At 48.2% G+C, this 284,556-nt stretch overlaps 5 protein-coding genes, 1 non-coding gene and 1 pseudogene across 18 annotated transcripts; 2 read left to right on the top strand and 5 right to left on the bottom strand.

Moving 5' to 3' along the window:
* Positions 1–38,565: 38,565 nt before the first annotated feature.
* Positions 38,566–40,300, bottom strand: C4H11orf86 (chromosome 4 C11orf86 homolog). Of its 2 annotated transcripts, none has more exons than XM_030810148.1 (2): positions 39,945–40,300; positions 38,566–39,389 (listed from the first exon to the last, which is right to left on the bottom strand). In XM_030810148.1, exons 1-2 carry the CDS (start codon positions 40,218–40,220, stop codon positions 39,318–39,320), a joined length of 348 nt encoding a protein of 115 aa, XP_030666008.1. In that variant the 5' UTR covers positions 40,221–40,300; the 3' UTR covers positions 38,566–39,317. The 2 variants fall into 2 exon arrangements, with proteins under 2 accessions (XP_030666008.1, XP_030666007.1); XM_030810147.1 differs by having other exon boundaries at positions 38,566–39,392; positions 39,945–40,273.
* A 17,305-nt stretch (positions 40,301–57,605) lies between these two features.
* Positions 57,606–169,068, top strand: PC (pyruvate carboxylase). 3 transcript variants are annotated; one of them, XM_030811294.1, is made up of 23 exons: positions 57,606–57,692; positions 61,572–61,758; positions 63,523–63,561; positions 145,523–145,658; positions 145,812–145,996; positions 146,203–146,368; positions 146,485–146,630; positions 146,764–146,881; positions 147,204–147,355; positions 148,674–148,792; positions 151,267–151,429; positions 153,664–153,846; positions 164,197–164,341; positions 164,754–164,843; positions 164,930–165,151; positions 165,646–165,802; positions 166,311–166,551; positions 166,668–166,917; positions 167,127–167,371; positions 167,474–167,653; positions 167,731–167,979; positions 168,220–168,360; positions 168,443–169,068. In XM_030811294.1, exons 4-23 carry the CDS (start codon positions 145,523–145,525, stop codon positions 168,689–168,691), a joined length of 3,537 nt encoding a protein of 1,178 aa, XP_030667154.1. In that variant the 5' UTR covers positions 57,606–57,692; positions 61,572–61,758; positions 63,523–63,561; the 3' UTR covers positions 168,692–169,068. The 3 variants fall into 3 exon arrangements, with proteins under 3 accessions (XP_030667154.1, XP_030667153.1, XP_030667155.1); XM_030811293.1 differs by lacking the exon at positions 61,572–61,758 and having other exon boundaries at positions 57,613–57,692; XM_030811295.1 differs by lacking the exons at positions 61,572–61,758; positions 63,523–63,561 and having other exon boundaries at positions 57,623–57,692.
* LOC115834922 lies at positions 95,360–95,421 on the bottom strand. Its single transcript, XR_004029910.1, has one exon. It is a non-coding gene; the product is annotated as a U7 small nuclear RNA (small nuclear RNA).
* Positions 157,104–160,994, bottom strand: LRFN4 (leucine rich repeat and fibronectin type III domain containing 4). Of its 2 annotated transcripts, XM_030811296.1 has the most exons (3): positions 160,277–160,509; positions 158,480–159,838; positions 157,104–157,940 (listed from the first exon to the last, which is right to left on the bottom strand). In XM_030811296.1, exons 2-3 carry the CDS (start codon positions 159,826–159,828, stop codon positions 157,382–157,384), a joined length of 1,908 nt encoding a protein of 635 aa, XP_030667156.1. In that variant the 5' UTR covers positions 159,829–159,838; positions 160,277–160,509; the 3' UTR covers positions 157,104–157,381. The 2 variants fall into 2 exon arrangements, with proteins under 2 accessions (XP_030667156.1, XP_003273962.1); XM_003273914.3 differs by having other exon boundaries at positions 158,480–160,994.
* Positions 169,069–171,025: 1,957 nt separating the features above from the next.
* RCE1 (Ras converting CAAX endopeptidase 1) lies at positions 171,026–174,141 on the bottom strand. The gene is made up of 8 exons (XM_030811292.1): positions 173,919–174,141; positions 173,698–173,800; positions 173,520–173,603; positions 173,188–173,266; positions 172,517–172,684; positions 172,316–172,387; positions 171,992–172,054; positions 171,026–171,696 (listed from the first exon to the last, which is right to left on the bottom strand). The coding sequence occupies exons 1-8, from the start codon at positions 174,101–174,103 to the stop codon at positions 171,461–171,463; spliced, it is 990 nt and encodes a 329-aa protein (XP_030667152.1). The 5' UTR covers positions 174,104–174,141; the 3' UTR covers positions 171,026–171,460.
* An 88-nt stretch (positions 174,142–174,229) lies between these two features.
* On the bottom strand, positions 174,230–278,891 carry C4H11orf80 (chromosome 4 C11orf80 homolog). Of its 8 annotated transcripts, none has more exons than XM_030811284.1 (16): positions 278,673–278,853; positions 274,787–274,925; positions 263,874–263,927; positions 234,855–234,964; positions 226,763–226,846; positions 222,452–222,507; positions 222,049–222,120; positions 218,976–219,171; positions 208,794–208,944; positions 206,296–206,442; positions 200,399–200,520; positions 199,488–199,598; positions 194,279–194,377; positions 179,217–179,295; positions 174,485–174,705; positions 174,230–174,385 (listed from the first exon to the last, which is right to left on the bottom strand). In XM_030811284.1, exons 1-16 carry the CDS (start codon positions 278,835–278,837, stop codon positions 174,320–174,322), a joined length of 1,872 nt encoding a protein of 623 aa, XP_030667144.1. In that variant the 5' UTR covers positions 278,838–278,853; the 3' UTR covers positions 174,230–174,319. The 8 variants fall into 8 exon arrangements, with proteins under 8 accessions (XP_030667144.1, XP_030667145.1, XP_030667148.1 ...); XM_030811285.1 differs by having other exon boundaries at positions 179,217–179,292; XM_030811288.1 differs by lacking the exon at positions 274,787–274,925 and adding an exon at positions 271,051–271,085 and having other exon boundaries at positions 278,673–278,742.
* Positions 260,272–261,273, top strand: LOC100599746 (annotated as a pseudogene). Its single transcript, XR_178173.3, has one exon. The product of XR_178173.3 is annotated as a complement component 1 Q subcomponent-binding protein, mitochondrial pseudogene (transcript).
* Positions 278,892–284,556: the final 5,665 nt, after the last annotated feature.

Here is a 284,556-nt window from a genome sequence, read left to right as displayed (position 1 = left end):
CAGAGACTCTAAAAAAAAAAATGTGGGTGAATCTCACAAATGTACTGCTGAGCAAAAGAAGCTGGACACACAGAACACTGCTGATGGGTCCCTTTATAGGAGGTTCAAAGACAAGCAAAACTACTCTGTGCATGGGACGCTGATCCCCATGGGGGTGGTGACTAGAAGGGCCTACGGGAGGATGCTGGGGTGCTGGTCACATTCTGGTTTTGATCTCAGTGCCCATCTCCTGGGTGTGTTCACTTTGTGAAAATTCATGGCATTGTACACTGATGATTTGTACACTTTTGTGCATGTGTGATATGCTTCTGTACAATTTACAAAAACAAAAACATCTCACGTGGCTGCATGCTGCACTGGAAATAGAAGCCAAACTCCTTTCTGGGGCCTACAGACCCTGCTGGCTTCTCTGAACTTTCATGCCACCATCCCTGTCACCTGCTGAGCTCCTGCCTCCTGGGCCTTCTGGCCTTCCTGACGCCTGCCAAGCCATTTTCCGCCTCAGACACTCTCCCTTGCTGGTCCCTGTGCTTGGAGTGTTTTCCCTGCTCTCACCAACGGCTTCCTCCATCTTCTGTGCATCACACCCTACAGAGGTCACCTCCTCCGAGCAAAGCCCCTACTCATTCTTCCTTGGCCTCTGGGACCCTTGGGACAAGTTCCTGAAGAGCAGGGCACCTTAGGGGAGGCCCCACCCTGAGGTCTGGCCTGAAGGATGCTCCGTCTGAGCACCACAGAGATGCTGTGCGTGGAGTCAGTGACACTTAAAGGTGAAGAGACTAGAAAGAAAAGGCGCCCAAGGCCACACAGCTGGGCCCCAAGACCAGTACTCCAGCAAGCGGCTCGCCACTTTTTTTTTTGAGACAGGGTCTCACTCTGTCACCCAGGCTGGAGTACAGTGGCACAAAGGCGGCTTACTGCAGCCTTGACCACCCAGGCTCAGGTGATCCTCCCACCTCAGCCTCCTGAGTAGCTGGCTTACAGGCTCACACCACCACGCATGGCTAATTTTTTGTATTTTTGTAGAGACGGGGTTTCGCCACGTTGCCCAGGTTGGTCATGAACTCCTGGGCTCAAGTGATCCCCCCTCCTCGGCCTCCCAAAATGTTGGTGATATGGTTTGGCTGTGTCCTCACCCAAATCTCATCTTGGATTGTAGTTCCCATAATTCCCACGTGTTGTAGGAGGGACCCAGTGGGAGATAACTGAATTGTGGGGGGTGGTTTCCCCCATACTGTTCTCGTGGTAGTAAGACTCATGAGATCTGATTTTTTTTTTTTTTTTAGATGGAGTTTCGTTCTTGTTGCCCAGGCTGGAGTGCAATGGCACGATCTTGGCTCACTGCAACCTCCACCTCCCAGGTTCAAGCGATTCTCCTGCCTGAATCTCCCAAGTAGCTGGGATTACAGGTATGCACCACCACACCCGGCTAATTCTGTATTTTTAGCAGAGGCGGGGTTTCTCCATGTTGATCAGGCTGGTCTCAAGCTTCGGACCTCAGGTGATCCACCCACCTCAGCCTCCCAAAGTGCTGGGATTACAGGCATGAGTCACCACGCCCGGCGATCTGATGATTTTATAAGGGGAAACCCCTTTCGCTTGGCTCTCATTTTCTCTCGTCTGCCACCATGTAAGACGTGCTTTTTGCCTTCTGCCATGATTGTGAAGCCTCCCCAGCCATGTGGAACTGTGAGTCCTTTAAACCTCTCTTTCTTTATAAATTGCCCAGTCTTGGGTATGTCTTTATCAGCAGCATGAAAATGGATGAATACAGTTGGAACGGTAGGCGTTGAGCCACTGCACTCGGCCTCAGTTCTCCACTTTCCAGGCCCTGGCTCAGCTCATGAGGCACCAGCCACTGGTCTGCCCTGTGCATCCCACAGGCCCAACTCTTTCACTTTTGTTTTCTTTTTCAAGAAATAGAGTCTTGCTCCGTCACCCAGGCTGGAATGTAGTGGTAAGATCATGGCTCATTGCAGACTGGAATTACAGGGCTCAAGCCATCCTTCCACCTCAGCCTCCTAAATAGCTGGGACTACAGGCACATGTCACCATGCCCAGGTGGTGGTTTCGCTCTTGTCCCCCAGGCTGGAGTGCAGTGGCATGATCTCGGCTCACTGCAACCTCTGCCTCCCAAATTCAAGAGATTCTCCTGCCTCAGTCTCCCGAGTAGTTGGGATTACAGGCACGTGCCACCATGCCTGGCTAATTTTTGTATTTTTTAGTAGAGACAGGGTTTCACCATGTTGGCCAGGCTGGTCTCGAACTCCTGACCTTAAGTGATCCACCCGCCTCAGCCTCCCAAAGCACCAGGATTACATGTGTGAGCCACCGCGCCCAGTCTTTTAAATTTTTTTTTTTTTTTGAAATGTAGCCTCACTCTTGTACCCCAGGCTGGAGTGCAATGGTGTGATCTCTGCTCACTGCAACCTCCACCTCCTGGGTTCAAGTGATTCTCCTGCCTCAGCCTCCCGAGTAGCTGGGATTACAGGCGCCTGCCACCACACCCAGCTAATTTTTATATTTTTAGTAGAGACGGGGTTTCACCATGTTGGCAGGCTGGTCTCGAACTCCTGACCTCAGGTGATCCACCCGCCTCGGCCTCCCAAAGTGCTAGGATTACAGGCGTCAGCCACTGCGCCTGGCCTTTAAAATTTTTTGTTGTGGCTGGGCAAGGTGGCTCACCCCTGTAATCCCAGCACTCTGGGAGGCTGAGGCAGGTGGATCACAAGGTCAGGAGTTCGAGACCAGCCTGGCCAACATGGGGAAACCCCATCTCTACTGAAAATATGAAAAATTAGCCGGGCGTGGTAGCAGGCATCTGTAATCCCAGCTACTCAGGAGGCTGAGACAGAAGAATCACTTGAACCCAGGAGGCGGAGGTTGCAGTGAGCCTAGTTCACGCCACTGCACTCCAGCCTGGGCGACAGAGCAAGACTCCATCTCAAAAAAAAAAAAAAAAATGTAGAAATGGGGTCTCCCTATGTTACCCGGGCTGGTCTTGAACTCCTGGGCTCAAATGATCTTTCTGCCTCTGCCTCCCAAAGTATATGGATTACAGGTGTGAGCCACCATACCTGGCCCCAACTCTTTCACTTTTAGAGAGGCTCAGCCTAATGCTATGGGGTCAGGAAGACATGAACTTGAATTACCATTCTGGACCAATGGCTTTCCTTCCCTGAGCTAAATGCCTTTCATCTGTAAAATGGGGATGAAGCTGTTCTCACTCATGAGGTTGGAGGACCATTAAAGGAGCTCACACCTGGTGTATAGCAAGTCGTCAGCAAATGAGAGCTGCAGCTATGACCCTCCTCACATCTTTTCTTTGAAATAACAATAATTACAGAATTTATGTAATATTTGACATTGTGCAAAGTGCTTTCTTATTTACAACCTCATGTAATCCTCACAGCACTGGTGCTGTTGGGGCAGATGATCCCACTTTATGAGACAACTGAGGCTGGGCACAGAGAACTTTCCTGAGCTCCCAGGCAGAGCTGAAGGTTCCTCTGGGGCAGTGCTGGCTTCTAGGGGGAAGTGTGAATAGCTGAGGGCTATTCACACTTGGGAATGGCTGCATGGGCACGAGCATAGCTCCCAGACACCCTCAGCTGAGACCCACAGTTCCAGAGCTGGGTCTTGCAGCACCGTGTCCCATCATGCCAACTCCTAGGCTCACAGAATAGGGCGTACGGTTTCAGAACAAGCCAACCTTGGAAAGTTTTTGGGAAACTCTTTTTTTGGATAATATACACTACTTTCAGGCTCTGTTTTAGCATATTTAAAGAAACACCAGTCTAGCATGTAAACTGGCTGAAAAGTGATTTACATCTTTCTGAAGCCTCTCTAGAAAATGCCAAAGAAGTGCATTCATAACCCCTGGCAAGAATCCTTTCTTCCCATAGTCTCTTACCCATGTCTGCTGCCCCCCAAATTTCTCTCTGCCCCAGCTCCAAGCTCCTTCCCAGGCCCTCAGTTCAGGCCTTCTCAGCAGCCCACTTCCCTCCCCCATCATCTTCTATTTATTTATTTATTTTTTTAATGAGACAGAAATCTCACTCTGTCGCCCAGGCTGGAGTGCAGTGGTGCGAGCTTGGCTCACTGCAACCTCCATCTCCTGGGTTCAAACTATTCTCATGCCTCAGCCTCCCAAGTAGCTGGGATTACAGGTGTGTGCCACCACTCCCGGCTAATTTTTGTATTTTTAGTAAAGATAGGGTTTCACCATGTTGGTCAGGCTGGTCTCGAACTCCTGACCTCAGGTGATCTGCCCGCCTCAGCCTCCCAAAGTGCTGGAATTACAGGCGTGAGCCACCGCACCTGGCCCTGCCATCATCTTTTCGTGTATGATATTTTTCTCTAGCATGAGCCCACTGGCCTTCCCAGTGTGACCTGGCCAGGCCTCTGGCTTCTCTAACCCCCTTCCTCCTGCTCCCAGCCTCCTGAGATCCAGAGTCCTCCTTTCCAGCAAGGGAGGAGGGAGAGGCTGTGGACCCTCCTGCACTCACATGGGTTCTGGCTTTACGAAGATCCCAGCGTTTACCATATGAAGGAATTTTAGCAGTGAAAGCCACAACAGCTGGGAAGTGTCACACATGTCCCAAACCCTCTCCATATTTATTATCTCCTTGATGCCATGAAGGCGATGCTGTTTCTAACTCTTATTGCTAAGGAGGAATCCACATACAGGACAGTGAAAATCCCTGGGCCTGGCCATGTGTAGCCCATCAGTCCTGGCTCCAAGTCCTGAGCGCTTTCTCTCCCGAGGAGAGAAAGCGCTTCCCTTTCCCTTCCCTTTGTTCGCAGCTGGGACTGTCATCACGCCACAACCTGCCTGATGGCCCCCTTGCCTCCATGCCAGGGTAAGGATGTGGCCCCTGGAAGCAGCTGTCCGTAGCACAGATCACTAGAGAGCAGCCCATGGGGTGCAGAGAGGATGCTGAGGAGCTGGGCCTGCATTGGGGGCCAGCACTCCTGGGGCCAGGCTGAGGCCAGCAGGGGTGGCAGGGACTTGCTTTCCCAGCACTGGCCTTGGCCGCCCTGCCCTCCTGTTGCGACCCCCTGCCCAGGGACTACTGGTCTTTACTTCCACAAGACACCTGAGCTGCCTTTCCACCTGTCACCAGGATCCCCTTGGTTGGGGGAAGCTTAAGAAGGAGCCGCAGCTCTGGATGCAAGGCAGGGATCTCCCATTGTTGCGAGAAAGTAAGGGGCAAGAGAGACCGAATGGGGTGTAGGGAGTTTATTTAAGGTGTACACCGGCTCAGTGGACTTGCATCTAGAAAGTTTGGCACTAGACAACGAAAGCAGCTGTCTTTTAAGTAGTTTGTGGCGGGAGCTACGTGACACAGGAATATTTTACAGTGAAAAATAATTTATTTTTTTACTTCATTCTAGCCACCCTGCATACACCCAAGGCAGCCTGACTGCCACCAGCCTCCAGGGAGCGTCGAGAGTGGCAGTGAGGAGGCCACGAGGATCCCCGCTGCCCTGGAGGGCAGGACAGGGAACCTAGCCAGGTTTGCGGGCCACGGACAGCCAGCCAGGGCACCTAGGCCCCTCTGGGTTCTCAGACCCCCATGCCATGCCTCAATGCTGCCTCCATATGAGTCAAAACAGCCTGGAGGCCTGCCTGCTACCCCCACCCCCACCCCTAGTCCCACCCCCACTATGATCCCTCAGCCCCTTATTGTCCAGTCTGGGTCTCACCCACAAGGCCCCAAGCTCCCACGAGCTCCCAGTTGCTGGGTCCCCTGCCTGGCTCACAGGCTGGCCTCAGTGCCTGGCAGAGGGCAGCCCGGCAGGAGCCGCTTCTCCAACCCTCTCCAGAGAAGCTGGTGCTGGGTGCGTCAGGAAAGCCAGCCCTTGGATCTGTGGGCCCAAGGTGGGTCCTCACCTGTTCCCCACCCCCATATTCAGCTCCCCAGGCGTACTGCTTGGGTTACCAGTCAAATCCATTAACAAGATCTTCACTCCTTCCAATGAGCACTTTCCATGGGATGTGGAGGTGAAGGGAACACCCTCCCCGATCCCGGACACATCTATACACATCTAGGCTGATACGATGGTTGCAGCGAGTTGACTTGTGACCCCCCAAAAAGATACATCTGAGTCCTAACACCTAGCACTTGCGAATGTCATCTTTTTTGAAAATAAGGTCTTTGCAGATGTAATTAAGTGAAGGATCTCAAGCTGTAATCACTCTAGATTTACAGTGGGTCCTACATGCGTTGGGTGGTGTCCTTATAAGAAAGAAAACAGGGACATCTCAGTCACGAAGGCACAGAGAGAAGAAGGCCACGTGGAGACGGAGGCAGGGGCTGGAGTTATGAAACTCTCAGCCAAGGAATATCAAGGGCTGGTGGCAGCCCCCAGAAGCTAGGAGAGGCCTGGGATGGATTCTCCCGGACAGCCTCTGGAGGGAACCAGCCCTGCCAACACCTTGATTCTGGGCTCTGGCCTCCAGAACTGTGAGAGAATTAATTTCTGGTTTTGTAAGCTGCCAAGTTTGCAGTAATTTGTCATGGCAGCCCCAGGAAAGGAATGCAGATGGCATTAGCCCCAGCCTGTGCTAAGGGTGCTGAGCAGACTGCAGCTGAGTGGAGGGCAGGGAGGCCCTGCCCCGGGGGCCACATTCGACAGGGACCTGTAACCTCCTGAGAAGACACACAGACGGGAGGATCCATTCAGTAACGAGGTAACTGGCTGTGGACCCGGGCCCAGGGAGGGGGCTTGTGGGCCAGGAGCCTCGAAGGGTGAATGGGATGGGCTCAAGGACTGAGGCCTTGACTGTCAGGGTTGGGGGCTGGGACAAAGAGGAGAGAGGCAGGAGCCCTGGCTGAAGACCAGAAAGGCCCAGACGCTCACTCAGCTCCTGGAAGGGCTGCAGGGAGAAAGGGGAGAAGGTGCAACCCTGCCAGGCCCTGAGCACCAGCGCCCTGAGGACCAGCACCCTGAGGAAGCTGCAGGGAGGAAGGTATCAGCTCAGCAGACACAAGAGCTTACGTGGCCAGGGCCCCCACAGTGAAAATGACCCCGAGTTGGGGCAAGCTCCCCATCAAGGAAGATATGTAAATAAAGGTGCCTGGTAGGGATCCTAGCCCCAACTAAGTTATGTTATGGGTGGTCCCTGAAGACCCCTTTGCAACCTGAGGCACTACATATTGGCTGGCTGGGCTGCTCCTCCCCACTCTGCGTGTCAATTACACTGAATTGATCCGGCTCAAGCCACTTATACCCACTTTCCTTCTGGACTCTGGGGCCTGCACCTGTGAGGACAGGGACTCACCCCCTGGAGACCCGGAACTCAGGAATGACGGGCAGATTCCCAACCTCCTCCCAAAGGAAAGGATGACCTCCCAGGTCTCAAAAGCCTTCTCTCTTCACAGTCCCCTCCGTTTGAAGGAAGAAACACGACAGCCCTCTTTCAGTGTGTGGTTACTTCATGCTAAATCTCTGACACAGCACGTGTGATTAAGAACACTAGTCACTGTGTGGTCTTGGATTCGTTTCTTACCTTCTCTGTGCCTCAGTTTCCTCAACTGCAAAATGTAGTTAATAACCGTGCCAACCTCCTAGATGAGTGAGACCCTGAAATGAGACCCTGAAAAGTGACAGCTCTTAGCATTTTAAGGTTGATAGAGAACCAGCCCCAGTGCTGACTTCAAGGTCCTTTTGCCTTGTTTCCCTGCTGATATTTATAAGCACTTACATTTTCAGAGGGATGCTGGTCTGAGGGCCAATGAATGGGACAGACCCTACCCTCTTGGACTCATAATCTGATGGAAGAGGCCAACTCGTAGCCAAGAAGTTACAAGGCAGTGTGATGTGGCAGCACAAAGGTGGGGTAGCTCAGTCAGTCTGAGGTGGGAGGGCTTCAGAGAGGGTTTCTTGGGGGAGGTGACATTTATTTATTTATTTATTTATTTATTTATTTATTTTAAATTTTTTGAGACGGAGCCTCACTCTGTCACCCAGGCTGGAGTGCAGTGGTGCAATCTCAGCTCACTGCAACCTCCGCCTCCCAGGTTCAAGTGATTCTCCTGCCTCAGCCTCCCCAGTAGCTGGGATTACAGGCACGCACCACCACGCTTGGCTCTAATTTTTGTATTTTTAGTAGAGACAAGGTTTCGCCATGTTGGCCAGGCTGGTCTTGAATTCCTGACCTCAGGTGATCCGCCTGCCTCGGCCTCCCAAAGTGCTGGGATTACAGGCGTGAGACACCATGCCTGGCTGGAGGTGACTTTTAAATCAAGACCTGGCCTGGGCGCAGTGGCTCAAGGCCTGTAATCCCAGCACTTTGGGAGGCCGAGGTGGGCGGATCATGAGGTCAGGAGTTTGAGACCAGCCTGGCCAACATGTTGAAACCCTGTCTCTACTAAAAATACAAAAATTAGCCGGACGTGGTGGTGGGCGCCATTAATCCCACCTACTCGGGAGGCTGAGACAGGAGAATCGCTTGAACCCGGGAGGCAGAGGTTGCAGTGAGCTGAGATTGTGCCACTGCACTCCAGTCTGGGCGAAAGAGCAAGACTCTGTCTCAAAAAAAAAAAAACCCAAAAAACAAACAACAAACAAAAAACAAAACCAAGACCTGAAAGATGATCAGGCATCAGCCAGGCAAGATGGGTGGGAAAAGACAGTTCAAGCAGAGGAAACTGGGCAGATACCAAGAGCCTCTGTGGAAGGGTTTCCATAGCCTGCTGCCTCAGACCCAGTGTGGAAAGAGCTGACAATGCCTGACATCTGGGGAAAATGATTGGCTTCCAAATAAGAAAAGAGAATCAGGCCGGGCGCAGTGGCTCACGCCTGTAATCCCAGCACTTTGGGAGGCCCAGGCGGGCGGATCACCTGAGGTCAGGAGTTCGAGATCAACCTGGCCAACATGGTGAGACCTCATCTCTACTAAAAATACAAAAATTAGCCAGACATGGTGGCACGTGCCTGTAATCCCAGCTGCTCAAGAGGTTGAGGTAGGAGAATTGCTTGAACCCAGGAGGTGGAGATTGCAGTGAGCCAAGATCGTGCCATTGCATTCCAGTCTGGGTGACAAAACCAAAAGTACGTCTCAAAAAAAAAAGAAAAGAAAATCAAAGTTAATATACATACACTTTATTATTTCATTTCATTTTGTTAGAGATGGGGGTCTCATTATGTTGCCCAGGCTGGATTCAAACTCTTGAGCTCAGATGACCCTTCCCTTCAGCCTCCCAAGAAGCTGGGGCTACAGGTAGGTTCTACTGCACCTAGCTAAAGTTAATATTGACTGTGCACAAATATGTTGTCAACTAGAATACTGCACCTGAACATAGTCTGATAAATAATTCTACTTACTGTGAAATACGACATGTGTTTGTGTGTTATGTGACGTTTGTGTGGCATGCTGTGGGATGGGGCCTTTAGGAGAAAGAAGACCCAGGCCCTAGGCAAAGTCTTAAATGGCTCTGACCCCAAAATTCTTTCTCCACTTTCCCAGGTCTGGAATTCCTTTGGTTCAACTTGTTCTAGGAGTCAAGACAAAAAAAGATGTGGGCACCATCACCGACATACGCCTGTTAACACAGGACAACCAGAAGAACCGCAGGAATGCATCTCCTGACCCCTCCCCAGGCTCTGAGCCACAGCTGGAAGCTGTCCTTTCCCAGGCTGCCTAGCGACAGGTCCCAGGGCCTCACTGGCATAAGCAGGATACGGGGCAGCCACAGAAGGCATTTGGAGGTGGTGGCAGGTGTCACCAGCAGGGTACTGGGCAGCCAGTTAACACGGAGCCGGAACAGGCCTGGCAAGATGAAGAGGCATGAGCTCAGGGTTGGGCACAGAGCCCAGGGAGGGGTGGGGGGGACCCGAGGGTTACTGGGGCTTGGCTACATCATGCTGTCCACTGTCTGGACACTACCCGTCTTGGCTGCAATCTCTCCTGTCAGGCCCTTGGGGCCCAGCATGTTAGAGCTGGAGCCTGGACCTGGGCAAGGTGGCTAGCTCCAGAAGTCACACTGTCACCACCCGCCTCACCATGAGGGAGTCTGGGAGAGAAATGGCACAGATGTTGCTGTGGGGCAGAGTGGATGAGTGGAGATGCTGCTTCAGGGTAATCCCTAGGACTCAGTTCTGCCTTCTTCTAGCCTGGGAGGGACAAAACCTTTTCTCTACATGTCTCTGTAAAGCCAGAAATCAAAGGTCAGATGGTTTCAGTGTTTTCTCACCTGTCACTTCAGTTTCTTGTCCTGCTGTCACTGTCCATGGGCCACACACTTTAAGCTTCCGCCACCACCATGCCCTACTCACTGTTTCTCAAACACACCAAGCCCTTTCTTGCCTCCATGCTTTTACTCAGTGCAGTTCCTTTTGCCTGGAATGCCTTCTATTTGCTTCTTTCCAGAGGATGTAAACTCTTCATCCTTTAAAACTCTCTCCCATGGAGCCGAGATTGCGCCACTGCACTCCAGCCTGGGCGACAGAGCAAGACTCCGTCTCAAAAAAAAACTCTCTCCCATGAAGACTTCCACAATGCTCCAGCAAGGCACTCACTCCCCTTTCCCACAACAGCTGGACTCTCCCTCTAACACATTTATAGTGTCTGTCCTGGAATTATTTGTTCCTGTGCCTGTTCCTACTAGATGCTGGGAACTTGAAGCAGAGATGAGGTGTCTTATTCATCTCTCTAGCCTTCGGGCCCAGCATATAGCAGGTGTTTTGTCAGTATTTAAAAATCAAGGGCTGGGGCCAGGCACAATGGCTCACGCCTATAATCCCAGCACTTTGGGAGGCTGAGGTGGGTGGATCGCTTTAGGCCAGGAGTTCGAGACCAGCCTGCCAACATGGTGAAACCCAGTCTCTACTAAAAATACAAAAATTAGCCAGGTGTGGGGGCGCACACCTGTAGTCCCAGCTACTTGGGAGGCTGAGGCATGAGAATTGCTTGAGCCTGGGAGGTAGAGGTTGCAGAGCCAAGATCGAGCCACTGCCCTCCAGCCTTTAAAAAAAAAAAAAATCAATCAAGGTCGGGGCACAGTGGCTCACGCCTGTAACCCCAGCACTTCAGGAGGCCAAAGCAAGGGGATCACTTAAGCGCAGCAGTTCGGGACCAGCCTAGACAACAAAGTGAGACCCCATTTCTACAAAAAATACAGAAATTAGCTAGGCGTGGTAGCACATGCCTATGGTCTCAGCTACTCGGAAGGCTGAGGTGGAGGATCACTTGGGCCTGGGAGGGCGAGGTTGCAGGGAGCCAAGATGTACTGTACTCTAGCCTGGGCGACAGAGCCAGACCTTGTCTCAAAACAACAACAACAACAAAAGCCCCAAGAACCCACATGCATGAAGTCCTTATATACCTGGCACCATTCTCAGTGCATTACACATATTGGCTCATTCAATCCTCCCAGGACTCTTATCACCAAGGTTCCTTTATCAGCCCACAGATTACACATTTGGAACCTGAGGTACAGAGAGGTTAAGAAATGTAGCCAGGCTGGGTGCAGTGGCTCATGCCTGCAATCCCAGCACTTTGAGAGGCTGAGGCAGGCGGATCACCTGAGGTCAGGAGTTCATGACCAACATGGTTGAAACCCTGTCTCTACAAAAATACAAAAATTAGCCGGGCATGATGCCGCATGCCTGTAATTCCAGCTACTCGGGAGGCTGAGGTGGGAGAATCGCTTGAACCCAGGAGGTGGAGGTTGCAGTGAGCCGAGCTCATGCCAGTGCACTCTAGCCTGGGCAACAGGGAGACACTGTCTCCAAAAGAAAAAAAAAGAGAGATGTAGCCACCTCACACCTGTAGTCCTAGATACTCTGGAGGCCAAGGTGGGAGGATCACTTGAGCACGGTAGGTTGAGGCTGCAATGAGCTATGATCACGACACTGCACTTAGCCTGGGCAACAGAGCAAGAACTTGTCTCTAAAAAAAAGAAGAAATGTAGCCAAGAATAAACACCAGCAGGTGGCAGAGGTGGGATTCAAACCAATAGTAACAAGTAATAGTAAAGAGTTGATGAATAAGCAGTGAATAAAATAACTGAAAGGAGGAAAAATCAGATTAAGAAGGGCTTCCTGGCCGGGTGTGATGGCTCAAGCCTGCAATCTCAGCACTTTGGGATGCTGAGGTGGGCGGATCACGTGAGTTCAGGAGCTCAGGACCAGGCTGGCAAACATGGCGAAACCCCGTCTCTACCAAAAATACAAAAATTAGCCGGGCGTGGTGGCACGTGCCTCTAGTCCCAGCTACTTGGGATGCTGAGGCAGGAGAACCGCTTGAACCCGGGAGGCGGAGGTTGCAGTGAGCCGAGGCCACCCTGTTGCACTCCAACGCCGGGCAACAACAGTGAAACTCTGTCTCAAAAAATAAATTAAAAAATTAAAAAAAAAGAAAAGAAATATACGAATTCCTCCTCCCCACCCACTCTCTTTTATTATTGCCTCCCACTCAGGAACTGAGAACTCCGCAGATAAAAATAGCAAACCTGAAGGAGTTTGAAGGAAGTGCTCAGTGGAGCACCCCACACAGCTGTGACCCCTGGGTCCTGCAGAACCTGAGAGGCCCCTGGGTAAGGCTGGGGACAGGCCATGGTGCAGTCCCTGGGAAGGCCCTTCGCCTGTGAGCCTGACGCAGGGCATGAGAGTTCCTCAGTGTCAGGCTCCCCTTAGGGATGAGTGTCTTCTGGGCTTCCCGTCCCAGCCCCTCTGGGTCAGGAGATCTGGAGCCCTACTGTGGTTCCTTTGGCCTACTCACTGGGTAGCCTACCCTGCCTCTCGATCACCCCAGGTCTTGGCCTCAACTTGCCTCCCAGGTGTTCAGGCGCCCTTAACCCCACCAGGAAGTCCACTCCCTCACCATGCGGTCCACTCCCGTATCTTGCTCATCCTTCAGGACCTGACTCATTTTCCCTTCGTCGGTGAAGCCTTCCCAACCCCTAGCAAGTAACAGAAACCCACTCAAGCTGGCTGAAGCAACAGAGATGGCTTTAACAAAAAGATCCAGCATTGCAAGGCGCCTCAAGGCAGCAGCGCTGCCAAATGTCCATAAAGGGCAGGATCAGAGTTGGAGAGACCATTATGAGCCCAAGTGCCCTTCAGCTTCCTTCTTCCTTCTCTGCCAGCCACAGCTCCCCCAATTAACATTTTCTAGAACTTCAACCTGAGCCAGTGTCAGGAGAGAGCTCTGATTGGCTGACTTTGGTCAGGTGATCAGCCCTCCTCCAACCCACAATGCCCGAGAGAGTGGGGGTCACGTGATACATATGAACATGGCTGCCGAAACCTGCCCTTGACAAGGGGAAGAGTGAGAGATATTGACAGCTAAGAATGCATCTCTGATGGCTGCTCATTCTTCACTTTACTTTTCCTGTGGAAGTAATCTCTCTGCCTTTGCAACTCGATTTCCTCTCTGCTTGTGTTCTGCTTGCTGTTTGAACTGGTTGTATGCGTGCCTACCTCTGTGCATGAGCACACATGAAGACTCCAGCTTGCATTAGGCACAGACCTCTGACCTCTGTATCTAGTTAAACGCCTCCATCCAGAACCTCTCTTTAGGGTTGGCTTAACAGGTGTAAAACCTGAGCTTGCACACAGGGCCCAGTACATGGTTAATGCTCTGCTGTTGCTGTCTTAAAATTCTCTCTCTCTCTCTTTTTTTTTTTTTTTTCGAGACAGGGTCTAGCTTTGTTGCTCTAGGCTAGAGCTGAGTGGCGCAATCACCGCCCATGGTGTTACCGGAAATAGGTCCCAGTCCAGACCCCAAGAGAACGCTCTTGGATCTTGCACAAGAAAAAATTTGGGACGAATCTATAAAGTTAAAGCAAGTTTATTAAGAAAGTAAAGAAACAAAAGCATGGCTACTTCATATGCAGAGCAGCCCCAGGGCTGCTGGTGGCCCATTTTTATGGTCCTTTTTTTTTTTTTTTTTTTTTTTTTTTTTTTTTTTTTTTTTGGAGAAGGAGTCTCACTATGTCTTCCAGGCTAGAATGCAGTGTCACGATCTCGGCTCACTGCAACCTCCGCCTCCCGGGTTCAAGCAATTCTCCTGTCTCAGCCTCTTGAGTAGCTGGATTACAGGTGTGCACCACCATACCTGGCCAATTTCTTGTATTTTCAGTAGCAACAGGGTTTCACCATGTTGGCCAGGCTAGTCTTGAACTCCTGATCTCAAGTGATCTGGCTGCCTCGGCCTCCCAAAGTGCTGAGATTACAGGCATGAGATTATTTCTTGATTACATGCTAAACAAGAGGTGGATTACTCATGGCTTCCCTTTTTAGACCATATAGGGTAACTTCCTGGCATTGCCATGGCATTTGTAAACTGTCACGGTGCTGATGGGAGTGTAGCAGTGAGGACGACCAGAGGCCACTCTCATCGCCATCTTGGTTTTGGTGGTTTCCGCTGGCTTCTTTACTGAAACCTGTTTTATCAGCAAGGTCTTTATGACCTGTATCTCCTTCTGACTTCCTGTCTCATTCTGTGACTAAGAATGCCTTAACCTCCTGCAAATGCAGCCCAGTAGGTCTCAGCCTTATTTTACCAAACCCCTACTCAAGATGGAGTTGCTGTGGTTCAAACACCTCTGACAATTGCAGTCTCAACCTCCTGGGTTCAAGGGATCCTCCTGCCTCAGCCTCCTGAGTAGCTGGGACAACAGGTGTGTGTCACCACACCCTGCTAATTAAAAAATTTTTTGTAGAGATGAGATCTCACTATGTTATTCAGGCTGGTCTCAAACTCCTAGGCTCAAGCGATCCTCCTGCCTCAGCTTCCCAAAGTGCTACGATTACAGGCATGAACCACCGTGCCCAGCCTTGAAATTCTCAATAATTTTTGAAAGGGGAGTCCAGCGTTTTCATTTGGCACGAAGCCCTGCAAATTACATACCTGGTCCTGCCTCTCTCCTTGAGCCATCTTGACTCATTATTCCCGTACTTACAATATTAGTCTGCTGGGGCTGCCATAACAAAACAGCATGGACTGGATGACTTACACAGCAAAAATCTATTTTCTTACAGCTCTGGAGACTGGAAATCTAAGATCAAGATGCCATCAGGGTTGGTTTCTGCCCTCTTCCTGGCTTGTAGAAGGCTGCCCTCCCCTATGTCCTCACCTGGCCTTTTTCTCTTTGCCTTGTGGAGCCTCTTCCTCTTTTTTTTCCTTTCTTTCCTTTTCTTTTCTTTTCTTTTTTTTTTTTTTTTAGACAGAGTCTTGCTCTGTCGCCAGACTGGAGTGCAGTGGCGCGATCTCAGCTCACTGCAACCTCCCCCTCCCTGGTTCGAGTGATTCTCCTGCCTCAGCCTCTCAAGTAGCTGGGATTACAGGCACGAGCCACCATGCCCAGCTAATTTTTGTATTTTTGGTAGAAACGGGGTTTCACCATGTTGGCCAGGATGATCTCGATCTCCTGACCTTGTGATCCGCCCACCTTGGCCTCCCAAAGTGCTGGGATTACAGGCGTGAGCCACTGCACCTGGCCATCTCTTCCTTTTGTAAGGACACCAGTCCTGTTGGATTAGAGCCCCACTCTTATGACCTTGTTTAACCTTAATTACCTCTGAAAAGCCTCATTTCCAAAAATAGTCACATTGGGGTAGAGCTTTAACATGTTGATTTTGGGGGACACATGAAATCCTAACACTGACCTTGCACCCTGTGTGTCGCCCGGTGCCCACGCCTTGGATCTCCCAGGTGGCACTGCCCTTTGGGGTTGACCTCTGGTTACCTTGCTTTGGACACTCGCCTGCCCTACCCAGTCTATCATGGACCTTGTTCGACACAGCATTTTAGGGCTAACCTGGAGGAGGATGGGGCCACACACTGTACTCCACTGCACAGGGAGATCTCATGCCCTCCAGGAACTTTATCCTCTGCCTCGATAGTGCTTTCCCCATCTGCCTAACTCATACTCAACTCGGCTGAGACCCCTCTTCATCCCACGTGCCATTTCTACCCACTGTCTGTTGCCCCCATTGCTGGGTTCAGAGTCCTTTATATATGCCTTTATCTTAACCAATTAGAGCTCCTACCATCCCCTATCACAATGGCCAACCTTGTGCCTGTTGGGCCCACTAGGCCCTTTTTGATGTCAGGGACATTCAGTAACATTATTTATTTATTTATTTTGAGACAGAGTCTTGCTCTGTCACTCAGGCTGGAGTGCAGTGGTGTGATCTCAGCTCACTGCAACCTCTGCCTCCTGAATTCAAGCAATTCTGTGCCTTGGCTCCCGGAGTAACTGGGATTACAGGCGCCTGCCACCACGCCTGGCTAATTATTTTTGCATTTTTAGTAGAGACAGGGTTTCGCCATGTTGGTCAGGCTGGTCTCGAACTCCTGACTTCAGGTGATCTGTCCACTTTGGCCTCCCAAAGTGCTGGGATTACAGGCGTGAGCCACCGAACCAGGCCAGTAACATTTTTAAGTTACAGAAGTAATACACTTATATCCTCACTGTGCCAAAAATCAAACAAATGGCTGTAGTTTAAGATCTTATAGATTAAGAATTGGTATGAAAAATGTAACCCTTTCTAACTCTCTAATAATCAAACTCATCTCACCAGCCTGATCTACACAGAGACTTTTTGTAGTCTTTGAGAAAATTTTTCCCATATTTTTGGCCTTGTCTGACAGTGGGAAATCCAGTGCACTTTGAAACCAGCACAACATTTAATCAATAATCATGTAGCAAAAGTTTCATAAAGTAATACTCTGTTATTTTATTTGATTCTATTGTATTTTGTCAACCCACTGAATTTCATGAAACCAGTTTTTCTCCCTGCCCCTTATCCTCTTGTCCCAGGGCAGAGCCAAGCACCACAGGTTTAAGTTGGTCCCAGCATTAGGAAGGGGGCACCTAGTCCCCACACCTTTCTCTGTCCTTCCCCTGAGGGCCTCTTGCCTCTCAGCTCCTGGACACTGGCCTTGGTCCCTGATGGCCAGGGCCTGACGAGGCCTCTGTTAACAGGTAGGCAGGCCACATGAGGGCGGGCAGCAGCCTCCCTTCCTGGTGCCAGGTCCTCTAGTCCTGCAACCCTCTCCCATCCTTATGAGGCTCGAGAAACATTTAGAAGCTCTTCCATCTCCATGGGATACAAGGGTGGTGGCAGGGGTCCCCCTGCAGCTTCCTGAGGCCTGAGGACCCAGACTCAGCCTCCTGACCTTTCTGGTTTTATTTTTTTATTTCTGGTTTTTCGGACATGGCTACGTTACTTTCCCAGGGGCTTGAAGGCACTCAGCACTCCCGGGGGCAGGGCCCGGGGAGGTGGGCATGGAGAGAATGTCGGGTTGGGGCAAGGCCTCAGGCTACCTCAGGAGCAGGAAAATATGCCTACCTGCCCTCAGCTGCTTCTATTCCTATGTGGCTGCTGTACACCTTTGGCTGTGAGCTTGTGGCTCTTTTCTCAACAAACCTCTTCTCCCTCAACAGCCCAGCCATGAAAGGCTCCTACACGGGAGGCTTGTTCTCAAGGCCATTGTTCCTGCTGTGGGCTTTGAAAAAGTCTAATTTGAAACCCATACCTTAGCAACGACTTCTTTGTTCCCCTGCATCCGCCCTCCCAGGAGGTAGTGCTGGGAGAGATGGTCCAGTGGCCAGTGTCTGTGTGCTGCGGGTGGGGCAGCTGCAGGGAAGAGAGGAATGAAAGGAAAAACAAACAAACAAAAAAACCCCACAGAATCAAAATAATAGTCTTTAATGCAGATCCGGTCAAAGTCTTATCCACTCCCCCATCCTCCCACTTTGCCCTGGAAAGGTAAGATGCTTATCAGGTTGCTGGGCTGTGGAGACCTTTCAGGTGTTGTTTATGTATTTGCATATATGTATGCATATGCGCACAGATTTGTGTGGGTACGTGTGTGTGAGTACGTGTGTGTGTGTGTGTGAGCGTGTATATAGCTGGTGGTCGTGGTTTTTATTTTTATTTTTGTGAGACAGGGCCTCGCTCCATCACCCTGGTTGGAGTGCAGTGGCGTGGTGATAGCTCGCTGTGGCTTCAATCTCCTGTGTTCAAAGGATCCTCCCTCCTTAGCCTCCCAAGTAGCTGGGACTACAGGCATGTGCCACCATGCTCGGCTAATTTTTTTTTTTTTTTGTAGAGACAGTGTCTTGCTATGTTGCCCAGGCTGGTCTCAACCTCCCGGGCTCAAGAGATCCTTCTGCCTCAGGCTTCCAAGTAGCTGGGACTACAGGTGTGTACCACCACATCCAGCTAACTAAAAAAAAATTTTTTGGTAGAGATGGGTGTCTCACCATATTGCCCAGGCTAGTTTTGAACTCCTGGACTCAAGGGGTCCTCCCACCTTGGCCTCCCAAAGTGTTGAGATTATAGGCCTCAGCCACTGCTCCCAGCCTGTTGTTGTTTAGAGCAGCTTACTTGGGTTCAGATCCTCACCGTGCTATTTATTAAGTGTGCAATCTTGAAAAAGTTACTTAACCCCTCTCTGCCTCGGTTTTTCTCATCTGTAAAATGGGGATAATAATAGTAATTAACTCGCAGATTTGTGAAAATTACATTTTGAGAGAGGCTGGCACATGAGTGCTGCACAGTGTTAACGGGGATCATTGCTCTATTTGCACTGTAAGCGCCCCTCAGGCTTTTTTGTCATTCGCAGAGTATTTCATTGTGTGTGTGCATCCTAGTCTCCTATTGATGGACTAAGGTTGTTTCTGATTTTTGTTATTACAAATAATGCAGCAAGGAACACACTGGGCATGTGCATTTTTATCTTAAAAGTCATAGGCTGAGTGTGGTGGCTCATGCCTGTAATCCCAGCACTTTGGGAGGCTGAGGCGGGTGGATCACGAGGTCAGGAGAGCGAGACCAGCCTGGTCAACACAGTGAAACCCCGTCTGTATTAAAAATACAAAAATTAGCCAGGCATGGTGCAGATCAGTTCAAACCCAAAGCTGAGCAATGATTTCTTTGTTCCCCTAGTCCCAGCTACTCCAGAGGCTGAAGCATGAGAATTGCTTGAACCAGGGAGGCAGAGGTTGCAGTGAGCCAAGATCGTGCCACTGCACTCCAGCCTGGGCAACAAACACAGCAAGACTCTGTCTCACAAAATAAAATAAAAAAAAAAGAAAAAAAGAAAAAGAAAAGAAAAGAAAACTTATAGCCAAATTGCCTCCTCCAAAGGTGGTACCATTTTATCTGCCTACACCACTCATTTCCCCACGTCCTCTTCAACACGGGACGTCTTCAATTTACTCTTTTACCAATGTCATTGGGAGAAATGATGGTTGATTGTTGTTTTCATTTGCATTCTTTGATGACAGGGTGGTTAGGCATCTCTTCATATGTGTATTGACCTGTTTGTCTCCTCCTCTGTGAACTTGCCATTTCCTTCTTTTGCCCATTTTCCTGCTGGATTGTTTTCTACTGGGTTAAAAATAATAATAATAGGCCAGGCGCGGTGGCTCACGCCTGTAATCTCAGCACTTTGGGAGGCCGAGGTGGGTGGATCACGACTCAAGAGATCATGACCATCCTGGCCAACATGGTGAAGCCCCGTCTCTACCAACAATACAAAATTTAGCTGGGCGTGGTGGCGGGTGTCTGTAATCCCAGCTACTCAGGAGGCTGAGGCAGGAGAATCGCTTGAACCCAGGAGGCAGAGGTTGCAGTGAGCCGAGATCGTGCCACTGGACTCCAGCCTGGCGACAAAGCGAGACTCCATCTGAAAAAAGAAAATTATAGGCATTCTTATGTTTTCTGCCTATAAATGCTTTCCTCACTGCAGCCTCAACCTCCTGAACTCAAGGCATCCTCCCACCTCAGCCTCCTGAGTAGGTGGGACTCTAGGAGGATGCCACCACGCCAGGCTAATTTTGTTTATTTTTTGTATAGACGAAGTGTCCTTGTTTTTTATATGGCAAATATTTTCTCCCAGGCTGTCTCTTGCCTGTTTTCTTTTTTAGTATATTACGTAATTTAGAATAGTTTTAGATTGACAGAAAAATCACAAAGATAGTACAGAGCTCCCATATAGCCCACACCCAACTTCCTCTATTATTATTTTGTTATTATCATACATTTGTCACAGTTAATGAACCAATATTGATACATTACTGCTAAGTCCGTACCGATTTCATTAGTTTTTACCTACTGTCCTGTCGTGCCTGACTCCTATTGGTGCCAATAGTGATGGCACCGTGTCCAAGAGGCTGAAGAAGAGACCTGGACGCAGTGAACGAGACATAGGGTTTATTTATTTATTTATTTATTTATTTATTTTTATTTATTTTTTGAGACAAGGTCTTGCTCTGTTGCCCAACCTGGAGTGCAGTGGCATGATCACTGCTCACGGCAGCCTCATCCTCCTGGACTCAAGTGATCCTCCCACCTCAGCCTCCCGAGTAGCTAGAACTACATGTGTATGCCACTACTCCCGGCTAATTTTTTAAATTTTTTGTAGAGATGGAGTCTCACTGAGTTTCCAAGGCTGGTCTTGAACTCCTGGGCTGAAGCAATCCTCCCACTCAGCCTCCCAAAGTGCTGGGATTATAGGCGCGAGCCACCACCCCTGGCTGAGACACAGGGCTGATTAAAGGGGACTTACATATGAGGACAGTCCAGTGGCAGCAGGCTGGACAAGAGAACTGCTACTGTTTATAAACGGCATGCAGTTTATATAGCATTTTAACTTAGCAACCTCCACCTAACCCAAAGCAGAGGGCCTTGACCCTGTACATGACCTGAGTTCCAAGGGATGGACCAAGGGTTCTTCATAGATAAGGGGTGAATCTCTAGAGCGGCCACTCTCAGATTCCTTAGCTCAGGACCGTCACACGTGTTTCTTACGTCTTTCTCAGGGTATGCTTACATTATTGGCGTCAGATGCATCTACCACACACGTCCTTCTTCTGTCCCAGGGTCTCCCCCAGGACACCACATTACATTTACTCGTCATGTCTCCTTAAGCTCCTCTTTGTTGTGACAGTTTCTTGGTTATCCTCATTTAAAATCTTTGTTTTGTTTTGTTTTGTGTTTTGGGTTTTGTTGTTGTTGTTGTTGTTGTTTTGAGACGGATTCTCGCTCTGTCGCCCAGGCTGGAGGGCAGTGTCACAATCTCAGCTCACTGCAACTTCCACCTCCTGAGTTCAAGTGATTCTCCTGCCTCAGCCTCCCGAGTAGCTGGGATTACAGGTGTGCACCACCACGTCTGGCTAATTTTTGCATTTTTAGTAGAGACGGGGTTTCACCGTGTTGGCCAGGCTGGTCTCGAACTCCTGACCTCAGGTGATCTGCCTGCCTGGGCATCCCAAAGTGCTAGGATTACAGGTGTGAGCAACCACACCCAGCTTTGGGAGTTTTTTTGAGATGGAGTCTTGCTCTGATGCCTGGGCTGGAGTGTAGTGGGGTGATCTCGGCTCACTGCAACTTCTGCCTCCTGGGTTCCAGCAATTCTCCTGCCTTAGCCTCCTGAATAGCTCGGATTACAGGCGCCCACCACCACGCCAGGTTAATTTCTGTATTTTTAGTAGAAACGGGCTTTCACCATGTTGGCCAGGCTGGCCTTGAGCTCCTGGCCTCAAGTGATCGGCCCACCTCAGCCTCCCAAAGTGCTGGGATTACAGGCATGAGCCACTGGGCCAAGTCTAAAACCATTTTTAAATTTTACTTATTTTTTATAGATGAGGTTTTGCTATGTTGCCCAGACTGGTCTCTAACTCCCAGGCTTAAGTGATCTTCCCACCTTGGCCTCCTGAGTAGCTGGGATTACAGGTTTCCTTGTTTGTTTTTTAAATGACCTTGACAGTTTTGAGAAGGACTGCCATCTGTTTTGCAGAATGTCCCTCAATTGGCATTTGTCTTTCTCATGATTAGGGCAGGCTTATGGGTTTTAGGTGAAAAGATCATAGAGGGAAAGTGCCACTTTCATCATAACCCTCATGTTGCTGGTGTTGGCCTTGGTCACCTGGCTGAGCTAGTATTTGTCAGACTTCTCCACTGTATTTTTATTTTTTTCGAGTAGGAGTCTTGCTCTGTCACCCAGGCTGGAGTGCAGTGGCACAATCTCGGCTCACTGCAACCTCCACCTCCTGGGTCAAAGCGATTCTCCTACCTTAGCCTCCCAAGTAGCTGGGATTACAAGCGCCCGCCACCACACCCAGCTAACTTTTGTATTTTTAGTAGAGACCTGGTTTCACCATGTTGGCCAGGCTGGTCTTGAACTCCTGATCTCAAGTGATCTGCCTGCCTCAGCCTCTCAAAGTGCTGAGATTACAGGCGTGAGCCACCGCGCCCAGACTTCTCTACTGTATGTTACCCTTTTATTCCCATGTCTCTTGTCTTTTACTGTGTTTATGGTGCCTTTCATACAGAAATTTGACATATTCAGTCTTGTTAGAACTGGACATCTGTCGTCTAAAAGAGAGCAGCTGTGGCGGTGGCAGCCCCTAGGTTTCAAGTGCTCCTGGCACACCTAGCCCTGTGCTAAGAGCTTCCGAACATCATCTCACTGATCCCTCAGGACAACCCATAAGCTTGGTCCCGACATTGTCATAGATGAGACATTTTCAGAGGTGAGAACACAGGATCTTCCAGCCATGAGCCACACTGGAGCTGGCAAGTGGCGAAGTCAAGATTCATACCCAGGTCTGTGTGACCCTGCACATAACAGCTTAAATGTAGAATCAAAGCCCAGAGATGCTTGTCCAAGCTTTGCCCAGGACCCTCCCTATGGCCAGGCCACCTCTGACACCACTGCGTCTGCGGTTAGTTCTCACCCACCACGCCCTGCCTGACCTCAGTGTCTGCTTCAGGCTGCCCATTCCTGACCCTCCTCCAGCTTGTGTCCTTTGGCTGCCATGGCTTCTAGCAGCCCCAGGGGAAGAGACCCAGACTTCCCAGCAAATAAACACCGCCCACAGATGTCCAAATATACAGAGATAAGTGCTCCCTCTTGCCACAGCTGAGACCGGCTGGAATTCCAAACATCTCATTTAGCTTCTGCTTCTCCTGGTGATGGCTCTGGGTCCTGAGTTCTCATTGGGACAGCACGTGGCCTCTTCTGTATGGTGGAGGTGATACCTGCACCGTGTGGCATAGTCACCATCAACAACGGCAGTAGTAGGAATTAATAGCCACAGTCCTGGTTTGGATGCATTTTATATTTATTTATTTATTTTTAGGGACAGGGTCTTCCTCTGTCACCCAGGCAGGAATGCAGTGGGACCTTGTTTTGTTATTGTTATTATTGTTGTTTAAGGCGGGGTCTTGCTCTGTCGCCCAGGCTGGAGTGCAGTGGCGTGATCTCAGCTTTCTGCAGCCTTGACCTCCCAGGCTCAAGGGATCCTCCCACCTCAGCCTCCCAAGTAGCTGGGACTACAGGCACGCACCACAATGCCGGGCTACACGTTTTGTATTTTTTGATGGGGTTTCACCGTATTGCCTGTGCTGGGAGTGCCACCTTCTTAGCTCACTGCAGCTTTGAACTCCCGGGCTCAAGCAGTGCTCCAGCCTCAGCCCCCATCCATGAGTAGCTAGGTCTTGAATACATTTTATAGAACAATTGTGAGCAAAGTCTTCACAGACATCTTGGAAGCATCTTCACCATCAGACGGAACCCCTTTGTGAGTTTTGGAACAAGGTTGTTGTTCCTCTAATCTTAGCTACTCAGGAGGCTGAGGCAGAAGAATTGCTGGAACCCGGAAAGCGGAGGTTGCAGTGAGCAGAGATCACACCACTGCACTCCAGCCGGGGTGACAGAGTGAGACTCCGTCTCAGAAAACAAAAATAAACAAAAAAACTCTCTCTATTCTGAACATATACAAAATTAGATACTCCCAGCCCCACCCAGCACCCAAGCTGATCTTGCTTCATGTACATTCTTGTCCATTTCCCTCACCTTTGAAGCAAATCCCAGACATTAGATTATTCCATTCATCACAAGAAAAAGAATCTAAAAGATAAGGAGTCTTTTATCAGCTTATCAGCGTAAGGTTGTTTTTTTTTTTCTTTTTTTTTTGAGACGGAGTCTCCTTCTGTCGCCCAGGCTGGAGTGCAGTGGCACGATCTCGGCTCACTGCAACCTCTGCCTCCCAGGTTCAATCGATTCTTCTGCCTAAGCCTCCTGAGTAACTGGGACCACAGGCGCCCACCACCACACCCAGCTAATTTTTGTATTTTTAGTAGAAATGGGGTTTCACCATATTGGCCAGGCTGGTCTTGAACTCCCGGCCTCATGATCCGTTCGCTTTGGCCTCCCAAAGTGCTGGGATTACAGACATCAGCCACCATGCCTGGCCTCAGCATAACTATTGTATCAAGCAAAAAAAATTTTTTTAAGAATAAATAAGGACTGTACTTTCAAGGATCATTTCTATAATTTATTACTAAAGATGTTTCTCTGAACATATAAAGTAAAACATTTTTTAAGAAGAAAAAATAGACCAGATACCGTGGCTCACACTTGTAATCCCAGCACTTTGGTAGGCTGAGGTAGGTGGATCACTTGAGGTCAGGAGTTTGAGAACAGCCTGGCCAACATGGTGAACCCTGTCTCTACTAAAAATACAAAAATTAGGCCGGGCGCGGTGGCTCATGCCTGTAATCTCAGCACTTTGGGAGGCCAAGACGGGTGGATCATGAGGTCAGAAGTTCAAGACCAGCCTGACCAACATGGTGAGACCCTGTCTCTACAAAAAATACAAAAATTAGCTGGGCTTGGTGGCACGTGCCTGTAGTTCCAGCTACTCAGGAGGCTGAGGGAGAATTGCTTGAACCTGGGAGACAGAAGTTGCAGTGAGCCAAGATAGCGCCACTGCACTCCAGCCTGGGCAACAGAGCGAGACTCTGTCTCAAAAAAAAAAAAAAGTTAGCCGGGCATGGTGATGCACACCTGTAATCCCAGCTACTTGGGAGGCTGAAGCACGAGACTTGCTTGAACCCAAGAGATGCAGGTTAGTGAGCCGAGATCATGCTACTGCACTCCAGCCTAGATGATAGAGTGAGTGAGACTCTGTCTCAAAAGAAAAAATAAATTCTTATATCATTTTTGCTCCTAAAAAAAGGAATAGTTCTATAATATCAAATATCTGGTCAATTTCTAGTCAATGTTCAAAGTTCCAAATGTCTCATAAATATTTTCTTTCTTTTTTTTTTTTGCAGTTTGTTTGAATTAATATCCAAATAGAAGCAATGCAATTGGTTAATAGGTCAGGTTTCTTTTCATCTAGAGCTTTCCCATCTCTCTTTTTTTCTTCATAATTTATTTATTGAAATAAAGTGGCCGAGTGTGGTGGCTCACGCCTGTAATTCCAGCACTTTGGGAGGCTGAGACAGGTGGATCACTTGAGGTCAGGAGTTCGAGACCAGCCTGGCCAACACAGTGAAACCCCATCTCTACTAAAAATACAAAAATTAGCCAGGCGTGATGGCGGTCACCTGTAGTCCCAGCTACTCAGGAGGCTGAGGCAGGAGAATCGCTTGAACCCGGGAGGTGGAAGTCGCAGTGAGCCGAGATTGCGCTGCTGCACTCCAACCTGGGTGACAGAGTGAGAGTGAGACTCTATCTCAAAAAAAAATGCTGGGCTGTTTGTCCTGTAGGGATCCCCACACCTGCATTTTGCTGGTTGCAGCCCCATGATGTGATTTGATATGTTTATCCATTGCCAGGGGTTCTTGTAAAGTGGGGTTGGATCTAGAAGCTTGATAAAATGCAGCCTTGACTTATTTGGGCAAGCATGTTTTATAGATAGTACTGTTGCTCCCATCAGGAGGTACATACTGTCTGGCTACCTCTCTTTTTGTGATGTTATCATATTGCTTTATTTTCTTAATTTCTTTTTTTTTTTTTTTTTTTTCTTTGAGACGGAGTCTTGCTCTGTCACCCAGGCTGGAGTGCAGTGGCACGATCTCGGATCACTGCAAGCTCCGCCTCCCGGGTTCACGCCATTCTCCTGCCTCAGCCTCCCGAGTAGCTGGGACTACAGGCGCCCGCCACCACGCCCGGCTAATTTTTTGTATTTTTAGTAGAGACAGGATTTCACCGTGTTAGCCAGGATGGTCTTGATCTCCTGACCTCGTGATCCGCCTGCCTTGGCCTCCCAAAGTGCTGGGATTACAGGCTCAAGCCACCGCGCCCGGCCTATTTTCTTAATTTCTTATTTTGTTTTTTGTTTTTCTGAGACAGGGTCTCCCTCTGTGGCCCAGGCTGGAGTGCAGTGGCGCAATCTCGGCTCACTGCAACTTCTGCCTCCCAGGTTCAAGCGATTCTCCTGCCTTAGCCTCCTGGGTAGCTGGGATTACAGGTGCGTGCCACCATGCCCCGCTAATTTTTATATTTTTAGTAGAGATGGGGTTTCACCATATTGGTCAGGCTGGTCTCGAACTCCCAACCTCAGGTGATCCACCCACCTTGATCTCCCAAAGTGCTGGGATTACAGGCATGAGCCACTGCGGCCGGCCTTATTTTGAAAAAAATTTATACCTACGGAAAGTTGCAAGGGTAGTACAATGTATGCTTATATACCCTTCACCTTGCTCCATCAGTTTTTGCCACATTTGTTTTATCGTTCACATTCTTTTATATGAATATGTAATATGTGTATATGTGTATATATTTCCTTAAATCATTTGAGAATAGGTTGTAAACATTATGTCCCTCACCCCTAAAAACTTCATTCAGCATGCATCTCGGAAGAACTCCCTTACATAACCATCAAATTTGGGAAATGTAATGGTGATACCATTCCATTCTTTAATATCTAGATCATATTGCAATGTTGCCAATTATCCTGTGTTGCCTTTTTTCTTTTAAGACACAGTCCTGCTCAGTTCCCCAGGCTGGAGTTCACTGGCACAACAATCGCTCACTGCAGCTCCATCTCCCAGGCTTAAGCGATCCTCCCGTCTCAGCCTCCCCAGTCGCTGAGACTACAGACATGCATCACCATGCCCAGCTAATTATTTTTTTAGCAGTAGAGATGAGGTCTTGTTATGTTGCCCAGGCTGGTCTCAAACTCCTGAGCATGCCTGTAATCCCAGCATTTTGGGAGGCCGAGGTGGGCGGATCACAAGGTCAGGAGTTAGAGACCAGCTTGGCCAACATGGTGAAACCCCGTCTCTACTAAAAATACAAAAAATTAGCCAAGCCTAGTGGCAGGTACCTGTAATCCCAGCTACTTGGGAGGCTGAGGTAGGAGAATCGCTTGAACCTGGGAGGCAGAGGTTGCAGTGAGCCGAGACTGAGCCACTGCACTCCAGCCTGGGCAACAGAGCGAGACTCCATTTCAAAAAAAAAAAAAACACAGCTCCTGAGCTCAAGTGATCCTCCTGCTTCAGCCTCCCAAAGTGCTGGGATTACAGGTATGAGCCGCCATGCCCAGCCCTGTGTTGCCTTTTGAAATGACCTTTAAAAGACTTATTTCCAAAACATCTAATTGTGGCAGCCACGAATTCATAGCCTCATAAGTAATTTATAAATCTATGTTAAATCTATTATTTGATTTGATTTGATTGATTGATTTTTTTTTTGAGGCAGAGTTTCACTCTTGTTGCCTAGGCTGGAGTACAATGGCGTGATCTTGGCTAACTGCAACCTCCGCCTCCTAGGTTCAAGCAATTCTCTTGCCTCAGCCTCCTGGGTAGCTGGGACTACAGGTGTTAGCCACTATGCCTGGCTAATTTTTGTATTTTTAGTAGAGACGAGGTTTCGCCATGTTGACCAGGCTGGTCTCAAGCTCCCGACCTCAGGTGGTCCACTCGCCTCAGCCTCCCAAAGTGCTGGGATTACAGGTGTGAGCCTCTGAGCCTGGCCTGATTTAAATTTTTATCAAAGCAATCTGTGTGCTTAGTTTACAAAATCAAATAGTTGAATTAAACCTGGGAAAGCTGATTTCCAAAAAAAAATCAAATAGTTGAAGACTTAAGAAAACCAGCAGCACTTGGCCCTATCCCATGCCAGCCCCAGGGCAGCTGCTCTGGGAGGTGTTTCCTCTGAGATTTACCTCTATATTTCTAGATAATATGCTTGCATTGCAACTTCTTGGTTTTTCAAACTTGGACACTATCTATTGACTTCCTACTATGGAACATGAGAGCTTAGCTCTTCTATCTCCCTCCCACTCCCCACATACATACACACCTATCCTTTCTCCTGGCCCTCCCAACAGAGTTCCGTCGTGATTTTTGGTTAAATAAATATTTGTTGATTACATTATTTTTACTATGTAAGTATCATTTACAGCTGAGCCACTTAGTGTTCTAAGTGTTCATTTCCATTCTTGTATTTGTTTTTTTTTTCATAGCTACAGGGCTGGGGCTTGATTGTTCTGGGCTCTCAGAGTCCTACCCAGAGCAGAAGTTGGTACAAATTTGCTGAATGAACGAATGAGGCTTGAGAGCTGAGCATGGTGGCTCATGCCCATAATCTCAGCATTCTGGGAGAAAGAGGCAGGAGGATCACTTGAGCCCAGAAGTTTGAGACCAGCCTGGGCAATATAGCAAGACCTCATCTCTACTTTTTATTGAAAAAAAAAAAAAATTGGGGGCTGGGCGCAATGGCTCATGCCTGTAATCCCAGCACTTTGGGAGGCTGAGGTGGATGGATTACCTGAGGTCAGGAGTTTGAGGCAAGCCTGGCCAACATAGTGAAATGCTGTCTATACTAAAAATACAAAAATTAGCTGGGAATGGTGGTGCATCCCTGTAATCCCAGCTACTTGGGAGGCTGAGGCTGCTCACTTGAACCCAGGAGGCAGAGGTTGCAGTGAGCTGAGATCATGCCATTGCACTCCAGCCTGGGTGACAGAGCAAGACGCTATCTAAAAAAAATAAAAATAAAAATAAATAAAAAGTATTTTTTTAAAAGAGGGTCAGGGCAGACATGTGCCATTAAATTCAAAAGATTAGAGAGGGAACCCCAAATTCACAAGTTCTGCTACCTGACCCAAGTAAGCCTCCTTCCATGAAGTTTCCTAAACTCTTTTGGATGCTGAAACCTCATTCAATAAGTCATTCATTCATTCAATTCAGTTAACAACTTTTTTTTTTTTTGAGGTGGAGTCTCACTCTGTTGCCCAGGCTGGAGTGCAATGGCATGATCTTGGCTCACCGCAACCTCCACTTCCCAGGTTCAAGCGATTCTCTTGCTTCAGCCTCCCAAGTAGCTGAGATTACAGGCATGCACCACCACAACTGGCTAATTTTTATATTTTTAGTAGAGACGGGGTTTCTCCATGTTGGTCAGGCTCTTCTCAAACTCCCGATCTCAGGTGATCTGCCCACCTCGGCCTCTCAAAATGCTGGGATTACAGGTCTGAGCCACCATGCCTGGCCCCAGTTAACAACTATTAAATGAGCACCTATTAAGCACCAGGTATTGGGAATACAGCAGGATACAAAACATATCAAATTCCTGCTTCATGGAGCTGACATTCTGGTGGGGGAGACAATAAGTAAATGTCAGCCAGAATAAACAGGTAAGGAGCAGAGAGAAAGGATGGATTGGGGAGAGCTGGGTTTGTCGTCGTTGTTGTTGTTTGCGACTGAGTCTTGCTCTGTGGCCCAGGCTGGAGTGCAGTGGCACAATCTTGGCTGACTGCAACCCCACCTCCCGGGTTCCAGCAATTCTCCTGCCTCAGCCTCCCGAGTAGCTAGGATTACAGGAGTGTGCCACCTTGCCAGGCTAATTTTTGTATTTTTAGTAGAAATGGGTCTTTGCCATGTTGGCCAGGCTGGTCTGGAACTCCTGGCCTCAAGTGTTCCATCCGCCTCAGACTCCAAGAGTGCTGGGATTACAGGGATCAGCCACCTCGCCCAGCCAAGACCTGTTTTTGGTAGAGGTCAAGGAAGGCCTCTGTGGTGAGGCAATTAATGAGCAGAGAGGCAAGGAAGTGAGACAGGCATTTCGGGGAAAGTATTTCAGGTAGATGGAACAGCAAGTGCAAAGGTCCTAAGGTGGGATGTGTGTTGGGTTCCGGGAACAACAAGGGGCCAGGGTGAGTGGAGCCGAGGGAGAGGCCTCCCGATGAATTTGGAGGCACCCAGAGGGTAGAGTGTCATGGGCCATGGAATTTACTCTGCATGAACAGGGAAGCCATTTCTGAATTTTGATCAAAGAAGTGCCTGGACCTGGCTTTTGTTTTGGACCTTGTGTGGTAAGTAAATGGCAGAGGGTGAAGCTGAACATGGGCCACCAGCTAGGAGGCTGCAGAAATTATCCCAGTGAGAGATGACGGTGGCTCAGCCCAGGGCTGTGTTGCTGAGGGTGAGGGGAGGAGCTCAGAGTATGGATATATTTTATTTTGAAGATGGGGCTGACAGGGTTAGCTGGTGGGTGTGGATGTAGAGTGCCAGGAAAAGCGTTCCCTGCTTGCTTCGCTGCTTCCTCCATTAATGCAACCGAGCAGCCCCATTTTCCCTGCAAGATGTTTATTTGCATCTCTCAGGCTTTGTCCTCGCAGGAAGCTCACGGGAGGCTGGGGAAGGTGTCTGGTCAGGCCGAGTGTCACACTGGTTTAGGAAGTGGGGCCTCCGTTTAATCTCCCTCATCTCACTGCCCCAGTTAGCACTTAACTCTGTTCTGCTTCATGGCAGAGCAACCAGTCTGGAAAGAGTCACCGACCATGGAGGTTTTCATCCTTCCAACTGTCTCTTGTCTGTAGACATTTAATGTCATCACACTAACTAGACATTGTCTGTTGTCTATGTTCAGGAAGTGACAACCATGAGAGTGAGGGTGGAGAGGTGGGACCCGTGGCTCCAGCTTGGGCACGGGGACAGAGCAGGGAAAGGCCCGGGATGCGTCCCACACAGGCGCAGGCAGAAGCAGGGGTGCAGGCATGCCACCAGCCATCACTGACACATCCGCCTCCTACTGTCAGGGCTGATGCCTTGGCCGGGGAGGGGAGGCCGAAGTGCTCCTGGCCTCTGGGAGCAGCTACTGGGGGAGGTGGAACTCAGGCAGGGGGAAACAAGACAGAAGGTAAAGCTATGCCAAGGAGGCCAGATGGGGTGTTGGTATAAGGGCACTCAGCTGTGTATGGCCCAGTTAAGCCCGCCCCTCCCTCTGAGCCTCTGTCTGCACTCCTCCCAGTGGGCCCCACCCATCCTCTGTGCTCACATGACCACAAGGAATCTTTCTAAGCTGCTGCTCTCCCTCTTCTGCTGAACACTCTGCGATGGCTCCCTGGTGCTCCTCAGGCCAAGCTCAAACTCTTGTTCTTGTCTTCCCAGTCCTTTTTTTTTTTTTTTTTTTTTTTTTTGGGACAGGGTCTGTCTCTGTCTCTCAGGCTGGAGTACAATGTCGGCTCACTGCAACCTCTGCCTCCTTGGCTCAAGCGATCCTCCCACCTCAGCCTCCCAAGTAGCTGGGACCACAGGCTTGCACAACCATGCCCAGCTAAATTTTTTTTTTTCTTTTCTGAGAGGGAGTCTCGCTCTGTCCTCCAGGTTGGAGTGCAGTGGCATGATCTCGGCTCACTGTAACCTCTGCCTCCCAGGTTCAAATGATTCTGCCTCAGCCTCCCGAGTAAGTGGGATTACAGGTGCATGCCACCGTGTCCGGCTGATTTTTGTATTTTTAGTAGAGATGGAAGTTTCACCATGTTAGCCAGGCTGGTCTTGAACTCCTGGCCTCAGGTGATCCACCCACCTTGGCCTCCCAAAGTGCTGGGATTACAGGTGTGAGCCACCACACCTGGCCCTTCCTGGTCCTTTGAGCTCTGTCCCTTGCCAACCTCTCTGTCCTTACGTTCCCCGGTTCCACCTTTTCCCCAGGAAACTAAGTTTGCTTTGTTCTCCCAATATTCCAGCTGTTCCACATCTGCATGCCTTTGCACCTGCTGTTCCCGCTGCCTCATGTGCCTTTCCAACTCTTCCATTGGGGTAGCCCACACTCAGCTCTGCCGGCCCCTCCTCAGGAGGCTGTCTCTGGTGCCCGCCCTCCAAGAGCTAACCTCGCCTTTCTCAGGGCATGTTTGTGCTGGGATGTGGGCTCTACCAGGCTGGACTTCAGTGCATAGGCGCGACTCATCTTTGCTGAAGTCCTCGCCCTAGCAGGGCTCTGAGTGAGCCTTGCCAACTATTGACTAACTGACTGCTTTTTTTTTTTGTTGTTGTTATACTTTAGGTTTTAGGGTACATGTGCACAATGTGCAGGTTTGTTACATATGTATCCATGTGCCATGTTGATTTCCTGCACCCATTAACTCGTCATTTAGCATTAGGTATATCTCCTAATGCTGTCCCTCCCCCCTCCCCCAACCCCACAACAGTCCCCGGAGTGTGATGTTCCCCTTCCTGTGTCCATGAGTTCTCACTGTTCAATTCCCACCTATGAGTGAGAACATGCGGTGTTTGTTTTTTTGTCCTTGCAATAGTTTACTGAGAATGATGGTTTCCAGTTTCATCCATGTCCCTACAAAGGACATGAACTCATCATTTTTTATGGCTGCATAGTATTCCATGGTGTATATGTGCCACATTTTCTTAATCCAGTCTATCATTGTTGGACATTTGGGTTGGTTCCAACTCTTTGCTATTGTGAATAGTGCCGCAATAAACATATGTGTGCATGTGTCTTTATAGCAGCATGATTTGTAGTCCTTTGGGTATATACCCAGTAATGGGATGGCTGGGTCAAATGGTATTTCTAGTTCTAGATCCCTGAGAATCGCCACACTGACTTCCACAATGGTTGAACTAGTTTACAGTCCCACCAACAGTGTAAAAGTGTTCCTATTTCTCCACATCCTCTCCAGCACCTGTTGTTTCCTGCTTTTTTAATGATGGCCATTCTAACTGTTGTGAGATGGTATCTCACTGTGGTTTTGATTTGCATTTCTCTGATGGCCAGTGATGACGAGCATTTCTTCATGTGTTTTTTGGCTGCATAAATGTCTTCTTTTGAGAAGTGTCTGTTCATGTCCTTTGCCCACTTTTTGATGGGGTTGTTTGTTTTTTTCTTGTAAATTTGTTTGAGTTCATTGTCGATTCTGGATATTAGCCCTTTGTCAGATGAGTAGGTTGCAAAAATTTTCTCCCATTCTGTAGGTTGCCTGTTCACTGTGATGGTAGTTTCTTTTGCTGTGCAGAAGCTCTTTAGTTTAATTAGATCCCATTTGTCAATTTTGGCTTTTGTTGCCATTGCTTTTGGTGTTTTAGACATGAAGTCCTTGCCCACGCCTATGTCCTGAATGGTATTGCCTAGGTTTTCTTGTAGGATTTTAATGGTTTTAGGTCTAACATTTAAGTCTTTAATCCATCTTGAATTAATTTTTGTATAAGGTGTAAGGAAGGGATCCAGTTTCAGCTTTCTACATATGGCTAGCCAGTTTTCCCAGCACTGACTGCTTGTACCTGAAGCTCAGAGAAGGGGGACATGGCCTGGCTGGGGTGGGACAGGGAGGGCTCTTTGGCAGCCACAGTGGGAGTAGGGGGCGGGGAGAAAGCTCCTTCCTCCCAAACCTACGACCATGCAGGTCACTAAAGGAGAGCCCACCTCCTGGGAGGCCCCAGGGCGGCCATCTGGTCTGGGGCTAGACCCACTTTCCCAGATCCTGATGGCCCTTCCCTGCCGCCCATGGGCCTGCCAAGGCCAAGCCCAGCCAAGGTGAGCTGAGGACACGCTGGGCTCCAAATGCCAGGCTTCCGAGGCACTCATTGAGCCGGCGCTTCTGTGGGCTGGCCCTGGGCTCAGCACAGTGTGTGCCTTGGCCCTGCTCCATCCTCCAGGTCGCCTCCAGCCAGGTGCTATTATTAACATCCCCATTTTTCAGAGGAGGCTGCTGAGGCTCAGAGATGACACCTGCCCTGGGTTGCACGGGGAGAACATCCTGGAACCGGCTCCTAAGAACCAAGGACCAACTGCTCCAAGTGTTTTACATGTATTAACTCAACAACCTTGTAAGGAGGGACAACCAATTCGAGGGACAGAGAGGTTAAGTGACTTGCCTGATGTCACCCAGCTAGCAAGTGGCAGAGCCAGGATTCAAACCCGGGCAGTTTGGCCACAGAGCTTTTACTCTCTAGCATGATGAAGAAGGTGGTGAGGAGCGGGTGATGGTGATGTTGCCTCTCTGAACACAGCATCTGCAGTCTGCAAAGCGTTTATACACTCGGCATCTCATCTGCCCTTCAGCCCAAGGGAGAAACAAAGATCATGATCCCATTTTACGGAGGAGAAAATGAAGACCAGTGGTGTCCCCAGGGTCACTCAGCAAGCTAGTTGCAGGGTGGAGGCTTGGACTCAGACTTCCACCCAAGCCTGAGCCCCTCCTGGCTCTCCTGACTGGCTGGACACCCTGAGTTTGGTGCCTCCTGGGGAAGGGGGCTTTGGATACCCAGTGCAGGCAGAGAACTCTGGGCTGGGAGGTAGGAGCTCTGGAGGGGGACCCTTAGCTTTGCCTCTGGTTTGCTGTGGGAGCCTCAGTTTCCTCATCTGTAAAATAAATGGGCTGCATCTGTTGGACTCCTAGGGCCCTTCCAGCCTGAGTTTGCAGTCTTCACTCTGAGAGGTGGGTGGGGACACAGCGTTCCCTGCTTGCTTCACCGCCTCCCCTATTAGTGCAGCCGAGCAGGCCCATCGCCCCTGCAAGATGGTTTTTTTCTACCTCTCGAAGGCTTTGCCCTCACAGGAAGCTTGCAGGAAGCTGGGGAAGATGTCTGGCCAGGCCCAGAATGTCGCACTGGTTCAGGAATGGGGACCTCTGTGTGATCTTCACCTCGCTGCCCCAGTGAACACTTACTCCATTCTGCCTCGTAGCAGAGCAGCCGGTTATCTGTCTGTCAGTCTGTCTGCCTCTCCAGCCACAGTGAGCTCCTTGAGGGAAGGGGTCATATGGGCAGATCAAAGCCTGGTAAGTAGTGAGCTCCCTCGCCCTGGAAGTGTGAGGAGAGGCTGGGTGAGGATGTTGGGATGTTGAGCAGGAGAGAGTGGAGCTTGGTGAGGTGGGACTGAGGGGGTCACAGGCTCCTCCAGATCCTGTCTGTAGGACCCAATGAGGGGTACCTGAGAGCCCATGGCATGGGAGAGGACTGGGTTGCTCTGCCCACTGGGGGCAGCTGAAATAGAACATAGAAATGGACTCGACCACCAGGCGTGGTGGCTCACGCTTGTAATCCCAGCACTTTGGGAGGCCGAGACGGGCAGATCACGAGGTCAGGAGATTGAGACCATCCTTGCTAACACAGTGAAACCCCGTCTCTACTAAAAATACAAAAAATTAGGTGGGCATGGTGGCGGGCGCCTGTAGTCCCAGCTACTCGGGGGGCTGAGGCAGAAGAATGGCGTGACCCCGGGAGGCGGAGCTTGCAGTGAGCCGAGATCGCGCCACTGCACTCCAGCCTGGGCCCTTCCTCTCACCAGGTTTGAACCCAGCCCTGCTATGGCTCTGGCCCAGCTCAGTGCGGTCCACGCCTCCTCCCATCACCTCACCCTGCCCTAAAAGCTGGCAAGGAAAGTTATCATCTCCCTTTGACGGAGGAGGAAATGGAGGCCCAAGGGCATGAGTGTGTGGGCGGCAGTCACAGACCCTGGCCTGAGGCCCAGTCAGTGTCTTTCCCAGCCACCCACCTGCCCCATGACTGTGAAGTTCTTATGTGCAGACAAAACCAGGATGGGCAAGACCTGAAGAAGTCTTGAGTGGGACAGGGAGCAGGGAGAGGAGATGGGGAATCATTTGCAGCAAATGTGTGCAGAGCCTGGGCCAGGGAGCATCTGCTGCGTCCTAGACCACTGAATGGGTTGGCACTTCCCAGGTGAACTCTGTTCTCTCCAGCCTCTGGACCTTTCCCACGCCGCTCCCCCTTTCCCTTCACATGAAAGATTGATCCCCTCCCTTTATCTGGCCAACTCCTGCTCATTCTCCAGGTCTCAGCCTCAATGCATTCAGCAAATGCTTCTTCCTACAATGTGGCGGCCACTGTGCAGGGTGAGCTGCTCCTGGTGAGTGGGAGACATGGTCCTGCTCTCAAGGAGTTTCCAGTCTCCTGAGGGAGCCATGTGTTACTAACATGGAATGAGTCAGGGTAGGCTCGTGGCTATAAAGAGCAGCCCCCAAATCAGTGGCTTAACATGATGAAGGCCTATTTTGCACCCAAGTCACAGTCCAAATGGGAGGCAGGGGACTGTGTTCCAGGTGAAATCTACAAACACACCTTGTGAGTTTCCTGTGGCTGCTGTAACAAATGACACCAAACCCAGTGGCTGAAAGCAACAGAAATGGGTTCTCTTGCAGTTCTGGGGAACAGCAGCCTGAGGTCAAGGTCAAGGTGCCAGTGGGGCCACACTCCCCCTCGAGGCTCTAGAGGAGGGTGCTCCCTTGCCTTTTGCAGCTTCTGTGGTGTTGGCAATCCTTGGCTTCCAAGGTTTGTGGCCACATCACTCCAATCTCTGTCTCCATCTTTGCGTCGCCTCTCCTCTTGTCTTTCCTTTGTGTGCCTCTCTGACAAGGACACCTGTCATTGGATTTAGCGCCTACCTGGGTAATCCACAATGATCTCTTCCTCCCAAGATCTTAACTTAATCACACCTGCAAAGACCTTTTTTCCAAATAAGGTCACATTCACAGGTTCAGGGATTAGAACATGGACACATCTTTTTGGGGCCACCATTGAACCCTCTCCACACCCGATGTCTAAGTGCCTGGGGCCCTGGGGACGAAGCCAGCATTCTGGGAAGGTGAAGGATAGGAAGACCAGCTCAGTCTGAGGGAGCAGGAGAGGGAGACATCCCTGAGGTTGAGACACTTGAGCCAAAGACGAAGAGAGAATAAACTAGAAAAGGGGAGAGAAGAGTGTTCTAGGCAGAGGGAACAGTATGTGCAAGCAGCCAGCGTGCCCCCCACATCACTTTTTGGATCTCTATTTCTAGCTGGGCATGGTGGCTCATGCCTGTAATCCCCAGTTTGGGAGGCCGAGGCAGGCGGATCATTTGAGGTCAGGAGTTCAAGACCAGCCTGGCCAACATGGTGAAACCCCGTCTCTACTAAAAATACAAAAATTAGCCAGGCGCAGTGGCAGACACCTGTAACCCCAGCTACTTGGGAGGTTGAGGCAGGAGAATTGCTTGAACCCGGGAGGCGGAGGTTGCAGTGAGCAGAGATTGCGCCACTGTACTCCAGCTTGGGTGACAGAGTAAGACTCCGTCTCAAAAAAAAAAGAATGAATCTCCATTTCTTCACCTGTAGAATGAGGAGAATGATGCTGGCCCTGTGTGGCTGCCACGAGGATGATTAAATCATAAGGATACTTCCTCTGTTCTGGGCGGTGTTAAGGACCTTACATTCATGAGAGCCCCTCAGTGACCCTAGGAGCTGAGTGCCATTATTAGCTGCATTTTACAAATGAGGAAACTGAGGCAGAAAAGATAAGTGACTTGCTCAGGGTTATAAACCACCAAGTGGTAGAGTCAGGATTCAAACCCAGGTAGTCTGGCCCCAGCCCCAGCATGGTTAACCACTGAATCCTATTGTCTCCCCAGATGGCCCTGGCTGAGTGCCCAGAAGAAGGCGTGGACCCCGTGAGTGATCCAGAAACGCTATTTTCCTTCTTCCTGTCTTCTTCTGTTTAAAAATTCTTCAGGGACTATTATTGACAGAAGAGCGGCCACCCAATTTAGAAACTCCGTGGCCACGCTTCTGGCCTCCTCCAGCCTGGGGACAAGTTTTCTTTCTTTTTTGCCTTTTTCCCCTGCTTTTCCAAGTTACTGTAAAGAGACAAGTTTTCTTTTCTTTCATTAAATTTTGTGTGTGTGTGTGAGTGTGTGTGTGTGTGTGTGTGTGTGTGTGTGTGTGTGTGTGTATGACAGAGTCTTGCTCTGTTGCCCAGGCTGGAGTGCAGTGGGGAGATCTCTGCTCACTGCAACCTCCATCTCCCGGGTTCAAGCGATTCTCCTGCCTCAGGCTTCCGAGTAGCTGGGATTACAGGTGCCCGCCACCAGGCTTGGCTAATTTTTTTTATCTTTTTAGTAGAGACTGGGTTTCACCATGTTGGCCAGGCTGATCTCGAACTCCTGACCTCAACTGATCTGCCTGCTTTGGCATCCCAAAGTGCTGGGATTACAGGTGTGAGCCACTGCATCTGGCTGAGACAAGTTTTCTAATGGACCTCAGAGCCTGTTGTAAAGGTTTTACCCAGCTGTGGCAACCAGTCTGCAGCACCGCATAACTTTATTCCTTTCAGGAAGGTTATAATCAAACACCTTGCTCCTCTCTTGGCATTGTCCTCAGGCCACTGTGCCCCAGCTGAGAGCTACCCTGCCACCAGGGTCACTGGAAGGAGGTGTGTGTGTTGCCTATTACACATATCAAACTACCCCCCTCTACTAGGTCGAATTTTGTCTCTGCAAAAATTCATGCATACCTGGAACCTGTGAATGTGACCTTATTTGGAAACAGGGTCTTTGCAGATATAATCTGACCTTGAGGTCAGCACAGGTGGGCACAATCCCTCTGGGGAGAAAGGTCCAGAGAAATGGCAGGAAAGGCCCAGCCTGATGGGGGATCTGCCCTGCCCCGGGCCCTGGTGCCCCCTGCCCAACCATTCTGGGATGCTTTGGGCTTAGCCTGCCTCACAGGGGTCAGCAGGGGTCGGGGGGTGGGGGTCTGAGCCAGCGAGTTAGTCACCAGGCAAATCGTTGACTTTTTCTCAGCATCTTTATTACTGTGTTCGACTCCAGTGCTGGACACTGGATGGGGTGGGGTGGGGTCGGAGATTCCAAAAACAAGAAATCTCTTCCCCACTCTGGGCCTCAGTTTCCCCCTCTGTCACACAGGGAGGCAGGCTTCCTCTGCTTCCTTCATCAGGACACCGTGAGGTTCAAAGGTTTTCAGCACAGGGTGCTCAGCCCAGAGGGCCACCCAGCTGTGGTCCTTGCCCAGAGGGCTCACCATCTGGGAGGGAGACCTGTGCCCTGGCCCACCATCAGTAACTGACAAGAAGGGCAGTTGGGTCATGGCCCAGTGACCAGGCAACGTCCGTGAGCCTCTCGGCCATGGGTCTGGCTTCATCAAGCTCCGTCCTGGAAGTTGACAGCTGGTCGTGTGGGACAGGAGGATCCATAGCCCCCATTCCGGGCAGGCTTCTTCTAAACCTTCACAGAATCATAGTCCAAGGCCCCTACCCAAGCCCAGAGGGCAGACAGCTGAGCTCCCTTCTTTTTGACTCTGCTGGGGTCTTCGAAGAGAGCTAGTGCTGGAGTGGAAGGGCCAGAGCTAAGAGGGGCAGCCACATGGCGACTCCAGTGTGCTGGTGGCAGAAGCCTCCTTGGGCCACCCAGCCATAGTCCAGAGAGCCATGAAGAGGTAGGTCAGCAGACACGGTGGGTTGGTCCGGGCACAGCAAGGGGGCCACCATGGCTTCCAGCATCTTTAGCTGATGGTGCCCAGTGTGGGCTACAGGGAGGCCGGCTGACTCAGAGTCACGCTGGGGAAGATGGCGACAAAGCTCTCCCACCTTCTTCTTACCTGCTGGAAGACAGAGGTGGGGGAGGTCCCACGGGCTGAGTGGTGGGCTTAGATGTTGTTCCACCCACAGCCACGAGGTGGGGGTAGACCCCAGGGAGAGAAGCACTGCTCACTGGAGACTCTGTCTCTTAGAGGAAGGAGGTAGGAGTCGGGAGCCTGCAGCTCCCCACAAAGGGGTCCAGATCTCCCCTTTTACTCTGGGGTGAGAGGGTCATACAGTGTACTTCCCGGGAAGTTGCACTGGCTGATCTCCTTGCCTCCTGCTCCATTCCCCCGTCCAACATACTATCAATCAGCTAAAAACAGCGCTCACCATATCACCCTCCTCCTCTGAAACCTTCAGTGGCTCCCCAGTGCCTGTGGGATAAATCCCAAATGCCTTCAGGGCCCTCTGAAACGTGGCTCTGGGGTGTCTCTCTCTGCACTCTCATCTCCAGGCAGCTCGGTTGTCATCTTGGTACACAGCCTGGGATGGCTCTGCCTCTGAACATTTCCTGCCCTGGAATCCCTGCCCACCCACTGTGGTACTCTCCATCCTTCAGCCCACAGCCATACCTGTTGGTACCGCCTCAGCCACCGCCGGCTGCCTCCTCGCTGGGCTTGGATCAGCTGCTCTGTGTCCCCCAGGTTCCCCGGCACCCGTTCCTGGGCAGTGGCATCTGGCCCTTCTGTGCCTCTCTCGAGGCCCTGGGACCTGGACTTCTCTTGCCCCAGTCTGAGGCTTAGTGCCCTGCGGAGTTGGCCCTCCTGGGGCCTCCCCCAGGGCTCCTGCAGCTTTCCATAGGAGGGTCGGGGCCCTCGCAAGGACTGGCTTCGCAGCCCTGTTCCCATGGCTCTGGAGGCTGCAGGCACAGGACTGCTCCGGCCCCTCAGCAAGACACTGGCCCTCTGAGGTGGCCCAGTGCCTCCACCCATCTGACAAGAGATCACCTGGGGGCAAAGGTTGGTGCTGCCAAGGTGGCTTTCATAAATCAAAGGGCAGGCCACAGGGCCGAGCATCCCTGAGTCACCTCACCGCTGCCTCCCCACCTTCTGGGTCAAGGAGTGAAGGCCAAAGGGAGGAAATTGCCACTCCCTCCTCTCCCCCTCCCCCTCTCCCTGCCCCTCCCCTCCCCCACCCTCCCCCTCCCCCACCCCACCCTCCCCCTCCCCCCCCCCTCCCCCTCCCCACCCTCCCCTCCCCTCCCCCCCCCCCCCCCCCTCCCCCTCCCCCCCCCCCACCCTCCCCCTCCCCTCCCCTCCCCCACCCTTCCCCTCCCCTCCCCCACCCTTCCCCTCCCCCCCACCCTTCCCCTCCCCCTCCCCCACCCTCCTCCTCCTTCTCCTCTAGGCAGCCTTCCCTGACTACCTCATCCCTGAAGAGTTTGCTCTCCTCTGAATTTCTATGGCCCTGGCATCCATTGACACTGAGCACCCATGGCTTAACAGCAAAACAGAGCCTTTTAAGAATTGGGCCAGGCCCAGTGGCTCACGCCTATAATTCTAGCACTTTGAGAGGCCGAGGCAGGCAGATTGCCTGAGATCAGGAGTTCCAGACCAGACTTGCCAACATGGTAAAACCCCGTCTCTACTAAAAATACAAAAAATTAGCTGGGCGTGGTGTCGGGCACCTATAATCCCAGCTACTCAGGAGGCTGAGGCAGGAGAATCACTTGAACCTGGAAGGCAGAGGTTGTAGTGAGCCGAGATCGTGCCACTGCACCTAACCTGGGCGACAGAGCAAGATCGTGTCTCAAAAAGAAATATATTTTTAAGAAAAGAATCAGTATGGCTCCAACCTAGAACAATCACATTCACAAAGACAGCAAGGAGGATGGCCATTGCCAGGCACTGGGAGAGGGAGGAATGAAGAGTTTAATGGCTGTAAATTTTCAGGTTTCATAAGATAAAGAGTTCCAGAGATTGGTTGCACAACAATGACTGAAATGGTAAACTTTATGGTACATGTGTTTTACAATACTGGAGATTTTTTTTTTTTTTTTTTTAAGGAACTAAAGGAAACAGGATGGCTCCAGGCTAGGAGTCAGGAGGCCTGGATTTTTTCCAGGCCCAGCGCTGCCCCTAATGTCCCAGCAGCACAGCATTACCCTTGAGCACTCAAGCTCTGAAGACCAACTGCCTCTGGGTAAACTGTAGCTTCATTCCTTGCAGCCTTGTGACCTTGGGCACATTTTTCTTCTTCATCCGTAAGAGGGACAAATAACTGGGTAATTGTCGTGCATATTAAATGTGATCCACAGGGCTTGGCACACAGCAAGCCCTCGAACAAAGTGAGTTGGTGGTTGTATTAGTCCGTTCTCCTGCTGCTATAAAGAAAGATCTGAGGCCGGGAGCAGTGGCTCATGCCTGTAATCCTAGCACTTTGGGAGGCTGAGGCAGGTGGATCGCTTGAGGTCAGAAGTTCAAGACCAGCCTGGCCAATATGGTGAAACCCCATCTCTACTAAAAATACAAAAATTAGGCCAGGTGCAGTGGCTCACAACTGTAATGCCAGCAATTTGGGAGGCCGAGGCAGGTGGATCACAAGGTCAGGAGTTTGAGACCAGCCTGGCCAACATGGTGAAACCCCGTCTCTACTGAAAAAATGCAAAGATTAGGCAGGCATGGTGGCGTGTGCCTGTAATCCCAGCTACTCGGGAGGCTGAGGCAGAATTGCTTGAACCCAGAAGGCAGAGGTTGCAGTGAGCCGAGATCGTGCCACTGCACTCCAGCCTGGGCAACAGAGCAAGACTCTGTCTCAAAAACAAAACAAAACAAAACAAAACAAAACAAAACATTATCCAGGTGTAGTGGTGGGCAACTGTAATCCCAGCTACTGGGGAGGCTGAGGCAGGAGAATTGCTTGAACCCAGGATGCAGAGGTTGTAGTGAGCTAAGATTGAGCCACTGCACCCCAGCCTGGGCAACAGAGCAAGAATCTGTCTCAAAAAATAATAATAATAAAAATAAGAAATACCTGAGACTGGGTAATTTATAAAGACAAAAAGTTTAATTGGCTCATGGTTCTGCAGGCTGTACAGGAAGCATAGCAGCTTCTGCTGCTGGGGAGGCCTCAGGAAGCTTCCAACCACGGTGGAAGGCAAAGCGGGGATGAGGCATCTCACATGATAGGAGCAGGAGAAAGAGAGAGCATGGCGGGAGGTGCTGAACACTTTTTTTTGAGAGAGTCTCACTCTGTCGCCCAGGCTGGAGTGCAGTGGCACGATCTTGGTTCACTGCAACCTCCGCCTTCCAGGTTCAAGTGATTCTTGGGCCACAGCCTCCTGAGTAGCTGGGACTACAGGTGCCCACCACCACGCCCAGTTAATTTTTTGTGTTTTTGGTAGAGACAGGGTCTTGCTATATTTCCCAGGCTGGCCTTGAACTCCTGGCCTCAAGTGATCTGCCCACCTCGGTCTCCCAAAGTGTTTGGAATAAAGGCATGAGCCACCATGCCCAGCCTACACACTTTTAAACAACCAGATCTCACGAGAACTCACTATCATGAAAACAGCACCAAGGGGATAGGGCTAAACCATTCATGAGAATCCACCCCCATGAGCCAACCACCTCCAACACTGGGGACTACAATTCAACATGAAGTTTGGTGGGGACACAAATCCAAACCATATCATTGGTATTCACTGCCGTGGGCAGATCCTTTCAGTCTCATCTGTAAAATGGGTTGTCTCTTTTTAAATTTTTTTTTTGAGATTGAGTCTCGCCCTGGCACCCAGACTGGAGTGCAGTGGCGTGATCTCAGCTCACTGCAACCTCTGCCTCCCTGGTTCAAGTGATTCTCCTGCCTCAGCCTCCCAAGTAGCTGGGATTACAGGCACATGCCACCATGCCTGGCTAATTTTTGTATTTTTAGTAGAGATGGGGTTTCACCACGTTGGCCTGGCTGGTCTTAAACTCCTGACCTTGTGATCTGCCCACCTCAGCCTCCCAAAGTGCCGGGATTACAGGCATGAGCCACCGCACCCAGCCTGTAAAATGGGTTGTTTCAAAAATAAGATGAAATCATGAGTGTGGATGCTTCTAAAGGTGAGACTACTGGCAGCAGCTCTTTTCCCCAAGACAGGAGGAAGAGAAAGAATCCTGGGTCTGGGCCAGCAGATTCCTCAGAATGGTTGTTTTGTTTTTTGAAACAGGGTCTCACTTTGTTGCTCAGGCTGGAGGGCAGTGGCACAATTTCAGCTCACGGCAGCCTTGACCTCCCGGGCTCAAGTGATCCTCACACCTCAGCCTCCTGAGTAGCTGGGACTACAGGTATGTGCCACCACGCCTTGCTAATTTTTGTATTTTTTGTAGAGATGGAGTTTCATCATGTTACTCAGGCTAGTTTCGAACTCCTGAGCTCAAGCAATCTGCCCACCTCAGCCTCCCAAAGTGCTGGGATTACAGGTGTGAGCCACCATGCCCGGCCTCAGAATGGTAGAATTTGAGTGCTGAAGGGACCTCATACATCTATCTGTTCCATGCTCCTTTTCGTTTTATTTTTATTAAGTATTTTTTTGTTTATTTTAGAGATAAGGTTTCTCTATGTTGCCCAGGCTAGTCACAAACTCCTGGTCTCAAGTGATGCTCCTGTCTCAGCCTCCTGAATAGCTGGGATTACAGGCATGAGCCATCACGCCCAGTTCCTTTTTGTTTTAACCACTGTTTTGAGTCAGCCCCTTCACAGATTTCATTTAAACCTCATGATAGTCCTATGATGTGGGGATTGTCATCTCATTTTATAGATCAGAAAACTGAGGATCAGGGAGATTAAGCACCTGGCTGGAGAGCATGCCCACTAAGTGGCAGAGCTGGTCGGCCACCCTGGTCAGCCGGGCTTTAAAAACGCATGCTTCAGTCACTCAGGTCTCCTTCCCCAGACTTGGCAGCAGAGGCAGGACTGGAAGCCAGCTGTCCTGCTTCCTCCATGTTTGGGGTACTGCAGAGGGCACCCCTATCCAGGGCCAGGGAAGTGTTGGCTGCAGCTCTTGGCTCACACTAGCCTTGTCCCCCAGGGCCTGGCCTTGCCCTCATCCCTTCTGCTCAGTTTCTGAATCTTCCCTGGGTGAAGGGTTGCTTAAAATCTGCCAGGCTCAGCTCCCAGAGGAGCTATGACAGGTCCAGTGTGAAGAGAATGTAAAAAAGGAGCCCTGACCTTCTGCCCCAGCCTGTCCCAAACACTGACTCTGATTTGTACCCAGGCCTTTTAATTTCGACCCTGACAACACTCCAAAGGTCAATCTTGACCCTGGTTAAAAAGCAACAAAACCATTACACAATCTTCAACGCCCTCACTTCAACACACGTAGTCAACTCAAATCCCACTCTCACAAAGGTCTGAGCCCGGGAAGAACTAGCTGACTCACAGACTTTTGAGATGTGGTGGGATGAATCACTCACTCTTGCGTCAAGCACATAGCTGCGGAGTACCCTCTTGCCAAGCATGCAGTCTTAAAACAATTTTCCAAATCCATTGAGGAGAGGGAGAAAATCTGTGTTCTCCTCCTTTCCTCCTCACTGCTTCTCTGCCTTCTTCACCTGGTATCTTAGGCTAATTTGTGTTGCTGTAACAGAGACGGGTTAATTTCTAAGCGATTGTTCATTTGATTCATGGTTCTGGAGTCTGGGAAGTCCAAAAGAATGGCATCAGCCTCCAATGAGGGCCTTCGTGCTATGTCATCCCATGGCAGAAGGTGGAAGGGTAAGAGAAAGTAAAAGTGAGCAAGGGCAAGTGGGGGTTGAATTCACTTTTATCAAGAACCCACTTCCTGATAATTGCAGTAATCCAGTCACCTAATCACCTCTTGATACTGTCATAATGGCAATTATAGTTCGACATGAGTTTTGGAGCAGACATTCAAACTATAGCACCTGGCAAGCTCTTACTCACCTTTCAAAATCCTGCTTTGTGAGTGACACCTCCCCAAAAAGCCTGCCCTGACACCTCCAGGCTGTGTTAGATAGGCAGTCCCCTCTCCAGCCCACCCAATAACCCAATACACACAGTAACACAATCACACATGTCTGCCTTACCTCACCAGACTAGGTACCCCCTGAAGGCTAGAAGAACACCTTAATGTCCCCACAACCCAACACAGTAAATAACTGGTGTTAAATATTGGAGACTGTTAGTTGTCTACTGCTATCTAACAAATTACCCCAAAACTTAGAGACTTAAAACAACACACATTTATTATCTTGGTTTCTGTGGGTCAGGAATGGGGACGTGGCTTAGCAGGTCTCTGGCTCGGATCTCTCAGAGGCTACAGTCAACTCTTCTCCAGGTCCTTCTGGGGTGAATCTGCTTCCAAGCTCATTCTTGTGGTTGTTTGCATAATTCAATTCTTTTCGGATTGTGGGACTGAGGGCTTCTGTTTCTTGATGGTTGATTGTTGCTACTTGGGTCTCTCCAAAGACCATCTCACTACGTGGCAGCTGGCTTTAATCAGAGCAAGTGAGTGAGAGCAAGAGATGGCGAGAAAGACAAGCCAGGATCTTTGGGGACCTAACTGCAGAAGTGACATGTGGAGGCCAGAGCAACTCCATCTTGGATGCTAATCCACCACATTGACTTCTTATTAACCCCCATCCTGGGAATGCCTCTAAGATTTCTACTTTATCTACTGTTACCAGAAATCTTACCCATAGGCAGATTCATATCACATTCTTGCTTTTCTCTGAGGTCTCAACTTTAATTGTCTTACACATTCCTGCCCTGTGGTATATAAGCCCTGGGTCTGGATGTTTATAGCGTGGGGATCCACCATCACGTCTGGCAGCAGCCTGAGACACAGACTTGGCTTCTGTTCCTAAATCTATATTAAATGTTTCTTTTTGGCTGGGTGTGGTGGCTCACACCTGTAATCCCAGCACTTCGGGAGGCCAAGGCAGGCAGATCATTTGAGGTCAGGAGTTCGAGACCAGCCTGGCCAACATGGCGAAATCTGGTCTCTACTAAAAATACAAAAATCAGCCGGGCATGGTGGTGGGCACCTGTAACCCCAAGTACTCGGGAGGCTGAGGCAGGAGAATCACTTGAACCCGGGGGGCAGAGGTTGCAGTGAGCCTAGATGGTGCCACTGCACTCCAGTCTGGGCAACGGAGCGAGACTCCGTCTCAAAAAGAAACAACAAAAAAAGAAATGTTTTTTCTAAGAAACTGAATTTGTCAGCCACTGTCTTTGGCCTCAGCTTCCTTGGGTTTTGGGGATACATGTACATAGACTTGCCCACCACAGGACATGACAACCCATCACTTGCTTTATTCTGTTCCTTAGAGGCGAGTCACCAGGTCCAGCCTACCCTCAAGGGGTGGAGATTACACAAGGGTGTGAACAGCAGGAGGCTAGGATCACTGGGGACTGTCTTGGAGACGGCCTACCACAGACACCTAGGATTCCAGGCCTCCTCCATTGCCTGAGTTTAAAGCCTTGCCCTTTCATGTACTGGCTCTGTGTCTTGGGTGAGTGGCTTAACCTCATGTGTCTATAATTTCTCAGCTATAACACGGGGATAATGCTTTATTTCATCAAATCTAAGAGGACATCTATGGAAAGGTGGCAGTATTTTATATACCATTAAGAAAGAATATCTGGGCTGGGCACGGTGGCTCAGGTCTATAATCCCAGCACTTTGGGAGGCCAAGGCAGGAGGACTGCTTGAGCCCAGGAGTTTAAGACCAGCCTGCACAACATGACACCCTGCCTGTACAAAAAAATAGAAAAAAAAAATAGCTGGGCCTGGTGGCATGTGCCTGCAGTCCCAGCCACTTGGGAGGCTGAGGTGGGAGGATCGCTTGAGCCCAGCAGGTTGAGGCTGCAGTGAGCTGTGATTGAAGCCACTGCACTCCAGCCTGGGCAACAGAGTGAGGCCCTGTCTCAGAAAAAAGAAAGAAAGAAAGAAAGAAAGGAAGGAAGGAAGAAAGGAAGGAGTGAAAGAAGGAAGGAAGGAAGAGAGAGTACCCATTACCCACTCATTGGAAGGTGCAGCCCTGTTTTAGAGAGGTTAAAATGTGGAGGAAAAAAAGTGTGCCTTGAAATTAACAAAACACAGTAGTATCTATTTCCTAAAGTGAAGTAGGAAAGAGGTATTTCCTGTATCTATTCATGTAAATGGCTGATGTCATTTAAAGTTCTGGTGAGGCTTAGACATACTGGAAATCTGCAAGCTGGGGCAGGCTACCATGTTCCTTAGGAGTAAGCCAGTGAAAGTGATCTACATCTACCTGCTGTGGGCAAGACCTTGTTTTGGTGAACAGAAGAGAATGAGAGACCACATCTGGCTTGAGGGAGGAAAGGAGCTAGGCAGGCCTCTCGGAGGAGGTGATGTTGGAGCCCAGTCCCAAGAGCCCACTCTCCAGAACCTTGAGAATCAGACATTGGAAGTCTGACTGAGCTTGGAAGGCAGCAGGGGTGGGGCATGTCCTCTACCCTGGAGACTGACCTTTGTGAGTGCACTTCACCCTTGCATCCCTCTGGAGCTTATCCTCATTTCCTCTTCTCTCCGTTGAAATGACAGAAGCATAGTCAGTGATGGGCCTGGAATCCAGCCCAGTTGAGTCAGCCCAGCACATAGAGTCTTCAGCAAATGTGTGTTCTACCCTCCATGGGTGGGGCCTGAGTCTTCATGTACCCTCTAGGAGGATCAGACAAAATTATAAACCTAGCAGTTAGTACTACTAGACTTTCTCCTTGAAAATATGATGCCCAGGCTGGGCGCGGTGGCTCATGTCTGTAATCCCAGCACTTTGGGAGGCTGAGGCGGGCAGAGCACTTGAGGCCAGGAGTTCAAGACCAGCCTGGCCAACATGGCGAAACTCTGTCTCTAAAAAAAATACAAAAATCAGCCATGCGGCTGGACGTGGTGGCTTATGCCTGTAAATCCCAGTACTTTGGGAGTGTGAGGTGGGTGGATCACCTGAGGTCAGGAGTTCAAGACCAGCCTGGCCAACATGGTGAAACCCCATCTCTACTAATAATACAAAAATCAGCGGGTGTGGGGGCACACACCTGTAATCCCAGCTACTCGGGAGGCTGAAGCACAGGAATTGCTTGAACCTGGGAGGTGGAGGTTGCAGTGAGCAGAGATCGTGACACTGTACTCCAGCCTGGGCAACAGACTGAGACTCTGTCTAAAAAAATTTTTTTTAAATAAATAAAAAAAAATGCTCACCAGAAGTAAGTGAGTGACTGTGCAGATATACATTTATTTAATTTAAAATTGTTTGTGGGCCAAGTGCAGTGGCTCACACCTGTGATCCCAGCACTTTGGGAGGCCGAGGCAGGGGAGGATCACTTGAGGGCAGGAGTTTGAGACCAGCCTAGGCAACAAAGGGAGTCCCCATTTCTATGCAAATTTTAAAAATTGGCCAGGCGCAGTGGCTCACGCCTGTAATCCCAGCACTTTGGGAGGTGGGCGGTGTGGGGGGGGGGGGCGAATCATGAGGTCAAGAGTTCGAGACCAGCCTGGCCAAGATAGTGAAACCCCGTCTCTACTAAAAATACAACAATTAGCTGGGCGTGGTGGTGGGTGCCTATAATTCCAGCCACTTGGGAGGCTGGGGCAGAGAAGCACTTGAATCCAGGAGGCAGAGGTTGCAGTGAGCCGAGATCATGCCACTGCACTCTAGCCTGGGCGACAGAGCAAGACTCTGTTTCAAAAAAAAAAATAGTTCTTGGGTTTATCTTCTGTCCCTTATTCCCTCCTCACACCTCTACAAGAGTTGAGTTTAGCACATAGTAAATGTTTAATAGTCAGCGAATCGGAGTGCCCCAGAGACCAAGCAGAGTCCACAGAGTCCAGTGGACGCCACGTTTATGGGGGAGGGAAAAGTTAAAGAGATGATAACCTGGAACAGGTCAGATTGGGGGCATGGACCGAGAGGAGTAAATTCTGAGGAATTTCTGAGGCTCTGACAGTGTCCCTGGGTCGGGAAGGAAGATGAGGTGGTGGGAGGATATTGAGCCATTTCTGCAGCACTATGAGAAATGAGCTACTTTCCCAGACTCGTTTTGGGGGACAGACCTCAAAGCACTCCATTTCAAAGCAGTGTGGTGCTGGGCTAGAAATAATGCCCAGGGTGTTATGGGAGTCCTAGGAGGGCCCCTTACACCATGAGAATGGCCTTGGAGGGCTTCATGAAGGAGACAATGGCTGGGTTAAGTCTTGAGAGAGAGAGATGACAACAAGAGAGTTTATCAGGTGAATCTATTGAGAAAAGGAATCCCATGCAAGGGAAACAGCCCAAGCACAGGCAGGAAGGCACAATGGGGATAGAGGAATGATGATACCTCATACCACTGGGGTGTAGGGAGGACAGCGTACCAGCAAGTTCAGACAGCATGGTGGCCAAGGACAGGGCAGTTAGGAACAAGAAGGCTGGAGACATCCAGATGGATGGGAGCTCCCAGACAAAGCTACAGATCCTGGCTCGGTGCAGTGGCTCATGTCTGTAATCCCGGCACTTTGGGAGGCTGAGGCGGGTGGATCACCTGAGATCAGGTGTTCAAGACCAGCCTGGCCAACATGGTGAAGCCCCGTCGCTACTAAAAATACAAAAATTAGCTGGGCGTGGTGACACACGCCTGTAGTCCCAGCTAGTTGGGAGGCTGAGGCAGGAGAATTGCTTGAACCCGGGAGGCGGAGATTGTGGGGAGCCGAGATTGTGCCACTGCACTCCAGCAGCCTGGCAACAGAGCGAGACTCCGTCTCAAAAAAAAAAAAAAAAAAAAAAAAAAAAATTAGCCGGATGTGGTGGCAGGTGCCTGTAATTCCAGCTACTCAGGAGGCTGAGGCAGGAGAATCACTTAAACCCAGGAGATGGAGGTTGCAGTGAGCCGAGATCACACCATTGCACTGCAGCCTGGGTGACAGAGTGAAACCCTGTCTCAAAAAAAAAACAAAAAAACCAAACAACAAACAAACAAAAAACCAAGAAACAAAGCTACAGATCCCTCAAAACACAGCAGTTACTATGAGACTGGAAACAGCCCACCCCTCTGTGTTTAGAATCCAGAAGCCTGGCTTTACCCTGAGGATCTCATACGGACAACCAAGATGTCCCCGATCCCCACTCCAGAGATGACAAAAGAAAGATTTCTCCCGCCAGCACGGACTGAGCAAGCAAGGCATTGGCCAGGAGTGTTTGTGGTGTAGAAACTGCAAGTGTGTGAGGTGGCCCTGTGCCCTTGCCTGTGGCCACTCAAGTACCATTTCTGGCTTGGAGGGAGCCTAAATTCCAATGTTTCCCCCCACTGTGTTCCCAGCCTCCTTTAACCCCATGGCTTCTCATCCCTAGAAACCGCCCTGTCTTTTCAGCCTCCTCCTACTTTGGCCGTTCAGTCTGGACAATTCCACTGGGCTCATGGAACCCATCAGGGGATCGCCACAACATGGTCAGTCCTTCCACCGGCCGAGGTGGACCCAGCCAGCGTCTCCCCTGTTCTTAGACTGCAGAAGTCTCTGTCAATTATGAGATCTGCCCTCTTCTGTCTCCGAGCCTCTGAACATGTCCCTAAGAAGCAAAGGGATGGGTTAGCTACTCCCAACGTGCCTCCCAGAGTTATTGGGGTAACACCAAAGCCAGCCCTTTTACCTACCCACAGCCCAGCCTCTTAGCTGCAACTTCTTGTTTTTGTTTTGTTTTGTTTTGTCTGAAGACTGGATCTTGCTCTGTTGCCCAGGCTGGAGTGCAGTGCAGTGGCACAATCTCGGTTCATTGAAACTTCCACCTCCCAGGCTCAAGTGATCCTCTCACCTAGCCTCCCCAGTAGTTGGGACTATAGGCACACCCCACCATGCCTGGCTGACTTTTTTTTTTCAAAAATTTTTTTTTTTTTTTTTGTGAGACAGAGTCTCACGCTCTTACCCAGGCTGGAGTGCAGTGGTGTGATCCCGGCTCACTGCAACCTCCGCCTCCCGGGTTCAGTGATTTTCCTGCCTCAGTCTCTCGAGTAGCTGGGATTATAGGCATCTGCCAGCCACCACACCCGGCTAATTTTTTGTATTTTTAGTAGAGATGGGGGTTTCACCATGTCGGCCAGGCTGGTCTCAAACTCTTGACCTCAGGTGATCCATCCATCTCAGCCTCCAAAAGTGCTGGGATTACAGGCATGAGCCACCGTGCCTGGCCTTTCTTTTTCAATTTTTAATAGAGATGAGGCCTCACATTCAGGAGATTGAGACCATCGTGCCTAACACGGTGAAACCCCATCTCTACTAAAAAAAACAAGAAAATTAGCCGGGTGTGGTGGCAGTCACCTGTAGTCTCAGCTACTCGAGAAACTGAGGCAGGAGAATCGCAGGAACCCGGGAGGTGGAGGTTGCAGTGAGCCGAGATCGCGCCACTGCACTCCAGCCTGGGTGACAGAGTGAAACTCCATTTCAAAAAAAAAAGAAATGAGGCCTCACTATATTGCCCAGGCTGGTCTCGAACTCCTGGGCTCAAGTGATCCACCCACCTCAGCCCCCACAAAGTATGGGATTACAGGCATGCACCACTACACCCAGCTCCCACTCCTGTTTCAAAGCCCACTTGCCCAAGTCTCATGCCCCTAAAGCCTGTGGGAGATGCCTCACCATGGCCGCATCCTTTATCATGGTGCCAGGTCCATACCAGGGCTGATGCCCACAGGCTGGGGCAGAGGAAGAGGAAGAGCCTCCTCACCACTTTTAGCCTCCCAAAGCGCTAGGGTTATAGGCGTGAGCCACTGCACCTGGCCCAATAATTTTCTTTTTTTTTTTTTGAGACGGAGTTTCACTCTTGTCATCTAGGCTGGAGTGCAATGGTGCGATCTTGGCTCACTGTAACTTCCGCCTCCCAGGTTGAAGTAATTCTCCTGCCTCAGCCTCCCAAGTAGCTAGGATTACAGGCGTGCGCCACCACGCCCAGCTGATTTTGTATTTTTTTAGTAAAGATGGGGTTACACCATGTTGGCCAGGCTGGTCTCGAACCCCTAACCTCAAGTGATCTACCTGCCTCAGCCCCGCAAAGTGCCGGGATTACAGGTGTGAGACACCGTGCCCGGCCCAGCCCAAGAACGTTTTAGAGTGTTAGCTATTAAGAAATAATAAAGCAGGCCTACACTCCTAGCCTTAGGGCAGCCCCTCAGCTGCTCTGTAAGGGCCCCCTGAACATCATTTCCCTCCCAACAGAGTCCTGCTGCCTGTGTTCTCTGCACCAGAGCTTAACCTTGGCCAGCCTTCCATAGCACGTCTCAGCCCCTCTGTCTGGCTTCAGCTGCTGCTGCATCCTCCTAGGAGCTCAGCTAAGTTTCCCAAGCTCCCCAGATCTCAAGAATCAATTGAGTGCTTGCTAAAAAAAAAAAAAAAAAAGCATTGAAAAGATTACTAGGCCCCACCCCAAATTTACTGAATCATTATCCACAGGGGTGGCTGTGGGTCCAGGAATCTGGTTTTGTTTTTATTTTTATATTTATTTATTTATTTATTTATTTTTTGAGACCGAGTTTCACTCTTGTTGCCCAGGCTGGAGTGCAGTGGCACGATCTCAGCTCACTGCAACCTCTGCCTCCCGGGTTCAAGTGATTCTCCTGCCTCAGCCTCCCGAGTAGCTGGGATTACAGGCATGTGCCACCACATCCGGCTAATTTTTGTATCTTTAATGGAGACGGGGTTTCACCATGTTGGCCAGGCTGGTCTCGAGCTCCTGACCACAGGTGATCCACCTGCCTCGGCCTCTCAAAGTGCTGGGATTACAGGCGTGAGCCACTGTGCCCGGCCTTGGTTTTGTTTTTAAAGGGCCCTGGAAGAGTCTTACCATCCAGGAAGCCTAGATAGTATTTCTCTAGCCTCTCTGTGGGTCTTCACACTGACTCCATTAGAACCACTTGGAGAACTTCTGGCCGGGCGCAGTGGCTCAAGCCTGTAATCCCAGCACTTTGGGAGGCCGAGGCGGGCGGATCACAAGGTCAGGAGATCGAGACCATCCTGGCTAACACGGTGAAACCCCGTCTCTACTAAAAAAAAAATACAAAAAATTAGCCGGGTGTGTTGGCGGGCGCCTGTAGTCCCAGCTACTCGGGAGGCTGAGGCAGGAGAATGGCGTGAACCCGGGAGGCGGAGCTTGCAGTGAGCCAAGATCACGCCACTGCACTCCAGCCTGGGGGACAGAGAAAGACTCCGTCTCAAAAAAAAAAAAAAAAAAAAAAAAGAACCACTTGGAGAACTTCTAAAACTAGCACTGCAGTGCAGGGGGTCTTGTTTCTGAAACACCAGGGCCTCCATCTAGGTCCTGCTGCTTTCTCCACAGAAAGCTAATCACTGAGACAATTATAGCCAAGGAAGAAGGCTTTAACTGGGTGCTACAGCCTAGGAGATAGAAGATCAGTCTCAAATCCATCTCCCTGAGTGACTAAAATTAAGAGTTAACATAGAGGGAAGAAATGTAACAATGTGTAAAAAAACAAGATCTAGGGGCCAGGCATGGTGGCTCACTCTTGTAATCCCAGCACTTTGGGAGGCCGAGGTGGGTGGGTCACGAGGTCAGGAGTTCGAGACCAGCCTAACATGGTATACTAAAAATACAAAAATTAGCCAGGCATAGTGGCGGGCACCTGTAATTCCAGCTACTCTGGAGGCTGAGGCAGGAGAACTGCTTGAACCTGGGAGGTGGAGGTTGCAGTGAGCCAAGATCACGCCATTGCACTCTAGCCTGGGAGACACAGCAAGACTCCATCTCAGGAAAAAAAAAAAAAAAAAAGAAAAAGAGAAAACAGGAACTAGAGAGAAGTAAGGAAGCAAGCAGGGTATTGGCTGGGCGCGGTGGCTCACGCCTGTAATCCCAGCACTTTGGGAGGCCGAGTCGGGCGGCCGGAGATTGAGACCATCCTGGCTAACACGGTGAAACCCTGTCTCCACTAAAGATACAAAAAATTAGCTGGGCGTGGTGGTGGACGCCTGTAGTCCCAGCTACTTGGGAGGCTGAGGCAGGAGAATGGCATGAACCCAGGAGGCAGAGCTTGCAGTGAGCTGAGATCACGCCACTGCACTCCAGCCTGGGCGACAGAGCAAGATTCTGTCTCCAAAAAAAAAAAAAAAAAAAAGGAAGCAAGCAGGGTGAAAGTGGGTTCTGGCATCTTGTTGTCTGGATGCCTTGATCTGGTGAGTTTTAGTTCTCTGATACTTTTTTTTTGAGAGGCCTGAGTGTCCTTTCCTGAGGAAGGAACTCAGATAAAACAAATGTAAGTTTCAAGCTTTAAGACCAAAAGGGTCCATTTCTATGTTTATTAGAAAAAAAAAGTCTATGGGACTATTGGGTCAGTTTCAGTCTCAGTCCCTAGAGATGGATTGAAGAGGCAAAGGTGACTCAGGTATTCTGCTGGTGATTCTAAGACCTCTGAGTTGGTGGTTAATATGCATAAGAGCAATGGGATGGGGCTCAGGAATCTGTGTTTCCCACCTTGTCCCCAGGAGATTCTGTTGCTAGTGGCACAGAAGCCCACGCTGAGAAGTGCTTTTTCTTTTTCTTTCTTTCCTTTTTTTTTTTTTTGAGACAGTTTTTCACTCTTGTTGCCCAGGCTGGAATGCAATGTGCAATCTTGGCTCACTGCAATCTCCGGCTCCTGGGTTCAAGCAATTCTCCTGCCACAGCCTCCCTAGTAGCTGGGATTACAGGCATGCACCACCACGCCTGGCTAATTTTGTATTTTTAATAGAGACAGGGTTTCGCCATGTTGGCCAAGCTGGTCTCGAACGCCTGGCCTCAAGTGATCCACCCACCTCGGCCTCCCATAGTGCTGGGATTATAGGTGTGAGCCACTGCACCTGGCCAATTTTTATTTTTTTGAGATGGAGTTTTGCTCTGTTGCCCAGGCTGGAGTGCAATGGCGCAATCTCAGCTCACTGCAACCAATTTTCCTGTCTCAGCCTCCCGAGTAGCTGGGATTACAGGTGCCCACCACCATACCCAGTTAATTTTTGTATTTTTAGTAGAGACGGGGTTTCACCATGTTTATCAGGCTGGTCCTGATCTCCTGACTTCAGATGATCCACCCGCCTCAGCCTCCCAAAGTGCTGGGATTACAGGCGTGAGCCATCGTGCCCAGCCCTTTTTAATTTTTTTTTTTTTTTTTTTGAGATGGAGTCTCGCTCTGTCACCCAGGCTGGAGTGCAGTGGCATGATCTCGGCTCACTGCAACCTCCGCCTCCCAGGTTCAAGCGATTCTCTTGCCTCAGCCTCCCCAGTAGCTGGGACTACAGGTGACTGCCACCACACCCGGCTAATTTTTGTACTTTTTTAGTAGAGACGAGGTTTTACCATATTGGCCAGGCTGGTCTTGAACTCCTGACCTTGTGATCTGCCTGCCTCGGCCTCCCAAAGTGCTGGTATTACAAGTGTGAGCCACGGAGCCCGGCCCCATTTTTTAATTTTTGAAAGACAGAGATGAGGTCTTAGTGTGTTGCCAACGCTGATCTCAAACTCCTGGGCTCAAGCATTCCTCCCTACTCAGCCTCCCAAAGGTGAACTGGGATCTTAATCCTTGTTCTGTTACTAAAATAGCTGTGTCGGATCCAATCCAAGGTTGGGGTTCTTCAGGATGGGTAGAAGGAATGACAGGGAAGTTGGAGTGAGAAACTACTTATACAAGGAGTCTGAGAGAAGAGTCAGATCTCTCCAGGCTCAATAAACAATTTCTAGTTAGCAAGATGTTCTCATAGTCTTTGATTCTCCTTTTTGGAAGCAGGCTATTTTTTCTCTTTGCCCTTATTACCATCTGATGTACTATATGTTAATCTTTCTGCTCTCCTTTGAAGGCAGGGTTTTGGTTTGTTTGGTCTCTCCCTTATCCCCTGGTTGGCACAGATCCCAGTTTACGAAGCGGTGAATGAAAGTAAAAATCTCGGGACCCCCCCCCCCCATTCATGCGAAAGTGAAGATTAAGCCTTGAAGCTGAGTCACTGCAACACCCTCTTCCAAAAGAATAGCTGTTACTAGCATTAGGCATCAGCCAGATCCACACGGAAAGGTAAAAAGTCTCAGGCATTTGCCCCCACAGATCATTCACAAGTAAATTCTTGCTGGCCTCCCATAAACCAGGACAGGTCAATTGTAGCTTCAGGTCTACAATCTAAGTCTAGCTCCTAAAAATTCCACAATAAGAATGTCATTACAAGCTTATTTTCCCAGGTGCAGAACAAAGTCAAAACTACCTACTCAGAGACATCTGCATAACTGACTCTTCCTTTACTCTTTTTCTCTTCAGACATTCATCTTATCTTACGTAGATTTACCGGGCATTAGCTAAAGTCCCATAGGAATGTAACTATTGTCCTAATCGCCTACTTGCCCTTCTTCCTACATGCCTTCCCCTCATTCCCCCTTTAAGGAAATGCATAAATACTAAACCTCCCGAAAACCTCTTCGGAAAAACAACCACGAATGTGTCTGTGGTTCGTGTTTTTCCCGAGCACGCCCTCAAACTGGATTAATAAGCCTCGATGACAGAGACTTACGCCTCAGTCACTTGTTCCACCAGTCAAAGCTTTCCTCTTTGACAAGTGTCTTGGGTCTTGTCAAGTGTCTTGTGTCTCAAACAAGCCTTCCAAACCCCCTAGGTCCTGAGCAGCTTCGCTCTGCAGATGACAAAACCGAGACTCAGAGGTTAAGTTGCTTGCCCAAGGTCACACAGACGTACTCTAGACCCCCATCATCACCTACGCAGCTGCTAAAGGACACAGTCATGTAACCCGTGTGGCACAAGCGCCTTCTCCTTCCTCCTGCCCTTTGCTAACGTTAGCTTTTCCTGCGACCTCTTCTCCGCTAGCCAGCGCGTATCTGCGTCTAGCCGGGATGCCTGAGCCCCAGTGCGATCTGTTGTGCTTGCAGCTTCGGGAGACACGTGCTACTCGGGTGAATGAATCGAATGTCCCCACCCCCGCCGACAGCCAATAACTGCGAGCCGCAGCCCGGCCACTTCCGCCTATTGCGGGCGTCGGCTAGGGTCCGGCGGCCCACGTGAGGCTCGGGAGACAAGGGAGTAGGCGGTGGTGCGCCAGGGGCGGGCTCTCCCAGCCTCGCCACTAATCCAGGCGCTCGCCGGGGACGGGAGAGGCGGGGCTGACGTGGGGCGCCAAGGCTTAAACGTGACGGACAGGCGGGCGCAGGGAGGAGTCCAGAGCCGAGGGGCGAGGAGTGACGGAGAACACTGCCCAATAACGGGAGGGGTTGGGCTGTCTGGGCCAATAGGAAGTCCGTAAGGCGGGCCCGGGACTGCAGCAAGTTCGGTTGCACGGAGACCGCAGCTGTTCTCTGTCAGTGGAGGCAGCAGCGGTAGAGGCGGCGGCGAGGACTGGCGGCGGCGAGGAGGTGAGTGTCCGCCGCGCTCCGCACGGTCCTCTTCCCGCGGCGGGTCGGAGCGGGTGGACGTGCGCCGGCACCGCCGCGAGGGACGCTTATGTAAGGGTCGCGCGCGCAAAGGCGGCGCGGGCTCCGCGAGTGACGGCTGGAGGAGACGGCGGCGGACGGTGCGCGGTGCGCGACGCGACGCGGCAGGCGGCACCCCTCCCCCTCGCGCGGGGGCTCGGCCGGCTGGACCCGCCCCCGGACCCGCCCCCGGCTCCAGCCCCCGAGCGCCCCTCCGCAGCGTCCGCCCGCGGGCTGCCTCATTCTTGCTCTCGGGCCCATTTTGCAGATGGAGAAACTGACTAAAGCGCCTCGCGCGAGGTCCCTGAGGGTTCGAACCCAAGTCTGTCAGGATCGGGAGCCCAAGTTGTCCCCATCGTACTGGATGTGGCTCAGCTCTGCAGGAAGCCGCGGCGTGTAAGGCGAGGGCTGTCCTTGTTCTCGGCGCTCGCACTCCGCCTCCCATAGGATCCTCCACTTTGTTTCAGACGGGGAAGCTCCAGGCGCCCAGACGCAGTGATTCGCCCAAGGCCGCTCATTCAGGAGGTGGGGCTGGGCTCAGCCCCTTATTTCTCCAGCTTTTAGTAGTTTACAAAGCGCATCAGAGTCGGAAGCCAAGTCCCTAGGTCCCTGGCAACTTTGAGATTCTTTTGTTTTCTTTTCTTTTTTAGACAGGGTCTTGCTGTCACCCACCCAGGCTGGAGTGCAGTGGCGCGATCTCGGCTCACTGCAGCCTCGACCTCCCGGGCTCAAGCGACCCTCCTGCCACAGTGCCCCAGTGCTGGGACTACAGGCGGGCGCCACCACGCCTAGCTAATTTTTGTATTTTTTGGTAGAGACGAGGTTCCGTCATGTTGCCCGAACTCCTACGCTCAAGCGAGCGGCCTGCCCTGGCTTCCCAAAGTGCTGAGATTACAGGCGTGCCTGGCCCTGAAGTTCTTAAAAATCAGGTTGTGTCTTTATTTTGTGAGAAGAGGTAGGCCTGGGCTCTTTACCCCTTCTCCAGCTGAGAAAACAGGCTCAGAGAAGTACCAACACTTGCTGATGACAACCAGAACCTCCAGAGTGCCTGCCATCTGCCTCCCTGTTGCTCCGTACCCACTGCCACAATCAGCCCTGGCTGGCCTCCCCCAAGGCACCCTTTCCCTGTATGTAATGCAAATACTTGTGCTGGGGGTGGATGTGCTCAGCATTTCTCTCACTTGCAGCTACAGCTTCCTGCCTGCAGGCTCTCCTTAACTGTTGAACTCTTAATCACATTCTTTTGCACACCTACAGTGTTCCTATCCCTACACTGGGCCGAGAGACAGCGTGGGCGATGAGGTCAATCCTTGTCCTGCAACTGCTGACAAACCGATTGGGGGAGAGAAAAATAAACAGAACCTAAGCAGCAAGGCAGCCTGCTGCAGATGTTCGTAGGGAGCCTAGTGGGCGAGGTATTGGCCCTAGGAGGACATGGAAGAGGAAGTTCAGTAGAGGCCAGTAAATCACAACAAACCACACACTAAAGCAAGAGAGAGGAGAAATGGCCTGGAAGGGGATGGGCTTGGGAAGGCTTCGTGGAGGAGGTGAGTTGTGGACCTCTTTTTGATGCCACTGGCAGTGGAGAAACAGTGACTGGATTTGAGCAGCTAGAAAGTTTTATTCTGGAGAGGTTTTGTTAAAGAGGTTTTTTTGTTTTTGTTTTTGTTTTTGTTTTTTGAGATGGGAGTTTCGCTTTTGTCGCCCAGGCTGGAGTGCAGTGGCGTGATCTCGGCTCACCACAACCTCCGCCTCCCGAGTTCAAGCGATTCTCCTGCCTCAGCATCCTGAGTAGCTGAGATTACAGGCGCATGCCACCACACCTGGCTAATTTTTGTATTTTTAGTAGAGACGGGGTTTCACTATGTTGGCCAGGCTGGTCTTGAACTCCTGACCTCAGGTGATCTGCCCGCCTCGACCTCCCAAAGTGCTGGGATTATAGGCATGAGCCATCATGCCTGGCCAGTTACAGAGGTTTCAAGCAATTAGAACTGGAAGAGGAAGGCTGAGGAAGGTGGAAGGAGAATGTGGGGGAAACAACTTCACTATTGGGTGTAAGAAACTTGATTGGTCACTGGGAAGAGGCCTCTACAGGAGATGTAACCAGGTGAGGGCACTAGGATTTGCTAAGGTGCAGGTAAGTCAGTGACTGGAAGCCAAACTGAGGAAGCAAGATTAGATGCAAAGGTAGACGGGGCTGGGCGCGGTGCTCATGCCTTTAATCCCAGCACTTTGGGAGGCCGAGGCGGGTGGATCACCTGAGGTCAGGAGTTCGAGACCAGCCTGGCCAACATGGTGAAACCTCTTCTCTACTAAAAATACAAAAACTAGCCAGGCGTGGTGGCGGGCACCTGTAATCCCAGCTACTCAGGGGGCTGAGACAGGAGAATTGCTTGAACGTGGGAGTTGGAGGTTGCAGTGAGCTGAGATCACGCCCCTGCACTCCAGCCTGGGCGACGGAGTGAGACTCCCTGTCAAAAAAAAAAGCCCAAAAGGCAGACAGGGCTCTGAGGGCCCAGCTGCAGGCCTGAGCTGCAGGTTGTGTCCCATGGTGTTCTGGTAAGCTCCCTGAAAACAGCTGTCATTTGTTTACTAATGGTTCCTCCACCCTGCCGTGCCCTGCTCTTAGGGAAGGGGCTTTGTTCACTACAGTTGCTCGGTATCTGCTTTTTGAATTAATTAGGCTGTCATCCAAAGTTTCCTCAGTTTACCCCGATGTACCCTCGTGTGTCATAACGCCTTCTGTCTTTCTACTGAAGCCTGCTGCAGCCTGGCTGACTCGGTTCCCTGTGCCAGTCCTCACCTCTAAGATCTCCCCTAGAAGGTTGTCCCTGGTAGCCCACAGTAGGTCCCCCAGGCCCTTTGCCCTTTTTTGTCCTGCTCCTTGCTTTCACCTGGTCTCACTTCCAGTGCCCCAGGCACTATGATAGGTACCTGTCCTCCCACCACCACTCATGGGGGCTCTGGGACCAGTGGCAGGGCAGGACCTCAGATTCACTACTCTTATCCCAAGCCACAGTTCCCTGTGTCCCTCTTCCCTCTGTCCTCACAGTCCCTAATAGTGCCAGGAACAAGTAGGTGCTTAATGAATGTTTTGGGTGAATTAGTTGAAAAGGGGTCAAACTGGGAACCAGTGAGGAGAGAAGGGTGGAAGATGGGGAATACGGAAAGGAGTTACCTTTGGAGGTGGCAGGGATGGCCAGCACCATGGTCAGTATGGCAGTAAATCTGGCAGTCCACATTTCTCACTGGCACCTTCTGCAGGGGCTGGAGGTCTCATTCATTTTCTGTGTGTGTGTGTGTTTTTTTTTTTTTGGAGACAGAGTCTTGTTCTGTTGCCCAGGCTGGAGTACAGTGGCACCATCTTGGCTCACTGCAGCCTCTGCCTCCCGGATTCAAGCGATTCTCCTGCCTCAGCCTCTTGAGTAGCTGGGATTACAGGCACCACCCCTTTGCCTGGCTAATTTTTGTATCTTTAGTAGAGATGGGGTTTCACCATGTTGGCCAGGCTGGTCTGGAACTCCTGACTTCAGGTGATCACCTGCCTCAGCCTCCCAAAGTGCTGGGATTACAGGCATGAGCCACCACGCCCGGCCTCTGGTCAACGTTTTCGTTGAGGATAAGCATGGCCTTCTTTTTGGCTGCCTCCCAATATCGTCCTGCCCCCATCTGAATGGGCCCCGTTTCTCATATCCTGAAAGTTCCCACTTTGGGGCAGGTTTCTCACCCAGAGGCCTCCTTCACAGCAGCAGGGCATTTTGCCTGCTCACTCTGAAACCTCACCTGGGCCTGACTGACCATGCCTTCCTCTCTTTCTCTTAGCTGCCTTCTAGTCTCACCTGTGGACACTTTGCCAAAGGAGTCGGGCCTGACGGTGGAAGATGGGAAATGGCCAAAAGAATAACCATTTCCTCTTACTTACCGAATGAAAAGCTTGCCTCATCTTGGCGTTCAAGACTCTCTAATATGATTCCACCTGTTGGGCTTTTTCTTCCATTTGCCTCCGCAGGTACCCTCTTCTGTGTCAGCCCCCATAGTGAGATTAGTCACTATTACCCCAAACTCGCTTCTCATGGTCCCCCCTCTGCTCTTGTTCTTGTTGACTTTGTTTTCTGCAGGGCCTTGCCTCTTATCTTGTCCTGTCAAAATTAAATTATTCTTTGAGACACGGGACTTTATTAAGGCTTGCCAACTCTATTCAGTTGGACTGGGCTCTCTTTTCATAACAAAGATGATGATAAGTAATGATTTATTGTTAATAAAAGCCAACTACTGTGTGGTGGTGATGGCCTTGCTAAGCCCTTTACATACACATAATGTGATTATCACAACAGTCCTGTTACGAAGGTACTATTAGATCCATCTCTTTCAAATGACGGACTCTCATAGGTGAGACACAGAGAGGTGAAATAACTCGCCCAGAGTCACACAGCCAGGCAGGCTAGGCGGCTCACTGCTGGAGTCCCTCTCATGTGCCATCCCGTTTTTGCTTCTTTTAACCAGCCCCCAATAACCTGCTTTTTGGCACTTTGTGGGCAGGGCCTGGGTGTACATACAGTTCCTTGTGCAAGGTATGTGCTCAATAAATATTTTATTGACTTGAGTGTCCCAGACATTGAATTTCAGCCTTGACATTATCTGCCAATGCAGCTGGTTTTCTCTGAACAGGGATTTGAGCTTGCTGGCCTGTGTTTCCATTTTGCTGTTCATTGACTAGTGGCTAGGGTAGGTGTGGCTTTTTCGGAAATAAGCAGTCGATAAAACTCCGAAAAGTCATCACACAATACCAACTGTGGGCTCCCATGGGCATAAACACGAGGTGTGCTCTTACGTGTGGCAGGGAGGGGTCTCTGCGGGAAAGGATTTGAGGAAATAGCCGGGAAATAGGGGACACATCTCAGGTCACGTAAGACAGCTCCTTATTAGTGTCAAGTTGTGGAGTGAGAGAAGAACCAGACTCCCAGTGTTCAGAGGGAGCTCCTGAAGGATTAGAGACAGCTCTGTGGAGATGCCGAGAAAGCGGGCCTGAGGCTGGATGGAGTGGGCAGGAAGAGAAAGTACTTCAGATAAAACAAGAACTGTTTCTAGAACTTCTTGTTCATGTGTAGTGGGTGGCAGAAGAGGGTTTTACTTAAACGCTTTCCACCTATCCTGTCGGTTAACGTCCCAGTGTGTCCTCTGTGCCAGGTATGGTGCCACTGCTGTGCGTGTGCTGCCTCATTGGGTATTCCCTAGTACGCTGTGAGATGGGCGTTGTTATTATTCCCATTTTACAGATGAGGAAACAGACTTTGAGTGATTACAGAGTGGCTGTCAGTAACAAGAGGTGCAGTCCAGGCGGTGGGACAGCCGAGCTGGCGCTTCCAGCCGTGTACCCTCCTGGTGCCCTCAATGGAGGCAAACAGTTCTCAGCCAGGTGCGGTGGCTCACACCTGTAATCCCAGCACTTTGGGAGGCCGAGGCGGGCAGATCACCTGAGGTCGGGAGTTCGAGACCAACATGGAAAAACCCTGTCTCTACTAAAAGTACAAAATTAGCTGGGCGTGGTGGCACATGCCTGTAATCCCAACTACCTCAGGAGGCTGAGGCAGGAGAATCGCTTGAACCTGGGAGGCGGAGTTGCAGTGAGCTGAGATCACACCATTGCACTCCAGCCTGGGCAACAAGAGTGAAAAAGCCCTCTGGGTTCTAAAATCTGTGTTCTTGCCACTCCTGTTTGCTCTGGGAAGTTCCTGGAGCAATGAGGGTAATGCTGTTTTTTTCTTTGCTTTAGATAGCGTCTGCCTTCTGGAGAGCTGACCAAACACTAAGGGTAAGTCCTGTGCCTGAATCCAGGCTGGTGGGATGCGTGGGGGTCTTCACCAGGAGCAGCTGTGGATGCCAGCAATTTGGCATGTCAGGTCTTAAGCTCAATCAATAAAAAAAAGGCTGCACTCTGATTTGTGGATAATATCCGTTTAAGCAGTCTTGTCTGTTTCCAGTTGCTCTTGATTTTTACAGGAAAGGGACATCTGGCTCCCTGCTGGCCCCATTTGGCAGCTGGCCAGCCTCAGCAGAACGCCCTCGTTCTGGAAGGGCATGGTCAGCTTGGGAAGCTGGGCAGGAAGAATCCCTGGGGCTGGGCCGCCTCTGAGAAGACCCCTTGAGTCAGCATGGAGAGCAGGCAGCTGTGGTGTGAGGTGGCTCTGCCAGCTGGTCGTAAAGTCACTTGACACCGGTTTCCAGAGGGTGACGCTCAACCTTTGCCAGTCATGGTAACAACGGGGAAAAAGAGACCTGCCCTTCTTCCCCTGCACATTTTACAGGCATGTGCCACCACACCTGGCCATTTTTTTTTCTCTCTTTTTTTTTTGAGACAGAGTCTCGCTCTGTTGCCAGGCTGGAGTGCAGTGGTGCAAGCTCGGCTCACTGCAACCTTCGCCTCCTGGGTTCAAGCGATTCTTCTGTCTCAGCCTCCCGAGTAGCTGGGACTACAGGTGTGTGCCGCCATGCCCAGCTAATTTTTGTATTTTTAGTAGAGACAGGGTTTCACCATGTTGGCCAGGATGGTCTCGATCTCTTGACCTTGTGATCCGCCCACCTCAGCCCTTCAAAGTGCTGGGATTACAAGCGTGAGCCACTGTGCCCGGTCTAATTTTTGTATTTTAAGTAGAGATGGGATTTTACCATGTTGGTCAGGCTGGTCTCGAACTCCTGACCTCAGGCGATCCACCCTCCTCAGCCTCCCCAGGTGCTGGGATTACAGGTGTGAGCCACCGCGTCTGGCCTCTACTGCTTTTATGGTTCCCCCAACATGGATTTCCATGGTGGCAGGTGCCTGGGAGATTCAGTGGCCTCCCCTCAGTCTAAATTCCACAGCCCTCCAGCCAGTCTCCTGCTAGTCTAGTCCCCTCTCCCCCTGCTGGTCTGCAGGAGCAGCCCAGCCAGGGAACCAGGTGCTCTCCCAGCATTTGTGACAACAATAATGCTCTTCCCTTCAGGCCCGCTGTGGCCTTGGGGACTTTGTGGCTCAGGGACAACTTTCTCCAGAGCTCATGTCCAGTGCTGAGTGGGGATTCCTTGGTATAGGAGTTTTTCTCGGTTTTCCATTATGTGGGGTTTTTCCTCTGACGACCCTTCCTGACGCAGGAGCTGGTTTCCTGTGTGAGATTTCCCACAGTCCTCCCTTGGACCTAGGTCTTGGGTCAGCAAGTGCCGTCTGCACGCCACCATTGAGTGAGGGCAGTGGGCTCATGGTGGGAATGGCCATAACGTGGAAGAACTCCACCCTCCACGAGTTTCACCTCCTTGTTCTCTCTCGGCTTGCTCTGTCCTCTTATTCTTGGCTGCTAGAGTTGGATGTTATTTCTCTTACTTGCATCCCTACAATGAGAGATGGGCATGTTGGAGAAGGTTCCCCTCAAACCACTTGTCTTACGGAACTGAAGAAACTGAAGCCTAGAGAAGGCTGGTTAGCGGAATTCCAAGATGCTGATCCCATTTTTTCTTCTTCTTTTAAGATTGCCATCTTTTATTGATGTCTTCCCTTAGATCCATCAATAGAGAGGGAAAATCAGTCACCAAGAAGGGACCTCTTCTTCCAGGTCAAGTAATTTGTCAAAGCTTGTTTGGCTCCTCAGTTCCCAAGGCACTGCTGACTTGAGCTTTGCCTAGGGACTAAGGCTCTGCAGTCTAAGCTTGTCACCCTCCCCTCCTCTTCAGCTTTCTCCTGGGGGGACATGGATGTGGCCCTTTGTTGTGTTGTTAAGTGTTATGCCTGAAGGCATTACCCCAGGTACTCCCAGCACTAACTCGGGTTTCCTGCTCTTGTGTTACCTCCTTGTCCTGATTTGCCTTGAGGCCAGAGAAAGAGGTGGGGCTGGGAGGGCACGGGACAGCTGGGAGTACATTTCCACTGCCTGTGTGTGGAAGGGCCTACTGCTTCTGTGGCAGCTCCTCTCCTGATGACATCCACCATGACATCACAACGAGGCTTTGGGAAAATTCCACGACCTGGCCGTGCTGAGTCATACTTAGTCTTTGGGGATGTGTGTCACCTTTCCCATGTCTGTCACTGGGTGCTGCAGTTACTATGAAGTGACACATGCTGCCCATTTCTTACATTTGTACATCACTTTATGCTTCTTTGAGAGCCTCTTCTCATGTACATGCTGTGTATCAATATGAAATGTATTAATATTAAATCATTAATAATAAGTATATTATTTATTCTGGAAAATATTTGTCTTTTGCAATGGGTGAGGAACCAGAGGTTCAGAGAGACTAGAGACTAAGCGACTTGGTGAGTTTCGGGTGACTGGTGCGTGGCATGTCTGAGGGAGGTTTGGATGCCACACCCACTCCTACCCCTGGATTTTTGTGTAATGCAAAGATTATTCAGAAATTACTTTGGCCGAAAACAATTGATTTTCAATTTGTTAAAATTATGAATTCAGAAACCTAGTTATTTTAAGGGCTAGTTTTTGAAGTTTAGCTGATAAGTGTAGCCTATAAATCTTTCTGATCTATTTACGATTCTAGGACATTTTAACAGTCACTTTCAGGGGGCTTTTTTTTTTTATTTTTTGAGACGGAGTCTCGCTCTGTCGCGATCTCGGCTCACTGCAACCTCCGCCTCCTGGTTCAAGCGATTCTCCTGCCTCAGCCTCCTGAGTAGCTGGGATTACAGGTGCCCGCCACCATGCTGGCTAATTTGTATTTTTAGTAGAGATGGGGTTTCTTCATATGGGTCAGGCTGGTCTCGAACTCCTGAGCTCAAGTGATCTGCCCGCCTCGGCCTCCCAAAGTGCTGGGATTACAGGCGTGAGCTGCCGCCCCTGGCCTTAGGGGGCTTTTTGATTAATGCTTGGTCCCGTTTGCAAATTTAATGAAACTTCTGAAATGTTTCAATTGAACTTATATTCAACTTCCGTTAACTATTTTAATAATTCTTCTGGCCGGGCATGGTGGGTGGCTCACGCCTGTAATCCCAGCACTTTGGGAGGCCAAGGCGGGCAGATCACGAGGTCAAGAGATCGAGACCATCCTGGCCAACATGGTGAAACCCTGTCTCTACTAAAAATACAAAAATTAGCTGGGTGTGGTGGTCATGCGCCTGTAATCCCAGCTACTTGGGAGGCTGAGGCAGGAGAATCGCTTGAACCCCGGAGGCAGAAGTTGCAGTGAACTGAGATTGTGCCACTGCACTCCAGCCTGGCGACACAGCAAGACTCCATCTCAAAAAAATAATAATAATAATAATTATTATTATTCTTCCATTTGTCTGATTAAAATAAAACCTCTAAAACCTAAATGACTCTTGTAAATCTAATAAATGAAGCTGAATGTTACACTTTTCTTAAACTTTCCTATACTGTTTTATGTTTTATTTATTTATTTTTGTTTATTTTGAGACAGGGTCTGATTCTGTCACTCAGGCTGGAGTGCAGTGGCACAGTCTCAGCTCACTGCAACCTCTACCTCCCAGGCTTAGGTGATCTTCCCTCTTCAGACTCCTGAGTAGCTGGGACTACAGGTTCAAGCCACCACACCCGGCTAATTTTTGTACTTTTTGTAGAGACGGGGTTTCACCACATTGTCCAGGCTCATCTCGAACTCCTGAGCTCAAGCAATCAGCCCGCCTTGGCCTCCCAAAGTGCTGGGATTACAGGCGTGATACATTTTAGTTTATACAATAGCTTTATTGGAGTATTACTGAGATATAGTAAGTTGCACATATTTAAAGTATACAGTTTGGTAAGTTTTAACATATGTGTACACTTGTGAAACCATCACTGCAGTCCAGAGAGTGAACGCATTCATCACCTTTGGAATTCCTCCCTCTGCCTCCGCACTCTTCAAGAAACCATGGAACTGCTTTCTGTTACTATAGGTTAGTTTCCATTTTCTGGAATTTCACATAAATTGACTCATACAGTATATATTCTTTTTTCTCTGCCTTCTTTTACTCAGCATAATTATCTTGAGATATGTCCATGTTGTTGCATGTATTGATAGTTCATTTCCTTCCTTTTTTTTTTTTTTAAGACAGAGTCTTGCTCTGTCACCCAAGCTGGAATATAGCGGTGTGATCGTAGCTCACCGCAGCCTTGATCTTCTGGGCTCAAATGATCTCCCATCTCACTGAGTAGCTGGAACTACAGGTGTGTGCCACTACGCCTGGCTAATATATATATATATCTTTAGTAGAGACGAGACCTCGCTATGTTGCTTAGGCTTGTTGTTTTTTTTTTTTGAGACGGAGTCTCACTCTCACCCAGGCTGGAGTGCGGTGGCATGATCTCAGCTCACTGCACCCTCTGCCTCCCAAGTTCAAGCGATTCTTCTGCCTCAGCCTGCCAAGTAGCTGGGACTAGAGGCGCCCACCACCATGCCGAGCTAATTTTTGTATTTTTAGTAGAGACAGGGTTTCACCATGTTGGCCAGGCTGGTCTCAACTCCTGACCTCGAATGATCCACCCCACCTCAGCCTCGCAAAGTGTTGGGATTACCTGTGTGAGCTACTGCACGTGGCCCTTAGGCTTGTCTTGAACTCCTGAACTCAAGTAGCCCTTCCCACTTCCCACCTTGGCCTCCCGAAGTGCTGGGGTTACAGGCATGAGCCACTGTTCCTGGTCAGTTCATTTTTTTTTTTTTTCTTTTTTTTTTGAGATGGAGTCTTGCTCTGTCGCCCAGGCTGGAGTGCAGTGGCATGATCTCAGCTCACTGCAAGCTCCGCCTCAGCCTCCCGAGTAGCTGGGACTACAGGCACCCACCACCACACCCGGCTAATTTTGTTTTTGTATTTTTAGTAGAGACAGGGTTTCACTGTGTTAGCCAGGATGATCTTGATCTCCTGCCCTCGTGATCCGCCTGCCTCGGCCTCCCAAAGTGCTGGGATTACAGGCATGAGCCACCGCACCCAGCCTTTTTTTTTTTTTGCTAATTTCATTATATGGGTATTACAGTTTATCCAGTCACCTTTGTTGGTCATCTCAGGTGCTTCTACTTTTTGGCATTTACAAATAAAGCTGCTGTGAACATTTGTGTATAAGTCTTTGTGTGAACATATATTTCCTTTTCTCTTGGGTAAATGCCTAGGAGTGGAGTGGCTGGATCCTGTGGTAGCTGTATGTATGTTTAACTTGAACTGCCAACTTTTCTGACGTGATTGTGGTATTTTATATTCCTGCCAGCTGTGTATGAGAGTTCCAGTTTCTCTTCATCCTCCCCAACACTGGCTATGGTTAGTCTTTTAAATTTTAGCCATTTAAAAAGGTATATGGTGGTATCTCATGGTTTCAATTTGAATTTTCCTAATGATAATGATGTTGAGCATCTTTTCATGTGTTTGTCATCTGCCAGTACTGATTTTCAACTTAGTAAAATTTCTATGTAAAATCACATGTCTAAACTAACTACTCAGTTACATGTTTTTTGTTTTGAGACAGGGTCTTGCTCTGTCCCCCAGGCTGGCTTGCACTGATGTGATCATGGCTCACTGCAGCCTCGACCTCCCATGCTCAAGCAATCCTCCCATCTCAGCCTCTTGAGTAGCTGGGACCATGGCATGCACATCATGCCTGGCTGATTTAAAAAAAATTTTTTTTTTTGAGATAGAGTTTCACTCTGTTGCCCAGGCTGGAATGTGGTTTCATGATCTTGGCCTACTTGTAACCTCCGCCTCCTGGGTTCAAGCGATTCTTCTGCCTCAGCCTCCCGAGTAGCTGGGACTACAGGCATGGGCCACAATGCCTAGCTAATTTTTGTATTTTTAGTAGAGATGGGGTTTCACCATATTGGCCAGGCTGATCTCGAACTCCTGACCTTGTGATCTGCCCGCCTTGGCCTCCCAAAGTGCCGGGATTACAGGCATGAGCCACTGCACCTGGCCTTTTAAAAAATTTTCTTTGTAGAGGTGGGATTTCACTATGTTGCCAGGGCTGATCTCAAACTGCTATCATGTGATCCACCTGCTTCAGCCTCCCAAAATCATGGGATTGCAGATGTGAGCCACCACGCCTGGCCTCAGCTGCATGTTTTAATTGGAATCTCAAGACTGATTTGTTATTCTAAACAGACCATATTCTCTTAGAGTACGTAAAGTAACAGATAACACGCAGATTTCTTAACACAAAAATATAAATACTATGGTTTTTATTTTCCTAGCCTTGTCTATATTTAATCTAATATCTTCCTGGAATTAGAGAAGCTTGCCTAATAAGGAAATAAATACATGATTTTAAAGTATAGTAAATTATTTTTCTAATCAAATTTTGGCCTGCCTTTCTCTACTGGATGACATTTTCTTTATAATTAAAGAGACCCCTGGCAGGGATGAAACTGGACTTTGAATCTAACTGCTAAGCAGAGCCTGCTCCACTGTCACCATTTTGCCTCCAAATGGGGATGGTCTCACAGCCCATGTGCCTCAAATAGAAGTATCACATTACTAATGTCTTCCTCTTCTCATCTCATGTAACTCTGCAATTCTGACCACCCGCCCCCCCCAAAACCATTTGAGTTCAGTTAATCTATTTAAGGCTTCCTTTTTGTTATGCAGTGTGGCCACAAAAATAGGTGGAACTAAATACAAAATAGATAAGTTTAGATTCTTTAGATTCTCTGTATCTCCCAAAGCTTTCTCTGACCAAGGACTAGTTGTAAAATCATGTCAGTGACCCACCAGGGCTAGAATTTGAGTCCCAGTCTTCTGAGTCCATGTCTGGCATTTCCTTCCATCTCTTAAACCTTTTCAAATAAAGAGAAAGAGAGGGTGGTACTTAAGAGTTCTTGCTTTCTGATCACGCCTGGTTACCAATAAATTACAGCATCTGGAACCAGTGCCACCTTTTTCATGTTCTTCAGTTCACCCCCCTGGAAATGGTGAGAATTTTGGCCTCTCCCTAACCTCCCGGTGGAGAGCTACCAATTTTTGGAGAGGCCATTGCCATCAAATTCTTGTTAGAAATCTGCGTCTTGGATGATAACTAGATGCAGAATTGCATTCCTGTCCTGGTCACTGGGTATGGCCCCAGGAAGCTTGTAGGTGGTGAGTGGACCTGGTTGAGAATTATTAATGCAGTTTGACCTCTCCTTTGATGTCTGATGCACATGTGGCCCCATGTGAGTAAGAGCAGAGGTTTGTAGAGTGACAAGAAAAGGATATTTGGGGGAGGAATTGGTAGGAGGCTGACTTAGGTTTTTGTGCTGCAAGAGTTTTTTGTCCCCCATTTAAAAAAATTGTGGTAAAATACATTGTCTTCATCCCTTTGGGCTGCTATAACAAAATAACCTTATTCTAGGTAATTTATAAAGAATAGAAATTTATTTATTTATTATTTTTATTTTTATTTATTTATTTTTTGAGACAGAGTCTTGCTGTGTCGCCCAGGATGAATGCAGTGGTGCAATCTCGGCTCACGGCAACCCCTGCCTCCCGGGTTCAAGCGATTCTCCTGCCTCAGACTCCTGAGTAGCTGGGATTACAGGTGTGTGCCACCACGCCCAGCTAATTTTTGTACTCAGTAGAGATGGGGTTTCACCATGTTGGGCAGGCTGGTCTCGAACTCCTGACCTCAAGTGATCCGCCTGCCTCAGCCTCCCAAAGTGCTGGGATTACAGGCGTGAGCCACCACACCCGGCCGAGAAGTTTATTTCTTAACAGTTTTGGAAGCTGAGAAGTCCAAGATCAAGGCAGCAGCAGATTCGGTATCTAGTGAGGGCTTGTTCCTCTCAAATTAGGCTGCCTTCGGGCTGTGTCTTCACAGGGTGGAAGGGACAAGACAGCTCCTTTTGACCCTGACCTGTTTTTTTTTTTTTTCCTCCAACTCCTGGGCTCAACATCTTCCCACCTCAGCCTCCTGACTAGCTGGGATTATAGGCGCCAGCCACCATGGCCAGCTCGACCTCTTTTATTAGGACACTAATCCTACTCATAGAACAGGACCCTCATGACAACCTCCTCAAGGCCCCACCTCTTAATACAATTGTATTGGGAGTTAGGTTGAACATGTGAATTTTGAGAGGATGTCCATGTAACACATATATTATGTACATATAATATTAAACTAACTTTTTTTTTTTTTTTGAGATGGAGTTTCGCTCTGGTTGCCCAGGCTGGAGTGCAGTGGCGCCATCTCGGCTCACCGCAACCTCAGCCTCCCGGGTTCAAGCAATTCTCCTGCCTCAGCCTTCCGAGTAGCTGGGACTACAGGCGCTAGCCACCATGCCCAGCTGATTTTTTATTTCTTTTTAGTAGAGATGGGTTTTCTCCGTGTTGGTCAGGATGGTCTCAAACTCCGGACTTAAGGTGATCCGCCCGCCTCGGCCTCCCAAAGTGCTAGGATTACAGGTGTTGTGAGCCATCGCGCCCGACCGAAACTTACTTTCTTAACCATTTTCCAGTGTACAGTTCAGTGGCATTAAGTATATTTATATTGAGCAACCATCACCACTATCTGCAGACCTTTTTTCATCTTGTAAAACTGAAGCTCTGTAACCCTTAAATCCTAACTCCTCATTCTCCACTCACCCAAGCCCCTGGCACCCACCGTTCTACTTTCTGTCTCTGAATTGGACTGCTCTAGGCACCTCATATAAATGGAATCATACAGTATTTGTCTTTTTGGACTGGCTTATTTCACTTAGCATAATGTCCTCAAGGTTAATCCATGTTGTAGCATGTGTCAGAATTTCTTTTCTTTTTTTTTTTTTTTTCCGACGGAGTCTTGCTCTGTCACCCAGGCTGGAGTGCAGTGATGTGATCTCAGCTCACTGCAAGCTCCACCTCCTGGGTTCACACCATTCTCCTGCCTCAGCCTCCCGAGGAGCTGGGACTACAGGCACCTGCCACCACGCCCGGCTAATTTTTTTTGTATATTTAGTAGAGATGGAGTTTCACTGTGTTAGCCAGGATGGTCTCAATCTCCTGACCTCATGATCCGCCTGCCTCGGCCTCCCAAAGTGCTGGGATTACAGGCGTGAGCCACCGCGCCCAGCGTTTTTTTTTTTTTTTTTTTTTTTTTTTTTGAGTTGGAGTTTCACTCTTGTTGCCCAGGCTGCAGTGCAATGGCGCGATCTCGGCTCACTGCAACTTCCACCCCCCGGGTTCAAGTGACTCTCCTGCCTCAGCCTCCTGAGTAGCTGGGATTACAGGCATGTGCCACCACACCCGGCTAATTTTATATTTTTATTAGAGACGGGGTTTCCCCATGTTGGTCAGGCTGATCTCAAACTCCCGAGTTCAGGTGATCTGCCCGCCTCAGCCTCCCAAAGTGTTGAGATTACAAACATGAGCCACTGCACCTGGCCGAGAATTTCTTTTTAAGGCCGAATGATGGGCCGGGCGCGATGGCTCACGCCTGTAATCCCAGCACTTTGGGAGGCCCAGGCAGGCGGATCACGAGGTCAGGAGATCGATACCATCCTGGCCAACACGGTGAAACCCCGTCTCTACTAAAAAATACAAAAAATTAGCTTGGCATGGTGGTGGGCACCTGTAGTCGCAGCTACTTGGGAGACTGAGGCAGCAGAATGGTGTGAACCCGGGAAGGTGGAGCTTGCAGTGAGCCAAGATCATGCCACTGCACTCCAGCCTGGGCAACAGAGCGAGACTCCGCCTCAAAAAAAAAAAAAAAAAAAAGGCTGAATGATATTCCACTGTATGGATTTTACTTATCCATTCATATATCTGTGGACACTTGGCTTGGTTCCATATTTGAGCTATTATGAATAATGCTTCCGTGAACATGGTTGTACAAATATCTTTTTCAGTTCTTTTGGATATATACCTGATTGCTGGGTCAATGGCAATTCTATTTTTAATTTTTTCAAGAGCCTGCTATGCTATTTTCCACATCAGCTACAGCATTTTACATTTCCATTAACAGTGCACGAGGGTTCCAGTTTTTCCACATCCTCACCAACACTTACTTTGTTGTTTTGATAGTAGCCATCCTAATGGGTATGAGGTGATACCTCATTGTAGTTTGGATTTGCATTTCCTTAATGATTAGTGATGTTGAGCACCTTTTTTTTTTTTTTAGATGGAGTCTTGCTTGCTCTGTTGACCAGGCTGGAGTGCAGTGGCACCACCTCAGCTCACTGCAACCTCTGCTTCCTGGATTCAAGCTATCGTCTTGCCTCAGCCTCCCAAGTAGCTTGGATTGTAAACGTGCACCACCATGCCCGGCTAATTTTTGTATTTTTAATAGAGACGTGTTAGCCAGGCCGGTCTCGAACTCCTGACCTCAAGTGATCCACCCGCCTCAGCCTCCCAAAGTACTGGGATTACAGGCATGAACCACTGTGCCCGGCCTTGAGCATCTTGTGATGTGCTTATTGGCCACTTGTATATCTTCGATCTTCTTTGGGGAAATGTCTGTTCAAGTCCTTTGCCTTTTTAAATTTTTATTATTTATTAATTTTGAGACAGGGTCTTGTTCTGTTGCCCAGGCTGGAGTGCAGTGGCACAGTCTCGGCTCACTGCAGGCTTGACCTCCTGGGCTGCAGTGATCCTCCCACCTCAGCCTCCCTCGTAGCTGGAACCACAGGTGCATGTCTCCATACTGGGCTCAGTTTTTGTATTTTTTGTGGAGGCAGCATTTCGCCATGATGCCCAGGCTGGTCTTGAACTCCTGAGCTCAAGTGATCTGCCTGCTTCAGCCTCCCAAAGTGCTGGGATTACAGACATGAGCCACTGCACCTGGCAAACTCCCAAAATTCAACACACGCACACACAAAACACCTGATTCAAAATGGGCAGAGGGGCCAGGTGTGGTCCCAACTACCAGGGAGACTGAGGTGGGAGGATCACTTGAGCATGAGGAGTTGAGGCTGTGGTGCGTCGAGATTGCACCACTGCATTCCAGCCTGGACAACAGAGTGAGACCCTGTCTCAAAAAAAAAAAAAAGTTTTGGGAACTTTCTATGTATTCTCGATATTAATCCCTTATCAGATACATGATTTGTAAATATTTTCTTCCATACTGTAGCTTGCCTTTTTACCCCATGATAATGTCTTTTGATGCACAAAATTTTTACATTTTCTTGAAGTCTAATTTGTCTGTCTTTGCTTTTTGTTGCCTGTGCCTGCCTTTGGTGTTATATCCAAGAAATCATTGTTAAATCTAGTATCATAAAGCTTTTCCCCTATGTTTTTTCTAAGAGTTTTGTCATTTTAGCTCTTACGTTTAGGTCATGGATATGGTGTTAGGTAAGGGTCCAATTTCATTCTTTCTCATGTGTCTCTGCAGGAGTTGTTTTTTTGTTCTTGTTTTTTCCTTTTTGGTTTTTTTTTTTTTTTTTTTTGAGACAGAGTTTTGCTCTTGTTGCCCAGGCTGGAATGCAATGGCGTGATCTCGGCTTACTGCAACCTCCGCCTCCCAGGTTCAAGCGATTCTCCTGCCTTAGCCTCCCGAGTAGCTGAGGTTACAGGCATGCACCACCATGCCTGGCTAATTTTTTATTTTTAGTAGAGACGGGGTTTCTCTGTATTGGTCAGGCTGGTCTCGAACTCCTGACCTCAGGTGATCCACCCACCTCGGCCTCCCAAAGTATTAGGATTACAGGCGTGAGCCACCGTGTCCAGCCTCTGCAGGAGTTTTAAGTACAGTCTGTCCTCACCTGTGGCTGTGTTCCCCTTTCAGGTGGTAAAGGAGCACTGTGAGCTGCAGTATTTCATAGTACAGTTGTTTCTTGGTATCCTCTGGGGACTGGTTCCAAGACCCCCATGGATGCCAAAATCCTCCCAAGATGCTCAAGTGCTTGATAGAAAATGGCATAGTATTTGCATATAACCTATGCATATCGTCTTGTGTACTTTAAATCATCTCTGGATAACTTAAAATACCCAATCCAATGTAAATGCCATGTAAATAGTTCTTATACTGTATTGTTTTTATTTGTATTATTTTTTATTGTTGTATTGTCATTTTTTAGTTTGCTTTTTCGAATATTTTTGATCCCCAGTTGGTTGAATTAGTGGATGTGGAACCCACAGATACAGAGGGCTGACCATATAGTAAATGAAGGCAGTGATGTCACTGAGTGATGACTCTGCTCTCAAAGAGCAAGGAAAATGTGCTTCACCATAGGGCCGGTATTAAATGGCTGAGGGGTGCAGAGAAGATGAAACCTAAAACTTCAAGTCATTTAACACAGCAATTCCAGTTCTAGAAATGTAACCTGTGGCATCATAGGACAAGCATGCAAACATATGAGGCGATAGCAGAAAATGGGAAATCACCAAAATGTACATCAGAAAATGATTGCTACATATGAAGTCTGTTCCGTGTCATATGATGTAGCCTTTAAAAATAGCTCATGTATCCTAATCAAGCTGTCACTCTAAATTTATTACCACAGGACAAGAGCTATGATGCCTTTACACAAAAAATATATATTATAAAACAGAATGTATAATATCTCATTTTTTGTTATTTTGGAATGCTATACCAACAATTTGTTCAGGTTGCTGGAGTTACAAAATTATATGTTTAAAAAATTTTCTATATAGTATTTTTTTTCTTTGTAGTATGTTTTAATTTTAAGTTATCAATTTAAAAAATCTAATTAGAGAAGGGTGCAATTCATAACACTACTTGGGGCTTAAGGTCGAGTACTAGGTACTTAAATATCAGAGTTTGACTCTTTTACCCCTCTTTCCCAAAAAATTGTTTCGGGGGATGAAAACCTCTTTCTAAATGCCATATGAGATATAGATTGCTGGGGAGTGGTGGAGTGAGGACTTCATAAACGCTGTTCCTCCATTAAAAGGAATGAGAAAACTGGCAAAAATGATCAAAACCAACTTTTTCAGAACTCGAGAAATTAACCAAAGGCTTGCAACAATCTAAGACACATTTATTCAGGGAAAATTGCAGAAAAAAGTTATTCTTGTTTTCAACAAAAAGTTTTGAGGCATGCAAAGAAACAAGAAAGTATGGTTCATACACAGGAAAAGACAGTCTTTTCCAGCCCAGATGTTGGACTTCATAGACAATAATATTAAATCAACTATTTTAAATATGTCTAAAGAACTTAAGGAAAATGTGAGAAGAATGCCTCACCAAATAGAGGGAGGCCAAGGCAGGTGGATCACGAGTTCGGGAGATCGAGACCATCCTGGCTAACACAGTGAAACCCTGTCTCTACTAAAAATACAAAAAATTAGCTGAATGTGGTGGCACGCATCTGTAGTCCCAGCTACTCAGGAGGCTGAGGCAGGAGAATCACTTGAACCTGGGAGGTGGAGATTGCAGTGAGCTGAGATCGCGTCACTGTACTCCAGCCTGGGCGACACAGCAAGACTGTCTCCAAAAAAAAAAAAAAAAACCCAGAAATTCTGGAGTTGGACTGTGTAGTTACTGACATGAAAAATTCACTAGAGGCTGAATAGCAGATTTGAGCAGGCAGAAAAAAATCAGCAAGCTTGAAGATGGTACCTTGAGATTTTTCAGGCTGAGAATGAAAAAAGAATGAAGGAAAATTAACAGCCTCAGAGACCCATGGTGCACCGTCATGCAAATCAACATATGCATGATGAGAGTCCTAGAAGGAGAGGAGAGAAAGGGTCAGAAAGAATGGCCACAAGCTGATGAAAACCAATAACCTACCCACTCAGGAAGCTCAGTGAACTCCAACGAGGATGAGTATCAGAGATCCACACCTAGATATTTCATAATTAAAGTGTCAAATGACAAAGAATCTTGAAAGCAACAAGAGATGAGCAACTTATCTTGTACAAAGGATCTTTGATCAAATTAACAGCTCATTTCTCCTCAGAAACTATGGGAGCCAGAAGGCAGTGGGATGAACACTGTTGAAGGCAAAACCTTCAACTGTAATTATTGGACTTTTGAGTCTTAGATGGTCCTGACCTCTTTGTCTTCAGGGACCATTTTTCAGTTTAATCGCTAATAACAATTAGTCAAGCTTCCTTGACCTGTAGGAAGGCCTGTCTTTAGGCCAGGCACAGTGGCTTACGCCTGTAATCCCAGCACTTTGGGAGGCCCAGACGGGTGGATCACTTGACATCAGAAGTTCGAGACCAGCCTGACCAACATGGTGAAACCCCCATCTCTACCAAAAATACAAAAATTAGCCAGGTGTGGTGGTGCATACCTGTAGTCCCAGCTACTTAGGGGGCTGAGGCACGAGAATCGTCGCTTGAACTTGGGAGGCGGAGGTCGCAGTGAGCCAAGATCGCGCCACTGCATTCCAGCCTGGGAGCCTGGGAGCCTGGGTGACAGAGCGAGACTCCATCTTAAAAAAAAAAGAATACCTATCTTTTATAGAGTTCCCTTCCCCAAGTTTTTCTACAAATACCCAGGGATGCTTATGTGTTCCACCAAGTTTGGAACATAGTTAGGGAGTGAAAAACATAGGTTAAATGAATGTCATCTGTCTGGTTTGGTTATTTCCTTGGCCAGCTGTTCTCTTCTGCATGTTGCCTAGTTCTCCCTGCCTCAGGGCTGTTGCTTCACCCATCATACCATATTGCCTTAAATATGCAAACGACCTGTCAGGCATTTCACAACATTTTACTGAATGCTTGGAGATAGCAGAATGGAATTACAATACAGAAAAAGATGTTTTGCCCACAAAGGGGAATTTACCCTTTACCTCAAGAAAAATAGAGCAATTGCCAATAACAATAATGGTGGCCTCTCCCCTGCCCATTAACCATCAAGACATCAGCAAATACTGGGGTCTAATCTCAACTAGTGTTACTCCAGGACACCATATGGAGCTGACTGCTGATGTTCTGTTGTTGATAATATCCCTTATGTGTGTGTAGCACTTTATAGTTTTATTATTTCATTTTTTTCTTTTTTTCTCTCCCCCCCCGCCTTTTTTTGTGACAGGGTCTTGCTCTGTCATGAGGCTGGAGTACAGTGGCACCATCCAAGCTCACTGCAGCCTCCACCTCGTGGGCTCAAGCAATCCTCCCACCTCAGCCTCCCGTGTAGCTGAGACTACAGGCATGTGCCACCACACCACCCCAGCTGATTTTTTTTTTTTTGAGACAGGGTCTCACTCTGTCACTCATGCTGGAGTGCAATGGTGCAATCACAGCTCACTGCAGCCTTGACTTCCAAGGCTCAAATGATCCTCCCACCTGGGCCTCCTGAGTAGCTGGGACTACAGGCATGTGCCACCATGCCTGGCTAGTTTTTGTATTTTTTGTAAAGACTATGTTGCCCAGGCTGTCTCAAACTTCTGAACTCAAGGGATCCTCCTGCCTCGGCCTCCTGAAGTGCTGGGATTACAGGCATGAGCTACAGCACTTGGCTAGTTTTATTTTATCAACCAGTTTTCCCCGGAACTGGTTATGGTTGTGGTTTTGCTGCTTATGGATGACAGACCCAAGGTTCAGAGAGGTTCAGTGTCTCTCTCAGCTTCTGTTTAGCTTCACTAGGAAGAGTTATAGCCAAGCTCTGACAGCAGCAAACCAGATTCTGGCCTGAGGTTCTCAGAATACGCTGCTATTCCACAGGATGTTACAGTATGGTGTGGCAGGGTGTTACAGTACACAGGGCTGAAAAGACCAACCTGAGACCCTCCCCTTTCCTTCTGAAGTTATCACTTCATGGATGTTTGCAGCTTTTATCATAAGAGCCATTTGTTGTCATATGGCTTGTGGCCAACTGGGAGTCTGTCTACATCTAAGGCGGGGCTCTTCTGCCTGCCATGTTGCCCAAGGCTGTTTCAGTAAGACTGTAGGGTTTTCTTCAGCCCTCCTGGCTTTTGACTACCCCATTCCAACTGGTTGCAAAATAGCTATTTGTGTTTTTGCTGACCTGAGCCATCTTTCTGTCCATTTTTACTTCTGATATTCTTATGTGGCAATTTCAGTATCTAGCAGAATGAATGCCCCATTTTCTAATCCTGAGTTTTCTCAGTTGACTGAGTGGCTTAAGGAGGACAAGTTATTACCGTGCAGTATTCCAAGAAATGGTTCTTTCCTTCAGCATTTACTGTGCATCTGTGGTATGCACAGCTCCTTACTGGATGCTCTGAGGCCTCAGGAGGATCTGACGAAGTGGCCTTGCCCTGAGTCGTTTATCCGTGGTTGGGAGAGAAGGAATGCACGTACTGGACAAAATACATGCTTGCATAGTGACTGGCTAGCGTGGAAGAGTAGTAATGACCTCATTGATCCTGCCTCTGTGCAAGGTGAGATGCTAAATGCATAAAAATACACAGGGGGCTGGGCGCGGTGGTTCACACCTGTAATCCCAGCACTTTGGGAGGCCGAGGTGGGTGGATCACCTGAGGTCAAGAGCTCGAGACCAGCCTGACCAACATGGTGAAACCCCATCTCTACTAAAATACAAAAAATTAGCTGGGTGTGGTGGGAAGCTGAGGCAGGAGAATCACTTGAACCCAGGAGGTAGAGGTTGCAGTGAGCCAAGATCGTGCCATTGTACCCCAGCCGGGGCAACAGAGTGAGACTGCATCTCAAAAACAAAAACAAAACACACATAGGGAATTACCAGGGGAGTGGCATAGCAGAGTTGAGAGCATGGACCCTGGAGTCAGGCGGACGGGATGGAGTTCAGGATTAGCCCCGATCAGCAAGTTCCTTAGCTTCTTCAAGCCTTGGTTTCCTCATCTATAAAATGAGGGCAGTAAGACCTTCCTTCCTTGTCTTACTACCCCCATTTTATAGATGAGGAAACCAACCAGTGGGGGCTGTTGGTTAGAGATCAAATGCAATAACTTTTGCACAAATGAAATAACACATGTTCATTCTGTACAAATGAAATAACACAGTCATGTGCCTGACACTTGGACACACGGTAATGGTGGCTCTGTTAATGGGACCAGTGATGAACAGTTAGAAGGGAACCCCTTGAGGGTAGAATATGTGAGCCCAAGGCTCTGCAAGATGAGGGGACTCTCTCAGGTGGGTGGAGGAGCTGGTCCTTGCATGTGTGATATTTGAGTTCGTAGGAGGGGGGTGCCCCCGGACAGTGGCAATGGGAGTGAGGCCATGGTGATGAGACAGAGGGTGATGCCCCAGCCTCGCTGGCATGGAGGAAGGCAGTGGGAAGCTGGCAAGGGTGGAGGTTGTGCCTGCGTTGATCACTGTGGAATCATCAGGGCCTAGCGCTTGGGGAGCATTGTTGGAATGTGCCGGTGGGGCGTAGTGAGCATTAGGGCTGGAAATTCATTCTGTGAACCCCAGCTGCGTGTTGGGATTTGAGACAATAAGAAGCCCCTGAGATGCTTGAGCCAGGAGTACCCAGAGGTGAGTGGGATTTTGGAAAACCTCTGGGCGGAGTGGGTGGCTGCCTGGGAATGGGGAGAGGCAGAGGTTTGGTGGGGACTAGCTCAGCAGGGAATGGAACTCAGACATTCCGGGATGATGCAAGTGGAGATTAGGGAAGCGGTTGCAATGGGAAGGAGGCGGCAAATATAAAGTGGCACAGAAAAAAAGTTGTCATGGGGCCAGGTGGAGGGAGAGATTGGAGAGCTCTAAATTGCAGCTCAGTCTTCATCTTGAAATGCAGGGTGGAAAAAGCCACCCCATTTATTTAGCTAAAGGGAGCTGACTCCAAGACCTGAGGTCGGGGAAAAGTGGAGAGACAAATAGAAAAGAAATAGGGAATTGGGACAGGGCACCATCTTTCGAGATGGTGGGCTTTTAAGCCCAACTCAGCATTTCCTGAGAAAATCGAGATAGCTTGAGACCAGAGCAATGAGCGTTGAGACTTACCTGGAGAAAATGTTACCCAGAGAGGAGAAAGGGCTGGTAGGGCCTGAAGATTCTTGAGCTGATTTTCCCCAGTTCTTGCCTCTTAGTGCCTCCCATTTCTCCTGATCTGACGGTTTCTGGGTGAGACAGTTGCATCCCATCTGTGGTAGGCCGCCTACTGCTTGGTAAGCCTGGGCTGAAGGGCTGAGGCCTCTGGAAGAGCTGTCAGGAGAGAGACACCTTCAGGGCACTTGGAGCTTTCGTCTTGCTTCCGGGGCAGGACAGGTGGAAGCTGAAACTGCCTCCTAGCAAACAGATTTACACTGACCAAAACAAAGTATTCGTAGGTGTTAGATTTAAGAGGTTGAGGTTTTCCGTTGGATTTTTTAGGTGCATGGTGGAAGAGGTATTTTAGACAGAAGGATTCTCCTAGCAGACACAAAATATGAATTAAGAACCCTTGTTTCTGTTTTTCTCCCAACTACTTCTTAATATTCATAGTTCCTGTGCTGGGATTTTGGAATGGGTTTTGGTGTGCAGAAAAGACAGGGCATTTGCTGCCAACAGGGGACATACATTGAGACCAAATTCACAAAATAAGGGATGGTATGATTTACCTTCCAAGAAAAGATCTGTGTCTGGTCCTGTATCTGGCTTCTTTGTTGTTTTTGCAGTTCTGAATCAGTTTTCTTTGCCCGATGGCTGGCTTCTCTAGCTGGAGAGAACACACAGTTTAAAGAGGCTTTTCCCCCAGGGCCAGATTAAGGATACTTCTGGGCTAAAGGGCAAATACAGCCATTCCTAGCAGATTTATGGCCCCAAAAGGACATTTCAGCCACTGCATCTGCGAGATTTTTGTCCCAGATCAGCCAGCCCAGCAGCATAAGCCCCAAGGGTTTAGTCATTGACAGAGTTCAACCAAGGGGTCTCTATGGAACCCTGGGCTTGAATGGGCTGGAGTTCTACCCTCCCACTGAAATCATTTGAGACAGTAGAGTGCCTTCCATGCTGAAAACAGGTCTCATGTAACAGTTACTGATGGAGGCCAAGGAAGCCCAGGTATGACCTAGGTAACTCCTCAGAGATGCTACCATTGAACCTAATAGTTTTCTAGCAGGTTACCAAGCGGTAATCCAAAGAGTTAGTGTTTAACTTAAAAAAAAAAAAAAAAAAAAGGTATTCAGTTTAGCTATGTAATACTTGCACCTTGTACAAACATTGAAATGTGTAAAAGTCTTCTTTTTTCTGTCTCCCCAGTAACCCAGTCCCCTCCCAGGAGGCCACTTCTGGTTAAATTAATTGTCTATCCTTTTGGAGGTGGTCTGCCCTTTGAAATAGAAACATATTTCCTTGTTTCTTTTTCTTTCTTTCTTTTTTTTTTTTTTTTGAGATGGAGTCTCACTCTGTTGCCCAGGCTGGAGTGCAGTGGCGCGATCTTGTCTCACTGCAAGCTCCTCCTCCCGGGTTCACACCATTCTCCTGCCTCAGCCTCCTGAGTAGCTGGGATTACAGGTGCCTGCCACCATGCCCGGCTAATTTTTTTTTTTTTTTTTTTTGTATTTTTAGTAGAGATGGGGTTTCACCGTGTTAGCCAGGATGGTCTCGATCTCCTGACCTTGTGATCCACCTGCCTTGGCCTCCCAAAGTGCTGGGATTACAGGTGTGAGCCACTGCGCCTGGCTACAGAAACATATATCTAGTGTTTGTTTCTCCTGTGCCCTTTCTGCTCCATGCTCTTTTCATTTATCAGTGTATCCTGGAAATCGTCCCATGTCAGCACAGATAAAAAGTCTGCAGTACTCTGTGTGCCATTGCATGGTTTTTTTTTTTTTTTTCATTTTGCCATTTGTTTATTGCAAAATCCCACACTTACAGAAGACATATTTAAAACATATGTGTACGTTAGAACAAAATAGTAAAATGAACATCTATGTTCCCATCCCCAGGTTAAGGTTAGGACCATATAAGCCCCTCTATGTTCCCTCCCTGGTTGAAGTCTCTTCCCTCAGCTATTCCTTTTTTTTTTTTTTTTTTTCTTTTCTTGAGACGGAATCTTGCCACTCTGTCCAGGGTGGAGTGCAGTGGTGCCATCTCGGCTCACTGCAACCTCTGCCTCCTGGGTTCAAGTGATTCTCCTGCCTCAGCCTCCTGAGTAGCTGGGACTACAGGTGTGTGCCACCATGCCCGGCTAATTTTTGTATTTTTAGTAGAGACGAAGTTTCGCCATGTTGGCCAGGCTGGTCTTGAACCCCTGACATCAGGTGATCCGCCTGCCTCAGCCACCCCAAGTGCTGGGATGACAGATGTGAGCCACCACACCTGGCACCCCAGCTATTCTGAATTTTGTGATATTTATTCTCTTGTTCTTGTTAGTTTTCCCACCGATAGCCAACCTCTGAATAACTTATTGTTGAATTTTGCCTGGTTTTGAACACCTGGACTTGGAATCCTACAGTAGATTTCTGTGACTTGCTCAGCATTACATTTGTGATTCATCCATGTGGATGCACATGGCTCTGTTCATTTTCACTGCCGTAGAGCTTTCCATTGAATGAATATCCACAGTGTGTTGATCCTTTCTGTTGCCAAGAAGGCCTTGGTCTGCTTTTTGTTTTTTTTTCTCTCTCAGGAATAACCCTGCTAAGAAGAACTTTTTTTTTTTTTTTTTTTTTTTTTTTTTTTTTTTTAAAGACAGATTCTTGCTCTGTCGCCCAGGCTGAAGTGCAGTGGTGTGATCTCGGCTCACTGCAACCTCTGACTCCTGGGTTCAAATGATTCTCCTGTCTCAACCTCCCAAGTAGCTGGGATTACAGGCGTGTGCCACCATGCTCAGCTAATTTTTGTATCTTTAATAGAGACAGGGTTTTGCCATGTTGGCCAGGCTGATCTTGAACTCCTAAACTCAGGTGATCCGCTTGCCTCAGGCTCCCAAAGTGCTGGGATTACAGGCATGAGCCACTACATCCAGTGGGAACATTCTTACACATGGCTCCTGGAACACATGAGCAAGAATTTCTGTGGGGTATAAACTACGAGTGGAGTTGCTGGCATGTCTAACTCTTCTAGGTTATCCGAAACCAAAGTTTTGAGGTTTTGAAAACTAATTTGCCCTTCTCCTACTGTCAGTATATAGAGCACTGAGTATTTTCTGATCACCCAGGTAGTACAACTTTGGACTGCAAGTCTGTGTGAGGGCTGTTTTGTGATTGCAGCTTCTTGGGGGGAGTTTTTTGTTTTTCTACCTGCTCAGTGCCAAGGATTTAGACAGTTGATTTTTCTTGCAGGTAGTTCTTGGGGACAGGGAAGGGTAGATCAAGTTTCTTGGTGGTTCACTGTTACGTTAAGGGAGTATCCTTTGGAAGTCCCAACTTCACTGGGGGTAAGATCTCTTTAGATTTCCCACCATGGCTGGGCTCTGGGCCATGCTTCTGTGACCTTTTGAGGCTTTGAAAACTGAAGCTCAGGTTTGCCTAGTTCTGCAAGTGCCATCTAGATAAAAGCTTCAGTGTTAACTTGCCTCCCTGTTTCTCCTTCTTAGGGTTTTAGCCTGAATGTTCCTTATTTTCTTGCCAACTTGCCTATGCTTTTAAGACAAAATTTAATCTGGCCAGGCGTGGTGGCTCACGCCTGTATTCCTAGCACTTTGGGAGGACAAGGTGGAAAGATCACTTGAGCCCAGGAGTTTGAGACCAGCCTGGGCAACGTAGTGAGACCTCCGTCTCTATTTCAAAAAAATATGTAAAAAATAAAAAGAAGGCCAGGCACCGTGGCTCACACATGTAATCCCAGCACTTTGGGAGGCCGAGGTGGGTGGATCACTTGAGGTCAGGAGTTCGAGACCACCCTGGTCAACATGATGAAACCTTGTCTCTACTAAAAGTACAAAAATTAGCTGGGCGTGGTGGCATACACCTGTAGTCCCAGCTACTTGGGAGGCTGAGGCAAGAGAATTGCTTGAACCTGGGAGGGAGAGGTTGCAGTGAGCTGAGATTGCACCACTGCACTCTAGCCTGGGGGACAGAGTGAGACTCTGTCTCAAAAAAAACAAAACAAAAATAAAGTAGCACTTTCAACATGAGCCTTTGCATCCCTAGGGTTATGGCTTCCATTTTCAGGGGTTGCTGGCTTTCACATTTGAGAAGTAAGGCTGCCAGCACCACAGTGATGAGACGGAAGTGGTTTCAGCCACTCCCCCAAAATTTTAGTACTATGCTTGGGCCTAGAAATCTGACTCATGTTTCAAACTCACATGACACTGATTTGTCCCAGAAGGCTACTTTTATGGGTTTATAATGGGAGATAGAATCTCTGGGGTCAGCCTCTTCTGGTTTAAAGATCTGTGGTTGACCTATTGGTACCAGGTAAGTCTTAGATGGTGGCTAAGTCCATTCTAGCATTCAATAAATAGTACAGATAGGGTTGCTTACAGAGCAGGAATCATACACAGGCCCTTTTAAAAAATGATATGACCCTATTTTAGACCTTGACCCTCCTTGTCCCTGGTTGCAGATTCCCACTTTCATGTAGTGTTTCTTTCCCAAATATTTTGCTATTTTAGCCTTTTGATTTCTGAAATTGCCCATAATAATTAATGCTCACAGCTGGGCATGGTGGCTCATGCCTGTAATCCCAGCACTTTGGGAGTCTGAGGTGGGTGGATCACTTGAGGTTGGGAGTTCAAGACCAGCCTGACCAACATGGAGAAACCCCGTCTCTACCAAAAATACAAAATTAGCTGGGCAAGGTTGCACATGCTTGTAATCCCAGCTACTCAGGAGGCTGAGACCAGAGAATTGCTTGAACCCAGGAGGCGGAGGTTGCAGTGAGCCGAGATTGCTCCATTGCACTTTAGCCTGGGCAACAAGAACGAGACTCTGTCTCAATAATAATAATAATAATAATAATAATAATTATTATTATTATTAATGCTCACATTTTTTTTGCACTACTAGGTAGACTGAACACCCCATGGTCATTCTGCTGCTCCCAAGTTCATCTTGGTAGGTGCTAATTTCAGGTTGGCCTGATTCTTGTTTTTTTGTTTTGTTTTGTTTTGTTTTTTTTGAGACGGAGTCTCGCTCTGTCGCCCAGGCTGGAGTATAGTGGCACGATCTCGGCTCACTGCAACCCCGCCTCCTGGGCTCAAGCAATTCTTCTGCCTCAGCCTCCCGAGTAGCTGGGACTACAGGTGCCCACCATCACGCCGGGCTAATTTTTGTATTTTTAGTAGAGACGGGGTTTCAGCATATTGGCCAGGCTGGTCTTGAACTCCTGACCTCGTGATCCGCCCGACTCAGCCTCCCAAAGTGCGAGGATTACAGGCGTGAGCCACCACGCCCGGCCCTGATTCGTGTTTTTTAAATAAATTTTTTTCAAGTCATTTTATGTTGTCCTATTGTCTGGATACAGAAAAGGGTACCTGTTTTATTTAATCTATATAGAGATTACCATCTTTTTGTAGTGCCTTATCATTTCCAAGGTACTTTCATGTGTGTGATCTAATTCAGTGCTTGCCTGCCTTCCACATTTTAAAGGACTGGCCCCATGTCACAGCATTCAGCCACTGAGTCTCAGGGAGGTTCATTACTGCCCCTTGGACACCAAGCTGTAGATGAACTTCACTTCCAGGAGTAGCTGACCTTCCATTTCACACATTTCTGCAGAAGAGAAGACAAGGGGACTATCACCTATTGATGTGTTCGTAAATGCACAGCTTTTATTTCCCAGATCAGCATTTTTTTTTTTTTTTGAGACAGAATCTCGCTCGGTCGCCCAGGCTGGAGTGCCGTGGCACGATCTCGGGTTACTGCAAGCTCCGCCTCCTGGGTTCACGCCATTCTCCTGCCTCAGCCTCCCAAGTAGCTGGGACTACAGGCGCCTGCCACCACGCCTGGCTAATTTTTTTGTATTTTTAGTAGAGACGGCGTTTCACCATATTAGCCAGGATGATCTTGATCTCCTGACCTCGTGATCCGTCCGCCTCGGCCTCCCAAAGTGCTGGATTACAGGTGTGAGACACCATACCCAGCCTGCCACAGGTGGGCTTCTGAAGGTGGTAGACCCTGGAGCCAAGCAGTGGCACAACATAGGCATCTGAAATCCACACGTCCCTTTGTGGCTTTATGTCTGTGGCCAAAACCAACGAGCAGATGTATATTGTTATGTTTGCTTGTATTGTTCATCTTAGAACTTATTTCCCTCTCTGTCTTTTCATGTAAATTTCTCCTTTACATTATTTTCTTCTTTCTCTTAGTCCCAATTCTACAAACCTTTCTTGTTTCCCATGATCTAGTCTCCAGGGTTCCTTACTACCCTCTCCCCTTGAGTAGGCTTGACACCATCCAGCCCTTTCAAGTGGGGAAAGCAGAACCCAAAGTTAACATCCCAGATTCTATCTTTTTTTTTTTTTTGAGACGGACTTTCGCTCTTGTTGCCCAGGCTGGAGTGCCGTGGTGCGATCTCAGCTCACTGCAACCACTGCCTCCCGGGTTCAAGTGATTCTCCTACCTTAGCCTCCCTAGTAGCTGAGATTACAGGCACCTGCCACCACGCCCAGCTAATTTTTTGTATTTTTAGTAGAAATGGGGTTTCACTGTGTTGGCCAGGCTGGTCTTGAACTCCTGACCTCAGGCGATCCACCCACCTCAGCCTCCCAAAGTGCTGGGATTACAGGCATGAGCCACTGTGGCCGGCTTGCCTGGCTGATTTTTAACAGTGACTTTTAAATTTCTACTGCCATCCAGCCATTCCTGGGCTACTGTGTGTGTTTCCTATCAGAGAACGAAAACCAGAGGAGTACGGGAGTACACTGGTGTGGTTGGGAGTCAAGCTCTAGAGTCATACTGCTGAGTTCAAGTCCTTGACTAATTAAAGCATGACTAGGGGAGGCCAGCCTGGATAGTTAAAAATTACATATTTAAAGTGTATGTATGAGCATTCACAGCAGCGTTATTCAAATACAAAAAAAATTAGCCAGGCATGGTGGTGCATGCCTGTAATCCCAGCTGCTCAGGAGGCTGAAGGTAGGAGAATCGCTTGAACCCGGGAGACAGAGGTTGCAGTGAGCCGAGATCGCGCCATTGTGCTCCAGCCTGGGTGACGAGAGCAAAACTCCATCTCAAAACACAAAAAAAGAGCCAAAAGGTGGAAACAACCCAGATGTTCATCAACCAATGGATGGCTAAACAAAATGTGGCCTACCCATCCAGTGGAATCTTGTTCAGCCATAAAAAGGAGTGAAGTTCTGACACGTGCTACAACATGGATGAACCATGAAAACATTGTGCTAAGTGAAAGAAGCCAGACACAAAAGGTCACATATTATATGACATTTCTAGGAAATATCCAGAATAGGCCATAGAGATGGAAAGCAGATTACTGGTTGCCAGGGGCCGAGGGCGGGTAGGAATGGGAAATGACAGCTAGTGGTACCAGGTTTCTTTTTGGAGTGATGAAAAGGTTCTGGAATTGTATAGTGGTGATGGTTACCAACATTATAAATATGCTAAAAACCACTGAACTGTATAGTACTGGTAACTAGAATATGTGCATCATTAGGCCTATGTATTAAACAATTCTAGTTGGTCATGTCCCTAGTCCCCGGTTGTGTTGACTTGCCATGATTTGTTTAACCATTTGCCTACTGTTGAATACTTGGCTTATTTCCAGGATTTTGTGATGACTGATAATGTAAGCCTTACTTTCAAAGTCTGATATGCTTTTTAAAAAATTCTACTTCCTACGCAATGCCAGGCACTTAAGAAGTACTCTATAAATATTTATTGAATTATCTTTGCTTGCTATTCCTGTTTCATTAGTGTAGATAATTACCTTCTGTTCCAGATTATTTCAAAAGACAATATTCCTTAAACTATTAGCCTTTCAGTAAGAGCCATACATTTTACATTTGTAAGTGGTGTATTTCAGATAGAAATAGTTTGCTTGCCTTTTCTGATCACAAAGGTATTATCTGCTAATTATAAGAGATTCAGATAATGGCCTTGCCTGGACAGTGGCCTTTATCACGGTCCTCCAAGCAATTCCACATCTCAAAGAAACATGCTTCTTATCTTTTTGCCATATCATCATTTCATTATCTTCTCTGCATCTTGAGTTTGACTCATTTTCTTCCAAAAAACTTCTTAGATACCTTCTGCTAGACAGTAGCCTACGACGTATGATGCCATTGCCTTCTTTTTTTTTTTTTTTTACTCCCCTCCCTGTTGTGGGAAGTCACAAACCCCGAACGGAGGGACTGGCTGAAGCCATGGCAGAAGAACATAAATTGTGAAGATTTCACGGACATTTATTAGTTCCCCAAATTAATACTTTTATAATTTCTTATGCCTGTCTTTACTGCAATCTCTGAACATAAATTGTGAAAATTTCAAGGACACTTATCACTTCCCCAATCAATACCCTTGTGATTTCCTATGCCTGTCTTTAATCTTTTAATCCCATCATCTTCGTAAGCTGAAGAGGATGTATGTCGCCTCAGGACCCTGTGATGATTGCGTTAATTGCACAAATTATTTGTAGAGCATGTGTGTTTGAACAATATGAAATCTGGGCACCTTGAAAAAAGAACAGGATAACAGCGATGTTCAGGGAACAAGAGAGATAACCTTAAACTCTGACTGCTGGTGAGCCAGGCGGAACAGAGCCATATTTCTCTACTTTCAAAAGCAAATGGGAGAAATATCGCTGAATTCTTTTTCTCAACAAGGAACATCCCTGAGAAAGAGAATGCACCCCTGAGGGGAGGCCTCTGAAATGGCCGCTTCGGGGGCGGCCATCTTTTATGGTCGAAACTGTAGGGATGAAATAAGCCCCAGTCTCCCGTAGTGCTCCCAGGCTTACTAGGACGAGGAAATTCCCGCCTAATAAATTTTGGTCAGACCGGTTGTCTGCTCTCAAACCCTGTCTCCTGATAAGATGTTATCAATGACAATGAGTGCCTGAAACTTCATTAGCAATTTTAATTTCGCCCTGGTCCTGTAGTCCTGTGATCTAGCCCTGCCTCCATTTGCCTTGTGATATTCTATTACCTTGTGAAGCACATGATCTCTGTGACCCACACCGTATTCATACACTCCCTCCCCTTTTGAAAATCACTAATAAAAACTTACTGGTTTTACAGCTGGGGGGGCATCACGGAACCTGCCGACATGTGATGTCTCCCCTGGACACCCAGCTTTAAAATTTCTCTCTTTTGTACTCTATCCCTTTATTTCTTAGACTGGCCGACACTTAGGGAAAATAGAAAAGAACCTACGTGAAATATCGGGGGCAGGTTCCCTCAATACCTCCCCTCCTCCATTGTCCTTTTGTCCAAAGATCACGTCTATCTTGTTTGCAAATAAGAAGGAATAATAGGCCAGGCTCAGTGGCTCACAAGGCCTGTAATCCTATCACTTTGGGAGACCAAGACGGGTGGATTGCTTGAGCTGAGGAGTTCAAGACCAGCCTGGGCAACATGGTGAAACCCTGACACATGCTAATTTTTTATCTCAATAAGAAATTAGCCAGGCATTGTGGTGCACACCTGTAGTCTCAGCCACTCAGGAGGCTGAGGTGGGAAGATCACTTGAACCTGGGAAGCGGAGATTATAGTGAGCTGAGATGGTGCCAAAAGAAGGAAGAATAGTGTGCCATTTGTTTTGCTAAGTCAGCATCCTTAATTTCTAACTTTTTTCCTTTCTTTCTTTTTTTTTTTTTTTTTTAATTGAGGTGTGCACTATCATGCCTAGCTAATTTTTTTTTTTTTTTTTTTTTTTTGGTGGAGATGGGGTCTTGCTATGTTACCCAGGCTGGTCTTGATCTCCTGGCCTCAAGCAATCCTGCTATCTTAGCCTCACAAAGCATTGGGATTACAGGTGTGAGCCACCATGCCTGGCTCAACTTTTCCTTTCTTTTCTTTCTTTCTTTTTTTTTTTTTTCTGAGATAGAGTCTTGCTCTGTCGCCCAGGCTAGAGTACAGTGGTGCAATCTCAGCTCACTGCAGCCTCTGCCCCCGGGATTCAAGCGATTCTTGTGTCTCAGCCTCCCAAGTAGCTGGGATTACAGGTGTGTGCTACCACATCTGGCTAATTTTTGTATTTTAGTAGAGACATGGTTTTGCCATGTTGGCCAGGCTTGTCTTGAACTCTTGGCCTCAAGTGATCCACCGGCCCTAGCCTCCCAAAGTGCTGGTATTGCAGGTGTGAGCCACTGTGCTTGGCCACTTTTTTTCTTTTTCTCTTTTTTTTTTTTTTTGCCTTGAGGTCTTCTGACATTCTGAAGCTGTGTGCTTTTCTGTGACCTTTTAAACCCTATGTATTGGCCGGGCGTGATGGCTCACATCTGTAATCCTAGCACTTTGGGAGGCCAAGGTGGGCAGATCACTTGAGGCCAGGAGTTTGAGACCAGCTTGGCCAACGTGATGAAACCCCATTTCTACTAGAAATACAAAAATTAGTTGAGTGTGGTGGTGCACCTGCACACGTGTAATCCCAGCTACTCGGGTGACTGAAGCGGGAGAATCACTTGCATCTGGGAGGCGGAGGTTGCAGTGAGCCGAGATCGTGCCACTACTGCTCTCCAGCCTGGGTGACAGAGCAAAACTCTGTCTCAACAACAAAAACAAACCCAAATCCTATGTATTCCATAGCTGTCTTGTAAGGAAGGAATGAACCGATGGGTCTCTTTTCCCTTTCCCTGTGTCATGCGATGGAGCTGTGCCTAGCCCGACCTCTTGCCCCACATTATTGTCTGTTCACCTTTCCCTGCTGCACCGTCATTGCTCAGCACGCCTCAAGATGGGATGTGGCAGCAATGGTGGGCCGTTGTCTGCTTATGAAGCTAGTGTTATTGACTATGCCTTGCTTTTTTTCTTCAGAGCCATTTTTCTAGGAACAAGGATGATCTCATACCTTTGCCTCCCTGTCTGAGACCCCTGTTTTAGCTAACAGCAAGCTTGGACAAGACGGTTCATCAGAGTCAGGGTTAAAGCCTAAGAAATGAAGTGAAACTAATGAGCCGTCTCAGTGATGCAGAAGCCTCGTCTTCTCCAGCTGTCTATGGCTTTGGGCTTCCTTGTGTTGCTGTGTTGCTGAAATGAAAGAGTGGAGGAAGACCAGGTACTTATCCCTGGAGTTGTGGATGCACCTCTGGAAGTGCTAGCTAGGCTCATTGCTTTTTTTTTTTTTTTTTTAAGACAAAGTCTTGCTCTTTCGATCTCGGCTCACTAGAAGCAACCTCTACCTTCTGGGTTCAAGTGATTCTCCTGCTTCAGCCTTCCAAGTAGCTGGGATTACAGGCGTGCACCACCACGCCCAGCTAATTTTGTATTTTTAGTAGAGATGGGGTTTCGCCATGTTGGCCAAGCTGGTCTCGAACTCCTGACCTCAAGTGATTCGCCCACCCCGGCCTTGCAAAGTGCTGGGATTACAGGTCTGAGCCACTGTGCCCGGCCTAGGCTCGTTGCTTTTTCCAGCCAATGCTGATGGCTGAAACACAGTTTTAATCTTAGAATGGTGCAGTTATTTATTCAATGAAAGTACATCTGTCTGTAGCCGTCTCCTCATCCTTCTTGTCATTATTCCGTTTAGATTTCCAGCCCCACACTCTCCTCTCTGACTTAAGACTCTGAAACCCCTTTACTTCTTCAGTAAATCTATTCTGGGATTGTAGGTGCTGGTTGGGCTTTATGGAGACAAAGGGACCCCATCCTCATTCACAAGCACAGGGGAATTGTCATGAGGAAGATGGGGTGAGGGAGAGAATTCCTCGTAAGTGATGTCAGGGGTGGGCAGCTTTCTCTTTGTAGAGCCTTGTCAGTCAGATTCTCAGGGATAGTTCCAAAGTGTGGGGAAAACGAGATTAGAATTCTTGGGTGGTTTTGGATCTGCTGTTTGGTTTTTCCTCATCTAGAACTAAATTTATATAAAAGAATACAACAGTAGAATTATCATGGCAACTAAGTTTGTTCTGCTGTCCTGGGGCCTCTTCATGTATTATCTCTACTTACTGCAACAGCTCTGGAGGTAAAAGGTGTTATCTTGAAGAAACTGAGGCTCCAAGGGGTGAACTGCTTGTCCAGGGCCACCCAGCTAGGGAGTGGCAGAGCTCAGATCCAGGCTCCTGTCTCCCACCCTGCTGCCCATGCGCCTGCCTTCCCCTGCACCAGAACAAAGCCACCACCCCCAGACGGCCGCGTGTTTGTGCTTTTATTTCCCTGAATGGCTCTGGGTTTTTGCTTTGTCATTTCTGTGCTTGTGTCCTTTGTAGAGTCTTTGGCTTCCTCTTATTTTTCCTACCCCAGTAGCATCTGACGCGACGCCTGGGGTCTGGGAGGAAGCAGGGTTTTTTGCTTAGACATCGTGGTTTTCATCTGTTTTACAAAATTATCCTTGGCCTCTGTTCTCTTTTTCCTTTTGTTTCCTCCCTGAAATACTGCTTCTTTAAGGCTATCAGGAAAAGAAAGATAATCCTGCCCAAGGATTTGAAGAAATGTAAAGGAGAAGTGTTTTTAGCAAGCAGCTGGGTTTTTAGTGGGGTTGTTTCCACGCTCCGCGTTGCCCTAGCGAAAGTGGTTTGTCTTCCTCACGACACCGAGGGAACCGGCGCACAAATGGATGCAGTCAGGTGGCCGTTGAGCCAAGGGCCAAGTAAGGCATTTCGTCCTCAGCCACATTGCCCTTGTCTTACGCCTGTATTTTTGTTCTTTTTTTTTTTTTTTTTTTTTTTTTTTGAGACAGAGTCTCACTCCGCCGCCCAGCCTGGAGATCTCGGTTCACTGCAACCTCCGCCTCCTGGGTTCAAGCAATTCTCCTGTCTCAGCCTCCTGAGTATCTGGGACTACAGGCACCTGCCACCATGCCTGGCTAATTTTCATATTTTTAATAGAGACGGGGTTTCACCTTGTTGGTCAGGCTGGTCTCAAACCTCAGGTGATCCACCTGCCTCGGCTTCCCAAAGTGTTGGGATTACAGGCATGAGCCACCACGCCCGGCCTCATGCCTGTATTTCTATGTCCTGAACATGTTACATTTGCATCCAGGCCCAGCTCTGTTCCCTGAGGAGGTTGGAGTTCTGATACCCCACAGAAGGAAGGAGTCAAGGAGGGGAGGCTGCTTGGAGGAGGGTGTGGCGAAGACAAAGAAATGGCTCTGAGATTCTTGGGGTTGCTGGGAAGCTGTTGCTTATAGGGTTGGCTCTCTGTCCTTTCTGATGCTCCAAACAGGTCCCCAGGGTACAGGCCTTCCCGGGGCTGCCACTTTCTCCAGTGTTAGGTCCATATCCATTTTCCTGTCCCCCTCCGCTTGTCCCAGCTTTATCATCCGAGATCTGGGCCTTCTTTCCAAAGCTGAATTTAAGTTTCAGGCTTTCCTAACAGTTTCAGCTGTTAGGCAGGGGCCTGTGGCAGGAAAAAGAAGACAGAAATTTCTGTTGCCCGTAGGAGGGTGACGGGGTGCTGGGTGAATACCAGTTACAGGGAAGTTCCCTCCAATGAGTAGCCTGGCACCTTTCTGCAGGGTGTCTTCTGAGCCAGCTGGATTCATCATGTTGGCCTGTGAAGTCTGAGAACACCATCTCTCTCGTCTTTCCCCTCCTCCCCTCCTCTGTGCCACAGCAAGAGGTGTGGTATACTCTGGGTCCTCCCTTATCACTTGCACAGCCTTCTCTCTGTGTTTGATTACCAGAATAAGCCAGCCTCATTCTGAGTCCATTCATTCGTTTATTCATTCAACAACCGTTTTGTGCTAGACACCATGGTAACCTGTAAGGCTGTAACTGCTATTATCAAGCCATTTGCAGAAGTTTGGGTCACTGATGTGCCTTTGACCTGATGCCCATTTTCTAAACCCAGGCATTCCTCTTGAGTGATACATCATCTCTGTACCTCTTCTCCAAGAGTTATGGCTTAGGTTTTTGTTTTTGTTTTTAATGGGGCTTTCTGGCAAAGACCTGAAAGCCTGCTAGACAAATTCTAAAAGTGCTGTAACACTAACGCCTAGGTTTCAGTTCTGACTTCATGCAAAGAGGATGCCTGAACCAAGCCCCTCACTACCAGGCCTCATTCTTTTCTCAGTGAATTAGATCCCTCTCCCCTCCCTTGGTATCTGTTTGCTGTTCCTAGCACAGATCCTCAGCAATGGTGTATTCACTGCCTCTGGCTGGAGCCCATTTGACTGTTGTCACTACCTTGTCCCCCTGCCCCTCCTCGCCAGCCAATGGCTTCTCATCTCTTCCCAGCTTGTCAAGCTCCTGGAGATCTCAGAGTCACAGGCCCCACCCAGGGCTCTGCAAAAATGTTCTTTAAGGGTGTGAGCGAAGGGATAATTTTTTTTTTTTTTTGAGACAGGGTCTCATTCTGTTGCCCAGGCTGGAGTACAGTGGCTCAATCTCGGCTCACTGCAACTTCTGCCTCCCAGGTTCAAGTGATTCTCATGCCTCAGCCTCTCGAGTAGCTGGGATTACAGGCATGTGCCACCACGTCTGGCTAATTTTTGTATTTTTAGTAGAGACAGGGTTTCATCCTGTTGGCCAGGCTGGTCTGGAACTCCTGGCCTCAAGTGATCCACCTCCCTTGGCCTCCCGAAGTGCCGGGATTACAAGCATGCGCCACCGCACCTGGCTTGAAGAGAGAATTTGAAAATAGAAAATTTTTTCCATTCATTTCACCTTTTGAGGCTAACCCAGACAGCTTTAGATAATCCACCTGGGCCCACAGTCCCAGGGTTATGTGAGTCTTCAGGGACTCTCCAGAAACCCTCTTGTTGATACGGGTGCTGGAAACTTAACGGGGCTTGGTTTAGTTCCTCTCTGAGCTGCCCTATTAGAGGAACTTCTGGATAGATGAAATCTTCCAGGGAGAAGTTCTGAATGTTCTGAATGTTGCTCTCCCCTCCTCCTGGGCCTTCTTCACTGGGCTGAGGCTCTGCTTTGAGGCCAGAGTGGGAAGACTATTTGGAGGTCACACGTGTTCAGCGTGGCTTAGGGGGTGAGGAAGCCTTTTATTTATTCTTCTGCCTCTTATCTCCCTACTTATCTCTATACCCACACCTGTAAAAAGAGAATGGCAGAGGTAGATTTTGTTGGGCTGGGCATGGTGGCTCACGTCTATAATCCCAGCATTTTGGGAGGCTGAGGTGGGCGGATTACTTGAGGTCAGGAGTTCGAGACCATCCTGGCCAACATGGTGAAACCCTGTCTCTAAAAAAATACAAAAAATTAGCTGGGCTTGGTGGCGCATGCATGTAATCCTATCTGCTCAGGATCTCTTGAACCCAGGAGGCGGAGGCTGCAGTGAGCCGAGATTGCGCCACTACACTCCAGCCTGGGCAATAGAGCGAGACTCTGTTTCAAAAAAAAAAAAAATGTAGATTTTGTATATGTTTTTTGAGATAAGGTCTCACTCTGTTGCCCAGGCTGGTCTTGAACTCCTGGGCTCAAGCAATCCTCCTGCCTCAGCCTCCCAAAGTGCTAGTATTATAGGCATGAGGCACCACGTCCGGCCTAGAAGTAGAATGTTAATTGCAGAGTTGGTTCTAGTGGACTCAAAACATTATAGTTTGTATACCTCCCTTCTACAGGACTTGGGAATGGAAAGAGGAATTTTAATTGCCTTGCATATGAATTTTTCTTTAATGCAAAATTCTTTAAGAGGAGGAAAAAGGGTTCTATTTGCTGTTTCTATCACCACCTAGAGGGCTTACAGGCTGCTGTGGGGGAAAGGACTTGGGCATTTGACTAAAGATTTTGCAATTGATGGTGGGTGCTCTATCAGGTATGTGCTAACTTAGGGGAAAGCTAACCAGCTTCCAGTTTGTCCCCTTCCTGCAGCAGGAGGTCCTCCTGGACCATCCCAGGCTCTAGGCTGCCCATGGAGGTCTTTCCCTGCAGCTCACCCCAGGGTATGAGTGCTGTAATCCTGGAAGGCTGAGGCTGGGCTCAGGTGTCTCTTGCCCCAGGTAACCCAAGTTCAGGCCAAATAAATTTCTCCATTATTATACAGAATGCCAGGAGTTCTCCAGACCCTTTCCGCTTGTCAGTAACTGTCGTGTCCACCAGAGCAGTGGACAGGCATCATGTAGGTGTTAGACATTCTGAAGCTTATGTCTAGCTAAGGCAACACACATACACAAGACAAGCTTGAGGACAGCGTCCAAAGCAACAAACGCAGCCTTCAGAATAGCATCAGTCCTCCCGGCCTGGTTCTAGTTTTCCTTGGAGCTTAGTTCTAGAATTTCAGACTTGACCTCTTAGCTTATCAATTCTCTATGCTCTTGAACTCCATCCTAGGTAGGAAAAGGTGAAGGGTGATCTCTGGAAACCTACGCCAATTTGCATAGACCCTTCTGATAAGTAGAGTGCTTTAATATACATTTCTAAGTGGGGTCCAGGTGCAGTTGCTCACAGTTTGGGCCCCCAGCACTTTGGAAGACCAAGGCAGGGTGGATCACTTGAGGCCAAGAGTTTGAGACCAGCCTCGCCAAAACGATGAAACCCCTTCTCTACTAAAAACACAAAAATTAGCCGGGTGTGATGGTGCACCCCTGTAATCCCAGCTACTCAGGAATCTGAGGCAGGAGAATCCCTTGAGCCTGTGAGGCAGAGGTTGCAGTGAGCCGAGATGGTGCCACTGCACTCCAGCCTGGGCAATAGAGCAAGACTGTCTCAAAGGAACAAAAACAAAAACATTCCTGCGTGGGGTGAGGGCTCTTGGTTTGTAGATGATTTGCTCAGGGTCATGACGAACTAGGGCTGGAATCTAGGTTTTGTGCTCCCAAATCTTTTTTTTTTTTTTTTTTTTTTTGAGACAGTCTCACTCTGTCGCCCAGGCTGGAGTGCAGTGGCACGGTCTTGGCTCACTACAAGCTCTGCCTCCCGGGTTCACACCATTCTCCTGCCTTAGCCTCCTGAGTAGCTGGGACTACAGGCGCCTGCCACCATGCCCGGCTAATTTTTTGTATTTTTAGTAGAGACGGGGTTTCACGTGTTAGCCAGGATGGTCTCAATCTCCTGACCTTGTGATCCGCGTGCCTCGGCCTCCCGAAGTGCTGGGATTACAGGTATGAGCCACCACACATGGCCTTTCTGCTCCCAAATCTTTTGTACTTTCTGTAGTGTCCTGCTTTTCTCCCTTCCAGGTTTATTGGTTCCCTATCTTTACCCAGTGCCTTCTTGGATCTCACTGCTCTGTTAGCCTTTGGGGAGACTAAGGTGACTGGGCTGTGGTCTTAGGACTGGCAGCTCCTAGGAAATCAGGTCCCCCAGAAATTGAGGTGAGTAACTTGCTGCCTATAAGCCAGTGATCTGTTTAGATGGTGAGGTCCTCCTTAACCCTGTTCAGAGCACAGACTGCACATACGAAACTGCTTGGCAGGTTGGGCACGGTGGTTCACGCCTGTAATCCCAGCACTGTAGGAGGCTGAGGTTGGAGGATCACCTGCGCCCAGGAGGTGAAGACCAGCCTAGGCAACACAGTAAGAACTCATCTCTACAAAACAATAGTAGTAGTAAAATAAAACTGCTTGGCAATGAGCAGGACAGGCTTGCTGTCTACAGCTGTGGGCCTGCCTGACCTACACTAAAGGAAAGACCACAGGGGCTAGGCCAAGTGTGGTGAGTGAGAGCTGGGGAAGAGACGTGGCCCCTGCGCAGAGCACATTTGTTCCTGCTGATCCCCTCCAGCAATAGGTGAGTTCCAGCAAAATAAGTGGCTGAAAGAAACACAGTTAGTGTGTTTGTTTTGGAGGGTAAGAAGGAGGAAGGACCAAAGCAGAGGGAGTAGAGGCTGTAAAGAGTGTTGTAGGAAAGACTGAGACTATGGGAGGGGTAGTTAGTACTGAGCTCAAAGTGCCGAAAGAGGCAGTGGCTATTGCCTGTAAAGGATGAAGAAAGAAGGGAGACAGAACCAAATCTGGGGCCTCAGAGGATTGGGACCAGGCTTCCCCCAACAGCGTGTGCTTGTCAGCACCAGGATTTTTTGCCTGACTGCCCTCTGTTATGTTAGTGTGAGACTTTAGGATAAATCGAGGAAGTCTTGGAACCTGGCATGCCACCTCTGAGGCCTGTGGTCCCTCCCCTGGTAGCTCCCCCTGAGGGCAGGGCCCTGGTACAGCCCTCCGTGGTTGCAGCAGAATCACCCCTGGAGCCCTTGCTCCCTGCGGGATCACAGGGCACGGAGTGGTCCGCAGCTGGTCCTCAGCTCCAGGGGCTGTCGTGTGGTTTAGGGAGACTTGTCTTTGCTCTACAACTGTTTACCAAGCAGGACTGTGTTCTAGGCCGCATGCTTCATGCTGGAGACACAGCAGGGAGAAGGCCCCAGCCATCTCCTGTCATCAGGGGGGACTGGCAGAAGGCCATTCCCTGTTCGATTACAGCTGTGATCATTGCTGCACAGGCAGCGAGTAATGAGAGTGCCCTAACCCTGCTGGCCCATCAGGGGAAGCCTCCCCCCCACTGTGGTTATCTGCCTCCTGCAGCAGGCAGTGCCTGGCTGTGGAGCTTGGCAGAACATGGGGAACCTTAGGCAGGTTTCAGAGACTCCACCGTGCTCTCTGTGAAATGGAGTGGAGGGCGGGAGGAGCTTATGGCAGCAGCACCCTCCCTCCCTCCCTGGCTGGAGCCTGGTTGCTGGAGCTGTCTGTTTGCCTTGTGAGCCCTCCCCATTGGCGCACCCTAGGACCCTGCTGACACTAGTTTTTGTTTTTTTTTTAAGACAGAGTCTTGCTCTGTCACCCAGGCTGGAGTGCAGTGGTACCATCATAGCTCACTGCAGCCTTGAACTCCCCCAGGCTCAAGTGACTTTCCCACCTCAGCTTCTGGAGTAGCTGGGATCATAGGCACACACCACCACACCCAGCTAATTTTTTTTTTCTAGACATGGAGTCTTGCTATGTTGCCCAGGCTGGTCTTGAACTCCTGGACTCAAGCCATCCTCCCACTTTGGCCTCCCAGAGTGCTAGGATTACAGGTATGAGCCACCACAACCTGCCTGGCACTACTACTAAACAGTCCCTTGTAGTGTAATTGGAGGTGATGGCAGAAATGCCTCGAGGGGACAGGGCCTGTTTGGAGTTGAATTAAATGCCTCTTTGCCTGGCAGTGAATTATCAGTTTGTAGATTATCTGTGTTTGTTCTTTACTTACATTTTTTGAGCATTTACTATGGGCCAGACTCAGTCCTTCCCTCAAAGGGATCCTGGCAAAGTCTTTCTCTTTCTCTCTTTCTTTCTTTCTTTCTTTCTTTCTTTCTTTCTTTCTTTCTTTCTTTCTTTCTTTCTTTCTTTCTTTCTTTCTTTTTTTTTTTTTTTTTTTTTTTTTTACAGAGTTTCGCCCTTGTTGCCCAGGCTGGAGTGCAGTGGCGCCATCTCGGCTCACTGCAAACTCCGCCTCCCGGGTTCAAGTGATTTCCTGCCTCAGCCTCCCTAGTAGCTGGCATTACAGGTGCCTGCCACCACGCCCAGCTAACTTTTGTATTTTTAGTAGAGACGGGGTTTCACCATATTGGCCAGGCTGGTCTTGAACTCCTGACCTCAGGTGATCTGCCCCCCTCGGCCTCCCAAAGTGCTGGGATTACAGGCGTGAGCCACCGCGCCCGGCTGCAAAGACTTTCTTTTTTCCTAGCTTCTTACCTGTTGACCTTACAGAGAGAGATTGGGCAGGAATATGTTGTAAAAATCAAAACAGACCACCCTGTTTTATCCAGTAGGGAGAAAGAGAAAGACCTGCTGACTTACCGAAGTGTTTGGGTTGCCCAGGTAGCTTGATAACCCCAGAGAGGAGGAAACAAGACATACCTGGGCTGTGAGTTCCTAGATTTCTTTTTTGAGGGCAACGTTCTTAATCCTTCAGACCCATCTTTGTGGCTGTGTGTCCTCAGGGTCAGTACCAGCCTTAGGCCTGGGCACATGTGGCCCCTTTTCAGACTCTACACCTGAAGGGTACCTTCCTCCAGATTTTCCAGGTCCTCCTCCAGTGCCTGGGGCCGGCTGGGGCTCCCAGTACCATTCTGGCCGCGGGTGTTGCAAACCCACCCTGGGATCCTTTGGGGTACTCTCCATCCCTCTACCTTGCACAGGGACAATAGCTGTTCTGTGGAGTTGTCCTAGGGCCCAGTTCCGGGAGATGGCTGCAGTATTTCTTTCTTTCTCTTTTTTTTTTTTTGAGACAAAGTCTCTCTCTTGTCGCCTAGGCTGAAGTGCCATGGCGTGACCTTGACTCACTGCAACCTCTGCCTCCCGGGTTCAAGAGATTCTCCTGCCTCAGCCTCCTGAGTATCTGGAATTACAGGCATGCCCGGCTAATTTTTGTATTTTTTTAGTAGAGATGTTGGTCAGGCTGGTCTCAAACTCTTGACCTCGTGTTCCGCCCACCTCAGCCTCCCAAAGTGCTGGGATTACAAGCGTGAGCCACTGCACCCAGCCTGCAGTATTTCTTTAGTGGGAATCATGTGAGATTGGGCTGCCAGAATGGTGCTGATGCACTAATTTTGAATGACTCAAGTTTTTACATAGATGGGTCCCCAAAATGTATTTGTCTGGGGCCCCATGCATCCTAGAGTCAGCCCTGCCCAGGGGCCACCCATCGGGCCCTCTAGCTCTGCTTAGCAGCTCTGGGCCTGAACCAGAAAAGAGCATAAGGGCCTATTGTGTGTCCCCCGGGCCTGAATGGCACTTTGTTTTCTGCCTTTGGCGCCACAGGCCAAGCGGCTTTACTACTGCTGCTGCGGTTCTAACAGTCTCATCTCCAATGAGAAATTCGTTCCCACCCGGATTTCACGTTGTTTTACTGAATATCCTGTGAGGACTGGGCTTTGAGCCAACTTGGGGTCTCGTGTGGGTTGCTGGGTGGGGGCTTATAACTGCGGTAATGAGAGAAGGAGCCTTCCCTACCCAGTGACCTCAGCTGTGGCAGGAGGAAGCCCTTCGTTAACGTTGAACTAGGGGCTAATTGGCAGGAAGGGAAGGTGGTGGGAATTGTTGGGAGACCCCTCCCCACCCCAGGGTGAACTGAGGCTGGGGGCAGCTGGGCAGAGGCAGGAGCTGATAGTATTTGCCGTCCTCTTCCCTTCCTGCTTCTTGCCCTCCTTCCCCAACCATCCCCATTCCCTCTTGGCCCACTCTAGTGGGGAAGCAGGAAAAGGATCCCGTGAATCAAAGCTGCCTATTTTGTGTTGAGGTCAAAGGAATAGAAAGGGTGGAGAGGAAACCAGTGGAGAACAGGTTGTTAGATTTGGAAGTGCCCACAGGAAGCGGCTGCTCAGCTGAACTCCACCCTTTATGGCTGTCAGTCACACAGCGCTGAGGTCAGCCGTCCCACCTACTCAGTGCAGGAATCACGCCGCTCACCTCCCTGCCTCTTCTTGTGTCCCAAGGTAAAGAAGGTTGTTTGTTTTATTCCAAAATTGGCATTACCTTCTCCCAGGCCAGCAAAGAGTGTCTTCCTAGACTGGTGGTTGTCAAACTAGGGTCCCCAGGCCCCTGCAGCTCCTCAAGACCGTTCCAGGGGGGTCTGTGAGTCAAAAGGATTTCCACAACAATACTAAGAGGTTCTTTGCCTTTTCCAGTGTGTTGACATTTGCACCAATGGTGCAAAGGCAGTGGTGGGCAAAACTGTTGGGACATCTAGGATTGTGATGGGGATTGTAGGTCAGTGTGGGGAGTATTCCCATCTTAGCAACGTGAAGTCTCTGACCCATGAACATGTGGTATCTTTCCTTTCCTTTAGGTTTTTAATTTCTTTTGAGGGTCTTTTATAATTTTCAGTGTATAAGGTTTGCTTTTCTTTTCTTTCTTTTTTCTTGTCTCGCTCTGTTGCCCAGGCTGGAGTGCAATGGCACGATCTCGGCTCACCACAACCTCCGCCTCCCAGGTTCAAGCGATTCTCCTGCCTCAGCCTCCCGAGTAGCTGGGATTACAGGCATGCGCCACCACGCCCGGCTAATTTTTGTATTTTTAGTAGAGACCATATTGGTCAGGCTTGTCTCGAACTCCTGACCTCATGATCTGCCTGCCTCGGCCTCCCAAAGTGCTGGGATTACAGGTGTGAGCCACCATGCCCAGCCTAAGGTTTGCATTTCTTTTGTTAAATTTGTTCCTGAGTTTGTATTCTTTTCAATGCTTGTCTTTCTATTAATGTAACTTTATATTGTTTAATCTCTTCCTCTTTACGCCTTCCTTCTTAACTAAAGACAGGGATGTGTCTTATTTATTATTACTTTTTTAAAGAGACCAGCTCTGGCTGTGTTGCCCAGGCTGTAGTGCAGTGGCTATTCACAAGTGTGATCATAGCTCACTGCAGCCTCAAACTCCTGCCTCAGCATCCAGAGTTGCTGGGACTACAGGCATCTGCCATTGCACCTGGGTTATGGGTTTTTGTTTTTTGTTTTTTGTCCAGGCTGCTCCTGTGAAGAAGGCTGGTAATTATTATCCCTTGTCTAGTGAGGGAAGAAACGGAAGCCCAGGATGGCGGGGTGACTTGCCTCTTGGCATAGCACTGGTAACTGTAGCAGAGATAGGGCCATGACTGTCTGATTCACAGCTCGCAGCTCCTTCCAGTCACCATCCTACAAGGGACTGACATTCTGTTCTTAGCCTCCCTGGGCTTGTGTCTAGGTCTCTACGTCTCTTATTTTGAGGCCCTAGGGCATGATGGAAGAGAGAAGGACTAAGGCTGTTATTACAAGGGCTGACCATTGGGGTCATTTTTTTGGACATCTCTACGTGCTAGACTCTCTTAGGTATTTAAAAAATACGTTACCTCATTGGGTTCTCATAGCAACTCCACAAGATGGCTCAGATCATTCTGCATTTTATAGATCAGGAAACTAAAGTTCAGAAGGTTACGTAAATTCCCAAGTTGAAGAGCGACTGAAATTGTTGGAGTTGCAATTAAACACAGTTCCCAGAGCTCAAACTGCAGTGCTGGGAGAGGAGAACAGTGGGTTTATGTGACTTGTGTGGAGGAGGAAGGACACTGGGGCATTCTGGGACACTGTGAGACTGTCAACACTAGCGTTGGGTTGGATCAATCCAGAGCCTTTGCTCTCTGGCCTGGAGCCGGTATCACAAAGTGGTTGGTTTGTTGCATCTTTCTAGGGGTCATGGACAGTAGAGGCCTAGAAACCTTAGCCCCTGTGACCCCTGCCCTGCAGCCTTATTCTTTGGCAATTAACTCTGGGGGTGGATGCTAATTTGCCACATGCAGATCTTGCTTCCACCGGCCCTATGGTGAGTTCTTAAAGTGTGGGGCCATCACCTTCTGTCTGCTTCCCTATAGCACCTAGCATCTTTTCTGTTACATAGTGGACAGTCCTTACAAGCTTTCCGAATAAATGAAAGAAACTCTACTTGCTTGCCTTGCTCCATAGAAGTCATACGACATCAATGCATGTGTGGCTAGATTTGGGGTGGCAGAGGAGAATGGGGGACGAAGGCCATTAGAAGGGTCCATCCAGCTGCCCCGATGGCACAAGGAGCTTTTCTGCAGGATGGCCCATGAGCCAAGACAAGGACGGGACAGAGGCAAGCACTACCGAGAGCTGAGCACGGATCAACTCGTTCTCCACCTGGAACCTCCAGCTGGAAGCCTGGTTCTGTTTGTCACCCAGGACTAACTGTTGTTGAGCATGTGAGCGACTCGTTCGCCAGGGCAGCAGCGCATAACCTTGCTACTGTTTAAGCTAGACACTTACTCCCCCTGCTTGTGTTTTTCTCAGATGAAGACAACAACTATAAAGTCGTAGTAATTGTTGGTTTCAGGGTATTTTACAATTGCATAGAAGGTTAATTGTTGAATTTTTCGGCACTGGGCTTTCTGTGTAAATTGAAGACAGCATGGATCATGCCGTGTTGCTCTGCTGCAGTGAGTGGTCAGGCCCCTGCGTCCCCTTCTGCTCATACCCGGTGTTCCAGCCGTGCCAAACTGCATGGTTTGTGACCATACAATGGCCTGTGTCCTGGCCACACCACTGTCTTCCGTTTTCCCTTCCCACCAGTCCTCTGTCACTCACCTTGTCTGTGAGTCTCAACTCCCATGGTTTCCTGATACCTGAGTCCCCTCTCCCACCACTAGTTCAGCACTGGCGTTTGCTTCCTTTGGCCCCCACTACACTTGGTTTCTCCTCTTTGTTTACGTGTTTAGTGCCTTCCCTGACGTGAGCTCCTGGAGGGCAGGGACTGTGTCTTCTTGTCAGCTCTGGCTCTCCAGTGCTGACGGAGACTCAGGCAGGCTGCACTGGACCGAATAGGACATGTGGAAGTGATGACATTTTTGGTCCAATCCAGTAGCAGCCTGTGAAATGCTCATTGCAGGCAGAGCTGAGTAAGCTGTGACCTAACTCTCAGGCAGCTTCTCTTTGTGGGGGGGAAGCGGTAGGGACACCTGTTCCGAAGATCATGTCCTGCATGATCTCTGTGTGCTGAGGAATGAAGCATGAGTGGAGATGGCTGGGGTCCATGACGAGTATAACCTTGGGCAAGTCACTGTGAATGGCACTCCTGGATGCGGCTTAGGCTGAGTGCGGGCTCCATGCAGATACTTCTTCCAGCTCTGGCCCCCACCGCTCCAGCAGCTCACCAGCCAGATGGCAAATCTCAAGGCGAGTATGGGAGTTGGTGGCACCTCTCTGCCTCCAGCTGGGGAGGAGGCACCCAGTGCCTGTCTGGGTGCTAGGATAAGGGCAAGAATTGTCACAACTAGCAGCTATAGCACTGGACACAGGGACTTTCCGCCATTTCCCACTTTGGCGTTCCAGCCGATCCTCTACTCTTTATTCCCAGATAGGGCCCCTGGTTTGAGTCTCATTCTGAGCTCACCTTCTGGGTAGCCCCCTTCCTTCATGGGCTGGAAGGGAAGCAGAAAACTGCTTGTTGTCATCTTGGGAAAAGATGGAGAACAGGCAGAAACAGAGGTGCCAGTGCTGGTCAGGATCCTGGACCTGAAGGAATGTGCAGGATCCCTCCACCCTGACTTTTCAGTTAACACGTGTTCTCAGGGACACGGGGTGTTCAGACCTCTGCCTGGCTTGAATCAGGGCGCACTTACGTTCCCGTAGCAGGCTCAGCCCACCCACTGTCTTCAGATGCCAGCTCCTGTCACACAGTGAGCGCACCGAACCATGCAAGACCTCCGACCAATTAGTCTCGGGTTCGGGAGGCCAAGCAAAAGATCTGACAGTGAGCTACTGACTGTGCCTCCTCCAAAGAGCTCATCAGAGCTCAGCCTGGTGTTCTGCTTCCTTGCGATGGTGGGGTGGTGCCCAGTAGGTGGGAACTCTGTTCTGGCTTCTGACTGGAGTGGCCTTTAGGATAACACTGTGTTAAATGAACTGAGCCGGGTGGTTTCGTAGTATGTTCAAGCATGTGAACATCTGCTTGCTGATAAATCGTACTGGGCCACCAGCTCACACTAATCACCAGGTAACATGTGCCCTGGTGAGGGATCCAGTCTTCTGGCCCTGTGGGGAGACAAGCCCATGATGTCACCAGTTCCCAGGTGGACAACCCAAGGCATGGTGAGGTCTCGGCAGGAAGGAGGAAGACATTAGACTGCTCCTTTTTCCTTCTCCCCATTGAATCTTCTGCTCCTTTCCTTAGGCCGGATGCCCTATCTCTCTCCTGGCTGGCTTTCCCAGCCCTGGCCCTGGCCCTCCTTTCTTTGTGAAACTCAAATACCACTGCCCTTTCATCTTTCCACCAGAACTTGTGAGCAGTGGCTTTTGACCGCCGCTCTTCCAGCTCACCCCTGACCTGGCATTTGTTTTTTTATCCTTCCCTCAGTCTACTCAAGGCCCACCCCTAAGCCAGAGATTGGCTCCCAGGCAGCCTCTCTCTCCTGGGAGCGGTAAAGGAGGGGACAGTTCTGGAAAGTCATTGACAGGGGATTAACCTAGAACATCAATTATAAACAGGCAGCAGGCCTCAGGCCTGGACTTGGGTGTTCCAGGAACAGTGTGGCCTCTCTGGAACTCTGCAGACCAACTGCCGTGGTAAGAGGACCGACTTCCGACTTTCAGAGGCCTCTAGGCACTTTGTCCTGGGTAGGGGTGCCCACACATCCTGGCCATTGTTGCTCTTCCCTCTGGAACTTGGCAGCCTTCTAGCACTTAGAAGAGCAGAGGGTAGAAGGATGGGAGCAGTCCTTAGAGAACAGGAATCCAGGGGAGGATTGGACCAGATCATTTCTCAAGGGCTGTGGGGACCGTTCTGGTCAGGCATGGGCAAGCTGAGGGGCAGGAGGTAGGCAAACCCTACTTGACCTGAGAACAGATTTGTTGTATGTTGTTGTTGTTTTGTTTGTTTTTGAGTCTCGCCCTGTCACCCAGGCTGGAGTGCAGTGGTATGATCTTGGCTCACTGCAACCCCTGCTTCCTGGGTTCAAGCGATTCTTCTGCCTCAGCCTCCTGAGTAGCTGGGATTACACATGCGTGCCACCACGCCTGGCTAATTTTATATTTTTAGTAGAGACGGGGTTTCACCATGCTGGCCAGGATGGTCTTGAACTCCTGACCTCAGGTGATTTGCCCGCCTCGGCCTCCCAACGTGCTGGGATTGCAGGTGTGAGCCACTGCTCCTGGCCGAGAACAGATTTTGCCTGAGACCTTGGACAGAAGACCTTGGCCGTGGATCTGAGAGCTCTGGGCCAGAACGCCCTTGTGTGATGGCGACAGTTGAGGGAAAGGCCACGTGGTTCCTTGTGTAAATGGCGTGGCTGCCAGTGGTCATGGGGAGGCCCTGCTCTTAGTTCAGCACCAGCCGGCCCTTCGTGTGCTGTGCTCCAGCTCCCCAGCCAGCTCAGTCCTTCACAAAATGCCCTGGAGTTACAGAACAGAAAGGCCTGGCTTTCCTTTAGGAATCTGGGAAATAGGAGGGCTGAGGTCATGCTCTCTTCAACATGTGAGGCCTCCTAGACAGCAGTGCAGGAAAAACATGTTACTACCCGTATTTTGGGAGACCAGACCTCTGGCGTTTGAGTAGGACTCATTGCTCAGATCTAAGGGGAGAGAACATCTCCCATTTTGAAGAAAACCTTTTCCTTAGTTTAGGAGGAGGAGAAACTGATCAGGTTCCAAATGGCCTCTGGTTCTTCAACTGCAAGCAGGCCAGGCTCCCTGCCAGGTCATGGGATAACAATCCAAGGAGAGGGGAGAGATGCAGTGTGCACGCGTGTGTACATGCACATGCTCGTAGGGGGAAAGACTGGGGGGATGGAGGTGACGTGGACATCTGTGTGTGCTTCAGCTCTATTTCCCTCTCCTTAGTCCCAAACTGCTCGGGATTAGCAATTATTAAGAACGTGCCTTTCTCCCCACCCCGGGAGTTCTAGGCCAGGGGTGGAGGGATTGAGCTCCGTGGCTTTGTTCTCTGTCAGGTGGTGCCTTTCTCTGTGACACCCAGGGAGACCTGCCATCAGGAGGGGGTCTGAGGCCAGGAGACAGTACTTACCGATCAGGATGGATCTGGAATGGTCTTGTTTGTGTGCTTGGTTTCCTGGCTGGAATGAAATGTCAATTTCATGAGGACAGGGACCTGTTCTCTCCTGCACAACTTTCTCTCTGGTGACCGACAGTGCCTGGCATGTTGTAAAGGCTCATTCAGAAGTGACTGAATGAATGAATGCATGCTTTTTAGGCGGGGCTGCATATTGTTCCCTTAAACCTCCTGATTCCTCTTCCATTGCTTCCGTGTCAGCTTCTCAGCGGGTCGTTGACTGCTTTGCTCCTGCCCTTCCCCACGACTTTGAGAGTTCATGTTACTGCAGGCTTCCCACCTGCCCACCTCTGCCTGAAACTTCTCTTTTGGGCTCCTGTGCTGTGACCTACTAGCAGTATTTGTTTGCCCCTCTTAAGACCATCCCTTCAGTTTCATTCCTGCCTCAGTTTCTCCTCCTCACATTTCTGCTGTTCCACCTCTGCTCCTGTGCTCTTCTCAGGAAAGCGGGTGAGTGGTGACGCCCTGGGCTAAGCTTGCCAGGGCCTGGGCAGCCCAGGCACCCATGGTTCGGGTTGGGAGGGAGCATGCTGGTGGCCGGAGCTGGGCTTGTGGGCAGCAGCCCTCCCCACCTTGCTGAGGCCAAGCTCTTTCTCATGGCTTTGGCTGTCACTTCTATGCTGATCATCCCCAAATCATTGTGTCTATATTTCTCTATTGGGGTTTCTGACCTTCCAAAATCTGATTCCACCCTGGCACTCAGACCTTATTCGATGTTAAGGATTATTAATTTGTAGCATGTATTACATCCCTGATATGGACCAGTTCACATGCATTCTCATACTTAATCCTCCCAATGAACATACAAAGTCAAATAATTATTCTTATTTTACAGAGTCTCAGACAAGTTAGTTCCTCTAGGTAACCAGATTAATTAGCATTAGGGGGTTGTGATCAGGATTTGAAGCAGCTCCACTGGCCCCTGACCCTGAACAGAGTCAGCTTGGAGGCCACGCTTGGAGACGAGGACAGTCGGTCCTGTTTCTCCCTCTCACCCCAGCGCACTCACACAGCAAGCATTGGCCCCCTTGCTAAGGGCCAGGCCAAGCGTCTCCTCTGTGAGCCTTCACTTAGCTCTCCTAAGCTGCTCTGCCTGCCTCCTCTCCCTTTTCTCTCACAGCAGTGTCTTTGCACACACTATATGTTCGTTATATGTTGGCTGTGCCAGTCTTGCCTCGTCAGCAGATAGTGATTTTCTTAAAGGCAGAGGCCGTGTTTTATATGATCCTCCATCCCTCAAGTGTGTGTTACAGGCAGTTAGTTGCTCAGTAAACACTTGATATGTCTGACAAGGTGAAATCTAATCACAGTCCTTTGCATGTGTATTGTGGTTTACAGTTTATGAAACCGAAGAGACAATTTGAAGTTTCCCGTTAAACAGATCCCTTAATTGTCAGCCCTCTGCACTGAGAGGGATAAATCTGTTTTGTAGATGGACTAACAGGTCCAGAGAGGTAGAGTGAATTCCCCAAGGTCACATGATGGGTGGTAGCAAAGCCAGAACTTGAACGCAGGGTTTAACTCTCAATGCCGTTCCCTTCCCACAGAATCGCAGCAGCCTGTGGTCCAGACTTGGCCAGGTGGCCCCTGCCAGGCCTTCCCTCCCACTTAGTCATACGGTTCCTTACTTGTGTTTGTCCTTTCTCTTTCATTAGAATTCGTGTCTTGTTGTGTGTGTGTTTTTTGAGACAGGGTCTCGCTCTGTCACCCACGCTGGAGTACCGTGGCACGATCACAGCTCACTGCAGCCTTGACCTCCCAGGCTCAGGTGATTCTCCCACCTCAGCCTCCTGAGCAGCTGGGACTACAGGCACATGCCACCATGCGAGGCTAATTTTTGTATTTTTTGTAGAGGCGGAGTTTCGCCACATTGCCCAGGCTGGTGTCAAGCTCCTGGGCTCAAGTGATCTGCCTGCTTTGGCCTCCCAAAGTGCTGAGATTACAGACATGAGCCACCGCGCCCAGCCTTAGAATGCTTGTCTCTTGAGGGCAGGGACCCTGGCTGCTTTTCCCTTTATCCTTCCAAAGCTCCAGCTCTGGGGCCATGAACCAGAAATCATTCCCTCAAGGATGTTGACACAGTGAGTCACCTGAGAAGGGGCAGGGTGCAGGAGGGGTGGGGCAGGAGATCAGGAACTGGTGTGGGACATTGGGGTGGGAGATAGGCCAGAAAGCCCCATGCTCTGTGTAAAAGCTTCTGTCAAATGAAGATGTGCTTGTCCTGTCTACCAGGCGAGGTTACTCTTAGTAGCAAGTGAGAGTGTCTGCTAAAGCACCTTCTAAACTGCAGAGCACTAGCAATATTGTTATTAAATATAATTATAGTCTGTAGCTGGGCGTGGTGCTGGGTGTCTGTAATCCCAGCTACCCGGGAGGCTAAGGCAGGAGAATTGCTTGGGCCTAGGAGGCGGAGGTTGCAGTGAGCTGAGATTGTGCCATTGCACTCCAGCCTGGGTGACGAAGTGAGACTCTGTCTCTAAATAAATAAATAAATAAATAAATAAATAAATATGTGTGTGTGTGTGTGTGTGTGTGTGTGTGTGTACATACATATATATATATATATATATTTTTTTTTTTTCCTGAGATAGAGTCTCTCACTCTGTTGCCCAGGCTGGAGTGCAAGGCACCATCTCGGCTCACTGCAACCTCTGCCTCCCGAGTTCAAGTGATTCTCCTGCCTCAGCCTCCCCAGTAGCTGGGATTACAGGCACCTGCCATCACGCCCGGCTAATTTTTTTTTTTTTTTGTATTTTTAGTAGAGACAGGTTTCGCCATGTTGGCTAGGCTGATTTTGAACTCCTGACCTCAGGTAATCCACCTGCCTCAGCCTCCCAAAGTGCAAGGATTACAGGCGTGAGCCACCACACCCAGCCAAAAAATATATATTTTTTAATAGTAATAATTATAGTCTGTAGGGACGAGCTCAACAACATGGTTGGATAGAATCGTACTGGCCTTGTGAGTATTGAGGAGACAATCAGGATGGTGCCTCACCCAGGGCCTGGCACTCCAGCTATTATGAATTATTCTTGTTTTCATAATTATTATAAGACATGCCCTCTTTCTTCAGATTAGGGAAAGGGGTTGGCAGTGCTGAGAATGCATCCCTTCTGGATTGGGACTAAGAAGATGGGAAAGGCAATCTGGCCCCAGGGCTTTCGTAGATCCACTCACCACCACAGGTCCCCAGACCCTGTATACATTCTTCCTCCCCGTGGGGGTTTTCAGCAATCTAATTTCTCACCCTTGAGGAGGAACTGTTATATTCGGACGAACACCCCCCTGCTAATGTGGAGCAGAAAAGTAAGGCCTGGCGAGTCAGCAGCTGCTCAGCAGGTGGATGGGCTGCGGTGGTGTAGCGGGTAGGCCCCTGACAGCCCGGCTTGCCGCAGTCGCTGTGCTTCCCTCCGATCCCCGGGGTGTGCATTTTAGGGCAAAGGCAAACTGGAAGCTCTTGCTATTTGCAGAACTCCAAAACAACAAAACAAAATGTCAACTCAGCTGGGGGTTGGCTGGGCAGCATGACTGTGATTACAGTTAGCCTGGGGGAAGGGCTGTGGTCAGAGTTTGGGGGACACACAGGTGTGACTGTGATGTGATACAGCTGGAGGAGGAAGAGGAGGGTGTGATCACAGGCTGGGGAGTGGCCAGGGCAAGAGTGATGGTGGAGGAGAGTGGCTGAGGTTGGCAGGCAGGGAGGAGAGATTGGTGACTACTAATGACTAGCATGATCAATCTTGACAATCTGTCTACAAGGGACTCCTGGGTGGCAGGGCAGGACCTGAGGCACAGCTCGGCATGACGGGCAGACAGGGGTCTACGTGGCTTTGAGATCTGAGACCATAGGCAAGCTGTTCATCTGGGTGTCTGTTTCCATGCTTACAATAATACTCCCCTTACAAGCCCTCTGATGATTGAGATCATAGAAATCACTCAGTACAGTGGCTGGCACTCAGTAGCAGCTCACACAAACGATCAGCAATTCCGACACTTGCTATGTGGCCATCACAGTAAAATCAGCAATAGTGGATGCCCAGAACTCCATCTCCGGGAAGCCTCTGAGCCAGTCAGTGTTTGTGCTCAAACTCCAAAGCATAGGATGAAAGGTCAGATCACAGGGCTATGAAGATATGTTCTCCTAGGAGTCAAGAATAGGGAGAGAAAACAGCAGCAACCACAGTCAAGGCCATGTCCTGCCTGGGTTGCTGTTTACTTTCCTCTTCCAGGAACTGAAGCTGTTTCCCATTGGATTTCTTTACTATCTCCTTGGCTCATGGACTGGGTACTTTGGTAATCAGTTTGCCCAGAGAACCAAGCTTTCACATTGACCTAGGTTCCACAGTGCCTTCCTCCACGGGATGTCGGGGTGTGTCATCTAGCAGAATAGCAGTCAAGACAACACAGGAATGGTTGAGGGTTGCACACTATTTCTAATAAACTGAATTAATCAGCCAAGAAAAGTCAGACACCCAACAAGGGAAGCTGAGGCACCAAGCGACAGTGGAAAGTCATTACTACCGCTAGGCTTGAAGGGGTCAGGAGAAGAAATAGCATTTCCTGGCTGGGCGTGGTGGTTTACGCCTGTAATCCCAGCACTTTGGGAGGCTAAGGCAGGCGGATCACCTGAAGTCAGGAGTTTAAGACCAGCCTGGCCAACATGGCAAAACCCCATCTCTACTAAAAATACAAAAAAATTAGCCGGGTGTGGTGGCAGGTGCCTGTAATCCCAGCTACTCCAGAGGCTGAAGCAGAAGAATTGGTTGAACCCAGGAGGCAGAGGTTGCAGTGAGCCAAGATCGCACCATTGTACTGCAGCCTGGGCGACAGAGTGAGACTCTGTCTCCAAAAAAAAACAATACCGTTTCCTGCAAACACCAGTGAGGGCTGAATAGTGGACACTGGGATGCCAGCAGGGACTGTCATAGCGACAAGACACAGCCTGGGTCAGGATGGTGGCATCAAAGCTGGTAGAAAGTGAGGAAGACACACCCCACGTTCTCTCTCCACCTCCTACCTACCCTTGTCTCCTGCCTATGCCTCTCATCGCTGGACCCACAGGAAACCAACCAGCAAGGGAGCCCAGGTGCCTCCACCCACAGGGCTCAGCCTCCCTGAGTCCAGAGAAGGGCATACAGGGTGGCCCCCAACCAGGTAGCCTTTCCCCAAAAGGTGAAGCCGTGGAGGAGGCATCCATTCGGCAGGTGTGGAAAGCAGGGGGGATGAGAGCTCTGGCATCCTGGGGTCTGAGCAGCTGCTGCTGCTGCTTTTTGGGAAGGGGCTGCCAAATCAAAACTAGTTACTAGTTCAAAATTTGATCATAAAGGGCAATTAGGAAAGATAATGAAATAGCATCCAGTTTGGAAAGGAAGAAGTAAAAGTATTTTTTTTTTCAGTTGGCATGATCTTGTATAGAAAAATCTAGGGAACTCATTAAAAATCTATTTGAATTAAATGAGTTCAGCAAGGTTGCAGGACACAAGATCAGTATGCCAAAATCAGTTGTATTTCAGTAGCAGTGGGCAAATTGAAAATGAAGAAAACAATTCCATTTAAGATAGCATCAAAATAAAATATTTGGGAATAAATTTAATAAAAATGCAAGACTTATGCTCTGAAAACTATAAAACATTGTTGAAAACAATTAAAGAAGACCCAAATAAATGGAAAGATACCCCATGATCATGGATCAGAGACTTAATATTGTTAAGATGGCAATACTCCCTGAATTGATCTGCAATCCGTCACAATCCAAGATGCCTTCATTAGTGGAAATTGACAAGATGATCCTAAAATTCACAGAGAAATGCAAGGGAACCAGAACAACCAAAAGAATCTTAAGAAAGAAGAACAGGCTGGGTGCGGTGGCTCATGCCTGTAATCCCAGCACTTTGGGAGGCCAAGGCGGGCGGATCATGAGGTCAGGAGATCAAGATCATCCTGGCTAACACGGTACAACCCCATCTCTACTAAAAATACAAAAAAAATTAGCTGGGCGTGGTGGTGGGTGCCTGTAGTCCAGCTACTCGGGAGGCTGAGGCAGGAGAATGATGTGAACCCGGGAGTCGGAGCTTGCAGTGAGCCGAGATCGCGCCACTGTACCCCAGCCTGGGCAACAGAGCAAGACTCTGTCTCAAAAAAAAAAAAAAAAAAAAAAAAAAAAAAAAAAAAGAAGAACAACGTTGGAGGACTCTCACACTTCCTAATTTCAGAATTTAACTGCAGTGTGGTACTGGTGTAAGGATAGATATATAGATATATAGATCAATGGAATAGAACTGAGAGCCCAGAATTAAACTCTCACGTTAACAGTTAATTGATTTTCAATAACAGCGCCAAGACAATTTAATGGGAGAAAGAATAGTCTTTTCAACAAGTGGCGCTAAAATAACTGTATATCCGCATGCCCAAGAATGAACTGGACCCCACCTCATACCGCATACAAAAACTAATTCAAAATGGACCAAAGACCTAAATGTAAGGAGAGCTATAAGAAGAAAAATAAGTGTAATTCTTTGTGACCTTAGGTTAGGCAATGATTTTTTAGATATGACGCCAAAGCACAAGCAGTAAAAGAAAATGAACTGTACATCATCAGAATCAACTTTTGTACATCAAAGGACACTCTCAAGAAAGGGAAAAGACAACCCACAAAGTGGGAGAACATTTTGGAAATCATCTATGTAACAAGGAACTTGTATCTAGACTACATCAAGAACTCTTGGCTGGGTACAGTGGTTCACATGGGAGGCCAAGGTGGGAGGATGGCTTGAGGCTGGGAGTTCAAGACCAGCCTGGGCAATGTCATAAGACCCTGTCTCTGCAAAAAGCAAAAAAGGAAAAAAAAAATTAGCTACTTGGGAGGCTGAAGCAGGAGGATGGCTTCAGGAGGCCAGGAGTTCGAGGCTGCAGTGAACTATGGTCGTGCCACTGCACTCCAGCCTGGGCAACAGAGTGAGACGCTGTCTGTTAAGTAAAATCAATAATATTATGGGACCACCATCATATATGCATTTCATCATTGACTGCAACATCATTGTGTGGCGCATACCTGTAGTCATATGATGGGATATTATTTAGCCATACAAAGAAGTGAAGTACTGGCACACGCCACAACACAGATGAGAGCAATATGCTAAGTGAAAGAAGCCAGACCCAAAACCCACATAATTTATGATTCTGTTGATATGAAATGTCCAGAATTGGCTGGGCACAGTGGCTCACGCCTGTAATCCTAGCACTTTGGGAGGCCGAGGCAGGTGGATCACCTGAGGTCGGGAGTTCAAGACCAGCCTGACCAATATGGAGAAACCCCATCTCTACTAAAAATACAAAATTAGCCGGGCATGGTGGCACATGCCTGTAATCCCAGCTACTCAGGAGGCTGAGGCAGGAGAATCGCTTGAACCCAGAGGCGGAGGTTGTGGTGAGCCAAGATCGTGCCATGGCACTCCAGCCTGGGCAACAAGAGCGAAACTCCATCTTAAAAAAGAAAAGAAAAGAAATGTCCAGAATAGGCAAATCCATAGAGACTGAGAGTAGATTAGTGGTTGCCAAGGGCTGAGGGAGCTAAGGGGGTTGGAGCATGACAGCTAAGGAATATGAAATGTTCTAAAAGTGGATTATGGTGGTAGATGCACATATCTGTGAATATATTTAAAAAGCCATTGAATTGCACTTTATTTGTTTCTTGAGATGGAGTCTTGCTCTGTTGCCCAGGCTGGAGTGTAGTGGCGCAATCTCGGCTCACTGCGACCTCCACCTCCTGGGTTCAAGCGATTCTTCTGTCTCAGCCTCCCGAGTATCTGGGATTACAGGTGCCTGCCACCATGCCCAGCTAATTTTTGTATTTTTAGTAGAGATGGGGTTTTGCCATGTTGCCAGGCTGGTCTTAAACTCCTGACCTCAAGTGATCTGCCCACCTCAGCCTTCCAAAGTGATAGGATTGTAGGTGTGAGCCACTACGCCCCGCCATTGAATTGCACTCTACATGTCTCATCTATATGGTATGTGAATTGTATCTCAATAAAGCTGTTAAAAACAAAACCCTGGCCCCGAAGGGCAGCGCAGTTGGCTAAAAGACTGTGGTTTAATGAGGAAACTTTCCCACTGGGCTGTGACCACTGGCCCTGGCTCCCTTTGGCCGGGTGGGGGTGCTGTCTGCCACCGAGGGCCCTCAGCTGCTTTTTCAGGATCTCAGAACATGGGAAGACCCCAGCTCCAGAAGAAAATCTTAATTCCAGTTCAATCTTTTTTTTAAATTTAATTTAATTTTTTTTGCACACAAAACAATAAACATTTTCCAAAAGTACATACAAACAAAAAGATGCATATCAAACATATTAGGAAGGTTGCACATGGGAAAACGGGGAATAGAAATGGGGGGTGGGAATCAAAGAAAATAAATGAGAGAGGGACTTTGCATGGATCAATGATAATAACTCAATCCTCTATTTGACAAAGAAGAAGGAGAAGGAAGAGGAAGAAAAAGAAAGTGGGATAAAGGATCAGAAAGGCAGGAAAACAGAAAAAATTAGAGTATGACTCCAGGGTAGACTTGCCTTGTTGTCGCTTGGTTCGTTGGTTGGTTTGACAGTTGTATTTTTCATATGTTTCGCCATGTTGGCCAGGCTGGTCTCGAGCTCCCAGCCTCAAGTGATCAACCCGCCTCAGCCTCCCAGAGTACTGGGACTACAGGCGTGAGCCACCACATCCAGCCCCCACACTGCCTCCGGCCTCCGTGGTAGACCTCCCAGACGGGGCGGCTGGGCAGAGGCGCTCCCCACATCCCAGACGGGGCGGCCAGGCAGAGGCGCTCCTCACTTCCCAGATGGGGCGGCCGGGCAGAGACGCTCCTCACTTCCTAGACAGGGTGGCGGCCGGGCAGAGGGGCTCCTCACTTCCCGGATGGGGCGGCCGGGCAGAGGCGCTCCTCACATCCCAGACAATGGGTGGCCGGGCAGAGGTGCTCCTCACTTCCCAGACGGGGCGGCCGGGCAGAGGCGCCCCTCACATCCCAGAAGGGGCGGCTGGGCAGAGGTGCTCCTCACATCCCAGAAGGGGCGGCTGGGCAGAGGTGCTCCTCACTTCCCAGACGGGGCGGCCGGGCAGAGGCGCCCCTCACATCCCAGAAGGGGCGGCCGGGCAGAGGCGCTCCTCACTTCCCAGACGGGGCGGCCGGGCAGAGGCGCTCCTCACTTCCCAGACGGGGCGGCCGGGCAGAGGCGCTCCTCACTTCCCAGAAGGGGCGGCCGGGCAGAGGCGCTCCTCACTTCCCAGATGGGGCGGCCGGGCAGAGGCGCTCCTCACATCCCAGAAGGGGCGGCCGGGCAGAGGCGCTCCTCACTTCCCAGACGGGGCGGCCGCCAGTTCAATCTTAATTCCAATTTAATTTGGTTGAGTTAAACATTTCTGGAACTGTACTGTGAGCTAGGCACCAGGCTAGCTGCTCTCATGAAAAAACAGGGGCCCTGGAGCTGGGCAGCCTTGATTATTCTTGAATTTGCTACTTCCTGTGGGTCCTTCCCAGCCTCAATTTTCTTATCAGTAAAATGAGGGTTGATAATACCCCATGGGATTGCGGTGACAATTCGGTGGGCTAGAAGGAAGATGCCTGGAATATCGTAGGCAGAAAATGAGTTTCTTTCCAGTGCTCCTGGAGCAAGTTAATCTCTACCAAGTGGACATAACAAAGATGAGTTAGTTATGTCTGCCTCCATAGAGCTCGAGGCTGGATACATGACCTGCACTCCCTAACCAGGGCCTGGGGAGAAGCAGGCCAGGAAGAGGGTCCCTGTCTTACTCTGGTCCTGGGTTGGGAACCGGGGAAGGCTTCCTCAGGGAGGGGGCAATGAAGTGGGGCTTTGAAGGAGGATAGCTTTTCGCATGTTGTATTTTATTCGCTTTTTGTTTGTTTATTTTTTGGAGACAGGTCTCTCTCTGTCGCCCAGGCTGGAGTGCAGTGGCATAATCTCTGCTTACTGCAACCTCTGCCTCCTGGGTTTAAGCAATTCTCCTGCTTCAGCCTCCCGAGTAACTGGGACTACAGGTGTGTGCCACCACATCCAGATAATTTATTATATTTTTAGTAGAAACGGGGTTTTGTCATGTTGACCAGGCTGGTGGTGAACTCCTGTCCTCAGGTAATCTGCCTGCCTCGACCTCCCAAAGTGCTGGGATTATAGGCGTGAGCCACTGCACCCCGACTTAGTCACTTTTTGAATAGATGATCAAGTACATCGTGCAAATTCAAAAGGGTCAAGGCTGGGTGTGGTGGCTCATGCCTGTAATTCCAGCACTTTGGGATGCCTAGGCAGGTGGATCACCTGAGGTCAGGAGCTCGAGACCAGCCTGGCTAACGTGGTGAAACCCCATCTCTACTAAAAATACAAAAAAATCAGCTGGGCATGGTGGTGTACGCCCGTAATCCCAGCTACTCTGGAGGCTGAGGCATGAGAATCTCTTGAACCCCGGGGGCAGAGGTTGCAGTGAGCCGAGATTGCGCCACTGCACTCCAGCCTGGGCGACAAGAGTGAGACTCCATCTCAAAAAACAAACAAACAAACAAAAAAAGGATCAGCAGTGAAAGAGAAACCTTTCCCAGAGGCAGCCACTGTTACCAGCTCCTGAAGTGTCGTTCTAGAAGTACTCCACGTTTATGAGTGTATGTGCGTATATATAGGCGGATGCCTCTCATCTAGGCAGATTTTCACATTGTGGTCCATGGGGATCAGGGGCCTCCTGCTAAGGTGTGGGTTAGGCTCCAGGTGTTATGTTCTTGCTGCTTTCCTGTCTTGCAGTCAGGTTCGGCATAGGCCCTCTCATCAGTAAGAGTGAGGCTTCCTTTTCCTTTAGTTCTCCTTGAAGGGAGTCAGCGGTGCTGTCCATCCTCCTTGTCCCTCTGCTACCTTGGGGTGCCCTCTCCCAGGGATTCCCTCTGTCTTTCTCCTTTGTTCCCCCCTCCTCTTTCTTGCTTGCTTGCTCCCTTGTTTGGGTGCAGCATACTTACAGCAGCTTCCTGACAAAGACCTTTGCCTTTTCTCTTTATTTTACTTTCATACATGGTTGATAGTTTAGCTGGATAGAGAATTTCAGGTTGGGGCCAGGCGCCATGGCTCATGCCTGTAATCCCAGCACTTTGGGAGGCCGAGGCAGGTGGATCACTTGAGGCCAGGAGTTCAAGACCATCTTGGCCAACATAGTAAAACCCCATCTCTCCTGAAAATACGAAAATTAGCTGGGCATGGTGGCACATGTCCGTAATCCCAGCTACTCAGGAGGCTGAAGCAGAGGATTGCTTGAACCCAAGAGGTGGAGGTTGCAGTGAGCTGAGATTGTGCTACTGCACTCCAGACTGGGTGACAGAGCCAGACTCTGTCTCCAGAAAGAAAGAAAAAAAAAAAAAAGAGAATTTCAGGTTGGAAACAATTTTTCCTTGACAAGTTTGAAGGATTGCTTTGCACTTTTCTAACTTCTGAAACTGCTGAGAAGTCCAAAACCTTTCTGATTTCTGATTCTTTTGTCTTTTTTTTTCTTTTTACCCTCCTTTGGGAAAGCTTACAGGATCTGAAATTTGACACAGTGCGTTGGTGTAGGCCTGTGTTCATTTGTTTCATTAGGCTCTCAGCAAATCCTTCTAGTGTGGAAACTCATGTCCTATCCTGGGAGTTTCTTGAAACATTTCTTTTCTTGCCCTTTGTTTTTTACTGTTCTGTCTTTCTGAAACTCCTATTATTTAGTTTTTGGATCTCTTGGACTGACCCTCTAATTTTTTTCCCTTTTTTGCCTATTTTCCATGTCTTTGTCTCTTTTCTTCAGTTTCTAGAAGATTTCCTTTTATCTTTCAACCCTTCTATTGCTTTATCTTATTGTATTTTTTAATTTCCAAGAGCTTTTTTGCTCCCCAAATAGTTCTTTAAAAATGTGTGTAGCATCCTGTGTTTTCACTGATGTAATCTTTTCTTATTTCTGTGAGGATGTGAATGCCATATTTGTTTCTTTAAGTTTTCTTCTCCCTGCGTAGTTGGTTTCCTTCAAATTGCTTTTCTCTGCTCTTTCCTTTGGTCTCCATCTTCTTTGAATGAATCTGCCCGGGGACTTTTGGTTGCCCACTCATAATTATTAGGAGGGTCTAAAATGCTGCCTGGGAGCTGGGGCAGGTGAGGGTCCAGTTCTGAGTTTACCAGTAGGTGATCTGGGCAGGCCGTTTATTGGGGAACCTCAGTGTCAACATCTGGGAGCTCAGTTGGGGAAGGGGGTAGCATGCAAAGAGTCATGTAACATGCCACCCCCATTTTTGGCACGGTCCCCAGGCCTTCAACTGTGCCTCAAATTTCCCAGTCCAGAGACCCCACACTTTTCCCTCCCTGGAAAGTAAACCTCTGTTCTTCCAGGGCTGGAGAGGGGAGGTCTCTGGCATGAGATGGGGGAGGTAAGGGTCTAACTACTTTTTTTTTTTTTTTTTTTTCCTGAGATGGAGTTTTAACTCTTGTCACCCAGGCTGGAGTGCAATGGCGCGATCTCGGCTTACTTCAACTTCCGCCTCCCGGGTTCAAGTGATTCTCCTGCCTCAGTGTCCTGAGTAGCTGGGATTACAGGTGCATGCCATCACGCCCGACTAATTTTTGTATTTGTAGTAGAGACGGGGTTTCACCATGTTGGCCAGGCTGGTCTCGAACTCCTGACCTCAGGTGATCCACCCGCCTTGGCCTCCGAAAGTGTTGGCATTACAGGCGTGAGCCACTGTGCCCAGCCCTGATTGCTTTTTGAAAGCTTTCAGCCTGCCCTCTTTGTACATGTCAGCCCGTTCAGCACATTGTGGGGGTGGGGGGACCTGGAGCTGCAGTTCTCTGGCCTTTGGAGGATTCCTGGTGGATGGTGGGAACCCAGGTGTTCTCACCCTGCTCCAGACCCAGGCTGTGAGGTCAGCTGACCCAAGCTGCACTCCAGCTTCTGCAGTCATGTTGCTGTTGTGTTGTCTCCTCTCCTATTCTGCCCTTGGGGGTTCATAGCTTTAAAAAAAATTCTATTTGCTAAAGTCTTAGTGGGGTTTCCTAAGGGAGGGGGAAAAATTAGATGCATACCTGAGACAGGAGCAGGACTTGCATGGGCAAAATCTGGGACGGGAAGGGTGGTCTAGTGGTAGAGGGAGTGCTCTGAGGGAGAGGGGCAGGTGCTCTGAGAACAAAGAGGAGGCAGCTGGGCTGCAGCTGGAGGATCCGGGAGGCTGGGGCATGAGGGGATAAGGCTGGACAGGCAGGGTGCACTAATTTTGGGGGAGGTCCCCAAGGAGACTTGAGTTTCCCACCTGCAGACAGTGGGGAGTCAGAGAATGACCCCAGTTTTCAGGAAGAGTGCCATCATGCCTGTATTTGGGGATGCTAGCTATCCCAAGTACCTAGTGTGGGTTGGTAGCTAGAACTGTGGTAATGAGTAGGAGGATTTTTACAATCGTTAAGTAGTAAGAAGAGGACATTTCAGGGTCCTCTTCTTAGAAATGAAAAGAAGGAAGGATATGAGGGATTAAAGAGGTAAAACTGCCCAGACTTCTTGACCAGATGGTAGGTGAGGGAGAGGAAGAGCTAAAGATGACCCTAAGCTTAACCTTTGGTGACCAGGGAGAGGGTGGTGAGGAAGGAAGGAGGAGGTGTCTGGTTGGGTTTGGTGTATGTGTGCAGTTTGGGAGGGGGAGGAAGGGGGTGGGGGTGTGGGGGCTAAGTTCTGCTATAGAATAGGCATTTGCCATGTCCACCAAAAAGCCTGATTTTACACCCCCAAGCTTCAACCTCCAAGGGCCTGTGTTGATGGAGAGAGAGAAAGAAGGTGTTGAGAGCAGGGGTAAGGAAATCAGTCCCTTAGAAGACAAAAGAATAATTTTCCAGTTGTTAAATGAGATTCTTAAAAGAATTTTTATGTTGATATCCTCACAGATTAATTCATGTTGCAGAATGCCATTGGAACTACCTTAAGACATTGATAGAGTGCCTCTCTGCTGTCTTCCTTAGCTCATCCTCACATTTTGATCAAATTAAGTACTTGGACACCAGGCCCGTAAAAAAGAAAAGAGGCTTCTTTATTTGGGTTCTGTAGGCAAAAGGGAGGGTGGAGAAGCGACTCTGTCTACGCTGCTACCCTCACTCTGTCTCTGGGCCCTTCTGGGATTTGCATGCCACCCACTGCTCTGTCAGGAGTGGCTCTTAGGGAAGTGAGGAAAGGGCCTCGATTATAGTGTTTGCCAATTTCTGTGGCATAAATATGCCCACTGTGGCCCGTGTCAGGCTACCAACGTGATGTCACAGCACAGAGCTGGAGTCAGGCAAGCCCGTGGGAGTGTGAGCCGTGCCCTGGGGTCACAGTGGGGGTCCTCACTGACACGGTGCGGCTGGACAGCAGAATCTCATCTTTCAGGTCATCAGACTTGTTCTAAGGGTCTGTCAGGGTTGAATCATGCTTGCCAAGTAGCATCTTAAAAGATGTCTCCACTGCAGCAGCCCCAGCCCTTCAACCTGGGCTTCTGTGGCCTTCTAATTCTTTTCTGTCTCCCCTCCACCCACCCCCACATCATCAGCAGCAGATCCAACATGAATACTAAAAACTCACAGTTAACACTAAAAGCCAACAATTTTTTTTTTTTTTGACATGGAGTCTTGTTCTGTCACCCAGGCTAGAATGCAATGGTGCCATCTTGGCTCACTGCAACCTCCACGTCCCAGGTTCAAGCGATTCTCCTGCCTCAGCCTCCTGAGTAGCTGGGATTATAGGCGCCCACCACCGTGCCTGGCTAATTTTTTTTTGTATTTTTAGTAGAGACGGGGTTTCACCATCTTGGCCAGGCTGGCCTCAAACTCCTGACCTCATGATCCACCCACCTTGGCCTCTCAAAGTGCTGGGACGACAGGCGTGAGCCACTGCTCCTGACCAAAGCCAACATTTATAATAAAGTCTGCTTATGTGTGAGGCACTATTCTAAGAACTTTACATGCATCAACTAATTTGATCTTTGTAATAATCCTATGAGGCAATTATTTTTGTTATCTCCAATTTTATTTTATTTTTGAGACAAGGTCTCGTTCTATTACCCAGGATGGAGTACAGTGGCGTGATCATAGTTCACTGTAGCCTCGACCTCCTGGGCTCAAACGATGCTCCCACCTCAACACCCCGAGTTATAGTAGGTGTTATATAGGCATGCACCACCATGCCTGGATGATTTTTATACTTTTTGTAGAAATGGGGTCTCACTATGTTATCCAGACTGTTCTTGAACTCCTGGCATCAAGCGATCCTCCCGCCTTGGCCTCCCAAAGTGCTGGGATTATAGGCATCAGCCACCATGCCTGGCTGGTTATCTCTGATTTTACACATGAGGAAATTGAAGCCCAAAGGTTAAGCAATTTACCCAGAGTCGGTGGAACCCTGATTTGAACCCAGGAAGTTTGGGCCCTTGGGCGCAACCACCGTTTCCACTGCCCTGTTACAGCAATGTCTGGGATTCTCTTCATGTTTCTTTTCTCCTGAGGCCCAGTCAGGGCCTCAATGCTGCTGGCCCCTTAGGGTCACCAGATGAAATACAGGATGCCCAGTTCAATTGCAATTTCAAATAAGCAACAAATAATTTTGTACTAGAAGTATGCCCCAAATGTTGTATGGGATATACTTAAAATTTTTTGCTATTTATCTGAAATTCAGATTTTAACTGAGTGCTTTGTGTGTTAATTTGCTAAATCTGGCAAGTGTGGGGGCTCACGCTTGCAATCCCAGCACTTTGGGAGGCTGAGGCAGGAGGAAAGCTTGAGCCCAGAGTTCGAGATGAGCCTGGACAACATAGTGAGACCTCATCTCTACAAAAAATCAAAAAATTAGCTGGGCTACTAGAGAGGCTGAGGTGGGAGGATCACTTGAGCCTGGGAGGTTGAGGCTGCAGTGAGCTCTGATCATGCCACTGCAATCTAGCCTGGGCGTCTCCAAAAAAAAAAAAAAATGTAAATTTGTTCATCTCTCAGCACTTGGCCCCATAGCCTTATCTTACTTGGGAAGAGTCAGGGGGATGGGAGGAGGCTGAAGCAACACCCTTGCTGCTCTCATTTCCCTGGCCAGGCCCCCTGAGGGCTCAAAATCTCAGATTCATGGTATATTTCAAATGAAAACATCCTTAATATCTAAACCCCATATGTGCCTACTTTTGATTTTTTCCTCTAAAGAAAGAATGTTAGAAGAGCGTTATGTAGGAACATGCCAAAATACAGATTGAAAACTGCTGTGTGTCTCTTCTCCAAGGTCAGCTAATCACAGCAGAAATTCACGCCATCTCTTATAGACTCAGTCTAACATGTTGCTATTCCAGAAGAATCTCTTGATTCGGAAGACTAAATTCTTGTAAAACTCCCTCAGAGGGACTGCTTTTTCTTATATCCGTATCTTTTGCTGATCAGGCTGGCCAGACATTTTTCTTAAAGTTCAATCTCTGTCATCTCTGATGCAGCTTGCACTCATTATTCCCATCCTTGGAGCAGCTGTGGCAAACGAGTAGCTTGGATGTCAGTAGGAAGTCTTGTCTCTACAGGCTGACCTGCCTGGACTGTTGCTTTGCCCTTTTGGTTGTGCCTTCTGGAATGTCTGTGCTTGTCAGCCTTGATGAGTCACATTGAAAAAGCTCTTAGTCATCCCAGGCCCTGGCTGAGTCAGTGTATTGGGTGACACCTGTGGCCAAGCACTGGCTGTTTTTCAACTGAGACAGTCCCAGAATTCTTAGGCACTCTGGTCTCAGAGGAAGTGTTCTTCATCTAGTTCAAGGCCAGTCTTTCACCCGAGCCTCGCAGCCTTGTTCCCGGACTCGCCCCACCTTTTATTCTCATCCTTGCTTCTTCAACTTGTCATTCCCTCTCAACTCCTTCCCCTTCCTCTTCCTATAACTTGCTAAACATCCTCCCAAGCGTCTGCCACAGGTAGAGAATGGATTCATGCCTAGAATACATAAAGATTTATTATAGCTCAGTAAGAAAAAGACAATCAGCCCAGCAGAAAAGTGGGCAAATGATGTGAACAGGCACTTCACAAAAGGAAAAAACTAAAAATATGTCCACAATCATAAGAAAATAGCCAACTTCAGTAATAATCAGGGGACTGAAAATTAAAATGATACCATTTTATACTTACAAGGTTGACAGAAATCAAAGTCTAACAATATAAGAGTCAGTAAAGATGTGGAGAGATAGACATTCTGTTGTATGTCTGGTGGCTGTGTAAATTATTAGGATAACTACCTTGGAGACTTATTTGGCAATATTGATATTAAAAACTTGCCTATTGGCCGGGTGCAGTGTCTCACGCCTGTAATCCCAGCACTTTGGGAGGCTGAGATGGGCGAATCACTGGAGGTCGGGAGTTCACGACCAGCCTGACCAACGTGGTGAAACCCGTCTCTACTAAAAATACAAAATTAGCCGGCTGTGGTGGTGCATTCCTGTAATCCCAGCTACTCGGGAGGCTGAGGCTGGAGAATCGCTTGAACCCGGGAGGCGGAGGTTGCGATGAGCCGAGATTGCACCATTGCACTCCAGCCTGGACAACAAGAGCGAAACTCCGTCTCAAAAAAAACAAAAAATCTTGCCTATTAGCTGGGCACAGTGGCTCATGCCTGTAATCCCAGCACACTGGGAGGCCGAGGTGGGCAGATCACCTGAGGTCAGGAGGTCAAGACAGCCTGGCCAACATGGTGAAACCCTGTCTCTACTAAAAATACAAAAAAAATTAGCTGGGCATGGTGGCGCACGCCTGTAATCCCAGCTACTCAGGAGGCTGAGCCAGGAGAATCACTTGAACCTGGGAGGCGGAAGCTGCAGTGAGCCGAGATCGCGCCACTGCACTCAAGTTTGGGCGACAGAGCCAGATTCTGAAAACAAAAACAAAAACAAAAAAACCCTGTGCCTATTGCCTGATGCAGCAATTCCAATTCTAGGTATATGTCCTAGAGAAATTTTTGCACATTTTCTATATGGGGTCAAGGTTATTCATTTTTTTAACACTTTTAATTGACTACTTTTAAATATACACAAAAATAGAGCAAATAGTATAATGAACTCTATGTACCTGTCACCCAACTTCAACAGTGATCATTTTGCCAGCCTATACAACACAGTTCTTAATTGCTAAAAATTGGAAACAATGGCGGGGGGAGGTGGTTCGTGCCTGTAATCCCAGCACTCTGGGAGGCTGAGGTGGGCGGATCACCTGAGGTCGGGAGTGGAGTTCAAGATCAGCCTGACCAACATGGAGAAACCCCATCTCTACTAAAAATACAAAATTAGCCGGGCATGGTGGCACATGCCTGTAGTCCCAGCTACTCGGGAGGCTGAGGCAGGAGAATCGCTTGAACCTGGGAGGCAGAGGTTGCACGGAGTCAAGATCACGCCATTGCACTCCAGCCTGGGTGATAGAGCGAGACTCCGTCTCAAAAAAAAAGAAAAAAAAAAGATGAAACTGTTTTATTTATTTATTTATTTACTTACTTACTTACGTACTTACTTAGTTACTTACTGAGACGGAGTCTTGCTCTGTCACTCCAGCCCGGGCAACAAGAGCGAAACTCCATCTCAAAAAAAAAAAAAAAAAAAAAAAATTGGAAACAATCTATTTGTCGCTGTCTTAGTCTGGGCTGCTATAACACAATACCATAGGTTCATTAAACGGCAGAAATGCATTTCTCACAGTTCTAAAGACCGGAAAGTGCAAGATCAAGTGTCAGCAGATTCGGCGTCTGGTGAGGGCCCACTACCCGGTTCATAGATCACTGTGTTCTCACGGACAAAGGGGAAACAGAGTTGTCTGATCTCTTCTGTGAGGCTTCTAATCCCATTCAGGAAGGCTCTGCCACCAGCACCTAATCTTCTCCCTGAGGCCCCACCTTCTGACACTGCCACATTGGTTAGGGTTTCAACATAGGAATTTGGTGTGGACACAAACATTCAGGCAATAGCAGTCCCTCATTCGGCATGGACAGATTGCGATATGTCTAATACAACATTGACCTACAGTCATTCGTGAGGTAGGTCTACTGTATTAACGTGGAGAGATTTCAAATATATATTGGGTAAAACAAGTTAAAATGATTATATCATTTATGAAAAAAATTAGAACATATGGTTATGGGCACACAAATATCCAGGTGAAATCAACAAAGGGGAAGCAGTAACTCTGCATTGTGGACCCCCTGGGAGAAAAGGAGAAAAGGACCTGGAATGGGATTAGGAAGAATCACAAAGGAGCTGCACCTGTTTGCAGAGTGTTGTTTTTTTCCCTTTTGTTAAGTTTAACTTTTATTTTATCAAAATAATACATGTGAGACTGGGCGTGGTAGCTCATGCCTGTAATCCTAGCACTTTGGGAGGCCAAAGCAGGCAGATCACTTGAGGTCAGGAGTTGGAGACCAGCCTGGCCAACATAGTGAAACCCCCATCTCTACTAAACATACAAAAATATTAGCTGGGCATGGTGGCGGGTGCCTGTAATCCCAGCTACTCGGGAGGCTGAGGCGGGAGAATTGCTTGAACCTGGGAGGTGGAGATTGCAGTGAGCCTAGATGACGCCACTACACTCTAGCCTGGGTGACAGAATGAGACTCTCTCAAAATAATAATAATAATAATAATACATGTGGACACTTCTGAAAGTCAGATTGTGCCCTGAGGCTCATTTACCTCTGCCACCCCTGTCCCACTGCCCTCCCCATGAGTGCCTCCCAGACGCTGCCCTGTGACTCCTGTTCCCCACAGCATCCCTCTGTTTAGTGGTCTCCTTTGATGGAAGATTGAGCTCACTTTTACTGCCCTCCTCACCTCAAACCCCGCCCCACACATGTACCCACTTTCCCTCCCTTCACCCTGCGTGGTTATATAGAACCGCTTTTAAGTACATTTTCAGATTTTACATTTTTGTTTTGTTTTTTGAGATGGAGTCTCACTCTGTCGCCCAGGCTGGAGTGTGGTGTCGCGATCTCAGCTCACAGCAACCTCTGCCTCCTGGGTTCAAGCGATTCTCCTGCCTCAGCGTCCTGAGTAGCTGGGATTACAGGCGTGCACCACCACGCCCGGCTAATTTTTGTATTTTTGGTAGAGATGGGGTTTCACCATGTTGGTCAGGCTGGTCTGGAACTCCTGACTTTGTGATTTGCCCGCCTGGGCCTCCCAGAGTGCTGGGATTACAGGTGGGAGCCACTGCACCCAGCCAAGATTTTACATTGTTAAGTTAATATTCACATCTGAAAATACAGAGTGTCTACTTTGGTAGCATTAACTTTTCATTTTCCTGCAGTTGATGTTCATCCCCAGACAAGTTGTACATTGCCATCTCCTCTTCATTCTTTCAGAGACACCAGGTAATCTGCCTTTTTGTTTGTTTATTTAAGGCCACATCCCCAGGAGCTGCTGTCCAGGTGCCTGGCGGGTCTCCAGGCTTGCGGACAGCAAGCTGCCTGGGCCTCCCTCCCCATCACCCTGGGAGTTCCCTTTGCCTCCTCTCTGCTGGCTGCCCAGGTGCCTGGATCCCTTGTCTTCCTTGTTCTTGGTTTATTTACTCCTTTGTTTTGTTCGTGCCCATCCCTGAGCTTCTTGGGCAGACAGGCTCACAGGTGGCACACCTCCCGAGGCCTGGCATGTCTCAAAAAATTGGTATTTCACCCCCACTGGATTAGTAGTCTAACTGGATAGAGGACTCCAGCTTGGGAAGCGTTTCCCTCCAAAATTGGAGGACATTACTCCAGAAGCTTCTGGCTCCATGTCACTGCTGAAGACAGTTGTGTGTGACCCTTGGTCTTCAGAAGTGTGGTAGGCTGGAGATGGCCCCCAAAGCTACCCAGGTCTTAATCCTAGTTGTTACCTTAGAAGGAAGAAGGGCTTTTGCAGATGTGATGAAGGATTCTGACCTGGGGAGGTGGTCCTGGATCATCCAGGTGGGCCCCGAATGCCATCACAAGTGTCCTTAGAGGACAGAGACCTATGCTGAGGAGAAGGCGATGTGGAGATAGAGCCAGAGATGGGAGTGATGTGGCCACAAGCAAAGGAGCCCGGCAGCCACAGAGGCTGGAAAAGGCTCAGGAGGGATTCCTCCCAGGCCCTCAGAGGGGCACAGCCCTGCCCTCACTTGGTTTCGGCCTGTGAAACTGATGTTGGATTTCTGGCCTCCCAGACTGAAAGAGAATGTTTCTGTTGTCTTAAGCCACTAGGTTCGTGGTAATTTGTTACCGTAGCCACAGGTAACTAATACAAGAAGGTTATGAGACCCCCTCTGATCTTTTTTCCGGGTGGGACTTTTGGCATCACTCCAGGTGCTCCGAGACCTCTCCACGTGGATGCATCCTTCAGTCCCGGGAGACTTCCCAGCAGGATTCCCCTGCCCCTGGCTCTCTTGTCTCCCCTTCCGGGAGTCCCAGGCAGCTGGATGCTGGACTCGCTGGACTGAGTCTCTTATTTTCTTATCTTTTCTCCTATTTTCCATATGTTAGTCTTTCTGGGTAGTGTCCCAAACTGTCTTCTAATTCTTCTATTTATTATGTTTAAAAATTTTGCAACTCTATTTTTAATTTCCTAGAGCTCTTTCTTGTTGCCTTTTTAAAATAGCTGCCGCCTCTTACTTAATGGATGCAATAGCTTTTCTTGTTTCTCTGAGGAGATAAATTATAGTTTTTCTGAGTATCTGTTCTCTGTATTACTTTTCTCCTCAACGTTACTGTTTTTTAAAAATCCCAATTTGTTTTGGTGAATTTTTTGGTCATTTCCTCAAATATCTGGTGGTGGTTCGCTGACCGTTCACACTGAAAAATGAGACACCAATACCCACTGGCAAGTCTGATTGGGGTGGAGCTTGGTGGCCCCCGGTCCTTTCGCTGGGAGATGAGACTGGGCTCCCTGGGGAGCCCCCTGCATGCCAGTAGCCGCAGGACTTCTGATTCCTGGAAAGGAAGCTTCCAGTTCGCTGCCTGGAAAAGAGCCCAGTAAGCACTCTGTGGAGCCGAGAGGACCTTCCACTCATTCCCCAAGGGCCATGTGACGCCTCACCTCCTGGGCCAGCCCTGATGGCCGGGGCTGGAGCCTTGCATCTTGGGAAAGGCGCTGTGGCACAGTGGTCAAAGGCAGGACCCTAGGTTCTGAAGCCAGGGGCGTGCACCATGGCACCGACACATCCTAGCAGCATGCCTTCCTACCTTCGTCTCCTTTACACAGGAGACTCACTGTCTAGCTGTCTGTTCTTTCCAGCCAGATACTCTTCAGATTCAAAGCTGAGTCACTGTTTCTACCCACATTGGCTTCACGTTCTTTAATTTGGTGTTGCCATTGTTCACCTTAAAACCCAGGGCCACCCTTCCCTGCTGCCTCTCTGCCTCCTGTCTAATGGGTGCTGTTGATGCTGCCTCCTAAGTCTTTCTTGGCACAGTCCCTCTTCATTCCTACTCCCACCACCCTGGTTCAGGTCCTCATTGTCTCTTGCCCACATTAGAACATCTTCCTAGCTGAACTTCTACTTCTCATCTTTCCTTTTCAAATCCAGCTTCCCCAGAGCCGCCAGAGTGGTCCCTCTCAGTTGTAAATCTGTCTCCCTGCTGCCTGGTATTTCCATAGCATCCTGACATTGAGGACACTGCTCAAGCTGCTGGTGGAGCTCACTAGCTCTGGACTGAGTCTCGGGCTCAGCCCTTGGGCTCCTCTCCCTGCCTGCACTCCCTGCCTCAGCAGGCCATGCCGGGCTGTTTGCTTCCTGTTGTATCTGCCTTTGCTCCAGCTGCCCCAGCACCTGGACCTCCTCCCCTCCTCCGCCTGCCCTCCTCCCTCCCCTCCTCCACCTGCCCTCCTACCTCCCCTCTTCTCCCTCTGGACATCCCTTCCTGCTCCCGCCCTGGAGTCTTTCCCTCAGGCTGTCCTGCTAACTCTGCCTGGCTCTCCACGCACGCGCGGCCTGCCTCATCACCCTTCACTTCTCATCTCTGCTGCCTCTCACTCAGCCTGCCCCAGCCAGCTGATCACAGTCCCAAATAGCGACATGCTCTGAAAGCCACCGCTGTGGCCTGCATCAGGATGAGCGGATGAGAGAAGGGGGTATTTTTACCATCATTGCGCTTCTCCAGCCCCTGGTGTTAGGGTCTTTATAGGTTCTGGTTATTTGTAGGCAACCTGGGTGTATTAGATTCCTACAGCTGCCATCACAGAGTGCCAAAAGCTGGGTGAAAACAACGGAGACTTCTTGCTTCACATCTGGAGGTCAGGAGCCCCAAATCAAGGTGTGAGCAGGGCCGTGCTCTCTCGGATGGCCCTGGGAGGGTCCTGCCTGGCCACTGCCAGCTTCTGGTGTTTGCCGGCAGTCCTTGGCCTTCCCTGGCTTGTAGAGGCCTCACTCCAGTCACGTGGCCATCATCTCCTGTGTCTTCACATCTTCTTCCTTCTGTGTGTGTCTGTGTCCAGATTTCCCCCTTTTTATAAGGACACCAAGCATATTGGATTAGGGCCACCCTAATCACTTTATTTTCACTTGATTACCTTATTTCCAAATAAGGTCACTTTTTTTTTTTTTTTTTTAAACAGAGTCTCACTGTTGCCCAGGCTGGAGTGCAATGGCGCTATCTCCGGTCACTGCAACCTCTGCCTCCCCGGTTCAAGCAAATTCTCCTGTCTCAGCTTCCCGAGTAGCTGGGATTATAGGCACCCACCACCAGGCTAATTTTTTGTATTTTTTGGTAGAGATGGGTTTCACCATGTTGGCCAGGCTAGTCTTGAACTCCTGACCTCAGGTGATCAGCCCACTTCAGCCTCCCAAAGTGCTGGGATTACAGGCATGAGCCACCGCGCCCGGCCCAAATAAGGTCACATTCTGACCTAGGTGCTAGGGGTTAGGACTTCAGTGTATCTTTTTTGGCGGGGGACACAATTCAACCTCTAACACCGGGTGACACCCGCTTGTCCTGAGCTTGACAGATCCCGAAGTCCCCGAGGCCTCTGGGAGGCCCTCTCTAATCCAGCCAGCATTCATGTCCTGTCATCTTGGAACGAGGGGAATTGAGTGGGGAATAGGTCCTGTGTAGCTCTCCAGCAGGGGTGGGGTGGCCTGAAGAGGGTCCGGAAACGTCCTGGGCCACCTGCAAGCGTCTGCTGGGTCCTGGCATCTTCCTCCCGGCAAAGAGTGTCCAGTCCTGTTTAGAATTGAGTCTTTGGTCCCCCAGCCTCTGTTGCCCCTCGCAACCTTGAAACTCGGCTTCCCTGGTTTTCATTCCCAGGCTTCGTCTGAGTCCTTTTGGGCTTTAGTGACAAAATACCATAGGTTGCTTGGCTTTTAAACAACAGACATTTATTTCTCACAGTTATGGAGGCTGGAAGTCCAAGATCAAGGTTTCAACATATGGGTGTGGGGGGCACAGACATGCTCTGCAGCAGTCTGGGAGGTGCTTTTTGCTGACCTTGTCCTTCGGACCTTCTCTCTGTCCTGTCAGCATCACTTTGGGCTCTAATCGATATGTATGGGACACTTGTGTGTCCCACTAGTGTGTGTGTGCTGTTCCCAGGAGGGGCCAAGCCTTACTAATCTTTGTCTGAATGCTCCGTAATATTTCTAGGTAAATCTTTTTTTTTTAACTAATAATTAATTATTTTTTGAGACAGGGTCTTGCTCTGTTGCCCAGGCTGGAGTGCACTGGCACCATCATGGCTCATTGCAGCCTCAACCTTCTGGGTTCAAGCAATCCTCTTGCCTCAGGCTTCCAAGCAGCTGAGACTATCTATGGGCACCACCGTGCCCAGCTAATTTTTTTTTTTTTTGAGATGGAGTTTTGCTCTTGTTGCCCAGGCTAGAGTGCAACGGCACGATCTCAGCTCACCGCAACCTCTGCCTCCCAGGTTCAAGTGATTTTCCTGCCTCAGCCTCCCAAGTAGCTGGGATTACAGCATGTGCCACCACGCCCGGCTAATTTTGTATTTTTAGTAGAGATGGGGTTTCTGCACGTTGGTCAGGCTGGTCTTGAACTCCCAACCTCAGGTGATCCACCCGCCTCAGCCTCCCAAAGTGCTGGGATTACAAGCGTGAGCCACGTGCCAGGCCACACCCAGCTAATTTTAAAAAGTTTTTTTTTTTTAACTTTTTGGCAGAGACAGGATCTCAATGTGTTGCCCAAGCTGATCTCAAACTCCTGGACTCAAGTGATACCCCTGCCTTGGCCTCTCAATCTCGGCTGAGATTACAGTCATGAGCCACCACGCCTCACGGTGAATCTTAACAGCCTCATGCCACTCTGCAACCTCATTGTGACCTGAAGTATTTCTTCACTGATTCATTCCCTCAGACATTTATTTAATTCTGGTCTTAGCCACTGTACAGAGTGCTAGGGAGATGTGGGGACAAAAGAGACCAGGGATCCTGTGCCCAGGGCCCTAACAGTGTCTATTAAGGGAGACAAGACGGGTCAACAAATCTTTGTAACATTAAATACTCTTTGCTGAGGACACAGATGCCATGGAGACCTCATGGAGAGCCCCCTGAGCAGGACAATGGGTGGGGCACGGACAAGGACAGAGCTGAGGGAGTGGCTGTCCGGGGAATACGGGGAAGGCATTCCTGAGCCTACTCCTATAGGATGTGGAGGAATGGGGACAAGTGACCTTCCCATGTGAGCCCTGCCCATGCCCCGTGCTGCAGGGTCAGCAGGAAGCTGGCTCCTCGTGCGCCAGGGGGCAGTGTTGGCCCTGAAATTCTCACTGCTTTCCAGCGAGGCTGGGATGGAGCAGCCACCTCACTGCAGGCCCTCGGGACCCCTCACTCTGCTTTCTCTGAGGCCCCCTTTGTCCCCCAGTCCACGAGTCCCCAGACCATGGCGCCAGTCGCCTCGGTGCCACCCTTTCCCCCTCGGCTGCTCCTTTGAATAGAGGGTTGCCAGGGCGATGAGGAGCCCTCCTGGCGCTGTTCACTGCTGTTCATCACAGCAGTGCCACTCGGAGCAGCCGGCGCGCCTGGGGGCCCAGAGCTTGGCCAGCTGAGCCTCGGCGAGCACCCGTGCTGTGTCTGTTTCTGTCTTTGGTATTGTCTCTCTCCTGTCTTCTGTGCCTGTCACCTGCATTGTTTCCAGCATCCTCCCTTCTGCCCCCCCTGCCCAGAAATCTCAGATTCAGTCTGTCCTCTCTTGGGTGCTTTGATATCAGCCGTGGCAGCCCTGAGAGCCAGGTGGAGTCATTCTTTCATCTGTCCCTCTTGGCTGCCAGCCCTGGGACCCATTGGACATGTTTAGAGCAGAGCCGCCTGGGGAGAGCGGCCCTATCCGTCAGAGCTGCCACCTGCCAAGAGCTCTTTCTTTCTGGTTCTGGCCTGCTTTCACTGGCAGCTGTGGAGCCTGGCTGGGGGTGGGGGCACAGCCTGGTGCGGGTGCTGCTGCTGGGGGCAGCTGGGCCCGTAGGAAGTAGATGTGTGGAGCTTTGTTGGTTCGGAGGTTCCTGGGGCCTGTTTCTGAACCGCACTTCTTTCTTCTCTGCCCTCCGCTGCTCTCTAGCACACCTCTGAGGATTTGCTGAGGGACCCAGGTGCTCTGCTGGGCTTTCAGAACCAGCTTGCTGGCCACCTGCCCCTGAAGCAGGGCCTGGCCTTTCCCTTCCTCTGCGGCCTCTCACCCACTGCTGCCCTCTGAGGCTGCAGGAGACGCTCTGTGAGGACAGGAATATGTAGGACGAAGCGATGCGGGGCCTCAGCTGCAGCAGCTGTTAGGTGGTGCCCTGCCCTGGTCCCTGGCAAGGCTGCTGAGCACTGGGGCCATGTTGTCTGGAACAAAACTTGGGCGATGACAGCCTGACAGCAGGATTCTGTGCAGCTTCTGGTTGCAAGAGGCATCCTGGGAGATGTAGTTCAGGTCTGAAGTAGTGGGATTTCAGGGACATTTTGATGACTTATTAGACAAATTGAAACTGCCTTGGCTTATCTGGGACATGTGACTGCCAACATTGTTTGTCAGCTCTCGGTGGGAAGCTCTGAGTGCCACTGGTGGCCCTGCTGGAGGCCAGGCCAGTGACAGTTTAATCAGAAGTGGGGTTTTTGGTTTTGGTATTTTGATTTCCAAGTGCCTGTCACATTGTGCTCCTGATGAAAGCCGTGACTTACTCCTTTAGTTGAGTGAAGAGTCCGTAGGCCAACTCTGATGGGTCCGAGCTCCTGCTCTGGAGGGGGGCATATGAAGCGGGCTCCAGGCCGGCTCTGCTGGTGGCCTGGGTGCGTCACTTAGTCCCACTGCGCCTGGTTCCTTACCTGTTCAGGGAGGTGATGGGGGCTGTGAGGGTTACTGAGTGAGTCTGCATGAAGAGCCACAGTGGCCCCTGCCTGGCAAGCAGCAAGGCTCTGCTGAGGTCACTGCTCACCACTGTGCCCTCCTCCACTGGCACCGGCCGGGCACACAGGTGGAGCTCAGTGAGTATGCATTGCGTGCTGTGGAAGCGGCAGCTCTATCAGGAGCGGGGCAGGTGACGGCCAGGCCCTCGCCCTGCCTCAGCCTGCAGGTTGTCGTAGGTGCCTTCCTGACTCCCTTCTGGAAGGGGAATGCTGAGTTATTGTTCTGAAGCTGAAGCTGGGAGGGAAATGGAAGCTGTGGAGTCATCCGAGAGGCAGCAGGGGAGGAAGCAGGTGCCCCACACACTGCTGGCTTCACTGTGGCTCATTCTTGCTTGCAAGGAGTTGTTTACACGTCCCAAGTGACAGTCAAAGCTGTCTTATTTCTTGGTCTCTTATGCACAACCCGAGGCCAAGAAAAGGGATCTGTCAGCTGGCATTTGCAGAAAATAGCAAATGGGTCTCTGGGCTGTCAGCTCTCTGGAGAGGAAAGCAGGGTGAAGGATCTTTGGGTGATGGTGGTTGCTTTTCTCCCACTCGCTCACTACTGGTTCCCCATTCCTGAGGTCAGAAAGGGAGAGCTTTGCTTGCGTGTATCACCAGCAGCAAGCAAGACAGTGGCATCCCCTGAGGCGTGTAACTGTAAGCTGAGCTGGTTGCTGGCCCTGGCAGCATCCCAGAATGCCCTTCACACCTGGGGCTCTAGCAGCCTCCCTTGAAGAGTTGCGGCTCAGCTCGAGGGAGCAGGAAACGGCTCTGTGGGTTCTGTTAGTAAAGCCCTCTGCATTTCCAGGGAAGCTTCTCAGCCAAACTTGACAACCCTGAGGACTTCTTGATTGCCATCCACCAACCAAATACCCAAAAGCAGGGCACAGCATGGGACCGCAGAGGGAGCCTGGCCCCAGCCATTGCTGCTCCCTGCTTCCTATGCCTGGCCATCGCCTATTCTGTGCCCTGCTGTGAAGATGGCAGGAAGTGCCTGGAATGGTGCCAGCCAGAAGGGCTGCAGGCTGGTGGCACTTTCTGGGAATGTGCCATTGTGAGGTGAGAGGCTGGCATACTCCAGAGTGTCTGGGCTTGGTTTCGTACAGCCTGAGGACTGGGGAGTGTCATTAACACCAGAGGCAAGGCTTCTGGGGATCTCAGGAAGGCCGTCTGCACCCTCTGCTGCCACTTCCTTGGGTCTCCATAGGCGCCTCCACCTGCAGGGGTTCCTTCCTCTATACCCCAAGTGCTGTGCAGAGGCCCCTGCTCCCTTCAGCTTTGGGGAATGGTCTGGTATTGGGGAGCAGGGGGAGTCTGCCCACCCAGCTCCTCCCTTTGAACCATCCCAGACCCCTCAAGCTCAGCACACCCAGAGTCAGCTTATTCCACCACAACCTTGAAGACCTTGCTTCCTGGAGAGAGGGTGGTGTGAGGTGGCCACGCCCATCTTATAGGGCGGTTTCTCCCAGCCGATGTTGATTCTGGAAAGGCCTGGGTTTCAGATCTGGGAAGGCAGTGCCATTCGATAAGGAAAAACTGGGTTAACCACATTCTAGGAAGGGTGCAGGCGTCCTGGGAATGCAGTGGTGTTTCAGTTCATCTTTATGTCTGTTGGGCCCCATCCGTGCCTGACATTGTGTGAGGGTCAGGGAGAGACCAGTTGGTGGTAGGGGTCTTGTGTGACCACAGCGGTGAGCTGAGCTCCAGGGCCACGCCTAGGTTCTGAGGAGCAGTGCAGCCCTCACCCTCTGTCATTCACAGCAGCTCCTGGCAGCCTTCCCTGGCCCCACGCTGCCTGCTGGCCAACATTTCCGTGTCTTTCACCTCACTCGGCAGCACATCCCAAATCCATCACAGAAACCTGCCCTCCCCTCTCCGGCTGCCTCCTGTCTCAGACCACCTCCCTCATCATCTTGCCAGGTCCCTAGGGGGCCAAGGGAGCAGGCTGTGGGCTGTGGATCAGCTACTCTCTGCGTGACCCAACCTCCCGCCTCCCTGCAGCTGGCGGCCCATGCCAGCCTCTAGGCCTCAGGTTCACAGCCTCTAGGCTCACTGGTGCCCCTTCCCCTGATTGCAGCCCAGGCCTCCAGCAGCCTCATGTTGGGGAACTTTGTATTCTGGGCCAGTGACCTCAGGCAGAAGAGCAGCTTTCTGTGGCTCCTCAGACACCCTCCTCTGTGCACTGAAGGCCGGTGCAGGGTGAGTGCTGTAGGACAGGTGCCCCCCTCTCTGCAACACCTGACACTGCCAACTGCTTTTGTCTGGGGTGGGTCTTCCTTTGCAGAGGAACGCTGGGGACAAGCTTCTGTATTGGCAAAAGCACGCGGTGTCCTCGGGCCTGTGTGTTTGCTCCAAGTGTGTGTGGGCATCGCACCTGCTGGCTCCCCTGTGCAGTGAACTGTGCTAAGCACTGGGTGCGTGGTCAGCCTGGCTTGGTGGGTGCTGGCCTGTGGGGAGGTCAGCATGGAGCTGCATTATGGTGCGAGTGGGAGGGTGCAAGTGTGTGGGCCTTCCAGCTGTGTGGGGCCAGGGGCTTCCTCCCCGGCCCTCTGTTCATCTGGGAGGGGAGGGAGTTGGGAAGATAGTGACAGCAGCTGATGTTTGTCACCCAGGCAGGGCACTTCAGCTGTACTGTCTCAGTCGACACCCAGGATGACCTGCTTAGGGTGGGGTGGCAGAACCCAGTTGTACAGGTGTGAAAGCCGGGGCCTCAGAGGTGCCCAAACCATGGAGCTGGGGCAGCCCCCGGCCAGTGGACTGTGGGCCTGCACTGGGCAGTGCCCCAGAGGAGGCTGCTCTCTGCTCCACTTTTCCCTGCTCTGACTTCAGCCGAAGAGCCCTGACTTTTTCCCTTCCATAAACATCTGCCTGGCACACTGCCACCCAAAGAGCCCCTGTGCCCCAGGGACAGTCCTCTTGGCCTCAAGTCTAGGCCTGCTTTCGCTTCCCTCTGAGGGACACAAGGACTCACAGAGGCATTTCTGTGCCCCTCACTGCCCACAGCCTCCGGCTTTTGGTGGAGTGGGACTGCTAAGGAATCCTTTACCCACCAAGAAAAAATGAGGATCCAATGCAAGAATGTACGTGAGAGGGGGCCGCTGAGGGGGGTGGCGACGTGTCAGCACTCCATCATTTTCCTGCCTGGGCTAAGCAGACACTTGGTGGCCACGCTGTGGGGCAGGGCGCAGCCTTCCAGAGGCTCCGGAGGTGACCGGCCTTTGGCATATCTTCTGAGGAAATCTCTTTTTTTTGCATGGAAAAGGCAGTGGGGAGTGAGTGTGGTGGGGAGAGGGGAGGAGAACAACAAAAATGACCTGTTTACCCACAAACCATGAGTGAATGCCCCTGTGGTTGCAGGGTAAACCTACCCAGGTGGGAGGAAAGGACTGGGGCTCCCCGAAAAAAGCTTGAAACTGCCCTGGAGGTTTGAGAATCTCGGTGCCAGTGGGCTGCTGCCAGTTGTGAGGCTGCTCACCTCTAGGCAGATCAGCAGGTGAGGAGGGGGAGGGTGCTAGGCTCCTGGGAGACACATAGCCAAGTCCTCCCACCCAAGGAGTCGGTATAGCAGGAGCTCCCTTTGCCTTTTCCCGCGGAGCTCTTCCTGTCCCTTCTGTATATTTCTTCTTTTTTTTCTAAGTATAAATAATGCATCCCCAATGGAGAAAATATGGAAATTTTCCATATGGAAATATAGAAAAGCATAAAGAAGGAGGAAAACACAACTCTACAGCAATTCCATAGCACGTGGGAGTGAGGAGGCTGGCATGCGAGCAGTCCTCCAGTTGTTGCCATTGCTTTAAAAAAACTTCATGAGATCATGTTGTTTACCATTAAATTTTCTTGGCTTCACATTATATCACAAGCATTTCCCATGTCATCAAAACCTGTGCAAACACATTATTGTTAATGGTTACATAATGTCTGTGAGAGCCAGGGTGTGGAATCTTTAAACTGCTTCTCGTGATTTGCTGTTGTAAATAATGCTGTTTTGAACATCTTTCTGTGTACATCTTGGTTCCCATTTTGGAATATTTCCTGGGGTTAGATTTCTGGAATAGTAATGACTGGGCTCAGGGGCATAACCCGCCACCATGCCCAGCTAATTTTTTTGTATTTTTTAGTAGAAATGGGGTTTCACCGTGTTAGCCAGGATGGTCTCCATCTCCTGACCTCGTGATCCACCCGCCTTCGCCTCCCAAAGTGTTGGGATTACAGGCATGAGCCACTGTGCCCAGCTTTTTTTGTTTTGTTTTGTTTTGTTTTTGAGATGGAGTCTCACTCTATCACCCAGGCTGGAATGCAATGGCGCGATCTCGGCTCACTGCAACCTCCGCCTCACAGGCTCAAGCAACTCTCCTGCCTCAGCCTCCCCAGTAGCTGGGACTACAGGCGCCCACTACCATGCCTGGCTAATTTTTGTACTTTTAGTAGAGACGGGGTTTCACCATGTTGTCCAGGGTGTTTTTGAATTCCTGACCTCAAATTATCCGCCTGTCTCGGCCTCCCAAAGTGCTGGGATTACAGGCGTGAGCCACCGCGCCTGGCCGGGCATGAATATCTTAAAGGTTCTTGATAAGTTTTGCAAACAGCTTCCCAGAGAAGCTGCCCTGATGCTCAGCAGTGCCTGTGGGCCACCTCCTGAAGGCCTTCCCAGCGCTCAGCACTGCATTTACAAAGCTCCGAGGCGGGAGTGGCACCTCATGGTTGTATTTTGAATCTCTTGCTTTCTTGTGGGTTCAAGAGCCACTTGTGTTTGCTGTTTTGTTGCTGTGCTTGTGCCGAAGGCTCCCCTCGCCTCTTCCTGACTTTGCCCTATGTGGTCACTTGAGCTCTTTTGACATGGCCTTTCCCAGCCCTGAGCAGAGTAGACATTTGGTGCCCAGGAGGAGGGTGAGATTTACACCCCATGCCTGCTCTCTGATGCCAGTGCCGCCTGCTCCCAGCTGGGAAAGACCTGTCCTCTTCGTGGGCAGCATCCGATAACCCGCCTGGAGCAGGGCTTAGAGGATTGTAGATCTGCGTGTGGGAGATAGCAGGGTGATAACGTCTGACGTTCATCCTGCTCTGGGCAGGGTGTGTCTCCACACCTGAGCACCTCACTGGTGCTCCCGGCACCTCTTGAGCAGCAGGTGCTGGGCCACGCACTCCCTAAGGTTATCTCCTCCAGCGGCATTAGTGGTGGGTATGGTTTTTTTCACTTGTCAATTTGAAATGACTTCAGACTTTCAATAAAGTCGCAAGAGTAAGACAAAGAATTCTTGTACCCCTGACCCCGGTTCCCCCAATACTAGCATTTGCTTCATTGTTCCTGTTTTTCCCTGAACCATGTGAGTGGGTATAAATTGCAGACGTGGTGCTCCTGGACCCTTGAGTTCCTCGGTGTTTTTCCCTAAGAATGAGGATGTTCTACATAACCACAGTCCAGTGATCAAGATCAGGAAATTGATATCAACGCAATCCTCTTTCTCCTGCAGACCTTATTTAAATTGTATCGTTGTCCCCCGATGTCCTTTTAGCAACAGAAACCCAGATCCAATCCAGGATCGTGTGTGGCTCTCGCCATTGTTGCTTTGGTCTCCTTTCATCTGAAACTGTTCTTGCGTCTTTGTCTCTCACGACCTTTGACATGTTTGAAGAGTCCAAGCCAGTTATTCTGTGGAATTTCCCTGAATTTGAGTTTGCCCCTTGCTTTCTCCTGATTAAATTCAGGCCGTGCACGGCGGTGGGAACCCCATCAGGAGGTGTGTGGTGTCTCTTCGGTGCTGGTGATGTTAACCTTCATTTCTCGGTCACTGTGGTGTCTCCCAGGTTTCTCCACTGTGCAATTAATAAGGACAAGATATATTTTAGAAAGAGGAGGAGCCCAGAGCCCAGCAAGGTTACTCTACCCACGTTCACCATAGCCAGGTGTGACCTGGGTGCCTCCTGGTCACTGCAGTGACCCCTTCCCAGCCCCCATCTTACCCTGCCTCTGGGAGTCATGCTCTGCCCAGTTTGCGCCCCATCCTCCTGAGAGCCGCTCGCTCCTGCCCAGCGACCCCTGCGTCCCTCCCTCCTCCAGGCATTCCCCCTGGGTTCCTTCTAGGCTCTTCCTCCTCGGCCAGACTCTCACCTCCAGTGGGCCCGAAGACGCAGGCCTGACCCACTTCTCCCAGGCTGTTCTCTCCCTGGCTTCAGACACCACCGCCCCTGTGATGCTGCCAAGGTTCTTGGCCCTGCTCTTCCCCCTCTGTGAGCTTGCCTCACTCCCAGCCCTGCCTTTTCTGTCTTGCCCTTCTTATAGCAAGAAAAGTCATCTCCGCCCACCCATGCAGGATTTCTTCCTCTACCTTGCTTTCTATGGTGGGTCTCTCGACGAATCTTGTCTGTCATACCCCAGACATTTCCTAAGCCCCACCCTGACCCCCATGGCTTCCACCTGTCAGAGGCTCCGTGTCTCTCAGCTCAGGCTCTGAATTGCCCCAGACATGCGCTGTCTGTCAGCCCCTGCTGCTCGCCAGTCCAGAGAGGTCCTTTCCACTGTGTATCGATCATGTCCCTCCCGTCCTGTCCATGGCTCAAGGGAGGCCTCGACCACTGGGCCCTGTCCATGGCTGCAGCCCCACCTCAGGCCGTGGGCTCACACTTCCCTCTCTCAGGACAGCACCAAGCCTGTTCTTCCTGAGACCTTCGCAATTGCTATCCCTTCTTCCTGGAGCTTTCTCTGCGGATCTGTGCGTGGTCGACTTCCTCTCCCCATCCAGGTCCCAGCTTCTGTGTCCCCTCCTCAGAGAGGGTTTTCTAATATCCAGCCCCCAACCCCTGCACCCTCCCCAGATCATTCGCAAAATGTCACCTGTTTCTTATCTTCCAGGCACTTGTGATCTGAAATGTTCTTATTTGTGTCTTGCTTTTCTTTGCTTTGCTCCTTTCACTGCCATTCATCTTCCATGAGCAGAACCCTTCACTGTCATGTTCTCAACTCCTAAGGCCTAGAACTGTGCCTGGCATAGGGTCTACCCCTAGTGGGGTTTGCTGTTTTCTTCCCCTGGCTGTAGGTCTTTCCTCCTCCTCCTCTTCTCTTTCTTCTACTTATTTCCTTGTTTCTTCTCTTTTCTTTTTCTTCTGTCTTTATTTCCCCTTTTCTAGGTTGTTGGCTATAATATGGCACTAAGGTTTTTGCAATATTTGTTTCATTTCTTGAGTACGTTTTTATGTTCCTTACTTAAAACAAAATCGCTGAGTCAAGTGTTTTAAACTTTTTCTAAGAAATGAATCAGATGGGCCAGGTGTGGTGGCTCACACCTGTAATCCTAGCACTTTGTGAGGCCAAGGTGGGTAGACCACTTGAGGTCAGGAGTTTAAGACCAGCCTGGCCAACATGGTGAAACCCCGTCTTTATTAAAAATACAGCCGGGCATGGTGGTTCACACCCGTAATCCCAGCACTTTGGGAGGCCAAGGCAGGTGGATCACCTGTGGTCAGGAGTTCGAGACCAGCCTGGCCAAGATGGTGAAACCCCATCTCTACTAAAAATACAAAAATTAGCTGGGCATGGTGGCGGATGCCTGTAATTCCAGCTACTCGGGAGGCTAAGGCAGGAGAATCACTTGAACCCGGGAGGCAGAAGTTGCAGTGAGCCGAGATCGTGCCATTGCACTCCAGCCTGGGTGACAGAGCAAGACTCTGTCTCAAAAAAAAAAAAAAAAAAGAAAAAAGAAAAGAAACAAAAACAAAATTAGCCGGGCATGGTGGTGCATGCCTATAATCCCAGCTACTTGGGAGGCTGAGGCAGGAGAATTGCTTGAACCCAGGAGGCGGAGGTTGCAGTGAGCGGAGATCGTGCCGTTGCACTCCAGCCTGGGCAACAAGAGCGAGACTCCGTCTCAAAAAAAAGAAATGAATCAGATGGTTAGGTGAGGCCCAGATGCAGGGGTGAAAAGACTGCGTCTGGTTTAGCTTGGGCTCTGTGCTGGGCAGCTGTCTTTTTAGTCTCCACTGCACCTTGGTTTCCTTTATTTTACAAATGAAGTGCTGGCCAACCTCTGAAGCCTCTCTGCGTTCAGGGATATAAGTTGTCGTCAGTTGATTTAAATATATATATATATATATATATATATATATATTTTTTTTTTTTTTCTTTTTTAAGGTGGAATCTTGCTCTGTCACCCAGACTGGTACAGTGGTGCGATCTCAGCTCACTGCAACCTCCAACTCCCAGGCTCAAGTGATTCTCCTGCCTCACCCTCCCAAGTAGCTGGGATTACAGGCGTGTGCCACCATGCCTGGCTAAGTTTTGTATTTTCTGTAGAGTCAGGGTTTCGCCATGTTGCCCAGGCGGGTTTCAAACTCTTGAGCTCACACAAACATGCCTTGGCCTCCCAAAGTGCTGGGTTTACAGGTGTGAACCACCGTGCCCAACCTGAAGTATTATACTTTTTTTTTTTTTTTTGAGACAGTCTTGATGTCGCCCAGGCTGGAGGGCAGTGGCGCAATCTCAGCTCACTGCAACCTCTGTCTTCTAGGTTCAAGCGATTCTCGTGCCTCAGCCTCCTGAGTAGCTAGAATTACAGGCGTGTGCCACCATGCCCGGCTAATTTTTTTGTATTTTTAGTAGACGGCCAGGCTGGTCTCGAACTCCTGACCTCAGATGCTCCTCCCACTTCGGCCTCCCATAGTGCTGGGATTACAGGCGTGAGCCACCGCCCCCGACCTGATACTTTTTTTTTTTTTTTTGAGACAGAGTCTCGCTCTGTCGCCTAGGCTGGAGTGCAGTGGCGCGATCTCGGCTCACTGCAAGCTCTGCCTCCTGGGTTCATGCCATTCTCCTGCCTCAGCCTCCCGAGTAGCTGGGACTATAGGTGCCCGCCACCACACCCGGCTAATTTTTTTTTTTTTTTGTATTTGTAGTAGAGACGGGGTTTCACCGTGTTAGCCAGGATGGGCCGACGTGATACTTTTAAAAGTTATAGGGCATATTATGCTGGGCAAGGTGGTTCACACCTGTAGTCTTAACTACTCAGGAGGCTGAGGCAGGAGGATCATTTGCAACCACACTAGGCAACATAGGGAGACCCTGTCTCTACAACAATAAGGTCACAGTTAGGATATCAGGGTGAGCTGGGGGCTCCATTTGGGTTTGGATTTGCTCCCTTCTCTAGAGCCAGGAAATATTGGGCTTGGCCTGGCATCCAGGAGGTAGATGGTGCTAGCCTTTCTATGGGGCCACTGTGGGGTTGGGAAGGGCCCTCACTCTCTGAGGAGCCTCAGTGCTGAGGTTGCACTAACCTGGTCTCTGACTTCCCTCCCCAGATGCTGAAGTTCCGAACAGTCCATGGGGGCCTGAGGCTCCTGGGAATCCGCCGAACCTCCACCGCCCCCGCTGCCTCCCCAAATGTCCGGCGCCTGGAGTATAAGCCCATCAAGAAAGTCATGGTGGCCAACAGAGGTGAGCACCAGTGGGGCTGGTGAGAGGAGCCTCGTGGCCAGCCCCAGCCTTAGCGTTCTTCTCCCACTCACTGCCCCAGGCCCTGGCTCCCCACTCCCCTTTTTGCTTCTCCTAGGACCTAGGAATCTAACTTCTCATTTCTTTGTCCTCTAGGTGAGATTGCCATCCGTGTGTTCCGGGCCTGCACGGAGCTGGGCATCCGCACCGTAGCCATCTACTCTGAACAGGACACGGGCCAGATGCACCGGCAGAAAGCGGATGAAGCCTATCTCATCGGCCGTGGCCTAGCCCCGGTGCAGGCCTACCTGCACATCCCAGACATCATCAAGGTGGCCAAGGTGAGCCCAGTGGCCTGGCTGGGCCTGGACAGCAGGGACCAGGGAGTCTTAGTTGCCGCGGGGGTCTCTTGAGGCTGGCGTGCTCAGCGTCTCTGTGCGTCGGTGGGTAAACAGATGGAGCTCAGCAGGTTAGGCAGGGGAAGAGGTTGGCCGAGGCCTTGGAAGGGACTGAAGGGTACCGTCCTCTCCCTGACCCCCACCCGCAGGAGAACAACGTAGATGCAGTGCACCCTGGCTACGGGTTCCTCTCTGAGCGAGCGGACTTTGCCCAGGCCTGCCAGGATGCAGGGGTCCGGTTTATTGGGCCAAGTCCAGAAGTGGTCCGCAAGATGGGAGACAAGGTGGAGGCCCGGGCCATTGCCATCGCTGCGGGTGAATATAACGGGCAAGCAAGGGGTGGCCACGCACTCCTGGAGAGGGTCCAGCAGGGAGGGGTGGCAGGGATTCCCGCCTGTTACAGAGATTCCCCCACACCTCTCTCCCAACAGGTGTTCCTGTCGTCCCTGGCACAGATGCCCCCATCACGTCCCTGCATGAGGCCCACGAGTTCTCCAACACCTACGGCTTCCCCATTATCTTCAAGGCGGCCTATGGGGGTGGAGGGCGTGGCATGAGGGTCGTGCACAGCTACGAGGTGAGTGAAGATGCCCAGGGCTGGGAGCAGGGGCGGACCACTCAAGGGATCTGGAAAGTGGGTGGGATTCATGGCAGGGGAGAGGTAGCGCTGTGGGGTCTGATGTCTGCCTGGCCCCTGCCCGCCCTCGCAGGAGCTGGAGGAGAATTACACCCGGGCCTACTCGGAGGCTCTGGCCGCCTTTGGGAATGGGGCGCTGTTCGTGGAGAAGTTCATCGAGAAGCCGCGCCACATCGAGGTGCAGATCTTGGGTGAGTGGTCCCGATGCCCCGCCTGGGGCAGCTGGAGGCAGGAGCTGAGAGGCCCAGTCCTGGTGTGGTCACAGCGGCTGGCCTTGGAGACAGCCCTGGGGCCTGTCGGGCGCTTTTCCAGAGGACTCTGGAAAGTGGGCTCTAGCGGCCGAGCTGGCAGTTGGTCCTCACAGCCTTGGTGGTGCTGGTGTCTCTCTTGGCAGCCTCTGTACCGCTGGCAGCTGGCACTGACTGGCCATAGTGGTTATGTGGGGGTGATAGGGGCATTTTGGAGGCATGTAGATTCCAGTAAAAGCTAAGCCCAGTTTACCTCCCTCCCCAGGGGACCAGTATGGGAACATCCTGCACCTGTACGAGCGAGACTGCTCCATCCAGCGGCGGCACCAGAAGGTGGTCGAGATTGCTCCCGCCGCCCACCTGGACCCGCAGCTTCGGACTCGGCTCACCAGCGACTCTGTGAAACTCGCTAAGCAGGTGAAGGGTGGGCTTCCCGTGTTGGGACAGGAGTCTGTGCTCACAGGCTGGCAGGCCTCACAGTGGGGTGCTGGTGGGGGAAGGGGACCCTGAGTGACTGGGGATGGGGAGAAGAGGGTGAAGGACTCTCTTGGGGGCCAGAAGTGGGTCCGTGGCATCCTTTCCATGTGCACTTGAGGCACCTGGCCCAGAGGCCAAGCTTAGAGTCCAGGGTGGCTGAGAAGAGGGAGGGAAGGAGCCCCAGCTGCCTCCTCAGCCCTGCTGCTACACAGACCTGGCTTCTCTGTGGCACCAGCTCATCCCTGTCATCAGGAGAATGAGATTCCGTGGATTCTGTCAAGATTGAGGACCATTACGAAGGCATTCCTCCCTCATGTGCTTCTGTCTCCTACATCATGTTTATTATGATCTGTTTCCTTGCTCTGCACCCTCTGCCCATCTCTGCTCTTCTGGGAGCTCTGGTTGGGGGGTCCTGGAGGAGGCTGAGGTGGCAAGCTATCTCCCCAGAGCAACCTGCCCCAGGACTGGCCTGGAGAGCACCTGCTGTGGCCAGGCGTGCAGCAGGGTCCTGCCCCCTCTTCTTCCCTGGCCTATAGGCAGCGGAGGACGCGTCACCTCCCCAGGCTGAAGGCTGGGGTGTGCACTCTGCAGCAAGGCCTCAGCCACAGCTAACGCGAGGCATTGACCAAGGTCGCGTTTAAGACAGGTCTTATTTACTGGCTTATACTATTTCACATTCCATAACAGGTTTAAGGGAGGTGATTCAGTCTGGTTTGTCGTTTTGGTGGGACCAAAAGTGAAACTGGAATTAGGGCTGAAATTTGAGTTAGAGTCATTATCTGTTGGTACCTCTCAAATGAATTTCTTTGGGTGGTGGTGGCCAGAGGTGACTGTGCAGTAGACTAGAAGGGGACTTTCTGAAAACACCTCCAAGCAGAATCAGGGGCTGGGAGAGGCCTGGGTCTCCGGGTCTGAGTGGATGACACAGCCTTGGCGGGCAAGCCCAGGAGGCAGCAGGGCAAGGTGCCGAGCCTGGGGTGGGTGGGGGCTTCTGCCCATGTCTCATCCCAGATGAGCTGGGTGCAGCCATCTGTGACTCCAGGAACCCTGGAACCCAGTGGACTACTTGGGGGACGTGTCCAGGCAGGAGCATGACCCGGGCCCTGGGGTCTGCCTGCCATCTGTGGGGGCAGGGTTTGCCACAGGCCATTCTTTTACGGAACCAACCCAATGGGTGGGACGGAATCTCTGTCCTGGGTCCAGTGAGTTTGCCCAGGCCCTGCCTGTGCCCCCCCTGCTCACGCGGCTGCCCCCACAGGTGGGCTACGAGAACGCAGGCACCGTGGAGTTCCTGGTGGACAGGCACGGCAAGCACTACTTCATCGAGGTCAACTCCCGCCTGCAGGTGGAGCACACGGTCACGGAGGAGATCACCGAGTGAGCGCAGGCGGGCGGGGCGGGAGGCACGGCTTCTAGGATTTGCATAAAGTGCAGGCGAAGTGGCTCCTGGGGGCAGCCAGGGGCTTGATCACTCCCCACATTGGTGGAGAGCAATGGGGATCCAGGTACTTAGTGTTTTAAAAGTCATTATTCTAAAAGCATTACATGGTTATTATAAAAATCAGCACAAAGGAGCAAATAAAAATAACTGACAGCCCTCCTCTCTGCCAGGACGCTGCCGATTGCTCAGGCCCAGGTGCTCCCATCTGTCAGAGGAGTAAAGCAAGGCTCAGACATTTGGAGAGTTGCTCGGGGTCACACAGCTGGCGCTGGAAACCAGGCATCTCCGGTTGTCTTTGGTTTGCTCCTTTCCCAGTTTACTTGCTTTACTAGAGACATAGTTTGATGCAATTGAGATGTTTTATATAGAATTTTTATTCTACTTTTCAAATTTAATATTTGTTGAAGGCATTTTCCCAGGCCATAATTCTCTCTGAATACTTTTATTGGCCGCGTACTATTCCGTCTTGTGTATATTTCTTAACTTACATAGTCCTCGATGGTTAGGCAATTAGATTGTGTCTGGCTTTGGTGGTTATTAAGCGTGTCAGTTATCATCTGTGTGCCCGAATGTTTGGCTTCAGCTCTGAAGAGTTCTGAGGGTAAACCCTTCAACGGGATTATCTGATTGAAGGATAAGCAGCATCCCTCGGAACAGCCCTCTAGAGAGGTGGCACTAGCATGCCCCCTGCAGGCACTGTGGATGACATTTTTAAAATCCGCCTGGTTTCTAAATGACAGTCACGATGGCCCTCACCCTTTCAAGGTCTCTATTTTGAGCCATGTAATTTCTTGACGCTGGCTTTGGGCCAGCCCATCTCACTGTGGAGCATCCCTGACCCTGGTTCTGCCCCCAGCCCTCACCCCGCCTGAGACTGAGGATGCTTTCGGGGTGGCTGCCGTGGCCCGCCGGGGGCATGGAGGCCCCTCCCTCCCCTTAGGAGAAGCTTAGAGACAAGGCCAATGCTTTGGCCGAGGAGACTTTTCCCCTCAAGCTGCTGTGAACTCCTCGGTCTTGGGTCTGCTTAGAGCCTCCTATTAGGGATGGGAGTCTGTCTGCTCTGGAGCGCGGGTTTTGTGTCAGACAGATTGGAGCTCAGGTGCTCGCAGGTCCTGAGCCACATGGAGCCTGGGTGAGCTCCAGCCTCTCTGACCCTTGAGCTCCTCCTCTGGTGGGAATGACAGGGCTCTCAGCGCACTGTCTTGGAGATGAAGCATGGGAGGAGCGCGGCCTGGCCCATGGCACTGAGTGGGAGCTGTCCTCTCTGCTGCGAAGTGGTCCAGCAGGCAGCAAGAACACGGGGAAATCCTGCCAGTGTAGGATCCAGGCCGCCTTCACCACAGGCCTCAGTGGCAATACATGTAAAACCTTGAGTGTTTCTTTTTAAGACAGAGTCTTGCTCTGTCGCCCAGGCTGGAGTGCAGTGGTGCAATCTTTGCTCACTGCAACTTCTGCCTCCCGGGTTGAAGTGATTCTCCCGCCTCAGCCTCCCGAGTAGCTGGGATTACAGGCACACACCACCAGGCCTGGCTAATTTTTGTATTTTTAGTAGAGACAGGGTTTCACCATGTTGGCCAGGCTGGTCTCGAACTCCTGGCCTGGTGTGATTCACCCACTCTGGCCTCCCAAAGTGCTGGGATTACAGGCATGAGCTGCTGTGCCCGGCCTGGTTTTTTTTTTTTTTTTTAAACAGCTGTTCCACTTGGACTTGTGACTGCCCTTAGGAGCAGTAAGGCTGAGGTTGGAAAACCCTGCAGAGGTGGGGAAGCTTGCACTCTCCAAGCATCTCTAGGGGGTTTTGGGCACAAGCCCAGCAGGAAAACAGGCCCCAGAAAGACAGGTCCTGACCCAGCACCCACTGTGCAACCCTCTCACAGCTGTGGTTGCCATTTCGAGGAGCCCAGCCTTCACAGCACCTGTTCTCTTGCACACTGCCCCGCTCACAGCCACCCACACAGCATAGCACATATGGCCCCAAGAATGAGCTATCCTGGCCCTCTGACCTAGAGATCTGCTGAGGCTTCAAATCTAGGCTTTACCAAGCGGGAGTTTAGGGGAGTGGGGAAAACAGACCTCAAGGAAGAAGGAGGCAGAGTACAGGGAGGAGCAGCTTAGGGCTGTGTGGACGGCATCATGAGTCGGGGTGCAGGAGCAGGTGGTCCTGGTATTTCAGCGGGCCCTCTCCAGCTGCCAAGCACTGTGTAGTTTAGTCTGCTCCTGGTGGGAGCAGGGCAGGGGCCGGTGGAGCCACTGGTTGGGAGGAGCTGGCTGTTCAGGCTGGCCCAGAGCCTATGGGCAGGAGTTGCACTGTGTGTGGACGCCCCCCTGGCTGTGGTGCCCCTCGTCTATCCCCCACCTCATGTTTCCCCTCTTCTCCCATCCTTTCCCCGCTCCCCCCAACACCCCACAGTGTAGACCTGGTCCATGCTCAGATCCACGTGGCTGAGGGCAGGAGCCTACCCGACCTGGGCCTGCGGCAGGAGAACATCCGCATCAACGGGTGTGCCATCCAGTGCCGGGTCACCACCGAGGACCCCGCGCGCAGCTTCCAGCCGGACACCGGCCGCATTGAGGTGGGCGGCGCTCGAGCAGAGGGAGATGCCAGCTCACCTGCGCACAGGTTCTGCCCGGTGCCTGGGGCTGCAGCGCCAAGTTGCCACAGCCCGGCAGTTAGGGAGGACCCGCGTATGGGCTCTGAAGTGGACATAGAGTACACGGGGGCAGGCAGTGCCCAGAGGAGGGGCAGCGCCTCCCAGGGGAAGAGACTGCTGGGTGCCCAGGTCAGGAGGAAGCCGTGAGGGTGGGAGCGGGGAGCAGGCCGGCTTGGTGGAGCAAAACGCAGGGACCCAGACACAAAGCCAGCCCCTGACCCTCCAACTCCCACAGGAGCCCCACACCTTGCTGCCGACTGAGCCCAAGCTCCACCTCCCATCTGAGGGAGGGGCTGGCAAGGCAGGACCTGGGGGTGGAGGCGGCAGAGGACTGGGCCCAGAGGTCCCAATGGAGTCTGAGCCAAGCTCAGGGGCCCATCAAGGATGAGTGAAGGAGTCAGAGATGGCGGCACAGGAGGGAGACCGAGAGGCGGATTCGGGGCTGTGAGATGGCAGTCTTGGTCGGGGGAGACAGCTGGTGTAGGGGGCGCCGAGGCGGCCCAGGGCAGGCTCCCCAGCACAGCAAGACTCGAGCCTTCTCCAGGAGGGCTCCCTGGGCCTTCCCTCCTCTCAGCACCGGGACCCAGTCATTGGCCTCCAAAACCCATCTCCCCCGCCTCTGGTCCCAGCTGTGGGCAGGAGCCCTGTGGCCTACTCGGTGGTGCCTGTTCCCAGCCCTGCACGTGCTGCCAGCACCGTGCCAGCTGTGCTAGGGACTTGCTCCCTATCCAGGGGCCTGAGCCCCAAGGGAGGCAAGACATTGATGGAGCTCCAGCTCTGCTCCAGAGTCCCAGGCAGAGGCCCCTGGGCTTGTGTGGGGGCGGTGAGGGGAGCAAACATGAGTTTGGGCCAGGCTCTGGGCTTCTGAGACAAGGGAGGCTGGAGAGGCTGGTGGTAGGGACCAGAGCTCTCTGGATTCTGGAAGCAGCAGAGCTTGTGGCTTCAGCAGGGAGCTGGCCGCCTGCATTCTGTTTCTGGAAGAATCCGTAGGTGGGGGCAGCCCCAGGCTGAGTGCTGCCCAGTGGCCCCTGACTTCTCTGCCTCCCTCCATCCCCACTTCCAAGGCCTGGCTCTTCAGAGCCTGCCTCACCACAGAGTATTTTTAGCCGACAGTTCCTGCTCTCAGCTGAGTGTTCACCCTTAAATATTTTATTAAGTTCCTTTTTATTGAACACAGGTCTCTGCCCCCGAGAAGCGGAAATGGGCAGTGGGTGTCCCGAGCCCCACTGGGCGGTCCCCCCACTCCCCTTCTTTCCTACCTGGGCCTGACGGGTCCCCCACCTCTGGGGAGCCTTTCTCTTCGGGAGCTCACTCAGGCGGCATGAGCCACCTGCCTGTGTGAGTGTCGGCGCCTCTGTCTCCTCCCAGCCCCTCCCATTGCCGTCTGGCCCTGGCCCTGTCCCACTGCCCTGCTGCCCTCTCCTCACCCTTGGTTTGCTTCCCTGATGGATGTGGACCCCTGGGCAGGCACTCTCCTGCCTCTGGCACTGTCCCTTCATTTCCTCTCCCACTTCTTGTTGCCTCCTCTCCTTCCCATCCTCCCTTCTGGAAGGAAAGGAAAGGAAGGGAGCATGGGTGGATGTTGAGGCCTTCCCCACCACTCTGTTAAAAACAAAAACAAACCCCCTGGTCAGCCTCACCTCTTGCCTTGCACATTGTCCTTTGGAGGCCCTGTCGCCAGCCTGCGCATCCCCTCACTGTCTAGGAGCCCACAGCGAAGCCCTTTAGCGGCTGGGTCAGCAGACCTCAATCCGTGCTGTGGAACGAACGCATGCACACGTGGATGAGTCTGAAAGCCCAGAGGGTTGCTCAGGCAGGTGCAGCAGGTCCGTGGGAATAGAGGCAGGGCTGGCCCCTGCCTGCCTGGGCCCCTCTCCCGCTCCGCGGCAGGCATTCCCTTCCTCCTCTGCCCCCTCCCAGCTCCTCACAGGGAGCCAGTAGCAGTGACTGCGTGGCACATAGAGAAGGGACGCACTCCTGGGTTTGGTGGCAGAAACAGAGCAAAACCTGACCAGCCAGAGCTGGGATTCACCTGCGGACACCCCACACTCTGCTCTCAGCAGCTGCTGGGTGCATACCTGGCCAGCCTCGGGGTGGGTGGGGCACTTTTGACTGCAGTTTCTGGCGCAGGTCCTCACGCCTCACTCTTCCCACAGGTGTTCCGGAGCGGAGAGGGCATGGGCATCCGCCTGGATAATGCTTCCGCCTTCCAAGGAGCTGTCATCTCGCCCCACTATGACTCCCTGCTGGTCAAAGTCATTGCCCACGGCAAAGACCACCCCACAGCCGCCACCAAGATGAGCAGAGCCCTTGCGGAGTTCCGAGTGCGAGGTGTGAAGGTGAGAGGCTGCAGCCCCCGCCTGCCTTTGCTCCAGGCCCTTGGAGGGTCCCCCAGCCATTCACTTCCCCACCAAGGGCCTTGCACATGGCCTCACCTCAGCCTTGCCCCTGACTGATGGGTTGAGGTCAAGGGCTCTCTTCAGCTGCAGCTGCAAGCCAGACTCTAGCTGTTTTCAGACTCTGCAGGCGCCTGGGCACCCTGCTTCAAGAGTCCCAGGGAGTGGCCTGGCCAGAGCTCTTCCTCACATGCCTCCTGTCTAGTCTTGTTCCGGGGAGACCCACACTGTTTCCTGCCCCTCTGGGGTGAGAATCACATGGAATGTGTGATAAATATCATCAGGCTTCCCTTCTGGAAATCCTGATCCCACAGGTTTGGGTAGAGGCGCCAGAACCTGTGTTTTGAACAAGTTCCCCAGATAATTCTTTTTTTTGAAATGGAATCTCGCTCTGTCGCCCAGGCTAGAATGCAGTGGCGCAATCTTGGCTCACTGCAACCTCTGCCTCCCGGGTTCAAGCGATTCTCCTGCCTCAGCCTCCCGAGTAGCTGGGACTACAGGCACCCGCCACCATGCCCAGCTAATTTTTGTATTTTTAGTAGAGACGGGGTTTTATCACGTTGGCCAGGCTGGTCTCAAACTCCTGACCTCAGGTGTTCCGCCCGCCTCGACCTCCCAAAATGCTGAGATTACAGGTGTGAGCCACCGTGCCTGGCCTCCCAGATAATTCTTAATTTCTGGAAAATGTGGATTCCCCCCACCGGGCAAGAGCCCAAGTCGTGTAGATGCGGTCACTTTGCACAGAGTCAGGCGCCCGCCAGCCCCCTGCTCTCCTCACCTGGCCTGGTGCACACAGTGTCGGGTGCTTCAGGAGCAGCTGAGGGTGGGGGCGCAGCCAGAGACATGAGCAGGAGGCTTGGGAGGCAAGCGGCCCTGCCCTTGGTGGGCTGGCAGCTCAGCTTGTCTTTGGGTGGCCTTGGGGGATGCCCTGCCTGGCATGAGGACTCTAAATGGGCATTTAGGATCTAAAGAGCCCTTTGCTGGGCTCTGTTACTGGCGTCTGTAGCTAGAGAGGAATCCACAGCCAGGAAATGCCGCCTCGGCCTTTGAAGCCAGCATGTGTCCCGTGGGTGCCACCCTCAGAATGGCAAGAAGAGCCGGAGGACAGGGGCTTTGGCCCTCAGCCCCTGTGGGAGTTGCCACTCCATCTTCTTCTTGGGGGTCCCCACAGGGCGGGCTGTGCTGGGCACTGGCACCGGCCCTTCTGCCTTGGCCTCATGTCCTTGCAGCTTCTTCCAGCCCTGCCTGTTGTCAAGGTGCAGTTGCTTGTGGGATGGGGGGGCATGTGGGCTGTGCTGTCCCCTCAGGGTCCTGCGGTCACTCCTCACGTGTCCACATAGCTGCTTGGTCACAAGAGCCCCTGGAAGCTTCTGGGCCCATGCCTGTGTGTGTGGCCAGCCTGTCTCCCACCTTAAGAGGGAACAGCGCACCTCCTAGAGGCCAGGGGGTGTTACTCTTCCGTGGGGAGCCTCTCAGCCTCCCTGTTGAGGGTCCCTGTCGTGCACATAGGCAGAGGTGTGTCGCGACGTCAGCTGTCGACATCACGTGCTCCCCTGCACCTTGCTGCGGCTCCTGGTGTCCTGGCAGGGATGTCCTGCGGCTGCTTTGGTGTTGAAGGGATGCGTGGCCATGTACAGGGGTGACCCAGGCCATCCCCCTCGCCTGCCCCTGCCCGTTGCTCTGTGGTCCTGGCTGGTTCCTGGGGTTGTGCCCAGTTTCTCTGCTCCCTCCTCACCCTCAGAAGCTCCCCACGTGCCAAGCTGGTCCCTGGGCCATAGAACCTTGCGCTTGCACTGCACCCTGGAGGGCCTGGAAAGATCTTCCTCCTTAGACTGTCCCCCGCCCCCCAGGTGGAGAAAGGGGCACTAGAGCCTGTGACCACGGGACCAGCAGCAGGATAAGTGTCTCTGGTGTCTGGGGGTGCCAAGTCTTCCCCAAATGTGCACCGAGACCAGGCCGCTGGCTCCAGCCACCCCCTGAGCCTCATGCTAGCGCCCAGCGTGGCAGCCCTGGCCTTCCTGTCTGTGCCCACCCACCCTGTCCCGTGCCCTCGCCCACTCCTCCATGGTGTTCGCTCCCCACACCCTTCTCTGTCGAGGACCTTGCTCCTATTCATTTAAACCAGGCTCATGAAGCCCACCTCTAGTTGCATGTTCTGGGGCTGGGAGGGCAGGCACACGCGTGTGAGCCATGTCCATGTACACATGAACAAACGTATGCCTTAGAGCGCCTGCCTCACCTCTGCTGCCTGGCGGCAGTGCCTTGGCCCTCACACAGAAAACACCAGGGAGTGTGTGCGGCGTGTTTGCCGTGGCCTGGGGTGCCAGGGCCGCCTTCTGAGTTTTCATACAGCACCTGGGGGAGCTTGACCCTCTGCAGGGCTGAAGGCCACATCTGCCCATGCCCCCCAGCCAGTGCCTAGAAGCAGACAGTTCAGGAGGCTGCAGGGGCTGGGCCAGGTGGGAGGCTGCCCGGGCCTGGCCAGGGGTCCTAGCAGAGAAAGCAGAGCAGGGCTCGTGCCCATCCGGCGGCCTCCCTGCAGCGAGGGAGGGTGAAGGCTGCCTTCCCAGGAAGGCCCAGAGCACATCTGAGCTGTGCCTGCTCGGACCCACAGTTCTGACAGGAACCTTCCAGAGGACCACAGGCTGATGGCAGAGCAGTGGGATTCCCTGCCCTTCCGTCCCTTTGGGATGGCATTTTGCCAGTCCCCAAGATGCCCTGAGAGGTGGCAGACGGCTGTCAGCGCCGGGAGCCATGGAGACTTTTCACTGTGCACTTAGCCCAGGTCCCTTCTCCCAGAAGGGCTGTACCGCTCCCCACCTCCTCCTGTTGCTTAGTCCAGTCCTGTGTCCGCCCCGCAGACCCTGAAGCGCCACGGGGAAGGCGCTCACACGTGCTCCCCAGGCTTTACACTGGATACGGCATCCTGTCGCCACCTGGCAGGAAGGGGCGTTCTTTGCACTTACAGGCGAGGGGAGGCCGCCTGCCCAAGCCCATGCTCCTGCAGGTCAGAAGACACCAGGCACAGCCCTTGGCCATAGCCCTGGGCTGCCCCTGTGGACAGGAAGCCAGGAGGCCCCAGGCTGCTCTGGCTGCCCCCACCGGGCCCGGTAGCCCCGCCCTTGTCTGTGTGCCACCACCGGCCCGTGTCCCATCCTCACGTCTCAGGGACCTAACCAGACAACACCAGAGACTAGCACTGAGGTGTCCCCAACAATTTTATTATAAATAAAACGACTCCCAATGGGTGGCTGCAGCCCCTGCCTTGGTGGCTGTGAGCACCTGTTGGAGGGGCCTGCCCCTTACCCTCGTCTGGAGGCCAGAACTGAGGAAAGGGCTCCCTGCCCCGCCAAGTACACAGGGGAGCCTGAGGTACCGAGAATAAAAACCAGGGAGGGACTCCCAGGCCAGGCGGCCGCCCCGGGCCCTCTGCCCCACGCGGCTCATCCCTTGGAGCACACAGGAAGCTGCCCGTCCATCACACCACACTCTCTTCCAGCCGCTCGGCGCTGCCTCCTACGCCCCGGCACCCTGCCCCGAGCAGCCCCCCATGCACAGAGTGGCTCCGTCGGGCCCAGGCTCCTCCCAGGCGCCTGGCGTAACCGTAGCACCCGGCGTCTCCCAGGTCCAGGGAGCAGCTGCGCTGTGGCCGGGGCGGGGGGCTCCGCGGCGGGTGGGCCTTGGGTGTGGGGCTGGGGCCTCCATTGGTCTGGGACTGGACGTGGCTGAGCTTGAGGGGGAGGCGGCCATTCCCGGCCCCCCGGCCCCGAACCAGCAAGGCCACAGTGAAGACCAGTAAGGCAGCCACCAGCACACCCCCCACGGCCACAGTCAGGGTCCCGCCTAGCACGTGGGCCTGCAGGGCGTGGCACAGGGGCGAGGCCGGCAGCGTGGAGAAATGGGCACAGCCCAGCAGCCTGGTGGCCGTGAGGTCGGAGGGCCCAGCAGCCGGTGACAAGGCCAGCAGGCAGAGGTCATAGTCAGCGCCAGGGACCAGGTGCTTCAGCAGGAAGTGGTGGCTGGAGGCTGGGACGATCCTGCAGGCAAGGGCAGGTGGTCAGAGCCTGGGGCTGGGGTCTAGCCCCATCCTCACCTCCCCACTCCCGTGCTTCCAGCTGCAAACACCCTTGGTGGCCCCTGGGGCCACTTGGGCTCTTGTGTTCACTCAGGAAGGTGAACAGGCTCGAGTGTGTGGCCAGGAGATAGGTGTGTACACTGGCACGGGACCCAGGCAAGCGAGGGGGATGGGTGGGGGGATGGTACCAGCAGAGGCAGAAATAACGCGCGGGCGCGGGCCATGTGCTTCAGACAGACCCAATTGCCACCTGCTGCCGAGGAGGCCTGCACAGCTCAGTGACACCTGGGACATCTCATGGGGTGGGGTCCTCCTGCCGCCCCTTGAGCTCCAGCCCCCTCAGGCAGCCAGGCCAGGCCACTGCTCCTCCAAGAGTCCAGCAGCCATGGTCGGGGAGGGGGTGTCAGCCCCAGAGAGGAGGGGTGGAAGCAAAGCCTTGTGGGGAGCAGAGGGCAGAGGAAGGGCGCCGGAGTGAGCCGGGTGTGGGGCGCGCATCCTCACCGGTAGATGAGGGTCTCATCCTCGCTGCTGTTGTACTGGATTTGGAACATCCACACTGGGTCGGCTGGCCGCCCGGGACCCCAGCTCACCAGCCCTGAGGTGGCGGTCACCTCCGTCACCTGCACAGCTGGCTCAGACTCCAGCGTCCCCTCACCCTCGGCAGCAGTGCGAGCCGAGGCGGCGATGTCCGAGGGCCCGGGGCGGCCCCCCTCGGCACTGGTGTTCCCACCATGGGGCAAGGCCAGCACCCGCAGTTCTACTCGGGCCGTGGCCTCACCAGCAGGGTTGGTGGCGATGCAGGTGTAGCCCCCAGCGTCCCCAGCACCGGTCACCCCAATCTCTAAGGTCCCGTTGGGGAAAGCCCGGGCTCGGGAGGAGTTGCCAACCAACCGGTCATCAGGACCGACCCAGTGCATGGTAGGCGCGGGGTCACCCAGGGCCCGGCACCGCAGTGTGGCCCGCTGGCCTTCCAGCACCCAGAGGCGCTGCGTGTGGCGGGCAATGAGGGGCGGCTCACAGGAGAACTCGCCCTCGGGCACTGCCCAGAAGTAGCGGCCGGCCAGGCCGGGCGGGGAGGCGCAGGTCTCCAGGTCATCCGGCCGCGCCAGCCGCCGCAGCCACAGCAGCTCACAGTTGCAGTGCAGGGGGTTCCCGCTGAAGCTCAGCACCAGGGGGGCGGGAGAGGCCTCTGCATCACGCCCACGAGAGAAGAGCGGGTCCGGAGCCAGCGTGGCCAGGCGGTTGGAGGTGAGGTCCAGGCGGGAGAGCTGACCGAGCTGGGCGAAGGCGCCTGGGGGCAGTGCGTCAATGAGGTTATGGTCCAGGTTGAGGGTGTGCAGGGCAGGCATGGCGCCGATGCCGGCCCAGGGCACCTGCCGGAGGTTGTTGTAGGACAGGTCCAGGTCCTCCAGGCTCTCTAGGAAGTCGTCGAAGGCCCCCGGCGCGATGCGGCCCAGTTGGTTGCCGCTGAGGATGAGGTGCTGCAGGTTGACGGGGCCCCGAAGGCTGCCGGTGCCCAGCTCCACCAGCCTGTTGCCGTCAAGGTGGAGGGAACGCAGGCTCTCGAGGTCCCCAAAGGCGCGGGCCCCAATGCGGGTGATGGCATTGCGAGACAGTGTCAGGTCCACCAGCCCCGTCATGTTGCGGAAGTCAGGGGGCCCCAGGGCCTGGATGAAGTTGTCAGCCAGCCGCAGCTCCACTGTGCGCCGGTCCACGTTGGGCGGCACAAACAGCAGGCCTCGGTGGGCACAGAGGGTGCTGAGCGACTCGGACAGGTTCTGGCAGACGCAGGGCAGCGGGCAGGCGGCCGCTCCACTGGCCAGCAGCAGCAGCAGGAGCGGCGGGGCCATGGTGAGCGCCCTGTAGGAAAGGGCCACAGCCCAGGCACAGGTGGGGCTGGCGCAGGTGCCCGCTTGGGCCCAGGACAGTCCCAGAAGCCAGTTTCTGTGAGCCTGGCCCGGGGAGGGGCTGGGTCAGAGGCCCAAGAGGGCCGCCAGAGATGAGGGAAGGTTGGGGCCTGCAGGGCCAGGCCCCCCAGAGCAAAGGTCACATTTCCTAAGCAGTTAAGGGGGAGTCCAGGCGCTGGGGACAAGGTGAGGCATGAGGCAGGAAGCGGAGGAGGACCGAGAGCAGGGAGGGTCCCGGAACTTCCTTTCCCAGGCGTCCCCAGGAATCGCCGGCCCCCTCCCCCCTCCGCGCCATGCCCTCCCCCGCCAGAGAAGGCGCCCCCCGAACCTCCCGTGGAGTCCGTGGCCCCTCCCTGGCCGGCCCCCGCGCTGCGTCCGGCGGCCCCCTCACCTGGTGTCCGTCGCTCAGGGGGCGCGGGCCGGCCTCCCTGCGAGCCCGGCCGGCCCCCGCCGACTCCTGGCCGCTCTCCCGCGGGGGCGAGGCCCGGGGATGACCGGCCGCCCGCCGCCCACCCTCGGGCCCATGGCGCTCGGGCCCGCGGCCCCGGCTCGCTCGGTTCCCGGCACCTTTTCCCGGCGCGGTTCGCGGTGGCGGCGGCGACAGGCGGGCGGGTGCGCGCCGGCGGTCGCGCGCGCCGCGGACACGCACGTGGAGGGCGGACGGGGAGGGGCGCGCGGGGATCCACCCGGGCCCGGGCCGGCTCCTGAGGTCACGGGGACACGCGACCGCTGCAGCGCCCACGGGTGGCGCCCAGTCACGCCCGAGGCCCGGGCCGGCGCGGGCCCGCCGCGCTGTCCCCCGGTGCTGCCGCAGCGCACTCACCCTGGCACAGGCGCGCGCGCCCCCGGCCACCCTGGCGCCCCGGCATTCTGCACCGCACGGGCGCCCGCCGCCGCGGCGCGAACCTCACTCTGCAGACAGCCAGACAAAGCGCCTGCCCGCGGGCCCCTTCACCATCTCCCGGAGACGGGAGTCTTTGTCACATGTCGCTGGGCACCCTCCCCAACACACCCACACATGCCCACACACCCACACGTCCCTGCACCCACGGGCAGGGCCGAGCGCAAACCCGCACTGTTGCTGGGACCCTTGCGTTCACAGACACACGCTGAAGGTCATAACCGTTCTGCATCACCGAGTCACGTGGAGAGTCCCCAACCGGCACGGGGTTCGGCCGAGGGGTGGCTGGGGCGGCGCCCCTGGCAGGGCTGCTGCGGGGTGGGGCCGAGAGGGCTCGGCCTCCGGGCAGGCGCCCCGCCCCCGCCGCCCCGCCCTGTCCCCGCTGCCTCTCCCTCCCTCCCCAGCTGCCCTCCCCGCCCCGCCGGCCAGGCGTTCCGGAGCCAACCGGCCTCCGCCTCGGGCCGGATTGGTCTGCGCGGCGCGGCTTCCTAACCGCCGGGGGCACGCAGTGGGAAGCTGTGCGTCCTCGCAGCGCCTGCGGCCCCTCCCTCCCGCTCTGTCGCCGCCGGGCCATTTCCCTGGAAGAGCGGCTCGGAACCAGCTCGGCTCAGAGAAAGGGCTCCCGGCGTGAGGTGGGGGAGGTTCCTTGCTTCCTGGTTGAGAAAGCTGGGGCTTGGGTGGCTCAGCGAGCCTGGTCTCCTTCCAGCTGTGCCTGCCACCACCAGTGGTCTGCCCAGTTGGGAAACAGAGGAAGTCACCACCTCCCCATGTCTCCTGGTCCTTAAGCCACCTAAACCTCAGCCATCCTCGTTCTCCCTCCAGCCCTGATCCTCATGGGCCAGGTGGCAGGAAACTCGAGGAAACCCAAGATTGGAATTCTGATCCTGCCGGCACAGCAGTGTAGTCCTGGGCACGTTACCTGACCACTGAAAACAACTTCCTCCTGTAGGCCCAGGAGAGATGGATGGTACATACTCAAGCATTTCCTAGGGGGAGAGGAGAGGCCAGCTGCAGCTTGTGAGGGGCTGACGGGCAGCCGGAAGCCATTCTATCACCACTCACTGGTCCTCAGCTGTGGCGTTTGTAAAATGAGGGGGATTCAGTCCTGGTGCAGGTCAACTCTGATGTGCAGTGGCACCAGCTGTGTCCTTGTTCCTCTTCTCTCCATCAAAAATGTTTTCCACCGGGCACAGTGGCTCATTCCTGTAATCCCAGCAGTTTGGGAGGCCGAGGCGGGTGGATCACTTGAGGCCAGGAGTTCCAGACCAGCCTGGCCAAATGGCGAAACCCCGTCTCTATTAAAAAATACAAAAATTAGCCGGGCATGGTACTGCACGTCTGTAGGGATGAGGCACGAGAATCGCATGAACCAGGGAGCCAGAGGTTGCAGTGAGCTGAGATTGCACCACTGCATTCCAGCCTGGGCGACACACTTTGTCTGCAAAAAAAAAAAGTTTTCATTCACTCTAAATATAGATGTTTACCAGCATCCATCATGGCCACCCAGTGCTGGAAGCTGGGTTCATCAGGAACCAGATGGGCCTGCTTCCTGCCCCCCTAGAGCTTACAGTATGGAGGAGAGGATGGGCAACCCGACAATCACAAAGGGGAGACTCAGTGGGGACCCTCCACGTGACTCCGTGATGCAAAAACGGTTATGGCCTTCAGCGTGTGTGTGTGAATGCAAGGGTCCCAGCAACAGTTTGGGTTTGCGCTCAGTCCTGCCCATGTGGGTTCCTCAGGGGCCTGCTGGAAAGGTGAGCATCAGCTCTGCAGAGGGTGTGAGGACAGGGCGAAGGCCTCCAAGGGTCCTTTTCACCCTGCGCGCTCAGGGCTCTTTGGATGGTTTTATTAGCTGCCCCCTTTTCCGGTGCCATGCCTTGGCCCAGCTGAAATGTCAGCATCTCTTAAGGAGAGGCGGGGCGAGGCTCAGGGGCAGACAGGCACAGCACCGCTGGGGGGCCCCACTCTGTGGTGAGCACCTGACAGGCCGGTGGGGCAGGCACCTTTCCTATCCAGGCCTCCAGGTTATAGCAGCCCAAGAGGAGAGGGCGAGCTCAGAGAGGTCGGGGTGGTCTTGAGTCCCTGTTGAAGGTGCCGACAGGGATCATGAATAAGTGACGCGTGGAGGTGTTTTCTCTGTGGTGGAAGCCAGGGCTGTCGCTACACGGCCACAGGCCATGCTTTCACAGGTCTTGGAGCACCTCTCACAGTGCTGGCCCGCATGTCCCCATGTGGCCGTTTAAGTCATACTCGCCCTGGCCCAGCCTCATGTTGTCACCCAGCCATTTAATGAGTGGAACCGAGGGCCCTTCTTCACAAAGCGCACTGACACATGCCTCAGGCAGCACCCTGCCCCCAAGGGTTCCCAGGCAGACAAGCAGAGGATGAAGCTGACGGGTACGCTTGCCCACAGCGGGTTCCTCAGGGGACTGCTGGAAAGGTGAGCATCAGCTCTACTGAGGGCGTGAGGACAGGGCGTAGGCCCTTGAGAAGTTCAGGGAGAGCTTTCCAGGCAGGTGCAGAGGTGTGGAGCGCGAGGCAAGTTTGATGTGGCTGGAGGTGGCCACAATGAGGAAGGCGGTGGAGGGTGTGGCCTGGAGATGGAGAAGAGGTCACAAGGTCCCAAAATGGCCATGGTCGAATCCTCTGGCTTGACCAGTGACATGGGAGGAGTGGGTGATGAGGGTGATGGGATGCAGGTTTTGGTAACTGGGGGTACAGTGGGGCACCCACTGGGCACAGGAGGACTGGGTGCGCAGGCAGGAAGCTGGCCGTGGACTTGCTGAACTTACGCGAGGGGTGAACAAGGAAAGGCCCGGGAGGCAGTTGCACCTCTGGGTCTTGCCCCGGAGGCAGAGCCTGTCACTGGCCCCGCAGCGCTGGGACGGGGCCTCCTGGGGAGCGTATGGTGTGTGAGGAGCTGGGGAGGAAGAGGACAGGAGAACAAGATGGCTTGGAAGCCCAGAGAACGAGCAGCAAGGCGGGAGCGTGCCCGCTGGACTCAGCTGGGAGGAGTGACTTAGTGAGAGTGCCAGAGTGTGGTCTGTTGCGGGCAAGGCCCTCTTTCGGGAAGCGTGGACAGGAGGCAAGGGTGACTGCTGTGGACCACGCTGCTAGAGGAAAGGCTGAGCCTGTTCTAGGCTGCGGGGAGGCAGGAGGGGGGGCCTTCAGCACATGATTTGGTGTAAACAAGTATGGAGGGAGCAGGCCCAGCCCATGACAGCTTAGGGGGCTCTGCCGGAGTGCGGGGAGGGCTGAGGGACAGGGAAGTGCCCCTCTGCAGGGAGGCCCAGAAGCTGTGCTGGCCCAGGGCAGCACCTTCAGCCTTTTCCCTTTCAGCCTTTTCTCCTCTCCCTTCCCTGTCTGTGCTGCATGGTGACGCCCTCCCACCTGCCTGTGTCCTGCAGACCAACATCGCCTTCCTGCAGAATGTGCTCAACAACCAGCAGTTCCTGGCAGGCACCGTGGACACCCAGTTCATCGACGAGAACCCAGAGCTGTTCCAGCTGCGGCCTGCGCAGAACCGGGCCCAAAAGCTGTTGCACTACCTCGGTCTGGCCCAAGACTGCCCTGCCCTGCCCTGCCCTGCCCTGCCCTCCCCTCCCCTCCCCAATCCCTTGCTCCTACCTCCTTGCCACTCCCCATGACCAAAGAACTTCTTAGTGCCCCCTGCCCCTCACCCCTGCCCTCCTTCTGGCCCTGCATCCTCTTGTCCTGCACCCTCCCATTCACCACTCTCCTTGCTCCTGATCTGAGAGACCCCACCTTTCCATCCACGTGGCCCTCAAGAGGTCCCCACTGCCTGTACCCAGGAGGCCCTGGCTTTGGAGAGGACAGGGGCCAGCTGGAAGCCGGGGGATCCTGGAGGGATGTGTCCCTGTCCCTGAGCCCAGCCACTCTCACTGCTGCCCTCGACTCAGCCTCTGCCCAGCCCACCCTGACCCACTGCCCTCTTTCTCCCCAGGCCATGTCATGGTAAACGGCCCAACCACCCCGATTCCCGTCAAGGCCAGCCCCAGCCCCACGGACCCCATTGTCCCTGCAGTGCCCATAGGTAGGTGAGATCCATTCTGTCAACTCATGGGGTAGACGAGAGGTTGCCACCTGCAGGATGGGCACCAATGCCCCTGTCTACCCTAGGCCCGCCCCCGGCTGGTTTCAGAGACATCCTGCTGCGAGAGGGGCCTGAGGGCTTTGCTCGAGCTGTGCGGAACCACCCGGGGCTGCTGCTGATGGACACGACCTTCAGGGACGCCCACCAGTCACTGCTGGCCACTCGTGTGCGCACCCACGATCTCAAAAAGATCGCCCCCTATGTTGCCCACAACTTCAGCAAGCTCTTCAGCATGGAGAACTGGGGAGGTAGGCTGGCATGCTGCGCAGCGCCTGGCAGGAATGGGGTGCCCACTCTGTGGCCAGTCCCAAAAGTTTAGGCCACTGGGGACAAGCTAGAGACGTTAACACGAAGAACACCAAAGAGGAAGGACTGAAGAAGGCACAGCGCCCTCTCCAGCCAGGCCTGGTTGTTGGCACGAGGTTGCAGAGCTGAGACTAGGTGCATCCTGGGAGGCCCAGGGTCAGGAGGAGACACCTGCCTCTTAATTATAGCACAAAGACGTAGAGGAGAAGATGGGATTATAAAGGGGGCATAGAAGGGACACAAATGAGCCTGGTCTCCCCCTTGGAGATCAGACAAGGGAAGAATCTGTGGGGGTTGGAGCAGGGAACACAGGCACAGCAAAGATGAGCAGGACCTGGTATTGGGGCCAGAGGCTTGGGCTGCAGAGCTAGCTCCAAGGCCTGGTGGAGTTCCCCAGACACTCAGAGCTGATCTGGGCCTCTCGGTTCCTGTGCAGGAGCCACGTTTGATGTCGCCATGCGCTTCCTGTATGAGTGCCCCTGGCGGCGGCTGCAGGAGCTCCGAGAGCTCATCCCCAACATCCCTTTCCAGATGCTGCTGCGGGGGGCCAATGCTGTGGGCTACACCAATTACCCAGACAACGTGGTCTTCAAGTGAGCCTGGGGTGGGGTGGGCAGACACTACCTGGTGTGGCCTAGAGGGTACCGAGCCACATCATGATGGCCTCTGTTCTCCACAGTCGGCCTGACACCAAGTCTCTCTGTGGCTACACGCAGCAGGGGCTGCTGTTTGGAAATAATCGAGAAGCGTAGAATTGGAGTTGCAGAAGCGGACAGGCTTCTAAATTACTCCCTCACTCCTGGGGCAGCGGAAGGCCTGAGACTTGCCTGGGTGACTCGGTGCAGGGCTGGGATTGGAACCCAGGCCTCAGGACTCCTTGCTCAGTGCCCTCTTCCACAGCCTGTCACTGGCCTAGCTGATCCTCCAGGGCCTGGTCCACACTTGTGTGGCCACCCTTCACCTGTGGATGCCACATCCCCTGCCAGGCCAGACCCTCAGATCTCATTCCCCAGGGGCAGTGGAGTGGGTCAGGAAGGAGCCAGGGAAGACTGTTCAGAGGGAGGTGGGGTGGGGCTCAGCCCTGGGCTCTCACTCTCGCAGGTTCTGTGAAGTGGCCAAAGAGAACGGCATGGATGTCTTCCGCGTGTTTGACTCCCTCAACTACTTGCCCAACATGCTGCTGGGCATGGAGGCGGCAGGAAGTGCCGGAGGCGTGGTGGAGGCCGCCATCTCATACACGGGTGACGTGGCCGACCCCAGCCGCACCAAGTACTCACTGCAGTACTACATGGGCTTGGCCGAAGAGCTGGTGCGAGCTGGCACCCACATCCTGTGCATCAAGGTGCCTGGGCCACTTGTCCATCTCGCCCTCTCTGCCCCAGCCATGTCCCTGCCACCCACAGGCACACATCCTGCCCCCTCTACCATCTCTCTCTCTCTCTCTCCCACTTCCCCCAGGACATGGCCGGGCTGCTGAAGCCCACGGCCTGCACCATGCTGGTCAGCTCCCTCCGGGACCGCTTCCCGGACCTCCCACTGCACATCCACACCCACGACACGTCAGGGGCAGGCGTGGCAGCCATGCTGGCCTGTGCCCAGGCTGGAGCTGATGTGGTGGATGTGGCAGCCGATTCCATGTCTGGGATGACTTCACAGCCCAGCATGGGGGCCCTGGTGGCCTGTACCAGAGGGACTCCCCTGGACACAGGTAGGAAGAACAGCAGCCCGTGGCCACACCCCTCTCAAAGCCGCAGCCACCACCAGTCCCAGTAGTGTTGGACCTGCCTAGGATCCAGATGCCCCGCTCTGGCCTTGCTGCCTTATGTCACCTGAGTCAGACATGGGACCTGAGTTAGCCCTGGGTCCTGGATGAGTCACACATTTCTAAGGCCTCCTCTGGCTCTGGCCTCCCTGCAGAGGTGCCCATGGAGCGCGTGTTTGACTACAGTGAGTACTGGGAGGGGGCTCGGGGACTGTACGCGGCCTTCGACTGCACGGCCACCATGAAGTCTGGCAACTCGGACGTGTATGAAAATGAGATCCCAGGGGGCCAGTACACCAACCTGCACTTCCAGGCCCACAGCATGGGGCTCGGCTCCAAGTTCAAGGAGGTCAAGAAGGCCTACGTGGAGGCCAACCAGATGCTGGGCGATCTCATCAAGGTGAGCCTGGCCCAGCGCTCCTACCTGACCCAGCCCTGCATGCACCTGCCGCTGGCCTCCTTGAGGTGCCTGGCACCCTAACCTCCAGGGCCTTCTCCTCAGGTGACGCCCTCCTCCAAGATCGTGGGGGACCTGGCCCAGTTTATGGTGCAGAATGGATTGAGCCGGGCAGAGGCCGAAGCTCAGGCGGAAGAGCTGTCCTTCCCCCGCTCCGTGGTGGAGTTCCTGCAGGGCTACATCGGTGTTCCCCATGGGGGGTTCCCCGAACCCTTTCGCTCTAAGGTAGGGAAGGCCCAGCATGGTGAGAGGGTGGGGGCTGGATGCAGGACTTGGGACTGACCCTCCACTTTGTTCCCCAGGTACTGAAGGACCTGCCAAGGGTGGAGGGGCGGCCCGGAGCCTCCCTCCCTCCCCTGGATCTGCAGGCACTGGAGAAGGAGCTGGTAGACCGGCATGGGGAGGAGGTGACGCCGGAAGATGTGCTCTCAGCAGCTATGTACCCCGATGTGTTTGCCCACTTCAAGGACTTCACTGCCACCTTTGGCCCCCTGGATAGCCTGAATACTCGCCTCTTCCTGCAGGGGCCCAAGATCGCAGAGGAGTTTGAGGTCAGTGGCCCTGGTGCTTCTCCACACTCCACCCTGGCCCCCTGCCCCAGAGCTCTGGAGTTTAGCTTGGCTGTCACCCAGCCTTGAAAGCTTTGGGAGCAGAAAGGACCCTTGAGACCAGGAGCTAGGCCTTTAGGAACGAGGAGCCAAGGCCCAGTGTGGGGACTTCCTATGGCCAGGGCCAGGGGACTGCTCTCCCACCTTGGCGTCCAGCTCTGAGTCCACACATCCTCCCTGCAGGTGGAGCTGGAGCGGGGCAAGACGCTGCACATCAAAGCCCTGGCTGTGAGTGACCTGAACCGGGCCGGCCAGAGGCAGGTCTTCTTTGAGCTCAATGGGCAGCTGCGGTCCATCTTGGTCAAGGACACCCAGGCCATGAAGGTATTGTCTCCCCCAGGGCCAGCCGGGCAGTGGGGCTTCGCTGGGCCCAGGATCTCATGTCCCCTCTGCCCTGTGTCTTCAGGAGATGCACTTCCACCCCAAGGCTCTGAAGGACGTGAAGGGCCAGATCGGGGCGCCCATGCCTGGGAAGGTGATAGACATCAAAGTGGCGGCAGGGGCCAAGGTGGCCAAGGGCCAGCCCCTGTGTGTGCTCAGTGCCATGAAGATGGAGACTGTGGTGACCTCACCCATGGAGGGTACTGTCCGCAAGGTTCACGTGACCAAGGACATGACACTGGAAGGTGACGACCTCATCCTGGAGATTGAGTGATCTTGCCCCAGACCGGCAGCCTGGCCATCCCCAAGCCTTCAACAGAAGCTGTGCTGCCACGGCAGGCCCAGGCCAGCCAGTGCCCGAGGCCAGGAAGTCCGGGCCATGGACGTCCTGTCCACAGCCAGACAGGAGAGACACCGCCTGCAGCGGCTTATTCCTTTCAGCCATCGTCCTTTCCTCCGGCGGACAGCTGCTCACATGTTCATCTCTTGCCAAATAAGGGTCTCCTCCTCACTGGAGACTACAAGTGGTGGGTCAGGTGGTCCTAGGACCTGGGGGAGGTTTAGGGGTCCTGTCTCCTGGGGGAAGGGGAGATCTAAGATGTCCCAGGTCCTGGGAAGTTTGCTCAATAAAGCTGGCTTTCCCCTGCCCTCCATGCTGGATCCTGTGCAGCCCCCAGCCTGCACCACCCGGCAGTGGGAGGCTGCCTTTCAAGCTCCCCATGGGTGGGCAGGTCAGTTGTGTCGTCCTCCTCAGAGGGTAGTGAGGATGACCATCGTAGCCCTGTTTTAAGTCACTATTGGGTGCCTGCTGTGTATACTCCCCAAACAGGACTAGTAGTACTGAACTTGCTTGAGGGGTGGGGCCTGTTCTAAGTATTTAACACCTATTAACACAGGGAATTAACCTTCATCCTCTTATGGACACAGAAATCAAGTCACAGGAAGATTAAATAATTTGTCCAGGACTCCACAAGTAGTAAGAGAGAGAGAGATGAAACCCAGGCCGTTGGCAGACTCGCCTCCCAGCCCCGCTGCTTTATTTTCTAAAACCCAAGGCCAGCGTCCCACCTCAGTTAGCAGGTAAATGCAAGCAGGTACCACCTTCTGGGCAGTGGGGGAGACCGTCGGGTGCAGTCTCGTGTGTGCTCTGGATGTGAGAATGTTGGCGGGAGGTGATGGGGAGCACCAGGTCCAGGGTCTCAGGTTCTAACCCTGCCACTCCCCATGACCACTCCTCCAGACTCCTGCTCAGTTCCCTTTCCTGCAGCGGGGACATGAACCCTGCCTGCACCGCTGCCCTCCTGCCCACAGGTAGGGGGAGGATGGTGAAGGGAGCAGGAGGCTGGGCAGTTCCTGAGATGGAGGGGTGGGCGTGGGGAGGCAGATGCAGGAAATCAGCCTCTGGACAGGAAGCACCCAGCAGGCCTCTGCCCAATGCTCCCAGTGCCAGTCCAACCTCTGGGATGGGCAAGTCACAGTGGGCTTGAGCCTCTTCCCTTCTGGACCACCAGGTCCTAGATGTACCCCAGGAGGCAGGTGACTGCGATGCTGCCCCTTCCATCTGGGTGGATGTCGTTGTCACGGCCAGCCTGCAGGCATCGTGGGGGAGTGACTACACATCCTTTTCTTTCCCTCAGTGGCCAGCCTCAGAGAAGGGACCTTGGGACAACCTCCTTGATCAGGGAATGGGACCTAAAGGGCTAATATTCTCCCCACCGCCCCGCCGCCCCCAGAGATGGAGTGTCGCTCTGTCGCCCAGGCTGGAGTACAGTGGTGTGATCTTGGCTCACTGGAATCTCTGCCTCCCAGGTTCAAGTGATTCTCCTGCCTTAGCCTCCTGCCACCACGCCCAGCTAAGTTTTTGTATTTTTAGTAGAGATGGGGTTTCACCATGTTGGTCAGGCTGGTCTCGGACTTCTGACCTCAAGTAATCCAGGGCTAATACTCTTTCAAGAATCTAATTTTAAAAGGGCACAGGCAGGGAAATGAGAGCCCTTCCAAAAATGGAGAGCAGGCAGAACACTTGCAGGTGCCGAGAACGACCCTGGAGTCACTGTGTTGCTTGGCAAAGTCCCCGCTGCCCTCAGGGCTGCAGCCTGTATTCTGGGTTCCTCTGGGGCAGAGGCCAGAGGTGGAGAGAACCAGAAAAGCCTCTACTTCTGGTGACCCAGGGACCTATTTCCTCTTGTGAAAAACAAGGCTGGCAGACTGTGGAGGTCCTGGCAGAGGCTTCAGGCCAATCATCTTCCCCTCAGAGGAGACAGGTCAGAGGCTCCATCACTGAGGTCAGGGCCAGGGCCATGGTTCCCACTCCCTGACCCGTGAGCCAAGGCACAGGCCCCAGGATGAGCTGGGCTCATACCTGGTACCCGCAGTCTCGGAGCCAACCACACTAGGACTTTGGGGCATGGCTCAGGAAGGAGGAAGCCACAGGCTCCCCGCAACCAGAGCTCCCAGCCCATCCTGTACTCCAGGGAACTACCCGCCGGGATGCACCGCCCACATGTCAGTGTTCAAGGTAGCTGGGACAGGTGGTGGGCACACTCCCAAGAGCTGCCTAGAGTCTTCACACAAGATCCCAAATAGACCGATTCCCAAAGGTCCAAGGCCATGTTACCCAAGTTAAATCTCTTTAATATCCCAATACAAAGTCCTGATGCAAAAAGGCAATGAGAAAACCCAGGAAATTGGGGGGTGGGAGTGGGGAGAGGTTTTATAAATAAAAAACCCCGAGCAGCTTTTCAGAGGCAGAGGAGCTAAGAGAAGCAGCAGTCCAAAGTGAGGAAGGGAGTGTGTGGCTCCTGGGACCTGCCCCTTGTCCCCTCACTCACAGCTGCTCGTAAACACCCCTTTCGAAAGGGGCTGCACCCTTTGGATATCTGCTTCTTTCTCTTGGTCCCTGGGATGCAACTAGCTCTGGCTTCAATCCCCTACAAAAATTCCTGAGATCTCGGGGACCCCAGCCAGCCCTTCCCCTGCAGTACCCCTTGGTGGGGAGGGCTGGGGAGCCGGTGAGAGTTCATAGTGTATCCAGGAGCATAGGTCAGGAGCACAGGGGAGCCTCTGAGTCCCCTGCCCGCTCCAAAAGCACACAAAGGGGAAGGCTGCCGTAGAGCCTGGGGTCCGTAAGGGGCTGGAGCAGAAGCAGGAAGAGTCCCACACCCAGGGCATAGCCTGCCAGCAGGGGCCGCCTCTGCGGGTGCTCCAAGGCCGCGCAAACAGCTGGGAAACCCATGTAATTGCAGAAGGAATGGCAGAGAACTGGCCCGATCAGGTGTCCTGGGGAAAAGAGACAACAGCTCAGGGAGCAGCCCTACCACCTCCTCTGGCCCTTCCAGGGCTAGTGACCCTCATCCCCTGAAACAGGAGATCAAGATCCCACTACCCCAGCCATCCACCCACACACCACGGCCTCTGCTCCTTTCCACCTCTCAGACCTCACCAGGCTGAGGGCCCTGGCTCAGACTGTCTCAAGGACTGGAGTAGAAGAACTTGTTCCTAGAACAAACAGTATTCCCATTCTCCCACCCGCTCCTGTGGGCCCCCAGGGACCCCTGGGGGACTGAGGACCAACCTGTGCGGATGAAGAGGAAAGCAGTGTAGGCACCGAAGACAGCTGTGTAGAAGAACTGGAACGCTGGAGACGGGGAGGCCGCGAGTGACCACACCTGCACGCCCTTCCTGCCCCCGCACTACACACCCATCAGCCAGAGACCGACCATCCCCTCCCCCCGGGGCAGTAGCTGCCTGCCCCACCACCTACAGCTGTCCTGCACCCCAACTCCCACGGTCAGTGGCCTCTCCAATACTGTAGCCCTCAGTTCCCAATTCCTTCTCTAGAGTGGCCATTAGCGACATCATCATACACCCTAACCCAGGCCAGCTAGCCAGGACTCACCAGCAGACAAGAAGATGTTCCCCACGCTGCTCTGGCGGAAACGCAGCTGCTCGATAATATGGTGAAAATGGGCTGGGAAAAAGGTGACAATCACATCACAGTCATTCCTCCCAGTCTCCCTTCTAGGACTGCCCCTCGCCTCAAGCCCCCTTCTGAGCGCTCATGCTGAGAACACACCAGGACCAATCTGGCCAGACTCACCAACTCCAAAAAAGAGCGGGCAGGTGAACACAGCAGGGCCCAGACCCATGCACGGTGCTAACATGGGCAGCATACAGGCTCGGAACACCAGCTCCTCTGTCAGCGGGGCGATCACTTGGTTCCGCAGCCAACGCATGTCTGTGAGGCAGCGGGCCCAGGAGCGGGGGGCTGCAGAGGGAATTCAGGACAAGCTGTGAGTGACGGGCTATCGGACAATGAGACCCCCAGAGGCTCCAAGGGCTCCTCTCCCACAACTTTACCCTGGCCAAACTCAGGTTAGGCATCAATATCCTGAGGACGGGGGTGTGGACCCAACAAACCCAATGTCTTGAGATGACCTGAAGGGAAGGCATTAGCTGAGGCAGGGCATCCTGGAAGTAAACTCTGGAGACACCAAAATTTAACCAAGACCAGCTCCAGTTGGGGAAGGAGGGGACAGTGCTCTCTGATCCACACCAAATACTGCTGGGGGTTCCCAGGGAACTCCTTAGACGCTGGGAATCAACCCTTAGAGGCCACCTAGCTCTATGTTTCCATTTTACTGATGAGAAAACACACCCAGAAAGATGACATTTCACGTATCCATATCACACCCTGAGCCCGCTGACTCCCTGCCCCATTGTCCTGGACTGCCTGTGCCTACTTTTTTCCCTTCAGCCTTTAAGACTCACCCAGGACAACCTTCAGCCCATCTGCCAGGTCACAAGGGCAATCCATAGAGAGCTGCATCAGTGGGCCCAGGAAAAGAATCTGAGGGCAAGAAAACACTTTCACCACAACCCACCGCTTTTGCCCAGACCTTTGCCCCATGCTCCCTGAGACTCCAAGCTTGAAAGCCTCTGAGCCACGATTTCCAGACCATGCATACCGGAAGACCCTGGGGCCATCTCAAAAGTCCTGTCTCCCATCAGCCAAAAATCGAATACAATCAAGAGGAGTCCACGGCACTGCGCATCAGGCTGATAACAAAGACCAGAAGAAAAAATACAGCAGGAACACTCACCATGGTCAGCAACAGGGGCAGCAGCGCCGCTGGGAAAATGCCCTCCAGCCTGAAGCCCATCAGGGAGAGCAGGGATGTGCCTGGCTGAGCCACAGGAAAGGGGGCATCAGTTTTGCTTCCTCCCCCAAAGATCTCTGAGCTCTCGCCCCCGTTGCCCTTTGCCCCGCCTCCTTCGCACCTGGATGCCTGTGAGTTCCCTCCAGAGCAGCACGCACAGGGGTGAGAGACTGGACACCACCAGGACGCTGGTGAAGCGCCGCTTGATGACGGCGGGATGGTCCCTACGGAGGGGACAGTAAGTTCAGGGGGCCCGCGGCTGCCCGTGAGCACGGCCCCGCCCCCGGCTCGCCCAAGCTCCGCCCGCAGGGCGCGGGTTCCGGCCGCGCGCAGCCCCCGCACCTGGGCAATTCGCTCTTCCAGACGTAGAGGCTGCCCACGTAGGAGCAGGCGAGGCTGAGGCAGGAGAACACCGACACCCAGCAGCACAGCCCGGGGCCCGGGCCGCCCAGCGCCGCCGACTCGGGCGGCCGCTCCGGCCGCGACACCGACAGCAGTCGCAGCCCATCCCCGCCCAGCGCCGCCATTGCGCCCTGACCCGCGGCGCGCACCAGTGACGCAGCCCCAGGGAGGTGTGGGTGACGTCAGGCCGCGGCGCGGCTCCAGGCCCCGCCCCGCCCGAGCCCGACGCGGAAGCAGACGCGGAAGCGGACTTGGTGAGCGCGGGGCAGCTTTATTAAACCACGGGACAGCGGCTGTCCGCAGCCTCCGGATTGGTGGGCACTTGCGGAAGGGGATCCGGCTTAGGGCCCAGGGCTGGGACTCAGCCACTCTGACAGTTTGGAGACCTCCTGCAGCCACAGCACGTCCTGAGGGAACAAGGGGGCCCGAGGTGAGGACACCTCAGCAGCGGCTCGTGGCCCTCACCTCCTGCTGAGCCCTTCCCTGCGCGGCCCTCGCCCAGTTACCTCCAGGCGGCTCCCAAGGCTCGCCCTGCCCGGTGCCAGAGCCCTGCCGTGAGCCTCGCGGGCCTCCCTTCCGCTAGAAGTGAGGGGGGCCGCGGTGGCCTCCGGGCGGCGCGGGGTGGCCTCTGACGGGCCCGGGGCCCTGGCGGAGCGCAGAGCTGGCATCTCCTCCATGCGGGGGCTGCCCCTCTTGAGCCTCTTGTTTTCTGCTTGCCCGCTGGTATCTAGGAGAAAACAAGCCTCCTTCATCTTACTTTCATGGCCCTGTGCTAGGAGGACTCTTGGGCAAGGGGAAGCCTGGGAGAAGGGGCGCCGAGGGGCTCTTCCCACCGCATCCCTGTTTGCAGGTCCCATCCACACCAAAACCCTGCAGCTATGGGCGCTTCTGGAGCAGCCCGAGGCCGCAGAGACGTTTCAGGGCCTCCCTATTCTCTCACCAGGGCGGGAGATTGTCCCCAGCCCAAACTTGGGGGACTCAGGCCGCCCAGTAGCTTTCTGTACAGATTCTTCCTGGAGTCTGCACTGACAAGCTCCTCTCCCTGCCAGCCTCTGTCCCCCGCTCACCTCTCTGGCCTCAGTTCTGTCTCCCTTTGTTGCTCACGTTGCATTGAGCAGTGCCCACAGGCAGCTTTCCTACTCTTAACTGATTCATTTGTCAAAGTAAAGCGAGTTTAGATGGATAGATTGTTCCCCAGCAGGTCTTGGGGATGCAGATCAATGAGCTTTTCCCTGAGAGAAGCTCACAGGTGCTAGGAGGGGATGCAGACCTGTTTACAAAGCCCAGGGTTAGAACAGAGAAGGAAGCCGACCACCTCTGGATGTGAATAAGGGTTTCCATGAGGAGATACCTGAGCTGGCCTTTTGTTTTTTTGAGACAGGGTCTTGCTCTGTTGCCCAGGCTGGAGTGCAGTGGCACAATCCTGGCTCACTGCAGCCTCGACCTCCTGGGCTCAAGCGATCCTACTGCCTCAGCGTCAGCTTCCAGAGTACCAGGGACCACAGGCGCGTGCCACCACACCGGCTAATTTTTTTTACTTCTTGTAGAGACAGGGGTCTCACCGTGTTGCCCAGGCTAGTCTCAAGCTGTCCTCCCGCCTCGGCTCCCCAAAGTGACGGTATTACAGGCATAAGCCACCACTCCTGGCCCCAGAGCTGGGTTTTGAAGGATGAAGAGTGATATGCCAGACAAGGGAGAGAAAGGGAATTTCTTGCTGAAAGTTAACGCAAGTAAACTTTATGCAAAGGCATAAAACAACTTCCTACATAAATTTTTACTTTTTAAAGATGGGGTCTCGCCTGTCACCTAGGCTGGAGTGCAGTGGCGCGATCATAGCTCACTGCAGCTTTGAACTCCTGGCCTCATTCTCTCAAGTAGCTGGGACTAAAGGCACACACCACCTTGCCCAGCTAGAAACAGATTTTCATCTGTAGGAGACAGGAAGCCAGTAAAGAGTTTTAAGCACTGGTGAAATATATTGGTAATTTTGTACTTCAGAAAGATCGTTCTTTCAAAGGTGTGGCTTAGATCAAACTAGAGACAGGAAGACCTTAAGAGCCCAATGACAAGTGAAGACAGTGGGGATGGAGGCATCACCAGGAATCAGAAGTGTTCATCAGGCCTAAGTGATAGGCCTTTGTGAGCGCCTGGATGTGGGAGAGGCCTCTTGGCCGGGCGCAGTGGCTCATGCCTGTAATCCCAGCACTTTGGGGGGCCGAGGCGGGCAGATCACGAGGTCAGGAGATTGAGACCATCCTGGCCAACATGGTGAAACCCCGTCTCTACTAAAAATACAAAAATTAGCTGGGCATGGTGGTGGGCGCCTGTAATCCCAACTACTCGGAGGCTGAGGCAAGAGAATCACTTGAACTTAGGAGGCGGGGAGGTTGCAGTGAGCCGAGATCACGCCACTGCACTCCAGCCTGGGCAACAGAGGGACACTCTGTCTCAAAAAAAATAAAAGAATGAGAGGCCTCTTGAATGAATCCAAGATTTCAGATGTGATAAATTGGATTAATCATGACAGAGACTAAAGTCTCTTTAGTTAGGAGAGAGGAAACTGAGGTACCAATGGAACCTCCACAAGGAGCTGCCTAGTGAGCAAATGAATCTCCCAGCTGGCACTCAGCAGAGGCCTTGGCTGATCATACCAATTTGAGAGTCTTCAGCCCAGAGGCAGTGGTCAACAATTGGGATGGAAGATAGCTGGGTGGGAGAGCAGGATGAGCACTATTTAGGCATGACCAGAGGAAAGTAGGTGAAGAGAAAAGCCCAGAGAGGGAAAAACCAGGTGAGTCATAGCCTTACAGTGCCAAATTTTGCACATTTTTTTACAATGAAGGTAAATGCAAAATTTGGTAATTAAGAGGCCTTCCCTAAGGGGAGAAGTTTCAGAGGTCACAGAAAAAGCAAGTACCCTAAGTGAGGGAGAGAATGAGAGGAAGAAAGGGAGACAGGGTGCATGCAGCTTGTGGTTTTGAGATCCTTGGCTGAGATGTGATGGAGAGGTTGAGGATAAGTGGAGGAAGTTCGAGGTCATGGGAGATTTTCTTCTGACAAAATGAGAGCTTGACCTGCTGAGGGAAAGGAACTCAGGGGAAGGCTGAAGGTGCAGCAGTGATAACTGATGCAAGCAGGTCCCGAGAAAGCAGGAGGGACGATCCCACCGTGAGCCTGGAGGAGATGGGTCCCCACACTGATGAGGTTCTGCAGTGGGAGGGTGCAAGTTGGGTGAGTTTACTGAGAAAAGAGATCAGTAAGTATGAAGCAGGAGGCAGAGACGGGGTAGATTTTTTAAAGAATGGAGTAGCCACTGAGGGGCAAAGGCCAGAAAGGCAAGGGGAAGGACTGACAAACCAAAGGCTCCTGAGTGGGCCACCGATGGATGGTGGCATCAACACACAGTTTGGTGATTTTCTTCAGCAGGGCTGCCCATGTGAGGCGTAGAATGGATGCTGATGAGAGCCACAGGTCTGTAGGACAGAACAGCCCAAGCCATCCTCCAGGAGTTCCACCAGATTATAAACACCTAGATTTAAAGCTCATGTTGCACATTGGAGAAAACATGGGCTTTGGAGGCGGCAAGCTGAAAGTCATTACCTCCTGCTAAGCGTTCTGCCTGACCTGAGCCTGGGTCCTCTGGTTTGTTAGGATCCATGCCTCCCCCTGCCCCCAGAAGGGCACTGTAAGGACTAAATGAGATAAGGCAGTGGAAGACCCCAGCATCTCCCCAGGGTCCACAGAAGGTACTGAATTAAATGTTAATTTTTTTCCTTGTATGGAAAGATACTTATTCCTTTGTCTCTTCTGACTGCATAAATACTGAATTGTATGTATCATATTTGCATTTTTTAAAATCTCCAAATCTAAATTTATAAAAATAGATTCTTTGCTTTGTACAAGCGTTCACAGCAGGGTGCTTTTCAGTAGCAACAGCCCCCACAACATTTAAAACATGGTTCAGTTGACAGTGATTTCAGGGATACATCCTAGGCCTAAGCATAAACGCGTATGTGTTGTAGTTGTGACCCTAGAAAGAGGGATTTACCAACCAAGCATAGGTGCTGAAGTCACAATCCCCAATTTCCCTTGACCCAGATACTGTTTTATCTGAAGGACTCAAGATCTGTAGGAGGGCATCCCTGCTATTTCAGCTCTTCCAGAGACAGCAGAGCTAGGCTGCCTGGGTTTGAATTCTGCTTCTGTCATTTACTGGCTGTGTAGCCTTGGGTAAGTTTATTGATATCTGTGGGCCTCAATTTCCTCATATGTAAAATGAGAGTTAGTAACAGTACCTGTAGCTCCTAGGATAGTTTTGAGAACTAAGAGCATTAGTACATTTTAAAAGCTCAGAATAGTACCTGGCATCTCTGCTAGTGACTGAATGTGAGAGCCGCTGTACCCCTGCTGCTGCGGGCTGGGAAGGCTGTTCAAGCATTGCAGGAGACATGTATGGAGAAAAGACTTCAGTATAATTGCAATCACAACACACGCACTGACACTTCCCCATAACACACACTAAGAGTGACGTGGTGCCAGGCCGGGCACGGTGGCTCATGCCTGTAATCCCAGCACTTTGGGAGGCCAAGGCGGGCGGATCACAAGGTCAGGAGATCGAGACTATCCTGGCTAACACGGTGAAACTCCGTCTCTACTAAAAATATAAAAAATTAGCCGGGCGTGATGGCAGGCGCCTGTGGTCCCAGCTACTTGGGAGGTTGAGGCAGGAGAATGGTGTGAACCCGGGAGGCGGGGCTTGCAGTGAGCCGAGATCACGCCACTGCACTCCAGCCTGGGCAACAGAACGAGACTCTGTCTCAAAAAAAAAAAAAAAAAAGTGACGTGGTGCCTGCTCCTGGGAGCAGCCTCCAAATCCCAAATCATAGTATTAACCAAAATGGGGGGAGCTGCAGCATCAACCCCAGTGATCAAGAAAAGATGTGAAGGAACTAACTGGATTCAGGGCCCTGAATCTGCGTATTACCTACCCCCACCCCATCATGTGCAGCTATCTGTAACTGCACAGACTTTATTACAAATTTCTAGTCCTGTCCTAACATCTTGGGGAGGGAAGACCTGCTGCTGCCTTGAAGACCCACAGTGGCAGCAATAACCCACTAAATTGCAGAAGGACGCCACTGCAGTAGAAGGTACAGTGGAATAGTTTGAAAGTTTGAACTCATGTTTTTTACTTCCCCAGCTGCAGTCCAGGGCTCACTTGAAAAGCTAAAACCTTACCTGCTAGGAGCTCCAGGCTGCTGTTATCAGGTGCGTCCTCAGTGCCCTGGGCTGAGTCCTTTTTCTCTAGGGTTAGCTGCTTAAAAAAATTAGAAGTCCTAAGTGAGTTTTGTAGAAACATGAACGAGCCCTAGTCAAACAGGAGTGTGCCTGGTGGCTTCACTGACCTCACAAGGTTATCTGCCCTCACCTGGAACTCCCTCTTCCTCCTGGCTCATGAATCCCCCTACCCACCCATCCAGTCTTCAAGGTTTCCCTCTGTGGATCCTTCTCCACTCTGGCCACTCACGGCACATCCTTTCTTCTCTGAGCTCCAGTCTCTTGGCTACTGCCTGCCCATTCCTCGGGCTCTGCATACTCTGCAAGTATCCTGTGTGCCCATTCATCAAGTAATGTGCATATATCCATTTTCTACAACCTAAATCCCTTCAAAGGCAAGGGCCATCATGCATTTATCACTTTACAGCTAGCAGAGTGCCTTACACCAGGTAAGTTTGAGAAAGTCAAACCTGGGAAGCCACAGGGATATCCTGTAGTCATCTGTAGCCTCCTAGAGCCCTGCCACACTGGTTAGTTCAATAATTTAGACAGAGAAAAAGAGGTTCTTACTGAGACCAGAACCCAATCCTCCCAGCTCCTTTTCAAGAATACAGATGTATAAAAATAGATAATCCTCTTCCTCAAAATTAAAAATTTATAGCCAGGCGCGGTGGCTCATGCCTGTGTAATCCCAGCACTTTGGGAGGCCGAGACAGGCAGATCACCTGAGGTAAGTAGTTCGAGACTAGCCTGGCCAACATGGTGAAATTCCACCTGTACTAAAAATACAAAAATTAGCTGGCTGTGGTGGTGGGCGCCTGTAATCCCAGCTACTCAGGAGGCTGAGGCAGGAAAATTGCTGGAACCTGGGAGGTGGAGGTTGCAGTGAGCTGAGATCATGCCATTGCACTCCAGCCTGGGTGATGAGTGAGACTCCATCTCAAAAAAAAAAAAAAAAAAATTAAAACTTTGTGCTTCCTGGCTGGGTGCGGTGGCTCAAGCCTGTAATCCCAGCACTTTGGGAGGCCGGGGCAGGCAGATCACAACATCAGGAGATTGAGACCAACTTGGCTAACACAGTGAAACCCCGTCTCTACTAAAAATACAAAAAAATTAGCCGGGTGTGATGGCAGGCACCTGTAGTCCCAGGTATGCAAGAGGCTGAGGCAGAAGAATGGCGTGAACCCGGAAGGCAGAGCTTGCAGTGAGCCAAGATCATGCCACTGCACTCCAGCCTGGGCGACAGAGTGAGACTGTGTCTCAAAAAAATAAAAACAAAATAAAATTTGTGCTTCCCATGTAGAAAAGTGAAGTCAATCCACAAGAATGGGAGAAAACATTTACAAATCATACCTGCTAAGGTACTTTTATCCCAATTAAATAACTCTTTTTAAAATTTATTTATAGGCCAGGCACGGTGGCTCACACCTGTAATCCCAGCACTTTGGGAGACTGAGCCAGGAGGATCATGAGGTCAGGAGTTTGAGACCAGCCTGACCGACATGGTGAAACCCCGTCTCTACTAAAAATACAAAAATTAGCCAGGCATGGTGGCATGCACCTGTAATCCCAGCTACTCAGGAGGCTGAGGCAGGAGAATCGCTTGAACCCAGGAGGTAGAAGTTGCAGTGAGCCGAGATCGCTCCACTGCACTCCAGCCTGGGTGACAGAGCAAGACTCCATCTCAAGAAAAAACAAAAAAATTATATTTTCTGTAGTGACGAGGTCTCACTATGTTGCCAAGGCTGGTATCAAACTCCTGGGCTCAAGCAATCCTCCCAGCTGAGCCTCCCAAAGTGCTGGGATTACAAGTGTGAGCCACCTTGCCTGGCCAGGGTAAAGAACTCTCATAACTCAGTAATTTAACAAACCAATTTAAGAATGGGCAAAAGAGGGCCAGGCGTGGTGGCTCACGCCTGTAATCCCTACACTTTGGGAGGCCGAGGCGGGCGGATTACAAAGTCAGGAGATCAAGACCATCGTGGCTAACATTGTGAAACCCTGTCTCCACTAAAAATACAAAAAATTAGCCGGGCATGGTAGTGGGCACCTGTAGTCCCAGCTACTTGAGGCAGGAGAAGGGTATGAACCCGGGAGGTGGAGCTTGCAGTGAGCCGAGATCACGCCACTGCACTCCAGCCTGGGCAACAGAGTGAGACTCAGTCTCAACAACAACAACAAATGGGCAAAAGATTTGAATAGACCTTTCTTCAAAGAAGATATACAAACGGCCAATAAGCACATGGAAAAGATACTCAGCATCAGTATTCACTAGAGAAATGCAAATCAAAACCGCTAAATTACTTCACATGCATTAGAATGGCAATAAGAAAAACAGTGACAACAGTTAATGAGGGTATAGAGAAATTGGAACCATCACACTGTGCTGGCAGGAATGTAAAATGATGCAGACTGTGGAAATCAGCTGGAAAGTTCTTTAAAAACTTAGAACAGTGTTATATGACTCAGCAATTCTCCTAGATATATACCCAAGAGAGTTACAAGCATGTCCACACAAATACACTGTTCATAACAGCATATTAATAATAGCTGAAAAGTGGAAAAAACTTGTGTTCATCAACTAATTAATGGATAAAATGTGGTATCCATACAACGGACTATTATTCAGCCATAAAAAATGGATGAAATTTTTATATGGTACAACATAGATGAACCTTAGAAACATGCCCAATGAAAGAAGTCACATAAAGGCCCATGTTGTATGGCTCCATCTATATGAAGTGTCCAGAATAGGCAAATCCACAGAGATGGGAAGTATACTAGTGGTTGCCAGGGGTTGAAGGGAGAGGGGAACTGGGACTCACTGCGGATAGGTACTGCTAATGGCATGATGGAGATGTTCTGTAATTTAGTGGTGATGGCTGCACAGCACTGTGAATATACTTAAAATCAATGAGTTTTATTCTTTAAAGTGGTAAATTTTATGGTATATGAATTATCTTCATAAGAGATCTATCATATTGTTTACTAAAACAAGTTTTAGTTCCCAAGTAATTACATTCCAAGGAACATAGGAGGGGCAAAAATAATCCTAAAGACGTAAAGAAAGAAACAGGATATTTTCTAAACATTTTTATCTTGAGAGAGAACTTTTTTTTTTTTTTTTTGCTTTAGCTTGGAAAATCTCATGTCATAGATAGATCTTTCTCCTGTCTTGAAATTGGTCTTATCAAGGAACTACCCACATTGAGATATGAAGCTCTGGGCCTCTCTGGGAGCCTTGCACACCCTTCATTCATCACCTGGTCCCCCAGATAAGACAGCCCTGACCTCAGGATACGCCTTCTTGGATTTAACATTCTATGGGACATTTATTTCTAGTCTACCCCCTCCCCCAACCCGCCGGAAACAATGCCTTTCCTTAGAAAATTGCCTCCTTGATACTACTCCTGCTCATTCTGGGTTTAAGTTCTCAGTCCCTACATATACCTATGACACTAAGCCCTGGAGTACTATCTTGTTCACTCCTTCCTGGCCCACTGTCTCTGTTCCAACATTCAGGCTTAAAATATCCACTCCTAGCCAGGTGCAGTGATGCACACCTGTAGTTCCAGTTACTCAGGAGGCTGACACAGGAGGATCACTTAAGCCCAGGAGTTTGAGGCTGTAGTGCACCTTGATCACACCTATGAATAGTCACTGCACTCCAGCCTGGGCAACATAGCGGGAACCTGTTTCTAAAAAAATAAAAACAAAAATAATACCCTCTCCATTCCTGCATGACCTTTCCCTGAATATATGCACTCTACATACATACTCCTCATTTTTTCAGTTTCTCAATAAAGCATATAATAGATAGTTTTCTTCCCTGTTACTCAAGAAGTCAGCTATTCGTTTAGAAATGGAAACAGAATGGCCCAGAGGTGAAAGAATTTGACCTATCATCTTTAGTCTTGTAGTTCTAGCTGAAGCCACTGGGTGCCACTCTTGCACCACTAACAAGTTATTTATCACTAAATGGCCATTACCAGAGGGAAACCTGATGAGGATGTTGAGCGGAGAATCATGGGTTCTACTCAATGACCTGGATCACTCATCTGCCCTGGGCTTGCAACCCAGTCCTCTGTGTTAACAATATTACCAGGTTTCAGAGCCGGGAGATCTCAGTACAAATTCTAGCCTTGCTATTTACTGACTATGTGATTCTGGGCAAATTATGAAAGTTCTGTAATCAGTTTCCTCATCTGTAAAATGGGAAAATTATGACCTAATTTATAACGTTTTTGCAGAGATTAAAATTAAAATCTTGGCACAGACTAGGGATTCAGTAAGTGTTCCTTCTTTCCAAGACCTATGACTACTGGTAAGACCTTGAGTTCACTAGCCATCTGCCAAATTAATTGGGCTATGAATGGCCCTGAGGCTATGAGCCATGACTATAGCAAAAGAACAGGGTAAAAGAGGTCAGATCATCTTTTTTTTTTTTTTTTTTTTGAGACAGAGTCTTGATGTGTCGCCCAGGCTGGAGTGCGGTGGCATGATCTTGGCTTACTGCAACCTCTGCCCCCTAGATTCAAGTGATTCTCATGTCTCACCCTCCTGAGTAGCTGGGACTACAAGTGTGTGCCAACAGGCCCGGCTAATTTTTTTATTTTTAGTAGAGATGGGATTTTGCCATGTTGGCCAGGCAGGTTTCAAACTCCTGTCCTCAAGTGATCCACCTGCCTTGCCCTCCCAAAGTGCTGAGATTACAGGAGTGAGCCACTTCGCCTGGCCCGGATTATCTTTTTTAGGTCTTACTGGGATACCACAGAGGCCCAAGTAAAAGTACTTCAGAGGCTGAAACACTCCTAGATCCTGAAGAGTCCCTCTGCGCATATATCCTGGGTCCTATGATAACAGCACATGCCTTACCCTGAACCTGTCCCTAGAAAGCTGAAGATGTGGATCGCTGTAGTGAACTGCATTCTTCCCCACCCCAAATATGTCCAAATCCTGACCCCCAGAATTTGTGAATGTGAGCTTATTTGAGAAAAGTCTTTGCACATGTAATTCCAGATCGCAAGATGGGATTAGCCTGGATTTAGGGTGGGCCCTAAATCCCTAATTACCTGCCTGTAATCCCAGCACTTTGGGAGGCCAAAGCAGCCAGATCACCTGGGGCTAGGAGTTCGAGACCAGCGTGGCCAACATGGCAAAACCCTGTCTCTACTAAAAATACAAAAATTAGTCGGGCATGGTGGTAGGTGCCTGTAATCCCAGCTACTCGGGAGGCTGAGGCAGGAGAATCGCTTGAACACAGGAGGTGGAGGTTGCAGTGAGCCGAGATCGTTGCCACTGCACTCCAGTCTGGGCGACAGAGCAAGACTCGGTCTCGGAAAAAAAAAAAAAAAAGGCAGAAAGATTTGAGAGAAAGAGAGAAAGCAATGTGAAGATGGAGTTACAGTTTGGAGTTACGCAAACTACAAGAAACTAAGGAACAGTTTTTATCAGAAGCTAGAAGAGGCAAGACAAAGAAGCACTCTCCTCTAGAAACTCTGGAAGGAGTGTGGCCCTGCCAACACCTTGATTTTGGATTTCTGGCCTCCAGAACTGTGACACAATAAATTTGGATTGTTCTTAAACCTTCAAGTTGATGTTAATTTCTGACAGCATCCCAGGAAACTGATATAATGGATTTTACCTTTATTTGCGCAAGGCATGGACAGCAGCTTTCCAAGTCAGAGGGAAACTGGCAAGAGTATTTGCGGTGAAGCAGCTGAAAGGAACAGCGGACGCATTCCTGGGAAGTGCATCCTAGAAGGCACAGCCAGCCATGAAAGGTGTGGTGAAGGGAGCACTGACGGCTTTACTGCCTCTCTAGTCACACTGAACAGGAGGATGGTCAAGTCCATAAGATGCTTTGATCCTTGGGTGCCTGGGCACCTAAACTTCCCACCCAATCAGGCAAGCAGAAGTACAAGGGGCAGAGCAGATGCAGAGGAGGTACCAAAGGCCCTGTTACTCATTTTCTCAGAAACAGTGTCCATAGCACGGTGGCTCAAAGTGCTGTAATCCCAGCACTTTGGGAGGCCGAGGCGGGCGGATCACGAGGTCAGGAGATTGAGACCATCCTGGCTAACACGGTGAAACTCCGTCTCTACTAAAAATAGAAAAAACAATTAGCCGGGCATGGTGGCAGGCGCCTGTAGTCCCAGTTACTCAAGAGGCTGAGGCAGGAGAATGGCGTGAACCCGGGAGGCAGAGCCTGCAGTGAGCCAAGATCGCGCCACTGCACTCCAGCCTGGGCGACAGAGCAAGACTCCGTCTCAAAAAAAGAAAAAAAAAAAAAACAGTGTCCATAGTTTTTATAACTATTGAGATATAAACTGACAGAGTAAACTGCATATATAGAAAATGTACAATTTTTTTGCTTTTTTTTTTTTGAGACAGAGCTTCACTATGTTGCCCAGGCTGGAGTGCAGTGGCATGATCTCAGCTCACTGCAACCTCTGCCGCCCAGGTTCAACCAATTCTCCTGCCTCAGCCACTCAAGTAGCCAGGATTATAGTCGCCTGCCGCCATACCCAGCTAATTTTTTTTATATTTTTAGTAGAGATGGGGTTTCACTATCTTAGCCAGGCTGGCCTTGAACTCCTGACCTCGTGATCCACCTGCCTCAGCCCCCCAAAGTGCTGGGATTACAGGCGTGAGCCACCGCACCTGGCCGAAAATGTACAATTTTTAAGTACACATGTACATACCTGTGAAACCATCAATCAACATAATGAACATATTCATCTCCCTGCAAGCGTCCTGCTGCCCTTTATAATCATTCCCTCCAACTCTTCCACCTCCCATCCTCTAGTAACCACTGACCTGTATAGATTAGTTGGCATTTTATAGAATTATATGTAAGTGCAATCAAACAGTATGTACTCCTTTATTTCTCGATTTTTTCACTCACCATGCTATTCACAGATTCATCCATGTCACTGTATCAATAGTTCTTTCCTTTTATTGCCACATAGTGTTCCTTTATATGAATCTACTACAATTTGTTTATCCATTTACCTGTTGATGCTGGGTTGTGTCTCATTTTTGGGGCTATAACAAAAGTGCCATGAAGATTTGTGTATGAGTCTTTGTGTGGAGATATGCTTTCATTTCTCTTGGGTAAATACCTAGGAGCGAAAGAGCTAGGTCATATGATAGGTGTATATTTAACTTTTTAAGAAACTGCTAACTGTTTTCTGAAGTGCTTGTACCATTTTTCATTTCCACAAACAGTGTATGTGAGTTCTTTCTTCCACATGCTTGTCAACATGTGGTATAGTCAGTCCTTTTATTCCAGTGGTATAAAATGATTCTCATTGTGGTTCTTCTTTGAACTTTTGTTGTGACTGATGATGTTGGGCATCTTATGTCTTTATCTGCCATTTGTGTATCTGTAGCTTCTTTCGCGAAGTGTGTTCAAATATTTTGCCCATTTAAAAAAACCGGGTTGTGTTCTTATTAATGAGTTTTAAGAGTTCTTTATATATTGGGGATATTATGTTAAGGTTTTTAAACATTCTATTTTAAAAATAGATACAGTGCTATCAGGTACATGGGGGCACTTCTTCTTGAGTGAGCTTCGTATCTTTCAAGGAATTTGTCAATTTCATCTAAGTTGTCAAATGTACTGTAAAGTTGTTCAAAATATTCTGATAATCCTTTTAATATCTGATGCTACCTTTCTGATTTCTGATAGTGACAATTTGTGTTCATTCTTTTTATTCTGATTAGTCTGGCTAAATGTTTATCAATTTTATTAATCTTCTAAATGAGCCACCTTTAAGTTTCATTGATTTTTCTCTATTGTTTTTCTGGTTTCTGTGTTACTGATTTCCCTTCTGATCTTTATTATTTCATTTCTTCTGTTTAATTTGTGTTTAATTTGCTCTTATTCTAGTTTCAGTTGGAAAGTGATGTCATGGATTTGAGCCTTTTTTCTTTTCTAACACATGCATTTTCCCCTCTAAATACATCAGCTACATCCCACAAATTTTGATAATTTGCTTTTCCATTTAATTAAAATATTTCTAATATCCCTTTGATTTCTGTGTTTAACTCATAGGTTATTTATAAATGTGTCATTTAGTTTCCAAATATTTGGGGATTTTCTAGATATCTTTCTTTTATTGATTTTGCTGTAATAATTCTATTATAGTCAGAAACATACTTTTATGACTTAGATCCTTTAAAATGTATTGAGACATATTTAATGCCCTTAGAATATGTTCTATCTTGGCCGGGCGCGGTGGCTCACGCCTGTAATCCCAGCACTTTGGGAGGCCGAGGCGGGCGGATCACGAGGTCAGGAGATCGAGACCATCCTGGCTAACACGGTGAAACCCCGTCTCTACTAAAAATACAAAAAATTAGCCGGGCGAGGTGGTGGGCGCCTGTAGTCCCAGCTACGCGGGAGGCTGAGGCAGGAGAATGGCGTGAACCCCGGGGGGCGGAGCCTGCAATGAGCCGAGATCGCGCCACTGCACTCCAGCCTGGGTGAAAGAGCGAGACTCCTTCTCAAAAAAAAAAAAAAAAAGAATATGTTCTATCTTGCTGAAAGTGCCTTGTGCACTTGAAAAGAATGTATATTATTCTGTGGTTGAACAGAGTGTTTTTATAAATGCCAATTAGGTCAAAGTGATTGAAAGCATTGTTCTGTCTCTACTTATCATAACTATCAATTATTGAGAGAATTATGTTGAAATCTCGAAATATAATTTTGGATTTGTCTATTTCTCCTTATAGTTCTATTAGTTTTATGTTTATTTATTATTTTTGAGGCAGGATCTCACTGCCACCTAGATTGGAGTGCAGTGATATGATTTTAGCTCATAGCAACCTCTGCCTCCTGGGCTCGTGCAATTCTTCCACCTCAGCCTCCCAAGTAGCTGGGACTACAGGCGTGTGCCACCACACTTGGCTAATTTTTCTATTTTTTTGTAGAGACGGGGTTTTGCCATGTTACCCAGGCTGGTCTTGATCTCCTGGGGTCAAGTAATTCACCTGCCTCGGCCTCCCAAAGTGTTGGGATTACAGGCATGAGCCATCGTTCCCAGTCCCCCTGTATCATGGTTTTGTTTTCTTTAGGACAGAGTCTCACTGTCGCCCAGGCTGGAGTGCAGTGGTGTGATCTTGGTTCACTGCAACCTCTGTCTCCTGGGTTCAAGCAATTCTGCCTCAGCCTCCTAAGTAGCTGGGATTACAGGTGCATGTCGCCACACCAGGCTGTTTGTATTTTTAGTAGAGACAGGGTTTCACCATGTTGGCCAGGCTGGTCTCGAACTCCTGACCTCAGGTGGTCTACCTACCTCGGCCTCCCAAAGTGCTGGGATTACAGGTGTAGCTACCACATGCGGCCTGTATCATGTTCCGTGCCGCCCGCCCCCCCACCCGCCAAGACAGAGTCTCAATCTGTCGCTCAGGCTGGAGTGCAGTGGCGTGATCTCAGCTCACTGCAACCTCTGCCTCCTGGGTTCAAGCAATTCTCCTGCCTCAGCCTCCTAAGTAGCTGGGATTACAGGTGCATGTCGCCACACCCGGCTGTTTGTATTTTTAGTAGAGACAGGGTTTCACCATGTTGGCCAGGCTGGTCTCGAACTCCTGACCTCAGGTGGTCTACATACCTCGGCCTCCCAAAGTGCTGGGATTACAGGAGTAGCTACCACATGCGGCCTGTATCATGTTCTGCGCCCCCCGCCCCCCTGCTGCCAAGACGGAGTCTCAATCTGTCGCTCAGGCTGGAGCGCAGTGGCGTGATCTCAGCTCACTGCAACCTCTGCCTCCTAAGTTCAAGCAATTCTCCTTCAGCCCCCGCCAAGTAGCTGCGATTATAGGCGTGCATCACCATGCCCAGCTAATTTTTATATTTTTAGTAGAGACGGGGTTTCACCTTGTTGTCAAGGCTGCTCTCTAACTCCTGACCTCGTGATCTGCCCACTTTGGCCTCCCAAAGTGCTAGAATTACAGGCATGAGCCACAGTGCCCAGCCTGTATCATGTATTTTAAAGCTCTCTTAACATGTGCATGAAAGGGGAAAAAAGAAAAAAAAAGTGCATGAATGTTTCGGATTATTGTCTTTGTGATTAATTGATCTTTTCATTATTATGAAATCACTCTCTTAATCTCAGGTAATATGCTTTGATCTGAAATTTACTTTGTCTGATATTACAATAGCTTCTCCAGCTCTATTAGGGTAAGCATGGCATATCGTTTTCTATATGTTTTTTTCTGTCTTTATATTAAAAGTGGGATTCTTGTAGATGCATATTGTGTTGGCTCTTGCTTTTTTACCCAGTCTAACAATTTCTGCCTTGTGTGTGTGTGTGTGTGTGTGTGTTCGTGTATGTTTTATTATTATACTTTAAGTTCTAGGGTACATGTGCACAATGTGCAGGTTACATATGGATACATGTGCCATGTTGGTGTGCTGTACCCATTAACTCATCATTTACATTAGGTATTTCTCCTAATGCTATCCCTCCCCCTCCCTACCCCACGACAGGCCCTGGTGTGTGATGATCCCCACCCTGTGTCCAAGTGTTCTCATTGTTCAATTCCTACCTATGAGTGAGAACATGCAGCGTTTGGTTTTCTGTCCTTGTAACAGTTTGCTGAGAATGATGGTTTTGCTCAGTATAATGGTTTCCAGCTTCATCCATGTCCCTACAAAGGACATGAACTCATCTCTTTTTTATGGCTGCATACTATTCCATGCGTGTATGTGCCACATTTTCTTAATCCAGTCTATCATTGATGGACATTTGGGTTGGTTCCAAGTCTTTGCTATTGTGAATAGTGCCGCAATAAACATATGTGTGCATGTGTCTTTATAGCAGCATGATTTATACTCCTTTGGGTACATACCCAGTAATGGGATCGCAGGGTCAAATGGTATTTCTAGTTCTAGATCCGTGAGGAATTGCCACACTGTCTTCCACAATGGTTGAACTAGTTTACAGTCCCACCAACGGTGTAAAAGTGTTCCTATTTCTCCATATCCTCTCTAGCATCTGTTGTTTCCTGACTTTTTATGATCGCCATTCTAACTAATATGAGATGGTGTCTCATTGTGGTTTTGATTTGCATTTCTCTGATGGCCAGTGATGATGAGCATTTTTTCATGTGTCTGTTGGCTGCATAAATGTCTTCTTTTGAGAAGTGTTTGTTCATATCCTTCGCCCACTTTTTGATGGGGTTGTTTGATTTTTTCTTGTAAATTTGTTTAAGTTCTTTGTAGATTCTGGATATTAGCCCTTTGTCAGATGGGTAGATTGCAAAAATTTTCTCCCATTCTGTAGGTTGCCTGTTCACCCTGATGGTAGTTTCTTTTGCTGTGCAGAAGCTCTTTAGTTTAATTAGATCCCATTTGTCAATTTTGGCTTCTGTTGCCATTGTTTTTGGTGTTTCAGTCATGAAGTCCTTGCCCATGCCTATGTCCTGAATGGTACTGCCTAGGTTTTCTTCTAGGGTTTTTATGGTTTCCTATGGTTTTTATGGTTTTAGGTCTAACATTTAAGTCTTTAATCCATCTTGAATTAATTTTTGTATAAGGTGTAAATCTCTGCCTTTTAATTGGATTATTCAGACCATTTACTTTTTTTGTTTTTTGAGACAGGGTCTCACCCTGTCACTGAGGCTGGAGTGCAATGGTGCAATCCTGATTCACTGCAACCTCTGCCTCCCATTTTCTTTTTTTTTTTTGAGACGGAGTCTTGCTGTCGCCCAGGCTGGAGTGCAGTGGCGCGATCTCGGCTCACTGCAGGCTCCGCCCCCTGGGTTCACGCCATTCTCCTGCCTCAGCCTCCCAAGTAACTGGGACTACAGGCGACCGCCACCTCGCCCGGCTAATTTTTTGTATTTTTAGTAGAGACGGGGTTTCACTGTGTTAGCCAGGATGGTCTCGATCTCCTGACCTCGTGATCCGCCCGCCTCGGCCTCCCAAAGTGCTGGGATTACAGGCATGAGCCACCGCGCCTGGCCTTCTGCCTCCCATTTTCAAGTGATCCTCCCTGCCTCAGCCTCCCGAGTGGCTGAGACTACAGGTGTGCACCACCACACTGAGCTAATTTTTTTTCCTTCTTTTTGAGATGGAGTCTCGCTCTGTTGCCCAGGCTGGGGTGCAGTAGCACGATCTCGGCTCACTGCAGCCTTCACCTCCTGGGTTCAAGCGATTCTCCTCCCTCAACCTCCCCAGTAGCTGGGACAACAGGCATGTGCCACCAAACCCAGCTAATTTTTGTATTTTTAGTAGAGACAGAATTTCACCATGTTGGTCAGGCTGGTCTCATACTCCTGGCTTCAAGGGATCCACCTGCCTTGGCCTCCCAAAGTGCTAGGATTGCAGGCGTGAGCCACTATGCCCGGCCTCAGTTAATTTTTTTTTTTTTTTTTTTTGAGACAGAGTCTCACTGCAATGCCTAGACTGGAGTGCAGTGGCGTGATCTCGGCTCACTGCAACCCCCAAATCCTGGGTTAAGTCTCTCGAGTAGCTGCGACTACAGTGTGTGCCACCACGCCTGGCTAATTTTTATATTTTTAGTAGAGACAGGGTTTCACCATATTGGCCAGGCTGCTCTTGAACTCCTGACCTCAAGTGATCCATCCACCTCGACCTCCTAAAGTGCTGGGATTATAGATGTGAGCCACTGTGCCTGGCCTAGCTAAATTTTTAATACTTTGTAGAGACAGGGTTTCACCATGTTGGCCAGACTAGTCTTGAACTCCTGAGCTCAAGCAATCTGCCTGTCTCGGCCTCCCAAAGTGCTGGGATTACAGGCGTGAGCCACTGCACTTGGCAAGACCATTAACAGCTAATGGGATAGTTGATATGATAGGGTTTAAATATATCATCTCTTGAAGTGTTTTCTATTAGTCTCATGTGTTCTTTGTTCCCTTTTCCTCATTTTCTGCCTTTTTTTTTTGGAGACAGAGCCTTACTCTGTCGCCCAGGCTGGAGTGCAGTAGTGTGATCTCAGCTCACTGCAACCTCTGCCCCAGGGCTTCAGGCAATTCTCCTGCATCAGCCTCCCAAGGAGCTGGGACTACAGATGTGAGCCACCGTGCCCGGCTTTTTTTTTTTTTTTTTTTTTTTAGTAGAGATGGGGTTTCACAATGTCGGCCTTGAACTCCTGACCTCAAGTGATCTGCCCGTCTCAGCCTCCCAAAGTACTGGAATTAGAGGTGTGAGCCACTGCGCCCGGCCATTCTGTCTTTTGGGTTGAGTTTTTATGATTCCATTTTATCTCCTTTCTTGACTTATTAGTTATAACTCCTTTTTGTGTTATTTTGTTTTATTTATTTATTTTGAAACAGAATTTCACTCTTGTTGCCCAGGCTGTAGTGCAATGGCGTGATCTTGGCTTACTACAACCTCCGCCTCCCAGGTTCAAGTGATTCTCCTGCCTCAGCCTCCTGAGTAGCTGGGATGACAGGCACGCACCACCACACTGGGCTAATTTTTGTATTTTTAGTAGAGATGGGGTTTTGCCATGTTGGCCAGGCTGGTCTCGAACTCCTGACCTCAGGTGATCTGCCCACCTCGGCCTCCCAAAGTGCCGGGATTATAGCCATGAGCCACCATGCCTGGCCTTGTTGTGTTATTTTAATGGTTCCTTTTATTTATTTGTTTTTGAGACAGTGTCTCGCTCTGTCACCCAGGTGGAGTACAGTGGCACATTCTTGGGTCACTGCAGCCTTGATCTCCTAGGCTCAAGCAATCCTCCCACCTTAGCCTCCCACCAGAACTGCAGGCATATGCCACCGTGACTGGCTAATTTTTTTTTTTTTTTTTTTTTTTTTTTTTTTTGTAGAGACAGGGTTTCACCATGTCGCCCAGGCTGGTCTTGAACTCCTGAGCTCAAGCGATCCACCTGTCTTGACCTTCCAAAGTGCTGGCATTACAGGAGTGAGCCACCATGTCCAGCTGGTTCCTTTTATTTTTAATTTATCAGTTCACCTTCAATTAGTATTATATCACTCCACATATAGTATAATACCTTACAATAGCATATTTCCATTTCTTTCCTCCTGGTCTTTGTGCCATTATTGTCATATATTTTACTTCTCCATAGGTAATAACTATTATAATACAGTGTTACTATTTGTGCTTTAAAAAGTCAATTATGGGCTGGGCACAGTGGCTGAAGCCTGTAATCCCAGTACTTTGGGAGGCAAAGGTGAGCAGATCACCTGAGGTTAGGAGTTCGAGAACAGCCTGGCCAACATGGTGAAACCCCCGTCTCTACTAAAAATACAAAAATTAGCTGGGTGTGGTGGTGTGTGCCTGTAGTCCCAGCTACTCAGGAGGCTGAGGCAGGAGAATCACTTGAACCTGGGAGGCAGAGGTTGCAGTGAGCTGAGGTCATGCCACTGCACTCCAGCCTGGGCAACAGAGCGAGACTCCATCTCAAAAAACAAACAAACAAACAAAAAAACCACTTTTATCTTTTCACCTTTTTGGATGCTGGAGATATAGAATTTCCTTAGTTAGGGTCTTTACCCTCAAGGAGGTCAAATAGCTTTTAACTGGTTTTGTGATGGTCTCCTCTAATGAGTGAAGGGAGATCCTAGCAGGAAATTCTGTTTCTCCAGATTCCAGGTGTAGCTGGTAGTAGTTGTCTAACTGAAGCCCACTTTTCTGGCTCTCTTGGCTCCAGTCAGTACGATTGACTTATCTGGAACTAAAAATATAGGATGAATAAATAAGAGAGATTAAAGATGAAATTATCCTACAGTGTCTTCTGGACAAGATGGAGTAACAGGGACTGAATCTACCCTCCTGCCTGAAATAACAAAAATCCTGGATACAACATATGAAACAACGGTTTTCAAGACATTGGACACCAGGCAACCAGTGGGATAGTCATTCCTGAGAAATATAAAAGAGATGATTTTGTTTCACTGACTTCCTTGCTGAAAGGCTGACCTCGGATTATGCAGTCTGAAACACTTGTACCTACCCACCCTCAATTCAGGATTCCTATATATCAAAATGGAAGATTCCCACCAAAGTACTGATTATTTACACTTACCTGCTTCACCTCACATGAGCAGTGGTGAAGAAATTGGTGCTGGGTGATCTCACGAAATACTTTGTGCAGTTTGGTCCCAAACTCCTGTGTGTCAGCTGCCTAAAATGGGCCAGAAATAGAACATGCTGAGTTCCAGTACTGGAAACCAAGGGGGGAAGTTCTCACAGAAAGTTTATACAGGGAGATGAGGAGGCAGATAGTAGACAAGCCATTAAAGTTAGGAGTTTTCTTAGTCTTCATGAAGGCAGTAGAGGAAAAAAGAAGGCCTGAGATACTTGGTATAAGACAGGCAGTTGTGGCTCCTATATGTCTTCCCACTTCTGTCATCTAAGCCAGATCCTTCAAAGAAGGTCTTTGTTTTCCTTTTTTTTTTTTTTTTTTTTTGAGACAGAGTCTCACTATGTCACCCAGGCTGGAGTGCAGTGGCACAATCTTGGCTCACTGCAGCCTCCACCTCCCAGGTTCAAGTGATTCTCCTGCTTTAGCCTCCCGAGTAGCTGGGACTACAGGCACCCACCACCACACCCAGCTCATTTTTGTATTTTTAGTAGAAATGGGGTTTCACTATGTTGGCAAGGCTGGTTTCGAACTCCTGACCTCAGGTGATCCACCCGCCTCAGCCTCCCAAAGTGCTGGGATTACAGGTGTGAGCCACTGCGCCCAGCCTGTTCTCCCATCTCTGTAGGAGATAAATATCCAGAAGATCCATCTGTTCATGAAGGGGTTATATAAACTGCTCTTCTATAAGAAGAGTTTCCAAGACAGCACAGGTTCTACTGCATAACTGAGGCTGATATGAGACTTTTTTTTTCTGACGAGTCTTTTAGGGAGGAGAGGAACAAAATAATACAGTTTGTACCCACAGGAAATGGGTAACAGCTTTCTACTTGTAAATATATAATTATAGGATGTTAGAATTAAAGGGGACCAGGGTAATAACCTAATACAACACACTAATTTTATGGATGAGAAAATTGAAATTCAAAAAGGAGAAGTGGGCTGGGTGCGGTGGCTCACGCCTGTAATCCCAGCACTTTGGGAGGCCAAGGCGGGTGGATCACCTGAGGTCAGGAGTTTGAGACCAGCCTGACCAACATGGAGAAACCCCATCTCTATTAAAAATACAAAATTAGCCAGGGGTGGTGGCACATGCCTGTAATCCCAGCTACTAGGGAGGCTGAGGCAGGAGAATCGCTTGAACCTGGGAGGCGGAGGTTGTGGTGAGCCGAGATCGCACCGTTGCACTCCAGCCTGGGCAACAAGAGCGAAACTCCGTCTCAAAAAAAAGAAGTGACCCACCCAAGATCTCACAGCTAGTTAGTACCAAAGTTAGGGCTTTAATGGATACCTTAGAATTCCCAATATAGTGTTCTTTTCACTACCCTGTGCTATCCACATGACCTAGAAAGTTGAAGCTATGTTAAAATGCACTAGCTTATAAATGTGTTGTATACTTTGACTCATAACTCCATTTACAGAAATTTGTTCTAGAAAATAATTCAAAAGAAGATATTACATAAAGGTATTAACTGAACCACTATATAAGCAAGAATGTAAACAAATGTCTAACAGAGGAATGGTTTATTAAATTAGATTTAAACAGTACGGTGGGATATTAACTAAAAATTCTAAGACTGTTGAAATGGGGAAAATGTCATTATATATGAAAATAGAATGCTTTGGTTACAACTATATATGAGATAATGAGTAAAAATTACAGTGATAAATTTTATTAGTTATTTTAAAATATTTTTTGTGTTATACTAGCTTTTCAAGAAAACTATACCAAAAAAATGAAGAAGGCCAGGCACGGTGGCTCACGCCTGTAATCCCAGCACTTTGGGAGGCCAAGGTGGGCGGATCGCGAGCTCAGGAGATTGAGACCATCCTAGCTAATACGATGAAACCCCGTCTCTACTAAAAATACAAAAAAATTAGCCGGGCGTGGTGGCAGGCACCTGTAGTCCCAGCTACTTGGGAGGCCGAGGCAGGAGAATGGCGTGAACACGAGAGGCGGAGTTTGCAGTGAGCTGAGATTGCACCACTGCACTCCAGCCTGGGTTACAGAGCGAGACACTGTCTCAGGAAAAAAAAAAAAAAAAAAAAAAAAAAAGCAACAAATATGGAATGATATGTTGCCCATTGATAATACAAGGGAAACAGTAACATTTATTGAGAATCTACCATATGCTATGCACTTTGACACTGTCTTAGTCCATTCGGGCTGCTATACCAAATTCCTGTAGACTGGGTGGCTTATAAACAATAGAAACTGATTTCTCACAGTGCTGGAGGCAGGGAATCTGAAATTAAAGTGCCAGCATGGTCAGGTTCTGGTGAGGGCCCTCTTCTGGGCTGTAGGCTGCCCACTTCCTCCCTGTGTCCTCACATGGCAGAAGGGGCAAGGGTCTCTCTGGGGCCTTTTTTTTTTTTTGGTTGGGAGGTGGGGGGATGGAGTTTCGCCCTTGTCACCCAGGCTAGAGGGTAATGGTGCGATCTCAGCTCACTACAACCTTCGCCTCCCAGGTTCAAGCAATTCTCCTGCCTCAGCCTCCCAAGTAGCTGGGATTACAGGCACCTACCACCACGCCTGGCTAATTTTTTTGTATTTTTTTTTTTAGTAGTGCAGAGTTTCACCATGTTGGTCAGGCTGATCTGGAACTCCTGACCTCAGGTGATCCACCCACCTTGGCCTCCCAAAGTGCTGGGATTACTTACAGGCACCAGCCACCACACCCAGCCTGGGGCCTCTTTTATAAAGGCGCTAATCCGGCTGGGCGCAGTGGCTCAGGCCTGTAATCCCAGCACTTTGGGAGGCCAAGGCGGGTGGATCACCAGAGGCTGAGAGTTTGAGACCAGCCTGACCAACATGGAGAAACCCTGTCTCTGCTGAAAATACAAAATTAAGTCAGTGTGGAGATTCCTCAGGGATCTAGAACTAGAAATACCATTTGACCCAGCAATCCCATTACTGGGTATATACCCAAAGGATTATAAATCATGCTGCTATAAAGACACATGCACACTTATGTTTATTGGGGCACTATTCACAATAGCAAAGACTTGGAACCAACCCAAATGTCCAACAATGATAGACTGGATTAAGAAAATGTGGCGCATATACACCATGGAATACTATGCAGCCAGAAAAAATGATGAGTTCATGTCCTTTGTAGGGACATGGATCAAACTGGAAACCATCATTCTCAGCAAACTATTGCAAGGCCAAAAAACCAAACACCGCATGTTCTCACTCATAGGTGGAAATTGAACAATGAAAACACATGGACACAGGAAGGGGAACATCACACACCACAGCCTGTTGTGGGGTGGGGGGAGGGGGGAGGGATAGCATTAGGAGATATACCTAATGTTAAATGACAAGTTACTGGGTGCAGCACACCAACATGGCACATGTATACATATGTAACTAACCTGCACGTTGTGTACATGTACCCTAAAACTTAAAGTATAATAAAAAAAAAAAATACAAAATTAGCCAGGCGTGGTGGTGCATGCCTGTAATCCCAGCTACTCGGGAGGCTGAGGCAGGAGAATTGCTTGAACCCAGGAGGCGGAGGTTGCGGTGAGCCAAGATCATGCCATTGCACTCCAGCCTGGGCAACAAGAGTGAAACTCTGACTCAAAAAATAATAATAAAAATAAAGGCACTAATCCCATTCATGAGGGCCTAATGACCTAAATCACCTCTCAAAGGCCTCATACCTCCTAATATTATCAGTTCGGGGGTTAGGATTTCAACATATGAATTTTGGGGATATATAAACATTCAGACCATAGCACACATTTAGCTCTCACCTTCATAATAACTCTGTGAGGTACTATTACTTTTTCCAATTTGTAGACAAGTCTCAGAACTATAGGCCTAAACATAATAAGTAAATGAGTCAGGATTTTAACCTGAGCCTCTGATTCCGTATTGCCACATAAACGTAATAGGTAAGGTTGCTCAGTTATTTCCAGTGTATTCTGTCACCATGAGAGCGTTTTTCAACAAGGAATTAGATTAGGAATCACTGATCTAGTCCTAGTTCTGTTCTTTTTTTTTTTTTCTTTTTTGAGACGGAATCTCACTTTGTCACCCAGGCTGGAGCACAGTGGGGTGATCTTGGCTCACTGCAACCTCCACCTCCCGGGTTTCAGCAATTCTGCCTCAGCCTCCTGAGTAGCTGGGACTACAGGCGCGCACCACCACGCCTGGCTGATTTTTGTATTTTTAGTAGAGACGGGGTTTCACCATGTTGGTCAGGCTGGTAGTGAACTCCTGACCTCAAGCAATCCACCCGCCTCGGCCTCCGAAAGTGCTGGGATTACAGGCGTGAGCCACCACACCCAGCCCTAGCTCTGTTCTTAACTAGCTGTGTGACCTAAAGAAAGCAGAAATCTTAAATAACTTGTTTTCTGATTTGTAAAATGGTATACATACTACTATTCAACAAATATTTCTTAAGGCTGGTACTATGTAGCATCACAGTGGAGCAAATAAAATAATGTTTCTAAAAATACTGTACATTTTACAAAGATAACCAGCAGAATGTCGTTAAAATCCTGGTTTTTTTTTTTTTTTTTGAGATGGAGTCTCGCTGTTGTCACCTGGGCTGAGTACAATGGGGTGATCTCGGCTCACTGCAACCTCCCCAACCCGGGTTCCAGCAATTCTTCTGCCTCAGTCTTCCGAGTAGCTGAGATTACATGCAACTGCTACCACGCCTGGCTAATTTTGTATTTTTAGTAGAGACAGGGTTTCACCATGTTGGCCAGGCTGGTCTCAAACTCCTGACCTCAGGTCATTCACCTGCCTTGGTCTCCCAAAGTGCTGGGATTACAGGCATGAGCCACTGCCCTGGGCATTTTTTTTTTTTTTTTAAGACAGGTCTCACTCTGTTGCCCAGGCTGGAGTACAGTGGCATGATCATGGCTCAGCCTCAACATCCCAGCTCAGTTGATCCTCCTACCTCAGCCTCCTGAGGAGCTGGAACCACAGGTGTGCACCACCCCACCTGGGTGATTTTTTAATTACCTGTAGAGACAGCGTCTCTCTGTGTTGCCCAGGCTGGTGTCAAATTCCTGGGCTCAGACAATCCTCCCACCTTGGCCTCCCAAAGTGCTGCGATTATAGGCATGAGCCACCATACCCAGCCAAAACCCTGGCACTTTTTAGCATCCCCAATCCCAATCTCCTACTAACTTGAAGGGTCTGCAGACACATCTTTCGGAAGCTGCTCCTAGTGCTTCCAGTCAGAATACTCATGATGGAGTTCACAGCCACTGAGAGTGAGGCCTGTAGTTTCTGCTGAGCCTGGGAAATATAACAAGTAAGGAGGAGACTGCGTGAATCCCAAGATGTGGTTTAGAGAATCCCAGAGGGCCCACACATTTCCATCAGAGCAGGATTTCAATAATTCTTCCTATCCATCAACAAAAGTTACTGAGATCCTCACATATTTTTACATCATAACACTTAGGGAATTAAAATAAAATTTTAAAATGTTCTCGCATTTCACAGAGGTGACTTACTGACACAGACACATTTAGAGAAGACAAGCAATAGGACACTGGTCAAGAAAACAGACACACTATTTGGGGAAAAAAAAAAAAGCTTTTAGTTCTGTTCTCTTAGTGTGGTTGTTTTTTCCCTGAAAAGGGGGCCGTATGAGGTAAGAAATGTGTTACCAAAAGTACACAGGATGGATGGATTTAGAAAATCAGGTAAGGAGAGAAAGCGGTGGTGTGAAGAATTAGGAAAATGGGGGAAGAATGTAAGACACAGCAAAGCAGCAGCTCCAGAAGTCTATGTGGGAAGGGGAATTATACGGATAAGGAAGAGGTGTGTTATCAGCCATTTTTCCCTATTAATTATTTCCCTATTTACCCAAACACACCTACTAGGAGGTAAGACTAAGCAAGCTGGTTACAGTGATCCATCTAAGCTAAAGTTTGAGTTGTAGGCTAGATGCAGTGTTACAAGATCACCCAGGTGACAGAAGAGGAGAGGAAGGGGCATTAAGGGAGGAAAGGCTCCTGGGCCCTGCCTGCTATATATGCTTGCTATCTTTTTCTTAGTGAATAGGAGAAAAGAGGCTGTGAATTCCTTATTACCTTGGCAGCCTGGTGATGTTGCTCCAAGACCTTGTCCACAGTGAATTGGATGGAACTTTGTACTACACTGTGGCTGTCCACAAGGATGGCATTGAGATGAGTTGTGAGCAAAGTATAGACTCCTAAGGGGAGGGAGAAGGTAAAATTATCACTATATCTACCTCTCCTCACTGTGCATCTTCAAAGGCTAGTCTTAAATTACCAGATGTGGCCTGTAATCCCAGCATTTTGGGAGGCCGAGGCGGGAGGATCACGAGGTCAGGAGATCGAGACCACAGTGAAACCCCGTCTCTATTAAAAATACAAAAAATTAGCCGGGCGCAGTGGTGGGCACTTGTAGTCCCAGCTACTTGGGAGGCTGAGGCAGGAGAATGGCGTGAACACGGGAGGCGGAGCTTGCAGTGAGCGGAGTTTGCACCACTGCGCTCCAGCCTGGGTGACAGAGTGAGACTCCATCTCAAAAAAAAAAAAAAAAAAAAAAAAAAATTACCAGATGTGTAAGATTTCAGGCACTTGTTTACTAATACATTGATGAATTTCTTTTAAATCCAATACTGAGTACAACAACTGAGATACTGCAGGCCTTCAGAGTTAAGCTAAACAGAGGTGTACAAATTATCACAGTAGTTCAAGAATGATAACACTGGTTTCTGAGGAATCCGAGTTCTTAAGAAATGTTCAGTAGGGCTCAGAACATGGTATCAGGCTTGCATTATCCAAGGATTAACCATGAGCGAGGATAACTACTTCAAGATTGCTGTTCGTGTGCTCTGAGTCAGGACTGGGAGTGGGAAAGATGCCTCTTGGAAGAAGAGACCTCTACATATCCACAAATAATTACCTTTTTTTAGACAAAATCTCCCAGCAACTTACAAACCTACCTAATGCCCACTTATACATCTAAGAAAGCTCAGGAAAATTAAGGTGGAGAATGACATTATTTTTTAAAGAAACAAATAAGGGATCCTGTTTAATTCATAGCAGAAATATATACCATGTACTATAAACAACAATCCTAGTGACTCCCAAAGGAGAGGAGAAAGGGAGAAAGGGAGAAGCAAAGGTCCTATAGGGTTTGTCTAACCCTACTCTACGTCTATGTGAACATCACTGTTGTGGCAGTGCTTTCAGATGTACCGTGGTAAAGAAAAGGTTAAAATTCACAGAGATGACACAGAACTGTTGGTATGAGGTCCTTTTAAATGGGGGATTATCTCTGTTAAAGTAACCACAGGCACCATTGCTCAGCCTCATTCAGAAAAGTTAACATGTGAGAGCAACAGGCAAAAAAATTATGCCATCAAACAATAGGCCACCATTTAATGATCCCGATGCAGCAGGCACAGGAAGCCAAATTTACAGGTCACCTGGAGAAAATCCTTCTTGATTATTCTTTGTTTTCAGTGTTCAGAATTCTATGATGAAGCAGCCTAAAACTGGCTGGCTTTTTCCAGGACTGTATTAAAAATGCAAGCCAGAAGAACATTTTCTACCACAAGGCACCATGATGCTTTCCTGCTAGGGAAGGTAATATATGGTAAGCTCAAAAGGATTCTGGAGCTGGAGTCAGGGAGAACACAGATTCTAGGGCCAATTCTGCCATCAACTAGTGGTGATGAAATCTTTTCTTCAGTATAGAAAATGGCTTTATACCACCTGCTCTCACAGGTATGTTGTGTAGATAAACTGCGATAATGTACACGAAGTGTTTTGTGGGTGTTGTTGCCCAGCCTGGAGTGCAGTGACATGATCTCGGCTCACTGCAGCCTCAACCACCGGGGCTCAAGTGATCCTCCCACCTCAGCCTCCCAAATAGCTGGGACCACAGGTGTGCACCACCACCAAGCCTGGCCAATTTTTTTTTTTTTTTCTTCTCAGACAGAGTTTTGCTCTTGTTGCCCGAGCTGGAGTGCAATGTGTGATCTCGGCTCGCTGCAACCTCTGCCTCCTGGATTCAAGTGATTATCTTGCCTCAGCCTCCCGAGTAGCTGGGATTACAGGCACCTGCCACCACACCCAGCTAATTTTTGTATTTTTAGTAGAAACGGAGTTTCGCCATGTTGGCCAGACTGGTCTCAAACTCCTGACCTCAGTGTGATCTGCCCGCCTCAGCCTCCCAAAGTTCTGGGATTACAGGTGTGAGCCACCATGCCCGGGCAAATTTTTATATGTAGAGATGAGGTCTCGCTGTGTTGCCCAAGCTGGTCTTGAACTCCTGGGCTCAAGCAGTCCTCCTGCTTTGGCCCCTCAAAGTATTGGGATTACAGGTGCCAAGCCACAGTGCCTGGCCCATAAAGTGTTTTGAAATGTACACTGTACAATTTCAAAATATTGCTATTGCTATGTTAATATATCATCTAGATTGGTATTTTCCACAGTTTGGTTTTTTTGTTTGTTTGTTTGTTTTTTTGAGACGGAGTTTCGCTGTCACCCAGGCTGGAGTGCAGTGGCGTGATCTCAGCTCACTGCAGGCTCCGCCCCCGGGGTTCACGCCATTCTCCTACCTCAGCCTCCCGAGTAGCTGGGACTACAGGCGCCCTCCACCACGCCCAGCTAATTTTTTTGTATTTTTTAGTAGAGACAGGGTTTCACTGTGTTAGCCAGGATGGTCTCGATCTCCTGACCTCATGATCTGCCCGCCTCGGCCTCCCAAAGTGCTGGGATTACAGGCGTGAGCCACTGCGCCTGGCCCATAGTTTGGTTTTAAGAATAGCTTCAAGAAATCAGATCTCTTTTGAAAGCAGACATTTAATTTAAGAGTCTAAGTTCAGTCCTAAAACTTTTGACCACCAAATGCTTTTGACATTGGGGAAAATAATGAGTTAGTCACAAGAAGAAAAAAATGAGTTAATCACAGAAAAGTTACCATGACAAGGTAGGTGGCCATAAGGCCAATTAAGTAATTTTCTTAAAGACACATGGAAACAGACTAACTTTGAACAATCTGTTTCCTAAAAGAAGAGGCTCTAGAGAAAGCTTTTAAGGATATGAGAAAGAAAAGGGGGAAGAGAAGGTAAAATTATCACTATGTCTGTATCTACCTCCCCTCACTGCATCTTCTTCAGAGGCTAGTCTTAAATTACCAGATGTGTGAGATGTGACTTACTGTGTTTACTAATACATTGATGAATTTCTTTTAAATCCAATACTGAGTACAATAACTGAGATACTGCAGGCCTTCAGAGTCAAGCTAAACAGAAATGTACAAATTATCACAGTAGTTCAGGAATGATAATACTGTGTTTCTGAGGAATCTGAGTTCTTAAGGAATGTTCTCTAGGGCTCAGAACATGTTATCATATCAGGCTTGCATTATCTGAGGATTACCTTCTGGCAGACCTTAAAAAAAGCCTGCCAGAAGGTAGCTGATCTTAAGTCTTAAGAGGGTTTTAGACCTGGAGGGGCCTTTGATGGGGCCTAGCCTAACAATCTCATGTTAAAGATATGAAAAGAGAGGCTCAGATTTACGTGACATGCTTCCCAAAAATCATTGAGGAAGTTGGTATCAGTGCTAAAATTAAACCCAGGTCTCTGTCTCTTGATTCTACCCTGATGTCTTTTCCACAATAATAAGCTGCTGCTCTTACCAGCCTCTGTCTATGTGAGCATAAGCCACAGGAAACAGCCCTAGGAAACCTCACATTAGTTTAGGTATCTTCTATTTTCCATTCCCCTGGCATTAATCATCAGAATGGCAGCGCACCAAAGACCACTAGCTCCTCAAATAAAGAGCTACAAGCCAAAGCCCCAGTAAACAGTGCTTCTCTCCTACAGTGTGTACAGCACATGTTGGGAAAAGGCAGGGAAAAATTTGCCTTATCTTACTTCTGAGAGGCTCAGAAGGAAGGTAGCAGGAAGAATACCACAGCCAACAATGGTTTGTTCAATAAATAATTGACAGCAGTCAACATGAGCTCTTTTGATCTGGTGTTGTAAGCAGTCTCTTTTTTCTTATGACTCAGTAGGAGCAGGGCCACACCAAATAGCACTAGAGTGCCTGGAGAATAGAGTCCCACGAAAACACATTGGCCCATAGAAAAAGGAGAACAGAGACATATCAGAAGCACCAGAAGGGAGGCTTACGAACCTTTCCCCAAATTTGTATAAGCTCCCCTTCTCCTCGTAACTTTCCTCAAAGATTAGGAGGGCACTGAGAAACACTTAAATTTATGTCCCAGGGTTTATTGGATTAAAAAGCAGAAGCCAACTCCTGCTCATGCTCAGTGGTTTTCAAATTTTACTCTATTTAAGAATCACTTGAGGCCAGTGTGAGTGCTCATGCCTGTAATCCCAGCACTTTGGGAGGCCGAGGTGGGAGGATCACTTGAGCCCAGGAGTTCAGAACTTGTCTCTACAAAACTAATAATAATGGCCGGGTGTGGTGGCTCACACCTGTAATCCCAGTACTTTGGGAGGCTGAGGTGAGTAGATCACGAGGTCAGGAGTTCGAGACCAGCCTGACCAACATGGTGAAACCCCATCTCTACTAAAAATACAAAAATTAGCCAGGCGTGGTGGCGTGTGCCTGTAATTCCAGCTACTCAGGAGGCTGAGGCAGGAAAATCGCTTGAACCCGGGAGGTGGAGGTTGCAGTGAGTCAAGATCGCGCCATTGCACTCCAGCCTGGGCGACAGAGGGAGACTCTGTCTCAAAAATAATAATCATCATCATCATTATCATCCAGTGATTCTGATGCATGGGTTTCATGGACCAGAAAATGAAACCACTGTTTTATCTCTATCATAGATAACCTTTCTGATTGATAACAAATTATCACCCATCTAGCAGATAAACACCAAAGGTTCCCTGTTGCACACCTGAATAAGAACAGGTGTGCATTTTTTAATCCACCTGGAAAGGCAGCATGATGATGAAAAGTTCCCAGCCTTGCTATACATCAGAATCACCTGAGAAGTGATTTTATTTTATTTTATTTTATTTTTTGAGACAGCATCTCAATCTCTTGTCCAGGCTGAAGTGCAGTGGTACAATCTCGGCTCACTGCAACCTCTGCCTCCTGGGTTCAAGAGATTCTCCTGCCTCAGCCTCCCGAATAGCTGGGATTACAAGAAGCCGCCACCATGCCAGCTAATTTTTGTATTTTTAGTAGAAGTGGGGTTTCGCCGTGTTAGCTAGGCTGGCCTTGAACTCCTGGCTGCAAGTGATCCACCCACTTTGACCTCCCAAAATGCTGAGATTACAGGCATGAGCCACCGCACCCAGCCTGAGAAACTTTAAAAACATACCGACAAGCACTTGGGGATGCCGAGGAAGGAAGATTACTTGAAGCCAGGAGTTTGAGAACAGCCTGAGCAACAAAGCAAGACCTCCATACAAAAAATAATAATACAAAAAATAATTAAAAAGTTATCCAGGTGCGGTGGCATGCATCTGTAGGCCCAGCTACTTGGGAGGCTGAAGCAGGAGGATCACTTGAGCCCAGGAGTTTGATGTTGCATTGAGCCATGCTCGCGCAACTGCACTCCAGCCTGGACGACAGAGCATCTCTAAAAATAAAAAAATTTTAAAAACATACCGAGCCCTGAGCCCCACCTCAGTCCATCTGGAAATCAGAATCTCTGGGGAGTGAGTATTTTAGATGCTCTCCAGGTAATATATTGTGCGGTTAACATTGAGAACCGCTGATCCCTAGGGAGCAATATATGAAGTGTCTGTTGATTTCTGGCCAACCAGATCTAGAAATGTCATCATTTAAGCAATGCATCAATATATGAATCTTTTCTATAGGATATATTCATTTTATTAAGCAAGGTTTTTCACTGAACTTCTTTATTCTACAGAAATATATCTAATTTAGATGTGTGCATTACACAAAATTTCCCTCTGTCTTAGCATTTGGCACACCCCAGCTGGCAACCCCATTCTCTTATACTTACCCCAGATTTCCATTTGCTGGACTGGAAATGCACTGTGGAAATCCACAAAGAGAAAAAGCAGCAGAGTTTGTCCTTGAGGGTCCATATTCTGAGACTGATCCCCCTCACTGGATTCTACCTGATAACTCACATCTGGAAGCACCAAATCTAGAGGACAAGATATTACACGAATTTCCAAGATAAGTAAAGCCCTCGAAATACAAAGTGACTACAGAACCTGTATTCTGAACAAAGAAGGATCTGAGAATAGGAGATCTAAATTAGAACACTCATTTACCCTCCTGAACCTGTTTCTCTATCCACATGATGGAAGCAAATCATAATGACTCACAGAAAGAACATTAAAATAGTAACTAGGTGTGTAAAATGCAAACCAAACAGCACTCCTTTACATTACTGAGAGGCACTACACAATAAATTCACTGATTCCTTGTACAACTTTCTAAGGCAGGTATGGCTGGTAAGAGGTTAGATTCACCTGAGTGTAATGACAACAGCTAATTTGTGTTACATGCCAGGTACTGCATCAAATGCTTATGTACTATTTCAACATTTAGACTTCACAACAACAGTATCAGATAGGACCTATTCTTATGCCCTTTTACAGATAAGAAAAGAGGCGCAGAGGGCCGGGCGCGGTGGCTCACCCTTGTAATCCCAGCACTTTGGGAGGCCGAGGCGGGCGGATCACGAGGTCAGGAGATCGAGACCACAGTGAAACCCCGTCTCTACTAAAAATACAAAAAATTAGCCGGGCGTGGTGGCGGGCGCCTGTAGTCCCAGCTACTTGGAGAGGCTGAGGCAGGAGAATGGCGTGAACCCGGGAAGTGGAGCTTGCAGTGAGCCGAGATTGCGCCACTGCACTCCAGCCTGGGCGATAGAGCGAGACTCCGTCTCAAAAAAAAAAAAAAAAAAAGAAAAGAAAAGAGGCACAGATAGGTTAAATACCTCGTCCATCATGAGCCAGTAAGTGGTGGAACTGAGTTCTAGATTTTGCCAGACTGACTAAAAAATCTGTGCTCTTAGACCCAATACTATGTATTTGTATCCCCAAATGTAATCCATTGCCCAGTGGTCACTTTCTAGCACCTGGATCCTTTAGAATACAATCAGGGTAGTCCTATATTTCAGATCCATGTAGAGAAGTACCTCCATGTGGATCCTGGTTCTGTCCTTTAGAGTAATAAGGGAGGGAGATGAGAGGACATTTTCTATGTTATTCATTTCCAAAGTTAACTGAGAAAGTTCAGGACCATGAATTGGCAAAAAACTAAATCAGCAAAGCCCAAAAACCAAAATGAAAGAGAAAAGGAGGTATGGAGATCCCTAGAAATTCACCAGTCATATCTCTATTCGAAATCGGTGGAGTCTATCATTCCCTCTAAGATACTGCCCCATCCCAGTAGGCTTCAATCTTCTCATACCAGTCATAGCCGCAGAATACCTCTTCCCTACTGGTCATCTTCCTCAGGAGCCAGACGACCAGACTACCTTCTAAATTTCAAAGGATTCTAGTTAGAACAGTCAATCTCGAAACTGCAACCCCTCCTAGATATCAGCCCATGGTCGCATACTCCAATTTCCCAGTTTTATTAGCTCAGTTATTAACCTCCAGCTTTTAGCATGATTCACCCAAAGCTGGTGTGGTTAGAGCTTACGTGAATATTACAGCCAGCTTCCTAGGCCTAATACTATTACATCTTGCATTTGTATGTGTTTTAATTTTTTCTAAGGAATTTTATGTGGATTTTCTCAGTTCATTATGAAGTATTTCTCTTCCACAGTAGTTCAGAGGTATCATTGCTCCCTTACTCACCTTTGTGAAGGCCCAGAGTTGACAGATTAGGTACATTAGAAATCCTCTGAACAAGTATCTAACAGAAGGACCAGGAATAGAGGAGGCAGCAGAGGAAGTAAGAGGAGAACCAGTATCAACATGCAATGCCAGGCCGGGCGCGGTGGCTTACACCTGTAATACCAGCACTTTGAGAGGCTGAGGCGAGTGGGCCACTTGAGGTCAGGAGTTCAAGACCAGCCTGGCCAACATGGGGAAACTCCGTCTCTACCAAAAATACAAAAAACCATTAGCCAGGCATGGTGGCGGGCACCTGTAATCCCAGCTACTCGGAAGGGTGAGGCAGGAGGATCACCTGAACCCGGGGAGGTGGAGGTTGCAGCCAGCCAAGATCGTACCACTGCACTCCAGCCTGGGCAACACAGCAAGACTCTGTCTCAAAACAAAGCAAAACAAACAAAACAAAAACAAACAAAAAAAAACCATGCAATGCCAAAACAAGCTCTGAAAGAGCTTTCCCTGTTTGACACCTGTTTGCCTCACTTCAAGTGGTCTCTCACATTTGGCCAGACCCCGACCCCTAAACCCCAACCTGGGCCATCAGATCTCTGGTCATATTTTTATATACACATTCTATTCACATTTCATTTCTCTAATGTTCTTCAAGTTTCTTAATTCCTGTGCAGAAAGAGGGAGGATATACCTCTATCCAAATTGAGATCCAAATTGGGTATCATACACAAATGGTATTTTTTCCAGTCAATTAAAGAAGAGGTATCTTTGAAGAAAGTAGTCATTGGCTGCTCCCAAGTTGACAATATCAGAGGCAGACCCAAAGGTCCATATAGAAATATGTGTAGTTGCTAAAGAAAACTGTCAAATTTTAGTATCTTATGGCTATGTATTCACTTGTATAAAAAACAAACATAACACTGACCTGGTTTACACTCCCATAAATGTGCTATGCAGTTACTTTTTTTTTGTTTTTTGTTTTTGTTTTTGTTTTTTTTGAGATGGAGTCTCGCTCTGTCACCCAGGCTGGAGTGCAATGGTGCCATCTCAGCTCACTGCAACCTCCACCTCCAGGGTTCAAGCGATTCTCCTGCCTCAGCCTCCCAAGTAGCTGGGATTACAGGTGCATGCCACCATGCCTAGCTAATTTCTGTATTTTTAGTAGAGACGGGGTTTCATCATGTTGGCCAGGATGGTCTCGATCTCTTGACCTCGTGATCTGCCCACCTCGGCCTCCCAAAGTGCTGGGATTACAGGTGTGAGCCACCATGCTCAGCCTATGCAGTTACATATTAAGCCTTTTCCACACTGAAGACAGATGTGAGGCACCAGAGACAGATCCACTAGGATCCCCAGAAATTTATTCTGGGTTATTAAGTGTGAGCTACAGATATAATATTAAGACAGTTTATTCATCTGGTTCACATGATCATAGATTTGAAAGGTACCACAGGTTAACATTGTTTTAAGTTCTAAGTTCTTGGGGTACAAAGACGAATATCCAGATAATACCTGTCCTCAAGTTTATCATATTTACAGCATGGGAGACAGACATAAAAGCCAATACAATGTGATATATGCTAGAAGTATATACAAGAGAATATTTTCTAGGAAATATTTGAGTATACTCAGATTGAGAAGGAAACTTCCTCTGATTGTCTCCAAACCTATTATCTAAAACAAAGGAAGGCATGCCCCTGAAATGGTTTCTATCTCTGAACTTCCCATTCCCACTCTCACCCTATCTGTAACCCAGGGTTTCTTTGGGCCAGATAATTCTTCACTGTGGTGGGCAGTCCTGTGCACCATAGGATGTTTAGCAGCATCCCTGGCCTCTAGCCACCAAATGCCAGTAGTACCCTTCCTCACATTACCCCCTCCATGACAATAAAAAAATGTTTCCAGACATTGTCAAATGTCCTTTAAGGACAAAATTACCCCATTAAGAACCACTGCTTAACCTTTCTGGTCCACTGAACCAAGGCCAGAGACCAGAATGTGTACTTTATCTTTCTTCATTTTCATCCTCTTTCTTACGAGGTAAACACAAGGTATTGTGAAGATTAAAATTCCTACCCAGTGGGCACTGAGGCATTATGGAAAGGCTTTATACCCATAAATGAAGTCTCCCTCACAAATCTCAGAAGGCATTAACACATGAACTAAGGCTGACTCACTGTTTAGGGCAAGAGGATTTTAAGATGCAAACTCAGGGCAAGGCGCGGTGGCTTACGCCTGTAATCCCAGCACTTTGGGAGGCTGAGGTGGGTGGATCACGAGGTCAGGAGATCGAGACCATCCTGGCTAACACGGTGAAACCCTGTCTCTACTAAAAATACAAAAAATTAGCCGGGCGTAGTGGCGGGCGCCTATAGTCCCAGCTACTAGGGAGGCTGAGCCAGGAGAATGGCGTGAACCCGGGAGGCAGAGCTTACAGTGAGCCAAGACTGCGCCACTGCACTCCAGCCTGGGCGACACAGCCAGACTCCGTCTCAAAAAAAAAAAAAAAAGATGCAAACTCAAAATAAGAGGGGAGTGTTTGAAGAGCCAAGATGTGCAGTTGTCTTATAATTGGGTTGTTTAAATCATTTACATGTAATATGAATATAGCTATAGTTGGGTTTAAATCCATCATCTTCTCTCTTTTCCATTTGTTGCTTGTATTCTTTGTTTCCTTTTTCCTCTTTTCTATTTTTGGATCAGAAATTGTTTTTTACATTTTAAAAAGTGTTTTCTCTCTCTCCCCACCCCCCTTTTTTAAGAGACAGGGTCTCATTCTGTTGCTCAGACTGGAGTGCAATGATGTGATCATAGCTCACTGCAGCCTCAAATTCCTGTGCTCAAGCGAGCCTCTCTCTGCATTAGCCTCCAAGGTAATTGGGACTACAGGTGAGAGCCACCATGCCTGCCAGGAATTCCATTTTATCTCTTTTTTAAGTTATTAGTTATAACTGTTGCATTAAACTAGGGATTGCCAGGCTTTATTAGTATACAACTTTAACTTATTACAGTCTACCTTCAACTGATATTATAACAATTCATATATAGTCTAAGAATCCAACAATATACTTCCACTTCTCTCCTCTTGGCCTTTGTGCTATTGTCACACGTTTTACTTCCATAGATGTTATAAACCTTATACATTATATTTTTGCAGATCCATGATCAATGAACCCTAAGCATAAGAAATATGAAGAGTACAGGCCGGGTGCAGTAGCTCATGCCTGTAGTCCCAGCACTTTGGGAGGCCAAGGCGGGTGGATCACTTGAGGTCAGGAGTTTGAGACCAGCCTGGCCAACATGGCAAAACCCCGTCTCTATTAAAAATACAAAAATGATCTCACCGTGGTGGTGAGCACCTGTAGTCCCAGCTACTCGGGAGGCTGAAATGGTAGAGACAGAAATCATTTCAGGGGCCTGATTGAACTCAGGAGGCAGAGGTTGCAGTAAGCTGAGATCACACCACTGCACTCCAGCCTGGGCAACAGAGTGAGACTCCGTCTCAAAAAAAAAGAAATATGAAGAATATAGAAAATGATAGCAAGACATGTCACACACACATACATAAAAAATTAGCCAGGTGTGGTGGTGTGCACCTGTAGTCCTAGCCACTCAGGAGGCTGAAGTGGGAAGGTCACATGAGCTTAGGAGTTCAAGGCTGTAGTGAGCTAAATCAAGCCACTGCACTCCAGCCTGGGAAACAGCAAGACCCTGTCTCTACATAAATGAATAAAGCCTCAGTGAACTGCAGGATAACTTTAGGTGGCCTAATTCAGGAATGTGTAATTGGAGTCCTGAAGGGAGGGACTTCAAGACTTGTTTTTTAAAGATTTTTTTTTTTTCTGGTAAGGTACTTGCGAAAGGAAAATTAAAACTCAAGACCCCAAATCACTATGCCAAAAGGAAATAATTTAGCTGAAAGCTGAGTCATGCAAGAAGCTGCCTCTCCTTTTGTTCCTAAGCAGGTAACTACAGATAAAGGGTTAAATACCTCTACAGGTAGCTACTCTTACGTTCACCTTCTATTATATAAAGGGCCAATTTACTGAGCACAAGACAAATACATAATTGACTATTCCCCTACTTGCTCCTTTTCTCTTGTAACATATGGATTCAATAATGTGATCATCCCCTCCCTCTTTCCCCTCCAGCCTGCATTTCCCCTTTAAATACTGAAGACCTCAAAACCATCTTTAGAGAAAGGCACAGACCTGTCTCTGAGGAACATCCTTAACCTTGGCAAAATAAACTTTTAAACTGATTGAGACCTATCTTGGATACTTTTTGGTTTATATACTCAAGAAGGATATTTTGTGTTTTTAAAAGGACAAAAGTATTTTGTATCTACCGGCAGAGCCACCACTTCCAGTGCTCTTCCTTTTTTGGGTAGATCCAGAATTCCATCTGGCAACATTTTTCTTCTACCTAAAAGATTTCTGTTAACATTTCTTATAATACAGGTCTTCTGGTGATAAATTCTTTCACTTTTTCTATGTCTGAAAAATTCTTCATTTTGCCTTTTTTCTCTCAGTACTTTATAAAGATGTTACCCCACTTTCTTCTAGCTAACACTGTTTCCAGTGAGAAATCTGCCATAATTATTTTGTTCCTCTACAGATAATGTGTCTTTTTTATCTCCAGCTGCTTTTAAGATTTTTTTATTGCTGGCTTCAAATACTTTGATTATGATGTGACTTGGTATAATTTTCTTCATATTTCTTACACTTAGGTTTCATTGATCATGAATCTGCAGGTTTATAGTTTTCATTAAATTTGGAAACTTGGGGGTGAGACCCTGTCTGTACAAAAAATAAAAATAAAAAAGTTAGCCAGGCATGATGGTGCATGCCTGTAGTCCCAGCTACTCAGGAGAGGCTGAGGTAGGAGGATTGCTTAACCCCAGAAGTTCGAGGTTGCAGTGAGCTATGATCGCACCACTGTGCTTTAGCCTGGGCAACAGAGTGAGACCCCTTTAAAAAATAGTTATTTCTCTGAATTTACACTCACATATCTTCTATCTGATGCTAAAAACTTTGGTTCCTAACATTGTTAACATAATTATTTATCATAAGTATGCATACAATAATTCCAATATAAAATACCAATATTATTACTAACAATCATGCCACTGAATAAATTTTAAGAGGTCTTTGGACTTCCATTTCATCCTTAGAGTATATCCTGCTAAGAACGTATAGTCAAAACACCATGTTCTAAAGTCTGTTGAATTAATTCTTCTTGTTACATAGATTATAATTTTAACATAATATACAGGTAAGTTTATTACCTTTTATGTTGAGGAATATTTGGATTGGATATGAAATTCTAGGTTGGTAATGATTTTATTTCAAGACACTAACACTATTAGTTCAATGGTGTTAGACTTCTGTTGGTATGGGGAAGTCAACTGTTAATTTATCTTTTAAAGATGATTTGTCCTCCTGACTGATTTTAAGATTTTTCTCTGTTTTTCATCTCTTTAGGTGTAGAAATCTTTTTTATTTATACTGCTTGATTATTCTGTTCTTAAATCTGTCTCAGTCATCCTGGCAAACACGGTGAAACCCTGTCTCTACTAAAAATACAAAAAATTAGCTGGGCGTGGTGGCAGGTGCCTGTAGTCCCAGCTAGTTGGGAGGCTGAGGCAGGAGAATGGTGTGAACCCGGGAGGCGGAGCTTGCAGTGAGTCCAGATCGCACCACTGCACTCCAGCCTGGGCAACAGAGCGAGACTCCATCACACACACACACACACACACACACACACACACACACACACACACACAATCTGTCTCAGTTGTTTCAGCCATTAACTCTTTAAATATTGTTTCTGCCCCGTTTTCTCTTCTCTCTTCTCTTTTTGGACATCAATTAAATATACATTAGACAGTTTTACTCTTTACTCTGTTAACCCCTCTCTTCTGTATTTTCCATGACTTGTCTCTCTTTGCTTTATTTTTGCTAAGTTCTTGCTATCTTTAGCTTTTAGTTTACGAATTCACTTAAGTTGTACTTAATCTGCTGTTAAACCTGTGTACTAAATTTTATTCAACATTGGTTATTATATTTCTTGATTCTACCATTTCTGTTTTGTTCTTGTTAAAAGTTATTTCATATTTTACAGTTTCAATTTTCTAGTAAAATTTTAAAACTTTGCTTTCATTTTCATAAACTTAGTAAGCATAATTTTTCATTTTATCTTTTTTTTAAACAGGTCTCACATCACCCAGGCTGAAGGGCAGTGGCATGATCATGGCTCACTGCAGTCTTGAGCTCCTGTGCTCAAGCAATCTTCCCACTTCAGCCTCCTGAGTAGGTGGGACCACAGGCATGCACCACGCATGCTCAGGTAACTTGTATAGAGATGGGGGTCTTACTGTGTTTCCCAGGCTGATCTCAAACTTGCAGGCTCAAGCGATCCTCCTGCTTCAGCCTTCCAAAGTGCTGATATTACAGGTGTGAACCACCACACCCAGCTAAGCATAACTTTTTAAAGTCAATATCTGATATCACCAGTATCTGGAGTCCCAGTGGGTGTTTCTGTGACTTTATTTTTGCTAGCTCTTGTTCATATTATCTTGTCCTTTCTTACACCTGGTTATTTGTGACTGTGCACGTGTGTGTGCATATGCACCATGGGACACTGTATTTGAAAAAGTGTTAAATAATTGGGAACATAGGATGCAGTTATTTTCCTCTAGAAATTTTCGTTTGCTTCTATAAGACATCTAGAACTAACAAATCTAAAATCATCCTAATCCAATTTCAAAGTTTAAGATTTTCTGGCCTGCCTAGATGACCAAAAAGCATGTACAGTCCATGTGAAGAGTGATTTATTTCAGGTTCACCTTACTCCTTAAAATATAGCCATCTAGTTATCCCTTGCCCAAGGCAAGAGGTGTTTTTAGCAGCGCTCCCAAGCTCAGCAGGTCCTGGATTCTTTGGCCTTCTTGTCCTGCATTGATTTGGAAGTATTAATACATCTTAGCCTCTCAACTGCTTGCTCTAATTGGCAAACTACTCCAGGGCAAAAGCATCCCCCAATGCTAGGCTCAGCTCTCTGTAATTCAAACCTCTCCTAAATCATGGCACAGAAACTCCTCTTCACTAGCTCTTTGATGCTTTTATGATTTGTTTGTTTGTTTGTTGAGCTGGAGTTTCGCTCTTGTTGCCCAGGCTGGAGTGCAATGGCGCGATCTCGGCTCACCACAACCACTGCCTCCCAGGTTCAAGAGATTCTCCTGTCTCAGCCTCCTGAGTAGCTGGGATTACAGGCGTGCACCACCATGCCTGGTTAATTTTGTATTTTTAGTAGAGATAGGGTTTCTCCATGTTGGTCAGGCTGGTCTCGAACTCCTGACCTCAGGTGATCCACCCACCTTGGCCTCCCAAAGTGCTGGGATTACAGGCGTGAGCCACCACGCCCAGCCTGCTTTTATGATGTTTTAATATTTCATCCAGCCTTTGCCTTCAGTGAGAAGGTTAGTCTAAATTATCAAGTTTGCCACTTTCAGAAAGTAAAATCTCACCAGAATTTTCATAGCTAGCTCTCTTTTTTATTTATTTTATTTTTATTTATTTATTTTTTTGAGATGGAGTCTCACTCTGTCGCCCAGGCTGGAGTGCAGTGGTGCAATCTCGGCTCACTGCAGGCTCCACCCCCCGGGGTTCACGCCATTCTCCTGCCTCAGCCTCCAGAGTAGCTGGGACTACAGGTGCCCGCCACCTCGCCCGGCTAATTTTTTGTATTTTTAGTAGAGACGGGGTTTCACCGTGTCAGCCAGGATGGTCTCGATCTCCTGACTTCGTGATCCGCCCACCTCGGCCTCCCAAAGTGCTGGGATTACAGGCGTGAGCCCACCACGCCCGGCCAGCTCTCTCTCTTTTTTAAAACATCATCTCCTTAGAGGCTTCACTGACCATATTTAAAATAACGTCTCCATCATTCTCTATTACTTTGTTCTATTTATCTCCACTGCACTTATCACTACCTAATATCTATCTGTTAAATTTTCCCCAAGAGGACAATTTGTTTGTCTTATTCCTTCTAGACGATGGAATGAGGAGGAAGAAGAAACTTATTAATTTTATACTGTTCTGTACTATCTAAAGAAAAAGCATGTTTTAAAATAGAAAATGTCCAAGCATAGTCTTCATCACTACCCCGCTCCCTCCTCTTCCCTAAAAGATACTACGGTATCTTTTGATATCTGATACGCAACATCAGACAGCTGACATCTATCATACCACGCCTCTTCTGTTCTCTCTCTTTTTTGTTTTGAGACAGAGTCTTGCTCTGTTGCCCAGGCTGGAATGCAGTGGTGTGATATCAGCTCACTGCAACCTCTGCCTCCCATGTTCAAGTAATTCTCCTGTCTCAGTCTCCCAAGTAGCTGGGACTACAGTCATGCACCACCACGCTCGGCTAATTTTTGTATTTTTAATAGAGACAGGGTTTTGCCATGTTGGCCATGCTGGTCTCAAACTCCTGACCTCAAGTGCTCCGCCAGCTTCGGCCTCCCAAAGTGCTGGGATTACAGGCATGAGCCACCGCGTCTGGCCTGTTCTCATTGTTTATACTTTTCTATAACTTCATTTACTCCTACAGCTTCAATCATATGACAATAACAATTATTAGTATTATTGAGTACTCATTATATGCTAGGAGCTTCACATGGATTATTATACTTAATTCTAAAACAAGCAAACAAACCCCAAAAGAACAGAAAACCAATTTTTGCAAGGGAAACTAAATCTATGAGATAAGTATCATCCTCATTTTAAAGCAGAGGAAGTAAGGGCGTAGGCTGGTTAAGTAAGTTGCCTAGAGTCCCACAGCTAATTAGTAGTGAATTCAACATTTACACTCCTGTGCCATGCTCTAAACACAGCATTATACGACTCTTACCTATGGAGGAAACTGAGACTCTAAAATTCTGTATCTCTAAATCTGACCATTTCCAAGTTCCAGACCAAATTCCTATATAGCTCCTTACTATGTTCAAAAGATGTCTTGAGGCACCATAAACTCAACATGTTTAATGTCAAACTCATCTTCTTTATCCCCTAAATCTGCTATTAATATTTTTTTATCTTGGTGAAAGTATCATTATTCTGTCAGTTATTCATGGAAATATTTTTAAATAGCTTTATTGAGATACAATTCACATACCATGCAATTCACTCATTTTAAATGTGTAATAAAATGGATTTTAGAATATTCAAAGAGTTGTGCAATCACCACCACCATCAATTTTAGAACATTTTCATTACTCTGAAAAGAAGCCCCTCCAGGCCCTGAGCACAGTGGCTCATGCCTGTAATCCCAGCACTTTGGGAGGCCGAGGCTGGTGGATCACTTGAGTCCAGGAGTTTGAGACCAGCCTGGGCAACATGGTGAAACTCTGTCTCTACCAAAAATGCAAAAATTAGCTGGGCATGGTGGCATGCGCCTGTGGTCTCTAGGAGGCTGAGGTGGGAGGATGGTTTGAGTCCGGGAAGCGGAGGTTGCAGTGAGCCAAGACTGTGTCACTGCACTCCGGCCTGGGCAACAGAGCCAGACCTTGTCTCCAAAAAAAAAAAAAAAAAAAAAAGCCCCTCCATCAACTTTCTGTCTCTCTGTATTTGCCTATTCTAGACATAGAAATCTGACATCAACCTTAGACGTTTCCTGCCCCTAATCTCTCCCTACCTTAATAATGAACTGGTTACCAATTTTGTTGATTAATTCAGGTGATAAGTCTGGCCTTTCTATGCCTACCACACTTTAGATTCAAGCACTCATTATTATTGTTATCTTTTTTTCTTTTTTTTTTTCTGAGGCAGAGTCTTGCTCTGTCACCCAGGCTGGAGTGCAGTGTTGTGTTCTTGGCTCACTGCAGCCTCCACCTCCCAGGTTCAAGTGATTCTCTTGCCTCAACCTCCCAAGTAGATGGGACTACAGATGTACACCACCACGCCTGGCTTTTTTTTTTTTTTTTTTTTTTTGAGACGGAATTTCACTCTGTTGCCCACGCTGGAGTGCAGTAGCCACGATCTCGGCTCACTGTAACCTTTGCCTCCCGGGTTCAAGTGATTATCCTGCCTTAGCCTCCTGAGTAGCTGGGATTACAGGCACCTGCCACCATCCCCAGCTAATTTTTGTATTTACTGAGATGGGGTTTCACCATGTTGACCAGGCTGGTCTCCAACTCCTGACCTTGTGATCTGTCCTTCTCAGCCTCCCAAAGTGCTGGGATTACAGGCGTGAGCCACCACGCCCGGCCTAACGGCCTAATTTTTGTATTTTTAGTAGAAACAGGGTTTCACCATATTGGCCAGGCTGGTCTCAAACCCCTGACGTCAAGTGATCCGCCCACTTCAGCCTGCCAAAGTGCTGGGATTACAGGTGTAAGCCACTGCGCCCAGCCGTCAAGCACTCATTATTTTTAATCCAGTTCACTTACTTATTTACTTAGTATTACTAACTTCTGTCTCCCATCCATACTCTATAATGCTGCTAAAGACTTCTCCCAAAACATTTAATGGTTTCTTACTATACAGAGAATAAAGTTCACAATCCTTAGTATGGCACTCAAGATCTACCATATTCAACTCCAGACTACTTTTCTAGCCCCATCTCTTCCTTGTGCACCATTCATTTCATGCTTCAGTCATATTGGATTGTATGAAAAATGCATGGCATGTGTCACATTTTACAGTTTTCAGATCCCTGGCAAAATTTTCAAGCTTGGCTTTCACATTAGATTATAAGTTTTTATACAAATCATACATATTTGTAGATGCAGAATTCACATACTAAAGGCTTTCCTAAAACTGGGATATAAAAACCCATTTCAAAGATAACTGGATGGAACTTTTCATCAAAAGGATATGGAAACTGAAGAAATCCTGTTAAGCTTGTTGGAAGAAATCTTTGGGCTGGGGCACAGTGCAGCTGCTGGAGTCAGTATCAGTTCTCCCAACAAGTCCATGCCAGCCACGTCTTCAGGGATGAAAAGCATTACTGGATGTCCTAGCACAGGGTGAATTCTGCTGCAGTGTGATTCAATTGTACCAAAATTTGGTCCACTGTCAGAAAACAGACAAGTCAAATTTAACATTTTTTCCTCAAGAAATTACTTAAAAGAACATTCAAAATTATTTTTATAACCTCTAGCATATGTACAACCATACAACCTGCCATATCAGTTTTGTTGGAATAAATAACTTATGTCTCACTCAGGGAATCACAGCAATGGAAGTAGTAGAAAAACTGGCATTTCAGAGATATCATGGCTCCTGCTTTTGCTGCCACTAATGGATGCTTCTTAGTTTCTCTTTTTAAAAAAACATTTTAGACCAGGCATGGTGGCTCACACCTGTAATCCCAGCACTTTGGGAGGCTGAGGCGGGCGTATCACTTGAGGTCAGGAGTTCAAGACCAACCTGGCCAACATGGTGAAACTCCATCTCTACTAAAGATACAATAGCTGTGCGTGATGGTGCACGCCTGTAATCCCAGCTATTCAGGAGGCTGAAGCAGGAGAATCCCTTTAACCTGGGAAGCGGACGTTGCAGTGAGCTGACATTGCACCACTGCAGTCCAGCCTGAGCAACAGAGTGAGACGTTGTCTAGAAAAATAATTATTATTTTATTTTATTAGAGATGGGGTCTATGTTTACTAGGCTGGTCTCAAACTCCTGGCCTCAAGCAATCTTTCTGCCTTGGCCTCCCAAAGTTCTGGGACTACAGGTGTGAGACATCATGACCAGCCTGTTTCTTATTCTCAAGTATATTTCCTCCACTAAATAAATCTTTGGTTCTGAGCAAATTTCCAAATTCATTCAAAGGTCAGCATTGTGTGAGGGGGCCCATGAATCACAAATGGCCTAAAACTGGCCCCATGATACTTATAAGTCTGCTCTCACACATGCTACACCTTCCGCTGAAGAGGTCTGAGGTTGCTGTTTAATAGTAACAATGAGAAAAAATCAGGCCATCTTTCTCTCCTAGAAAGAATCTAGTAAAATTTTGTTACTTTCCAATAGCTCTTTTCTAAACAGAGAGAAAATAGTCAACCTGAGAAAGCTGATTAAGAATGAATGAATTAATTAATAGAGAGGAAATATTAATGAACCTTTTCCTTTCTCTCTAATCAGGTCATCCAAGGAAACACATCTACAAAAATTGGCTCAAAGGCTTAAATTTGTGTCAGTACAACTATGATGATGAGCTGCTACCTGTAAGGATTGTTCATTATTAGAGGATCACTAAAGAAAGATATGGGGTAGGGAAATTATTACCTGTATATTAAATGACAAAAATATTCTCATCTGAGGTGTAATTTTGGGTGAGAATAAGAAAACAGACTAAGAACCACAGGCAGTCTCTTTAAGCCTTAAGAGACTTTGACTACTAGTGTTGCCTCTGGGCACATAAATAGAGGCAGAAACTAATGAATAAAGACTAAATTAGGGCTGGACACGTTGGCTCACATCTGTAATCCCAGCTCTTTGAAAGGCCGAGGCAGGAGAATTGCTTGAGTCCAGGAGTTTGAGACCGGCCTAGGCAACACCCTAATCTCTACAAAAAAAAGTTTTTTTTTTTTTTAATTTGCAGTATATGGGCTGGGCACAGTGGCTCATGCCTGTAATCTCAGCACTTTGGGAGACCAAGGCAGGTGGATCATGAGGTCAGGAGATCGAGACCATCCTGGCCAACATGGTGAAACCCCATTTCTACTAAAAATACAAGAAAATTAGCCGGGCGTGGTGGCATGCGCCTGTAGTCCCAGCTACTCAGGAGGCTGAGGCAGGAGAATCACTTGAACCCGGGAGGTGGAGGTTGCAGTGAGCTGAGATCTGCACTCCCGCCTGGGCGACACAGCGAGACTCCGTCTCAAAAAAAAAAAAAAAATTAGCAGCGTATGGTAGCATATTTCTGTGATCCTAGCTACTAGCTACTCGGGAGGCTGAGGTGGGAAAATGACTTGAGCCCAGGAGTTCGAGGCTGCAGTGAGCTATGTTGGCACCTGTGAGACCTGTCTCAAAAAAAGAAAAAATAAATTAATTGGACTTAAGCATATGTTAGGTCTTTTCTTGATATAATTCATTTTCACTTTGGATTCTGTGGTAGTTAAATGGCACAGGAAGGCAAGACAGAAGGGCTCTGTGTGTTCCATATTGTTTACCACCTCCTCCATGGATTTTTTACATTTTTTATTTATTTATTTATTTATTTTGAGACAGAGTCTTGCTCTGTTGCTGGAGTGCAGTGGCGTGATCTCAGCTCACTGCAACCTCCGCCTCCTGGGTTCAAGTGATTCTCATGCTTTGGTCTCCCAAGTAGCTGGGATTACAGGCATGTGCTACCACGCCCAGCTAATTTTTGTATTTTTATTGTTGGCCAGGCTGGTCTCGAACTCTTGACCTCAAGTGATCCATCCACTTCAGCCTCCCAAAGTGCTGGGATTACAGGCATGAGCCACTGCGCCTGGCCAGATTTACTTTCTTGGAGTCTGAAGAAGATGGAGATGGGCAGAGAGATGATTTCCAAACCTATGCAAAATGCTGATGCACAAAAAATAATGTACGATGAATTCCTTTGTATTTATACTATCCCTCTAGCCAAGAATTCAAGTAAAGTTTTAAATTCATAGTCTTCTCTTCTCATGCCTAAATGGGATTGAAACTAGCAGGGTCTGTTTCATTTCATTTACAGAAGAAAATAAGGCCTGGAGAGAAGAAGGCACATGTCTTCAGGTCATTTAGAGTAGATTCAAATACATACATAACTTAAAATAGCAGTTTTCAACATAAAAAAAGTTTTACTTCTGCTTTTCTTATAGAGAAGCTGACACCTGGCACTTACAAATGACGAGTGAGACAATTTCCAATTTCTAACTACATTCATACTCGAGAGGAGAGTAAAACATGCAGAGAGACAACAAGGCTTTACGCCTTCACCTCACATAATGCTGAGAGTCGACCACAAGAGCAATTCCATTCCCAAGGTTCAAAGTGGGTTCATTCTCTACCCTGCAAAGCAAAGGAAAGCTAAGCCATCTCTCAAAGATTCTAAAATCAATCTGTTTGACACAAATTTTGGCCCATGACTACTACCACCCCAGCGATTACTAGAATTCAGTAACTAATTAACCAGGGGGAAAATGGCAATCTTTCAGTTTACCCCTCTAGAGACAGCGATGAATCCACTAAAATAATAAAATGTGGGGGTGTCAGAAAATTAGTTTCAAGGTGACTTTGGGTCAAGATATCAAACTGTGAATCTTTTGGAAATAGGACAATAATAGCTGAGAAAAATTGCAGAGCCATAACATCATCTTAAGCCATAGACCTAAGAACTTACCCAAAGATCTCTGTGGAGAGGATTCCATTTACCTTTACACTGAAATGAAATCTGACCTGCACAACAATAAATTAAGTGTGATATTTAACATGAGCCAAGATACAGATTAAAAACTTCTGTATCTAATCTCTAAAGGAAAAGAGTAAGTTTAAAAATTTTTAAATTAACATTACTTTTAATTGATAAACTATAACTACACATTCATAGGGTACAATGTGGTGTTTTGATATATGTATACAATGTGGAATGATTAAATCAAGTAGATTAACATCTACACATAACTTACTAGCATTTTTTGTGGTGAGAGACATATGAAATTTACTCAGCTATTTTGAAATATATAATTCATTATTATCGACTATAGTCACCCCCCTGTGAAATAAGATTCTAAAAACTTATTCCTCCTGTCTAACTGAAACTTTGTACCCTTTAACTAACAACTCCCTATTTCCTTCCTCAACCCACTCCCAGCCTCTGGTAACCACCATTCTATTCTCTACTATGAATTTGACTTTTTCGGATTCCACATATAAGTGAAATCATACAGTATTTGTCTTTCTGTTGATAAAGAAAATGTGGTATATACACAATGGAATACAGTTTTTTTTTTGTTTTTTTTTTTTGAGACAGGGTCTTGCTCTGTTGCCCAGCCTGGAGTGCAGTGGTGTGATCTTGGTCTCCCAGGCTCAAGCAATCCTCCCACCTCAGCCTCCTGAGTAGCTGGGACCACAGGCATGTGCCACTACACCCAGCTACTTTTTGCATTTTTTTGTAGAGACAGGGTTTCACCATATTGCCCAGGCTGGTCTTGAACTCCCAGGGTCAAGTGATCCTCCTGCCTCAGCCTCCCAAAGTGCTAGGATATAGGAATGAGCCACCATACCCAGCCTAGTCAGCCTTTAAAAAGAAGGAAATCCTGTCATTTGCGACATGGATGAACCTAGAGGAACAAGATTTTTTTTTTTTTTTTTTTTTTTTTTTTTTGAGACAGAGTTTCAGTCTGTTGCCCAGGCTGGAGTGCAGAGTGCAATGGCGCAATCTCGGCTCACTGCAACCTCCGCCTCCCAGGTTCAAGCAATTCTCCTGCCTCAGCCTCCCGAGTAGCTGGGATTACAAGCACGCGCCACTGTGCCCAGCTAATATTTGTATTTTTAGTAGAGATGGGATTTCGCCATGTTGGCCAGCCTGGTCTTGAACTCCTGACCACCCAAGTGAGTGATCCACCCACCTCGGCTTCCCAAAGTGCTGGGATTACAGGCGTGAGCCACTGTGCTCAGCCAGGAAAAAGACATTTTTTTTTTTTTTGAAATGGAGTCTCACTCTGTCACCCAGCCTGGAGTGCAGTGGCAAAATCTGGGCTCACTGCAACTTCCACCTCCCAGGTTCAAGCAATTCTCCTGCCTCAGCCTCCGGAGTAGCTGGGACTACAGGCACGCGCCACCATGCCCAGCTAATATTTGTTTTTGTTTTTGAGACAGAGTCTTGCTCTGTCACCCATGCTGGAGTGCAAAGGCACAATCTCAGCTCACTGCAACCTCCGCCTCCCAGGTTCAAGTGATCCTCCTCAGCCTTCTGAGTAGCTGGGACTACAGGCACGTGCCACCATGCCCGGCTAATTTTTGTATTTTTAGTAGAGACGGGGTTTTACCATGTTGGCCAGGCTTGTCTCAAACTCCTGACCTCAGGTGATCTGCCCGCCTCTGCCTCCCAAAGTGCCGGGATTACAGGTGTGAGCCACCGTGCCCAGCCAATATTTGTATTTTTAGTAGAGACAAGGTTTCACCATGTTGGCCAGGATGGTCTCAATCTCCTGACCTCGTGATCTACCCACCTCGGCCTCCCAAAGTGCTAGGATACACGCATGAGCCACCGCGCCCGGCTGAAAAATACATTCTTTATCACTTGTATTTTCCCTAAACATACTTAATCCTTGTCTGTGTTTAAATTCTAAATCTTAAATATATTGAGCCCTATATCACAGCTCCAGGTTGTCACAAATTATCAAAAATCCCTGCCCCTTTGCCATTCTCTCAACCCCTATCCCTTTTTTTTTTTTTTTTGAGACAGAGTCACTTTGTCACCTAAGCTGGAGTGCAATGGTGCAAACACGGTTCACTGCAGCCTCAACCTCCTGGGTTCAAGCGATTCTCCTGCCTCAGCCCCTCAAGTAGCTGGGACCACAGGCGCATGGAACCACACTCGACTAATTTTTGTATTTTTAGTAGAGACAGAGTTTCACCATCTTGCCCAGGCTGATCTGGAACTCCTGAGCTCAAGCAATCTGTCCAAGTCGGCCTTCTAAAGTGCTGGGATTAAAGGTGTGAACCACCACACCCAGCCCCCTCACCTTCTTTTTAAAGGAACTATCCATTTTTATTTCTATTATTTTCATATGTGGAACATTCCATGCTTTTTTCTTTGCTTTTTCTTCCTGTTCCCCAACTGATTTTTATATCCTCTCCAGTGTATCTTTGTTCTAATTATTCTCTCTCTTCACCTGTATTTTTCTGTGTAACATAAAGTAAGAAGTGACTCTAGAACCAGACTGTCTAAGTTCAAATCCTGACTCTCCAAGTTATTTACTCTCTGTACCATAGTTTTCTCAGCTACAAAATGCTAATGATGATGATAAAACTTACTTCACAAGGGGTGTTGTAAGAGTTAAGTGAGCGAGTGCACAAAGAGCACTTAGAATAGTGACTGAAACAATAAGCAAAAAGTAGGAAGATGGCAGAAGGGGGATGTCATAGATATGCTTAACTGTGTTTATCTTTATAAACATATCTAACTACAGATAATAAAAAATTTAGCTCTCTAATATTCAAAATATTCTATCAAAATTTCTTGGCCAGGCATGATGGCTCACGCCTGTAATCCCAGCATTTTGGGAGTCCGAGACAGGTGGATCACTTGAGGCTAGGCGTTCAAGATCAGCTTGGCCAACATGGCAAAACCCCATCTCTACTAAAAATACAAAAATTAGCCAGGTGTAGTGGTGCACACCTGTAATCCCAGCTACTCAGGGAGCTGAGGCAGGAGAATCACTTGAACCTGGGAGATGGAGGCTGCAGTGATCTGAGATCAAGCCACTGCTCTCCAGTGTGGGTGACAGAGCAAAACCCTGTCTCAGAAAAAAAAAAAAAAAAAATCCTTATTTGTTCTTATAGTCACTTTAGAAAAGGAGATAAACAGCAAGGTTTATTATCTAGGTTTAACAAAAAACAAAGCACAGAGGAGGGAAGGGGTATCTAAAGTGATACAATAAAGCAATAAAAAAAGTGAAAATAACCCAAAACAAAGCTCTATCCAGAGGTTTCTCAGCTATAACACATAATCAACATTAAGATTGCCTTGGCCGGTTGTGATGACTCAGGCCTGTAATCCCAGCACTTTGGGAGGCTGAGGTGTGTGGATCACCTGAGGTCAGGAGTTTGAGACCAGCCTGGCAAGTGAAACCCTGTCTCTACTAAAAATACAAAAATTAGCCGGGCATGGTGGTGCACACCTGTAATCCCAGCTGCTAGGAAGGCAGAGGCAGGAGAATGGCTTGAATCTGGGAGGCAGAGGTTGCAGGGAGCCGAGATCATGCTACTGCACTCCAGCCTAGGCAACAGAGTGAGATTCGTCTCAAAAAAAAAAAAAAAAAAAAAAAAAAAAAAAAAAGATTGCTTTGGGCCAGGTGTGCAGTGCCTCACACCTGTAATCCCAGCACATTGGGAGGCCAAAGCGGGAGGATTGTTTAAGCCCGGGAGTTAGAGACTAGCCTGGGCAATATAGTGAGACCTTGTCTCTCTAAAAAAAAAAAAAAAAAAAAACTGTCTTAAGGACATAGAAACCAAATCAATTCAATATTGAAAGTTGTCTTTTTTTTTTTTTTTTTTTTTTTTTTTTCCGAGACAGGGTCTCGCTCTGTCACCTAGGCTGGAGGGCAGTGGCACAATCATGGCTCACTGCAGCCTCAACCTCCTGGGCCCAAGCAATCCTCTCACCTCACCCTCCTGAGGAACTGGGATTACAGGAGCTCACTACCACACCTGGCTAATTTTTAAAAATTTTTTTGTAGAGACAGAGTCTCACCATGTTGCCTTGGCTGGTCTTAAACTCCTGGACTCAAGCGATCCTCCCGCCTCAGCCTCCCAAAGTGTTGGGATTACAGGTATGAGCCACCATGACCTCAAAAATTAAATGTTTTAATCATCTTCATTGAAAGAAAAAGAACCAATCATATCTGTCCATGTCCTACACAGTAAATGTCTCTGGAAAACAATGACTTAAATAAGAGAATCATTATTGTACAAAGGAACAGCTTACCTTAGGGTGCACCATGATGATTTTACGTAAAAAATGCTTTATAACCAGACAATTTGTCATCAAGGTTCTGGGCTTTTCATCAACCTGTAATAACACAACAAAAACACCTACCACACATACACAATCTCAAGAGCACAAATGAATTTAATTATGGTATTTCCTCTTCTAAAAGTAACTACACCTCAGAAAGCTTTTTGGACAACCAAAGGGAGACATCTCTGGGAATGAGAATTGTATGCAAAAGAAAATCTAAATAGCCATCACTTCTTGGGTTAGAGTATCTATTACATGGAACTTCAGAAGACACAAGAACAAAGATCAGAGTAAAACTCATAATGTCAAAACCACCTTTGGGGACAAATTTAAAAGTAATTCAGACTGAAGTTGATAAGAATAACTCCACCATCCTAATGTGCTTTGGAACAATCTGTATTAAGAATCTGAGTTATGCTTTTTTAGACAGAAATTTTTAAAAAAGAATCTGAGCAGAGTCGAAGGAGCAAACACTAAAAGGAACCTATTTTTGACATCAATCCATTAATCCAAACATTTATTTATAAGGAAAAGCTGAAGAGCAAAAAGCTCAAAAGTCAGAAGACCTGTGTTCTAGTACTGGTTCTGTAAAAAAAAATTACTTAAATACTCATGAAAAAAAAAAAAATCACTGCTCTGGACCTCATTTCCTAATCTGCAAAACAGGGATAAAACCTACCCCTTTGACCTCACAGAACTGTTTTAAGGATGCATATATTTTAAATTATAGGCCAGGTGTGTTGGCTCATGCCTGTAATCCCGGCACTTTGCGAGGCCGAGGTGGGCCAATCATGTGAGGTCAGGAGTTCAAGACCAACCTGGCCAACATGGTGAAACCCCATCTCTACTAAAAATACAGAAATTAGCCAGGTGTGGTGGCATGCGCCTGCAATCCCAGCTACTCAGGAAGCTAAGGCGGGAGAATTGCTTGAACCTGGGAGGTGGAGGTTGCAGTGAACCAAGATGGTGCCCCTGCACTCTAGCCTGGGTGACAGAGCTAAACTCTGTCTCAAAAAAAAAAAAAAAAAAAAAAAAAAAAAGGAAAGAAAGTATATATTACACATGGTAACAATAATAGATATCACTCATTGAATAGCTACTATGTGACAAGTATTGTGCAGTTGCTATATATATACTACCTCACAATAATCCTGTAAGGTAGGTATTACAATCTTTTCTTTGTAGATTTTTTTTTTTTTTGAGATGGAGTTTTGCTCTTGTTGCCCAGGCTGGAGTACAGTGGTGTGATCTCAGCTCACTGCAACCTCTGCCTCCCACGTTCAAGCGATTCTCCTGCCTCAGCCTCCTGAATAGCTGGGACTACAGGTACGCGCCACCATGCCTGGCTGATTTTTTGTATTTTCTGTAGAGACGGGGTTTCGCCATGTTGGCCAGGCTGGTCTTGAACTCCTGACCTCAGGTGATCTGCCCACCTCGGCCTCCCAAAATGCTGGGATTACAGACGTGAGCCACCGCGCCTGACCCCTTCTTTGTAGATTTTTTAAAAAAGGCTCAGAGAAGTCAAGCAACATGCCTAAGGTCACTTAGCTGTTCAGTGGTACAGCCAGAACTTGACTGTAAGTCTTTCTTTTTTGTTTTGTGAGTGACCTTAAGTCTTTCTAATACTAATTGCCCATGTTCTTGCCAATATACTACAAATACTTCCCTACAAATATAAGATTTACCACTAGGTGAAGACTTTACTGCAGGAATGGTGCTAAGGTATCTTATTTATATTATCTCATTTAACCTCACAAAAACTCTATTAGGTACCCAAATTTTATAAATAAAAGATTGTGCAGGATCTGGATTTTTAAAAATGAAGGAAAATAAAAATAAATATTTTACAAAAGAGTCTCAAAAAGGTTAAACAGCTTGTCCAAGGTTAGCCAGGTCGATTTGGCTCTAAATCTTTAGCATTAACCACTTACCTATACTGACTCACTATTATAGTGTTCCTAAAACCAAAGTTAGAAATAGTCTCCTAGAAAATGCAGAAGTCCAAAAAAATGAAAGAAGAAATACAATCAGAAATCAGTAGGTTTTTATTGTTGGCTCAGAGAATACAGTGCCATGTACTAGGTATATGTTTAAAAAAAAAAAAAAAGGTCCCAAATGTCAAAATTTGATAACACAAAAAGAAGAAACACACAAATATAGAAGGATAAACTATTACAATATTTTTATTTTATTTATTACTATGTTTTTTTGTTTTTTTGTTTTTTTTTTTTAGAAACAGGGTCTCACTTTGTCACTCAGGCTGGAATGCAGTGGCATGATCATAGCTAACTGTAACCTCGAACTCCTGGGCTCCAACGACCCTCCCACCTCAGCTTCCCAAGTAGCTGGGACTACAGGTGTGTAGCACCACACCTGGCTAATTTTTATTTTTTAATTTTCTGTAGAGACAGGGTCTCATTATGTTGCCCAGGCTGGTCTCAAACTCTTGGCCTCAAGCAGTCCTCCCACCTTGGCCTCCCAAAGCGCTAGAATTACAGACATAAGCCACACTGCACCTGGCCTTTTAATGTTTTTTATAAGTACACTGAAAAAGAAGTCAAAAACTGTGGCAATAGGTTGGGATTAAAAATAGAAAAAATTGGGCCATCTGTGGTGGCTCACACCTGTAATCCCAGCACTTTGGGAGGCCAAGGCGGGTGGATCACCTGAAGTCAGGAGTTCAAGACCAGGGCTGGCCAAGATGGTGAAACCCCATCTCTACTAAAAATACAAAAATTAGCCTGGAATGGTGGCAGGCACCTGTGATCCCAGCTACTTGGGAGGCTGAGGCAGAGAACTGCTTGAACCTGGAAGGTGGAGGTTGCAGTAAGCCGAGATCATACCACTGCACTCCAGGCTAGGTGACAGAGCAAGGCTCTGTCTAAAAAAAAAAAAAAAAACAAAAAAAGAAAAAATTATTTGAAAAAATTATTACAAAAATGGGCTGGGCACAGTGGCTCATGCCTGTAATCCCAGCACTTTGGGATGCTGAGGCAGGCAGATCACTTGAGGTCAGGAGTTCAAGATCAGCCTGGCCAACATGGTAAAACCCCATCTCTACTAAAAAAATACAAAAAAATTAGCTGAGCATGATGGCGTGCACCTGTAATCCCAGCTACTTGGGAGGCTAAGACACGAGAATCGCTTGAACCTGGGATGGAGGTTGCAGTGAGCTGAGATCGTGCTGCTGCACTCCAGCCTGGGTGACAGAGTGAGACTCCATCTCAGAAAAAAATAAAACAAAACATCATTACCAAAATGGATGGGGGATTATTAGAAAATTCTGTAAATACGTCTAGGATTATTCATGCATGTAAACAGTGGTAATTAAATAATAACTGCAGTCGGTATACATATCATAGTCACATCCTTCATTTTTAAAATTTTAGTATAAAATATTTAAACCAAAAAGCAATAGTCTTTAAAGCGTTTTCTGTACTTACCACTTCCAAAACAACTTCTTGGAACAGTTTCAAAGCTTTGTAGCCTTGGTGATTATAGGGCATATCATGGAGAGGGCTAATTATATCTAACAGTAAGACAACCGAAGTGAAAGTTCCTTGAGCAACTACTGGAGAGAGGCTACAATGAATAATGATGATATTTACTGATTACTTGCTACATGCCAAGCAGTTTCTATGCAAGTAAGAAATAACTCCATTTTATAGAAGAGGATAATGAGACTCAATAAGCTAATTAATTTGTCCAAGGTCACACACAGCTAGTTAAGTTCAAACCTAGAGCTGACTAACTCCAAAGTCCACATTCTACTATGCAATGCTGCCTCTCCAAAAATGTTCATTTTCTGTGTATACAGGTAGCTATCTGAATGGGGTAATATATAATCCATCATTATTTTTTATGGAGCCTGACAAGCAATGCTTATGTATGCCTACTTCAATATATGCATTTACTCACTCATAAAATATTAATGTGGCTTATTATGTACCTGGGCTTATAAAAATAAATAAAACAATCTCAGAATTAGAAGAGTTCACAGTTCAGTAGATGAGACAGACTGATTTATATGACAATGTGAAATTTAGATAAATGAGGTGCTAAAGGAATAGAGCAGAAGGACTGACACCCATCCCAGAGTTAGGATAAAGTGACTAATGTCAGGTCAGAGAGGATAATACAACACAACTAACCCCTTAAAAGGGGTTAAAGGCCCCTTTTAAGATCTACTCATAGAATTATTAGAGAGAGGAGGCCACGTGCGGTGGCTTACGCCTGTAATCCCAGCACTTTAGGAAGCCAAGGCAGGCGGATCATGAGGTCAGGAGATTGAGACCATCCTGGCTAACACGGCCCGTATCCACTAAAAATACAAAAAATTAGCCAGGCGTGGTGGCGGGCACCTGTAGTTCCAGCTACCCGGGAGGCTGAGGCAGGAGAATGGCATGAACCTGGAAGGCGGAGCTTGCAGTGAGCTGAGATTGTGCCACTGCACTCCACCCTGGGCCACAGAGCAAGACTCCGTCTCAAAAAAAAAAAAAAAAATTATTAGAAAGAGGAAGAGAGAGATGGCAAAGCCTTTTACAGTTGGGTGTTGGGTGTTAGAGACCCAGTACCCCAGCCTGACATACCTACAGAAGCAGTGAACTTACTTATTTACTGTTATGAAAAAAATAGATGCTGCCAGCCCTGCACAGCAGAAACCACTATTGAATCATACGGTTTTAGCCTTCACCTTGAAATGTGTCTAATTATATGACAGAATATAGAAGTATGTTTTCAAATATGAACTTATGCAGTCATGAGCCCTTATATCACTTTCTAGAAGAAAGTCTGTCTCTCACCCCCTCACCTTAGATATATACACACAGAAGTACAGATGTATAAATATATAGATATGTTTGTGCATATATGTGTTTGTATGTATATATGTATAACTCCATTCACTTGATCACTTAGTATTATTACAAAAATAAATATTAAACTGGATAAAGCTGTCAAGAAGATCTTATAAAATCAGATTGCTTTTGGAGGGACATGTTACCCAGCCTAATGAACCCCAAAATGTAAGACTCGCTGTGGGCATAAACACAAAACCCAATTATCTCTCCTAAATGAAACTTTCCTCAGTCTTCCTTGAAATTAACTTTCCTCCCAAGCCCAAATTAATGGATCATTTATTATAGCTTTTCCATGGATGTCTCTATTAGTCTTTGCTGTGAACCTTGCTACTTAACCTTTCTCCTCAGTTGAGGCATGCATGATGAAATCTTTTACAAACTCCCTTTTATCTCTTCTCATTCCCTTCATTCAAATATTGTCTACGTAGCTGCACAGTACCAAAAACAATCAGATATAATGGAAGAAATGCACAAGGAAATCCTTGTTCCCTTGAGGCTAATGCCACTTGACTATACTATTATTTTACTTCTCATCTCCATCACCAGCTGATTCCTGGTCACTAAGCTCACAGTTTTCCTCTGTATGCCAAATGCTGTCATCATCTTGACTGACATCCACATCCAAGCAGATAACTAGCCTAGGCAATAACTTAGTCTCACAGTTCCCTGACCTCTTCAACAATAATGACCTTGACCTCCACTCATTCCCAGCCACCTATTTCCATGGCCACGGCTTGGAACTGTTCCATTCTGAAAATCTTAAATTGAAATGTCCCTCTCCATTGTAAAAAGATGTACACCAAGGTATTTACAATGGCTGCCTTGAAAGGCCAAATTATATGTATTCCAAATGTTTGTTTTGATCATACTTTGATTTTTCTGAGGGAAACACTACTTTTGCAATAAAGAAAAAAATAAGAGAAACTTTATCATTCTGATAACAACTTCCTATTCTTTCAAGTGTCAGACTCTCCTACACCCAGCAAATCCGTTTTTCAGTCTTGTCAAGACCTCCAGACTTTGACCTCTTCCCATGGATTAGGTGCCCTTCCTCCATGCTAACATAGCATTCAGGACTCACTTCTATCATCCATTCTGGGAATCACGCCGTATTGTAATTACGTGTTTACTTCTTGATCTTTCTATTTATATTCCAAGTTCCTTGGGATCAAGTAACATATCTTTTTTTTTTTTTTGAGGCAGAGTCTCACTCTGTCGCCCAGGCTGGAGTGCAATGGCGCCATCTCGGCTCACTTCAAGCTCCACCTCCCAGGTTCACACCATTCTCCTGCCTCAGCCTCCCGAGTAGCTGGGACTACAGGCGCCTGTCACCACACCTGGCTAATTTTTTGTATTTTTAGTAGAGACAGGGTTTCACCGTGTTAGCCAGGATGGTCTCAATCTCCTGACCTCGTGATCCACCCACCTTAGCCTCCCTAAGTGCTGGGATTACAGGTGTGAGCCATGGTGCCCGGCCAGGATCAAGTAACATATCTTAAGACACTGTACCTACAGATAGTATCTAGCTCACTGACACTGACTTGAACAAACACACGTCTGGATGAATAAATAAACATTGAAATAGCCCTGATCTATAAGAGTCAGACTTTGGTTCAAGTTCTAATTCTGCCACTTAACTGTTGTATGACACTGGGAGAGTCAGTCAAGTTCTTTGAATCTCAACTTTCTGGTATGTAAAATGGGGTGATAATCCTCATCCTACCCACTTCATAGACTTGTCAGGATGCTTAAATAATATATATAAATGTTATGTATACAACTTACTGCTTGTTCAGGCTGACTGAAACACAGAACCTCATTTCCTAGAATTGCCCTTCTTGGTTCACTGGAATCACCTTTTTATTACTACTTGACATGAACAGTTTCAGAGCTGACTAACCATTAATTGCTCCAGATTGTTTACTCTCCATTCTCCTAAAGAAGATAAGGCACAGCCAGGGATATCTGTTGTCCTGATACCATACCCATTCCTTTCAGAATGAGCATATAATTATCCAAACATGGAGAAAGGCTGCCCAAGGGCTTCCTGGGAGAATGTTTAAAGCACTCTAATTCGTTATGTCTCCACCAACTCTAAGGAAGGAAAATAGGAGATGAGAGAACTGTTAAAGGGAATGGAGAATGAATTATCACTCTCATAAATCTGGACTACAAATAAGTTGATAAAGAGATCTCTAAACCAAACTAATAAAAATGTATCCAAGTAGGATCTGCACTGGGAGTCACTTTTAATTTTCTTTATTAGGAGATCCAAATTCAAATAAGGGCTTGTTTCAGTGGTTCTCAAATTCATCTGCATATTAGGAATCACCTGGGATCTAAAAAAATGTTCCAAAGCCTATGCCATACCTATTACGGACTGAATGTGTCCCTCAAAATCCATATGCTGACGTCCTAAGCCCCAAAGTGACTGTGTTTGGAGGTAGGGCCCTCAGGAGGTTATTAAGATTAAATGAGGTCATAAGGGTAGGGCCCTGATCCCAGATCTTAATAGGACTGGCGTCCTTATAAAAAGATACACCAGAGCCAGGTGCCAGTAATTCCCACCTGTAGTCCCAGCTACCAGCTACTTGGCAGGCTGAGGCAGGAAGATCACTTAAGCTCAGGAGTTCAAGTCTGTAGTGTGCTATGACGCACCTGTGAATAGCCACTGCACTCCAGTCTGTGCGACATAGCAAGACCATATCTCTACCAAAAAATTTTTCAATAAAAATAAAGAGACATTAGAGATCTCTTTCTTTTCATCCACATGCAGAAAAAAGGCCATGTAAGGACACAGTAACAAGGCAGTAGTCTACAAGCCAGGAAGAGAGGGCTCACCGGAAGCCAGCCCTGACAGCACCTTGATCTTGGACGTCTAGCCTCCAGAACCGTGAGAAAATAAATCTCTATTGCTTAAGCCATCTAGTCTGTGGTATTTTGTTACGGCTGCCCAAGAAGACTAATAAGTACAACACCCAGACCAATTAAATCACAATCACTCAGAGTGGGACACAGATGACAGTATTTTGGGAGCTCCTAGGTGATCTAATGTCTGCACAGGCAAGTTTGGGAACCATTGCCTTATTTCATTTCAGTTTGGAACTCTGATGGACCTAGGCTTTTCTTTCTTGTTATTAGATTTGCAGAAAAATAAGAATAAAATCATTAGTAATTTATAAGACCACAACAAAACCTGCCTCAAAAATCATCTGGAAGGGTGTTACCCCTGTCATGTCCTGAGAATAGCTGCCTTCCTCTGAAGTCCAAGTCAGCTTTGCAGAGATTCCGGGCAGTATGGACTGTATTTCTGTGTGAGAAGAAATGGCAACAAAGTCAAACAGGCAGTTTGGATAAGAACCAGGATTTCTGGATTTGTTTATTAAACTGGTGAGCCAAGAAGGCTTTTCCCTGATGAAAAGATTATCTACAAGATTTAAAATATGACTGGAAATGGCTATGCATCAGCAAATTGCTTGAACATTTAGAATTACTTTATGGGATTAGGACATTTAACCTCACCTTTTCAATTTTTTACATTTGCTAAATCAATTTTTATTTTATGTTAATTTCCACAAGGTCATGTTTAATGCCAGATAGCTTCAGAACTGATAGTTGTGATATTCTTGTATTTTTTAATAAATCAACTCATTATGTAATAAATACAAGTCTAGTACATGAACTAATTTAGAGCTGAAGGTTGAAAAATTCAAGAATGACTCTCAGGCATGTAGTGTTTTTTGTTTTTTTTTTTTAATCGGAGTCTTACTCTGTCACCCTGGCAGGAGTGCAGTGGCGCTATCTCGGCGCACTGCAACATCCACCTCCTGGGTTCAAGCGATGCTTATGCCTCAGCCACCCAAGTAGCTGGGATTAGAGGCATGCACCACCATGCCCCGCTAGTTTTTTTCTTTTTCTTTTTTTTTTTTGTATTTTTAATAGAGATGGGGTTTCATCATGTTGGCCAGGCTGGTCTCAAACTCCCGATCTTAGGTGATCCGCCCGCCTCGGCCTCCCAAAGTGCTGGGATTACAGACATGAGCCACCGCGCCTGGCCTGCTTTGTTATTGAGGTTGACAATGTTGATATTATACAAGAATTAAACTTTAAAAACCTAATGATGATAAAAATATGCCCTAAAATAACAGCACAAGTTTCTCCTAAGGCATTCATGCTACATATCTCGTAATGTTTTAACCATCTCAAAAAAGTGTGGACATTCCCAAGATCAAATCCTAGCTATCAGCTGGGCGCGGTGGCTCATGCCTGTAATTCTAGCACTTTGGGAGTCCAAGGTGGGTGGATCACCTGAGGTCGGGAGTTCGAGACCAGCCTGACCAACATGGTGAAACCCTGTCTCTACTAATAATACAAAAATTAGCTGGGTGTGGTGGCATGCTCCTGTAGTCCCAGCTACTCAGGAGGCTGAGGCAGGAGACTCACTTGAACCTGGGAGGTGGAAGTTGCAGTGAGCCAAGATCATGCCATTGCACTCCAGCCTGAGCGACAAGAGCAAAACTCCGTCTCAAAACAAAACAAAACAAAAATTGTAGCTATCAATCTTAATGGGTAATATTTTTCTTGCCATTAGTTTGTTTTTCAAACCTAATTGTTACAAAGCCCTTGATAATAGGACAGCAAGGGTATGCTACACTGAAGTTTAATGAACTTAGCACTAAACCAGGATGTCTTGCGTCAATCTTCAGTTTCACCACTGATCAACTTTCTGACCTAAGGCAACCCCCCTTTTCTGTGATTCAATTACCATTCTGTGAAATAAGAAAAAAATTGTACCTGAGTCCTAGTTCAGTTTGATTAGTAAGACAGTACAGAAATGGGGTAAATGTGGATATATGAGAAAAGGTTTGTAAATAACTTTGAATTCTTCAGAAATCTTACTAATTTAAAATAAATTGTGTAGATATTTGGGGGGAAATCAATTTCAGTAGTCTCACTCCACACACACAAACACAAAAATACAGATAGGTTGACTACAGTTAAATGTAAAATGGTGAAACAATAACTAAGTAAAAGCCTTTGACTTCAAGATGAATAGAGCATATGCTGAAATCTCATCTTCCTGTCCAAACATATAAATTAATACAAACATTTTTAAATCTTAATGAATACATAGTCATGGTGAGAAAAAAAGAAAACAGAAATCTTTTTTTTTTTTAAGACAGAGTTTTGCTCTGTCACCCAGGCTGGAGTGCAGTAGCATGATCTTGGCTCACTGCAACCTCTGCCTTCCAGGTTCAACAGAGTCTCCTGCCTCAGCCTCCTGAGTAACTAGGATCACAGGGTTGCGCCACCATGCCTGGCTAATGTTTGTATTTTTAGTAGAGACAGGTTTTGCCATGTTGGCCAGGCTGGTCTCGAACTCTTGGCCTCAAGTGATCTGCCCGCCTTGGCCTCCCAAAGTGCTGGGATTACAGGTGTAAGCCACCATACCTGGCCAGAAAAGAGAAATCTTTATAGACCAGAAATGGAAAGGTGTTCTTCTTCCTCCTCCTTTGAAAAGAACAACAAAAAGGGAACAAAAGAGAGATTCCACAATAGTAGACAAGAACTAAAAAGATGCATAATATTTGGGCCTAGACTAGGAACAAACATAGAGCTAATACTGTAACACTCATAGGTTTAAGAGCAAGAGCCACACACAGGAGGTCTAAGCAAGGGACCGACACATGAACAAGGACTAGAGGTGCACTGCCTGTTTACCTGAATGTTGGTTACAGCCAAGGGGATTCTGGCAGCAGCCTCACTGATATGAGATGAGGGCCATAGAGCCATTTCATGTAAGTGGTGAAAGGACTCAGAACTACATAATCTATTAAGATGCAAGAGCTTTGCATCTTACCACCCATACAAAGATTAATTCTAGGTATACATCATACAAGGCTAAGGCTCAGCAACTCAGAGAGCCTCCTACAGGACAGTTGTCAACACAAAATGTGTTCAGATTAAACAGATCATGAACAATTAGCTCTTAATTAGAAATTACCATGCAAAGAATATTAATACCATGAAAACTACAATACACATCAACCAATGCACTTATACCTAAGGAAATAAAGTTAATAGAACAATCTGGGAGAGATTTTAAAATAAGTATCTATATTTTATACCTTTAAAAAGAAAAAGAAGCCATGAAACAAGGAAACACTGTCGTAAATTAAACAAAGCAATGGGGTTTTAGAAACCTTAGAAATTGGCCAGGCATGGTGGCTCATGCCTGTAATCCCAGCACTTTGGGAGGCTAAGGCGGGTGGATCACCTGAGGTCAGGAGTTCAAGACCAGCCTGGACAACATGGTGAAACCCCATCTCCACTAAAAACATTCAAAAAATCAGCTGGGCGTGGTGGCAGGCGCCTGTAATCCCAGCTACTTGGGAGGCTGAGGCAGGAGGACTGCTAGAACCTGGGAGGTGGAGGTTGCAGTGAGCTGAGATCACGCCATTGCACTCCAGCCTGGATGATACCGCGAGATTCTCAAAAAAAACCAAAATCTTAGAAATTAAAGATACAGTGTTTGAAATTAAAACTCTATGGATGGTTAGATTGGACACAGTAAAAGAGCAAATGTAAAAGAAAAGTTAGTATATGAATGCTCATAGCAGGGTTACTCATAATAGCTAAAAGTCGAAACAACCCAAATGTCCATCAAATGATGAATGGCTTAACCAAATCGGGAGTATTCAGCCATAAAAAGAAATGAAGTACTGTTACATGAAACAACATGGATAAGCCTTCAAAATATAATGCTTAAAGAACTCACACACAAAATGCTACATATTGTATGATTCCATTTATATGAGATGTCCAAAATAAGCAAATCGACAGAGACAGAAAGTAGATTAGTGTTTGCCAAGGCATAGAGAATGAAAGTAAGCAGAGTGACTGCTAATGAGTACACAGTTTCTTTTTCTGGATGAAAATGTACTGGAATTGGATAGTGATAATAGTTATACAGGCAGGAAGCAGTGGCTCACGCCTATAGTCCCAGCACTTTGGGAGGCCAAGGCGGGAGGATCGCTTGAGCCCAGAAGTTTGAGACTACACTGGCCAATGTGGCAAAACCCCATCTCTATAAAAAATATTTAAAAATGGCAGGGTGCAGTGGTTCACGCCTGTAATCCCAGCACTTTGGGAGGCCAAGGCGGGCGAATCACGAGGTCAGGAGATCGAGACCATTCTGGCTAACATGGTGAAACTCTGTCTCTACTAAAAATACAAAAAAAATTAGCCAGGCTTGGTGGTGGGCACCTGTAGTCCCAGCTACTTGGGAGGCTGAGGCAGGAGAATGACATGAACCCGGGAGGCAGAGCTTGCAGTGAGCCGAGATCGCACCACTGCACTCCAGCCCGGGCAAGAGAGCAAGACTCCGTCTCAGAAACAAAAACAAAACAAAAAACAAACAAAAAAGCAAAAACAAAAAAATTAACCAGGTGTGGTGGTGCACAGCTCTAGTCCCAACTATTCAGAGGGCTGAAGTGGGAGGATTACCTCAGCCCAGGAGATCGAGGCTGCAGTGAACAATGATCACGCCACTGCACTCCTGCCTGGGTGACAGAGTGAGACCCTGCCAAAAAAATATTAGTTATACAACCCTGAAAATATACTAAAAACCACTAAATTGTATACTTTAAAATGGCTGTGTTTATGGTATATGAATTTTATATCAATTAAAAGAAGAAAAGGCAAGGGACATTAAAAATAGATCCAGAAGAAATAATGACTAAGAAATATAAAACAAAGACAGATATAAGTGCTATTTGAACAGTTTTACCAAACATCAAGCAGGATAAATTTCGAAAAAAACAAGGCAAAAGAAAAAATTTTAAAAGCCACATAGTTAACACATCACAATGAAACCCAAAATAACAAGGATAAGCAGAAAACCCTACAAGCTACCAAAAAAATTAAATTAGCAAAAAAACCCCATGAGTTAGCAATGCTAAATGCCAGAAGATGATCCAGTACTATCTTCAAAGATCTGAAGTAACTTTGAATCTGGACTCTTTTACTTGCTTAATCTATCTGTCTATCTATCTATCTATCTATATCTATCTATCTATCATCTATCTGTCTGTCTGTCTATCTATCTGAGACAGAATCATGTTCTGTGGCCCAGGCTACGTGCAGTGGTGTGATCATAGCTCACTGCAGCCTCCAACTCCTGGGATCAAAGGATCCTCCTACCTCAGCCTCCCAACTCACTAGAACTACAGGTGTACACAATGCCCAGCTAATTTTTTTTCTTTATATTAAACTGCTTAGGGAAATTTTTGTAATTTTTTGTAGATACAGGGTCTCACTATGTTGCCCAGGCTGGTCTCGAGAGATCTTCCTGCCTCAGCCTCCCAGAGTGCTGGGATTACAGGCATAAGCCACCTCACTCAGCCAAATCTGAACTTTTAAGACAGCCAAACTACCATTACAAAATGAGAGACTTAAAATGTTTACCATCTACAAGTCCTCACTCAAATAACCACTAAACAAACCACCATGTCCATTTAAACATGAGTTTACATTTTTGCTGAGATCATGTAGGGATAAGGAAAAAGAATGAGAGATCATTATCAAGTTACCTCTTCACATAGGTCTTCAACTGTTAAAGATGAAGTAGATAGAAAATTTTCAATCAGATGACATTACGAACACACAGCAAAACCATGTACTGGGGCTTCTCCTCCCAGCATTAATGAAATAAGCAAATGAGCCCTCAAACCAAAAACTACTATAAAACTGGAAAAAATATATGAGACAGTTGTTTTCAGGCATTGGACAATAGATAGCACAAGGATACAATCCCTTGAGAGAAGGGAAACTCACCAGGTTAGTCCTGTTATTTCCCTGGGTGTCTGCCTGGGGAAATTTTCCCATCTACAGACAGGGACATGGAACCCAAGCAGAGGACAGTGGTCCCACTAAGCTGAGGAGGCAGAGAATAGATTTTGGAGTTGTGAAAGTACCTGGAATCTGCGGGGCAGGGCACTGGAGAAGAGGAAGATACAAAGAGTAGGTACTAAAGTCTGTGTAGGAGCTCCCCATGAGTCCTTGGCCAAGGTCTGGACTATCCATGCAGAGAGTGAGACTACATATGATTTCCCAAAGAGCAGGTGCTATGGAGTTGAGAATGTAACAAGATACTAGCAAGATTTTCCAGTGCTGGAAAATGTTGGCCTTCAGGCCTAGCTAGAAATGGGGAGACCTTGTTAAAACTGCTGGTGTCTAGCTGAGATGCCCCACAGATAATGCTTTAGTAATAAAAACCATACTGTCAATGAAGGTCTGCTCTAGACCCACCCCAAAAAAGTCTAAAGCCATTCCTTGACAAAATCCACAGAGGAGATAGAGTTTGGAGGCTAAATGGTATCAAATTAGAAGAGTTTGAAAAATGCATTGGCTTTCTACAGACCTACCCTTTAAAATGCATAAAAACAAGCCTGCACAAGGTCAAGGTGCATAGCCTACTAAAGCAAAAATTAATACTCTCCAGAGATAGATAATACGATATAGAATATGATCATATTGCCCAGTATAAAACAAAAATTTACTAAATATGCAAAGAAACAGGAAATGATAATCCACAGTCAAGGGGAAAAAAAGCAACTAATAGAAACAGAACCTGAGGGCCAGGCTCATGCCTATAATCCCAGCACTTTGAGGGGCCAAGGCAGGGAGATCGCTTGAGGCCAGGAGTTTGAGACTAGCCTAGGCAACATGGAAAGACTTGTCTCTACAAAAAAATTTAAAAATTAGCTGGGTGTGGTGGTACATGCCTGTGGTCCTAGCTACTCAAGAGGCTGACGTGGGAGGATCACTTGAGCCCAGGGGCTGGAGGCTGCAGGAGCTATGACTGTGCCACTGCACTTTTCAGCCTGGTGACAGAGTGAGACCCTGTCTCTGAAAAAAGAAAAGAAACAGAACCTGATATGGTACAGATATTACGTTTAGGAAAGACTTTAAAGAATCTATTATAAATATGTTCAAAGGCTTAAAAGGTGGCCTTAATGAGTGAACTGATAGGAAATGTCAGCAGATAACACTATACAAAAAGAACCAAAAAGAAATTCTATAACTGAAAAGTTAAATAATTGAAATAAAGAATTCACTGGATAGGTTTAATAGCAGATTAGAGGTGACAGAAGAGTCAGTAAAATCACTGAAGACAAATAACAAAAACTATTCAATCTGGAGAGTAAAGAAAAAAAAAGACTGAAGAAAAATGAATAAAGTCTTAGAAACCTGTAGGAAAATATCAACCAGTCTAAAATATGTGTAATGGGAGTTCCAGAAGGAGGATAGGGGAATAAAATGAGAATAGGACAAGAAAAACATCAAGAAACCATGGACAAAATTCCCTAAAATTTCATGAAAAATATTAAGATGTGAAAAGCTCAGCAAACCCCAAGGAGGATAAATGCAAAGAAAATCACATCTAGGTATATAATAGTCAAAAATGATAAAAACCAAAGATAAAGATAAAATATTGAAAGAAGCCAGAGGAAAAGCACACACTATATACAGAGGAGGTATAATATGAATCACAGCTGACTTCTTACCATAAACAATAAAGGCCAGGTCCAGGCACAGCGGCCCATGCCTATAATCCCAGCACTTTGGGAGGCCAAAGTAGGTGGATCGCTTGAGGCCAGGAGTTCAAGACCAGCCTGGTCAACATGGCAAAACCCTGTCTCTACTAAAAATCAAAAAATTAGCCAGGTGTGGTGGCATATGTCTGTAATCCCAGTGCTACTCAGGAGGCTGAGGCACAAGAATCACTTGAACCCGGGAGGCAGAGGTTGCAGTGAGCCGAGATCACGCCACTGCACTCTGGCCTGGGTGAGACAGTGAGACCGTCTCCAAAAAAATAAAATAAAATAAATAAATAAAAACAATAAAGCGCAGAAGACAATTGACAACATCTTTCAAAATGTTGAAAAGGATAAAACTATCAAGCCAGATATTCCAGTGCAATATCCTTTAAAAATGAGGTTAAGGTAAAGGCATTTTAAGATAGAAGATGAAATAATCTGCTGCTAGAAGATTTGCTAAAGGATTTTCTTCAGGCTGAAGATGGAAACCCAGCTATACAGGAAGAAATGAAGGGCACCAGAAATCATAAATAAGTGAATATAAAAGACTATTTTTTTCCTTGAATTTCTCTTGACAGCTAGCTTTTCAGAGCAAAAATAATCTCATAAGGCAGGGAATTATAAGTATTTGAGTATTTTAAAATACTCAAAATTGAGCAAAAAGAAAACTATTTACCTATTCTTTTGCCAATACCACAGTTTCTTTTTTTTATTATTATACTTTAAGTTTTAGGGTACATGTGCACAACGTGCAGGTTTGTTACATATGTATACATGTGCCACGTTGGTGTGCTGCACCCAGTAATTCATCATTTAACATTAGGTATACCTCCTAATGCTATCCCTCCCCCTCCCCCCACCCCACAACAGGCCCTGGTGTGTGATGTTCCCCTTCCTGTGTCCATGTGTTCTCATTGTTCAATTCCCACCTGTGAGTGAGAACATGTGCTGTTTGGTTTTTGTCCCTGTGATAGTTTGCTGAGAATGATGGTTTCCAGCTTCATCCATGTCCCTACAAAGGACATGAACTCATCTCTTTTTTATGGCTGCATAGTATTCCACATGGTGTATATGTGCCACATTTTCTTAATCCAGTCTATCATTGTTGGACATTTGGGTTGGTTCCAAGTCTTTGCTATTGTGAATAGTGTTGCAATAAACATACATGTGCATGTGTCTTTATAGCAGCATGATTTATACTCCTTTGGGTATTTACCCAGTAATGGGATGGCTAGGTCAAATGGTATTTCTAGTTCTAGATCCCTGAGGAATCACCACACTGACCTCCACAATGGTTGAACTAGTTTACAGTCCCACCAACAGTGTAAAAGTGTTCCTATCTCTCCACATTCTCTCCAGCACCTGTTGTTTCCTGACTTTTTAATGATCACCATTCTAACTGGTGTGAGATGGTATCTCATTGTGGTTTTGATTTGCATTTCTCTGATGGCCAGTGATGATGAGCATTTTTTCATGTGTTTTTTGGCTGCATAAATGTCTTCTTTTGAGAAGTGTCTGTTCATATCCTTCGCCCACTTTTTGATGGGGTTGTTTGGTTTTTTCTCGTAAATTTGTTGGAGTTCATTTTAGATTCTGGATATTAGCCCTTTGTCAGATGAGTAGGTTGCAAAAATTGTCTCCATTCTGTAGGTTGCCTGTTCATGCTGATGGTTCTTTTGCCGTGCAGAAGCTCTTTAGTTTTAATTAGATCCCATTTGTCAATTTTGGATTTTGTTGCCATTGCTTTTGGTGTTTTAGACATGAAGTCCTTGCCCATGCCTATGTCCTGAATGGTATTGCCTAGGTTTTCTTCTAGGGTTTTTATGGTTTTAGGTCTAACATGTAAGTCTTTAATCCATCTTGAGTTAATTTTTGTATAAGGTGTAAGGAAGGGATCCAATTTCAGCCTTCTACATATGGCTAGCCAGTTTTCCCAGAACCATTTATTAAATAGGGAATCCTTTCCCTATTGCTTGCTTTTGTCAGGTTTGTCAAAGATCAGATGGTTGTAGATAGGCGGCATTATTCCTAAGGGCTCTGTTCTGTTCCATTTGTCTATATGTCTGTTTTGGTATCAGTACCATGCTGTTTTGGTTACTATAGCCTTGTAGTATAGTTTGAAGTCAGGTAGCATGATGCTTCCAGCTTTGTTCTTTTGGCTTAGGATTGACTTGGCAATGAGGGCTCTTTTTTGGTTCCATATGAACTTTAAAGTAGTTTTTTCCAATTCTGTGAAGAAAGTCATTGGTAGCTTGATGGGGATGGCATTGAATCTATAAATTACCTTGGGCTAACTACTGTAGCTTTATAAGTCTTGAAGTCGGGTAGTGCCAGTCCCCTGACTTTATTCTTCAATATGGAGTTGGCTATTCTGGGTCTTTTTCTTTCCATATAAACTTTATATTTTATTTTTGGAGACAGTCTCACTTTGTTGCCCAGGCTAGAGTGCAGTGCTGTGATCACAGCTCACTGTAGCCTTGACCTCTTGGGCTCAAAAGATCCCCGAGTAGCTGGGATAGATGACCTATCTTTCCATAGCCAACTGAGCATCTTGAAACAATGGCATTATAACAATGAAATTGAAATTCAGTGGTTTGTACATCATAGTGTCAAGCTAATGACTTAATTCATCCTAGAAGTTTGTCCCTAAAGACATGGAGAAGGCTGGGTGCAGTGGCTCAAGTCTGTAATCCCAGCAATTTGGGAGGCTGAGGCGGGAGAGTCACTTGAGCCCAGGAGTTTGAGACTGTCTCTTAAAAAAAAAAAAAAAAAAAAAAAAAAAAAAAAGAAAGAAAGAAAAGAAAAAGACACAAAGTTCAGAAAACAGAAAATAGAGGTGGTAAACACTTATTAAAAGGTTCAGATAAATATAATTAAAACTTTTAACCATCTCATTAACTTGTAAATTAGCTTAAATATTTTAAGTAATTGAAATTCCCAATGCTAGCAAAGTACGGTGAAGTTGGTAACTTTGCTACAAATGTTAGCATTACATTACACAACTTTTTTTAGGGGGATGGAGTCTCTCTTTGATGCCCAGGTTAGAGTGCAGTGGTGCGATCTCGGCTCACTGCAACCTCCACCTCCCAGATTCAAGTGATTCCCTTGCCTCAGCCTCCCAAGAAGCTGGGACTACAGGCTATTTTTTTGGATTTTTAGTAGAGACGGGGTTTCACCATGTTAGCAGGCTGGTCTTGAACTCCTGACCTTAAGTGATCCGCCCATGTCAGCCTCCCAAGGTGCTGGGATTACAGGTATGAGCCACCACGCCTGGCTGACACTTTTTACAAAGCAATTTCAGAGCCATAAAAACGTACACAGACTTTGATCAAGTTAATTCTATCTCATAAAATTAATACTAAAATTTTCAATATAGTAAAAAGCTATATGCATTGATATTCATTCCAGTGATATTAATTAGACTTATTGAGAACTGTGTATTCAGAATAACCACTGTGCTACATGCATTATACGTATTACTTCACTTAATCCTCAAAACAATTTTATGAGGTAGGTGCTTTCAAAAGATCAAAAACTTGTTCAAGAACACACAGTATAATCTCCTAGATACTAAACTATCCTACTATTCATAATAATGGGGGAAAAAAAAAGAACAAACCTAAATGTCTATTAATAGAAAAATGGCTAATTTATTATACATCTTGATGGATAATTTAGCCATTAAAATAATGACTAGAAGACTGTCATAACATGAAAAATGCTTATGTTAAGTAAAAAAAGACATAGGATAACATTATATATATATATTGTGATTACAACAATATTAAAAAAACATGACGGGCATGATTCTGGCTCAGTGTAGCCTCCACCTCTTGGGGCCAAACTATCCTTCTGTCCCAGGCTCCCAAGAAGCTGGGACACTACAGGTGCACACCACCATGCCCAGCTAATTTTTGTATTTTTTTGTAGAGACTGGGTCTTGCCATGCTGCCTAGGCTTGTCTTCTACTACCAGCGTCAAGTGATCCTTCCGTCTTGGCCTCCCAAAGTGCTGGGATTACTAGCATAAGCTACTGCACCTGGCCTAGAAAAAGCATTTTAGGAAATACAGCACTCATTCATAACACACACGCTGGCAAATTAGGAATAGAAAAGAATTTCCTAAACTTAATAGGAGCAGGTATAAAAACTATTGCAAATATACTTAATAATAGACTTTTTTTTTTTCTTTTAAGAGATGGGGACTTGCTATGTTGACCAGACTGGTCTTGAACTCTTGACCTCAAATGATCCTCCAATCTTGACCTCCCAAAGTGCTGGGATTACAGGCATGAGCCACTGCTCCCGGCCAATGGTAGACTTTTAAATAACCCTTCCTTGTTTAATTTCCTTGTTTAAGGAAAGCAAGACAGATGCCTAATATTACCCCTGCTATTCTATTTAATACTAGTGCTATTCTATCCAATACAATATGACAAGGAAAAGAAGTAAGCCATATGCCAGGCGTGATGGCTCATGCCTGTAGTTCCAGCACTTTGGGAGGCCGAGGCAGGCAGATCACTTGAGGTCAGGAGTTTGAGACCAGGCTGGCCAACATGGTAGAATCCCATCTCTACTAAAAATACACAAGTTACCCAGGCATGGTGGTGCATGCCTGTAGTCTCAGCTACTCAGGAGGCTGAGGTAGGAGAATCACTTGAACCCGGGAGGCAGAGGTTGCAGTGAGCCGAGATCACGCCACTGCACTCCAGCCTAGGTGACAGAGTGAGACTCTGTCTCAAAAAAAAAAGAAGTAAGCCATACAAGGATTGAAAAGGAAAAGATGGAGTTGTCATAATTTAGAGATGCTTTGAATGCCCATACAGAGGATCCAAAAGAATCCACAGATAAATTATCCAAATTAATAAGGGATTAATTCAGTAGGATTGAAAAAAATGAATACCATTCATAATAGCAACAAAAACTATAAGACTATAGAAATAAATATAGCAAAAGATATCTAAGACCATTATGAAAAGAATTTTAAAGTGTTAACATAAAAGATCTAAATAGGAATGACATCAGCAAGATGGCGGGATAGGAAGCCCCAGGCCCTCGTTTCCCCCACAGAAAAACCAACTCAACAGCAATATCAAATATCTTTTGTGAGAACTCCAGAAGCCGGTTAAGAGGTTGCAGAACCACAAGTGAACTCAAAGCCAACAAGAGCCACATCCAAGCAAGACCCGGGCTAAAGGAGTACCCCCTCATCTGAGACATCCTAGCCTCATGGCAAAGGAAAAGAAGCTACCAGCAAAATACATAGACTCTTAAAGCTTCTCCTGGAAGGCGACACATGTCACTTCCACTCACATTTCATTGGCCCTGGGAAGTTACATGACCCAGCCTTATACTCATAGGGCAAAAAATATAATTCTCCCAGAAGAAGAGTAGACAATATTTTGAACAAATAATAACATCTGGCAAAATGGTCTCTAAAGTCAGGCAGACTTTGGCTTATAGCCATTTGCTCTTGGTCAAGCCCCTTATTCTCCCTTATAATGCCTATCTCTTAAGTGTGACAACTAAAATTAAATAACATTTTTAAAAGAAAAATCTAAATATATGACAAGCTGTATCATCTCACAAAAACAATGCTAAAAATGTTCATTGCCACCAAATTAATCTATAATTCCGTTTAATAGCAATCACAATCACAACAAGATTTTTTTGTGGAGTTTTGTTTTTTATTTTTATTTTTTGAGATGGAGTCTCACTCTGTCACCCAGGCGGGAGTGCAGTGGCGCGATCTCAGCTCACTGCAACCTCTGCCTCCTGGGTTCAAGTGAGTCTCTCACCTCAGCTTCCAGAGTAGCTGGGACTACAAATGCCCGCCCCCATGCCCAGCTAATTTTTGCATTTTGAGTAAAGACAGGGTTTCACCATGTTGGCCAGGCTGGTCACTAACTCCCACCTCCGGTGATCTGCCGGCCTTGGCCTTCCAAAGTGCTGGGATTACAGGCGTGAGCCACCATGCCCAGCCTGGAACTTAACTAATTATAAAACTCATAGCCAAGAGTAAAGGTTTTAAAAACCAAAGACAAGGTCAGGCGCGGTGACTCACGCCTGTAATCCCAGCACTTCGGGAGGCCAAGGCAGGCGGATCACGAGGTCAGGAGATTGAGACCATCCTGGCTAACACAGTGAAACCCTGTCTCTACTAAAAATACAAAAAAAAAACAAAAAAATTAGCCAGGCGTGGTGGCAGGCGCCTGTAGTCCCAGTTACTCGGGAGGCTGAGGCAGGAGAATGGCGTGAACCCGGGGGGCGGAACTTGCAGTGAGCCGAGATTGTGCCACTGCACTCCAGCCTGGGTGACACAGCAAGACTTTGTCAAAAAAACAAAACAAAACAAAAAAACACCAAAGACGATTCCGAAAAAGAAAAACAAGGAGGAGAGATTTGCCCTATCATATAGCAAGATTTATTCTAAAGCTTTAGGAAATAAAACTCTACAATACTGGCCCAGGCACAGAGATAAAGACTAGATTACCCAGAAACAGACCCAAGCATATATAGAATCTTAGTATATGACAGAATAATAATATAAATTACTGGGTAAAGTACTATTCAATAATAAACTGAGTTGGGACAAGTAGCAATCTGTTTTGAAAAGGATTTAAATTAGATTCCTTACATCATAAATAAAATAAAAATAAACTCCATTAAAGTCAGCTGGTTAGCAAAGCAAAACAAAAATAAACTCCAGATTCACTAGATGTAATAATAAATATAAATTTAAAACTTTAGCACTATTAAAGAAATTATATAGGCCAGGCATGGTGGCTCACACCTATAATCCCAGCACTTTGGGAGGCCAAGGTGGGTGGATCACCTGAGGTCAGGAGTTTGAGACCAGCCTGGCCAACATAGTGTCTCTACTAAAAATACAAAAATTAGCTGGGCTTGGTGGTGGGGGCCTGTAATCCCAGCTATTCGGGAGGCTGAGGCAGGAGAATCGCTTGAACCTGGGAGGCAGAGGTTGCAGTGAGCTGAGATTGCTCCATTGCACTCCAGCCTGAGCAACAGAGCGAGACTCTGTCTCAAAAAAAAGAAAAAAGAAATTACATAAAATGTCATTATGACTTTAGCGTAGAAAAGAATTGTCTCTAATCAATGATAGCAGCTTTCACTTTATAAAACTAGAAACAGAAAAGTAAGACCCCAAACAAGCAAAAGAAAGAATAAAAGATCACAGTGTAAATGAATGAAATAGAAAACAACAGGAAGAACCTGATTCTAGCCAGACTGATCAAGGAAAATAAAAGAGAAGATATAAATAACCAACACCAGGGAGTAAGAAAGGGGATATTGCTAGAGATTCTACAAACATTAGAAAGATAATAAGGAAAATTATGAACAATTTTATGTCAATAACCCAATAACTTAGATAAAATGGACAAATTCCTTGACACAAATTACCTATGCTTACTCAGGAAAAAAAGAGGCCAGGTGCAGTGGTACACGCCTATAATCCCAGCACTTTAGGAGGCTGAGGCAAGAGGATCGCTTGAGCCCAGGAGTTCCGGACCAGCCTGGGCAACACAGTGAGACCCTGTCTCTATAAAAAATACAAACCAGGTGTGGTGGTGCATGCCTATAGTCCTGAATCTGAGGCAGGAGGATTGCTTGAGCCAGGGAGGTCAAAGCTGCAATGAGCTGAGATTGCCCCACCATACTCCAGCCTGGGTGACACAGACCATGTCTCAAAAAGAGAGAGAGAGAGACTGTATAATTATTAAAGAAATTGAATTTGTAGTTAAAATATTTCCCAGGAAGGAAAAAATCAGGCCCAGATGGCTTCCTTGATGATTTGCACCAAATATTTAAGGAAGAAATTGTACCAAATATTTAAGGAAGAAATAATATCTTCTACAAACTCTTCTAGGCAATTGAAGAACAGAGAATATGTCCAAAGTCATTCTATGAGGCCAGTATTACTTGTACCAAAAAAAGACAAAGACATTACAAGAAAAGAAAATTACACATATCCTTTGTGAACACAGATGCAAAAATTCTTAATAAAATTATGGCAAATCAAATCTAACAATACAGGCTGGAGTGCAGTGGCATGATCTCGGCTCACTGCAACCTCCACCTCCCAGGTCCAACTGATTCTGCTGCCTTAGCCTTTAGAGTAGCTGGGAAGAAAGGCACACACCACCACACCCAGCTAATTTTTGTATTTTTTAATAGAGATGGGGTTTCGCCATGTTGGCGAGGCTGGTCTCGAACTCCTGACCTCAGATGATCTGCCCACCTCAGCCTCCCAAAGTGCTGAGATTACAGGCATGAGCCACGGTGCCCGGCCAAGATTTTTATTTTTTGAGATAGGGTCTTGCTCTGTCTCCCAGGCTGGAGTGCAGTGGCAAAATTATAGCTCACTGCACTCTCCAACTCCTGGTTTCAATCAATCCTTCTGCTTCAGCCTCCTGAGTAGCTAGGACTATAGGCATGCAGCACCACGCCTAACTAACTTTTAGAAATGTTTTGTAGATATGGGGCCTTGCTATGTTTCCCAGGCTAGTTTAGCAAGCTTGAAAAATATATAAACATCAACTGTATTTCAAATACTGGCAAGAAACAGTTGGAAAATGAAATTCTTAAAAAAAATACCACTTACTGGCCGGGCCACATTTACAGTTAACTCTTCCACTGAAGTCTTGAACCCCTCAAAGTCATCCATAAGGGTTGGAATCAACTTCTTCCAAACTCCTGTTAATGTTGATGTTTCGACCTCCTCCTATGAATGACGAATGCTCTTAATGGCATCTAGAATGGTGACTCCTTTCCAGAAGGTTTTCAATTGACTCTACTCACTATCTATGGCAGCTATAGTCTTATAAAATGTATTTCTTAAATAATAAGCCTTTAAAGTTGAAATTACTTCTTGAACCATGGGCTGTTCATGGATGTTCTGGCAGTGCATTTGGCAGTCCCACACATCTGTCTCTTGCTTCAATAGTATTTGGATGGAACAAACCCAGGGACTCCCTCTCTTCCAGCCTCCAACTGCCCTCCAATCTCCTCTCCACTTGCAACCTCCAGGACCATCTTCTCGGCCATCTCCTGCTTCTGAGACCAGCCAGCACTGTTTTTGTGGTTAGCTCCTTCTTGCCAACTAGACTCATCAGAATTATTTCATCGAGTTGGAGGCAGCTGTCAATCGCCTGGTCAATTTGTATCTGTAGGCCTCCTACATCTCTCTCATTCTGGGCTTCTATTTTGACCGCAATGATGTGGCTCTGGAAGGCGTGGGCCACTTCTTCCACAAATTGGCTGAGAAGTGTAAGGGTGCAGAGCATCTCTTGAAGTTGCAAAGCCAGCATGGCAGCCACATTCTGTTGCAGTAGAGATGGGGTTTACACCATGTTAGCCAGGATGGTCTCGATCTCCTGACCTCATGATCCGCCCACCTTGGCCTCCCAAAGTGCTGGGATTATAGGCGTGAGCCACCGCACCCAGCCTCAAATTTAAATTTCTTAAAAAGAAATTGGAATGGCTGAGGATGGTGGCTCATGCCTGTAATCCCAGCACTTTGGGAGGCCAAGGTCGGAGGATCGCTTGAGCCCAGGAGTTCAAGACCAGCTTGGGCAACATAGCAAGACCTCATCTCTTAAAAAAAAAAAAAGAAATCGGAAGAAGTACCATTTGGATAACCTCAACCTTTTCAGAAAAATAGAAGGTAAAGACATTTATTTAGAGGAGTGTCAGGTAATTTGAAATATACACTATGGGAATTATATAAAAGGATAAACAAGATAAAAGAGTACTGAACAACCCCAAGAAGTTAGAAATTCTGCTTAAATTTATAGCGTTCCCAACATTCAGTTTTATGATTTACACAAGTAACACTTGGCAGCTTGAAAATAAGAATGAAAAAAATAATAATAATGGCGATTACCCAAGCCTGGAGACTGATAAGAAAGAAAAAGTAGAAAGACAAGGCAGCAGGGGATTATACTATGCTAAGTGGCCAATGATGGGTAAGAAGGCCAGAAGGGGTGTCAGGAAAGAGAAGAGGGAAGTAAAGGGGAAGATGGAGTTTTAAAAACTTCAATTTCATACTACCACTGGTGTGTGTTCATTTGTTTTGAGTCAGAGTCTGGCTCTGTCACCCAGGCTGGAGTGCCGTGGCGTGATCTCAGCTCACTGTAACCTCGACCTTCTGAGTTCAAGCCATTCTCCTGGGTCAGCCTCCCAAGTAGCTGGGATTACAGGCACCGGCCACCACGCCTAGCTAATTTTGTATTTTTAGTAGAGACAAGGGTTCACTATGTTGGCCAGGCTGGTCTCCAACTCCTGACCTCAGGTGATCCTCCCACCTCGGCCTCCCAAAGTGCTGGTATTACAGGCATGAGCCACCATGCCTGGCCTCATTATGTTTTTGACTTGCATTTTTCCCTAATGACTAATGATGCTGAGCATCTATCTTTTCATGGGTTTATTGGCCATGTGTATATGTTTTTAGGATAAATGTTGTCTTAGTCCACTCAAGCCGCCATAACGAGACCATAAACTAGGTAGCTTAAACAAGAGAAATTTATTTCTCACAATTCTGAAGGCTGGGAAGTCCAAGATCAAGATGCCAGTTGATTTGGTTCCTGATGAGGGCTCTCTTCCTGGCTTTCAGATAGCTGCCTTCTCATTGTGTCCTCACATGGCCTTTCCTTGGTGGATACAAGGGAGGGGGAGGGAAAAAGAGAATAATCTCTGTCTTCCTTCCTCTTCTTATAAAACCACTAATCTCATGAAGGCCCAACACTCACGATCTAATCTAACCCCACTTACCTCCCAAAGGCCCCATCTCCAAATACTACCACACTGGGGGTTGGGGCTTTACCATATGAATTTTGCTATTTGTCCTTTAATTTTTGTTGTATAAGTTGTATATATACACTGGATACTAGACTTTTCTTATCTGTGGATTATTTTTTCACCTTTTTTTTTTCTGAGTTTTGGAACTAGAAATCTTCATTTTCCAGCTTTTTTTTTTTTTTTAGGTATAATTGATCTTTTCACTTTCTTAGTATCATCTTTTGAAGCGCAAGAGTTTTCAATACTGATTAAATCCAATTTCTCTACTTTTCCTTTCATTGCTTGTGCTTTAAATGTCATATCCAAGAAAACATTGCCTAATCCAAGGTCATGAAGATTTAAACCTTTCTTTCTTTTCTAAAAGTTTTATAGTTTTAGTTCTTTGATCCATTTTGAGGTAATTTTTCTATGTGATGTCATCTGACCATTTTTCAGAATGTATTAAATGGCCAGACATAAAGTCTACTCAAGAAAAAATACAATATTCTCTCTTCCCATTCCAGCCAAATTCCACTATACCACTATAGGGAGACAACTCTCCTTGTGTTCCCAGCTGAGAAGATGAAAGATATGTGGTAACCCAGAAGGACAGAGTTGGAACAGTAAGTGCCCAGCTGATTACTCAATGAGGAATTGCAACAGTTCAAGCATTTTCAGCCAGCCAAGTACAAGGCAGGTTAGCTCTCATGGGCTGCTGAATAAAAGCAGTTATGTACCACTCAGCCAGAGAATGAGCCAGCTCCCAGGATCTCTAATGATAAGAGCTATCCTTTTCCTCCTGTTTTATCTATCCAAGTTCAAAAGGAAAAGGAATATGTCAGGGTTGGTAAAAACCACTTCTGTCCTTTCCATCCCCTTCTGTCACATCAAATCTTGAACATGTTCTCAATAGTGAAGTGCAATTAGATAAATGTAACAAGGAAAAGAGTAAAGAAATATTAAGGCAACAAAAAAAACCCAAAAATCTATTTGTTTTAGCGTGTCTTGATCTTTAGCCAACCTTTATAAAATCTTACCAAGTGTTAGGTAAATTTGGCAACAAGAGTCTGTTTAGAATGTATCAAAAGCTTAAAATTAAGTGTAGTCTCTCACAGTTTAATGGATAACCAGCAACCTATGAGTCTACAAACGTTTCCCTTCTTAGTATATGAGGCTGAGGTAAGTCTCAGTTTCCTCATCTCTGAAACAGAGATGATGATAACACTTATGTCTGACTGCTCCTCAAGAATGAATGAGATCATGTCTACAAAATGAGCTCGCGGGGGGGAAAGCGTTAGATAAACTCTGAGCCTTAGAGTTGTTGATTTTGTAAGACATAAAATTATAATAGATTTTTATTCTTGAATACAAGAATCTCAGACTTTAAAAAAAAAAAAACAAACTTGATTACGTCAGACATTCAAGAGTTCACCATTGTGAGTTTCTTACTCAATGTTGAGCAAGCCTGGACCTGTCAATCTCTCTAACCCATGAAAAGCACCATTCCTCACTTTCTTTCCCAACAAATTAACAAAGAGGACAAAAGTGAACTTGAAAATAAACAGGCCGGGCATGGTGGCTCACACTTGTAATCCTTACACTTTGAGAGGCCGAGGTGGGAGGATCACTTGAGCCCAGGAGTTTAAAACCAGCTTGGGCAACATGGCGAGATCTAATTTCTACAAAAAATAAAATAACTAGCTGGGCATGGTGGTACACACCTGTGGTCCCAGTTACTCAGAAGGCTGTAAGTGGGAGGATCCCTTGAGCCCAAGAGGTCAAGGCTGCAGTGAGCTGTGGTCATGCCACTGCACTTCAGCCTGGGAAACAGAGCAAGACTCTGTCTCCAAAAAACAAAACGATGAACAACAAAAAAGTCTCCCTGACACCAAAAGGGTAGCATATAGGGAAGAGGCAAAAACTGAACTATCATAGCCATGTAACCATATATCAACAGCAAAGCAGTCCTCCCTGTTTACAAGGACTGGCATTCTTATCTAGTCTTATGAAGAAAAAAGAAGGCTGTAAATTTTATTTGGGAAAAACACTTGCACATCTTTTTAAAACAACTGGCCATACTGTATAAAGAGCTAAGTTATGTCAATAAACATGGAAATGAGAAGCTATTTTAAAAAGATAAAAATAAAAATAATATGAATAGAAGAAAGAGGAAAAAGCAGCAAAATAAAGATCTATAAACATGGATTTTTTTCATATTCCTCCATCCACTTTCCTTTCCTCACTTGAATAAGGACATGATAGGAAGCAGACTTGAGCAAGTAGGACAAACTGAAACAATCATGTTTCACTAACAGACATTTATGATAGAAATAGTTCTATATAAATTGATAAGTATACACATAAATGAATACATAAATGGAATTATACCTAAGTAGCTAAGTATTCAATGCAGACTAGTAGCACCCATTTAATATGATGTAGTGACAATTTTTTAAACACACAAGAACTTATCTATCTTAATGGGCATTATTCTGCAAAGTAGAGGGGATTATCCTCTTGAGAGAAGGCCTTAACTCTGGTCTGAAGTACTTAGACCTAATATAGTAATAAATAAGGAATCATTAAGAGAAGAATGTAAACTGTGTTTAAATTAATAAGAATTTTATATTATAAAGGCAGAATTAACGAAAAATCAATTACATAATGAGGAAACAAAAAAGGAGAAACCCCTCCCCCACCATAAAAACCAAGATTTTTAACCCTGGAGAATTATGAGTATGTCAATATCACTGAAACGAATGCAGACATTACACAATAAGCTCATTTCAAGAAACTGAACCCCATGTTAGACATGTTACACAGGATATTTCAGAGGAACTTTCAAATGGAATAGTCTAATTGACATTCAAAGCTATTCCATTGGAGTTTAGGAGACATGTCAGTGATCAAGAAGGGGAAAAATCAGTCTTATCAGCATAGTTAATGTTAGTTAAAGTCTTGAAAGTAGAAAAGCTGTCTGAATTGAATGTAGAATAATGATGCAGAATAATGAAGGGAAGAAAGGCACACTGGTGATTGAACTTTGGGGAATATCTTCTGGGTTACGAGACAAGCTCTTTGAACTTACAGCTCCATTACAGAACTAATCACACTGCATTTTATTTGCAGAGCTGCCTCTACTTCCTGTGACTTCTTTGTGGCAAGGTAGATGTTACAATAAAAGTTTACTGAATAAAAGTATAAATAGAGACTAGAGAAGAAAGGGGAAAAAAGAGAAAATAAACCAGTAGAGAAGTGAGTAGGGAGATTACAATGGTCATTGTTTATGAATCCAGCATAAATAAAATACCCAGAAATATGTGCCTATTTTGTACAGGAATTGATCTAAAGTATTCCAGATCTAGAGAAAAAAGTACCTTGATACAACCCTGGTAGAACAGATTGAAGAGTAAAGGAAACTAAAGCTGATAGTTCTTCAACAGTTCAGCTCCCCTAAAGAGGGCTCAGACCACTTGTTTTAGACACTGAGAGAAATCAGCCAAATCATGAAGACAACAACATAATTAAAATGAATTCAGAGACATATTAATTTTGTATAGATACATAATTTTTTAACATCTAGAAAACTGATGAGTAATGAATCCAGCTGCCAGAGACTCCCTGATGAAGCTAATTAAACAGTGTAAAGATCAGTAAACAGACCAATTTAAAGCAGTTTGCTATAAGTTTAATAGTGTCAGAAATTCTAAATAATAATAGTAGAAAAGGCATAATTAATGGTGCATAAACCAGGGAGCTAAGGGATTCCTGTCTTAGTCTTCACCAATTTCCTTTGTGAGGTTCACTGAGTAATTTTTGTCACTAATTAGTAAGAATAACTAGGCCAGGCACGGCAGCTTATGCCTGTAATCCCAGCACTTTGGGAGGCCGAGGTGGGTGGATCACCTGAGGTTAGGAGTTCGAGACAGGCCTGGCCAACATGGTGAGACCCCATCTCTACTAAAAATATAAAAATTAGCTGGCTGTGATGGCAGGCGCTTGTAATCCCAGCTACTTGGGAGGCTGAGGCAGGAGAATTTCTTAAACCTAGGAGACAGAGGTTGCAGTGAGCCAAGATCACACCACTGCACTCCAGCCTGGGTGACGTGAGACTCCATCTCAAAAACAAACAAACAAACAAAAAGAATAACTAGCATTATTGAGTGGAGGTTAATATTAAGAGCCCTAACAGCTGGAGAGAAGACTTAGGCTGCAGTTGGCTACTAAATGTGATTGACCATGAGCAAATAATTCAACTTTAATTACGTACTTGATGTGCAGTACTTCCTCTTTGTATGAAGAGTTAGCCACTTACACTTTATCACAATAAGGATTAAATAGAATTGCTTTGAGTTTTTAAAGTAACAGTTAAATTAAAACTACGTAACCATGACAAAGATTGTCTAGAGTTTGTATTGGCATGAGTATGTGGTTATTCCATAAATGATAACCCATAAATGATACTCCCTAAGAGTAACAATGATAATAAAACTATTCCCTTGTAGTTACATGGCTTTTCACTTTTTTCAAAGCACTTTCACAAATATTAGTCAAACAAGTAGCCTTATATATGATCTGACCACGCCTTGTACAAGCATATTAAGTGTGGGTTTATTTTGCAAGGAATGCTCCTATCTCCTCCCTAGTGCTAATAATATACTCCATTTATATAGCTTTTTTTTTGGAGACAAGATCTCACTCTGTCACCAAGGCTGTAGTGCAGTGGCACAATCACAGCTCACTGCAGACTTGACCTCCTGGGCTCAAATGGATCTCCTGCCTCAGCCCCCTAGTAGCTGGGACCCCAGGCACGCCCAGCTGATTTTCACACGCCTGGCTGATTTTCATATTTTTTGTAGAGATGGGGTTTCACCATGTTGCCCAAGGCTCGAGCATCTGCTTACCTCAGCCTCCCACAGTGCTGGGATTTTAGTCGGAGCCACCATGCCTGGCCAGATTTTCACTTTTTTTTTTTTTTTTTTTTGGAGACGGAGTCTCGCATTGTCACCCGAGCTGGAGTGCAGTGGCATGATCTCAGCTCACTGCAACCTCAGCCTCCCAGGTTCAAGCGACTCTCCTGCCTCAGCCTCCCAAGTAGCTGGGATTATAGGCGCCCACTACCACCCCCAGCTATTTTTTTTTTTGTATTTTTAGCAGAGACGAGGTTTCTCTATGTTGACCAGGCTGGTCTAAAACTCCTGACCTCGTGATCCGCCCGCCTCGGCTTCCCAAAGTGCTGGGATTACAGGCGTGAGCCACCGTGCCCGGCCAATTTTCACTTCCTTCAACTTCACAGATATTAACTGGAGCAGGGCCACTAGGAATGATCTTTCACTTCTCTGCATCAACCCAAAGACAATAATTCAAAAATGAAGAACAAGGAAAAACTTATAAATAATCTAGATGTTTTTGAGGCAGTCAGCCCATCATTTTTGAACTTGGATTCAGATCTCCCAAAAGTCTCAGAATCAGAGCAAACTCTTCAGGACAATAGCTGATGTTCCCTTTTTTCTAACCATAGGCTTAAGGAGGCAATAGAATAATTAAGATATCTTCACTAGAGGCATAAAGGGAGAAACCAAATCTGTCTTTGTTCACTACTATAACCACCTTTTAAGTCGAGCACAAGGCCTAATACATAGTAAATGCTCAATAAATCATCCTTGTGATTAATACTAAAGGGAGAACATTCTTACCAAATGCTCACAGAATGTTCTGGAGCTAAAATAAAAATCTTGGCTGGGCAGGGTGGCTCACACTTGTAATCCCAGTGTTTTGGGAGGCTGTTGCATGAGAGCTTGAGACCAGCCAGGAGTTTGAGACCAGCCAGGGCAACAAAGTGAGATCCCATCTTTAGAAAAAATTTAAAAAGTAACTGGGCATGGAGGTGTGCACATGTGACCCTAGCTACTCAAGAGGCTGAGGCTGGAGGATGGCTCAAGCCCAGGAGCTTGGGGCTGCAGTGAGCCATGATCACACCACTGCACCCCAGTATGGGTGACAGAGCAAGGCCCTGTCTCAAAAATAATAATAGGACAGGTGCAGTGGCTCATGCCTGTAATCCCAGCATTTTGGGAGGCCGAGATGGGAGGACTGCTTGAGCCCAGGAGTTCAGGATCAGCCTGGGCAACATAGTGAGACCTCATCTCTATAAAATAATAATAATAATGTTTAAAATCTCATTTTTTTGTTTTATTACTTTTCCTCCACAATTAGTTTTTAAATGTGCTCAAAATAAAACAAAACAAAAAACATTAATGTGTTCACACCAAGTAGAACCTAAACAAAATTTGGGTCACAGAGCAAAAGCAGAAGTCTGTAAAATATTCAAGGATACAGTTAGGAGGTAGATTCAGAGGGCCAAGACAATTTACAAAGGAAAAGGGGAATACATCTGATCACTACATTTAGCAACAAGCATTTTTAAGTCCTCATTCTTTTTTATTTTAAAAACAGTCTTACTCTGTCACCCAGGCTGAAGCACAGTGGCATGATCATAGCTCACTGCAGCCTCAAATGCCTGGGCACAAGCAATTCTGCCTCAGCCTCCTGAGTAGCTGGGACTACAGGTATGCCACACCATGCCTGGCTAATTTTTTTTATTTGTAGAGATGAGGGTCTCAATATATTGCCCAGGCTAGTCTCTAACTACTGGGCTCAGACGATCCTTCCATCTTGTCCTCCCAAAATGCTGGCATTATAGGTGTGACACACTTCACCCGGCCTGTCTCCATTCTTCAACTAAAAATTACTTCAGAAAAGAAGTTTCAAAAGGTAGAATTGTTTCCTATATATTTGTGTCTTTAGAGTATTCATCTTGTAACTGAGTTGTAAAAATAGTTTGTTTTCTTTGATATGACCAAGATAAAGAAAGGTACTGGCCAGGCGCAGTGGCTCACGCCTGTAATCCCAGCACTTTGGGAGACCGAGGCGGGCGGATCACGAGATCAGGAGTTCGAGGCCAGCCTGACCAACATGGTGAAACCCTGTCTCTACTAAAAATGCAAAAATTAGCTGGGCGTGGTGGTGCGCACCTGTAATCCCAGCTACTCAGGAGGTTGAGGCGGAAGGTTGCAGTGAGCCAAGATCTCGCCACTGCTCTCCAGCCTGGGCGATAGAGCGAGACTCCGTCTCAAAGGAAAAAAAAAAAAAAAGGGTACTCTGGGTACCTAGGCCTGGGTTGTCCTTTGCATCCGCACATGTTCGCAGTCCTCTCCGCCATGCTGCCACTGCTGTGCTGAGTGCCCCAAATGCTGGGCTTCTGCGTCGCCGGCCTCCACACCGCCGGGGCCCGCCCCGCCTTTCCGGCAGCTCCTGCAGCCGGCGCCCCCGCTGAGCGCCTGGCCCTTCCGGCTGCTCAGTTTGCGCGCGGGTTCGGCGGCCGGGCCCCCTGCGGCCTCGCGGGCCCTGCACCTGCGACTGTGGGTGTGGCATGCGAAGGAGACAAAGCTTTTATTGATTTCTTGAGTGATGAAATTAAGGAGGAAAGGAAAATCCAGAAGCATAAAACCCTTCCTAAGATGTCTGGAGTTTGGGAGCTGGAACTGCATGGGACAGAAGCTAAATTAGTGCGGAAAGTTGCCGGGGGAAAAAAATTACTGTCACTTTCAACATTAACAACAGCATCCCACCAACATTTGATGGTGAGGAGGAACCCTCGCAAGGGCAGAAGGTTGAAGAACCTGAATTGACATCAACTCCCCATTTCGTGGTTGAAGTTATAAAGAATGATGGCAAGAAGGCCTTTGTGCTGGACTGTCATTATCCAAAGGATGAAGCTGGACAAGAAGAGGAGGCTGAGTGACATCTTCTCTATCAGGGAAGTTAGCTTTCAGTCCACTAGCGAGTCTGAATGGAAGGATACTAATTACACACTCAACACAGATTCCCTGGACTGGGCCTTATATGACCACCTAATGGATTTCCTTGCGGACCGAGGGGTGGACAACATTTTTGCAGATGAGTTGGTGGAGCTCAGCACAGCCCCGGAGCACCAGGCGTACATTACTTTTCTTGAAGACCTCAAAAGTTTTGTCAAGAGCCAGTAGAGCAGACAGACACTGAAAGCCATAGTTTTATGGCAGGCTTTGGCCAGTGAACAAATCCTACTATGAAGCTAGACATGTGCTTTGAAATGATTATCATCCTAATATCATGGGGAAAAAATACCAAATTTAAATTCTATATTTTGCACCCTCATTTATTATCATTTTTTTACTTTTTTCTTTTTTTTTTTTGAGATGGAGTCTCTCGCTCTGTCGCCCAGGCTGGAGTGCAGTGGCGCCATCTCGGCTCACTGCAAGCTCCGCCTCCCGGGTTCACGCCATTCTCCTGCCTCAGCCTCCAGAGTAGCTGGGACTGCAGGCTCCCGCCACCACGCCCGGCTAATTTTTTGTATTTTTAGTAGAGACGGGGTTTCACCGTGTTAGCCAGGATGGTCTCAATCTCCTGATCTCGTGATCCGGCTACTTCAGCCTCCTAAAGAGCTGGGATTACAGGCGTGAGCCACCGCACCCGGCCTATCATTGTTTTCTATACAAATCTATTAGTTTCTAGATTTTTGTATAACATGATAGACAATAAAATGGGTTTATCTCCTCCAAAAAAAAAAAAAAGAAAGGTGCTTTAAGTAATAATTGAATTGCTATAAATTTGGGTATAAATTTAAATTTTAATTGATTTGCATTTTACAAAGCACGAAGAAAATTTGTCATTAAAAAAATGGTAATACATTTCATAAACATTTATTTTATAACATACCTTTCCAATGTAGCTTTTTGGTTGTTCCCATTTGTTTGTTTGTGACCAAGTCTTGCTGTCACCCAGGCTGGAGTGCAGTGGTGTGTGATCACGGCTTACTACAGCCTTTACCTCCCAGGCTCAAGCAATCTTCCCACCTCAGTTTCCTAAGTAGCTGGGACTACAGGTGTGCACCACCATGCCTGGCTAATTTTTTTTTTTTTTTTGTAAAGATGGGGTCTCGTGATGCTGCTAGGCTGGTCTTGAACTCCAAAAAGTTCTACTGGATCAAGCAATCCGCCTGCCTTGGCCTCCTAAAGTGCTGGGATTACAGGCATGAGCCACTGTGCCTGGCCAGTTGTTGCCATTTTAATACACAGTATTTTTTTTTTTTGAGACAGAGTCTCTCGCTCTGTCCACCCAGGCTGGAGTGCAGTGGTATGATCTTGGCTCACTGCAGCCTCTGCCTCCTGGGTTCAAGGGATTCTCCTGCCTGAGCCCCGCCAAGTAGCCAGGACTATACATAGGCACGCACCACCACGCCTGGCTAATTTTTGTATTTTTAGTAGAGATGGGGTTTCACCATGTTGACCAGTCTTGAACTCCTGACCTAGGTGATCCACCTGCCTTGGCCTCCCAAAGTGCTGGGATTACAGGCATGAGCCACTGGGCCTGGCCACAGTATATTTTCTTAAAGCAAGGACAGATGTAAGCTTTTAAAAATCTATTAATACTCCAGATTTAGTCTGGGAAAGTTTATTTTAAAAAGTTATTTTGTAAAATTTGTAAATTAACAATTCATTAGGAAAAAATAGGCCAATGGATAATACTTATGTAGCAAACAACCATAAGAAATAAAAATGAAAGCATAAGCCGGGCGCGGTGGCTCACGCTTGTAATCCCAGCACTTTGGGAGGCCGAGGCGGGCGGATCACGAGGTCAGGAGATCGAGACCACGGTGAAACCCCGTCTCTACTAAAAATACAAAAAAATTAGCTGGGCGTGGTGGCGGGCGCCTGTAGTCCCAGCTACTCGGAGAGGCTGAGGCAGGAGAATGGCGTGAACCCAGGAGGCGGAGCTTGCAGTGAGCCGAGATCGCGCCACTGCACTCCAGCCTGGGCGACAGAGCGAGACTCCGTCTCAAAAAAAAAAAAAAAAAAAAAAAAAAAAAAAAAAAAAAAAAAAAAATGAAAGCATAAGAGTTCTAAGGTCATTTTGGCCTCCTTAAAATAAATGTTATGGCCTTTGGCTTGTAGAGTATTCTTAAGTCCAAAAAAAATAAAAAGAAATTCTGCCAGGCACGGTAGCTCACACCTGTAATCCAGCATTTTGGGAGGCTGAGGCAGGCAGATTGCCTGAGCTCAGGAGTTCGAGACCAGCATGGGCAACACGGTGAAACCCCATCTCTACTAAGATACAAAAAATTAGCTGGGTGTGGCAGCATGCACCTGTAGTCCCAGCTACTCGGAAGGCTGAGGCAGGAGAATTGTTTGAACCCAGGAGGCAGAGGTTGCAGTGAGCCAAGATCGCACCACTGCACTCCAGCCTGGGTGACAGGGTGAGACTCTGTCTCAATAATAAATAAATAAATTAATTAATTCTTAAAACTAAGGTCAGCAAAAACTCCTAAACCGTACCAACTTTGGCATACAATGTGGAAAACATTATTACTGCTAGCCAATCATTTACAGTAAAAGCATTCTCCACACATTATTTATTTGAAGTAGATAGAAACAAATACCTACTAAAATTTTTATTTTACATCTGGGAAAATTTTGCCTAAAGTTGTATAGAGTATACAGAACAGCTACAGTGATCTAGGTATTTTGTCAATTCTATACAGTTTTATATTAATAGATCATCTTTTCATCAGAAGCCAGATAAAATGTAGGATAAAGTACTGCATGAGACATACTTATGTTAAAAAAATTATTATTTATCTGAAATTCAAATTTAAGTGGGCGTCCTGTATTTTTATTTATAAATCTGTCAACTCTTTCTTTCATTATAAATTTGTGTCAGAAAATATTAAATTAATTGTCGGGAAGATATTCAGTCTCGTGGAAGTTAGGTAATTCTTTACCTTTTAGGAACTTCTTAAGGACCATGCCACCAAAAAGGCTTCCTGCAGAAGCAACTGTAAGAAACAGAATACAAAGAAATATCACAAATAAGTAAATGCATTCTATTGAAAGAATCAAATGAGAGTCTAAAAAACTGCTTATGGACACAGAACATTTAAAAAGTGACCACTACTAATGAGTTTGGTAAAAATGGAAACATCAAAGAAATACTATAATGGTACAATGACTGTTTTGGGGAACAATACCTTCTTAGAGATAACCAAATAGCAAGTCTTTTCACCTATATTCAACATCCACCCACAATCAACACCAGGACTGCCTCTTTGGATGATACTCTACTTGACAGAAAAAGATTATGTGAAGACTGCAAATTGCAGCTAGTAATCAGAATCTATCGTGTCAATAACTCATATCCTAATATAAGATTCAATTAAAACTTTGGCTCTTCTTTTGACCAATTTTACCCTTAAATAGAAAATACCGGCCGGGCGCGGTGCCCCACACCTGTAATCCCAGCACTTTGGGAGGCCGAGGTGGGCGGATCACAAGGTCAGGAGCTCCAGACCATCCTGGCTAACACGGTGAAACCCCGTCTCTACTAAAAAAAATACAAAAAATTATCCCGGCGTGGTGGCGGGCGCCTGCAGTCCCAGCTAGTCAAGAGGCTGAGGCAGGAAAATGGCGTGAATCCAGGAGGCGGAGCTTGCAGTGAGCCGAGATGGCGCCACTGCACTCCAGCCTGGGCGACAGAGCGAGACTCCGTCTCAAAAAAAAAAAAAAAAAAAAAAAAAGAAAGAAAAAGAAAATACTAGGCTACCAGGTAAGAATTATTTTACCTAGAGTTCTAACTATAAATATTAGAAATTTTAGAGCAATAATTCTTCAGGGGTGGACAGTGAATAAGGAAGCAGGCACCAAGGAGGGGACAAAAAGATCAGAACTACCTAGAGGCTTTTTATTTTCAAATTGAATATGCCCTTCCCCAGAGAAACGTGACCTCATAGTTCAGAATCTAAGAATCATTGCCATAGGAGCCAATAGAAATATATCTATCCCTCAGAAAATGTGCATCTTTCAGACAGGGAAATAAGGTTGAGAATCACAGAACTAGAGTGAGAGGCAACATCATTCTGTAAACTGTGCTGTTCGGTACAGTAGCCAGAAACTACATGTGGCTATTTACATTCAGCTAAATTAAATTAGAAATTTAGTTCCAGCCAGGTATGGTAGCTCACGCCTGTAATCCCAGCACTTTGAGAGGCTGAGGTAGGTGGATCACCTGAGGTCAGGAGTTCGAGACCAGCCTGGCCAACATGGTGAAATCTCGTCTCTACTAAAAATAACAAAAATTAGCTGAGCGTGCTGGCGGGCGCCTGTAATCCCAGCTACTTGGGAGACTGAGGCAGGAGAATCACCTGAACCCAGGAGGCAGAGGTTGCAGTGAGCCAAGATCGCACCATTGCACTTTAGCCTAGGCAACAAGAGCGAAACTCTGTCTCAAAAAAAAAAAAAAATTTTAGTTCCTCAGTCACATTAGCCACATTTCAAGCACTCCATAGCCACATGTGGCGAATGGCTAGTCTGCTAAACAGGAGATAGAGAACATTTCCATCATCACAAAAAGTTTTATTGGATAGTAATGCTCTAGATTTCCAGATTTTAAGTGATTCTGGATAAATGATACACACTTCCAAAGGCCTAAGCCCAAGCAGCACAGAACATTTAACAAAAGATAGTCTTTTTCATTATTATTTTATTTTTCATTGAGACAGAGTCTGTCGCCCAGGCTGGTGTGAAGTGGCGCAATCTCAGCTCACTGCAACCTCCACGTCCCAGGTTCATGCGATCTCCTGCTTCAGCCTCCTGGGTAGCTGGGATTATAGACAACCGCCACCGCGCCTGACTAATTTTTGTATTTTTAGTAGAGACGAAGTTTCACTATGTTGGGCGGGCTGGTCTCGAGCTCCTGACCTCAAGCAATCCACCCACCTCAGCCTCCCAAAGTGCTGGGATTACAGGCATGAGCCACAGTGCCTGCACCTGCCCCCACCCCCCACCGCCCCCTCCTTTATAAAGACCATCTTATGGCCAGGCATGGTGGTTCACACCTGTAATCCCAGCACTTTGGGAGGCTGAGGTGGGTAGATCTTTTGAGCTCAGGAATTCAAGACCAGCCTGGGTAATATCACAAAACCCATCTCCACAAAAAAATACAAAAATTAGCAGGTCATGGTGGCACACACCTGTAGTCCAGCTATTCAGGAGGCTGAAGTGGGAGGATCAGCTGAGCCCAGGAAACAGAGGTTGTAGTGAGCCGTGATGGCACCACTGCACTCCAGCCTTGGCAACACAGAGCAAGACCCCATCTCAGAAAAAAATTTTGTTTACATTGTTTTAAAAAGATAATCTTCTGTTCTATAGAGGGGATTTGGGGGAATGCTTGCTTTAAAATATATATTTTACAGGTAAGTCTCTACTCTCATCGTTGCATCTGGAGGATAGAATTTTATCGTTTTTATATAAAAGCATTGGAAGTATAACTGAAAATTGAGGGCTGGATACGATGTGGAGCAGGTGGAAGCACTCCTCACCCATAATTAGCCAGGCATGGTGGTGGGCACCTGTAATCCCAGCTACTCGGGGGGACTGAGGCACGAGAATCGCTTGAACCTGGGAGGTGGAGGTTGCAGTGAGCTGAGACTGCGCCACTGCACTCCAGCCTGGATAACAGAGCGAGACTACATCTTGAGAAAAAAAAAGGAGGGAGAAGGGGGTTAACTGTATGTAGCATTTCCCAAACAGTATGTTTCACAGTCCACACTGGCATATGAGAGGTCCTGAACAGACCTACAGTTTAAAAACTTATTTTAACATTTCCCAAATTTAAATGACTACATAACTCCTTTCTTATAACTCATATAAATATTCTGTGGCATACATTTTGGGAAACATCCTGAAAATCGTATTTGTTAAAGCCTTCAATAATTACTGATGGAAAAAACTAGTCATCTCTTGGCTTCCGATAGATGAATCATCTCAGATATCAAATTTGCTAGTTTGTTGTGGGTCGAACTATGTCCCCCAAAAGATAGTTTTAAGTACTCGCCCCAGTGCATATGACCTTATTTGGAAATAGATGCAATCAAGTTAAGACAAGGTCATACTGGATTAGGGTGGTCCTGAGTCCAGTGACTGGTGTACTTATAAGAAGGCCATGTGAAGAAATAGAGAAATACAGAGAAGAATGCCATGTGAAGGCAGGGAGTGATACATCTACAATCTAAGAAATACCAAGGATTGTCAGCAATCACCAGAAGCTAGGAGAGAGGCATGGAACAGATTTCTGAGTCTCCAGAGGGAACCAACCATACCAAGACCTTGATTTTGGATTTCTAGCCTCCAGAACTGTGAGAAAATAAATATATTTTGTTTCAAGCCATCCAGTTTGTGGTACTTTGTTACAGCAGCCCTACAGAGCAGAGATTTCAAACCAAACTTAAAAGATACCACTGCACACTTCCAGGTAAAGATGGCCGATTGAACACACACGTTTATTTTCATTCCCTCCTGAAACCTCAATAAAATAATAGGAAAGAGATTTATAAGGGCACAAACCCACAAGGATGGAAAACAAGAGACAAACATGATTGTAATAAAAATCTAGACACTACAGGCTAGGCGCAGTGGCTCATGCCTGTAATCCCAGCACTTTGGGAGACCGAGGCAGGTGGATCACCTGAGGTTAGGAGTTCGACACCAGCCTGGCCAACATAGTGAAACCCCGTCTCTACTAAAAATACAAAAATTAGCCAGCCATGGTGGCACACACCTGTACGCCCAGCTTCTCAGGAGGCTGAGGCAGGAGAACCTCTTGAACCCAGGAGGCGGAGGTTGAAGTGAGCTGATATCGCACCACTGCACCTCCAGCTGGGCGACAGAGTGAGACTCTATCACAAAAAAAAAAAAAAAAATCTAGAAACTACAAAGCAGAACAACTAGTAGGAAAGGATTTAGGAGACCTGAGTAATCTAAGTATAAGGGGACAGGGAAGGCCAAGAAACAACATGATTTATACAATAAAATTGCAAAAGACTCAGGCATGGCAGTATCAGGAACCTCTGAATGTATGGGTGAGGTAGAAGATAAATTAAGGAGAGTCAGTTAAAAATGAATTTAAATAAATCTTTAGATTCCCTCCTCCACTCAGCATTCAAGGGATTGGCTCCCCCCTAACTTTGGCGTGGATTGGGGAAAAGATACTTGAAAATGGTCAAGGTGTCAATCTTCGGGATGAGAATCAAAATTGTACTAAAAACAAGTGGAGTTAGTGAACAGAACCCCTGAATGCTGAGATACCCAACACCCCCTTTTCTCTCTCATTCCCAGAATCAAGTCTGGCTTTTATCCACTTGGTAAGAGACTGAAAGATCTGGCCATTCCAAGAGCAAAGACTAAAGATATTGATATTGAAGAGAAGAGAAAGTTCCCCAGTTAAAAGCCCAATTAGATCACCTTTCAGTGATGCTAACAATTTCAAATCAGCTTTATAGTCTCTAACTCTTAAAAATGAGCAACCAATAATTTTAAGATATTTGAAGAAAGCTTCTAACATGAAAACAGACACCAGACTAAGAAAAGCAATACAAGGGAAACAAGAACGAGGTGGAGAAAAGAAAACTTTAAAAAAATCTTTATATACTCAAAAAGATAAGATAACGCCTAGAATGTAGAAGAGATAAAAATTACGAGAAATGATTTTAAAAAGGAAAAAGAACCAGTCTAGGAAGTCTAATATCTAAATAATAGAAGTTCCAGAAAGGGGGGGAAAAAAAGAGAATGCAAGGGAAAATCTCCCAGAACCAAAGGACAAGGGTTTCCAGGTTTAAAAGTCTTCCTGAGTGCTGAGCACAATGTTTGAAAACACACCCACACCCAGGCACATCATTGTGACAATGGAAACCACAGCAGAGACTGCTGGTGCTCGCAAACAAATACCCCATTCTCCTTCTTCTTGAACACATAATTTGACTACCTTTTTCAGTCTTCCTTGCAACTGCAGGGCTGTGGCAATAAGACTAAGTCCTGGTTGGCGAGGCGCGGTGGCTCATGCCTATAATCCCAGCACTTTGGGAGGCTGAGCTGGGCGTATCACCTGAGGTCAGGAGTTCGAGACCAGCCTAGCCAACATGGTGAAACTCTGTCTCTACTAAAAATACAAAAATTAGCTGGGTGTGGTGGCAGACATCTGTAATCCCAGCTACTGAGGAGGCTGAGGCAGGAGAATTGCTTGAACCTGGGAGGCGGAGGTTGCAGTGAGCCGAGATCATGCCAGTGCATTCCAGCCTAGGCAACACAGTGAGACTCTGTCTTAAAAAACAAAAACATGACCGGGCGCGGTGGCTCACGCCTGTAATCCCAGCACTTTGGGAGGCCAAGGCGGGTGGATCACGAGGTCAGGAGATTGAGGCCATCCTGGCTAACACGGTGAAACCCCGTCTCTACTAAAAATAAAAACATTAGCCGGGCGTGGTGGCAGGCGCCTATAGTCCCAGCTACTCGGGCAGCTGAGGCAGGAGAATGGCGTGAACCCAAGGGGCGGAGCTTGCAGTGAGCAGAGATCACGCCACTGCACTCCAGCCTGGGCGACAGAGTGAGACTCTGTCTCAAAAAAAGAAAAAAAAGTCTTAAGTCCTGGCCAACAGAACGTGAGCAGCAATAATATACATAATTCCCGAGCCTACCCCATAAAAGCCTTCCATTTATAAGCTCTGCTCTCTTTCCCCATCCTTAGCTGAATGGAGAGAACTTAGAGGACTTAGAGAAGGGTACACCCACAAGACAGAGATAGCATAAAACAAAATACTTGCCTGCTTGCCTGCATACACACACATTCATCTGACTGTGAAATACAAGAAAACTAAACATTTTCTGTGTTAAGCCACTGTTTTTTGTTTTTTTGTTGTTGTTGTTGTTGTTGTTGTTTTTTTTTGAGATGGAGTCTCGCTCTGTCGCCCAGGCTGGAGTGCAGTGGCGCGATCTCGGCTCACTGCAAGCTCCGCCTCCCGGGTTCACGCCATTCTCCTGCCTCAGCCTCCGAAGTAGCTGGGACTACAGGCGCCCGCCACCGCGCCCGGCTAATTTTTTGTATTTTTAGTAGAGACGGGGTTTCACCGTGGTCTCGATCTCCTGACCTCGTGATCCACCCGCCTCGGCCTCCCAAAGTGCTGGGATCACAGGCCTGAGCCACCGTGCCCGGCCTTTTTTTTTTTTTTTTGCAGACGTTGTCTCACTCTGTCGCCCAGGCTGGAATGCAGTGGCGTGATCTCAGCTCACTGCAACCTCCGCCTCCCGGGTTCAAGCAATTCTCCTGCCTCAGCCTCCAGAGTAGCTAGGACTACAGGCGCATGCCGCCACGCCTGGCTAATTTTTTGTATTTTAGTAGAGATGGGGTTTCACCGTGTCGCGCAGGCTGGTCTCAAACTCCTGAGCTCAGGCAATCCGCTGGCCTCAGCCTCCCAAAGTGCTAGGATTATAGGCGTGAGCCACCGTGCCTGGCCAAGCCACTGAGATTTTAGGGTTTGTTATAGCACCTACCCTTATTTACTGTAATTAATACAAGGATAAAGAGAAGATTCTAAAAGCTTACAGAGAGGCCGGGAACAGTGGCTCATGCTTGTAATCGCAGCATTTTGGGAGGCCGAGGTGGGTGGATTGCTTGAGGTCAGGAGTTCGAGACCAGCTGGGCCAACATGGTGAAACCCTATCTCTACTAAAAATACAAAAATTAGCCAGGCATGTTGGTGTAACGCCTGTAATCTCAGCTACTTGGGAGGCTGAGGCAGGAGAATCGCTTGAACCCGGGAGGCAGAGGTTGCGGTGAGCCGAGATCACGCCACTACACTCCACCCTGGGTGACAGAGTGAGACTCCGTCTCCAAAAAATAAAAATAAAAGCTTACACAGAGGGGAAGAAAAAAGAAAAAACAGGTCACATACAGAGTAATCAGAAAGATTTTTAGATTTTTCAATAGCAACACCTGAAGTTAGAAAATAATGCTGCAATGTCATCAAAATTCTGAAGGAAAAATGAATTCTGGCTTAGAATCCTATATGGCCAAACTATCAATTAGGTATACGTGGAGATGTTTTCAGAGATGTAAGGTCTCGAGAAATTTACCTTCCAAACACTCTTTCCAAGGAATCTACTGGAGCCTGAGATCCATCAAAGCAAGGGGTAAGCCAAGAAAAAAAAAAAAAAAAAAGAGAGAGAGAAGGATTCAGGAAGCACAAAATCCAATGCAAGAGAAAAACTACAGAAACACTCTGAATAATGATGAAGGGAAGATTCCAAGATAACAGCTGTGCACCAGATACAGAAAGCATCAAGTCAAAATTAGAGCAGGTCAGGATACACTGGAAAAGAGTTTCTCAGGAGGATGAAATTGATATATTATCTGATGTACTGGAATATACTGAGTAGATTTAGACAAATGCTGGAAGTTTGGGAGTTGACTAGATGATAAAAACAGAAAATAAAATAAGTATTAACTGAAGGGAAATTATAAAGAAAAGTAATCATAGTTTTCTATATGGCTAAACTGCATTTTATGGTCATAACGAGTAAATATTGATCTACATGGTTGGAAAATTATAACTATATTAAAAGAAAGACACATGGTAGACGTGAAGATATTAAAGAGAGCGATCATCCTCTATGGTGGAAAATCAATAAATGCCTATAAAAAGGAAAATTAAGACACAACAATTTAGAGCTGAGCACAATGGCTCATGCTTATAATTCGAGCAGTTTGGGAGGCTGAGGCAGGTGGATCGCTTGAGTCCAGGACTTCAAGACCAGCCTGGGCAACATAGGGAGACCTCATCTCTATTAAAAAAAAAAAAAAAAAAAAAAAAATTAGCCAGGCACGGTGGCTCACGCCTGTAATCCCAGCACTTTGGGAGGCTGAGGTGGGTGGATCACAAGGTCAAGAGATCGAGACCATCCTGGCCAACATAGTGAAACCTGGTCTCTACTAAAAATACAAAAATTAGCTGGGCGTGGTGGTGCACACCTGTAGTCCTAGCTACTTGGGAGGCAGAGAAAGGAGAATCGCTTGAATCTGGGAGGCAGAGGTTGCAGTCAGCCGAGATCCTGGCGCCACTGCACTCCAACCTGGCGACAGAGCGAGACTCTGTCTCAAAAAACAAAAACAAAACAAAACAAACATTAGGCATGGTAGCACATGCCTGTAGTCCCAGCTACTCAGGAGGCTGAGGTGGGAGGATCACCTGAGCTCAGGGGGTCAAGGCTGCAGTGAGCAGTGATTGCACCACTGCAGTCCAGCCTGGGTGACAGAGTAAGACCCTGTCTCTAAATTAATAAATAAATAACATCTTGGCCAGGCGTGGTGGCTAACACCCGCAATACCAGCACTTTGGGAGGCCAAAGTGAGAGGACTGCTTGAGCCCAGGGGTTTCAGACCAACCTGGGCAACACATCAAGAGACCCTGTCTCTACAAAAATACAAAAATACAAAAATAAAACAACCAGGCATGGTAGCACATGCCTATAGTCCTAGCTACCCAGGAGGCTGAGTTAGGATTATTTGAGCCCAGGCATTTAAGGTTACAGTGAGCTATGATTGTGCCACTGCACTCCAGCCTGGGTGACAGAGTGAAACCCTATTTGGGGGGAAAAAAAAGATATAACAACACAAACATGTTACCTAGATCAAAGATAAATATTAAATAATCAATTAGCAGAGTTAAAAGTATTAGCATCTAGGAGGGAGAAAGATGGGAAGGGAGAGATGGGGGAAGCACGCAGGGTACTGTTGGGTTTTTTGTTTTGAGATGGAGTCTCACTCTGTCACCCAGGCTGGAGTGCAGTGGCACAATCTTAGCTCACTGCAACCTCTGCCCTCCCAGGTTCAAGTGATTCTGATGCCTCAGTCTCCCGAGTAGCAGGGATTACAGGTGTGTGCCACCACAACCTGCTAACTTTTATATTTTTAGCAGAGACAGGGTTTCCCCATGTTGGACAGCTGATCTCGAACCCCTGACCTCATGTGATCTGCCCACCTCAGACTCCCAAAGTGCTGGTGTTACAGGCATGAGCCACTACACCTGGCCAAAATCATATGTGTGTATAACTGACAAAAACTAAAACTAAATAAGTGTACATTTTTTTACAAAAAAAATGAAATAGATCCCTTATGCTAACATGAAATGCTGCCCACAAAGTACTGGTACATAGCACAGTCGTATGTATATTATAGTTCTAGTTCTAAAAAATGGATATTAGTAACTATGAACACATGCATAGAAAAATCTAGAAGATAGATTATCCTTGGCAAGTAGGGGGAAAAAGGAAAATCTAGAATATATTCTCAATGTTAATAATCATCTCAAAGGGGTGAGATATGTAGAAAGTCTCACTCTCCACAATATATGTTTCTGTAATGTTTTTTATCAAGCATGTATCACCATGTTTCCTACCCAAAAAAAAATATAAACATAGGCTGGGTGCAGTAACTCTTGTTTGTAATCCCAGCCCTTTGGGAGGCAGAGGCAGGTGGATCACTTGAGGTCAGGAGTTCGAGACCAGCCCGGCCAACATGGTGAAACCCCCATCTCTATTAAAAATAAAAAAAAAAATTAGCCAGGCATGGTGGCAGCCGCCTGTAATCTCAGCTACTCAGGAGGCTGAGGCAGAATTGCTTGAACCCAGGAGGCGGAGGTTGCAGTGAGCCCAGATTGCGCCGCTCCAGCCTGGGCGACAGAGTGAAACTCCATCTCTAAATAAATAAATAAATAATTATAACCATAATTACATAAAGCTCAGAGACAATAAAGAGAAGAGAAATGCCCCCTATTCTAGGTGGGCTAAAGAAGTTCATCAGGCTCAAAATGCGGAATCGAGTTTCTTGCCAGAAACTACTGTTGCTGAAGTCCTTTGCTTTGAATTAAATCAATCTTGCTACCCTGGCCACAGTTTATTGGATTAGACTATTACAACCACACACAGACAAACCATCACCCTAGACACGTAGCCAAGCATTTCTCTCAAGAGTGGTGGGAACCCTGCCAGTCAGAATGGAGTTCATGCAGAGTAAGAGCAAACCAACCTGTCATACTGCTCTTGAAGATGTTTAATATTAATACACAAAGACAAGACAGGTCATTCCTGTTCAGGTAAGCAAATGTCTTGTAAAGCCTAGTTTACTATCCAATCTCAACTTGGTGCCCAAGTGACTTCTCTAAGCCTGAAGGGGCAACTTCATTCCAAAGTACCCTTCAATAAACCTACACACACACCCACCCACACCCACCCACACACACACACACCAAAAAAGCTAACACTTCGAGTTTAAGAAAATTCATACTTCAGAGCCACTCAATGCATCAGGTTTCCCTCAAGACAATAGGCAAAAATGATAAAAGCATGAAAGCCAAATGGAAGAGATATTTTCAAACTAATCACAGGTCATGATTATTGAAGTATGCACCATTCATCATTTTTCCTTTTTTTTTTTTTTTTTTTTTTGCTTTTTTGCAACTGCCAAAATTTAGACTTGGGGGAAAAAAAAGTAGGTAAAGCTCAATGTGATATAATTTTGCTGTGGCAAAGTAGGTTAAAATCAAGAGAAAAATAAGATTGTTTCTGCGCAATTTTAACTTAAACCAGTAAAATAAATAATCTATGGTAAGAGTCATTCAACTACTCACCTTTCCTGTATGATACATTTGTAAATCTACCACCAGATACTTATTACATAATCATTTCATTTTATAATTATGGAACAATCCTGGAATAACATGATAAAAGATTATGACTAATTGAAATTTTTAAATAAGCTACGACATAAACCATGACAAAACAGATAGAAAATATTTTTTCTTTCTCTACTTACTAGTTGTTACACAATGAAGAGCATTTGCCTGGTGCTTAGAATTTAATCCTTCTATGGAAATCACTAGCTGCCCTTCTAGCAATGCTCCCTTTGATACATCTATGTCACACTTCCAGTGAATTATTAAAAATCTCAAAATCTGAAAAGAGCACAATTCAAAGAAAACATAATCTTCTTTAGAAATCACAGTAATAATATATCTCTATGACCCAGTTAAATTAGTAACTCTAATTTCCCCCAAAAAATTGTATTCTTGCTTCTAAAATGTCAGATTTAGGTTTGTTCAGAGTACTGTGTCTAAACAAAATAAATAGCTAGGAGAGTGACATAAGAAAGGAGTCAGTGAAATTCAACACAATGCCCAGTAGGACAGGAAATTGAGACAATAAATTCCCTTATTCAGAAGATAAATTCATCTGGAAATAATAATTAGGGAAAAATTAAGTGGGAATTTGTTTTGTTTCTTTTTTCCTGCCCCAAACAAAAGCCAACATGAAGACTATGAATAAGAGTGGCATCTGGTTATGAATCATCTTGATCTTTCATTAAATCAACACTTTTGAGGGTCAGAATACTATTTAAGAGTGCTAATGCTGCCCTGCACAGTAGCTTATGCCTGTAATCCCAGCACTTTGGGAGGCCAAGGTGGGAGGATCACTTGAGCTCAGCAGTTTGAGATCAGCCTGGACAACATACCGAGACCTTATCTCTACTAACAACAACAAAAATTAGCCCAGTGTGGTGGCGTGTGCCTGTAGTCTCAGCCACTGGGGAGGCTGAGGCAGGAGGATCTCTTGAGCCCAGAAGATTGAGGCTGAAGTGAGCCCTGATCAGGCCACTGCACTCCACACTGGATTTGAATCCCTGATATGCCAAATTCTAGCACGTGACCTTGGGCAAATTACTTAATCTCTCCAAACCACAGATTCCTCATCTATTAAAATGGGGATAAAACTACCATATAGGGCTGCTGCTGAAAGTAAACAAATAATATGTGCAAGGCTGAGCGCAGTGGCTCATGCCTGTAATCCCAGCACTTTGGGAGGCCAAGGTGGGAGAATCGCTTGAGCCCTGGACAGCATACTGAGGCCCCATCTCTACTAAAAAAAAAAAAAAAAAAAAAAAAAATTTAATTAAAAATATGTGCAAAATGCGGCCGGGCGCGGTGGCTCACGCTTGTAATCCCAGCACTTTGGGAGGCCAAGGCGGGCGGATCACGAGGTCAGGAGATCGAGGCCACAGTGAAACCCCGTCTCTACTAAAAATACAAAGCATTAGCCGGGCGTGGTGGCGGGCGCCTGTAGTCCCAGCTACTCGGAGAGGCTGAGGCAGGAGAATGGCGTGAACCCGGGAGGCGGAGCTTGCAGTGAGCCGAGATTGCGCCACTGCACTCCAGCCTGAGCGACAGAGCGAGACTCCGTCTCAAAAAAAAAAAAAAAAAAATATGTGCAAAATGCTTAACACAGTACTTGGCAAATAGCAAATGCTTAACAGGTATTAGCTATTATTTCTAAGTTCTACTGCAGTAAAGACTACACACAATATTTGAAGTTGAACAGGACTCCAAGATGTCTGGGTAAAACATTTAATGGACCGGGTGTGGTAGCTCATGCCTGTAATCCCAGCACTTTGGGAGGTTGAGGCGGTGGATCACCTGAGGTCAGGAGTTCAAGATCAGCCTGGTCAATATGGTGAAACCCCATCTCTACTAAAAATACAAAAACTAGCCGGGTGTGGTAGTGTGCGCCTGTAGTCCCAGCTACTCGGGAGGCTGAGGCAGGAGAATTGCTTGAACTCGGGAGGTGGAGGCTGCAGTGCGCCGAGATTGCGTCACTGCACTCCAGCCTGGGCGACAGAGCAACGCTTCGTTTCAAAAAGAAAAAAATACACATTTATTAGAGACAAACTGAAAATAAAATATATTTCATTTATTTTTGGGGGGAGAGAGGGGACAGAGTCTCACTCTGACTTCCAGGCTGGAGTGCAGTGATGACATTATCATGGTTCACTGCAGCCTCAACCTCCCGGGCTCAGGTGATCCTCCCACCTCAGCCTCTCAGGTGGCTGGAAGTACAGCCGCCTGCCACCACACCCTGCTAATTTTTTTTTTTTTTTTTTTTTTTGAGATGGAGTTTTGCTCTTGTAGCCCAGGCTGGAGTGCAATGGTGCGATCTCAGCTCACTGCAACCTCCACCCCCTGCGTTCCAGCGATTCTCCTGCCTCAGGCCCACAAGTAGCTGGGATTACAGGCATGTGCCACCACGCCTGGCTAATTTTGTATTTTTAGTAGTTACGGAGTTTCTCCATTTTGATCAGGCTGGTCTCGAACTCCCGACCTCAGGTGATCCGCCTGACTCGGCCTCCCAAAGTGCTGGGATTACAGGCGTGAGCCACCGCTAATTTTTGTATTTTTTGCAGAGACAGAGTTTCCTCATGTTGGCCAGGCTGGTCTTGAACTCCTGATCTCAAGGGATCTGCCCGCCTCGGCCTCCCAAAGTGCTGGGAATACAGGCTACCCACCGCGCCCGGCCAACTCCCATTATTATTCATGCAAATAGATTCTCACTTTTACAGGGAGGCAACACAAGGAAAATTATTACCCCCTTTTTAAAGGCAGGGAGATCTGGGAACTAAGATCCTCATTTGTACCAGTTTACAAGAATGGTTTCCAGGTACGTGTAGAGTCTAAATCTTCCTTCACACGTCCTCTGTTACGATATTCCCATATCGGGCCGGGCACGGTAGCTCACGCCGGTCCCAGCACTTTGGGAGGCGGGCACATCACTTGAGGTCAGAAGTTCAAGACCAGCCTGGCCAACATGGTGAAAACCTGTCTCTACTACAAATACAAAAATAAGCCGGGTGTGGCGGCGTGCGCCTGTAATCCCAGCTACTCGGGAGGCTGAGACAGGAGAATCCTTTGAACCCGGGAGGCGGAGATGGCGGTGAGCCGGGATCACGCCACTGCACTCCAGCCTGGGCGAAAGAGCGAGACTCCGTCTCAAAAAACAAACAAACAAACCCTAAAGATATTCTCATGTCGGTATGACAGCACAGTTGGGAAAAGAACACTGGGCTATGAGTCAGCGCCCTGGGTTCTAGCCTGGGTTCTGTTATTTGTAAAATGGAATCCCGCCGCCTTCTTTGATGACAACAAACAGGCAGGACGCCCGGGGGCACTCTCTCAGGTGCCCTCAGAGCCTGTGCTTCTGTCACCTGCCCACTACCCCTCACAAACGGCAGCTCAGCGTCCCATTGGGCACCGGCCGTGAAAGTGGGTAATGAAATGAGCACACGGGGCGTGGCCGGCGCCAGGTGCTCAGTGCCGTCTTCCAGAGCAGCTCCCCGAGCACAGGTGTGGCCTCTGAACCTCGCCCTTTCACGTCCAGCTGCTCCGAACCCAGAAACCTGCACCTGCACCGGGGCCTAAAAAAACTCTCCCTCGCTCCCAGTCTGCACTGGGTCCCTCCTTGCCTCTGTCCTGACGCCCCGATTCCCCCCCCGCGCAACGCCAGGGCTTGCCCCTTTCCTTTCCCTCTTTCCGCGTCCCCTCCCAGCACCCGGTACATGGAAGGCGCTGCGCTCCGGCGGGCGCCTCCGAGGCTGCGTCAGGCTCTGCCCCTGGGTGTCCGCCGGTGCTCGGCAAACGCCGCAGCTTTCTGAGCCGTCGGCTGGAGAGAAGGCGTCGTTCCCCCACAGAGTACACCGCGAGCGAGAGCCCTCATCTGCTCCTACTTCCTCGCTTCCCCGTAAGAGACAGGCCTCGATTCCCGAACCTTCCTCCACCTCAGCGACGCCCGACCCCTCTGCCCAAACTTCGCGGTCTCCTCACAAAGCCCGTCTCCTCAGAAAGTGTCCTCCGCTTTTTCTCCCTTCCCAGCATCACCTCGAACACGGCCACAGCCGTCCCCTCCATGCCGCGCAGGGAACAGCGGCAACGCTCAGTCGAAGGGTACCCGCCCGCGGCTGCCGCCCCCTCCTCAGCCCGGGCTTGGAACTCCGCCAGTGCCCACGCCCGAGTCCACGCCCACGGCCGGCAGCGCGAGCCCATCCCTTCCCGAGCTGAGGGCGCGCACGCCCCGCCCACCTGCCCGCCGCGCCTGCGCACTCGACGCTGCACGGCCCCGAGACCGCGAGCCGCCGTCGGGAGCCACGTAGAGCCTCTGACGGCCGCGGGTGCCAGTGGGCCCGCAGGTGGGAGGTTCGGGGCGGGGAAGAGCCCGCCTCGCGGCCAAGGCTGGAGGCGAGCGGGAATGAGGCCAGGTCACGACTCCTCCCTCCTCTCGAAGACAGTTTCCCACGGTGGCGGCGAGATGCGGCCCTTGGCCCTAATCCGGGTTTGGCCGCCCTTAGCGCTTTCCAGTACCCTTCCCTCGGCCGGGAGGGGCGACGGTGACGGCGCGGGGCTTCCAAGCGGGTTCGTGACCCCTCCAACAGCCTTGCCTGCTGCGGGGGCTACCCAGGCCAAGCCCCGGGTCCCAGACTTAGCAAAGAAAAAGACGGCCAGTTAAAATTGAATTTCATATAAACAGCGAATTTTTTTTATAACCATACACATATCTCGGCAATTTTGGGGACATATACTAAAAAATTATTAATCTGAAATTAAAAACGACGCCCTGGGCTGAGCGCAGTGGCTCATGCCTGTCATCGCAGCACTTTTGGAGGCCGAGGCGAGTGGATCACCTGAGGTCAGGAGTTCGAGACCAGCCTGGCCAACATGGTGAAACCCCGTCTCTACTGAAAATACAAAAATCAGCCGGGTGTGGTGGCGGGCACCTGTAATCCCAGCTACTCGGGAGGCTGAGGCAGGATAATTGCTTGAACCTGGGAGGCGGAGGTTGCAGTGAGCCAAGATCGCGTCATTGCACTCCAGCCTGGGCAAAAAGAGCGAAACTCTGTCTCAAAAAAAGAAAAAACGACTCCCCGTCTTTTCCCTGCCAACCAGCCCCAAGCATCTCCCAGCCTAATCCAGGGGGACCAGCTTCCCCCGCAAAGGTGGGACCCGGGAGTCGACCCCGCCCTATCCAGGCCCCTTTCCACATTTGACTCTGCACTGAATGTGCCAAGACCAGGAGCTGGCTTTTCTGGGCTCTGGCTGACAGGAGAGGCTCTGGGATTTTCCAAGTGCATTCCTGGCTGGAAGAAGGTGGTCCTGCAGAGTCCCAGCTGCTGCTCTCTGCCAGGTTCCGGGAGGGGCATGGTGACAGGGGCTTAAGCCCATAACTGCTGGTGATCTGACAGCCAAAAGAAAACCCTGATGAGAGATTCCTGCCTGGCAAAGAGTTGCCCAAGGAGAAGGATGGGACAGGGTGTTGGCTGCTTTCCTTCAGGGAAAATTCTTCCACCCCAGCTCCAAGACGCCAGGATTGGACAGAACAGGCTGGCGAGCTGGCAGAGTGCCTGCCCAGTACACAGCCTTGGTGCTACTCCAAAGAACATTGTCTATCGAGACCTGAATCATACCTTTCTCGTGTCTATGCTCAGCGCTTCTCCCCATTCCTCCCCATCTCAGTTGCTCACAGGTAAACCTATTGGAGCAAGGCAGCTTTTATTTCTGGAAAATCCACCATAACCATCAAACTTGATAAACAGCTGGCATTTGAGGAATCATTGGAGTCTTCCTTTCATTCCCCCCACCCCACGCAGAGCTCCCCATCCCCACCCCCAGTCTCTTGTCCTTTTTCAGAAGAGGAGTTGCCAAGGGGAAGGGACCAGTAACATGATTGAATGACTGCTTGTTGTCGGACACCACTAGCTCTTTACATAAATGATGTCATCCTCTCAACTATCTTGTAAGAAAATTGTTAACGTCACTACTTTATGGGTGAGAAACCAAGGTATTGAGGATGGTTCTTTAAAATATTTCCCATCGTGGCCGGGTGCAGTGGCTCATGCCTGTAATCCCAACACTGGGAGGCCCAGGTGGGTGGATCATTTGAGGTCAGGAGTTCGAGACCAGCCCAGCCAACATGGTGAAACCCCACCTCTACTAAAAATACAAAAATTAGCCAGGCGTGGTGGCATGTGCCTGTAGTCCCAGCCACCTGGGAGTCTGAGGCAGGAGAATTGCTTGAACCCGGGAGGTGGAGGTTGCAGTGAGCTGACATCACCCCACTGCACTCTAGCCCGGCTGACAGAGCGAGACTCTGTCTAAAAAAAAAAAAAAAAAAAAAAAATTATCATTGTGAATGTTGGCCCAGCAGAAAATGCTCCACCTTGAGAATGGCATTGAGAATGAAGATGAGTTGGTTTCCTAGCTTCCAGCCCTTGTCCTTGGAAATGAGCCTCTAGCTTTCAGCCCTTGTCCTTGGAATCAACTTCAGGGATAAAGGTGTAATGGAGCACCCAATACCACCCTAGAGGAAGTGGAGGCCTCTCAAAGGTAGCCAGGGACACAGCTGTCCTCCCCACTAGACATAGGGAGAAGCAAGGAGGGAAGCCTTTGATGTGAGGGTTTGCCATCAGGACTTCCGTAGCGTAAACCCATGTATTCAGGCAGCACGCAATATAGGCTTGATACATGGTGAGAATCCACTCTGTGCTAAGTGCTCTTCACTTTTTCTTATTCATCTTAAGCAGTTCTCCCAATCTTGTAATCTTGTAAGAGAGATGTTATCTTTGTTTTAGAAATGATAAAAATGAGAATCCAAGAAGAAGTTGTATGAATAAATCAGGCATGGTGGCTCATGCTTGTAATTCCAGCACTTTGGGAGGCCAAGGCAGGAGGATTGTTTCAGGCCAGGAGTTTGAGACCAGCCTGGGCATTATAGTGAGAGCCTGTCTCTACAAAAAAATTTAAAAATTAGCCAGGTACAGTGATGCATGCCTATAGTCCTAACTACTTGGGAGGTTGAGGTGGGAGGATCTCGAGCCCCTCGAGTTGGAGGTTACAGTGAGCTATGATTATGCCACTGCACTCCAGCCTAGTGACAGAGCAAGACCCTGTCTCAAAAAAAAAATTAAAATTTTAAAAACGGTTTTTTGCTCAGACCCCATCCTCAGAATACTAGAATGTTAGAGCCAGAAGGGACTTTGGAAATTACCAGTTATCTATTAAGATGAAGAAATCTGAAGCCCAAGGAAACTAAATGACTGCCCTTGGTTAAGGTCACCTTAGTTAACTAGGCCAACCAAGGAGGCTTTGAGTATGGCTCTCGATATTTTCAGCCCTGGCCTTCCAGGTCTCATTTATTGGCAGTGTCTGTAGGGAGCCAGTTATTTCCAGTCCTTAGACTGGGTGACATATTGTTTCTGCTTCCATTTCTGCACCCACCTCAGAATTTAGATTACTGTTTCATGTTGTATTAGTTCATTCTCACGCTGCCAATAAAGACATACCCAACACTGGGTAATTTATAAAGGAAAGAGGTTTAATTGACTCATAGTTCATCATGGCTAGGGAGGCCTCAGGAAACTTAGAATCATGGCAGAAGGGGAAGTAAACAGATACTTCTTCACATGGCAGCAGGAAGGGGAAGAATGAGTGCCCAGTGAAGGGGGAAGCCCCTTATAAAACCATCAGCTCTCTTGAGAACTAATTCACTATCAGAAGAACAGGATGGGGGAAACTGCCCCCATGATTGAATTATCTCCACCTGGTCCCTCCCACGACACATGGGGATTATGGGAGCTACAATTCAAGATGAGATTTGGGTGGGGACACAGCCAAACCATATCACATGTCTACTTTGGATATCCTGTTTATTCCAAAAAGAAACCCTCTGTCTGAGACACACTCCCCGCCCCCCTATAAGAAGAGCCCAAGACTGATTCTGACCCAAACTCAAGGGTTTGAGTGGAACCAGAACATCCCAGGGAATGCTACCAGATGAATAATGACATTTTAGGGACTGTTGAGCTTTCTTTCCTTTTGAATGTGCCCTCTCTGTCTCCTAGACACTTCTTAAGGCCCCACCTTGTTTCTTAGGCTCCCCTAGAGCTTTCAAATGCCCTGAAGAGGCTGACCCTAGGAACTTAAGTAGAAAATATCCTTGAGATCCGCCTTTCCAAGCTGATGCAAAAGGAAGTCCATTTGAAGACTCCCTCCCCTGAGAAAGAACCAAGCAACTATTAAGCTGTTTCCCATCCAGACAGTAGGAAAGGGTTAACTGCTTCTCTCGGGTCCTGAGCAAAGTCTGTCCCCTACCAGTTCCCATAACCGGGTTTCCTGAAATGGAGCAGGTCCCAGGTGACTCTCCACTAATCACATCCTTGGAAATGGGGCCGTGAGGCTCAGATTAGCTCATCCCTTCACCTTCTTGAGGCCTTCTCCACCTGGAGCACAGAATCTGGGGCAGCTTCACCACTCACCTCCCTCTGCTTTCTTATCAGGGGTCAGACAGGGATGTTCTAGTAGAGGAATATTATTGGGCTAATGGGGGCAACTAGAGGCCATAATGGTGCTGACTTTTGTGCAATTCTTGGACTACAGCATCTGTTCTTCCTAAGACTTAGGGGAAAAGAGAGATTCTTTTCCTGGGACAGTACCAAAGTTTGTATAACTAGAGTATTTCCTTCTTCACACCCATTCCCTGTTTTCTTCCTCTCCTTAGAATAACTGACTATGATACTGACTAACTTCCTATTCTTCCTGGCCAAGTCACCCTTTGCACAAAGTCTGATTTCTCATCCACCAGCAGCAGGTGCTGGGCCAGCTCAGGAGATTTCATTCCTTTCCTATTATTGTCCAATTTTTCCTCTGCCTAGATAGCCAATAAAATCTACATCACAAAGTGGTTCTGCCCTGTGTAACTGGCTTTTTTTTTTTTTTTAGAAGGAGTTTTGTTCTTGTTGCCTGGGCTGGAGTGCAGTGGCATGATCTTGGCTCACTGCAACCTCCATCTCCTGGGTTCAAGCGATTCTCCTGCCTCAGCCTCATGAGCAGCTGGGATTACAGGCGTGCATCACCATACCTGGCTAATTTTTGTATTTTTAGCAGAGAAAGGTTTTCGCCATGTTGGCCAGGCTGGTCTCGAACACCTGACCTCATGTGATCTGCCTGTCTCAGCCTCCTAAAGTGCTGGGATTATAGGCGTGAGCCACCACGCCCAGGCTATAATTGGCTTTTTACCTTATCTCTAAGTAGGGCTAGATTTGTCCTGCCAGCTGATGTCCACTGGAAGAGAAGTATTCTTTGTGGCTTAGAAGCCTTGGGAATGCAAACAGCAGTGTAATCTGGTCACATATGGCCAAGTAAACCTATTGATCCAAAGACCGGATGATCAACTGTATTTGAAAGACAAGTAGGCTAATTGAGACAAAAATTCTTCCAGAAGCCCCATTAAAGAGGACATTGACTCCACATATTCTAAAACTTTCAGATTGTTTCATAGACATTATTTTAACTATATTCCTGGGAGAATTTTCCTATTTTAGCTATGGAAAACTAAAACATAACACCTAAAGAGAGGTAAAATGGGAAAAGAATTGAGACATCCTGACTGTGTGTGATTACAGTACTCTGAAGCACTTTGCCAGGGATACAGGTGTATAGTCTTTAAAGCTAGTTATCTGGAACCTTAGTTGAGCTGATTTTTCACCGACCTCTAAAAGTTGACTTGGCTGTGCACAGTGGCTCATGCCTGTAATCCCAGCACTTGAGGAGGCCTAGGCAGGAGGATTACTTGAGCCTAGGAGTTGGAGACCAGCCTGGACAACACAATGAGACCCCATCTTAAAAAAATTAAAACTTAGGCCCGGCACGTTGGCTCACACCTGTAACCCCAGCACTTGGGGAGGCCAAAGCGGGCAGATCGCTTGAGCTCAGG

The sequence above is a fragment of the Nomascus leucogenys genome, chromosome 4 (assembly GCF_006542625.1).
Source record: "Nomascus leucogenys isolate Asia chromosome 4, Asia_NLE_v1, whole genome shotgun sequence".
In the NCBI taxonomy this organism is placed as follows: Eukaryota; Metazoa; Chordata; class Mammalia; order Primates; family Hylobatidae; genus Nomascus; species Nomascus leucogenys.
This window is presented reverse-complemented; position numbering and strand designations above follow the sequence as displayed.

Excerpts from the sequence above, each read along its gene's own strand:
- LRFN4 (XM_003273914.3), bottom strand. The coding sequence starts at position 159,828 with ATGGCCCCGCCGCTCCTGCTGCTGCTGCTGGCCAGTGGAGCGGCCGCC. Across the intron at positions 157,941-158,479 it reads GATGAGACCCTCATCTACCG|GATCGTCCCAGCCTCCAGCC; the intron begins GTGAGGATGCGC and ends CCTTGCCTGCAG.
- RCE1 (XM_030811292.1), bottom strand. The coding sequence starts at position 174,103 with ATGGCGGCGCTGGGCGGGGATGGGCTGCGACTGCTGTCGGTGTCGCGG. Across the intron at positions 173,267-173,519 it reads TGCCCCTGTTGCTGACCATG|ATTCTTTTCCTGGGCCCACT; the intron begins GTGAGTGTTCCT and ends TCTTGCCCTCAG. Across the intron at positions 172,388-172,516 it reads CCCGCTCTTTTTTGGAGTTG|CCCATTTTCACCATATTATC; the intron begins GTGAGTCTGGCC and ends CCTTTTTCCCAG.
- PC (XM_030811294.1), top strand. The coding sequence starts at position 145,523 with ATGCTGAAGTTCCGAACAGTCCATGGGGGCCTGAGGCTCCTGGGAATC. Across the intron at positions 165,152-165,645 it reads CAGCATGGAGAACTGGGGAG|GAGCCACGTTTGATGTCGCC; the intron begins GTAGGCTGGCAT and ends GTTCCTGTGCAG. Across the intron at positions 167,372-167,473 it reads TGCTGGGCGATCTCATCAAG|GTGACGCCCTCCTCCAAGAT; the intron begins GTGAGCCTGGCC and ends CCTTCTCCTCAG.
- C4H11orf80 (XM_030811284.1), bottom strand. The coding sequence starts at position 278,837 with ATGGGCTCGCGCTGCCGGCCGTGGGCGTGGACTCGGGCGTGGGCACTG. Across the intron at positions 208,945-218,975 it reads ACAGGATTTCTTCAGTTTCC|ATATTTCTATATGGACCTTT; the intron begins ATATCCTTTTGA and ends TAGCAACTACAC. Across the intron at positions 179,296-194,278 it reads GCTCATGTGAGGTGAAGCAG|CAGCTAACCCTAGAGAAAAA; the intron begins GTAAGTGTAAAT and ends AATTTTTTTAAG.
- C4H11orf86 (XM_030810147.1), bottom strand. The coding sequence starts at position 40,220 with ATGGGAACAGGGCTGCGAAGCCAGTCCTTGCGAGGGCCCCGACCCTCC. Across the intron at positions 39,393-39,944 it reads GGCTGAGGCGGTACCAACAG|CAGGTAAGAAGAAGGTGGGA; the intron begins GTATGGCTGTGG and ends TCTGTCTTCCAG.